The sequence below is a fragment of the Harpia harpyja genome, chromosome 2, assembly GCF_026419915.1.
Source record: "Harpia harpyja isolate bHarHar1 chromosome 2, bHarHar1 primary haplotype, whole genome shotgun sequence".
NCBI lineage: Eukaryota > Metazoa > Chordata > Aves > Accipitriformes > Accipitridae > Harpia > Harpia harpyja.
The window spans coordinates 16997105-17285462 of NC_068941.1; the positions used below are offsets into that span (position 1 = coordinate 16997105).

Consider the following 288358-nt stretch of genomic DNA (forward strand, 5'->3'; position numbering starts at 1 on the left):
ATTGTTAACCTCAGTGAAACAAACCTACTCATTCAGCAGGGACGGGGACAGGGGATTTTAGGTACTAAATTGCTTTCTCACCTATTGAGACTAATTCCTCCAAGTCAGCATTGCAGCAAGTGGGTATGAATGTGGGACTCACTTTGTCCAGCCCACGGATCAGCTAGGATTAAACAGCAAGCTTTCCGTTCAAGGCACACTTGCACCTTTTTCTCTTTCTCCTCCTCTGCTCAATGGGCTTGAGAGCTCACTTGACCAACAGCCATTCTGGAGTTTTATTCTGTAGTTTTAAAAACTAAACCTTAAAAGTTTAGGAAGAGAAGTTTATCTCCTTCGGTTAAACTCCCGGCAATGTGCTTTACCATCATAGCTGCTGGGCTCCTTCATGCTCAGCATCACTCTTCAGTGATACGTCTGTGTTAAAAGAAGACTCACACGTGGAAATATTCATTAAGGTATTTATTTGTTTATCTTCAAAGACAGCACATACATTCTACCTACTTGTAAGCATAAGTGTGGCAAATATAGAGATACTATGAAGTTATGCTGTCAAACAAGACACAGTTTTTAAAAAAAAAAAAAAATCATCCTCATTCTTTTCTTTGTAGGAGCTGTCTTCAGAAATACCTGACTGAATCTCAGGACAAAGTCCTTGATGTACACCACTTCTGAAGGCTGATGAGTTCTCACCTCGTGTAGTAGCTGAATCTCACATAACTACTTAAGGCTTTAACCTTTTTCTTGCATTTTTACATGTGTATTATTGTTTCTTCCAGTTACACCCTACTTTTTCCTAGCAGGAAACTGAAGTGTGGCTTTAGTAATACCTATCATTGATCTTATTTATTCCATCTATTTCTAGGTAATTATATATAGTGTATTTCTTAGTCTATATTCGGATGGCCTATTACGAGATGAATGGATTCCTTCCAGAATGGCAATGACCTTTATGTGACTCAAACATTAATTTTCTAAATGGCTTCACAGGTGAAATACCTTATATATCATCATAATTAACAAGATATACCCTATTAATGGTCAGAAAACATGCTTTTCATAATTATAAACAGAATCCTTTCTGAGGTACAACCTTCCCCTGTGTTATGAATTGTTAGTCAATACCATCTGATACATCCACAGTGAAACCTGCTAAAACACTATTCAAAAAGCGGTCTTACTTGCCAGTCTCGCATACCTTAGGCACCCACAAGATGTAGATTTGAGAGACATCAATATTACACTTCAGAACTATTCAGAGATTCATCTGCTATAATATGTTTGACGAGTCTTTGTTTTGAAACAGACAACTGGCATTGTAGGCTAAAGTGATTTACCTGCTTTCCTAACTTCATTAAAGTCAACTATGCCTATAATTTCTCAGAGCACAGAAAAACTTGCAACTGCAATTCATACTCTCTCATGAGTCCTCCTTTCTGATTGCAAAGTCTTAAGGGTCAGGGGATTAGAGGCTTTCTGGAAAAAACTTGCAGGAAGGATTACAACGGTAATGAACCAGACAGAGGGGAGAATAATTCTGTTCCATATGAGGAGCTCCTTAAAGAAATTAGAGCACATCTCTCACATAAAGAGACAAAGTACAGAAGTTCCATTATACTAATTTGAGCTCTGATCTCAGGAGATCTGATGAGCAGGACCACGTCTGGCAAAAGATCACCAAAGAATAGTGATGTTGGAAGAAATGCTGGTAATTCAGTAAGTGGTGATTTTTCTTCTAAAAAATACGGAGTTGACACTGCAGCCAAGTACCAGTGAGCACTCTGCTTTCAGCTGGATCATGCGAGGCATTTCACCGAGGCCTGCCCGTGACCCATGGAACTCTGACTGCTTTTGACAGCTGAGAGGTTTATTCCAGGATCCTGTTCAAAGTATAATGTATGGAACAACCTTCTGCCCAACCTCCTTGCCCCATTAATTTGAAGGGGAAAGCAGAGCCTTCGTTTTCCTGCTGAAAAAGTCTGCAAGGAGCAGAACAACACCTGCATTCTGCCAGACAGATAGTTACTCGTCAGACCAATCATTACTGGGATGGGAAGCAGGTACATTTAGCTCAATAAACATAATTTTCTGCTGAAGCTTCCTGACCCTGAAGAACACAACTTGCATTTACATTATTATAGGATGACAAAAGTCCCCTTATTTTTATTAAAAGCTTTAGGACTAAAAAGTATTGTTGAAAGTATGGGAGAGTTAATGCTCTAGAGGATTAATTTGTGGCCATTTTTTCACAAGCATACAAAAGTTATCACTTAGTAATGAGTGCAGATTGGCAAAAAATAGTGATGATCACGAATGCTATTTAATGTAACTGCGTAATAACTTTTGGGACACATACACAGAATGTTCAGTTACTGCAGAAATGTACGTGAGGTTCAAAACCCTTAAGTATTTAGAAACTTGCCCTTGAAAAATTGATAATCGTCTTTTCTAGAATGTCTGCTTAGTTTATGTTATTTATATTTTTTTTTACTATGAAGGATAAATTAAAATATGCCATTTCTTTCAACAATATTCTGATAAAAGAAATTCCAAATATCTAAACCAGCGATCTCTTACAAGCAGTCCTGCTATACTTATCAAGATTAGGAGAGTTTGCAGATTACTGTGATCTTCAGATATTATTTGTGAAATTGTGCTGTTTTTATAATGTTTTTTGTATTTCATATCAATAGCATTAAAATACAAGGGTAAACTGGATACTGTTATTATTTATATTTAAATCATGGTCCTGTTTCTCTTCCTGGTTTTCATAAAATGTTTGCCTCTTTTTAACACTCAGTAAAGAGATTTGCATGCTTATGTGCATAATTGCATGTAGGAACATTCCTATACAACTTTTCAGCCTTGTAAAAACATTCTAAATGAACATTGCTGTAATAAGCTTGGTGTTCAGATGATACAGACCTCTAAGTAAAAGAAAATTATTGAGGTATTTGTATTTACATTGCATGTACACAGCATCTTGATCAAAAATGGTCTAATAAGAGCAAGTTAATGATAATAATGATACATTTTTACCATACCTTAACAGGGAGAAATCCTATTGTCACATGTCAACCAGTTACTTAAATTGCAATCCTGAAGAAAACCAGTGAATTGAGTTATTACTATGGCAAAAGTTATTGCTTTTGCAAAGACTGTCATAAAAACTGATTACAGGTCTAATGGACCTTGCTTCAAACTCCGAATCTGGAAACCTCCGTTTAAAGAAAGAAATGGTTGACTATTGGGATTCATAAAGCTTTGTTTGAAAAGCATAGTTTGAAAGAACAGGTTTTCTAATACATGAAATTAGGAAAGTTTGCATGAATTTTCCTAAATAAAATTCAAAGGTTCCAAACCCTGCTTTTACGTATATTTTGCAAAGTGATAACCACCATCTTCTGTCCTCTATCTCTTTGGGCCAACAGCGATGGTAGCTGGAAAATGCCCTCTGAGGACAGTGAAGACCACAGGAGTCAGACTTCTGTGGGTCGGTCATGTGAGGAAACCACTGTCAAGAATTTCATCAGCTCAAAATGGGAGACAATTCTCCACACACACTCCAAAATCAGTGCTTCAGATTATTTACCAAAAAGAATCTAGGCAGAATTTTAGTTTACCTGATTGTGTGAATGAACACAGGCTTTGCTAAAAGGGGAATTTTGGGTTCAATTTTGAAAATGTGACATACAGGTATTCTACAAGATGCACTTTCATTGTTAAATATAGTTGTTTCAGCTGTGCCTATAGACTGATGTTGCACTTGAGACTGTCAATGGCATTTCAAAAGCTTTGATTGTACAGGCTTTCAACAGCTTCATGAGTGTGCTCAACCAGATTTTAAACAAACTTAGTTGTGTTTTGGGTCCAACCTGTGTTATAGATTAGATCAAAATTGCACCATAGTGTGCCACCCAGGCTGGATCTATTTTATTCAAGTTACAGTTGAACCACAACTGTTAAGCACAGATGCTAAAATCACTGATAGCCCTATGAATAAGGCACCAAGCTTGTAGTTTATTTTTTCTGAAAGAGACAATAATCTGCGATTTAAAGAAAACTCTCCAGATGCATTTAGAACCTGATCTTACAAGGTATTGAGCATCTTGGATTCTCATTCAGTAGGTATAAAGGATGTTTAATATCTTAACAGGAAGATCTTGACACTTTGGAAGACAATAAGCATTAGGGGCACAAAGTGCAAACTTTCTATTCTATATTACGCTTTTTCTTTTGTATTTATTTCAATGACACCAGTTATTTTTGATAAAAGCATGTAATACATATTGAAGGCACACTTCAGTCCTAAAAGAACTTAGAGCTCTCAGATATTTGTACCGCAACATTGTGCTCCCATTTAAATGACAAAATTCCTACCAAAATTCCTACTTTGTTGCATGACTCTTCAATGATCTTCCTGTACTCATTATACATCTATCAGCTTCTCTGTAAGTAAGCAGGCATTCTCTATAATGAAAAACAGCAAATAAAAACCCAGTAAATGTTGTAAGTTTATATATACACTTTGATATCTACATGTTTTATATTTGGGTTTGGCATCTGGTTAATAAATTTGTTTCTATCTCAAAGGCTTATTTCTGTAAATTAAAAGCAATTACATGATCAAAGGCAATTAAATTCTGAAACTGGAAAACCAAGTAATAAATCTGAAGGAAGTGTGAATTTTTTCATTTATAAGCAGGAAAAGTATTGTTATTTGGACAAAGTAAAATAGAGGTGGTGCGATTGCCTGTCAAAATCAGGTTGAATTTTGATACCAACGACATTTTGCGAAAATCAGCATATTGGAATAAGGACTATGGACTAAGAGCAAATACTGTACCAGGAAGGATCTAGAACTGGTGTCTTTGGAAGAGGCTCACAGGGGCTTTGAAGCACTTGTTTCTTTATTAAGTTCTGTTGTTGAAAAAAAAACAACCAAAAAGTGCATTAGTGTTTTAGACTTACAACATTCTTAATAGTAAAAAAGCCTAGAAGGTTTATTTGAAAAACACATAATACAGTAAAAAGTTACAAGAGAAAGAAATCTAAGACAACACAGAGGTGAGCCACATAAGATATAATCCTAGAAATACAGAACTGACAGGGATTTCTGTTCTTATTTCTTGCACTCCTGTGCGGCAGTTCTCCAACAGGCCGGTTTTGCAGGGTAGGTCCAGGTGGGACCAGCTGGGGAGCCAACAAGAAAGATGCGTTTGGGAGAAGATGATGGCAGACAGTACCGAAAGATGGCAGGCAGCAAGAAGACTATCCGGGGGAAGAAGTGAGCAGTGCAGAAAGCAGGAGCAGGGTGAGGAGGTTGGATAAGTAAGGCTGCCACCTCTCCGCAGGGTCCTCCTAATGGGACGTGATCAAAAGAGCAGGTGGCTGGGAGGCAATGGCTTCACTCCGCAGCTTTTGGCAGCCCCACGCTTCCTTTGCTCCCACGATCTGTGATGCCTAGCCTTGTTCCTTCCTTGCTCCATTTCTGCACCAAACTCCCACCTCCCAGCTGCCCTTTCTGCTCGGTTCCCAGTGACTCTCCAGCAGCATACCTCCCTCTGCCTAGTTACAACCACACCAGCCCTGGGGGATTGTTTCCTATTTTGGGAACTACTGATCTGGTTCACCTCCTCAAATGAAGAAAGTGCACATATATCTAGTCCATCCTTGACATCTATTTGTCAAATCTATTCTCAAAGGCTTCTGATGAAGGCCGTTTCACAACATCCCTAATCTCTCTGTTCCAGTGCTTCACAATCTTATAGCTCTGTTTCTTCCCTAATACTTAAGATAAATATTTATTGCAAATTAAGCTGATTTTTTTCTTGTTCTACCTTTGGTAGACATGAAGAGCAAAGGAACACTGTCCTTTTTTATAATAACTCCTTATAGCTTGAGAGACTATTTTCCTTCCTCTAATCTTCTCTTTTTGAGGCTAAGCAAAAGCAGTCTTTTCAATATTTGAAAGGAGCTCATGTTTTCTGACCTCTGTATAATCCTTGCCTGGATCCTCCTCAATTTGTCACTATCTTTTTGCACTGTGATGCCTAAAACTGGACTCTCTCTTTCAGTCACAGCAATACCAATGGTGCTTATATGGCATCCTAATTTAATTCATGTCCAAAAGAATTACATTAATCCAGTTCTGGTAGAGGTGAAAAATAACGTTCAAAGCAGTGTCTCTGCTGGTGCAATGATTGGAACAGATGCAAACTACCGGACCACTCAAGACTCAATAAAATTTATGTTTCGTTCTATCATAGGCTTTTATTAAGTATAATTGCTAACTAGGACTTCATCCATAGTTGTATGCAAGTAAGAATAGGATAAGTAAATCTGTGAAGAATATCTGAGGATTAGCGTAAGTTATTATACCAAGACTCATTTTGTATGAGGGCAACATGTACGTTAGTGGCTTAGTCTGTGTTTAACAATGTAGTTATTCCAGGTAACATTTTCTGGAACCAGGCCTAAAGTACATCAATGGAAATTCCTTTACGAGCAGACCATGTCTAAAACAAAAAATCTAATAAAACCTAATTGAATACAAGGGGCTGTGCTCATGGCTGCAGAGTCTGTAACTTCTCAGTTTGCCTTAGAACTCAAACACCGTGAAGCAGCTGAGAGCCTCACGCAGTTCAGAAATGCTAACAAGGGCTCTGAACAACGTTGGCCCACCCCAGCTTTACATCAGTGCAGTGTTATTGCTCTTTCCAGTGGAAGCTCATTGTTGAAAAAGTGGTGCAAGATGGGTGGGTAACCTAAGCCCAAAATGTGACTAGGTATGTACAATAACATATGTATTTGCAAGTGAATAGACATAAAAGTGTGTCTCTGACAGCAATGTATCTTACATACACTGACACATGCAAAAAACGGTGGGGATGTGTACATGACAGATGGGGAATTATAGCATAAATTGCTTTTCTCGGGCACCTTTTGGCCTTTTGCCTTCACACTTGGACGACAAGCTATTATTGTCTGATTAACAGTTCTACCCTCCCAGCAAATATGAAGCATATCAAGGATAACTGATGGAATACTAAGCCATAAATGTTTTCTTGGCATTTGTTTGGCCTGTGCTATTTGGGAACAATAAAAGCATCTCATATTCATAATGATAATACATATGTACCACCACAGATCACACCATCAAGCATTCTCCTTCTATCTTATCGTGTTGTGCAAAATGCAGGGATAAACATTAATATGTATTAATAGTATGTAAATATAATTAATCATAATAGGGTGTTCCTGACATATTATCACTGCTGTTGATAAAATATAATTAAAACTGTCTGGTTGAATTTTCAGTGCAGCTAGAATTGGCATCTCTGTTCTTGCTGTTTACATGTGTTTATCTAAAGATTGTTACACTTCTAAAAATCTCATTATTTCATTATGTTCCTGGGAGAAACCTGAGCAGAGCTGCTAGTCCTTTACACAATACAATTAATGAAAAGTCATACAAAAGAATGAAAGCCACACCTACAAAGACTGAAGCTAAAATGATCACTAACTCCAGACAGGACAGGAATTTTAGGCCCCATTCTCTCAAAAGATTATAAAGAATATGAAACAGGCAACACCTGTGTTCCTGAACTTGCATGCCCATGTGATGGGAAAACATTCAAATCCAAGCTTTGCATTGTTCAGACTGGTGGACTTTATTAAACAAGAACTCCACTGAAAAGCTCCACGAACTGAAGAATCACAAGAGGACTATTGTGTTGGGGAGCTGAAACTGCTTTGAAAAAAAAGAAAGGCAATATTTTGAGGAGATGACAAAAGTAAGAATGAGAGTAGCATTCAGAAGGTGACTCAGAAACCATTTTTCACTGTCTCTTCCAATAAAAGAATGAGGTAGGATATACTGAAAGTAGCAGGTGGTGGGCTTGGAGACAAAAGAAGGGGTTCTTTGTGCATTGTTAGCTCATCCTTGGAACTCCCTGCTGCAGGATGCTGAGGATGCCCTAATTTTCTGCGGGCTCAAGAAGTGGCATGGCAAACAAAGAGGAGAAAAGTCCATACCCTCGCCTACTCTTCCACTATAGCTAACTTGCTTAAGTGGCATAAAATCCTGTAATACACCACCTCAAACAAAAGACAGCAACAGTGGGGGTGTATTTTTACACGTATTTAGGTACATGTACGCAAACAAGACCATATTTGCAACTGCTCTTAATGTGATTGAACTCTTACTACATTGTACATGCTAAAATAGTAACATAAGGCAATGCAGTGTTTTCCTTACATCTATTTTCCTTTAATACAATTAATTCCACGTATTCAGACTCGCCATTAGCCAATACTGCATTTTTGTCACAAAAGGGAGGGAGGGAAAGCAAGACTATCTCACCATATTCTTTATACCCTCCCCATGATCTGGCAGGGTATGCTAGATTATCACGTTGGCGTAATGCAGCTGATGAGATACAACCCATTATTGTAATTTAAAAATTACTTGCCTTTTTAAAGGTCATGCAGCTGTTTTCAGTTATATAATCTCTAGAATGATGTAATGGAGTAGGAATAAAGATACAGCAAAAAATATGACTGCCAACAACATGCATGTCCCACACTTGAAGATCTTCCTACTTTTCTTCCACCTTGATAAATGAAAATTGATGCAATGCTTTTTTAAAAGCAGATTGGGCCTACATGTTTAGCCATGTATCCTGACTAGGTTCACTTGGAACGGAGGCAGTTGTACTTGGAGATTTTATGAATATAAAGATTAATGAATTTGTACAATTTGGGCATGCAAAGCATTTTTATCAGGCATATTCCATTTAGAATAAGCAGTAAACCATATATAAGGGTTGTGTCAAAGTTTACTGAATAGGGCCCTTGGTAGCTAATGTAACATTTCTCCAACAAATCAAAGGTATTGTTCTATGCTCACATGAATATACAGTAGCCATTACCTTAAATTTAAAACTCACTGTGAGCAGCAAACACACTGTGGGGATATGAAGGCCATATTGTATCAGTGGAGTCTGCAGAGATTTTCTTCATATGGCTTTGCCTGGTTGAAATATATGTTGCAGTTGAAAGCTAAAGGGATTACTTTTGAATAGTCATCACAAAGGTTGATTATATTCGTATATCATTTAGCTGGACCCTGCAGGCTATTATTCCATTAGCTGTGCTGGCCCTGCACTGTCAAAAAGTTGATCATATAATGTAAAAAGGTTACATGCTCTGTTAAGGTATGTGAAGTAACTTGAAACAGTAATCTTTTAAGAGCACTACAGCTTTGTACTTGAAGGTAGATTGCATTTAAAATAAATACCCACGAAATGGAATAAATACAATAAACCTACCTCTGTTTCCTATTTTTCCTACTTTGAATAGGCCGTACATAATTTGAGTAAGTTAATTGTACCAGGTAAGATATTGGCTACAGAGTATTTTTTCAGCCTCAAGTCCAAAGAACTATACCTCAAAACAGCTGCATCTTTACGCGAAATGCTTACTGAAATTATGTTTCTGGTGAAAAAGATTTGCTGATTATGTTTCCCTTGCACATACAAATACACACACACATTTTCTTTCAGTGCTTAATAAAATGGATCTTCAGATGGTTCCATTATGTGGATGCCTTAATATTATTTTATGCTAAAACATGGACAGTGCATTAGATTGAAAGCATCTTACTGTTCCACAAGGCAGAGTAATCATGGACTATCCCTAGATAGCAAATGCTCCCATTGGGGAAACAATACCAACAACATGGGCTAATGAATCACAGTAGTTATTAATCACGGGCATTTGTAAGAGCCACATATAATAGAGATGAACTCTCAAGATTAGGAAGGTTAGAAGGTGGGACTGAGAAAAGGACAGGAGATCATCCCACTGCATTTTAGAATAAGTTTATGGACAAGTATTTGCTTCAATACAATTGTGCCCATGCTTGTTTCAGTCTTTCTAAGCAGGCAGAAAAAGAGAAACAATTTAGTCAGCTCGGTTCACTTAGCTTTCAGATCCTTGTAGGACAATTTGGCAAAAATAAATAAATAAACGCACACATACAAGACCCTTAGGGCTTATGGCCTAGTTAGAAATGAGACAGTGCTTCTTTTATTAGACAAAGTTGTTTAATTTAGATTGTAAAAGCGGGAGTTGGTTCTCTTTCAGTATACCGTATATATTATTCAGGGCAATGAATGAGTCTTTATGAGTACAAATGGGAGCCTTTAATGAACTACAGCAAGCATTTGAGCAGGTAGGTTTCTCTGAATAAAGGCTTCACAGATGGGTAAGTTTATGAATGAGAAGCAGAATTTATTTTATATGCTTTTAAAGAGCCTACTCAGACTAAGGCACTGTAAGGGAAGGTGCAAGGTTTTTCTGGTTTAGATGAGAAAACCTAACGGGAATATGAATTTTCCCCTGCCTAATAACTTCCATTGTTTACTTATATTCAACAGTCCCCAGACAAGTTAATCTTCCTCTCTCACATAGTTTGGGCATGTGCCAGACATTTGTACAACAATGGAAATCTCTCTTGATCTTACATTTTTCAGTTCTGTTCATTGTGAAAATTATACACTAGTCTGTGAAAATATAGTATAGCAGCATCTTTTGCGCAAACCATTTGTTGAATATCAACTTTAAATAACAGCTCTGTCAGGTCAGACTGTTGACTGTAGGTAGAAAAAAGGGATTTTCTCAAGCCCAAAATATGACACTGTGTCTTTTGTGTATCTGGAAGTTAGAGATCACAAAAATTCTACACACATTTTGGTGACACAGAAAAATCAGCTTTGAAAAACAGTCATCAAGAAGACCACTTAAAACATGAAGAAATCCAAACAAAATAGCAGCCAGCTTTTAGTTTATAGTTTTACCTTTATTGTCAACAAATTTTACATGAAATCCAAACTATTAGTTTAAAGTTTCAATACAGCATCTCATCTCTGGCTCTACTCCAACCCAAGGTAGGGAGAAATTAAAGAAACAATATTTCCCATTCAGTATTTCAAAACTTTCTCAGTGGAAGACAACGTTTTCCAGCAACACAAAGCAGGCTGAGCGCCTGCCCAGCTGGTTCATCAGGGTTTCCACAGGGCAAAGGAGAATTCCCAGAAGGCCCGGAGAAGGGTTTCTTTTCCTTCACACCCCCATCACCCCGTTCCCCCCCCCCCCCCCCCCCCCCCCCGATGCAGAATAAAGATCACAACTGGAACCTACTTGCTCTTTCCTAAAGACAGGACAAGCGTCGGGGGAACTTGCCAAGAAAGCAAAGTTCTGAGCAAAGTGGGGGCTGCTCGCTCTTGTGGTAGAAGCCAAACTCACCCTTGGCTACCCTGAGGAGCTGGTGAGGAGAGAACATACAGGCACTATAAAACCACTTCCACTAGCTCTACCTCTGCTGACAACGATGAGCCACCACTAAAGACTGAGCCCCAAAGCTACTTAGAAATCCTTATGAATGGAAATCCTTATCTTGCACACAGAACTGGTATTTTATAGTCCTGGAGAACTTTTGCCAGCATTTTTAAAGATATTCCTATAGCCTTTTACAAAAAGGTGTATAACTTAATGATATATGCACAGAAGTTTTTAACACACCTCTTTAGAGTTATGAATGAAATCTAATCTCATTGCAAAGGGTAATGAAGCAGTAGCGGACTGATGTTTCAGACAACATAACGATCATAACAGAAGCAGCACATTTGTTCCCAATTTGTGTGCAGAATTATCATTGTTACATTCATTTTAAAGCAAAGAAAGGTATATCAGGTGCTGACTAAATAATTACAATACAGTTGATGTGAAAACACAGATTTCAGGCATAGCGATGATTCTAAGCCCAATTCATGCCCAAATCAGCACACTGAAAAATTCTTGCTGTCTTCCCCCAAATCACTACAGTCCTTGTCCTGTAGAACTTTTAAATACTCTGCCTGAGAGCCTACTTTATGCACTTACTATGCAACTTTCTTGCATGGCTACACATAAATACCTTACCCTTTACTCATACAGACATACTGGATTAAACTGTTAAGTACTTGTTATAAAGGTCCCACTAAAAACTGCAAGACAGCATAGCAGGACAGTTCATAACCGCATTTTGTAAACACCATCTTCTACCCATTGAGCAAAATATGTCACTGAACAGAGGAGCTCAGTATTTAAATCACTGGTAGGGTACGGTATGCATTTCTGACTATGTAGCTTGATGTGTCTTCAAAGGATCTGGCTGTCAGAGAGTGCTTAGCACCCCTTCGTCTGAAATTCAGATCTCTCAAAGGTGTCCTAAAGAGAAGGAAAGCTGGAAAGCTCAGATTACTTAAACACTTCCTCTTGCTTAATTATATGCCATTAGCATACCGAGGTTCAAATACAGTATCACACTGCTCTGATTAGAGGTATCTCTGATTTTAGTTCTTTTTGCTTTTCTCTCTGTGTTTTGACATGAGTGGTCTATGTAATTTTGTTGAGAGTTTCTCATTCTGCAGATCTCATTCTTTACGTTCTGGTTTGGCTCTGCTGTTTTCTGGCCTCTAAAGGCTTACCTACTCTTCTATAATTATATGTAAGAGTACTTCTTCATGGTTGACACCTCCTTATTTCACCATCTCCAGTGACTGCTCTGCCTGGTGGCTCACAAACTGTTTATCGTCTGAGGCCACTATAAAGCAGGGGTTTTTTTGCCTGGGAAACTGTCTTCCAAGAGCTTAGCCAAAGGTATCTTCTGGGTACAGAAACTGAAGCCAGTGAAGCAGAGAAAATCCAGCAATGCATCTGCCACAAAAAAAAGGATGCCAGGGAGATTTTTTCTCTCCTTATCTGACTTCAGTTTTACTTCTTCTAATGCATCTTAGGCATGAGTGCACCCTCTCTTGCTAAGGAGATGTAGGAGAAGCATCTGGAAGATTATGTTCTCTAAAAAGAAGTTATAGAATCCCTTGTGGAACTATCAGTTTTCTTGTGACTGAGGTTTTCTGGGGAGAATATCATTCTCTGTAGCAGCTAAAGTCCTCCTCTAAGATTGATGCAAAGTGCTCCTACTTCTCTCTTAAAAAAACCCAACCAACCAAACAACAAAAAACCAGCTGCTGAAATTAAGCATCCTTGCATTCACATGTGGTGACACGCTTTTAATGCTACGTGAGACACCTCTCCCACAGACACTTTGGAGAAGCTTCTTTGTCTTAGTTTTCCTTGCTGATTTTACCAACAGAGTGAGATCAGACCTACTTCTCTTCACCAGGCACTGGGAACAATACTGTTCTTGGTCAAAGCAACACTGAGTGTTGGGTTTCTCCCTCGTAGTTTTTGGATTTATGGCCATGTTCTTTCAGACAACATGGGATAACTTGAAAGGCCACTACTTCTTCTGTCTTTAGAGATAAGTAGAGAACTCCAGCTTTCAGGCCAGTCATCTGCTGCTTTTGATGAGAAATAGATTCACATGAAAAAAAGATTACACTGAAAAGTGGAAATGGATTTTCTGTTTTATTAGCAGTCAGCATAAGACTTGTGAGCTATTTAGAAAGTTACAGAACTATAGAGATCTTTAAGAACATGCCAGTAGAAGCTAGAATTTAAAAATAAATGCTCTGGCTAGTCTGGGCCCAATCCTCAAGTGATAGAACCAATGCACCTTCACTGAAGTCAGCATGGTTATGTCAGCTTTGCCAAACTGCTTCAAAACAGGTCTTTTTAGAAAACATTTGACTTCAGTAATTTTAAATTCACCCTGAATTATGCCATACCAATCACATTGTTTTGCTCTAGGAACAGCAGAGCTTAGAAACATCCACCAGGCAAACAAATGCCTTCATAAAGTAAAAGACGTCACCCTACCACTCCAATCCTCGACTACAGTGACAAGGCTGAGATGGGAACCACCACCGGACACTCTCAGTGTGGCAGAGACTTACTGAGGCTGAAGGGAGGCATGGACTTCTAGGCCTGAGGGAAGGAGAGCAGCGATGGGTGATCTGGTTTCTTTTCGACCTTTCCCCAAACCACGATGCAAGGGGAGAAAGGGGACCAGCGCTATTTCTGTGTTGCTGCCATAGGTTAGACTGTTAAGGGAAGGTTTCACTCTCAGTCCTGAACCTCACAAAGGCATCAGTGGAAGTGGGGGCAGGCATGGTTTCAGTTACAGCTGCTGCCCGTTTGAAATGCCTTCCTAAGATGTGGTAAATCATGCAAAGTCACCAGCTGAGAAATAGGAAAGAATTTTTCCCCAGGGCATAAGTCTGAGGGGGATTCTGGCAGACTTTTTTTTTTTTAAACTGTTCTCACAATCCAGGAAACCTGTTTTGAAACTAACATAGGTTTGAAAATATCACAATTTCCCCAAATTCACAAAGTGAATGTGGAACTTAGGATGATTTCAGCTATCTGAATCTGCTACAGACCTGGGGACCCCTTGACTGTGCCATCACCCCTTCATGGGAGGAACTGAGAGTATCTTTGGAAGCTGGATAAATTCCAAGCATTAGGGAGAAGACTCCGGCTAACGGTAATTTGATAATTTAACACCACACTGTACTCAGATGAACATTTGGTGCTTTGACAGGAAAGCAAGCCTTCCCAATAGAAACAATAGATGTGCAGCTTTACCCTTAAAATCTGTGCTGGAATCTGTACGTTCTGATCAAATCATGTTTGAACCTCATCACAAAGCTCACAAGGTATAATAGACAAAATTTCTTGCTATAAATTGTAATACAACACCCCTGCTTGGAGGTTTAAGAGTCTTCAGGCAAAGCCTTGTTCCATCAGAAGGGATATTTCACAGGCACAAATCTTGAAGACTGCCCTTCTTCCCATAGCAGAGCCTTAGTTTGATCCTGGTGTGCAAATTCATTTATTAGGCATAAAACTAGAAACTGTACTTTGGCTTCTTCTGGGTTCTGTTTAGATTGTACCTATTCTATTATGAACCAGCTCAGAAGAATATTTGTAATATGAAAGAATAAAAATGCCAACCTTTTGCAGAGGCTTTATTTGAGCTGAGCGTTGGCTTGTGGTGAGCAACCGTATCCTTCGCACGCATCTTCTGCAATCACATAAACTCGGCGTTCACAAAGAGAGCACGGTGGGTCACGGGCAAGCCTCTCAGGCAGATGGCAGCGGGCTAACAGTCTTGGAAAGGTTCACTTGCCTGACTGCAAATCTCTCTGGTGAAACGCTTGCTGTGGCTCTATTTAATTCTTAATCTTTGCTTCTCTGTTTAATTCCTAGCTGCTTTAGAGACCTGTTGTAACACAGCAGTTAAAAAAATATTCACATGTACTTTCGGGCCTCCCCAAAGAGCACTAACTTGACACGTAGGCCATGACAGCTGAGCTTGGACTACTAAGAAATCTAATCCAGGGTTTCCATCATCTCAGTTGTTGCCTTTCTTTCATTACAGTTTGACTCAGCCCTTAATGGATTCAGCTTTATAAAATCAGAAAAAGAGGAAAAGCAAGCAATTTATTAATGTTTCACTAGAGCTCACAGAAGACATGAAATTTCTCTAAAAATGCAAATTATTTTGTGCCACACAAGTGAAACTGGGCAGCTAAAGCTCTTAGAGGAAGGCTCTTTCCCAGGGCTAATGTTTTTATACCCAGTGATTGAATAAATCGATCCCTTTATTATCACATCTCTTTTACTCTCCTTTTTCTTCAGAAGAATGTAACCAAAGGTACCAAAGCGCCCTTTTTAATTCTAAGAAAATTGATTATGCGTGTTAATTTTGTTTTTAATCCCAGACATATCAAAATAAACACCATAGACGTGTGTAGCAGAAATCAATATCTCTTAAGCATCAGGTTGGTAAAAACAAGGATTTAGTAAGAATCCAAGATGTAGAAGACTAATGTACAAACTAAGCCCTTATTTATGTAATGTGCCTTTATACAAGCTCAATATAAACCTGAAAGAAACTATTTCAGAAGAGCAGAAATGGTTTACTTGCACTGCATCAAAAATGACCCCATAAGACCTCCTTTACTGAGATAGCCCAGATATTTAATGTGAACATATGTTTTTAAAGGATTTCTTGTCTTATGTCCAGTCATTCTTGTTAATTCATGGGACAGCATACTGCAGATGTGCTCTTTTTTATGTTACATAAAGCAAAAATTACATTTAACAAGTGTAAGGTTGGTCATAAAAAATAAATAAAAATAGACTCTTAAAAGCTGGGAAATCACAAAGTGAAGCTATCAGTCATTCTTATTGAGAAGGGTGAGGACAATGTGAAATAAAACTTGCACATCTATGAACAGACATTCCTAAAATGCCAGCACTTGGCTGTTATTTCACATTCTCTATAGGTTGCTTTCATTGGCCCAATATTTCTTCCTTTAGGGTAAGCTGCAATGCACATTTTCACTAGATGCCCTTTCTAGTCACTGACTTCAATTTTAATAATAATTAAGTTAAATATTTTGAACTGATCTGCAAGTTTGTGTAGTTGAAAGAATAGAAAACAAAGTCAGTGTTACTTTTTGTGTGTTCTACTTCTGGGTAAGAACTTTAACTACACATTTGTTTTAACAGTAGTATTCTTCATTAATATAATTAATATGCAAATAAAATAACTTTCACAATGATTAGTTTTCTAATACTAATCCAAATCTAAGTACCAATTTGTGCACCTTATTGATATGTACACTAATCATACCATTATTATTGGTACTTAATTCTGTATGGTTTTACTCGTTCCTGAGTGCAGATGAGCTAAGCAATACCTCTTCAAAAAAGGAATATTCTCTTCTATTCTTTACTGACACTGAGATCTTCATCCTGCATACATCAGTTGTAGCCAAGTACTATTCTCCCCCAAACCTCTTCTTAAATTGGCATAAGATGGCACATTCAAAGACTTACTACAAGGAATTCCTAATTAGAAGCTACTCTTAGAGAATTGGTACAGTATAACTTCAAGCCAAGACATGGAACCAAAATGGCTTGTGAGGCAGTGAGGTCAGATTTCCTTGTAACAACACAGAGAGGACAGACAGGAAAGTTGTTCCTTTAGACCACTCACCACCATTTGGCACTACCAAAAATTGCTGTCTCACCTCAACAAGATGGATGGAGCCCACAATAAGTCAACAGTGAGACTTTAACACGGTTTGAATCTTCCTCAAAAGTGGGCACTTCTGGAGTAACACAATCCCAGCACCAGCCCTCTTACTTGGAAAGTGCCACAAGGATTAAGTCTAAATTGAGTTCTTTGTAACACCTTGGTACAGCTGTGAAGGGGAAAGATCAGATCAGACAGTACCAAATGCCAGCAACATGCAAGTGGCTTGCACGGACCAAGAGAATTTGATTTGAAGCACAACTGAATGTTCCATTTTGATATGTTCTTTATGTTATTGATAATGTTACCTGATTCAGACCAGAATGACTACATCCATGGAGGCACATTTGCACATTAGCTAAATCACTTCTGAATTTTGATCAGTCTTTCTTACTATTCATTATTCTAGATGTCTAAGTGAAATTCAGAAAGAGGAATCATTCTGTGGTCTTCTATGACATTGTTAGTTTAGAAATTGCTAAGTAAATTCACCTATATTGAAAGTATAGACTTCTCAAATACACATCTTTTTGATATATTTACGTTCACATTATAGATTGTAATGGCAAAAAAGCTTCACGATTAATAATTGTATGAAAAGGCAAGTTTAGTATGAAATTGGTTTTCCTATTTTATAGGAAAAACATGTCACAGAAAGCAATATTTACAACTCAGTTCCCTGGGACCTTCTAAGTAATGCTGTAACAAAACAGAGTATTTTATTATAACTTATTCTGAAGTTTAATTACACAGCCACACACACACAAAGGATTTACAAATAAATAAAGACTACACCTACTAGCATTTTAAAAGTAGTTTTAGTAGAGAAGCTCAAATTATAGAATGTGAGAGAATTATTCTGAAGAGTTCTGAACCTGTTTATGGACAACTAAATTTATTAAGACAATGCTAATTATTTTGTATGTAATACATTTGCTAAGGAAATATCTATTCACTGAAAGTCAGGGTGAACAAACAACTGAACGTGAGCTGCATCACTGCCAAATTAGTGGTTCAGGTCTGGACTGAATCCTGACTTTGTAAAACTTCACAAGTCTCTTCATTAACCACTGTGGGGATTGGTACTAAATGGTTGTAATTTTAATAATCTGAATGGCATTCTTCCATTAATGGCAACTGAAACCTGGTGATTCTAATGAAATATTTTTTTGTACAGCTAGATATTTTCTGTAAAATGTTAGGTCAAGGTTTTTACCTCGCACTCAAGTCACCAAGGGAATTCAAAATCTTATAACTATATTTGTATTCCATTTGTATTCTCCCCAACTATACTAAGATTATGGTTGAACCTCACTTCTAAAGATGTTATATAAAAAAAAAAAAGAAAGAGAGAAGGGGAGAGAAATGAAAAGCACACTAACTAGATCATCAATATTCTTAAAACAGACTATAAAGAACTATCTTGAATATAAGGGAGCTATGAAGGGAATCATAAGCTTCTCTCCCCAAACTGAAACACTGAATCAGGCATCAAGGAGTACCTGAGAATCTCAATTTTTCAGTTTTTCAGTTTACAAGCTTGAATCAATACCCTCTGAATTTTTATTCCAATTGCAGCATTCACATAATATAATCTTGTTCATTGAAGTATTAAGTCCTACCTTAACAGAAGTGCCTAATGCTTTATCTTTAGGGTTTCTTCAAAACTTCACTACTTTTAGTTCCTGAGCTAAACCTACCAATGAGCCAGTTCATAAAAAAAAAGTCTGTTCTTGTGTCAACATTATCCTTTAAAAGGTCTTCTAACTTGGTGTTTATTCATCTGTGTATGTGTATGCACTCTGCTATCTATGGTGGGATTTGGAATATGCACTAAGTATTTCATTGTATGCAGAGCTTACACCAGCAAGCTTAAAAGGATATCTGTCTGGATTTTTCTTCTTTTTTTTTTTTAATATTGCATTATGATGCTACTTAGCTAACTTGAAAGCAAAGAGGCCTTACATCTGCAGACAAGACCTTAATACAAAAAGGTTATATAATATCAATCTAAGATGACATTTTTACCTAAATACATTTATGCATTTTTCTTTTAAATGTAGGTCTTGACTATGTAAAGAAAGTAAATAGAAAAACCAGCAAGCTTAGGACACTGTAAAGTAAAAGATTAAAAGTTAAGCTGTCGAAAAAAAGGACATGAATTTTTCGTCATTTTTTGTTCTTTAAATTTTTTCAAACACTTAAATGATGACATCTTAATTCAAGCATACATCATACACTTGTGAGAAAATGTCATTTGGCAAAAATGTAATATGCCAGTTTTAAAGATAACTTTGTAAAGCCCACACAACATACCACAGAGCACACACCACGTCTTCTAAAACTTACAAAACAAGTTAGCAAGCCTAGAACCTTGCAGGACTCTTTTACAAACAGAAGATCAGCCAAAAAAAGAGCCACACAGGATCACAAATCAAATTTTTAATTTCATTTGAATCCCTGCCCCCCTGTCTTGGGAGACCAGGCAAAACTCTTAGAAGATAGAAACCTTTCCTTTAAGTGTTGATGCTTTCTATTGTTTCACTACATTTATGCATTTCAAATTCTTTCTGTCTCCCCCTTTCTCTCAAGTACCCAGAGACTTCTAGGATAGCTTCACTGAACTATTCCCTCCATTTGTTTCCCCAAAGAGGTTCAAATTTTTCCTCCATTGACTAATCAATATCTAATGCAGTGGTATTCACCCAAGTCAGCAGACAACTTAAAGCAATGTCCTTTGAGGAGTCAGCTGCTGCTTCCACTCCCAATTTGGTTAGGATGTTATCTCTAAATTCAAATAATGATGCTTTGCTATCAAGCCAGACTTCATCTCTGATTATTTAACCAGTGCTGTAAGAAAAGAACTAGGAGTGAAGTCCCTGTGAGGAAAGAAATGCAGGGAAAAGATGGAAGAAAATCCTGAAGACAGCAAAAATGTGAAAAGAAGGATGAAGGAAGAAAGAGTGGAAATGGTTATGAACAGTACAGCAATTTTTTTCAAATGACTAATGAATAAGACAATACAGTGAAGAAACAGTAAGTCACTAAAAGTTTAGGTACCACATAAGGTTGTATTCTGACACTGATTACTGTGGAATCTTCCCCTGGACTTTTCAACATGCAAGAAGGAAGGTACGGACGTCTCTAACATATAGCTCTTAATTAAAAGCAGAATCAGGGCCTCTGTAGTTTGACATGCCTGTTGGAAATTCCCTTGGATGGCACAGGAGAACGTGGCTGTTTTGCAATCACTCTGTACCCTGCTCATTTGCCACTGACACAGAAACCTGCTCACTGCTACAACCCAAGAACATCGCCTCCCTCACTGCACCTACAAATAGCTGATGACTACCCATTTTCAAACTGAACTCCAATGTTAATTTTCATGATGCCAAGATACTGGAGACAATTTTCTAAAATAGAAAAGCTGAAAGATTTCAGGGTATAGGCATAAAAATACAACTTAACCCATTGCTTTATTTTATGAGGACCGCACAAAAATAACAGAGCACAAATATCAGGCACCACATCTCCACAGATTGCATTGTCTTCCTATTTCTACTTGTGTCCTTACAATAAAATAGTAGGAAAAAGCATAACTGCATGCTTCTTTTTAATTTTTTTCTAGAAAAATACACACACGCACACAAAAGAGTTAAAAGAGATCTCAAGGAATAAAAGTTAACAGCAGAAAGGCAAAATGTATTTTTGGGATGGTGGTCACTAAGGAAGACCTCCAGCAGAGATCTACATCAGCATCTTTATTTTCTAGGTGAAAGTGAAAGGAAGAGTCCCAAATTGAAACACCATTGGAGAAGGATTAGAACAAACTGAGAAATGAACAGTGCAAGAAAGTGGTATTTGCTCAAGAGGTTTAAAGGACACGTACATAGGTATTACTTAAATCAGCCTCAATATCAGACTAATATGAAGTGCTAAACAAGACATTAATTAAAAATAAGAATGTTCCATGGGATGAGGGACCAGTAAAAATCTGACTTTCATACTAGGAAAATTAGCTACAACTCTAATAAAGTATATAATGATAGATAAGTGAAATAAAATCTTATAATGAGGAAAAGAAATCAAGATAGCTTTTGTAGAGGTCTCATGAGATTATTGTTCTTTTGAGGAATGCATGAGGATCTGGATGAATATTACCTGGTTGATTAGATTCCCAGAATGCTTCAGAGATCTTCTTCGGATTAATAACTAGTTAAAGGTAGGAAATAAAGGTACGAATAGACAGATTGATTTTCAGTATGAAGACAGATCAGTAGTGAATTCAACAGGGATCTAAGGCAGAATTTGTACAGTTAAACATTAAAAAAAAAAGAACACAAAATGTTAGTGAACAGCAAAGTGACAGAACCTACTGCTGATACAAAAGTACACAGGGTAATCAAAATCAAAACTTTAAAGAACTTCAAAAAGATTTTGTGACTGGGCAATAAAGCATCAGATAAAATTCAGTGTTAATAAATGCAAATTAATGCACATGTGAAGAACAGTCTTTTATGCACGGGGAGATTGCAAGCTTCAGCTTGATAGAAAGATGACTGACAGTGGGATATAGAGAGATGTATGCATTTTCATGAGCGCCATGAAGAAAAGGAGTAAGAAATGCTAACTCACTATTTCTCATGGAGCAAAAGTTGAGGGGCAACAACTGAAACTGGAAAACAACAGGCTAAGGACGGATTCAGGGAAGCTGTATTTTCGCTGTGAAATTCAATGAGGTGTCTTGGCTGCCAAAGTTATGCAACAGTTAGAAATACACTGGACAAATTCACGGACAAGTACAGGAAAGCCTATTAAATATAGTGGGATCTACATTCAACTTCTTCAAAAAGTCCCTAACTTGCAGGCTGCTGAAGATGTGGAGAGAACACCAGACAAAAGTATTGCTTCCAAATTTCCTGCTCTTGTATTTTTTCCTATCTATTAGGCACTGCTAGACAGATACCAGACTAGATAGGTCTTTGATCTGGCTCACTACAGTCATTTTTTCAGTATATCATGTTACTATTAGAAAAGCATGATCTCTAATCGTAGAGATTAGAGAAGGGTTAACATAAAAAACCTACACAGGAACTCTTCCAATTGTTCCCTGTATGAAATCAGACTAACTTACCTCTGCTAAACTCTACCCCAAGGTTTTCATCACTCTCTAAATTTTGTATTTTTGGCCACTAAAACTCATTCTACTAAACTTGACATTTTCGGAGCATTAACGCCTATTTGGCTTCCATTCAAACGCTACTAACAAATGATGGTTTGTGAGCGCTGATCTTTCCAAGATATTGAATTACTATTTTTACTTGCAAAAACCCCACTAATTCTACCTGTTGTGCTAACGTAAAGGCGTTCAGACTGTTTTTCTACAGTTTTTATTAACAATAGAGCATAACAGCATTGTCATAGAAAGACTGGACATTAAACTTATCTCAACACTTCACCCAAAAGCTAGATCCCTTGCTCTATATACTGAAATTGGGAGCATGCTACTAGTTACTAAAAATCTCAACCCAAGCACTGATATTTAAAAACAGAAGCATCATTTCCTAGAGCGAGTGGAGTTTACAGGCTAGTCTTCAGCTTGCAGATCATCTGCAGCAGCCCTGTGGGAGGACAGTTTTTTATAAATAAAATATTTGTGAACAGCAGTAGTCACAGCATTATTACAAAGTCCAAAAAAAGATATCAAAGGGGACTGTTGCATGTGTTGAGCAACAAGTCTGCATTTTTTTTTTCCCTGAACAGTTGTATGCTTCTATACTGTGCCCAGAAAAAAGAATTTTTAAGGTAGTTTAAAATACAAGGCAGGACACATTTTTTAAAAACTAGTGATATTACTTTTGTGTATACATGGAATTAATTTTACCTACTGAATGAGTTATGGTTGTTACCATTTTTATGTATTTTGCATTTGACTGAGGATACATGCTGAAATCATTGCTTATGCCCTAACTCTCTTTTTCAGTGGAAGAGTGAAAGGCTAGGGCAAAGGCTGAGAAAACCTTTTAAAAACGAGGCAAAATGACCCTCAAACTTGGAAAACTCCTGTGCTGTCCAGGCCTTCACGCACACACACTGGCTCTTGCTCAGGCTCCCTCATTTCTGGCCAAGTGACCTAAAGTAATTGTGGCAGGACCATGGAGACTGGTGCTGGGTAAAGAAGTCCGCAGGAAAATGAATAAAGCTCTAGTCTGTATCACCTTTTAACTGAGTCTCTGTCAACAGCTGGAAAATTGACATTGTGCACCCTATCTTCATGCTTTCAATCATTATATATCATTGTCCTCTTCTGTGCGTGACTTTAATCCACTAAGGAAGTGGTCTATGAGGCCACGGGAAATAGTCCACCGAACAGTGTTTTTAACTGAAATGTTGTTGTGAAGACTGCACAGTAGTTTGCAACACATCTTGTGGCTTGTTCAAATAACTTGGGAACCGCCTTGACGCCGCATTTATGTGGGATAAGCCCAATTCCAAATGAGTGTTTATTGCAGAAGAGGGGAGGACTTAGGTAGGTACAGGCTTCATATTTTCTCTGTTAAGCAAAACGATAAGGACTTCATGATTTGGGTTATAATATGGCAATGAAAACACCCTCTTGCTACACTATTCTTTCTAGTACTGAACAGACTCAATTTATAGAAACTTGTGTTTGAATGGAAATGCTAAATAATTCCTGGATAACATGTTTTTAACGCATTTATCATTTACATTGAAAAAAAGTGATAGACTAGAAACCTACATAAACGTATGAAAACAAGTTCATCAAAATACATCACCCAGCACAAAGTATATGCCAGCAATGAGTCTGCCAGATGCAGAGACAGTAATACAATGCAATATGCAATCTTAGTTCTTTGTAAACAGAGAATTACACTGAGCTGATTAATGTGAAGATCATGGATGATCCAAGAGCACACACTGGGATTAAATATTACTACCAGACCCGCGCATCATTCAGTAAAATCTGGCAGGATTTTTAATCCTTTAAAGTACTGTTATTGCATCACAGTCCAGACCTTCAGAGATGCTATCACTGGGACAAATACAAATATCTGTATTGATCTTGCTGTTTCCTCCCACACAACATCATTAGCTTCAATCAAAGACTGTAAAAAATAGTTGAGCCTCGATTTTGCATGACCACCAAGCATAAGTTTTAAGGGTGGCAGTAATTTATGACAAAATTTTATGGCAATCTCTGGGATTTTTAGGGTAACACACCATGCAGATAGAAATTATTGCAAGCCAATAGATTTGCATGCAGATTTGGGTCAGATCTTTCAAAGAATCTCTGGATCTCATGGAGTTACCGGCACCAGTATTTAAAAAAATTGTAATTTTCTTCTGCTGTACTACTGTAAAAGTGTCCAGTTTGGTTCCCAACAGCTATTGTCCACAACTGAGCATGACAGCATTGGTCACAGAAGATTGGACATTAATCTCTTAAAATGATGTAATTTGTATTTTATTTACTTATAGGAAGTGCCTAACACAAGCTCACAAAAAAGAATGGCCCCCTGTTTTTGTGATTAATGTGTATGCTGACAAGGCTATCCTTGTGGCTACAATGATGTATTTTTATAAAACATAGTCACTGCTATGTCCATCCTCTAGTAATTACAATATCTTCAGAACAAACCTATTCAAGCAAGCTTCCAATGCAGATTTTGTTTCCTGCATATATTTCAGTGTTGAAATAGGAACTACACAGAACATTCCTGGATTATATTATCTGAGCTGAGGGTCAAAGCTGCCTTGTATTCCTTTGGGTAGGGTGTGGGAGTTGGAGAAGACTTTAGCTGAGCATCATCCCTAAACAGTTTTGGTGGTGTTTTTTTTTTTTTTTTTTTTTTTTTTTTTTTTTTTTTAACAGACTTGTGCCTGTGGTTCCCCTTTCACTTACTCTATCTTTGGTGTAGTATAGTATACATAATTTAAATAACCAGGGAATCTCTCTGGGCTCAAAACCACCTGCTGGCTTATATTAGCTAATTAATGGTGATTTATCCAAGTTACTAATTTGAGTGGAGCTGATTGCCTTTAGGAATTTTGAGAACGTTGTAAGAATTTTGATTATAATTATGCTTATTTGATGGGCAGTCTACTTAAAACACTTAAAAAACCCATTTGCCTGCCAGCTGATTTTTAACTGTGCCAAATGAATGACTTTGTGTTGTTTTCTACTTGAGCTCATGTATTCAGGTAGTTTGTTTACTCTGCTAGTCAATTTCATCTTTGTCTGGCTCCCTATCATTTTCTCTTTCATATTAGGGTTTATTTGCCTAGCTTTGAAACAATGACTGCTTGAAAAATAGTACTGATATTGAACCTGCAGAGCTTAATCATTTTCACAAAAACTAATATAGCAGATTCATTTTAGCCAAACTTCTCTGTCATGCTGACCTGATTCCCAGGGCCTGAAAGTGTGAATTTAATGGTGGTACAATGTCTGAGGTAAGAATATAATAGAAACCTCTCAGCAGTATATCTATTGGATCAGTGTAATTTCTTTTTTCTCTACTGGTCTCAATGTCTCTTAAGGCAATCTAGTCTGCAGACAGCAAAGGAGGCTAGCCTTCTCTTTTACTGTGATCCCAGTGCTACTTATACTAAACAAAGAGTAAACTCCCTAGATAAGGTATACAGTTGACGTCTGTTAAACATATAGTCCTAGAGGAAAAATTACTCTATTAAAAAAATTATTCTTTTCCTGTGAATTTAAGAGGATACTACTACAAGGTCTATCCTGAAGACCAGAAAATAAAGTTATTACAATTTGGCTGAATTACTATTGCTTTTTAACTTCGGGGGTGAGGAAGTTTTTCTCTTAATCATTTTCAGGTACTAAAAATGAGAGTTACATACTACATTCTTTAGAAAGTAACGAGAACCTGGTGGCAGATACGTTGGCTTCCAGTACACATTTGTAGATGAAAATTTAACAGAACTAAAATAATGCACCAAACTGAAGCAACTATTTCCAATGTAACTGATGCATGAGAAATTCTGCTCTTGCTGGATCGACTATCATGCAAATACTCATGTTGTGCAAATTCCTTCTACAGAAACTTGTATGATAAAGGAAACTTAGGATATGACCCAGCATAAGCGTGCTCTCACAGACTCTTCTTTATACAAAGCCTTCTGAAAAACCTTGTCTACTACTGATGAGATGGGGGAAACTGTAGACAAGTTTCCTCGAAGTCTCAGATAATTTTATATGAGAAAGTATATAAAAGCTATAATTTGTAGAAGGTGTCTTTAAAACTGGAGTACCACATTTAGGCATTTAATGCCACATCTTTGACTGAAATCCAAGAAGTGCAAGATAATAAAAAATGGTCCTAGAATAATTTTTATCGGAATCAGAATCAACTGTACCTGAACCATTTTGGACAGACACTTTTCTAACATAGTCTTTCAAAATCACCCCAAATACAGAGATTTCATTCCCTCCCCAGGCTTCTTATAAATAAAGTGCATATTTCTATTGGGAGTTATGGGTAATCAACACCTCAGACTGCTTTAAATATTCAGGTATGGCTTTCACTGCCTAATTATAAACAGCCAATATTAAAGAGATCTGACCTTAGGTTTCAGTAATCTCTTTTCTTGAATAATGAAAGATTAAGAGAAGAATTAATGAATAACTTTGCTTTTCTGTGGTTATTTAAGAAACAAGAAAAAACATAACAGAGAGGAAAGGTGAGTTTTCAACATTTACAAAGCAAATCAGTGGTAAGGAGGGAAACAAATTGCTATCTCATACTGCACAACCCTCAGTGCCTTATCCTCTCTAGATATTACTCTCTATGTGCTTTTCTGATAGTTTGAGTCCTTCCTGTGCCAAATGTTGCTTAGTATAAAAACCAGACTCCGTAATTCTTGTCCAAGTTAGGCTGCTCTTTATTGTTAGGCTTTTCCTCTCTGAATAGTGTCCTGGTTTTGGCTGGGAGAGAGTTAATTTTCTTTCTAGTAGCTGATATAGTGTTATGTTTTGGATTCAGTAGGAGAAGAATGTTGATAACACACTGATGTTTTCAGTTGTTGCTAAGTAGTGTTTAGACTAAGGCAAGGGTTTTTCAGCTTCTCATGCCCAGCCAGCAAGAAGGCTGGAGGGACACAAGAAGTTGGGAGGGGACACAGCCAGGGCAGCTGACCCAAACTGGCCAACGGGGTATTCCATACTGTGTCACGTCATGTCCAGTATATAAGCTGGGGGGAGTTGGCCTGGGGGTGGATTGCTGCTCTGGAACTAACTGGGCATCGGTCAGCAAGTGGTAAGCAATTGCATTGTGCATCACTTGTTTGGTATATTCCAATCCTTTTTTTTTTTTTTTAATTATTATTATTATTATTAATTATTATTATTGTCATTTTATTATTGTTATTATTATCATAATTTTTTTCTTCCTTTCTGTCCTATTAAACTGTTCTTATCTCAACCCATGAGTTTTGCATTTTTTTCTTTCCCGATTCTCTCCCCCATCCCACTGGGTGGGGGGGAAGTGAGTGAGTGGCTGCGTGGTGCTTAGTTGCTGGCTGGGGTTAAACCATGACAATAGCATTCAATGAAATAAACCAGAGAAATTCAGAGTAATTTTTTCACTGTTCATTCACTAAAAATTATCTTACTGTTAAGTAAAAAGGCAGACAAGGGACAGAGGTGTTACAGTTCACTTCTGCAGTTGAATTTGTTCAGCTACATCACAGTAAAAGCTGCAGAGCTTTTATTGTCTTCCACAGCAAAATAACTAATGCTACTGTTAGTTTTTTCACTACAAACCCCACACCTTTTTTGGCAGAGAAGACAAAGCCAACTCTCCCTCCAGTTTCTCTACAATCTTTGATCTCTTAATTCCCCTTTCTCCTTCCCCTTGATGTTCTGGTCTCTCTGATCTCTGTTCATCACTACCATATATGTCCGTATAATCTCCCACTTGGAATAACTTCAGGACAACCAGAACCTTGTCCTTCATTTCTGGCAGGCATGCATTTCTTTGGAAATAAAAAGCTAGGCAATATTGTGGTCTCATTTTAGGCCAGTTCATCAGTGACATTCTGCAGGACTTTTTGATTATGACTGCCCAAATTCAATGAGCAGGTCAGTGAATCATGCCTATGAACACCAGATTTACAAGATTTTATAATAATGAAGAACATGTAAAAGAAAATATAAGGGACTCGTTGTCACGTCATGTCATATTTAAAGTCTTGTCTGATTTAGCTCACTCAACTGCTCGTCATGAACACGTGAGTTTTGCTTAATATATCGACAACATAATGCTCAGTTTTAATTTTTTAGTAACTTTTAGATGTGTTTACTTAGTATGTGTCCAATAAAAAAAGCCTAATCTTTCAGTAACTAATTGATGAAAAGCATAAGTAGCTAAACTTGAAAAACATGAGATATATGAAGTGTTTGACATCACCAAATACTAAAGCAAGAACGGAAAGTACAAGTTATATACAATAGCCTCAAAACCTGCTGCACTCCACATTCTGAAAAGCAATTCATTGAAATATATACGGCATTGTGATATCTAGAAAATGCATACTTATTGATAGTATCTATTATTTTTATACTCTTCTCAATTCCTCCCCCCCAAATGAATATGCTGGCTAATCAAATTAAATATTATTTAGCTGAAGAGCCACCGTTGAATGGAATGAAATGATCTTCATATCTCTAACTCCTTCACAACTTGTAAAAACAAATAGAGCTCAAATTCAAATCTCTGAGCAAGGGATAAGCCAAACTGCCCATCTGTAGAATGTATTTTATTTAGGGTCTATTGATGTTTAAAACATCTAGGACTGTTTGGTATTTTGAACACACTATATTCTTCGGGAATTAACTATGCGGCTTTGGACTTATTAATCATTATTTTTAAAAAGACTTTCTTGGGAGAAAACACACTTTAACACATAGGTACTGTCTTGTGCAATGTACTTATTAAAAACAGCACATCCCTGTAGCCCAGAGGGCTGACAGCTTCCTCCAAAGCTGTACTGCTGCTCCAAGCTAACCTCCAGGGGCTACTCGAGAGCGATGCAGCCTTCATCCCCTCCTACGGAGTCTGAACATATCATACCTACAACAGCCTCAACCTCAGCTATCCTGAGAAATGCTATTCCTAAGGTGGCTACTGAACTTCACTTCTGGTAGAGAGGCAGTTTGGCTGAGCAGAGAAGAAAAAAAAAAGTTACCTATCATTTTCAAAAAATTTCAAACAATTTTATGAAAGAATAAGAGCACAGATTCAGTGCAACTGAGGGCTTTTTTCCTCCTGCTCAGACACAGGTAACATTTGTTTCCATTATATCACTCATCCATGACTTTTTATCTCACATGATGAAAATATAACAAAGAAATAAAACTGCCAAACTCTGAGCCTTATGACTGAGACAGGGAATGCTTGCAGACAGCACTGAAGAACAAAAAAGCACTGAACAAATTCAGTTCAAAAAGACTGATCATATCCTGAGGTACAGCTAGGGCTTTTTTGTTGTTGTCTGTTAAAAGTGGCATAAAATCTTTAGAGATTTTTTTCTCCAAAGATGATATTTCTCTAGTTTACTAGATACACTGTTTTACTTTGCATGAACACCCTCTTTGACATTAAGTTCAGCCTTCGGGCTAGCATCGCTTATTTCTGTTTCCAAAAATCCTCATATTTGATCGTCACATTTATTAAGTCAGACTCTGAACCAACTTCCATCATTCTATAGCCCTTTCCTCTTGCTCTTCTTCCTCTGAAATGTAAGCAATCAAATAGTTTAAACACTTGTAGGAAACTGGTGAAATTACAGATACAGTTTAAACATAAAGTATTGTACTCAGTTCATTTTTCAAATAGTTGTCTGAATTTCAAACCTATAAATATTTGTAATTTCTAGAGGCCAAAAGACATGGACAAATGCTCAAATATTTAATATTTTACAACATACAACCCCTGTCCCGATTTTCTATTTGCTTAGTTTACCTTCAAAAGCCTTAATTTCTTGGGCTATAGATCCGTTAATATTGAGTAGAGGGAGAAAACACTACAGACCCAATAGAATTTCTGTGAAATTCATCTTCCTTGTTGGTTACCTATGCCTAAAGTTGAATTAACACAGAAACATTTTTAAATTGAAAAATAAATTTTAATGAAAATCATACTATGTCAGAAGACTTGGCAGCAAGAGAAACAATATTGTGTATGCATATAAAATGTTGAACAAGAAAATACATCTCTTGGTCGATACCAGCCCGTGGAAACAACCATTTCAGTTACAGCATGTAGTCATCTTCAGATGCTAACTACCAGAGGTTCTAGGACTCAAAAATGCATATACCAGAACATTTTACCTTGAAGTAGCTTTAAAACAGTAATTATACAGTGCATTATTTGGAAAACCTATCAAGGCAAGATTGACTTGCCCTTGGAGAAGCAGGAAAGTTTCATAAAATGAAGTAAGAACAAGAAAGTAGGAATAACCTCCACCCCAAATTCTTACTTACAAGCTACTCCTGATCCTAACACTACCACTTGTAAACTGCTCTCACTGCCTTTTAAACAGGATCTGTGCACCACTCTCCGGAATGTTTTGCCCTGGAGCCCCTCCTTGACATATGTCCCAACTATACAGGGATGCCATATTCAGGTTTTTATAAATAACTCCTGCTCAAGGGTTAGGAGCTTCAGTATTCCTCACAATAGTAGGACTCTCTCATATGGTGGAAGTTTTTCAGCATTTGGGGAAAAAAGCATGTTCATCAGTGTATGCACACATACACGCAAGTACCGATAGTTCCCATTTTGTTTTCAATCAAACCATTCATGTGAAAAAACCCTGAGGAATATACCAAATTGCTGCTAGACACTTTAGCCTCCCACCCTTTCTAGCCAGAGCTGCCAATGTTAGCCCTTAGGTTCTATGCAGAAAGGATGTTGAAGGCACTGCGTGCTGCTGCTGTTGCTCCCTTAAGACAGGCTTGTCAGTTTTGGGGCATGCAGCCCAGGGAATAGCAAAAGAGGAGGTCACAAATTTAGAATATATATATTCTCTTCACTTGAACATTTGCATTTGAAAATGTCTGCACCTGAGGATAAAAACCACACAAACCCAACAAAATCTTGTACTGTGTAGTCAGCACATTCATGAAAGTGCCATTAATAGCAACTTAGTGTGAGGTCATGTACATGGCTTTAAGCCCCAAGAGATGATGCTCTGGAAGGAGATACTGAGACAAAACCTGAAAATGCAAAGGATTGATTTACTAGTTGTAGTCCTGGCAGCCCAGAGCCTGATAATGGGAAGAGACGAAATGGTCCTGGGCTGGAAAGCAGACAAGGACCACATGGTAATGCCTGTTCAAGCAGGATGAAAAGGCTGGTTTGTTATTCTAGTCAGACAGAGCAGAAAAGGGCAGTGGAAGGAGGGAAGAGTATAAACTGCAGCTATGAACTTTGCTCCCAAGAGGCAAAAGTAGATTTCACTCAGTCTTTGTAGCCTTCCCTCACATTAAACCTGAATAGGAAGCTGATTCCAGGTGTTTCAACAATAGGCAGACCTGAATATTGTTGCCCTAAGAATCTATGGGATAACAAAATTCAGTATTTTGGTAGCCTTGCAATGGTTTCTGCAGAGGAGAAGAGCAGGGTTAAGAAGAGAAGAAAGAACTGGAGAGCTTCCAGGGAGGAAAGGATGAGGGGATGAATTGGGGCAGTTGAGGAATATCTGTCTCTTACGATCCTCAAGTCAAGAAGTATTTTGGAAAGCTATTTTATAAAAAATATCAACATCTTAAAGCTGATTTCACAGATGGGCAAACTGAGGCACAACGAAATGAAACGATTCTTAGCCAACCTTTGTTAGCAGATGAGTGTTTATTTTCAAATAAAATGCAAGTTTCTTTATTCCCAGAAAAGAATTTCTTTTTATTTTTTTTTCTGCTAGGCCACAAGATCCTGTTACTGGCATTTCACAGCCTTATCTTGAGAATTACAGCATGTTGAGAATGCTGCTATCTGTATTTTCTGACATGAATAAACAAATATATATAAAAGTCACCCTCATCACAATGGCAACCCCTAAACCATTGAAACACGTGGCTACAATGGACATCACACAGTCCACTCCTCAAACTGTTATAAAGTTTTTCCCAGTGGCCTATCAGAAGCATCCTTCCAGTAATTGCCTTTTCCGGCCCACTACTTTTAGTTCATCCTATCATGGACAAAGAGAAAAGATCATTATTTATTTTCTCCCCCTCTTCAAATTCTACGTATCTCAAATCTGCTATTGTCTCTTCCCTGGGTCTCTTCTGTAGACACAGAAGCTCAAAAATCTACCATTAAATTAATGTTTTCTTTCCTTTTCAACCTTTCTGAACTTTCTCCAGCTTGTCTGCATACTTCATAAAGCATGATATCCAGAACTGCTACAATACTAAGTTGAGACCTTATCAGTGTTGATTAGAGCAGAAGGATTACTTCACGAGTCATCATTTTTTAATACCCTAGTAAGATGTCTGCAGTTTTTACAACAGCTTAACACTGTTGATCCAGGATCAGCTGGTGATTTACTGCGTCTAGATTTTTTTTTCCGCTCTATAGAACTGGTACTTGCTCCCTTTTTATAACTATGCACTTGATTATTCTTCATTATATATACTCACACACACATATACACACTAATGCTGAGAACATTACAACCTGTGTTTCTCAATTTATCAAGATCCTTTTGAATTGCGATATTATGAACCAGAATGCTTATGTTCCTTCCCTAGTTCACGTTATCTGCAAATGTAAGAAGCATACTCTCTATTCCAGCCTCCAGATTAGGAAAGAAAATACAAGATAGTATTGTATCTCAGATCCCTGTAGAAGCACATGCTAAACAGCCTACCATTTCTAACAATAGCCACTGATAGCTTTTAATAGTCAGGTTTTTTTATAATCATTATTCGCCCACTTGATAGTAGGCTCATGTAGTCCCTGCTTCCTCACTTGCTTATAAATGTTGGGTATAATACTATGTCAAAAGCTTCAGACAGTCTATATCATATATATCCTCCTTATTTTAACTTCTTTATCCAGCAGTCCTGTTGCCCTGTTAATGATTTTGGCTCGACACAATTAGTTTTGGCAAATCCATTTTGGCTGTCGCACATTTCCTTGTTTTCTCCTAGGTATCTATTAGGCATCTGATTGTATGTTCTGGTAGTTTTCTAAGACAGGATCTTAAGTTGATCTACCCGAAATTCCTTGGCGGCTCCTCCTCTTTCCCTTTCTAAAAACAGGCATCGGTTTGTCTTTTTCCACTACTCTGGAACCTGACTTGACCTCCATGAGTTTTCAAAAATGGCTAATGACCTCAAGATTGTTCCAGCCAGTTTTTTAAGTGTTGTAGGGTGAAGTTTCTGAGGCCCATCTGATTTGAAGATCTAACTCCTCTAAGTACTCTCTAGCCTACTTTCTCCTATTCTAGCCTTGGATCTTGCTTTTTTGTGGCAGATATAAACCCTGTTTGCCACATGATCCCAGCTGACCTTTTCACTGAAGATTAAAGCAAAAAAAGCATTAAAGCACATTGGCCTCCCCTAGGTCATCTATTAAGAGTTTCTCCCCTCTGTTGTATAGCAGACTAATACTCCCCTTGATCTTCCTCTGGCTAATAACGTACTAATAGTTTGTTATCCTTGATGTCCCTTGCTAACTGTATCGCTCCCACAGTTACTCTTATTTTATACTTTATCAGAACATGAATCTTTTCTCCTCTGCTACATGTTCTACTTTCTCCATCACACTTCATTCTGTGTGATTAAAAAAAATCAAACACAGGTATATTGGTACATAAAAGGAGATGTTCTTTTTGTCTGCACCAACATACGCACTTCTGCCTGAAAAATGTCATGCTGTTATGAATTTTTCAGTATTAGCAGGAATAGAGGTGCTATATAGACAATGCTTTAACCATTTATTGATTGGTGCTTTGACAACATCTGACTGCTAAAATCACAGCTAGATGACTGGAAACTCATTGTTTTATTTAAATTCGATGTTGCACCATTGCCAATATTGGAGACTTGAGTTTAAGGATAAAAAATTAGTGCCGACAAACAAATTCCCTGGAAAGAAAATAATATCAAAATTAAACATATCTCAGCACTGGACTTCTGGCATGTTCCTCAGTACAGCTATTGAGAGGTGGGTATAACAAAACCAGTTCCTCCAAGGGCCTGGCAACAGTGTGGGCACCATCTGGGTTCGGTGGTCTCAGAAAGTGCAACGGGAAGGGGAGGGAAAACTCAGGAAGGGGGATGAGAGGAAAATGTTATGAAGGGAGATGACTGCTGTGGCAAGTGAGAGTAAGAGAGAGGGAGAGGACAAATATTTTGCTACCTTCAGGGCCTGAAAGAGCTCCTGGTATCTCTGTCCTCCAAATGTGAAATTTATTACTTAAATCCCAGAAATTATTTTTTTTGTCTCCAAAATACATCTGAAAGAAAACAATAAGAGGAATGGAGCAGATAGAAAAGCTTAGCCTTTTAAAGCTTGTTTAAATCTTTCAGCTGAACTATTTCTAGAATAAGGGTCCACTCCTGACACTTACTGCAGTGAAACTATTCATATGGGCAGGGATTACTCACATGAGTAAGAGTCACAAATGTATTTCCTAATACACTTATGCAAAAAAAAAAAAAAGGATTAATTTTTCTGCATGTTTCATGGATGCAATATGAAACAATGAAGAAAAGGCTTCAAAAGTGATCTTATTTCTGTTTATCTCAAGTTGGAAAGAAAGCAAATTAATAATTTGCAAACCAACAAGAATTCAACCTTGAAATGCCTCTGGTCATCAATTGTTGCAAAGAAAGAAAAAACAAAACACAAAAGAAAACCGAGGATTACATTTTAAAATCAAGAAAAGAACAGCTTCTATACAGAAGAAATGTTTGCTTTATACTCTGCACAGATGCTGTACAAGCAAAATTCTCAGTATATAAATATAAACTGTCTGAAAAAATTCGACCCGATTTCATAAGACCAGCAAAAACAAAACAAAGGGAAGCATGACGTTTATGGGCTTTTTCCTCTAGCACAACCATGCAAGCTGAGCTGTGAAACTGTGATGGAAATATTAGAGCTGTTGTGCCTGAAAAAACGCAGTGATCATTTCATTCTTCCTGTCTTTTAATGCTCCAGGGTTTTGGAGACGAATAGGAGCAATAAGTTCACTTTGCAGAATTAATGCTGTAATTCTTTATCATAAGAGCGGAGCATTACCTCAATCTGATTTTTCTACAAAATGGTTCAAAGTCTATTTTTAATGATGGCCCTAATTTGTTAACACCTTTTAAATTATTAATCCCCTTTATATTCAAGTAGTTATTGCATGTCATAACAATGTATCTATGCAGGGAAATTTAATAGTATTTTCTGCATGTCAAGAAAAGGCTTGTTCTGCAAAATGCTATTAAAACTGATAATGAGCTAAATATTTGCCATAGCAAACACTGAAATTACTATATCAATCAACTTTGGGATCTCTTATTCAATAAACAAAATTTAACCTATTAACTTTGCCTAATTTTAGGCAGGAAAATGCTTGTTTTCAGGCATATCTTGCCCTTGACTTCATATCTTTATCATCTGATAACTACATTTTCCTGGCCAATTAAGCCGTTGTTTTGAATCAGATGTAGTAATATAAGCCTTTTATTCTGTCTTGAATGCAACTATATTACTAGATCTTGAACGTGATTTTCTCTGTGCAAATTTAGACCACGTTTTAAAGCACACATATATCACAGGAAAATGATAAGCTATGTTCCTGAAGACACCTTTCACATTATAGAAAAAAAAAAAAAGAATTTATAAGGAAGTCAAAGGGTAAAATAAAACCTCATACTGCAAATCTCTTAACTCTTCAGATTTCAGTATCTCCACAGATTTGCCTACGTGGCAGGATGTTTGTGTTAATATTTTAAGAAAATAACTCCAAAAATAGAAGAATTGCATGCGAGCATCACCACTGACAGGCACACGAAGGAAAGCATCCTCTTTCATGAGCATCTAAAGCATAAATCTGAACACTGATTGAATACCTAACACCCAACTCAGTGAAAAAAAGAGGCAGGTTCCATCTCTGAAGAGTACACATAAGCCGAAGTGGTTTATTGCATAAGATGAGAGCCTTGCCTCAACAGCGGGCTGCTGGCATGTGATGCTGCTGTTCAGGCACAAGCAGCTGTACTCGCCCGCTCCCTTGCTTGTGTCACAGCAAATTGCTGTGCGATCCAGCGGGATCAAAGCGTACCCTCTAAAGGCTAACCCCGGCTCCCAGCCCCGCTGCAAGCACCCACTGCCCTCAGCCCCCTGCCCCAGGGTCGTGGTTCGCCCCACATCACCTCCTGCAAACAAAACACCCATAGACGGTCACGAGAGGGGGATTAAAAAGATCAGGTTTGCATCAGTGTCTTGATGTAACACGCTAGAGAGGAGTGTTCTTTTGCAAGTGCGTCCCGTGTAGCATTGCTGTCCAGGATGGTACGGGTGCGCACACAAAATGAAGAATGAGGTTTTCTTCCGCCTGCCTGCAGGAAGGGCCGCATCTTGCTCATGCTGGACTCCCCCATGAAGCTCGTAACAACTTCAAAGAAATGTAGGGGAAGCAAAGCAGAGTTGAAAGGCATGCTCCCCCAGTTCCGAGGAAAAGAGGTGTATATACTATTTCAACAACCTGTGGTTCTTACTCAAAGACAATTTCTTGATCTATTTCCAATGGAAAGATGCAGAGCCACTACTGGATGAATATTAACTGTGCTGTGTAAGCGTCATTTAGGTAAGACAAGACTACTTGTAAAGGCTTATGCTCGTGGACCTTGTTCCTCAGCTTACAATGAAACTATTTCTTCTCTTCTCATGTTTCACATCCTGCTACACCTCACTGCTGCTAAATGAAGCGCTTGAGTGAAAGAATACCAATTTCATTTAATTAGGGGCAAGAACAGTATTAAGCTATTTTTTCTATATAAATTACATGAAGAGTTGACCTAAAAGTACCAAAATTCCCCTCATGTGTTAAGTCTCTTACACTTTGCTCTCCAAGACAGTACTCTGTTCCTTAAGAAACAATTTTCTATCAAAGATCTTACTTTTCATAATGATTAATAAAAATGGTGATTTTCAAAAGGATACCGTGGATTGGTCATAAATACATGTAATGTCTTAAACTGTTTCATAGTTTTCTCTGGTTATCAAGATAGGCCCAAGTACAAGTCTGCAATCATTCATGTATAAAACTGCACTTGATGTAATCAAGGCTGAGTTTGTATCAGGGATTTGTGTGTAAAAACAGTTAAATGATAACAGCAATTATCCCCCCAGTGAGCATAATAAAGCCAGGAAATTCTGAATTACCTTAAGGTTAAATTTAAAACAATCTCAAATTTACAGAAAGATTGCTGTTGAAGGTTCATGAACATTCTCAGTTTCCTTGTAGTGACATGCAATACACAAAAAATTACCATTAGTGGCTGCAGTTTCAGTTAAAACTGATTTAAAACCCACACTTTGTAGTTTCAAGTATTTCTGCTTACAATACCGCTAATATGACAGGAAGATGAGGAAGAAAGAGTGACTTTGCAATAGGGGAATGTTGCTCACTTCTATCTCATGCTGTGCCAATACAGAGAAGTTACACCATCGGAGGTATGCCATACAAGACATGCACCATCAGCCAGTCAAACCCAGCCCTTCGAGGCAGCTACTCAGACTGAGCCACTGTGGCTTAAGCTGAGATTGTTCTAAGGGCCAATTTTTATCGGTGATTATATTTGCTGATAATGATTTGTTAATCTTACTTTCAGCAGATAAAAAGTTGGCTAAATCTCAAACTAGAGAAATGAAATTGTGTGTAGCAAAGCAAACATGAAAGAACCTGATGGGTTTCAGGTAGGTATGAAAACCGGGAAGATTACCACATAGGCAATTGCCAAACATATATATATATATATGTGTATATATATATGTATATATGTATTTATATATTTCTTTTGTGCAGTCTGGAGATGCAGCCTGGAGAACTGCACCAAAATCAGCCAATGGAGACAACTTTGGAGTAAGGAAAGAACTAGGAAGAGTTAGGATTAATCCAAAACCCAAGCTGAATTTATGGGGGCGGGAGGGGAGAGGAAATGAATAATCCATTTTTTAATCAAAACTGTCATTTAAAATATTAAATAAAAAATAAAGTTTCAGCCAACTCTTGCAGCAACCAAACACATTATCAACCGCTAACAACTCAGAATCACAATTAAAACAACACTGATGGAGGGAAGCTTTTTTCATCTGCTTTCAGGAAGCTGTAGAGCACAATCCTTCAGTCTTCTAAGTAATGATTACTTCAGAAGCTCTTAAGCCCTTGTTTTATCCATGGAGACTGAGATTCTCTGGCACATAGGAAACCTCAGTCTAGTCCAAATAAAATGCAACAGCCTACTTAATATCTAGACCACAAAGTTCTCTCTACACTGAAATTACAAGGTCAGGGAAAAAATGTTTTCCCCTTAACTAAATGTGACTATTTATGTTGGACATTAGCAGGTCCCACACATGCATCCTTAGAGACAAATACTTGAAAATGTTTACAGCTGGAGAGGCACTGAAGACTCAAGGATTTGAACGCAAAGCTCAAGTTTATGGAAATCAATAATGGACAACATATCTCATTTTAAGTCTGACAATAGGCAATGTTCATAGACAATTTTCTTCTTTCTTTCCATTAGGAACACCCCTCTCTCAAACACCCCCAAACACAGTGGCATCTCACAATATAAAAACCAAACCAATATGTGTCTCTGCAGTGCTTGGTGTACATGTAAGTAGGGGAAAGAAACATCCTTTTTCTCCAGAGAGGCTCCATCTATCAATCTGGAGCATTCGCAGCGGAGTGAGACGACTGAAATTGGTAGGAGAAAAATCAAACACACCTCTATTTCACATGGTATGGAAGACCAACTAACTGCCTGGCCATAACTGCTTCCACAGGATACTCCTGTTCAACTGTGATGAAGCCATTTTCCTGAAACAGTGTCTCCTTGAGCAGAATGCTTGCTGGATGCAATTTGAGTGCGTTTTATTGATCATTTGATCTATTTGAAGATTGATGCTTTTTCTACTCTCTTCCCTTAGTTATAACTTCTGCAGAAGACAAATATAACCTCAGACTTTTTTTCATGAATGACTCCTATGCAAACAATAGCCTTGCCAGCTTCTAACTTAGGAGATTCTCTGTAGGAAGCTCTTACTAACGGAGGCAGCTATGGTTATATCTTAGTTAGGATAGAAAGAGGAGTGACATACAGAAAAGAATTTGACTTGAGAACATGGAGCTAGGGAACTATTTCAGGTAAGACTATCAGAAAGGGCTCTAAGATCAGAAAAAAAACCCCTTAATTAAGTTGCCATGGGAGGAAAAAAAAGAATTGATGAAAAGGGAATAAAAGCATTTGATAAGGGCTCAAAAGATGAGCCATTTGGCTTGTAAATATTTTGATTTCTCATTACAAAATACTGGCAAAACAGGACTCAGTACAGCTCTATGAGAATCGAGAGTTCTGAAGGCACACAGTGGTACCGTAATTTTATTTATTTGAGGATATGGATTCAATTACTGAACTCTGAACCTGAAGAAAAATCAGAGTCTGGTTTTTGAAGTATCAAAACATACAGTCTAGAATGGATAAAGAGACTGTTCAGATCTCACATCTAGGTTTCTAGAAGAAACATCCTCAATCATAAATATCTAAAGCATTTCATTTGAGTTCAGTTGCATCTCTAGGAAGAGTTGAAGTATGAGTGGATTAACTCAATGAGATGAATTCAGAAATCTAGCTGCTTTCCTGCTTTAGAAACTTATGTAAGGAGAAGAGTCCTGAATTATGTAAAAGACTTTGAATAACAAAGCTTCTCAGCACTTAGAGACCATTTAAGAATAAGCAGCAATGCTTCCCTCTGCATTGGTTTACTTTTTGCTGGTGAAGCCCTTGTTCTTCCTACCCTTTTGGAGCAGACACCAATCTACTGCGCTCAGCTGAGTGATAGGGACTAGTCTTACTTGACAATATAGCTGGAAAATAAATAAAATGGAAACAGGATCTTTGTGTCTTCTTTCCACCTCCTTCCACCAGTTGTGCTCATAAGAAGGAACTACATTCTATCATACCTAATACTTAGACTAAGTAATGCTTATAACCATCCTTTTCAGAAATCACTATAAAATTTCTTCTAAACCCCAGCATTTGTCAGATAATTCCTTTCCCTGAGGTTACTGCAAAGAGAGAAGGAATGAATTTGAAGTCCTCATTGGATAGAATAGATACAGAGTTTGAATTACAGACAACTTCAGACACAAAAGAAAAACTTCCTAGTTTTTTCCTTTTCCTGCATCATTTTACCCTTTAGAACAGATTGTCCATGGATGCTGCGGAAGGTCCATTGCCAGGTATTTTTTAAGAACAGGCAAGACAAACTTCTCTTAGAAATGACATAAATACAGCTGCTCCTACATTGGCGCTGGAGGAGATGACTTCTTAAAGTCCCTTCCATTACTATTTTTCTATGATCCTATGTTTATTGTCCTGGTTCATTAAATTCCACAGTTCTGGAAAAGACTAGAGATGATGCTGCCAAGGTGATTTGGGTATCTTCAAATTAACCCCACAGGCTTTGGCACTGAGAAACAGAAAGACTGCCAACTGCTCTTCACATTTTCCCTAGCCTGCCTCTGATCCTTCAAACTGGCATCTAGTCAAAGTAAGACTGAACTTGTACACCTCTGTGTTTAAATGAATCTAAGTCCCATAGTTTACAGAAACAAATGTTAGAACCAGGTTATTTTAAAAAGCAGATTGTACCTACACAGAATCTGAATGTAGCTTTGATTGTCCTATCCAAGTATCCTCTGTCTCCATGCTTTATCATATCCAACTCCTATGTCTTGGGTACTTGCATCTTCACAAGTGGTGAAGATTCCAGCTTTCTCCATCAGAAGATGATTCTTTCCTCTTTACAGACTGTATTGAGGACAAATCTTTTTCTAAGATTGTCATTAACAGGTATCAAAAGAAACCCAGGAAGCATATACAAAGAGGGTGGCTGAAAAGGTGCTTTACAATATTGCGAGATGAATTCAGTGAAAATTAATGATAATTATACTAATAGGCTTAAAATATAATACAAATGGAAAGAGGCAACAAAGTAGCAGTTTGTTGTTATTTGGCTTGCAATTTCAAAAGATGCAAAACATTTGCTACTGTGTCAGCCTTATTGACTATACTCAGCTTTAACTGTTCTTACTCAGATATAGATAAGCTGTGAAATGGTGAGAGCCTCCAGGAGTAGGCTAACTTATTGCACATACATAATGCCTAACTGAAGGGTTCAAGGCTCAGCTAGGCAAGTTAACAGCGCGTTATACAATTATGTGTGTAAGAAGTACTTTAGCAAACAGCCTCTGAAGAAAAGCCATACTGCAAATGCCACAATATTATTATGACAGTGAAGAGTACACATGATGGTAGTTTCTTTCTCCAAATATCAGATGTCACAGTACGCAATTTATCTACGTTGAAAAGATGGTTTCAAACTTGCACTGTAAGGAATCTAAGTTCCTGAATTGATACCCAATTCACTTTGGAATTGAAAGGGATGGAGAGTTGTCATGTGTTGGATTGGAACCTCCTTCCAGCACTTCCAAAAGATTTACACTGATCTCTTCTTCAGTCTAAGCAAGGAGGGAGAGTAACAGTGTCCTGCTCTTTTGATTCTGTGGTGACAAAACTGGCAGGAAGAAGGAATTATACTGCAGTCTGCACAGTATTACTTTGTGCTGCAGACTGTGCATAGTATTACCACCTCCAGATGGCTCAGGGAACAAGGGATTTAATCTGAAAAAAAATGTTGCGAGAATCTAAATGCAGAACTTAAATGTAAGATCCTAATGATCGAAATGTAAGGTCCTGGACCTGCTGCACAATGTGCTATGATGGACCAAACTGTACGTTTTAAGGCAATCCCTAAAAATCATAGTAGGACTTAAAATGAAATAAAAAAATAGCCCGAGTGTATGTAGCCTACAAAACTAAAAAAAAAAAAAAAAAAAAAAAAGCAAGAAGCTGTAAATGCTTTTAAAAGGTTAGGGCTACCTCAAAACCTTCCAGAAAACAGGGAAGCCTGTGAGATGTATTGATACAGAGATGTATTCTTGCATGTACATAATGATGTGCATATATACCTTCTGTAGGTAAAACCAAGGATCAGAGTGCAAAATGCCCTGGAAAATCTAAACATCTGGGTGCAAAACCCCTAGATCTCTTACTCAAATAGTAAAAAACTACTCTGAAAAGAAACACTTATTGTCTCTTCAATCAAAGGTTAAAATGGATTCATTGCTGACTTCGTCCATTTACCAGTTGTTGACAGCTGTCAATATAGGGATTTGATTTCTTTATCCAAGCATCACAAACACTACATTAATATCTTCAGAGAAAGATCTTGACTGTGAGCTGCAGTTTCACTGCCCCAACTCAATTACTGCATTCTTGAACTGCAATGTATTCATTTGTGGGCAGTGGGGCAGCCAGTGGGAGGGTATTGATTGGAGTATAATGTCATGCGTAGCAGGGATAGTAAGATGAAAAGTGTTTTCTGCTTAATGGGTTGGTATTAAGTAGGTGGGAATGGCTTCTAATTAGCCAACAATTGCTGTGTTTCTCAGTTTCCCTCCTTTCCCTCCTCCTGTCGGTCACCAGCTGCCAATCTCTCTCTCCTTTTCCCTTTTTGTGTGGAGTTCATTGCTCACTGCAGTGAAAGCCTTTGTTTAAAAAAAGAGGGCTCCCAGGGTCTCATCTGCCAGGGTACAGCTTGCTGCCTGCGATGAGTAGCAACTGTCAGTTTATTTTATCTCAACCTTTTCATCATTCTGCTGAAACTGGTCGAGTGAAACCACCTGAGAGACCTGAGGATTCAGTACCTACAAGTCATTAGCCAGGACTGCTCAGTCTCTCCCCACACAGCAAGTCAACTGAACACTGCTTAAAATATAGTCCACTTTAACCCCGTATTTTCCTATGGATGTATTAGAACTCTTCCTCCGTCTTCCAGATTTTAGTTTCATGATCATTCCTTAAACATACTACAACTATGATTAGTGAGTAATATATTTTCCAGTGCTTCTCAACACAAATGCTCAAGCAACACTCTTTAGAAATGCAAAATAAAATATACTAAAATCTATTTATTAGAACACCTTCAGTCAGAACCTCCCTTTTATCTAGGTTATGTTCCCCAGCAGGAATATCATACCTCGCAATTCACCCAATTGTTTGAACCTCTGCTGACCTAGATGTTTTTGATAACGCATCTCTGATAAAAGGGACAAATTCTGCTCATAGTTACACTTGTGCACTCCCCCTCAAGTCAACAAGATTTTATGGGCATAACAAAAAGCAGTATTTGGTCCACAATTTTTAGCGTATTTGCAACATTTTCCTCTTTACCATACAGTTTCTCTCTCTGTCTGTACATATATATGTACACATACTCCACATGCACGGCTACCTTTCAAACAGCTCATATAATTGCAGTACAATCATTAAAAACTTATCAAAGTATGTGAGAGAAAGAAATATTTTATTTTGAACTAAAACCAAATTTAATTTATCTAACTCAAATTTCAAAGTCATTATTCTGAACAATCTTTTTCTGGTAATCACAGCTAACGTGTTGCAGTCATTACTAAGAGTTTTAATACAGCAACAGAAGTATTGCTTTCCCTTATGTAAACAGTGAGCCATTTCAAGATATAGAAGAGATGACAAGAACACAAACCCAGTTATCCTCCAGTATATCAGCTGATTTCCTAATGCTTAAAATAGTCAATGTTTCACCTCAATTCTCTTCTTACTGCAGCATAAGCATACATACTTGTATGAATATCAACAAAATAAAATAGAATTTGTTTTAATATTATTCTCAAAACTGAGCTAAAGGTACCAGTGAGGATAAGCTCACTCTCAGGGAATCACACATCTCAAGACGCTGTTCAGCGATTGAAAGGTTCTGGAGTCAAAGGACTGGGCTCTACAGCACCCTGAAGTGACATTTTCCACCAGGAGAACAAAAGTGTAAGGTAAACAGAGGGCTGCAAGTGCTGCACCCAGGATAAGAAGTCAATGGACAGCCCAGAATTACCAACACCGTGCAGTATACATCCCCCTCCCCTCCTGGTTCCTACCAACTATAACATTCTGATTTTCTTGACACCAGCTACTGATCTGGAGTTCCTATTCCTCAAATTCCTTGGGTGCCCAACATGAGCTGAGCAAGACTACTATATGGCATACTCATCCTCTGTTTTTCAGGTTCAATTTTATATCAGCAACGAGTTGAATGCACCGTACTATCACTTAGTTGCCCAGCTGAGACGTGTAGACACAATTGGACAGCTCAACATCTATGTTCACGTGATCTGTAAATATCAGACAGTATGAAATACACCTTCACAAAAAAGACACGGTTTGAGTACTGGCTTTTGCAGACATTATCATTAGCATATGAATAAGCATAAGGTTTAGATATGAGAGGTGCTGGGCACTTGCAGTTCCCATTTCAAAAACTGCTGCAGAAGATTAATACCCCACAGGAGCTGACACCAGCTACATCGTGCTTGACTAACATCCATAGCAGCTACATCTCAAAAATGAAAAAATATGCCAGAATTTTTAGGAAAAGGAACTGTATTAAAACACTGTAGCAACCATGGAAAAAAATATGAAAAACAACTTTGATTCAGAACAATTTCAAATTGGCCTCCCCATATCAATTACTCTATCTGATACTTATTAATGTCAGTATTACAGGATAGTAGCTACATGTTCAAAATGATGTACTTGTATGACACACTACGGAAAATACTGTATAATTACTTGGCTCTGTGGCAAGACTTGTATGAGCCCTTCAATGGAAATACTCTGTATTACAGATAATATTGAATGCTTGACTGAGTAGAAACAAGTGGATGAGCCTAGGGGCATGGTCATCTACTTAAGCATGCATTTGGATCTTTAAGGTAATTAATCACCTAGTTGTATACTTAAACTTAGTCAATCCATTTGCACAGGTGATTAAGATCTCTTTAAAAGCTATTTTGATACTTCACAATTTTCTATTAACCAACTTACCAAGATACTCAATATGAAGTGTGATTCATTCCAGTGTACTCTCTGATCACAACATAATAAAAAACACAGAGCATGAAGAACAGTGCCAAAACGGTAAGTATGAAAAAACTGAAACACCACTATTAAAAAAAACCCTATTGATTCTATTACAAGCACAAAAGATGTACCTAATAAGGTATAGATTGAAATGCTAGCTACTAGGTACAGAGGTAACTGACTTATGCTCCTTAAACATTGACGGGAAACATACATAAAATTGGGGTTTGGAATGAAGGTGTGGGGCCAAAAAGGGAGAGAGAATGATTTGCAACATAAAAGTGAAGAACAGGAGAGAAAACAAAAGAGAAGTAGGGCACAGAACAGACAGGGAAGGAGGAGAAACAAAAAGAAAATAACTGTTTCAGAAATGGTTCCAAAAAAATCACAAAATACTCCTGATGATTACAGAAAAGAATAAAAAGAGAGGTGGATGTTTGGGCAAAAGAAATACGGTTTCACAAATACATTAACTGTGGAAGCATGACACTTCACTTTTGAAAATAGATTGGCTCGTTCTAAATGTAAATCATTTAAATCTTGACTATCTTCAGACCACAGAGTCTTAATAAAAACAGCAATTTGTTACTTCATCATAAGAGGAACATAAAAGGATATGTCTAGGCAGGGGAAGGCATCTCAGAAAAAAGACCCTCAAAGATGCAGAAAAGAAAGCTGGCTTGGGAGACCGAGGAGAAGGAAGGTGTTTGATACACTGACTGTGACTCCTGAGATGACCTAAGGGTTCTTTTACAGAAAATATGCACTGAATACAGTTTCTTTGTCTTGGCTTTGATTTTCTGTGTCCAAAGATTGTTGGAGAGCTTTTGGTAAGGAAGGGTTTGCAGCAGAGAACTGTTTTCATGTTGGCCTGAGGTCAATCTCTCTCAGTTGGCATGTTTGCAGACAGCACCAATAAAAGGTTCTTTATGAAGTCTAAATGACAACAACCTTCTCAATATTAAACAAAAACATAAAAGTCTGCTCTTTGGTTCTTTCGTGAGGATCAATTTTCCCTTTGAGAACAAGAGCATAAAACCACCAGAGACATCTCTGCTCGTGTATGCAGCAAAGGAAAGGGGCCTATGATGGGCACGTGCAGAGGAGCCCTAGGGCCACTTCAAAGTATGCCAGCTGGTTATTCCTCCTTTGGCCCTGCAACCATCAGGGGACTGCCAGAGAGCACAGCAGCTGCCAGCTGTTCTGCTTTACAACTCTTCTCTTTGTCAATGCATTCTTATGGTCTGGACTGCAGGCAAACCTAAAAGGTCTAGGTGCCTTCAAATCAAGGATTTCTCCAGAAGTGACCTAATGTGGTTGGGCAAGAGCTTCAATTTCTTTTGCACCGGTCAAGTGTCCTACAGAATCAGAGCAGGACTGAGCTTCTTCCCTGAGAATTTTCACTTTTTAAACTGGTAAGAAACTCCACTTTCGGTAGAAGTACTGACACTGCAGTGCACAAAGCTACACTAAAGGGTCTGACAATATACTGTAGTTTGAACACCACTTCCAACATCTTTCTTCCACAAGAAAGAACAATTCACCTTATTTAGGGAACCATTTTCTGCTGATCTAGAAAGCTTGTCTGAGAAAATACAGCTGGATGCCAACAATGTTTAGCACAGGATGTGTCTAAAGCAAATGCACGGCATGATTTAGACATTTCCATAGAAAGTATCAGATGGAAGAACAATCTAGCTGAGATCCAAATTCTCCTCTGGTTAAGAGGTTTTTATATAACTGTAGATGACAAGAACACTCACAATCACATTAGACAGGATGACAGTGAACTTTTTGAAGTTATAACACCACTTAGACATACAAGAACTGCCAACTCTTGGCAGACCATGAAGAAACTTCTCCTAACACATTACTCCATGGTTAAACATTAAAATATTTTGTGAACCCTCCTCTCAAATCTGGTACTGCCAATCCACAGACCTGGCCTAGATCTGATCCTGTCTAGCAATTCCCCATTATTTAAGGCAGTATTTAAAAAGAAATCACAGGAAAAAAACCTGGATAGTGCATTCGTACAAAGCACAAGAACACTGAATATCAGCATTCGCCTGTCATGTTTTTTCATACAAACTTCAGCCATCAGCAGAAAACAGAACAAGCTACTGCACTCATGGCAAAACTGACATAGATGTTTAAATGGCGTTCTCAGACTCTTCATTGAGAATCTGGTGTGTCTGGCCACTGATCACAATGTGCCAAAAAACCTCCATCACCCTCGGTTCTTCTCTTCACACTTGATTCCAAGCAATAATCACTCTCACTTTCTAAAAATATCAGAGTATGTCACTATGCAGACTTAATCAAATACTTAAAAACCAAACCCCAATTAATAATAAATAAGATATATGAACTACATCCACATAAGCCAGTTTTCTGAAACACACCTGTTCCATGTCATCAACACCTATATGTAAGCATTCTGTTTTTCAACATTTACTTAAGGTATTTTGCATTAATATCAAAGGTACAGCAGTACAAAAAAATGATTGAGATTTTTTACGATGAAAAGTGAGATAAGCTAAAATTCAGCACCCGATGAGTGCTAAGTGATGTGAATAAGAACAGGCAGTACAAGTTTAGAAAATTTTAAGGAAAAAAGAAATAATGACAGAACCACCTCTCAACTTTTTTTTTTTGGTAATCACTTTCCTAAATGTATATATTTTGGCATTTCTAACCACAGTGTTTTTCCAGAAATGGACAAATTATTCTATTTGATAAACCCCACAAAAATGTGCAGAAGCCATCCTGTGAATTTCAGAAGGGGACACTGAAGCATTTGAGCAACTTTCGAAACATGCTTATTAAGAAGTGAGCCTTTGTGCCTCTGGCACACAGACAGCCTTGGAGTCTGTCACACACTTCCTTTCCATAATTTAAAATCATAGTTCTTATTTAACAGTGTGAACAAGTGTATAATTCTGTTATTTCATGTTCAGTTGTATTTTCTGAGAAAACACCAAAATCTGTCTCTAAAATCCTTTCTATTTCACATTATTTTTGGTCATATAAACAATATATTCTGAAAAAAATAAACAAACACTCAATTTGTTTAACTCGCTATTGACATAATTCATAAGCATGTAGAGCTTGAAGCAGAGTCCATTACAGATCCTGTCTCCAGACTCTTGCACAGCGAACAGACCACTGAGAGGCAGGAGGGGCCCAGAGGGTCATTGGGAGGCACAGGCATGCTCTCTGCCTCCCAAAATGAGGGTCTGAAGCATTCGCATCCTCTTTACAGCAGCGATTGGGAAGAAAATCAGTTTGGCCTGTTCAAATTCAGTCTAGCTACTTTGTCACTGACAGCGTTTACATTTAATTATCTTTACTCAACAAGTTAGTTACAAAACTCACTAATATATTTTCAAGAAGAAACATGTTAAAAGAAAATATTAAGACTGCATGCTAATTTCAGTCACTATACAAGCCTATATATTTGCCTTCTGTACGTGCTAACTGCAGAATAGAACTTATTAAATAATAAATGAGCCAAACAATATAACAGACACAAACAGTGGCTTTGAGGGAGTGCATGCACGTGCACAACTCAGGTAGTCCCACATCAGCATCATGGATGCCAAAATCTATGACAGAGCTTGAGGTATGAAATATGCAGCGAAAGCAACCTGCTAACACAAGCCTCTACCTTTCCACTGACATCATATAAGAACTATTTTATGGATGTATATCTGTGTAAGGTACAAAGACTTGCTATTTTTGTAGTTTTGATGAGTGTACCATATCTTTTCTTTCTCTTAAATGTTCTCAGATCAAAAAATCTGCTACCGCCGATGAACATTTACTGGGCAAAGTGTAATTTATAATGCATGTTCCTGATGAAGATTGGTTTTGATTTGCTAAAGTACAGTCAAGCATTTTGGGTACAGTGCCATGGCATAACAGTTTTATTTAGCATGCATTTGAGATAACTAAGATAATTTATTAATGGAGGAAAGACAAGATTTGTAATGTTAGAAGTTTTCCTGGAATTAGTGTACTTCAGAAAGGAGAGACAGTAAAAAAGCAGTTTATCACATTATGAAGCAGACTGTTCTACTGTTGGACACTATCACCAAAATGGCCCATAAATTACATGGCTGTGGTAAGTTATAGTAGAGAAATGTTAACAGAATTCATTTAGTGTAATCTTTGATCTCATATCTCACTTCCAACTTACCATTCTTTAGGGATAATCCTTTTATTAATGAATGACAAAGTCACACACAAGCTCAATCTAAAATGTACCTGGTAAGATCTCTATTCTTCAAAACACTCACAATTTTGTGCTAGCTGCATCTTTTACAGAAAAATGATTTGTATTGGCTTTGTATGACAAGGTTTTGGTAGCGGGGGGGGGGGCGTGGGGGGGTGGTGTTTACAGAGGTGGCTTCTGTGAGAAGCTGCTGGAAGCTTCCCCTGTGTCTGACAGAGCCAATGCCAGCCGGCTCCAAGATGGACCTGCTGCTGGCCAAGGCTGAGCCAATCAGCAATAGTGGTAGTGCCTCTGTGGTAACATATTTAAGAAGGGAAAAAAAGTTGCTGGGACAGACAGAAACTGCAGCTGGGAGAGAGGAGTGAGAACTTGTGAGAGAAACAGCCCTGCAGACCCCCAGGTCAGTGAAGAAGGAGGGGGAGGAGGTGCTCCAGGCGCCGGAGCAGAGATTCCCCTGCAGCCCGTGGGGAAGACCATGGTGAGGCAGGCTGTCCCCCTGCAGCCCAGGGAGGTCCACGGTGGAGCAGATATCCACCTGCAGCCCGTGGAGGACCCCACGCCGGAGCAGGTGGGTTCCCGAAGGAGGCTGTGACCCCGTGGGAAGCCCGCGCTGGAGCAGGCTCCTGGCAGGACCTGCGGACCCATGGAGAGAGGAGCCCACGCTGGAGCAGGTTTTCTGGCAGGACTTGTGACCCCCCGGGGGACCCACGCTGGAGCAGTCTGTGCCTGAAGGACTGCACCCCGTGGAAGGGACCCACGCTGGAGCAGTTCATGAAGAACGGCAGCCCATGGGAAAGACCCACGTTGGAGAAGTTCATGGAGGACTGTCTCCCATGGGAGGGACCCCACGCTGGAGCAGGGAAAGAGTGTGATGAGTCCTGCCCCTGAGGAGGATGAAGCGGCAGAAAATAACATGTGATGAACTGACTGTAAACCCCATTGCCCATCCCCCTGCACCAGGGGGGGTAGGTAGAGAATCTGGAACTGAAGTTGTGCCTGGGAAGAAGGGAGGGGTGGAGGGAAGGTGTTCTGAGATTTGGTTATATTTCTCATTACCCTAATCTTGTTGATTGGTAATAAATTGAGTTAATTTTCCCCAAGTTGAGTCTGTTTTGCCTGTGACAGTAGTTGTTGAGTGATCTCTCCTGTCCTTATCTTGACCCACGACCCCTTGTTATATTTTCGCTTCCCTGTCCAGCTGAGGCAGGGGGAGTGACAGAATGGCTTTGGTGGGCACCTGGCGTTCAGCCAGGGTCAACCCACCACATGACTATAAAACATCTCAAAGAGCTTTTAAAACTGCAAATTGCTATGATGACAATTTAACTTTTTACACAAGAAAAAGGACACGTTCACATTGTGGAATGTACACTTCCATACATCTATGAGAGGAAGCTGGAGAAAGAATACTGAGGAACTACATATTTGAGACTAAGAACAAAAGCTCATTGGACTGTATTTTCCAAGCTATAGTTTTAGCTGGTGCATGCATTTTAAATCACGTTGAAGGCTGCTCAGGTGTGGAATGCTAGAAAAAGTTCTGATCATGCTGAAGTTGATGGTACAAGATAATTCCACTGATCACAAGACTTCGCAATTGATGATATGGGTAAGACAATCATTTATGGGGCATTTGTAGCTACTGTAAAAAACCCCCAACAAAACAGACACAGAAAACCTATGGTAAAATGTGTCAATTTTGCAAAGATCTCTGAAGTCAAGAAATGTAAATTTAAATTGTGGTCAAAAGCACAAAACATTTCTCAAGAAAACAACTGAAGACTTTCTAGTATGAGGAAAACAACACATTTTATGTCTACTCTTAGAAGCGTTTAGATGATTTCAAGCATCCAAGGTCTCTTGCTGAGGCACAGGCCTGCCAGATGCAATGACCTGGGCTGAGAATTGCCAGATTCACAGAAAACACAATTCCTGGTCAGCATTTCAAGTAATCAATATCCAAAATCTGATCCAAAATTTTCCTGCCTTCAGCACCTTTAATTATTCTTCTCCCTTCTAGAAGGCAGCAAGTCAGGAGATTATTTATTGAAAGATCTGTGAAATATTTTCAATGACAATGTTAGTCATGCTGTGGGTTCCTTTTTAGGCTTTACCATGGAGTCACAAGCCTTTTTGCCTACTGATTCTGCTGATAATTTATTTTTTTATACATTTGACTAAACATAAAAAGATCAATAAAAACGTATTTGGTCTTGCAGTGGCATCTCACAATGGCATAAATAACTCTCTTGTAAGTGAAGTCAGGTGACTGAGTCAAATGCAGCAGACAGAAAGACATTCTCCTTTGTATTTATAAACACTGTTTTGTGACAATCCCATCCCTTTTGTCCATGACAACTTTGGTCAAAACATCCTTTTTATTAATAAATGTTGAGGTAAATTGAGTAATTAATGGTTCTTCCTGCCTGGTTATTGAAATGATTGATTTAGAAAATAAGCCTCAGTTGAAAGACATAAGGTATATGGCTGTACTTGAATTTAAATGTCATTGTTCCTCCACTAGCCTAAGTATTTCTTTTGCCTAAGAATACAGAAACTACTCTTATTTTTTTGTGACAGAAAAATTATTCAGTCAGAACAGTTAGAAATAAAAGCTCACTACCTTCCTTCTTCCTTTCATTAAATTCCCCTGTGGATTAAGAACTACCATTGTGTCTTGTCTTTAGCAGTTTTATCCTCAAAAAGACTGAGAAAAATCTAGTAGATTATCGATGTTGAGCTGTTTGAAAGAGCTAGAAATACTGTCCTATTATCACAGCAGGAATTTCCAAAGTGATGAGTTCATCATACGATGCACAGGCATTCTCCTGGAAGGTAGGATAAAGGCTGCACCTGAAACTCAAAGCTGGTGAATCCTAATATTGAATTGGTGCCAGGTCATGTTTTGCCAGACAACGATATTAAAAATGTAATGCCAGTACGAGAGATTTGGCACACACCACATGAAGAACGTTACAGATTGTGCTGACAGTGTGACACTATGTTTTCCTGGATGTAATCTGGGTATCATGAGAGCAAGCTTGGAGCACTAATGAGAAGAATGATATTGAACTGGAAGAGCTGCTAAATATGCAGTAGCCACAGGGTTCCTGGAGTTAACTGGAACTAAAATGAAAACTGTAATACCAAAAGTAACAGAGGGTAAACTAGGCAGAAATACAGAAGGATGAGAATCTCAGCAGGCAAAACTTGTTACTGGTACTGTGCTTGCCAGGACATAAAGGGCTATTCTAATCATACTCTTTTTATCCCTGAAGTACTGTTAAAGAGGAGCATGAAGCTTGAGCTTAAAGGGGCACATATAATTTCAGGATATAAATAAGTTTCACAACTGCCTGGAAAAAGTGATGTATAAAAGTTGAACAGAACACCTCTTTAGGTGCAAGATGTAAACTACAAGTTGAAAATACCAAGATCATCCTATCTCTTTGAGGCTCCTGGTTTTTTTGCTGTTGCCATTGTTGATTTTTATTGGCCTCCTATTTACATCAGCTATAGCTAATGATCCTCATACGAAATGCATATAAAATTGCTTGACATTGGATTCTTCTTCGACCGTCCCTGTTGGAATTCTTGGCATCCCCACTACAGGTCTAGAAACCTACTATCCCTTGCAGGAGACAAGCACCCACTTAACTCTGCCAGCCATCAAAATCTGTAGAGTGCTGGATATTCACTTATTGAGGCAAAAATCATAAATATATATAGTCATTGGAAAAGAAACACATTCTCATTGAGGAAGAGCTGCCCTGTTACCATCACTGGAACTTTAAACAGAGTGCTATCTAATTTGTTATCTGTTCAGCATGCCAATGAATGTCCTCATTCCACAATTCTCAGTTGCTTCCAGTGTTGTCTCTGGTATCCTGGCTCCTGTTAAACTGCCAACATCTTCAATTACAAGGCTATTAACCACTTATTTTATATACAAAATTCACAACTGAAGCCATACTTAATTGTTCCAATTCTATGAAAGGAAAAGATACACAAGAAAACAGCAGACAAGCAGTTCTTTGTCTTTGAGAGTAAGATAACTGAGGGAATTTGCACGCAGTAACTCTGAAGTTCCATGTTATGACTTTGCCCCAGCTGTCATTTATTTCCACTGTACTCCAGATTCACAGTCTCCACAGGAATGCAGAGAGGAAAGTTTTAAGGTGGAGTAGACTTACCCCTTTTCCTTCGCCAGTACAATACAGATTAATACTATCAATACTTGGAGATAATGCATGATTCACTTTGTCTTGTATTAACATATAGTACAGGGGAAAAAAAGTAAAGAAAATTTAACCCATGAAGAAAGAGGTCTACTCTGCACAAAGTCGTCCTCTACTCTTTATCTGAGACAAGGAAACACAGTGAAGAAATCATAGAGTTGCTTTCTTTTTTCTTCCCCTCCAACGTCAAGTGTAAGGATGCCAAAAATAAAAGAGCATGTTCTTCTGAATTCAGAACTATGTCCGCTATGTCAAGCAGAAATTACTTCTTACTTTTAGTAACAGGGAACTTATTTTTGGATGCACTTGAAAAACTGACTGCAAATGAAGATTATTATTATTTTTTTTTCTTTAAAGATTAAAATAATGATACTTGGCTAAATTAATACATTACTGTCTGCCCTTAACTGTGATGTATTTGAAAACAGCACTGAAAAAAGTATGTTACCATCCATAGCAACTACTACTATCTCTTTCTCCCTGCTAAGTCGTATTTAAACCTATTTAATTCAGCCTTTAAAATAAGCACGCGAAGGAGTAAATCTAACCTCCATTCAGTACAAGGATTAAACCCAGGAAATAATTTAATAAAACTCTACAAGAAAAACGACTTAGCCGTTGAGGACAATACAGCACTAATGTGTTTCATAACCAATGTCTTACCAACTGTAAGAGGGTCAGTGCACATGTCACTTCTGTTCTCCTTCCATGCCAGCAGGTACTTGAGGCTGACGGGATCCTCTGCTTCTATATGGCTGTTAAATGCCACCATCAGTTTATGAGCCTTTGCAATGCCATAATAAGTCTTTGTTTCATCCACTAAAGGCAAATTATTTAAAGTTTTTGCTGCCTCAGAAGCCTGACTGAAATATTGAAAAGCTTCATTATAGTTGCCCTAGCAAAGAACAGAAAAAAAGAAAAGCATTGTAAAAACTACTTGTAGTCACCTGTATTTTACCTTGACATTAGAGCCTGCTCTTCTGGCACCTCAGAGATGTTGCAGCTGAGAGGCCAGCCCACAGAATGACTCATAGCATGGTATTAAGCAAACCACTCTCCCTTGCTGTTTCCTAACCTCTAAAATCCAGATAACACCGCTCATATCTTTCTCAGGAATGGAATTATTTTTTGGTTGTCTGTGTCGTATTTTGAACATACAAACCTAAGTATATCAATACTAAGTATTAATACTGATTCCAGCCAGGGCATTTAGAAATTATCACTATTGTTTCATTAAGTTTAACATCTCCGTGGGAAGAAAGGTCCTAATTTACTATTGTGATACTAAATTTTAGAAAAGGAATCTTAAAAATGGAAAAAAGAGGATAATGAAATGATAGACCTAAAGCACAGAAAATAAGAGAAATTAAACCCCACAGGTTTATGGGTGAAGAAGTGGTATACCAAAACCCAGGGATATTCCTAAAAACAAAAAGAGAAACAGTAGGAGAAATATAAGCCAAGTGTTGCTAAATAGAAAACCCAAATGATTTATCTCTTTATCCTGCTGAATACAGAAATCCAACATTCATGAGTCCAGTAAAAAGGAGTATAAACTACAGCAGATAACACATTAAGAGGAATTTAAAAAAGTATAACAAGAACTACTTTTTATGTGAGATATAGAAAGAGAACTCCTCAACTTCTTGACCAAAGATGAATAAAGAGAAAACTAGGGGAAATCATGATAGGCTGAAGGATACTGCTGAAAAGCTAAAATATTTCTTAGTATATTTCTTCATCTTTTGCATGTTTCTTCTTTGCCATGAAGCTACTTTGAGTTACCATCAGAGATGGAGTCAAAAGAAGAGTTGCAGAAGCAAACTTCTAATTTAAAAAGTGGCATACCACCAGACCTAAACAGAAAAAAGTAGCATACCACCAGACCTAAAAATAAAAGATTTGAAGAAATCTAAAGACAAAGAGATTGAATTGCTGGGAAATAAATTACATCTGTCATTAAAACTAGGTAGCATAATTCAGGCTTGAAAGGTAGTACATTTTGTGTTGGCATTATATGTGGCAGTGTGCAATAACTTTCTCTCTAGTATCCGTATTGTCTAATGTTTAATTATTATAGAAAAAGAATCAGATTACAATTTTGCCAGGATTGTTGAAAAAGGTAAAAAAGGAAGGTTTTTGCAAGGCTTTGAGGAATTTCAAAGGGGCCTAATAATACTACCTGTGTGGTTATGTGATAGCAAATGAAATTAATTCTTTAGAAAATGAGAGGTAATTCATACTGCCTGAACTATTTGTAACTTTTAGTGGGTTCTCATTAACTCAGGCTCAGGCAGGTGGACTTGAAATAACATGGGCAGCTCTGCAGTGGCTTCTCCTAAATGCAAAACAGCTCTAATACCTAGTAAGATTAAATGAAACATTAGGATGCATCAAGAATGCAGTGGAGAAAGCCAGAGTAGATACAATCTATGTAAATAAAAGGTATATTAATAAACTGGACAAAGTAAATGTATGCCTAACAGCAAATATAAACCAGGAATACACTGAAAATTGCTACCAACTACAATAGAATAGGGATGAATTGAATATAACTGAAGAGCAAGAAATTTAAAAATAATTACAGATGGCTCTCTCTTCTTAACAGATCATTTATGTTGACAATCTTGATCACAACCCTACTAAGAACAAAGTTGGACATCCTTGTGTGGGGAAAAAAAAATCAACAAACAAGGCAAGGCAAAAAAAGGTCTTCCTGGGAGCAAGCCATTATGGAACTGTTCATCCTTTACCTTACTCTGAAGGAATAAGTTCTGGCTGTTGTCAGAGCTAGACAAACTTCTTGTGGCAGTTTCTATATGTCTATCATTGACACTAACTATAGTCTGCCTGCTCCCTGGAAGATGCCTTCCATTTCTCCCATTGGTGCAGTATTCTGCTGCCCTGATGGCACAAAATTCCTGACTGAAAACATTTTCAGAGCTGTCTTATCCTTTCCCTCTCAGCTTGATTTAGTAAGATTGAAATTCCCTTCTGCACAGAGTACAGAGACCAGGAGGAGAGACTCCAGTTGATACCTGTTGCACTTAATACCACTTTTTAGGATCAAAATTTGTATAACTGCTAAAATGTGCCTGTAATTAAAAAAGGAGAAAAGAGTTATAGAAATTCAGGTAGTCTTCAGGCTTCGTTTAATACAGCAGGAGAGCAGAATTAGGCCTATGAGGACACAGCAATGAATAAAGAATGATAAGCAGTAGGATAATAGATAAAAAGCAGAAACATCTACCTACCATACTCATGAGAACTGTAATAGGTTAACTGATGCAATTAGTTAGAGGAATGCAGCAAATCAGACTAAGAAACTTGAGAAAAGTGAAATCAGAAATGACAGTGTGTCATGCTAACTCCATCAGAGTTTGCATATTAAGTAAGCAAACTGCTCAACAAACTGGGAGAAATTAGACCTAACACTCGTGCATAACACAAACCCAGGCACTTTAGGAAACAAGAAACATATGGGTAAAACAATCATGACTAGAAAGCAGGAACTGGGTGTACAGCATTAAAGACAGACAGTGATGGTGATGGAATAGTGAGATGACAGAACTGTAAAGATACAGCAACAGTGTGGACAGAGCAAAGTGAATTTGGTCAAAGTCACTTTGGCAAGAACAGTAAAAATTATATCCCTGGTTTACTAAAGGTCCCCAAGGATAGATCCAGATATAAATAGAGATATCTTTAATTCGATGAGAAGGACAGTACTACTGCAAATTGTATCACTGAGGGAAGTAGAGTTGAATAAAAATACCCTCATAATGGCTTAACTTAGAGAATACTGGCAATGACACCAAGCAGGCAGTGGTCCAAGAGAGGAAATGTTAATTTAGACTCAGTTTTGGTAAACATTGCTGCCCTTGCAGAAAAAATGAATGGTATAGAAAATAGAGAATTAGAAAACTTTAAGAGATTTTTTTTTCCTATGTTTAAATTACATAATTTATGTAAGTTAATAAGATTAAGTCACTACATTTCTTCCCTTCTACACCAGTACCCCAGTTCAAGGCAGCAAATTCTGAACTGAGAAAGACAGTTCAGAGAATAAGCAAAAAGAGGTTAATTTTTAAAATATCAGTTCTCATAGAATTGATTATTAGCAATGGTGGCAGCAGCAGTGAAATATAAAAGTAGTTAAAGAGAATTTAGTGAATTATTTTTCAAATTTGGAGTAGAATAATTAAACACAGTGTCACATTACCCTACTGTCTTCTGAGTTTCAGATCCATTTTAAAGTTACTTCAGCAAGTTCTCAAAGACTTTAAAACTTAGTTTTCAACAGGAAATTCGGCATTTATGCTAAGAACATATGTAAATAGAAAACTCTCAGGCTAATTTAGAGATTACAGAGTAAGAAAATTTTCTACTGCTTATGAAACAAAAACGGGCCAGCAACTTTGGTAGTGGGTGTTCTCTGGAAAAGGAATCCAGAAAAAAAGAAAAGGCATTTGGGGGTAGTGTAAATGAAAAGGGGCAAGCAGCCTGTTCAATATATTACACATAGAAAAGGAAAGCAGGCAACAGAAGTTAGAAAGGGTGATTTTGAAAGAGTATTTCTATTTTTATTTTGTTCATAGTGAAAGTGTTTCCTAATTTCCACATTGTCCTGTCTGCAGAACGAATTCTTTGTATTACTTATTGTATCTAAATAATTTCATGCAGCATTTCAGCTCTAAAATAGGTGTTAAAGGGCTCAACATGAATCTTTCACTTGTGCAGTAATGTTTTTAACCCTTCTGATTTCAAAAACCAAGTGCAAGTGTTGCATGTCTAGATGCAGTAAGGGACAGAGTAAGCATGGAAACCACTACCCAGACAGGCAGCCAACAGAACTGCTGCCTTTGCAGGGTCCACCCCAGAGGAACAATTCAGAGACTGGCACATGGGTCAGAAAGAAGCACTTCAAAAGACCTTAGAAACTACGATAAAGGGAGTTTCTTAGTTACCTCTAGCTTAATATTGTCCGTCACTGCCTATCTATTGATTTAAACAGGCCAAATCAAAGCCATCAGGCTGGATGGAGGCATATAGAAGAGAAAGCCCTTCCACTACCAACACAGACCTTTTGACAAACTCTTTGCTGCTAGCACCTATTTCATAAATTTGGCTGAGAGAATGTAGACAAGAAATCAAGCTAAGATTAAAAACTGCTTGTTAGCATGCAATATAGTATACATTCATTTTAAAAAAGCACGAATTTCAGTGTAAAATTTCATTTGCATTAACTGATGACTCTTTATGGGCATCTATGGCCCCCATGGTGATTTGGATGCAGACTTTTCACAACACTGAAAGTCTGCCATGATCTGAATTTGGAGTTTTTACTCACCCATTCTAGAACAAAGCCCTATGTGTTAAATACAGTGTGAAATTTTCACCTTTCCCAAAAACTTAAGGCACATTTTATTCAGTCACACAGTATCTTCTCCTTTGGTAACTCTTGTAAGATACAACACCTGGATCAAATCCTTCTAGGTCATCTCATATGCAAAACCAGATCTTTACCATGCATTAAACCCAATTGTTTGACATCATTACTATAACCAGTACTTACTCTTTCATTGTAAATATTCCCAAGTAATACACACGCATCCACCAGGCTTTGGCTTAGATGAGCATTCTCGGCAGTCTTCATAAACTCTCCCAAGTACTTAATCGATTCAGCCACTTTTCCCTGACTGAAGCAAAGGACAGGGACAAAATTAAATATTCACTTATATGTCTTCTCCAAATGCTGAAGATCTATCCCCCTGCTCTGAAGTAACTTTACTTTGTGATGACTCATCCACGACTGGATGGTTCCAAAACCTCTTCCAAAATGGTTGTCTAGGCACTACCTGTGCTGAGACCAATGAGACAAGTCCATGCAGAACTGGATCCTTTGACCAAAATAAAACAAAATTCTTCTTCAGAATATTGTGCCATATTTTAAGGCCAAGAATGAAAATGCAGGTGATGATTTTACAGGGGGTTTGGAGTTTCCATTATTTTAATATTTTTTCTACTGAGCAGCTGGTAACAGCTTCAATAGAGCTGGACCTCACATCCTGACAAAACAGGGGAAGGAGGTAAGGCGGCTAGTTTTTCAGTAAGACTTTTTCTGCTCCTGTCATTCAGAGCTACCATTTCTTGCTCTAGAACCCTGGTGGTGCAGCAGCATCTCCGTAACAGTGCTGTCTCTTAGTTCTGGGGATGACAGCCTTTCCCTGAGTGTAATACTGCACTTTGGCTGGGTGGATCAAAGGTTGCTGAAGTCACACAGGCAAAGCTATAAACTGTGGATTGCAGGTGTCAACCCCAAATCCCAGTGAGATCAGAGCAACCTGAGGTCACAGCTGAATCTAAGTTGAAAATTGGCGAATGCACTTTGGCAATAACATTTGCAGATTTCCTTTTTTTAATAAAGCCGGTCATATTAACAATATAAGATCTCTGCAGTATGATTACAAGATATAAGATAGACATCTGGGTTTGCTTGTGAGTAAGGCACTGCGCTTTTTCCCTTTAAGGCTGAAGTGTTACTGCAGCTGACCTCAATATTAGCCATGAACTTGAGTCACTGATGTAGGAGTGTAGCATGCTAAATGTCAAGCCACCAAGCAAGACAGAAAATCCAGTCTTAATTAAGAAATTCACAGAAACAGAAGTTCCTGTAAGTGATAAAGAAATGTGATTTATTTTCTCACCATTTTAAAACACCTTCAAGTTATATTCCTGCAGCAAATGACTGACTGGGGTTTATTTACATTATGGTTTTTATTATAAACCATATTAGGGATATATGCTTTCAAAATCTGGCGTAAGTCTGCGATTCCCTGTCTTATGCTATCAGAGTAATTATAACAGGGTAGAGCCTGCCATGGAACAGGAAACACAGCAAAGCATGGCTCCAAATTTACAATATTGTAGAGATTATCTGTATGTGACTGAGATGAGCTAGATTGCTAGAAAACGATGCCAAAGCACTGCAAACTAACATGCTTGAAATGTTCAAGTATATGCTCCTGTAAAGCTTAGTTGTCAGTAAGCAGAGTTGGATTTACTAAAGTTTCCTAATTTAAGTATTTTAATATCATGAGAATATTAAATATACTGTACTGTAAACATTTGCCAAATGTCAAAAGGCTTCTAAATTTTAGAATTAGAAACACATTTTTTAAACCTATTTTTTTCTAAGAAGAGAAAATCAAATGTTTCCCCACAGAAATACAACATATGATTTATATAAGTTAAAGGACAAGGTTAAAGTGTTAGACAAATATTAATTCCAGTTTTTCTAGTTTTCTATATGCAGTGCACAGGTGCAACTTGAAGACCATATTATATGGTATAATCATTAAATCCATTCAACCAGACCTTTGAGAGTTAAAAACATATATTCTGAGGAAAAGGACTCCTCGGTCCAAGGAATGAGAATGAAACAGTGCAGAATATTTGTGTATCAAGGTGATTCCAGTTTCCAATTGGGAAAACAGGACTGTTAACACCCACATCCCCTGACAACTGTCCAATTATGTATATCACACTTGGCCTACTGTTTGCAGTAGAAGTAATCAATAAAGGATGTGGTTGAGTGAACATAGATTTTGGTTGAACCAATGCATGAAAACTTAATCATTTACTCAGAGTGGAGAAATCAAATAGAGCAGAGATGAAACAGCCACTAAGGGGTTTGTTGATTGTGCCACCAAGTTTGTGGGCTAGAGGCTGAAAGTAATAAAGCAAATGGAATCAGTGACAGGAGAAAATGTAAAAAGGTTTTCTTAATTTCATGAATTAATAGAAATGTTTTGATGTATTTTTGGCCATTTTTTATATTTCACATAAAAACCTATGCTCCATATATAGAAAATATGAAAATTGCTAGGGCATATAACCTTTTTCAAGCAAACAGAAATCAATTTGATACATATCAGAAAGATGTTTCTCACTGTTAGAACTTCACTTATGCCAACTAGCAATCGGTTGGTACAGTTTAACAATTTTTCAAGGGAAGTACTTTTAAAAGCACTACAGCTTGAGATATTTAAAGTATGCTAGAAGGATTACTGAAACACTTTATCCTGCACAAGACCTGATAACATGATAAACAGGTCTTTCCTACTCAAAGGGCTAATATTTTATAGTTCCTTCAAAAATCTACATGTTATTTTATATAGCCATATACTTTCTATCTCCTTAGACATCACCTTCCTAAATGCATAAAGTGTAATTTCCTAAAGATATAGTCATTCATGATCCCACAGAACAGTTATGATGACTTCAGCAGAAGAGATTACATATCAACAGCAACTCATTTTCCAGTTTCATGCTAAAATGCCCTATGAGATTTTTACCCCTATTAGACTTTTATGAAAATATGCACCTTTTATAGGATTGTTCATGTGATTGAATTGGATGTATAAATCATGTGTTCACAAGAAGTCATTACCATGGTGGACACTGACAGAATAAGTTGAGAACATGATGCCATTCTGTCAGATTTTTCCCTGGCAAATGACATACCTAAAAGCACATGATAGAGATTTGCAGTTTCCCATGGTCTGTGGAAACATCTGCAGCAAAGATTTCACAAAAAACTCCAAAGCCATAGACAAGTTCTGAGCGATTAGGGAGAGCTCAGCCGCTTTGACCAACATGTCACAAGGCAATCAGTGCAAATTCTCACAGATGTTATGGTTATAATGCATTATTTTAGAGAAACAGTCATCTTTTCTTTGTAAAGACATAATCCATCAAATTTAAAATTATTTGCACAAGTCTAGCCTAGATCAGGTAAAAATACAAGTGAAGAAAAAGTGACCAAGCTGAGTATGGAGATTCTGTCACCAACAGTAATTATTCATGCATTTATCCAATATTTTCTGAACAGGCTTGCCAGAAATTTGTTTGTTTGCTATACATCAGACAAGTAAATATCCAAAACTTTGGTATGGGAGTAAACAGAAACTTACAATGCTTTTTTTTTAATGTCTCTCTTTACATTGGCTTTTCAAACCATTTTTCTATGCCCTTTCCTCCTCCAAGGAAGAACCAGTAGAACTGGACCAGCGTAATTTTGTTCATGAAAAATGCCGTTCTTGAATTTTGAAAAGTAGGTTTGTCTAAAATATCCATCATACTGGGTTACAGAAAGCATTCTATTAGAAAGCATTACATGGAAAAAGGGAATTTATCTAGAAGGACTGCTTAAGACAAAGACCAGAGAATCACAGTATAGTTAAGGTTGGAAGGCATCTCTCGAGATAATCTTCATCTGCCTTGCTCAGAGCAGGGTCAGCTAGAGGAGGCCTGTGTCCAGCAGAGTTCTGAGTGACTTTTGAAAGATGGAGCCTCCACAACCTATTCCAGCATTCACCCTCCCAGTAATTTTTTTCTTCTTTATGTGTTTAAATGGAATCCCATGTATTTCAGTTTGTACCCATTGCCTCTTGTCCTGTCGCTGAGCACCACTGAGAAGAGCCTGGCTCCCTCTTCTTTACACCCTCCCATCAGAAATTTGTACATGTTGATGAAATCCGTGCTGAGCCTTCTCTTCTGTGGTCTCAACAGTCCCGGCTCCCTCAGCCTCCTCTCCTGGGACAGGTGCTCCCAGTGCCTTAGTCATCTTTGCAGCCCTTTGCTGGACTCACTCCACTGTGTCCCTCCCTCTCTTGTACTGGGGAGCCCAGAATGGGACACAGTGCTCCTGGGGGGACCTCACCAGTGCTGAGTAGAGGCAAAGGATCACTCCCCTCGACCTGCTTGTAATGCTCTGCCTAATGCAGCCCAGGATCCCGCTGGTCGCCTTGGCCATGAGCGTGCATCGCTGTCTCATGGGCAACTTGTTGTCCACCAGGAAACCCAGGTCCTTCTCTGCCAAGCTCCTTGCCATCCCGTCAGCCTGCAGCCTAGGCTGCTGCCTGGGGTTATCCCTTCCCAGGTGCAGGACTTTGCATTTCCCTTTCCTGAACTTCATGAGACTGCCATCGGCCCAATTCTCCAGCCTGCCGAGGTCCCTCTGAATGGCAGCACAACCACCTACCTGGTGGGTCAACCATTCCCCCTCAATTTTGTACTGCCTGCAAACACGCTGAGGGTACGCTTGGTCACACCGTCCAGGTCGTTAATGAAGATGTTGATCAGCGTTGGTGCCAGTATTGATCCCTGAGTACACCAATAGCGATTGGCTTCCCACTGGACTTCATGCTGTTGCTTACTACCCTTTGAGACCAGCAGCTAAGCTAGTTTCCAGTCTACCTCACTGTGTATTGATCTCAGCCATATTTTATCAGCTTGTGTGTGAAGATGTTATGGGAGATGGTGTCAGAAGCCTTGCTAAAACTGTGAGAAACAACATCCACTGCTTTTCCTTCATCCCCCAAGCCAGTCATCTTATCCTAGAAGGCTATCTGGTTGGTGAAGCATGAATTTCCCTGTTTTAAATCCAATCACCCTCTTGTCCTTAACATGTTTGGAAATTGCTTCCAGGATTATTCATTCCATCACCTTCTCAGGGACTGAGGTGAGGCTGACCAGCCTGAAGTTTCCTGGATCCTCTCTCTTGAAGACAGAAGTGACGCCTGCAACCTTCCTGTCCTCAGGAACCTCCCCTAGTCGCCACAACCTTTCAAAGATAATCGAAAGCAGCCTTGCTTTGGCCAGCTGCCTCAACACCCAATTCAAATGTTGCTTATGCTATTTTCTCCTGTCAGAGATACTGTACCGAGCTATTTTTGCTGCTTGTTATGAAGTAAAAGTAATCATGGAATTTATCCATTTCTACTTAAAACAATGAATAAATGGGTTTTATGGAATGGCATCTCCCCATCTGTGAGACCTCCTTATGAAATTTCCCCATGAAGACACTGGATGAAAACTTCCCAAGTCTCTATGATCCTCAGTCATTGAGTTCAAGCATTCAAGAAGATGTAAGGCCCACATAAACAAACAGATTTATGTATCTTACCTGAGACATTTTTAAGGTTTTGGAGCATAAATCCAGAACTGTGATGCTTTGAATTATTGGTCAACTGAATGTCAGAATTCAGTTGTGACTCAACTCTAGGTGCCATTACTGAAACCTGGTGGGACAAATCCCATGACTGGAGTGCAGCTATTAATGGCTACAGGTTGTTCAGAAGGGGCAGGTGAGGAAGGGGAAATGTAGACAGTGTGAAGAGCTGTCTCTGAAGAATAGCCACAAGCAGGTTGAAAGCTTGTGGGTAAGAATTAGAGACCAAGGCAACAAAGGGAAGCAGGCCGCCTGATCAAGGGGAGCCTATTGACAAAGCCTTCTTACTCCAGCTACAGGAGGCATCGCGCTCGCAGGCTCTCGTCCTGCTGGGGCACTTCAAACACCCCGACATCTGCTGGAAAAGTAGCATGGCAAGCTGTAGGCAATTCAGGAGACTCTTGGAATGCACTGAGGATAACTTCTTAAGCCAGGTAATAGACAGCCCTACCAGAGGGGATGCAATAGTGGACCTACTGGTCACCAACACAAGTGAGCTAATTGGTGACGTCACGATTGGAGGCAGCCTGGGCTGCAGTGACCATGCACTCGTGGAGTTCACAATCCTGAGGGATATGGGTCAGGTGAAGAGTAAAGTCAGGACCCTAAATTTTAGGAAAGCAAACTTCCACCTCTTCAAGGAGCCAGTCAATAGGACCCTGCGGGAAACTGCCCTCAGGGACAAGGAAGCAGAACAGAGCTGGCAGATCTCTAAGGACACTTTCCATAGCGTGCAAGAGCTCTCGATCCCCAGGTGTAAGAAACCAGGAAAGGAAGGCAAGAGACCAGCATGGCTGAGTGGAGACCTGCTGGTCAAACTAAAAGGCAAGAAAGAAATGCACAGGCAGTGGAAGCAGGGACAGGTATCCTGGGAAGAGTATAGGGATGCTGCTCAGTTGTGTAGGGATGAGGTCAGGAAGGCCAAGGTGCAGCTGGAGCTGAACTTGGCAAGGCATGCAAAGAATAATAATAATAATAGCTTCTACAGGTATAGCAGCCAGCAAAGGAAGGTCAAAGAAAGCACACACCCCTGATGAACAAGACTGGCAAACTGGTTAACAACAGACAAGGAGAAGGCTGAGGTACTCAACAAATCTTTTGCCTCAGTCTTCACTGGCAACCTCTCTTCCCACACCTCTCAAGTGGATGGACAGCAAGATGGGGACTGGAGGAAGCAAAGCCCCTCCCACTGTAAGAGAAGATCAGGTTCATGACCACCTGAAGAACCTGAACATACATGTCTATGGGACCTGACGAGATGCATCCCAGAGTCCTGAGTGAATTGGCTGATGTAGTTCCCAAGCCACTCTCCATGATATTTGAAAAGTCATGGCAGTCAGGTGAAGTCCCTGGTGACTGGAAAAAGGGAAACATTGCACCCATTTTTAAAAAGGGTAGAAAGGAAGACCCTGAGAACTACCGACCCGTCAGCCTCACCTCTATGCCTGGGAAGATCATGGAACAGATCCTCCTAAAAGCTATGCTAAGGCACACGGAGGACAGGGAGGTGATTTGAGACAGCCAGCATGGCTTCACCAAGGGCAAGTCCTGCCTGACCAACCTAGCAACCTTCTATGATGGAGTGACTATGTCAGTGGACAAGGGAAGAGCTACGGGTGTTGTCCATCTGGACTTCTGTAAGGCCTTTGACACAGTCCCCCACAACATCCTTCTCCCTAAATTGGAGAGATATGGATTTGATGGGTGGACTGTTCGGTGGATGAGGAATTGGTTGGATGGTTGCATCCAGAGGATAGTGGTCAATGGCTCAATGTCCAGATGGAGATCAGTGACAAGTGGTGTCCCTCAGGGGTCCGTACTGGGACCAGTACCGTTTAATATCTTCATCAGTGACATAGACAGTGGGATCGAGTGCACCCTCCCAAATTTGCAGACAACACCAAGCTGAGTGGTGTGGTTGACACACCTGAGGGACAGGATGACATCCACACAGACCTGGACAAGCTTGAGAAGTGGGCCCATGTGAACCTCATGAGGTTCAACAAGGCCAAGTGCAAAGTCCTGCACCTGGACAGGGCAACCCCCAGTATCAATACAGGCTGGGGAATGAAGGGATTGAGAGCAGCCCTGTGGAGATAGACTTGGGGGTACTGGTGGATGAAAAGCTGGACATGAGCCAGCAGTGTGGGCTCACAGCCCAGAAAGCCAACCATATCCTGGGCTGCATCAAAAGAAGTGTGGCCAGCAGGTTGAAGAAGGTGACTCTGTCCCTCTGCTCTGCTCTGGTAAGACCCCACCTGGAGTACTGCGTCCAGCTCTGGACCTCTCAGCACAGCAAAAGACATGGACCTGTTGGAGCGGGTCCAGAGGATGGCCACAAAAATGATCAGAGGGATGGAACACCTCTTCAGCTGGGAGAAGAGAAGGCTCCAGGGAGACCTTATTGCAGCCTTTCAGTACTTAAAGGGGGCTTATAAGAAAAATGGGGACAAACTTTTTAGCAGGGCCTGTTGTGATAGGACAAGGGGTAACGGTTTTAAACTAAAAGAGGGTAGATTTAGACTAGATATAAGGAAGAAATTTTTTACAATGAGGGTGGTGAAACACAGGAACAGGTTGCCCAGATTGGTGGTAGATGTCCCATCCCTGGAAACATTCAAGGTCAGGTTGGATGGGGCTCTGAGCAACCTGATCTAGTTGAAGATGTCCCTGCTCATTGCAGGGGGGCTTGGACTAGATGACCCTTAAAGGTCCCTTCCAACACAAACTATTCTATGATTCATAGGTGCCCAGACTTTTCTACATAAAAGGTTCTGAAATGGCTGAAAGGTGCTGAGAATCATCACGATATTTTACAGGGCTGAGCAGTTTATGCCTACCATGCACCTAAAGCTCTTCAAAGCAGGCCCATATGTAAGGTGTTTAATTTGGCTAACATTCTTAGGGCATAACTACCAGATGAACCCATAAAAAATACCACAGCAACCATTTTCCAGAGGAAGGGTTTACAGTTGTGTCTTCACCTGTGCCATAGATTAGCAGTTAAATCCCTGATCCTAGACATGAGAGTGAGTTCTTCCTTCACTTGAATCAATCAGAATGTTCCTCTCCCAGGAGAATAGCTTAAATAGTAAATTGATCTTAGCTTCCCCTCTCATTTCTCCTCACCTACTGGTTTTCCTCTTTTTCAAACTGCAACAACCGGAAAGCAGTGAGACTGTCCATTCCCAGATAGCTAAAGAATGCTCCCAGAAGGTGTGGAGTACAGATTTGGCGCAGAAGAAAATCACTAGCCACTCCTTTTAAGAGCCCTGCTTTTAAGAAAAGAATTTGCACTGGCGTGGTCTTTCAGATGAAGGGTTTAGCAACCTGACTTCAGATGGATCTCCAAATCTGTAACTTCTGAGTAAATAAATATATGCCCTCTCATTCCAGAATGCCTAAATCACAGAGAGAGGAAATGAATATACATGGTTTTCTAGGAATGTCCTCTTGGCTATCTTAGGTCACCCTCTACGCACACTGCTGCTTTTTGTGAATACAAGGAACCAATGAATGCTACTGAGAACTCAGATACCTTTGCACCCATTGCAAAGTCACTCATTGTAACAGCTGGTGTCCTAGCAGCTGGTGTCCTAGCAACTACATCTTTGTCAGTTAGGCTTAAGACAGTTTTGAAAATGGAACCTGGTATTCTAAGTCTGTTCTGTGGCTTTTTGAACATCTTATCCCATGTGCTTATTTAGGATGCTCAGAATATGAGTAGCCATGAATTATGTATGAGAGCGCTGAAGAGCACTGTGATTGTGGCTGTCCCTATATGCTCTGAAAGGCCAAGAGACAAGGGATCTAACTCAAACAGGAGAATTTGCTCCACTCACTGAAATAAACCTGGTGACAAGTCCTCCTCTGTAAACAATTTGCCAACCTATATCATGCATCATATGCACTGAAGTCCCTAAACATAGGATGAATCAAGGATAAGCCGCAACCTTCACTTTAATCTCTTTTTTTCCTACTTCATATGATAATTGCATTAGACTACTTTATGTCAAAATTATTTGTGTAAGAAGTTGAAGTAGTTTCAAACTAATTCACCTGGAACAAGATTTTAATGCCAGATGCTGAAACAAAAACATCGAAGACAAGCATCTTATTTGCAACAAATTTATATCTAGTTACACATGCACAAACCAGAAATGCCTCCACAGAAGAAGTGAGTGCAATAAATGGAAACTTACAGTTCAGAAAAGATTACACTGAGACACCTACTGAAGCTTGTTACATTCTTCAAGGTTTTCTGTCTTTTTCAACCTGGAAAATATGCCTGGATTTCTATTTTCCAGTAAGGTCCCTCCCAAATTTGTGGGGGGAAAAAAAAAAAAAAAATTAAAAATGCTCCCAAAATGTGGGGAAAAAAGGACTTCTTATAGTTTACAAGTAAAGAAAAGCTTGGATCATACACTTTAAAAAATGTGTACCAGTTTAAAATAACTTTCAATGAAAGGGTCACTTCCTGCAAGAAGGGCACTGCTTAAAATTTAAGCAGTCAGTAATGGGAAGCGACAGACCTCTAACAATTTAAGTCTTTCACAGTTGAATGAACCTGCACTGACAGTCAGACAAGGATGTGCTAACCTACCTTACCAGGATCTTGGCTATAGCTGCATATGCTCTGCCTAGGCCAGCAGAATCACAAAGTGCTGTGAAGATTTTTACAGAGGTCTTCAAATTCTGTGAAACAGGAAAATAAAACCCAATAAAGACAATGCTAAGAATTTCCACTTTTTTTTTTTTTCAGTCTCTGTGTTCATATGAAACACAAAATTAAAGTTTTCCCACTTGTACATTTCTTCATTAATTAGCTGTAATGGGACTAGGTTTTTGATCATTACTTATAGTTGTTTGAAACTATTCAATAATTACAAATTAAAATGATATAACTTGCATTTAAATCCCTGTATTTTGACACTTTGCAAACACCAAAAAAGTATTACCTGATTTGCAATATAAATTTCCTTATCCATAATTTAAAAGATTTTAAGGAACTGTGCTTTTATGAATTTCTGATAACCAATACCTTAAGACAGTATCCTTTGCATTCATAGTGTTTTAGAATGATACGGTAAAATACAACTTAATATTATTTTTCTGTCTTTAAACTGTGACTATGACAACTTTTCTTAGTACAATTCAGGCACCCCAAAAGTGAATAAATTATAGGTTATACATTTAAACTATATTGGCTTAAAATACTGTAGATAATGTTGTTATTTTTATGACTAATTATTCATGCACACAAGCAATTTGTTAACATTCGTTTGGAATGTAATTTATTATCACGACACCTCCCATAACTGAAGGCGTATAGCTGCTGCATAAAAACATATGATCTTAATTTAATTTAACACTGACATCACCTGTTATGCATAATTTCTCTTTTCATCCATTTTTTTTCCAATGGTGATGACGGGAGACTGCATATAAAATTAAATCCTATTCTTTCCTCCCTCCTCTTTGTTGCTTGACCCAACCTATTACACACATGAGAAAACAGGAAATCTCCAAAGACTATCTATGGAAATCCTTTTTGCACATTTCCAAGAAAGGAGTAGTGAATGTCATTTACCAGCTCTGAAGGGGGATGGGAGATGCCCAGGGACATACGACAGTATCCTGCATGCCCCAAGATGCCTATTTATACTGAGGCAAAAGATAGGGCATTTTCTATTAAGGCTGCATTCCCTGTCATTGGCAAAGCACATGGTTCAGAAAAAGACAACCTGTGTATGTTAATGCTATGGATGTCACCATTTCTATCACTGTTTCCACTACTCAGATTTCCTAGTTCTTGGAAGAGTTTTACTACATGCAGGAGTATCCCTGGACAAGGCTCTTATTTTTCAGTTATATAAGCTCCATGTGCACAAGAAGTAGCATTTATTAACGTGCACTGCACTATTTATCATCCCTCAAGTACTTTCTTATCAGTTATGTTCTCAGGTACATCAGCATTGCATCCTATACTTGAAGGTCATTGTCAATTGAATTATCAGTGCATAAGATGTGACAAAAAGAGTATACAGGCATCTCAGTTAGGAAGTTGTCACATCAGTTCAGAACTCGCCCTAAACTGAACACATACGTGAAGTTGTCAAGACCTGCAGTGTGTCCTGCTAATAATCCAGGGTGTTAACAGAAATGCACACAAGTGTCCAAGAAGCAGTTCTTGGTTTTGCATTTAACTCAGAGGACCTACAATATTTGTTGTAATAATCGTGCCCATATCAGAAAACCTGCCACAGGAGTGTCAGGAGGTTTCCAAAATTTTATGTACTGGACTGAAATCACTTCTACTTTAAACTGGCTTCTGCAATGTTAAACTAGGACACAGGGCCTCTAGTGGTTACTGTCTAGCACAGAAAGGTTACTTAGGCACCTAAGGCGTAGGCTACTGTACTTTTTTCTATCAAAGATATCACAAAGCCTAAAAAGTACAGATAAAACCAAGGAAAAACCACAGACAGAGTAGCTAAAGTAAAAAGTTGGTTCACTGCATCTCTGCAACAGCTGCCAGAAAGAAGTAAGTAAATAAATAAACCCACTCATTCATAGTGACGAAAAGCGCTCATTTTGGTCCCAGGTTACTATTACTCTACACAAATCAGCTGTTTCGTTCTAAATAATGATGAAATAACAACAATTAAATCATCTACGTGAAAGGGAGGAAATCTTGATAAATTACAACAGAAAATATACTCTTTATGTCTGTATTTCAAATAACTCCTCCAGCTTCATATACTATGTAGGGCCACAGGAAGGGACACATCCCTGATGGAAGGGAGCTGTGTAGTGCCCCTGTATGCTACAATTGCCCAGTATCCATTTATGTGGAGGAAGTGAAGAGGGGCCTCCTCACCTATGGTGCATGCCTTACCTTCAACTTTCAGGGCAGAAAAAGGAGACGGGGCAGGATAAAATGCTAGAATAACATGTAAGCATTAGAGGATTTCACCCAAAGTCTCTTGCAATTACAGCGCACTTCTAATTTTCATTTAAAATGAAAAATTATAAAGCTTGCATGCTGGCAAATCAAGTGGAAATGACACAGTGATGTCTGCCAGAATCTGCAAGCAGCCAGAAAACAACAAATGGCCATGAAAACTTTCCTGTTTATCTTTATGGGATATGAACAACCAGTCCATTTAATTGGGTTCCTATGAATACCACGCAAGAGAAGACATGCACGTGGCAAGACAGTATTGAGCGGGCATGTCTGGGCCAGTCATCCAGTAGCTCTCTGACAAGTGGATAAATATTGGGAACACATATAATTTCGATCTAATGGAATTTATAGGCTCCCATGGAAGTTTTTCTACCTTTAGACAGAAGTATAGCCAGAAATGGCTCTTTTATATATATTTTGGCCAATCTGTGAAGAGGACAGTGACATCCAAGGAAGAGGTGGAACATGTCAATAATTAATGCTGAAAACTCCTACACAAATGTGCAGTTTTGCTGCTTTGTAGTCTTAGAGAATACAGCTATTGTTACACAAACAAAAAGGATGGAAAAATTGTTTTAGACAACAGAACAAAAGTCTTCTTATTAAAGTAACAAGCTTCTGCTTTAGTATTCTGTGGTAAATATTGTGCAATAAAATGCCATCTTGGTAATTTTCTTCATGTTAAGGAAATGTAAATAGAAATATATAACATTGTGTAAAGAGGTACTCAATACGACTACATAAGAATCCATACTGGTAATGTACGTTAAAAAGAGTGGGTTTGGGTATTATACAAATCTGGCTGTATTTCCTTCTTAAAACTCAGACAAAGTTTTCAGAGATTTAGAGTTACTGAAGGGGCAAAATGTCTTGTTCTGTTGTTGTCTTTTTTTAAAAAAAAATTTGCTATGTACAAAGAGTTCTGAGGAAGGAAGCTGCTGCAATAGATTTATCCTGATCATGCTAGGCTCTATTATAACATTTCCATAGTGTTTCAAAGAGAGTTTGATGCTCCCAACAACTAGTGGAAAAAGATCATTGTATACACAGTTGAACAGAGTAGAATAACGTACAGTTCTTTCTACCTCTAAAAAGAAAATATAAGGTAAGTTTAACAAAACAAAAATTATAAAAATTGCACTGATTCTGGTCACGAATTAGTTTTTGGCTCTATGTGACCAAGCACACGGACTGTTTCAAACTTCCTACTTCTGTGGGTCTGCAGTGGAAATACTGTTAAAAACCCAAATAAAATGAAAGTCAAAGCCTAATGCAGAAATGAAAAGTGGGTTTCAATCACTTGTTCTCATTTGTGCAGGATGTGGGAAGGTGACAGGGTGAAGACTTCAACTTCGTCTTCCACGTTACAAAGAACTGTCTCACATGCCATCCACTATTATTTTGGTGTATGTGGGAAAAAAAAAAAAGTAGTAGTTTTTATGGCTCCAAAATAGAAATAAAAAAAGATCAGGATGCATTGTACAATTTCCCTTGTTTTCTTGCTTAGCACTAAAAGCTGGATGCAGGTGCACCTGGAAGGAGGATAGCTACTATAGGAGCATTTATTTACAAAATCAACTCATCCTGAGTCTTCCTAAGTCTATTGTGGCTACGGTTAGTTACAGTGTAAAAATAAAGTAAAGTAACAAGCTCTGTTACTCAAACTAGAGCCTATTTGTGGTATAGCTCTCGCACTAATTCTCTAGATAGTGGGGAATTTCATGTTTACCTCCTTTGCCAAGAAAAATATTAGTCAGATCTCAGCCCAGATTTGCTTCTCAGTTATCTCAGCATTATGCCAGTGTGACCCTCCTGGGGTTATTCCATTAATATAAAACAGACACACCAGCTCGTCCCCAAAGACCCCCTCTCCCCCAAATCCCACCCTTTATTTTTTATTGCTGTCACACCTGTACTTCTTTTACACGTACATGAAAACATGCGCCCACCTCATTGGCATACACTGAGGACTCAGACAAAAGGACATAGGCTTTGCTAAACATTGATACATCTGGGGATAATGGAAAAAAGAGTAAAAATCGAAGGTATGAATTTATGTTGAATAAAGAACGTCTATCCAACTCAACACAAGATTAATGCTACTAGCAGTATTTCATTATTTTGGTAAAACACATTACTCTGACAAAAAACGTGATGGTATAATATTGATTTATAATACTGTAACTTTAAAAAACACAAAAACATAGTTCTGCTCTCAGCTTTGCACTTGATATTGTTGTCAAACTTTATTGGAAATACATTTATTTTGATTTCTGAAAATCTAGCTGTGTTTAGCCATTTCACAGCTGGTTGAGCAGTAAAGATGCTTCTGCCTCATTTACAGATCTTGAACATGAATCAGACAATCAACTGGAACATTAGTCAAAGAGATCACTAGCTAATGATTTCTGACAGGCACTGCAGTAACAGGCTAAGGCCCAGCCTGGCTAGCAGCATCTGACAATATTTTTCTGGAGCCAACAATAGGTGTTGGTAGACAGACAATGCAATCAAGTGAGACTACTGGCCTCACACCACTTAGTACTTCTTAAATACTTTCAGAAAAAACACATAGCTCTCACAGTCACTAAATACTCACTTCCATACAGTCCAGTGAAAATAGAAGACAATAGAACTGTATGCATAGGCATTTTGCAGTTCAGTGAACTCTCTCCCATAGCTCCCCAAGAAATGTGTATTTAAAAATGCTAAAGAGTGCAGTCTTTATTACCACAGTTTGAGTGGTTACACACCTGTGGCCATCTTGAGTACGGCCAAAGAAGAGTTTCACAATACAAAGTCAGATGTATTCTTATTTTGGCCAAAACTGTGTGAGAGAGGTTGGACAGCAATAAGAAAATTGTATTGTTCATGTAAGGTATTGATTACAATGAGCAGAGCTCATTGATCCCAGGAAAATAATACACCAATATCAACTGAATGGCAGGCCGCACCTTGTTAAATGCTAAGTGTACTCAGGCATAGTGAGCATCGAGGGAAGAAGCAGTACAGCATTCTGTCTGCATGCTCACAACTAAGGGATACAGAAACTGGGTGCCATGCTGAGGAAAGAGGGCATAGTCCCCAGTTTGCCAGAACTGTTAGTTCTCCCTCTTCTCCTACAACTCAAATTCACCAACTCAAATTCTGGACTGCACTGTTTTGATAAATAAATGGAAAAGAATTAAACCAGAAATGTACAAACTTCATCACTGTTCCTACAGAGACAGAAAGAATTTGTCTGGAATTGGCCAATCTGGTCTGCTCCAGAACTGCTATTCCAGGGACTTTAGTGTGGGTATTTGGGTAATGCATAGCATAAGCATGCATCTTGGAGCAAGGGAATCAGGGACAGGGGGATGGGGACGGATGAAGCAGCAGCCACCCAGAAGTCTGGCCAAGTCAAACACCAAAGTGGAGCACCCTTGTTCAAGACCTTCCACAGGCTCTTGCTAGGACATGGCTATCACTAAGGTGTTGCTTGCTTGACACACTCCCTGAGGGGTAAATGCTCCATCCAGTCCACACTCTTCCCTCCCCTGTTACACTTGGCTACCAAGTGCAATATTTACCTTGATGATCTATACACTTGCATGGCAATATATGCTTCAGGTTACTCGTGTCTGCATCTGTTTGAAGGATTAGAGAAGGGAAGACAAACATTTCACTCATTCCTTAACAGTCTATCAAGATAAGACCTAGGGTTCTTTGCCTGTATCAAGTCTTACTTGTATGCTTTGCATAATATTCAGAGTATGTACGTTTTGCTTTGATTCTGAATGGATGATATGTAAATACAAGAAACTAATTGAAAAAGTTCCTTTCCCCAGAGTAATTTCAAACTTTTGTTGGCTTCCACAAGGTCAGGAGTTCACCCTGTAGGCTTCATTTTGCTGCACAGGAAACTTAAAAGAGATGAATGTACAGATGATTGAATAAATGTTAACTTTTGTTCCCATCTTTCTTATTTCTTCTGTATTACTGTTCTTAATTCTGGCCTTCTGTGCCACTAACAATTATATTAATTTGGATTCTCTACACCTACAACTTTGTAGGAATGCAGGCATCATTTTATTATTTACTATACCTCATAAAGGGTTTTATTAAATAAAAAATTTTTTAAAAAATCAGCCAGGTTCTTCAGAGAAAAATCCTATGCAAACATCAAAACCAGGTATTTTAGTTTGTTATTACTGTACAATTTAAAATCTTTACTGCAAGAGGCATTACTCTAGTAAAGGTTGTTGCAATCTTTATTTAGTATGGGAATGTAATGTTTTCCAAACCAGCCATTGTTGACATATTTCTTCAAAATAAAGCATGGCTTAACAGTCTGGAGTGAAGAAGCTTCATCTGTTACCCTTTAACAGCAATATAAGAGGAAAAAACAGTTTATGTATCCTTTCCATCCTGACAGATGTGACAATAGCTGGAAACACTGTGCCTGCCAAGAGCTTTTATCAAGTATGTTATAACAACTAGTAATAAGTGTAAATAATAAATGGCTACGATCTTATGGGAAACAGTGGCAATACTAAACAATTTTTGGTGCTTGCTGATGGGAGTCTGCTAGTCTTGGAATTCCCTGGCTTCCCAGTAGAGTTTTGGCCTGACAATAAACAACAGTTTAATACTTTATCTAATCCCAGCCAGGAGGTAAGTTCAACAGCAAGCTTTTGCAGATGTTCACATCCAATAATCTATCCATAATTGATGAAACAGGGAGGTCAGATGTAATGGTTGCTACTATTCCAGCAACAAATAAATGGTTATTGACAAAACAAGGCAGTGTGGCGCTGAGTGCTGAGCAGTGACAAGCATGAAACAGTGCTGAGACAGAAGTAGTGATGTGAATACAGCCCTTCATCTTGAGAATTCCTCAATGTGATGTGTGGCACGAGGGCCACTCTGACACATAAGCAGATGGAGGTGACTTGTAAAGGAAAAATGAGATTCCGCAAGTACATAAAAGACAAAGGCAGAGGCGGAGAAAGAAACAAGGAGAAGGGGGTAGACGGGACTGGAAATTTGGGTAAGTGCAATAATGTGAATTGTTCAGAAATGTTTTTGTATAGCAGCACTGTGATCCAGATGTCTGGACTGCTTTTATCACACTGTTGTGTCTACATGAATGTACCTGGCTGTCAGATTGCTGTAGCCTCCTAAGACATTAATATCATACTATATGCATGTGCATGCTTAAATGCCCATTACTTCTTAGACAAAGCACCTATAAATATTCTGTGTCATGCTTATTAATATCCTTAGTCCACCCATGAACAGATATTTTTAATTACACAAAGTTTTCCTAGCTAAAAGCAAACCAACCCTTAAATTTGCATAACACAATAGAAAAAACTGCAGAGATAAACTAGTAAGGTATAAAAAAAAATGTTAAGTCAGTTAAAACCCATTATTTTTCTGCATACCTATATGGAAGTTAAGGAAAAGTTCTCATTCAGCTGAAAACCTTATATTCTTTAAGTTTTAACCCATGTAAGAAATGTAGTAAAAGGATTAATAGACTGTTTTTATTGACTGAATAAAACTTGAGTCATTTACATGCAAATAGACACTTGAAATCTTTTGCATCCATTTCAGTGCTAAAAGATAGTATTTTTACAATGTTTACTGTGTAATATTCTAATATGAAAAACAGCAGAATGAAATGGTGGCCATTATTGCTATATGTAGTCATAAAAAGATTTCAGACAGAAATATTTTAAATATTAATATTACTAAAATCACTTAAAGCACCAAGGAATGTTAAATCGATTTATTTAGAAGTACAATTTATTTCACACTTTGCTACCAATTCTTTTGATCAGCTCTGAAATAATACATAAGCTGAAAGCAAAACAGCAAAACAAATTGCTCCTAGCAATGAAGCAGCAAGCTCTAGGTTTTATACTGGCACGCTTCAGTGTTTTAACTTCCCAGGTTATTTATCTATCAAAGGATAAATTTTAAATTCCTTAAGATCTGATGCCTGAATCAAGACCTCCTATTCTCCAATCTAGCCATCGATGGTTCTGATCAAGTTGTTAAGCATTTGTTTACACCTGAATATACGAGTTGTCCCCTTGAAGTCAATGGGAATAACTACTGAAATTTAAACACATATTTAATAAGTAAATTGCTGTAGCTTGAACCATACCAATTTGAGAAACCAATCTAATTTTAAAAGCCTTACTTTAGAGAATTTTTTTTAAAGCCTGTTCATTTGAACTAAACTATACAACGGAAAACAACACCTCCTAGATAATGAATATATTTTCATTTAAGTACTGAAATTCCTGAGTTTGTACAGTGTGGGTACAAATGTTTCATTTCTCAAAACACATTAAAAGTCTGACTTCCATAAGTATATTATCTAACAGGATTAGAAAATTGCTTATATAGTTTTTCAGCCATTTGCTACAGCCCTGGCTATAATACGTGCAGTTTCACTAACAGACATACTACTGACAGTTCTTAAGATCTTTCATGCTATTGTTTCTCAGATAATATAAGCTACAAACTTAGACATGCTGTAACTATCTCTTTCCCTCAACTATATACAGCATTTAGGTTCCAAGGTTTAGCACACCTAAGCTAGAAATCCAATATATTCTAAAGTATATGTATATATATATGTATAAAGTTAAATAACCTCTATAACATACAGCTATACCGCTTTGTCTTTTTTGTTCCTAGCCTGTAGGAATGAAATGAGTGGAAACTTGTATATCAGCAGTTATTTAAAAAAAATAATAAAAAAAGGAAAGTATATTTTATTAGCTACTCTAAAAATAGTTTCAATACAGTAAGTAGAAAATGTCTGCCTAAACCACATCTTTTAACTGGCAGAAGACAGTTATTAGAGCTTTAGAAACCTCAGTCAGGGCAAGTGGACTAATTCTAACCTTATATCCCAGATGGACACTGTATAGCTGCGGTCACAATCTGGCTCCTACCTTGCCTGGGAAAGTATAAGGAAGAGCCATCTCCACTGGCCATACCTAGCAGAGAATACACAGAGAGTAGCAGAGGTTGTTCCATCCCATCAGCTATATCAAAGAAGTAGGACCAGAGTGAAGGCTCCATGATTGCCAACTGCTCTGCCCTCCATGCCTTGGTAAAAAATAGATGCAAAGATATTTTTATTCCCTTGCAGAGCAGTTTAAGGAGTTTATGGCTTTGTCCTCAAAGTTTCAAGATATTAGAGCTAAGCAAACCTCCAGTAAGGGACAATTTGCTTCTTTTGCGTTCATACCTAACAGCTAGCAACAATTTCATGGAAATGATTCAGAGTCATATAAAGAATTCTCTTGATCTTAGGATATCTATTGTTATTATTAATGCAGAAGCATGTAAAAATTCTTATTAATGTTGCACTGCAGCCCCCTCCAGTTCTTTTGCAAACTTATAGAGAGAGTGTGTGTGTATGTGCAAGTGCATGTGTGTATAAGGTAATAATAAAACTTTTCATTTTGTATCAGATATCCTGACTCAAAATCTTACCAAAAAATAGAGTTTGAAGTTTGGGAAAACACATTTGATATGTTAAATGGCATGACTTCTAAATTCAGGATGTTTAATATATATATATTTTAAGTAAGGCTACATAAACCTTATAAATATATATATATACACCCAGCAACTTTCATACTGTTTGGGAATTAAAAACAAACACGCAAACAAAACAATGCCCTCCACACATAGCCCCCAAAATTGGGGTTTTAAACTTTTTGTCACCAACTCGTATTCAGATTCCTGAGAACACCAGTGGTCAGATAGTCCTACAATTCTGAAAAGGTGCTATAGATTTATCTAATGGAACATGCAGTCAAATCTGCAGCTCACTGCAGTTGTCTTGCTCTTTTGGGATGTATGAATGATTAAATTTAAAATCGTAATGGATGAGATGAAAGTCCACTCATTTATGGTGTTTCGGTAGCTAGTCTTATGGAACATCAGACTCCTGAAGGTTAAGGTTGATACCAACAAGTTACTAGTGCATTTATTTTCATTGTTGCTATGGGAAAACATGGAAATCTGATAATCTGATTTGCTTGTTGTCAAGTAATAGATTTTTTACATATTTATTACTTTTGTTTCTCATGCTTTATAATTTTTGTATAATGACTACTGTAATTCTGCAGCAGCACTGCATTTAAGAGTGTTTGCTTACAAAGGGTATTCTTGTGGTATATTTATCTTGACAAAAATCCAGTTTACTGAGGGGATTCTGATTAACCAAGCAAAATGCAAGTTGAACCACAAACTCAAAAGAAAAATGATACCATGTTCCAAGGCAATTGTAGTGGACACCAGATCACCAAGGTGCAAATCTGTGTGGTATACAGAAAACTACTGAAGGAAATAGCGTCATTACATCTCAGGGCTACTCAGAACATTTTCCTTGGTTTTTTTTAGGTTTTCAAGAAACTGGCTAAGATAGAAAAATGATTATCTAAATTAAACCAACAGAAGAAATCCTTCCTTCACTAAGTGACTGTTAACTTTCATATCCAAATAAAAAGTTAGATCTTTCCTTCAAGAATTAAGTGCTAAATTAACAACAAAAAACTAATTGAATGACCAGACATTCACCTCTTTCCTGAAGTTTCAGGTCTTCTTTAAGATTCTCAACACAAATAACGTCCAATTTCTTAATTCCATCAGTATTTGAGTCAGTATATTTTGTCAGGGCAAAGTTCACTACCAGTACTAATTGTTCTCACATAATTTTGTTTGTACTATCTTCACCAATGCCTGGCAGCAGTGGGACCTTTCAGAAACATGAAATTTAATCAGTTTCAGAATTGGCTCACTAATTCTAGACCTTCAAGAAGAAAATCTTTCTCTTTACATAATCCATTGTCAGTGTCAAGACCAATCAGAAGTGTCTACCTTCAAAGATGACTCAGAGTTTTGTCTGGTTTTTTATTCCTTGGATATGAAAAATACAAAATTTCTATACAAGTACAGTTCTAAGAACAATTCAGAAGTCTCTTGAAAAAAATTGAAGCCTCTAGGAATGGTGAGACCTTTTCTTAAACTGGTATGCTAAAATGTTTTTTCAAGCACATGACGCCATTTGCTAAGCTGAAAATGTTACACTTCATTACTAATGGCTAAATATCACTTACAGATGAATAAAGGACAATCTGGCTGGTTTAAAAGAAGGAGGTTTGAAATAATTCCCATTGAGTAGTATCTTTTGATGTGTTTTGCGCATCTCCATTTAAGTGTTTCTTTTGTAGTAACAGTAATGAAAGCTTAAACCTAAACTCAGTGGTCTACCCAGACACCATTGACAGAAACGTGTCTTGAAGTTCTGCCTTCTAGCAAAGCACTAGAATAGTAAGCAAATCTCAAAGGAATGACGCTCATTCTTCTCAACTACCTTTCGCAATGTTTAGGAGAAAAGAGGGTAACATTCAGTCTACTTTTCGGAGTTCTTTTACTTGCTGAGATCCCCCTTGATTCACCAAATTCATACACACATATGGGCATAATCTATATAATTAGATAGAATAGTTATAATTAGATAAAATATACCATGCATACTAACTTCAGAATATCTGCATCCTAGATACATTTACTTATATTCTCTCTAGCTGCATGAGTTGAGACAAAATTTTCACAGACACTGTTTTGACACAGACTTTTTCAGAAATTAACTTTATGGTCATAAATCACCTCTGATTACTTTAATAGGGTCATTTTGAATGTGAAGATGCCTTTGTAAGTTCATAAATTTTCTTGATAATTTTATGCCTGTGGCTTGTATATCGTAATTCTGACAATTCATGCACATAGCATTATGTCATAAATTACCACATTTATTTTGGCATGAGTCTCAGTACTCATGAACACTGCCTCTATTATTTAAATATGTAACATATCTGGAACACAGGATTCAATATCCAGAATAAAGGAATACTTAGAAAAAGCTAAAACTCAGACAAGGGATGAGGACTGGAATTTTCCTGATGATTTGAGATGCAACTCTAATTGAAAGAGAAAAAAATCCATGATGCCCAACTCTTTGAAGCATTCTTGAAAGCCCAGTTTAAAAAAAACATTCCCACATCAAGCATCAGATTACAATACCTTATGCAAGATTTCTAATGACACAGAAGTGTTTCACTTAATACTTAGCTTGTTATACAAGTCTGAAGAAAAACAAGTAAACATTAACTTTTTCTGTAAAATTAGCCTAGATGGAGGCTATAATGTTTAAGATAAAACCTCTATAATGTGAACTATTAATATTTTGTGTCATCTTTTGTGGAAAAGCCATTAGGCTTGATTATAAACCAGATGATATGAAAAATATTATGAACATACCACGCTGCTATTGAACATAATTAGTTCTCAGGCTTTTAAACTTGCACACACGTATGTTTTTACATCTGAGTAGGTCCACTGAAATTAATCATATATATCAAATAAAATTAAACCAATTTATACAGATTATACACCAAATCAAATTATGTTAGATTAAACACAAAGTGCCTAGCAAATAAAAAACCTTCTCCAACAAAACTAGCCCATTCGATACAAAGTGACTGCATATTTTTGATATAATAGGCTGCAGCTTAATCATTTCAACCTTTAATTACTGCATCAGATAATGAATATTTTGAACATATGCTTCTCCACTCTGCTAGAAGACATGAATGAAAGAGAAACAAGTTTATATGCATGCTACTGTGTGTGCATGTTGGGGGAGGGAGTAGCACGCTAAAGAGCAAAAGGAACCAAGTGGCAACAATTGGAGGAAATGGTATCTGTAACAGCTGCTCCTTTCAGATTCCCCTAGAAGGAGACTGCCTGAGGTGGACCACAGCACAAAAGGATAAAGAAGATGAAAACTGATGCAAAGCAGGAAAATAACTGCTGAGACCCCTGAGTCTACACCCGAATAGTCCCAAGCTGTGTGGCAAGACCTCTTTAGCATGCTACAGAAGCTGGTGATGAACTACATATTACCATGAGGCAAACTGGCTCCTAGCAGTATTGTCTGCATGTTATGTGTAATGATAACCAGTAGTCCCCTGGGAACAGGATGCAATGATTTCATCTCTGTAAGCATCTGAGCTCCCCTTGGATACAGAGACCATTAAACAGAACAGAAGGGTAAATTTTAGGCAATGATTTCTAATTGGAGAGTGAAGACAACTTGTGCTCAACAGTACTGTCAGCCACTGATATTTTACTGCTGTCTATATTGATCACTGTCAAGGACAAAAGGAACTAAAATGTTACCCCTTTTTCTTAGTCCCATAACACACACTACATTTTCTGAATGAGAGTACCTCATAGGTTTCTTATGTAATATTATTGGGAATGCCATTATATTAGGAAATGCCACTATATAACATAATATTATATTGTTTACACTGAAAAGTATTGGTATTTTCATTACTGTTGAAATAACATTTTATACTCTTAACATAATGTATCATTTATGTTTTGTACTACAGAGACTTTCTCTTTTAACAAAAATGCACGTTGCTTTCTTTACCTGTCAGGTGTTTTTGTAAGACTAAAACCAATAGGCACAACCTATTATGTATACACTTTAAATTAATAGTAGTACATTACAAAATTCAAGGTTTCAGAATCTTCCTTAAAAATAATAATTCTGTCAGTGACAAAAAGGAACGGAACTTCCAAATGATTGCTGTAACTTTTTGGTGGGAGGCATGGGGGAGCAATGAAGGGAAAGGACTAGCTATAAAATGTAAGCAAAATGGATCCTGAGGAAACAATGCCAGGACATCTAATATTTTTTACACTTTCAAGGGTAGTTTTATCCTTTGTATGCCATGAAAACTGTGCAGTTTTGTTAATTAATTTCTCCTGTGATGGAGAGATCAAATATGCATGCAGGCTTCTTTATTTAGCACATTTGTTTATCTTGCTGCTCTTCATCATTCACACAGCTTATTGTGACTCTCAGAAACTTAACAGAAAAGTTGATCAGGTAAGAATGCCAGCACACTTGTCAGTCAAAAAACAATGCAGATAAACTTTAGTACAAGAAATTCTACTCTAATCTGTCATACTGTATTCTTGGAAGAGATCAAATATCCTCTTCTCATTGCTGTTGCAACTATTAGATATAATTTTATAAAATTATATGTAGCTTTTTAATTTTGAAATATTTTCACATTCAGCTACAGACTTTGACTGCAACTGATGTGAGAACGGGCTCCCACTTCCCAGCATTCAGTTGATTTACACAGAAGATAGGTCTATCAGCATTGAAGACTTATGTATAAAGATGGTCAGTAACTTTTGGAAAAATCATACGTCCTGGTTTTGGCTGGGATAGAGTTGATTTTCTTTCTAGTAGCTGGTATAGTGTTATGTTTTGGATTCAGTATGAGAAGAATCTTGATAACACTGATAACAATGTTTTCAGTTATTGCTAAGTAGTGTGTATACTAAGTCAAGGGTTTTTCAGCTTCTCATGCCCAGCCAGCAAGAAGGCTGGAGGGGCACAAGAAGTTGGGAGGGGACACAGCCAGGGCAGCTGACCCAAACTGGCCGAAGGGGTATTCCATACCATGTGACGTCATGTCTAGTATATAAACTGAGAGGAGTTGGCCTGGGGAGGATCGCTGCTCGGGAACTAACTGGGCATCGATCAGTGAGCAATTACTTGTGCATCACTTGTTTTGTATATTCCAATTCTTTTATTATTATTATCATTGTCAATTTATGATGATGATGTCAATTTATTATGGTTTATTATTGTTATTATTATTATTTCTGTCCTATTAAACTGTTCTTATCTCAACCCACGAGTTTTACTTTCTTTCCTGATTCTCTCCCCCATCCCACTGGGTGGGGGGGAAGTGAGTGAGCAGTTGTGTGGTGCTTAGCTGCTGGCTGGGGTTAAACCATGTCATCATATCACAAAACATTAAAAGCATGTAAGAGGATATTTCACGAGAGAAATCTAGAACCCCTCCTACACTGCAGAAGCCAAGTAAGCAATATTGAAACCCATGTTGAATTCACTCTGTGACTTCTTTTGGTCTATTTCTGAGAAAAATAAACCACCACAACAAATTATCAAAAGAATGACCTCTATAAAACATGTTCATTAATAAAATACCAAGTCATTCTGCAGTTAAAGGAACAAACAGAAATAGAAACAGTAATTATCCAGCTGATTATTTGCAATAATCATGGACAACATATTCAAACAAATTAATTTTCCACAAAACATTTTTAAGAGGATCATGGAGGACTGTGACTTCTCTGATGACTGGCACAGACAAATCGAGTTGCTGCTTATCTTTCTTCTCACACTGATCTATGATGAACTAGAGGAACCCTCCTTCCAGACTAGAATTCCACACGTAGAATTCTCATTGTCTTAGAATTCTTATGTATAAGAGGCTCAAGGGAAACATGAGAAGAGGAGCTTGAACTCAAGTGTCAACAGAAGGGATTACATCAGCATTACAGCTTTTCATACCAAAAGCAGTTAATATTTCTTCTAAATTCCTGATGTTCTGAAAAGTTCAACATGTGAATTGATATATTTTAATTGTTGCTGACAAATATTGATATATTTTAATTTTTGCTCACAAATATGCTGTATCAAAGTAGTTTGCAAAACTGGTGTTTTATACAAAAACCTAAGTAAATAAAACCTGTTTTATATATGTATGAATACAGGAAATGGAAAGCTAGTCACATATAACCTGAATTGTCAATTTATATTATTTCTACAGATCCCAGCATGGAAGCCTAGACTCCATCAGTTCAGGAATTTATTGGAACCATAATTGCTTAAGCCACATGGATCCCTGTCTACAGTTATAAAAGGTCCATGAGCCAAGTCTCTCCAAGTCTTTTCCACACTCCAAAATGCCTAAGATGCCAGGGAGGCAGAGAAAGGCATTGGGAAAGCCAAAGTAACTTTAAAATAAACTTACTGATAACGCTGTCTGTTGTTCTCCAGCAAAATGATATGCTAAACTTAAGCAATATGCAGCTTCTCCTTCCATCTTCGTATCACCTCCTAAAGAAAGGATTAAAGTTACAGTTACCAGCGTAATCTGAACATAATTACATTAATACAGACAGTTCTTGCAGGTTCTTAAATAACATACAGATGTTTAAATACTGTAGTAAGTTTTTCCTCCTCCTTACCCTTGCCATTTATCTCTTTCCAAAATTATATAGTGGTAATTAAAAATACAGGCTATGGATTTAAACGAAGTTCAACAAGAAAGTTGAGCAAAGTCAGAGAAGATACCTTCCAGTAAGTAATGCAGTACAATCAATTTAATGTGCTGTAATGTTCTCTGTCATGAATTGTTTAATAATACTCACAGTGTCTTCACATTAGAAAATCATAGTAGCCTCTCTCTATATATTCATATATAAAAGTAGCTACAAATATATAATACACCCTAATATATAAATACAAAATATATTGACCCATGCACTTTGCTAATGTGAATCTTAGTGAAACACCAAGAGAGAACTTTCAGTAGACCAGGTTCATATTTCTTATTCTCATGGCTATTTTGCAAGCTACTGTAGGCCAGACTAGCTAAAATAAGGGATAACTTATACTTGCAAGCAGTAGTCATAGAAAAATCTGCACAGGCAGTTGCTAACTGAGGCGCATCACACTCTTCCATGCCAGGTTTTATTTCACTCATACTTATCTAACAAACACTGCTTGCTAGTCTTTTTATAGTGTTCCCTAATAGAAAATCATTCATTCAATACTGAATTTTATATAAATTAAATGCTTACTGTATCACACTATATTAAAAAATTTCCCTCCAGAACATGAGTATCCCTAAGAAAGATTGTAGTTGAAATTATATTAAAAATAGCCAAAAATCCAGTCTTTCTGTTGCTCAGTGTCCATCTGCTCAAACATAATAAAGAGTGGAAAATCAACCGGAAGCATAACTGCTATTTTGTAAAGTGCATAAATAAATACAGTTGCAGTGAAAAGGGAGATCTTCTACTTACAATTATCAGGCTAATAAATTCTTTATGTCCAAACACACAGAAGCCTACATCTAGTTCTGGAACTTTCTGAATGTTGTAATTGCTGAGGCCATAGTAATGCTCTATCTACAGCACTTAATATGTCACATAAAATTATGAAAAGCCTGTAACTCAAAACCCTGATGGCCTATTCCAATATTCAACATCCCTTAAAAGGCTTAATAAGGCAAAATAATACAGAAATACAGTTTCACAGAGAAATAATAAGTGAAAAGTTGGTAAGGATACAAAAAACTTCCTTCTGCACTTAAGAACAGTCTGAGAATCTGAAATGGGTAATATCTAATCCTAATTCATAAAATACATAAACATAGATGGTGGTCCAGAAGGACAGAATGGGTATTACCAATAGCAGCCAGTGCCAGTATGGGTTTAACTAAATTGTTAAATATGAGCTTCACAGACAGAGGCTATGATTCTGGAATGGGGACTGGAGAACTCATCTGAAAAGCAGCTTCTAAAGCTTAAATTTAAAGAGAACAAGGGCAAGTATACTGTGCATAGTGATATTTACTACATGTCTCAGGAAGCTATGAAAGTGATGGATTTGAAGTAAGGGCACTGGAACATCTGCCTGGTCAAAGTAAGTTTTGGAAAGGAATCAGATCCATTTTGACAATCTCTTCATTTCCAGCAGTTTTCACTAGCAATGGGAAGAAGTTGATAGGAAACTTCATCAGCAGTCCTTCGGTTATCACAGTAAATATTAGTAGCAGCAGTTTTACCATAGCTGTGACTTAAGCATATATTATAGACAACAGATGTAAAGAAAGCTAAAAGCTTGTATTTGATCAATAGATGCACCTGGAAAAGATGGAGAAGTTTTTGGGTACATGTGTCCTTCTTCAGCTGATTAACTGTATTGGCATTCTCAGTATTTGGGTACATACTCCCAAGAGAAAAGATCTTAACAGGCAACTCATAAAACGGATCTACTAATGTAAATTGCAGATAGAAACAAAATATATTATTTAGTAGTTTAATTAAAAGAAAAAGTTAGCCAAATACAATCATATACCCTCACAAATTAAACATTTGGACTGGAAAGAATTGAATTCTCGGACCCAAAGTCCTGTTTGGGTTATTCTCCAAAAATTACCACTAAAAGCATTTAGATTTCAAATCGTGTTTTAAAATATTATTCTTCATGAGATAAGGTAAGATGAGAAACTTTTGTTCTTTAGAATTAATATAATCAATGACAATATAATAAAAAACCTGAAATAGAAATAATTTGCTGGCACTTTTTAAAATAATAAATAGCAAAGTTCACATGGGCTTAGATGCCTGAAAGCTTGCTCATTTTTTTGAAGAGTATCTGCTGGTCTAATAAAGATATTTCTTTTTAGGAACTTGCCTTGGCTTCAATGACTACATTTTATACTTTTCTATAGATTGCTGTGTTATATTATCTGCCTGTATAGTCATATACTTATTTGTGGCAAAAATAATTTTAAAATTGGAAAATATTTTCTTTTTTTTTGTAATTTTCGCTAGTTTAATTCTATCTATCCCAACTACTACTCAAAGACTGTCTAACAGATTAATGTTGGGCATACATTATTAAATTTAAAAAACTAATATATCTGGTGATAAATATTGAATTAATATTATATATTAATTGTACATGCAATTCATATGCACAATATGCCCCTTAAGGAATACCATGAAAGGCTCTTCAATTGCTGTGCATGGAAAAAGATGATTATTTGAGACCACCTATCTTACTTCTGAGAAGCACTCCAATAATCATCTAGGATAATCATCCAGGAAAACTAAGCCTGAAGAAGCGATCATTTAACAGCAGCTTTTGAGAAACAAGCATTATTAAGATTTCTGGAAAATCATGTGCATTTTCATAAAGTCAACTTGTAAGATTTGCCTTTTCTTTTCTGTTCACACTCGTGTGTAAGAAATGCTCCAGAGCATGGTATTTCTAGCAGATGAACATCTCACATTATACATAACACTGAAATGCTATTCTAATTTTCCCCAATTTTAAACCTATCCACACATGGATGAAGCTTCATACAGCCATTATGTAGAACAAGGTGGCAATCAGGAGTAGTCAGCATGGATTTAAGACAGGGAAATTCATGCTTCACCAACCAGATAGCCTTCTAGGATAAGATGACTGGCTTGGGGGATGAAGGAAAAGCAGTGGATGTTGTTTCTCACAGTTTTAGCAAGGCTTCTGACACCGTCTCCCATAACATCTTCACACACAAGCTGATAAAATATGGCTGAGATCAATACACAGTGAGGTAGACTGGAAACTAGCTTAGCTGCTGGTCTCAAAGGGTAGTAAGCAACAGCATGAAGTCCAGTGGGAAGCCAATCGCTATTGGTGTACTCAGGGATCAATACTGGCACCAACGCTGATCAACATCTTCATTAACGACCTGGACGGTGTGACCAAGCGTACCCTCAGCGTGTTTGCAGGCAGTACAAAATTGAGGGGGAATGGTTGACCCACCAGGTAGGTGGTTGTGCTGCCATTCAGAGGGACCTCGGCAGGCTGGAGAATTGGGCCGATGGCAGTCTCATGAAGTTCAGGAAAGGGAAATGCAAAGTCCTGCGCCTGGGAAGGGATAACCCCAGGCAGCAGCCTAGGCTGCAGGCTGACGGGACGGCAAGGAGCTTGGCAGAGAAGGACCTGGGTTTCCTGGTGGACAACAAGTTGCCCATGAGACAGCGATGCACGCTCATGGCCAAGGCGACCAGCGGGATCCTGGGCTGCATTAGGCAGAGCATTACGAGCAGGTCGAGGGGAGTGATCCTTTGCCTCTACTCAGCACTGGTGAGGTCCCCCCAGGAGCGCTGTGTCCCATTCTGGGCTCCCCAGTACAAGAGAGGGAGGGACACAGTGGAGTGAGTCCAGCAAAGGGCTGCAAAGATGACTAAGGCACTGGGAGCACCTGTCCCAGGAGAGGAGGCTGAGGGAGCCGGGACTGTTGAGACCACAGAAGAGAAGGCTCAGCACGGATTTCATCAACGTGTACAAATTTCTGATGGGAGGGTGTAAAGAAGAGGGAGCCAGGCTCTTCTCAGTGGTGCTCAGCGACAGGACAAGAGGCAATGGGCACAAACTGAAACTCCATCTGAACTCAATAAAATACTTTTTTATTGTGAGGGTATTTGAACAGTGGAAAATGTTTTCCAGAATGGTTATGGAGTCTCCACCTGTGGAGATACTAAAAACTTGACTGGATATAGTACTGGGCAGTCTGCTTTAGCTGACCCTGATGATCTCCAGAGGTCTCTTTTCCTACCTCAGCTATTCTGCGATTCTGTAATTTTTTACTTTAGGTTTCAAAGTATTTACATGTATTAAGATATACAGAAGAAATCATGTTTGCTCATGATAAAAACCTGTTTTTTGCAAGTACTAAAAAACTACATAGAGTGAAAAGGTAGTGTTCCAGCAGATAATGTCACTCAAAAATTGCCAAATTGACTAGCCAATCAAAATCAGTGAGCTGAGCTTCCATCAGTGACCTCACTTTCTGATTATGGGTTCACTGTTTTATACTATTATACCCACAAGGTTGGTTTTTTTGGAGATAAAGCTTTCAAGGAATCTAAAAGATTCTTTGTTGTCAGCAAGAAGGCATTTCTGCTTTAGTGAGATCTGGAAGGGTATTGATAGCATTTGTCTTTGAATTTCATAGGAAATAATCACCCAGTCAAACACTTGACAATTTCTACTTTACTCTTGGGAAAATCATGGCATGCACATCAAATAAAGGAATGTGAAAGTGTTATTTTCCACCTACCTTCTTTTGCCATTTTTAAAGCTTTTATTAGCGTTTTGATGGCCTGTTGGTGTTCTTTATTTTCTAACATTTTGTCTGCTAGTAATGTATAAATTCTCCAGAGATGCTCACACGCCAGTGAATTGTAAGTATGGCCTGTCTCATCCTTCCATGTCGAACCCTCTGTTAGCTGATAAAATGCTTCATAATGCTCAGCAGCTTTCATGACATGACCTGAAAAATGTCATTTGTAATTACAGGGTAATCAACAAAATTTTTAGAAGTTATTAGTCTATAATAATTTTCTCATTAGAAAGTAAGTTGCAGACATCATTTCACAGATTTTTCAAGTATCTTCAACATATAACTTACAGATCACTGGAAAATACTGCCAAGTCTCACAGTTACCAGTAATGCTGCAGTTTATACTTATCACATGTTAAATTAGCTTTCCTTTGTAGATTCACAGTGTTGGGGGGGTGTGATACCAAGGATGCAAAGTCAGAATTTTCTAGCAAATACATCTGTTACAGACTTATGAATATAGCCTTTGTGGACCTCATATTTCAAAACCATATCTATGCATAAATAATCACAATTCAAACTGTTCCTGAAGTTTCTTTTTGCATAATGAAAACTTGTGCTGAAAGATTTGAAATGTGGAGAATAGATGTTTCAATACCGGGGTGGGGGGTGGTGGGGTGGGGTGGAAGTCTTTATTCAAATAAATTAATTGATGAAAAAAGAAGTATTATGAGAAGGAATTTATTCAACAGTTATTACTAGGCCAAATCTGGTGAGTTTATGTAGTAAATTTACTGGAAGAGCATTAACCACCAATAGATTAATTATTGAGCCTGAAGTAATACACTTTAAGGTCTTCAAATGTAAAGTTACTCAAACGTCTTTAAGGCAATGGAAACTTTGAAGATAAAGTTCAATACATTCTAACACGCGAGTAGTTCCTCCCTCCCCTCTGCCTTCAGCAAGATTTATCTCCGCATATACATGCAATCTAGGTGATTTCCATGCTTTCTGGACAATGGAAATTCAAAGCCCTTTGAAAGAACAGAAAAGCTTTACCTTATACATAATGGGTACAGAAAAACTGCTAGGAAGCAGGTAAGATGAGACCATTTACGTAAAAAACCCAATAAAAGCATTCTGGTCACAGTACCTTGTTTTAAAAAGAATGTTCTATAGCAGGGAGAACTGTGAGTGTGACCCTTCCTTCTTAAGTTTTTGTGTGTGTGTGTGTGCGTGTGCGCGTGCGCGCGTGATGGAGGAATCTTGCCCCATAGATCATCAATATATCAATTGTTATTTCTATTAAAAGCTGAAACAACCCAAAACCTAAGTTCGTTTAGACATGTTTGCAGTTTGCACTTCTTCTGAAACATGATTTATAAGGAATTTATACGGAATGATTACTGTTTTGCAGATTGTTTTTACAGTGCTGCATTCAAATAAAAAAAAAAAACAAAACAAACAAAACACAAACCAGGAAGGAGAAAAGTTGTTTCCCAATTGCAGGAAAGTAAGGGAGAGAAGCTTGGAGAAGGACCTTCTTTAAGCATTCTGAGAGAAAACAGGGCTAGTTCCCCAGGCCTCCAGCCAACCTAGAGGCAGCAGAACAGCTATGACAGATTCCTCTTATAAACTTAATTTAGATTCGTCTTTTGCATATGTTACCCTTTTATAACCATGCTTTCAACTTTGCAATATAAAACAGAACTCTTTACTAGAATTAAATTTATTTTCATATTAAGCTTCTCTGATGATTAAAATGAGTTCAACTAAAATTGACAAGCACAAGAAACTTCTCTTTCAAAGAAGCAACTAATTAAATTAGTTTCACAGACAAATCATTTTAAGGCTTTACAACCTATGGTTCATTTAAGAATCCCAGAGGACACAACAAAAAGTGCTGAAGAGTGAAGTACCAGGTGAAAGGGGAAACAGCAGGCTTTATTCAGTTCCGCTTTAGCTAGGGACAGGTATCAAAAAGATGGCCCAAAACATTGGCAAAAAAAATCTTATTTCCAGTGTAGCTATCAGACCCTGTAAACAGACAGGAAAAGACCTGTACATTCTTTCCAAAACATCACATACTTGACATCAGACTGAACAAACAGAAATGCAAAGTGAAATTATCATGGCCAGTACAAGTTGTTTAAGGATTCACTGACAGTACATGTAACAGGAAACAGAGATGTAGACTTGCTAACCCAGATGAAAACTCTTGTCCATTCTAAGGAGGCTTCCAATTTGGATTTGGGTTTCTGCCTATCCAGTCTGGCTAACTTCTTAGGGCAAGTTCAACCCAGAAGTCAAAAGAAATCCAGTTATCCAAGTTGCTAAATGCAGATTTAAGATATTAATTGAAGAAGCTGGTGTTGGCTTTGTGACAAATGATAGAAAGTTGAGTTGAAATTTAATGTTAATAGCCAGATCTAGCATTTTATTTGCTTGGATACTTATAAGCACATACAGACTCCTCCTTGCAATTCTCTCCAAAGTTTATTTATCAGCTGATTATCCTTTTGAAAGGTTATTGCCATACATTTAAGTGATCTAGTTTCACCACATGTGTAATAGATTCTTTAGAATAATAGAGTTTGATTCAGGTGTAACTCAAAAACTTCTAGTAAGAATGGGAAGCAGCAAACAAATGAATAGAATCACCTGGATACATAATTTGAAGCTGAACACAGTATCTGAATTTCTCCTAAGACTCTGTAATATAATCTCTTAACAGGACACATCACTTCAGTAAATAAATACAGGCAACCTTCAGAACTATTGTTTAGATTGTTAGAACTATCAGGTATGGTAATTCTTACCCATGCTTCCTCACTTGCAGTATCCCCTTGAGAAAGTTTCTGTCAGACTAGAAATTGAACTCATATATTCCATGTACCCCATAGTTCTTAAGAGTTGACCTAACCATAAGAGCTGTGACCTGACATCCTTTTTGCCAGATCCCAGTGAAACCTCTTTAGAAACAATCCATCTACATCAAGCTTCAACATACAAAAGCAATATAATTTTTTGGTAGTATTCAAATGGAACTAAATTACATTTGGCTTCACTGAATTACCAAGAAAGATTATGAAGTAAAAAGTAACACAATCTGCTCACAGAGATACAAAAAAAAGAAGGTGCTGAGCAAGAAAACAAAATACCTGCTAGTTTCCTAAATGAAGCAGAGATGGAATTCCTGACATGAAAGTCCTCACATGGCTGGGAATTTGCTTACTGAAGACTCTTTCAAGTAATACTAGCTATTTGGAGACCTCTCAAATTCATGGAAGGAAAAACATTTTAGACTTTGGAATTCATTCCTCCATCAAAATAATCGGAAATCCCTTGTTCTCATTGGCAAATGACATACCAGCCTATTTCTTTAATCCATAAAGCTTATGTGAACCTCAAATGTTGTGGAAAAATAATGTTTTCAGGGGGGTGGCCAGTTTATTCACTGTCATGAGTCGGTTCAGTTGGAATTGATTTGGCCAGTGCATTCCAATTTTTAAACACTGAACTACTGCAACTGTTAGGCACAGACACAGGTAGATGCTGCCTGAAAATCTTGAAAAGCATTAAAAGAAAGTAATAAGCCAATTACAGAACACTTCTGAGAGTATTTTTATGTCACCTGAGCAGTGACAAGGCAGATTTTTAAATGACTTTTATTATCAACTGAAAGAAGAAAGAGAGAAAAAAAAAAAAAGGCAAAATGAGAGGAAAAACAATTAGTAGGAAAATCACTTGGAATAGTTTGTACTAATGTATCTTTTACATCTCTAGGAATTCAAAGAGAAAATCCAGAAGGTGTTTCTAGGACTTCTATATTTGAAAAATCTATTTGCAAAACGTTACACAAAGCAGTATAGCTATTTTCAGTTGGCAACGTTAACAGCAATTGCGTATTTCTTTTTCCGCTGCCATGCAGAAATTAGCTCAGTGTATATTAAATGGAGTTTGAGAATCTCTGATATCTCTTCCCTGTTTATAAAAGGAATAAAAAACCAGAAACGTAACTCTTACAACATATATATACCACTACTAAAATGTTATAGTTTAATGTAGCTCAGGGCATAACAAAAGAAACCTTATCAGCAATAGTTTAATCTTAAATACAGGAGGTAAACACTGTCACAATATAATTTTGGGAGTAAAGAATCAGTTTTAAACAATTATATGAATACAAGACATTACTCTGCCACTAACAGTATAAAATTTTAGAAATTGCTCTTATTTTCATAGCAGCTACATATGTATGCATAAAGATTTGTGCTACAGTTTTCACTGAGTTGCTTAGAAGTCAAAAAAATAAATCTATTCATTCAAGCAAAAGAACTCAATGTAATTTTGTAAATACTGAAGAGAAACGTTTTTACATTATCTAAAACTTCTTTTATAATTCCCCTTCCTAAAACCCACTCCAAAAGTATACATTTGTTATATCAAAAGATATCAAACCAAAAGGGGTATATATGGAGACTACTATTTTGCTTTTTTTTTTTTTTTAAGTAGAAAGATTGACTAGATATTAACACAAATGGGTTTAAATGTGAAGCTGCCATAAAAGCAGGCACATAAATGTAATTCTCCCAGCCGCTATTTTGATGCACATTTTTGATTCCATGAATATTTTATGAAATGGCCCAAACTAAAGCCATATAACATTCCTGCATTACTGATGCTTGCGCCCGTAAGCTACAAACATTAGAGGCATGATTGAGTGCATTAAAATGAACTCATTCAGCAGTGCATTGATTACTTGAAGGAGGGAAAAAAAAAAAAGTTACTCCCACTTAAGAAAACAGCACACAAATCTGAAGTTTTCAATACTGAAAATAAAGATAGCAAATTTGAATAATGTAGTATTTAATAAATAAAGGCCGTGAAAAACTATCTAGAATTCTCTGTATACAGTCCTGACATTAATTAGGCGAGATGTTAATTAGGTCCACAGATTGCTTCCAGTACTGTACAGGTAATTTAAAATGTCACAATCTGCAAAATGCAGTGACTGACCTGTTCTAGCTCCATGCCTCAGCAATACTGAGAGCACCTAATGATTTCCTTTTCTATCAGCTCGTACATTTACCAATGAAAATAATGCCACAGAAACAATTGCACAAAAAAGTGACAGGTCTGTTAAGTATGTTTCTTCAGCAGCACTAGTATAAGCAGAAAGCACATTTAATTCTAAATTGTAAACAGTTGTTGAGGACTTTAGAAAATATTCCACTTTAGCTTAAAAAAACAACCTAAAGGAAGGATAAAGCTTTATGTATATTATAGTATATTTAAATCTAGAACTAGGACATCTTTTGTAATCAGTTATTTCACTGTACAATGTGGACATAAAATCTGCTTGAAGCAACAGTTAATGGTAGCAAAAAAAGACAAAATGTTATTACTATTTTAAAAGATATGGTCTTAAATTTCAGTTTAACTGCTTGAACTACTTGTATTATTTTTAGTTTCCTGTGTTCAATTACGATAATTATGGTAGTACTATTCATGCTGAAATAGTTAAGAATCTGTCACAGTTTCCAATATGAGCCACTATCTACAAAGGTTGTTATAAGTCTTTAACAGAGATGTGTTGAGAGGTGGAACAAAAAGCTTACAAGAATCATAAAACAAGGCTCTCATTCAGTAAATAGTTGAACCACTCTGGACTCCTGAGGTAAAATGAATTGTACAGAACTGGGACTGATCTCAGATGCAAGAACTTGACTTCATGTGCTATCTGCAAAAGCAAGACAAAAATTGTGAAAGAGATTTAAGATAAAATTTTGCAGTTCCATAACTCTACAGGAGCTGATAACATTTTTCAGAAAGATTCCACAGGGAGTTTTAGCAAAATGACATAGACGGTTCATAAGAATATTGTAATGAACATGCTGGCTCATCATGGGGTATTCTGACAATTTCCCCAATTTGACAATATACCAGTAGTACTGTCCCTGGAGTCTAAGCTGCTCAAGGTCAGCTGAAAGCATGCTTGAGAAGTAGAAGGCTTGAGGACATAACGGAGAAGAAAGGAGATAAAAGGAAAGTTGAGCATCACACAACCTGAGATATGGCATTGGTGGATTAAGACTGCAGTGCAAAAAGATGGTATTTTGTGTTCCCTTCTCTGGGTCAAGAACTAGGCTAATCCTTGGTATTGCAGTTTAGAGAATGATATATTATTTCTGTTGTCATTAGTTAAGCAAGTATCTGTTGTCCAAAAAGAAAACAAACATAACTATAGGAATCCAGTGAGCATTAGATCATACATAGTCTTGTCCTCTGAAGACCTAAATTCCTTGCCTTAAAGCTCAAATGCTCAAAATGTACCTATACAAACCTAGAGGGCAGTGCATATTGTAGCACCCACAGTAGGACTGTTCACAGTACGTTATATCGCATCATCAACACATTATGATACTAAAAATGCTCTAAAAAAGATGTTGCTTAAAGGGTTCTTTAAGAGGCAACTCACAAGCTAGGGATAATACCAGTTTCTCTGGTTGCTTGCCTGTCTGCTCTCTAATCCCTTCCCCTGCTGCTGCCAACACTACTGAACTGCAAAGAAGGAAGGGTTTCCCACAGGCAGCCGAAAAGATAGCTGCTTTGGGGATAGTTTACTGTGGGCCAGTAAGAGGAAAAAAACCCTGTAATTAACTGAAGAGCACATTACCAGAAGAGGAACTGCTGTGAAAAATCTCTTGTTCTTACAAGAAAGCATGGAGAGTAGGTACAGGAGGAACAGGCACTGTTGTAGGGGAGACTGGAACAAATATCCTCCTCTTACCTTCCAGTTTCTGCAGTGTACCCTCAAAATTCTGGGTTAGCTCCAGGCGTTCCAAAATTGCTTCTGGCTCTACATAAAACCTTTCAGATTTTCTCTGAGAGACATACAGCTACTCTAAACCGATTGCAACTACTCAGAGTAACTCTACAAAGAGAATCTGGTGTCAATTATATGATTTCCCCCAAAACTATATGCACACAGACCTCACATATACTTTACAAAGAGTGGTACAAAATATAACATATGGACATACATGAAAGACAACAGTAAATCAAAGAGTGATTTCATACTAAATGTAACCCTTAACTCTGAAAGTTAGAAATGTACTTGTAATTACTGTCTTGCTATCTGAACTACATTATATCACCGATTTTTGCCTTTGCTTTAGACTTAACTGTGGAAAAAAATGTTCGTATTTCAGGCATTTTCACAGAAGTTTAGGTCTGAGGTGGAATCTAGAATCTGAAGGCTTTGCAACACTGTAATTCCACAAACTGGTTTAGCAGCGTTTTGTCCATGTGCAAACTAGAATAAAGAAAGTACTCTTTCAAGATAAGTGTCCAACTTCACAAAAAACCTGAAAACTGAACAGGTCCCATATGGAAATTCCACTAACTTGTCTGTCCTACATTCATATTCAAACAAACCAACACAGAAAATTTTGGTTTACAATTAAAATCCCTTTATCTTTTTAGGTTAACATATTTTATGAAAGCAACATTTGTCAGATGCCTTCTTCTGGTTTTATTATATATAAACAAACACTTTTTGATATATGTCAATTTTAATCTAGAGGAGAACGTTGCAAACAATGTTGAACTCTAGCTGAATGACAACATACCCATTTTAAAGAGAATGGAATTCTTGCTTCACGATAACAAGCAAACCTTCTTCTTTCATGTTTGTAAAGCATCAAAGTGCTTTCTATATGCAAAGGCTACCTAAGATGCAAAATGTATTCAGGAAGCTCACAATGTAAGGCTCCAGGCTCTGAATAAGAGCAGGCCCACACTCTGTGGGATGCTCACACTTCAGGTTTCACAAATATTTCAGTGTTTATAGGCAGATATCCAAATGCAGAGAGGGGAGGGAGGTGAAAATGCAGTGATGAACAGTGAAGAATGGCACACGCTTTGCAGTTCTGTTTTTCAGGGCTTGAGGGTTTTTTTAACTCAATAGAACCAAATGAAAACAAGTTATATTACTATTTAATCTCAAAGAGTAATACGATCATTATCTGTTAAATACAGAAAGTGACACTGAAGCAGATTAGTTTCACTAAATTACTTTTTTTGCTAACTCATGTCAAATGCTTGCCTCAGTTTAAATGATTTTTTGTAGTGATTACATTTTATTCAGATTCTACCCCATTCCCCTTACTTTTCACAGCTTCCAATAATAAATTTAGTATCAGATGCAACGCTCCAGCACTGGAGCTGTTCTGTTGTGCAGATAATCTACTTCAGAAGGACGCTTTGAGTAGCAGGTTGGACTAATGACCTGCTGAGGTCCCTTCCAACTTGAATTATCATATGATCCTCTGAAGAGTAAGATATATTTTTATTAATAGCTTCATAATGTTTGTTTTACCTATGACTTCTAAGGATTATTGATAATGGCTGAGGACATGCAACCCCATCAGCTCTCAGTCCCACTGAGAAGGCACCTCTGGAAACAGTACCTCCTTTATCAATTACTAAAAGGAAACACTGCCTCCAGGAAAGTTTATGATGACAACTGCCGGTTCAGCTGCAGTAGTCCAAAACCTTGCAAAGCTTTGAAGCAAAAAAAAAAAAAAAAAAAAAAAAAAAAAATCTGTTAGTGAGCGGGCAGCTTTGAATGAAGCTTCATCTCAGTACTACTCATTAAGCAGTAAATAATTAAAATACCCTGGAAAAGACAGGTAAAATACAAGCAGCAATGTCAGTAATAGACATGAAAGAGAAGAGAGGGAAAAAGAATTTAAAAAAGCAAAGAAATAATTCATTTGAAGTTTTAATAAAGTTTCATTTGCAGTCTTGTTTAAAGATATATCAGACTTTAGGGATGTAACCTAATTACATTTTTATTCTAAGTTCTATTCAAAGACCTTGGACTTTGAATCTTTAACACAGATCAAACATAGTTATAATTTACTCATGGCTATCAATACTTTAAAAAGATCTCTTCATTAAATGTCATAGTCTTATGAACATGCACATAAAGCAAACAGAGCAACATTTGATACCAAAAACATTAAGAATATGATTCTTACAAAAATAGGTATATAAACAATTCACTTGAGTGCTACATGTTATATTCAAGTGTACATAAAATATTTTTTCTAAAATATTTCTGATATATCTTTCATAGTTCCATGTAAAAACCAGCAATACTTTTTAGTAATTTTATGATGTGTTTGAAAATTAACTTTACAATCACTAAATACCTAAGAACAGAAACTAATTTAAGATTTTTTTTTTTAACTTTTTGCGTATGTCAAAACTTTTAAGGAAAACACAAATTACAAAGTTTAGAATTAGCACTCTTGTACTGCTGTGAATATTTTGAAGAGCTTCTCATTACAAAGAATACAGACCTGTCCCTAGGTGTTATATCAGAACTGAAAGATTCTCCATTTGAAGAATGAGTCTAGGAAAGTAACAGTGATGGTGAAAGGATTAAGGAGGCTTTTGGCAAACCTGCTTACTTTTTCCCAGTGTAAAGAATATTATTATTTCCCTGTGCTTAATAATAAACCTTGATTTAAATCAACTGAAGGAAAAGCATGAAGAAAGTTTTTCATTTTCACAGTGTTTATTTTCAGAAGTGAAAATAAGAACCCTACAGAATTCTCCCCAAGTTCTCTTATTCAAAACATCCTCACTGCCTACCAAAACCTTTTAAAAAATAAGTGTAAAAAAAAATTATATGAAGAATATTTTTTATGAACTCAACAGGCCCTTTTTGCTTTCATGTTGCACGTCCAGAGGCTCCTTTCAGACTTTCTTACGAGTATACTAATTTGAATGGAAAACATACCTAATTTCTATAACATCAATTCAATACAGGACCTGCTAGTTCAATACCAGTAACAACCCTGTAATAATAAGATGTCATTCATCTGGGAACTACATTCTGCAGTTGCATGAGGATGAGCTCAATTATTTAATAAACCTTTTAAATCTGTCCTCCCCAAGAATCTATCTGGATTTATGGCTGCTTCTGTCTGCCACTGAGTGACAGAGAAAAGCATCGTATCTGAAGACTTTATCTCCTAGCAATTTGCTGCTTAAACTTTTAAAATTATGCTCTACAATCAAGTTTTTCTCACCTAACTTATGTATTCAATTCTTAAGCAGCCAGAAAAAACCAGTATCACTGCTTTGTGAAACAGTGTAAGTGCAGAAGAACAAGAAAGAGTTAGCTTCAGTGGATAGGATGAAAATCAATGACTGGGAGTGTTTTAAATGGTCAACCTGGATATGCAGAATTCCATGTCCCATTAAGGAAGGGCTTCTTTCTGTCTCTGAAGTTCCCACATGTGGAGACTTTTAAAGTATATGTCTCTACATGAACTTAAAATTTAGCAACAGGTATATGTAGCCAAAGATACAGGATTTGGAGAAAGGTGAGTAAGTTTTCAGGTCTGAACTATTCCTACACCCCTTTTTCTGAAATAGTTGTTTGGAATAAATAATCACAACTAGGAATAAATTTTAAAACTTAGCAATCTGGGATATGCAACCTGGGGCGAGGTGGGGATATCATGATAAATCAATGGTATTTGGTTACTACTGGATATGGTCTGTTATATAAAGAAAAATTAAAAAAAAATCAAATGAAACATGCTATGTGTTTTCTCCAGACAATGAACAGTACAAAAAGACATTTTTGGTCTCCAAAGGAAACAAGTCTATGTGATCATCCTGTCCTCCAACTAGATTTGAAGCAAACTTCAACCAAATTTGGTAAGAAGTAGTAAGAAGCCCGTAGAAGAATAAGTTCCAACCACTTTTTTGAAAATTAGTAGCTTGAGGATAGAGATTGATCCAAATTCCAAGCAGACAGAAAGACAGGCAGAACTCTCCTGTATGTATTTTAGGGGGCAGCACGCTGCTTGGGCAGCCAGCAACTAAGCACTGGCCAGTCAGCAGCATGTTCACATACAGCTTTCAATTTATCACAGCACACACCGAACCTTACCAAATACAAGTGTTACAGAAGCATACAGGAAATGTTATTGTATAAACACAGAACAAAATGGTGGTTCCTGCCTCAAAGGATGTATAGTCTCTAACTCTCTAGAACCGCAACTCTCCTTTAGACCACTGCCACATTTTAACTAGCACTCAGGCTTCCTATGAAGAAAATTACATAGGCATTTATATCTTTAAATCCCTTTTCTCTTTTTGGTCCACACTATGAAAAACCCCATTATAAAAATAAAGGAAATTATGAGGCTAATCTTTTATCAAAAATCACAAACTTATCTGGGTATCATTTTAAACCAAAAGAAGTTGCTTACAAAAAGGAATCTCTAACACAGACACAAGGATAGATGAAAACAGGAAGGCCTTGGGTAGCTGTTAGTTGGTAATTTGAGTTGCTTTTGTTCCTGAAAAAAGAGATGGGATCCATTTTAGGTTGCCTTCTTCCAGTGTCAGACCTGCACTTGTGAATCCAACAGTATGGAGACCTCTAGATACTGGCTATACACCTCATGGTGGAAACATAACAACATTAAATAGGCAGGATAGATAGTTCAAATGCAGCAATACTGTTACCAGTAACAGTTCTGCACTCCATAGGTAGTAAGGAAGAAATTTATCACTCTTCACAAATGTTGTCCCACTGGTTTGTTTTATTCACCAGCTGCTTCTAATTTTTCAATCAGATTGTAAAGCAGCACTTTTAATTTCTACATTATACAGCACAATGAGGATTTGCTATTTAAGTGTGCTCGGCAGAATTGCAACACAGATAATATAAAGTTCTATTAATGTAGAAGGTACATGTGGGCCATCCATCCCACAGGTGAATTTTATTCTGGCTATCATTAGGAATCTCCTAGCAAAAGACACTACATGTTTATGTAATTAAAACAAAGTTGCAAATTGCACACACACAAAGGCATAAGAAATTTCATAAGCAATTTTAACTTTTGCCTTTTTAAACCTTTTTAGTACTGCATTTTGCAATATTAACATTCTTTTTTTTTTATCTGAATATAAATTATTTCTGCCTTAAGGCAAACCAATTGGGGAAATTCTGCTTAAATGTGCATATTTCCTCTGCATAGATACTCATGAATGTATGCTGAGTTTCTCTCAATTATTTATACATTACAGTTTTTAATTGAAAAACACTTGCCATAAACAATTCAAAATAAAAAAATCAACAATTTCTTAGCAATGGATTAAATAGGACCTGCTAAGAACAAGAAAATAATCAGTTTAGACTTTTTATGTTCCAAACCAAAAAGATGACGTTATGAACTGTCTTTAAGTTGTTGTTTACCAAATATATCTAGTAATTAATACTTAAGCTTCAGAAGCTTGAATCTAATGCCCATTAAACTCAATAGGAATCTTTCCACCAACTTCTATAATGCCTTGATTAAAAACATTGATTTCAACAGTATGATAAAATGATGGGTATAATCTTACTCCTCGGTCTTAATCCAGATTGTCAAAGTCTGTAAGAACCCCGTGGGTTTGGTTTTTTTTTTTTCCCCCACAACAAATTAATTTAATTTATTTATAAGACCCTTGCGTTCAGTAGGCCTTTCAACCAGAAAAGTCTATATCAAAGTCTAACATATGAAATAGACTGTGTTTTATCCATTATTACAGATAGAACAATTATACTTTTCTCATAAATTAGGTCCAATTTATTAATATTTTTGGGGTGGGTGTGGAGGGATCAGAAGTGGTCAACTCTGGCATAACATTGCTCTGACTAAAAAGCGACAGAAGCTTAACATTGCTTATAATCAAGGCAGAACTGGATTAAGACTAAACACTTAAAACCCCTTCATTAATGTGCAGAATATGGCAGATTTTTTGAAATGTCTAAGCTTATTTTAGAAAGAACTAAGGAGACCTTGATCAGGAATACTTGAAGACTTGCAATCTAAAAAACACACAAAGACAGACAAAATTGGGTTTATGGATTAGCTGTATATGATAGGAACTGGCACTGAGATATCTAACATTGCTATTTGCTTTGCATTCTGTCTTTGCATTCTCTTGCTAGTTCTGCCTGCCTTTAGTCTTTCCGGTCTGGAAGCATTTCAGAAAAAGTATTACCTCCACTTTTGTTGATCCTTATGTGCTAGCAGAATAGAAATCTGATGACTAATTCAAAGTCACCACTGCATTAAGATTAACAGCATGATTTTCACACATCTTTCAGCTCTCATACCAGGGGATATACAGTTTCTTGCATGCACTGATTTACGTTTGGAATTTGTTGTGAAAATTTTATTCATTGGACTCTACTGTGATACTTACATGTTTTCTCAAAACTAGTTATTTAAATGTATCCAGAAATGTTTCCAAGCACTCCAACCAACATGTATGGAAAGGTACATCTATCCTAGTAAACTCTCTTACCCTTCAAAACAGTGTAGCTACTTGTAAACTGCCCGTTAGGAAAAGTCCCTGCAACACTCCTAAGTACCAAACTGTGCCCATAAATAATTGCAGGATGGGAAAGTCCAAGTTAGCACAAGCTAAAAGTATGTGCAGGACTTTTAACACCATTTTAGCACTAGCCTGTGCTCCAATGCTCATAGACATCCCTGTGCACTGATTAATTTACTCAGGCAGGAAAGCAACCATGGCCTGTGAACGTCTACCTTCGCTGCTAATATCTGAAAGGTAAGCATTGGGATCCTTGCATCATTTGAGGGTGGGAGGATAGATATTTAGAATAAGATTTTAGTGATGATGTTTTCATTGCTTCCTCTAGAGTTCTCGATGTCACTCTGCCTGCTCCACTGTCCCACAGACAACATACCACTAACCTATCTTTTTTTAAGGGTTTGCCTTAAGGAAAGAACAGTCATGCATCTGTATTAGAAAAACACCATCAGATATGTTAATTAGTCATCTTTAAGCTTCTCTCACAAATGCAGAATTGCTTGACATTAAGATTGAAATATTGCTATCTGAAGTACTGGCTTTAAAGCACTGGCTGTATTTGAATGTGTGTGTACATACAGATGCATACATATGTCCGTATATATACATGTACATACATACATATCTATATACACACATATTTATACAAACACCTGCATTACTTGCAATGGCCTTGATGGCTGCTTTTAGAACAAGTACACTTTCAGATATCTGTTCTTATTATGCTTTTGAATAATATAGAAATATATTATATCTAATTTTGTTATAACCTATTTGAAGCAAATAACTCCTACAAGTACAAATTCCTTGTTTCCCCTGGACTGCTTTTGTTACTAAGTTATCCAAAACTTTGGGATGCACATATTTAAGGTCTACGTAATTTCATGCATGATAGAAATTAACCATTTAATACAAAACAGAAAGCACTCAAATATTGTAGTGATGAGCGCTGGCAGTGTAAGAATCTATACAAACTAGCACTAGCCATTATGTTTATCAGCACACTCAGACTGTGTTTCTTCTGCAAGATACAACAGCATAAACATGAAATTCACAATTAACTTTAGCAGATTTTACACTAATATAGTAGAACTATCGCAGACTATAATAGTCTTATTCTCTGATATGCAGAAAAATGCACACATTTATAATGACTGGTATTGCTTCTAAAAACACATTCAAAGCACAGGAATAAAAATATTTTTTTAAATTAATATTTTTTAAATGAGATTCTGACCCAAAGCCTGTGCTTACTTGGATGACAAGTAATGCTGGATTTAATGTGAGAAAAAAAAAATTAAAATATGACATTGCCTTTTTCAATGTGTGTAAAGTGACTTTGGCATGTTTAATAGCTATATGAGAAAATGACTAGTAACCATATTAATAAAACAATTTCTTACCAGCCCCCTGAGGAAGGACAAACTATGGGGTGAGTACAGCTAACTGAACATGATCATAACATGAACACTCCTACAATAATCAATGAGTAGCATTTCATTTGGGTAACTGGTAAACAGAGACCTTATTTTACAAACAGAGTTTTTTTTAAAGAAGAGGTTAAAAATCTCATTCTGCAAAGAACTGCCACTAAAATCATGTTTGCTCCAAGCAGAATGTTCCATTTGTATCTGTAGCAGGCTACTCAATTATTATTGTTTTCTTTCCCTTATGTACTGACAGCCACTAATCGCCTGCATCCAAATATCATGACTGAAGTCTACTCTGCTGACACCTCAAATATTTAGCTTTGAAGATTAATGAACATCAGATTATATCCAGCCTTTAGGACAGGGACCAGGCTGAAAGTCAAAGAACTTTAAATTTGATTACACAAAAATTACCCAGCAAATTTATTGATTTGCTTCCAAGGCAAACAACAATCTTTACTAGTACATGTTTAACTTTATACTCCCAAGCAATCAGTCCTAAGCATATATAGACAGCTTCCGTTCACAAGTAATAAAAAATACACTATTGGGTGAGAGAACTGAAGAGAACTAGTACAAGATATTTACATCTAAAAGGACGTACACATGAACGTCTGTAAGACTAACTTCTCATTCTTGTAAATTCTCCTATCTTCCTGGCTGCACTATTAATTAATGCAGTTACTATAGATATGATGATTTAAATCAGATGAAAGTATCATGTAAATGTTAGGTATCATTCACATACCTACACACACATCCCTGTATTTATATAGGTACACATACATATTCCTATATGTATATATTAATGCATCCATACATGTGTCTATCTATTCCTGTATATATCCCTATAGGAAGTGGACATCTGACTCATTCAGTCCACAAACAAATTAGATTACAGCATTATAAATAACTGAACAAAAAACTCCATTTAATTTACAAGCTATATCTATCTGTTCTAATATAAAACCCAGAATGTTTAGAATTTTACTTATACCGCCACTTAATAGTCATGCAATTTTGTACAATGCCAACTCAACACCTGCTCTTACACTTTTTCTGCAATCAGAACTTGTGATTTAATTTTTCACCCACTGAAAATAAAAAGTGCATGGAATACATCTGCTGTCTTTTTCTCAGTGGTCCCTCAAAACAAATCCTATGCTTACTCTTGCAGCTTCTTCATTTTTTTACCTCTCTATGGAAAGAAAATATTTGCAAGACGGACCCTACAGATTCAGTGGAGCTTTACCTTGGGCAGTGAAAATGCACCTTGCTTTATCCCTCCTTACCAATCTTAGTAAGAAGCCTCTCTTCTGGACATTTCTAATATTTTACAGCAGGAAAATGACATTTCTCCTCCTCTGAGCATCTCAGGGTGTATTTCGTAACTTTACTTATGTGCTTTTGTAATGGGCTTCAAAATATTTAAGTATTCAACAACTTCTGCTTAACACATCATAAAAGTAGGAAACATTAAGTTTTTTTTTACGCAGTAAAAACAGTAGTGAGTCACACTCAGTATGAGCCTTTGAAGCTACAAATGGATAGGGATGTGTCGTGGTTTAACCCCAGCCAGCAACTAAGCACCACGCAGCTGCTCACTCCCCCCAGTGGGATGGGGGAGAAAATCGGGAAAAGAAGTAAAACTCGTGGGTTGAGATAAGAACGGTTTAATAGAATAGAAAAGAAGAAACTAATAATGATAACACTAATAAAATAACAGCAATAATAAAAGGATTGGAATGTACAAATGATGCGCAGTGCAATCGCTCACCACCTGCCGACCGACACCCCGCTAGTCCCCGAGCAGAGATTCCCCGCCCCCACTTCCCAGTTCCTATACTGGATGGGACGTCACATGGAATACCCTGTTGGCCAGTTTAGGTCAGGTGCCCTGGCTGTGTCCTGTGCCAACTTCTTGTGCCCCTCCAGCTTTCTCACTGGCTGGGCATGAGAAGCTGAAAAATCCTTGACTTTAGACTAAACACTACTTAGCAACAACTGAAAACACCAGGGTTATCAACATTCTTCGCATACTGAACTCAAAACATAGCACTGTATCAGTTACTAGGAAGACAATTAACTCTACCCCAGCTGAAACCAGGACAGGATGTTTCCTTTTATGCACCACCTTAGAATTTTTTTTTCTTTTTTTATGAACTGAAGGACCAAGTGAAAAGGTTGCAAAAAATCCAGCAACTTCAATCATTTTATTCTACTGAGTATCATACAGATAACCTAATTAAGCATTTTTCACTCAAAATGAAAATGACTTGGTTGTGACTGGCTGGGCTTTAAGCAAGTGCTGTCTTACCTACTGGGAAACTGGATTTAGTTTAACTTCAATTCCTAGAATAATACTGGAATAAATAAATAAACAAACAGATTATTCCCAAGCATTTAGAGAAAACATGAAAACATTCCAGCCCATACATCAAGAGGAAATGTCATCAAACTAATCTTCTATGTAAGTTAGTAAATTCTTTCTCACCGTCATATAACTTTCTTGTAAAACATTAGGGAAGGATAGTTCACCTGCAACTATTATTAAGTGAGTGCAAATTGGTTAGGAAATCCTATATAGACATTGGTTATCGGTAGTTCACTGTCAGTATGGAAAAAGTTACTCAGTGAGGTTCCACAGGTGCCTGTCCTAGGTCCAGTTTACTACTTAGTATTTTCATGAAGGATCTGAATTACAGGATAGAAAAATCCATTTTAAATGTTCAAATAATACCAACTAGGAGGAAGAGAAAGCATGTTGAAGAACAACTTCAGAATTCAAAACAATCTTGACAATTTCTAGAAACCACCTACAAAACACAGGATGCTACTCAGTGCAAAAAGCAAGCAACATACTGCATTTAGGTAGAACTAACTGGTGATCCTGGAACAGGGAACAGAACAGCTAGTTAACAGTTCTTCAGAAAAGAATTTAGAGATTACTGAAGGTCATGAACTGAATATCAGTATGCAATTTATGCTGAAACAAAGAATATAGATGTCATACCTGAAAACACAAATAAAAATACAACTTGTAAGAAAAGTAATCTTTCCATTTTATTGGTCATTGGTATGAACTCGAATTTTAAAACTGAATCCAGCCCTGGATGTTGGAGGCAAGAAAGATATGGCAACAGTTCAGAGGAAAACAGTGTGAATGACCAGCAGTCTAGAAAATAAGAGGAAATATTTAAAAAGGTGTGAAGTTTCAGCTTTAAGAGAACATGGGGGAAAAACAGGACAATAACCTTTCAATTAAAAAAAAAAAAAAAAAAAGGCTGCAGGTTTTATATTTTATGTCCAGGTTTTTGCTGGGAAATCAGGCCATCTTTCAAAAAAATACCCATTCTGTCAGACATTTACTGGAATTACACTATTTCCACAAAATATTTAAATTTCTGTGAATCTTCTTTTTTCTGAGAAAAGCCATTCTATCTGAGAAACCAGCCACAAGCTGAGCTCGAAGTTGGAATGGTTTCAACCCACAAAGTCAAACTTAAAAACAAAAATGTAATGACTATACAAATCACATATATTTGAAGCAATGGTTAGGGGCATCCAGTACCCTTGGGAATTAGAACTGGGAGATCGGTATTATTCAGTTACTTGAGGCTCACTCATGGCTTGTCTTCCCACAGCATGAAAGGATTTTATACAAACATAGGAAAACACCTTTTTTATACCCAGACTGCTATACATGCACAAACCCCTCTGCCATGAAAGGTAATACTTGTTTTTAAATATAGAAACAAGGTTCATCTTGATATAAGAAAGTAGTATTTTTTACAGTGAGAACCATCATTTATTGGAAGAGCCTCCCCAGGGATGCAGTAGAGTACCCATCGTGGGACGTTTTCATGATGCAATCGGACAGTGTGCTAAAATAATCTCATCTAGGCTGCCTTTCCCATGAAATGTTGGGCCAGATGATCTTTTGATGTCCCTTCCAGCCTGGGCTGTTCTATGATTCTAGTTACTTCTATTAATATCTTTTCTAGTTTCAGGGACTCACAGTTTGAGGATACAGATACATGAATGGAGAAATGGAGCTTGTGGTAAGGTATAAATCTGAAGCAAACACCAACGTGGTAGTCACGTACAAACAAACAGGGCATCATTTTCAGTCAAGAGAACCAGAAAGTAGTTTTTAAAATTAACACAAAATATAGGCTGCTTTATCCAAGTGTAAATTGGAGGCAGGATTAAACTGAATGATGTGTTCACACCTCTTAAATCAACCCCATTTGTGTAACTACAGATGCCATCCTACTCAAACACCTGTGGCCTGAGGCAGCATTACCAGTCTCTTGTCAAAAACAAGCAAAAGGAAATAAGGTCAAACCCAAAGAACCTTTGTGCTAAACAAATGCTTCCTTTAAACTTGTGTTTTGTTTTTCATCTGACAGACCTCTTTCAACTGTAGATGGAATGTCAGAGGAAACAGGTCTGTGAATAATTACAGACTTCTTTGTCTCCCTGTTCACTGCTTCAAAAATTAAAATTGCAACAGTTTTAAAACTTCTTTTAAATTATGGTTGCAAATCAACTTTACATTGAAATACTGTGCCTTGTGATGAAACACAAATTGCCAAATATGACTGTCTCAATGCTGATACAATGTAGCTTTATGATCTTAGTGACTTACCTTGTTCCTCATTGATGAGGCCCATATTTGCATGTGCTTGTGCCTCTCTTTTCCCACCATCAATTTTTATTAGTTGAGCAGTGTTAAAGCATTGCTTATAAAAGTAATTACTTAACCATTTGTCCTCAGGGTCATTGAAACAGTAGGCCAAGTTAAGCTGGTTATCATACACCTCCTCATAGCGCCCTTTAAAAACAAAAATGACAATCAAAATGTTAGATTATCACTAGCTTTCAGAACTCTTACGTATTACAGCAATAACCGTATAATGAAAATGAAGAGCTATTTATATTTCCACCACTCAATACCACCAAGTTCTCCTACATGTCCACTCAAAGAAATATGATGAGGGGAAAATTATAACCTTATAAATTAGGCAGAGTTGAAAACTTACTTTAGCAAAACCACAATAAATTGCTCTCATTTCTGTATGCAAAACCAAAATTCAGTTCAATAAAACATGCAAAACCTGGATAAGACATTGGCTAGACAAAAGAGAGAAGCTAGAGTGAGCACAAAAAGCAGTCACTCCGAGAGAAGCGTTTGTCTGAGCCACTGAGACCTGAAAAGGCACCGAGAGCTTTCAAAACAGGTCTAAGGTAGCAATTGTGGTGACGGAGATAAAGAACCAAACAGAACACTCTGCAAACACAATCCATTAATTCATAACATTTTAAATGTTCAAAGTAAGACTAACAAGAAAGGCTCTGAGTTTTCATGTATATTCCCATTTTTAGTACCTTATCACTCTTAGAAATTAAGGACAAATTGAAATTTTACACCTTGCCCTGAAAAAGACAGTTCACCAAGGTATTGCTCTCAGACCAAATGTGAAAAGCAGGGGAGACTCAAAGTCACAGACCTCCTTTATGATCTGAAGACAAACCCCCCCCCCCCATTTAGTTCCCATTCTTTATCATCTCAGACAGCTAAATGAACACACACTATCCCTAAAATTTATAGAAACACTGCAAGTCCCCAAACTAAGCAGCATTACAACATTGTCAACAAATACATTATTCACAATTTAAAATTACAGAATGAGACCTCCTACAGAATTGGAGTTATTTCTCTCGGAAAAGCACCTTTAAAAAAAAATCCACAAAAAATCCTCTTTGGATTATTCCAAAGCTGTATTAATTTGGAGTAGAGATCTAAAACTTACCTGACAACTCTTATCACACTGCTTCTCGCTAAGGGGGATTTGAAATATATATTTGCTACATGATGCTGAAGAATCTGAGATAAAGTACAGCACGAACCTATATGTTTCACAGCTAAATTTATCACTGGCTAAACTAAATGAACTTTCTTTCCAAACTCTGCTCACGTCAGATGTGAATGGGAATAATGAGCTAAAATTCCATTGCAGTTTTGGTTGGCTACTTACTGTGTTTGTGGCTGTTACATGAACATAACCCAAACAGGCAGTTCTTAAAAGAATTTTCATGTAGTTGGGTAAAGAAGGAGTTAAGAACCACAAGTCTTGCAGCAGGTAAGAGACTGTTTAGTTAAGCTAGATGTGTGAACAGAACTGCTTTGCTTTTGGGAGTTCTGCAGTTTGTAAGCTTTGCTCGACAAAGAGAGAAAAGGGGGAAGAGAAACAAAAAAACCCCTCTTACTCCTGGGTATGGAGTACCACACAGAAATCAACTGGGGAAAAAACCTGATTTCAATACAGGCAAGATCTCACTTAAATTCCAGATATTTTCTAAGTGTTTTAAAACTATGATACCATATCAAAACACTTTGATCAAAAGATGTAGTTAAATTCTCTTCTTCTGTTTTCCGCAGGAAGAATTGGGGAAAATCCAACTTTCAAAAAGGACTAATTTCTCAACTGTAAATTCTATCATCTGTGTGAGTCAGTTGCATTGTTTGGAACAAACAGCAGCAATTACTCAAAAAAGTACTTTGAATGCATCACTAAACCACACAAGAGAATGTTCCCTCAGCTTCATCTCTAGTACATTCTGTCTCAAAATTAAAAAAGACAAATTATGTATGGTGTACTAGGAAGTAATCTAAATCTCTCACTCTGTCGGTTGTCATGACTAAGTTCTTTGACTTCAGAACATCTTGATAAAGCTCTTCAGTGCATTTCACAACACAGTAAGAACTTCATTCTGTCTTCTGAAAGAATCCTGTTACCACCTAATCATGTCTGCAGTCTTCAAGAGTTTTATCTAGTATTTGTTTCTCCTCCATTTTTATCTGTCTTGGCCATTCTGGAGAACATTAGCTGAATTTTCCCTGCTTAAAAGTTTCTGAAATCAAGCTGAAATGTCTTTTCCCCATTCTTGAACATTCTCTGGTTTTGTCTTTTGATTTACAAATTCATTCCTCTTCTTTAATGGTGAACAATACTTTTTTGTTGCTTTTGCTTTCCTATTTATTTTCTCAGAGTTTTTCCTCCATGAAGTGGTACCTTGTATTTCTACCTTTTTAATAATTCCCTTTAAAATATATAAAATTATTATTTTTGAAACAGTTTGTGTTACATACATTTCCATTTCTAGTACTTTAAGTAAGATAACACCCCTTCCAAAAAACGAGAATGTTTCACAATCTCCTTAGAATCACCAAAATAGAAATACCCTGGAAATTACATCTAGATTATCATCTCATCATTTGTATCTAAGGTTTGATACCAAAACAACAGCTTAAGTTTAGAAGTTTGGCTTTGAGAGGAATAATTATCAATATATAGACTTCATGTATTCCTAATCAGAACATTCTTCATGGCTGTGAGTTTTCATGCCTTTTGTTCCCCCTCAAGGCTGAATATTCTGAATATCTTCAGAATATCCAGGAGTGTACATCATAAAAAACTTATTCATACATTAGAAATTAAGATTATTTTGGTAGAATAGCCTCAAAAATATCTGCAAGTGATACTGGAATGGAAATAACAGAACTGGTTTGGGCTTAATATACATATATCTATCTATCTGTGTGTGTGCACACATATGCATATACATATATATGTAAGCACATGTATACATATGCATAGATAAAAAGTCAAGACATAGTTGGGTTTTATCCAAACTAACCAATTTAGATATAGACACAGGTTACCTAGGATCCCTTTAGTTTCAATGAAGAAAACCAGATACTTCTTGGCTGTGATTTATCTTATCCCAACTTAAACATCTATTGCAGCACAAGGGAGCACTTCTAAAGATTATCTCAGAAGTAAAAGGCAGAGGTTCCCAGGACAATTACAAGTACATAAACAAATAACCACATGAACAGAGAAATATAAAACCTAATTATAACCACTAACATAAAGATAACAATACAAGTTACATATAGATTACAGCCAAGTGAAAATGAACTTAGAAGATACCTGACGATATATACAAATGGTTACAATACTACAGTAAGGGGAAAGATAATTGGATTGTCATTGGGGTAGAACTCTAGATACAGATTTGTTGGCTTTGAAATCTTTGCTACAAAGTATCAAGGCACTAATACTACATAACATTACCCAAATAACTTCAGGTAGTGCCCTACAAATCTCAAGAGATGGAACTGACCTGAGGCGGACTATTGCTACTGCCACAGCTTTGATTGAATGAACTTTAATGTGACCCTCTGATGACTATCCTGCCGGTGAATAACAATGAGAAGTGCACAAAGACAACCATTTCTCTGTAATTGTCTTGGACAGTGGCTGACCAGATATGCTGGTCATAAAATAAATCTCAAAAGATAGACTTTTAAATGCCATATTGTCTTCTGGATTCAAAGACTGATTTACAGATAAAGAAATTCATTGAGATTATTATGACAGTGGTAAAGCTAGCATGTCAGACTTAGTAAAAGTGAACTTTTACCTCGCCAGGAGAAGAAAAATGTTAGAATAGGTAAATACTCTCTTCTATAAAATCTCCCATTAAAGCTTTGACTTCTCTGATTTTGTATAGTAAGTTCTCTGCAACTAATAATAAAATACGTGTAGACAAGTCATCTTTACATATCTGTTGACACAAAAAACCATAATTATCTGCACCACTCAGAGAGGGAATGACTGCACTGGAATGCAATACCAAATGAACAGAAAGAGAAGTCCGAATCACACAAGCAATTGTAAAACAGTTCCCGCAAGACAAATTCCTGTTTTTAAATAAGAAACAATTAAGAAAGCACATAGATAAAGGTTCAAAGGCTGATCCCATTAATCTTTCAAAAATTACATTAATTTCATAAAATATTGGAAGCTAAATTCAGGTCTTCCAGAACATTTAAGTCACAGGATTGTAAGAACACTGTAAATATGAACATCTACCCAAAATGGCAGCTACACAAACCAAACAGAACTTGATGGAGCAGATGGCGAGGCCTGATAGTTCACAGTTTTGGACTTAATTGAAGATCTGAAGCACAGCTAAGAATACATCTTATGGGCAATTATTCAACCGAACATTTTTTTCAATGCCAAATTACCAAATAGAAGGCAGTAATATATCACAAAAATTAACCAGAAAACAAATTAAAAGTCATGCTATGTTGCAGTATTTGTTTTATAATATTTTAATATTTTTATGTTTTGGTCACAGAATATAAATTACAGAAAATGGACTACTTTCATTTTGTTCGACCTGAACTTTTCAAAATATTTTATTTTCATTGTCCTTTACAATGGAAAACAACTTTGAACAACTATGCACAAAAGGAAAGTACCCCTATTAAACCTTGCTGAGATCTTTTTGTTAAACAGAGATTTTTAAAAAAATCCCTTCGACCTGAGCTTAAACATTAAACCCATATAGTATTTCCTGCTCGGCATCAAAATCTCTTCAGGTGCATCTGAACTGTCAGTTAGGATCTCCCCTTGTCATGCTCAAGCCATAGTCCCTGACTGGCCCAGGGAACAATATCTTTCTTTGTTCCTGGGCTCTTCTCAGGAACTGCTCCCTTGGCAAAGGTGTGCATGGAACAGAGGATGATTCAAATCCATGGTCTGCATGTTTGTTGTGTTCAGCGAGACAACTACCAAGTAGTGCAATGCACTGGGATAGTGAGGAGGCATTTGAGTGTGACAGTCCCAGAGCTAATAGGAGAGAAAAGAAACATATAGATGACCTGCAAGTCATAATTTAAGTACAATTGCTGCCACATCTGTATGATCTCCTTCATGACACGATGTAGTAAAAGAAAGAAAAAGAACTACAGAAATGGTCCTTAGAGAACAGAAGAAAACAACATTGTGAAGAGATCCTGGCTTGGTATTTTCCTTGAAGAAGAAAAGAAAGAGGCTGTTGTTCTTGTTAACGGAAAATAGAACTTGTACTCATTTTCAAAGTACAGGTATCAGAAAGAAATTTTTCAACATCCATTTATGGCTCAATATTTTCCACTCAAAAACCCACCAGTCAGTCATTTGTTCCTGTCAGATGAAGGCCATATGGAAACTTTTCAACAGCTGGTAACACTCATCTTCCAGTTCAGTTAGTTGTTTTTAGTGAGTATGACTTGATTATAACTGACCATTCACTCTTGAAGACATATAAAGGAGTGACCTAAGATCAATTAAGTCACTAGGAGTCATTTTTGATGTCAGAATGAGACACCATTAATACTGGAAGTTTCATTTTTGCCAGAGAGATCAATACCAGTGACTTAGTGGCAGGGCAGCTGATGCTGTGAAGAATTCACACGCAGAAAGATCCAGGCTGGAGGCTGTTGGGCCGAAAAGAAGCATGAACGGTAATAGAATATGGTGTTGCAATCAGTTTATTTTCACCTGGATCCATACATGGGAAAGAATCAGTCCCATTTTCTTGTTCAGGACAATCATGCCTCTACACCTACAGGTAGAGGACCACACAATCATTCCTTTTTCCAGAAAGTTTATCCATAAGCTAAACACACACAAATGAAGAAAAGTTGCTGTGGGTTAGCATGCTGACACCATCAAGTTTCAGGTAGAGCCTCTGTTTCCTAGTTATCGTGAGGCAGAGTGTACACAGAGCACACCCCTCCCAACACTGCTAGGTATGCAAGGGGAATATATTCAATGACAGTACAAAGATGCTAAGGAAATGGTCAGGATATAATTTTGCTAAGTAAGGATAAAGCTATCTAATGATAATGATATAAGGCAATTAACTGGTAATTTGGGACACTAAAGGGGGACTCCAAGCCATTGCAATGAAAAAGCAATACTGAAATTTTCTAAGAAATGCTGCTTCTGTCGAAGTCAATGGTAGTTCTACAATTGGCTATATTTTGAGAAGGCTTGGCTTCTTTCCTGAGTGAATCACTTTGCTTTTTAAAGATAATTATAAAAAGAATAAACTCCTCCATTGGTCTCTAGCAACTCTGCATTTTTTCCTGTGATAAAGTATTAAATAGAAAACAACAAACCTGCTTAGAAAAGAAAACAGTATTCCTTTCCCTATCCCCCCCCAAACCATGCCTCCTCCAAGCAAATATTAAAAGAGGTTTTGGTATGTTTATCCTTTTTCTTTTTTAATGCATAACCTCTTTCTATTTTTTTCCCCAAATAGCATGGGCAATATGGTTATTGCAATGTTTCTAGCCCAGCCTAAGGTGTAAGCTTACAGAAAAGCTTACCACTGTAAAATGCTAAACTCTGTTTTCAACCTTAAGTACCTCAGACAAAGAAAGATTTTCCAGTGCAAACACATCAAACACTCATGCTTTCTTCATATGCTTTATGAAAAGCCATCTTTTACAACAACAACAACAACTCATACTGTCAAAATTTTCTCTACACTGAAGTGAGTAAAAAAAAAAAAAGCCAAATTAGCACTTCCTCCTGTGTTTCTGATATTCTCTAGAACAAGGGTCATCAGCCTGTAGTACATGGACAGATTCAGCATTTAGCATACCACAAAGGTTGCATGGGGTCAGGAACCAGGAGCAGATGGAATCTGAGAAAGGCAACAGCTTCCAGGTCTTAACTCCTACTCTCCACCAGCTGCCCCAATGAACTAATAAGCAGCGTCTTGCCTCTTTGAAGGCATGTTCGTACCTGAGTGTAGGTTCCATGCATTGGCTTTGGCACAGCGAACACAGTGATCTGCCACTATAGTGCTGACTGCTCAATACAAGTTGCAGCCACCGAACTGTGGCATTTTCCCCAGTTTTGCTCTCCCGCTCTGGCATCGTAGAGCCAATGGCGGAGACATCTCTTCCTTTAATTGTTCTTGAGCTGTAACTTGCCTTGCGTTCTCTTCAACTTGTACAATACAAGTAAACCAGCTCACGCTAGCAAGCACTGTTCATACCAGCTCTTCAAGGCCTCTGCTAGTCCTAGGTAAGGATTCAGGTAGGGTTCAAGCCTACATTTAATATGTAGTTCAGATACGGTCTGAAAAGCAACACTTTCCAAGCCCTTCTGAAATAATACTGGGACAGGTGACCTCTAATCTGACAAAAAACAAATTAGGCACACTATCATTGAGAGGCTGGCCGCAGTCTAAAACACACAATGCATACTATCAATCATTCTTTCCGTAGGCTCAGTGCTAACTAAATAAAAGTAGCTACACAATATTTTGAGGAGACAATTCACGGAAGTGGCTTAGCGTAATGCACATATAGACCCAAAAAGTGAATTAGCAATGCATTTTAAAACCGTAAGACAGACTGTAGCAGCCAAGTAGTGATTTAAAGAATCAGTTACGTCCATATGGTAAAATCTGTGCAAATACCAGCTTAAAGGTTTTAATTTCGCTTTTAAATACTTTTACCTGAGAAACAGCAACATTATCATTACAATGAACTGTTCTCCCAGGCACACTTTACAACTGGGTGCCGTTACAAAAATTCCAAAATATGAGTAAAAGACTTCTTAGTTGGATTTCCTTTGTTCCTACTTCTTCCCCATGACCCACTCGAACACAGAGAGATATTGAGTCAAATTTTGTCTGGGTCTTAGACAGACAAAAAGAATTCTATTTAGTTGGCACACCTCTGCAGGGTATGGTCATCATTTGTTCACAGGGTGTCAGCAGCTGAAGGATATTTAGTTAGCAACCCTCAATGTCAGACAAGGATGGACTGTGGCTTTAAACTCTCCCTCCTGCTAACTCACAGAACAGTACTAAGCAGGGGCTAGGGAGCTATGGCTCTTCAAAGGGATAGCAACAACAACCTGCCAGCACTATATTATACCTTTCAAAGACAATTATACCTTTAAGTGAAATTACTCTGAGCAGTACAATCAGGCAGGCAAGCAGGCAATCAGGCAGGGCATTCCACAGCCTCAAAATATAACTTTCTTTTTGAAAAAAACCCCAACGTTTTCATACACGTGGCGAGAAATAACTGTATATATCACATGCTGAGCTATGTAGATACATTGCTTTGGCATTTATCCTGCATTCTTCTGTAAAAAAACCTCTACAACTATACATATTGAAACAGCTAAACTATCTCCTTTTTTTTTTTTTAAGCTACTGACACCAGAACCAGTAAAAAGAGAGGTTAGTCCATGATAATGTAGAAAGATCAAGGAATAATTAGAAACAGCTCAATTTTAAAGTCAGAAACATTTACATTATTTGCATCAAAAAAGACCAGATAGGAACACAGTCAAGTACTGCCAATGTTTCTGCCAGTATTTTGGGGATAATGCTGTACCTAGGCCAAAATAACTGTTCAGCTACTTTTCTGAGAAGCTGCAAGGATTAATGCTAGCTTTCTATTTTGAAATACTTGTGAGGTATTCAAATACAATGACAATGAGATTAAGTTGGACAGAAAAAAAAAAGGTATTTTCTTTGCACACACTGTAATATTGGTAATAGCCAATTAAAAAAACCCCAAGAAACCAGATGACTCCTGTGTGATTTGAAGTTCAATCAAAATGTTCCACTAAAAATGAAAACAGAGAGGACATTCACTGGTGTATGTAAAGGTAAGCAGTCTGTACAATGTAATGCTGGTAAACAAAATATCACTATTTTCAAACCCAGCAATAAAGAAAATAACTGCTCTTTGATATCAGCCTCCACATCATTATGCATGGTGCTGATTCTGCTCAAGCAAACAATTTATGTCCAGCATTATAGTGTCCTATAACTACAAACTATCAAAAAAAAGATTAACATATTCCACCAATAAATATGGAAAGTGAATAAATACCTAGCTTTTTCCATGCACTATGGTAACAACCATAAACCTCTAAACCTAGGAGCAGCAGTTTTAAGTTATATTCACAATTAAGACAGCAACACTCTATGATAGAAAAACATCAGGTGAGAAAAACTAAATAACAAATAAGAAAATTATTTACTGACATAGTAAGTGAAGTTTTGTTTTCCACTTACCACTCTAGGTTCAAAAACAATCCCTTCATGAAGCTCAAATTTGTCAAAAACCTTACAAGTCATGAAGTTTTCTTTCTTTTTTTTTTTCATAATTTATACCTGCTATCTGTTCTTCAGCACACCTGTTCACTCAGGACAGCACACCTGAAACAGGTAAACTTTCAGCTAGTCTAATATTAGTGACATCAGCCACACTGTGAAACTCTCACAGTTTGCAGTCTCAAATATTACTTTCAGCCTTTTAAGCTTGAACTGTGGCAGCTGAAGAGCAAATGCAGGTCAGACTGCTACATCATGGTAAGTTCCACCTGAGGTGAACTGCTGAACACTTCTTAAATGGTGTCAACTAGAGTTGTCAGGAGATCATAAGCCAGAGCCCCAAGCAATTTGATTAGAATCAGAGAGTAACTGGATTAGCAGAACTACTGAATTAGTATTTGATGAGCTGTATAATTCGTATTATCTTCACAGCTCTACTAGCTCTAACACCTGCAACATGAATTAGCATCCACCTCTTCATGTGCCACGTGACTCAAGCCTCACTTAATACAAACAAGAGATTTGTGCAAAGGTTTGCATTGAAACTGGTGAAAAAATCAAAACTAAGTATACCTTGATCTAGCAATTCAGTAAAGATGCTTGCCAACTCTATTGGCACGTTCTCGTTATTTTCTTTTCTTTCATTTTAACTAACTGTAACAGGCAAGGTTGGGAGATGGTCTCTCCTAGAGGCAAGATACAATCAGTAAGACAATGGGTGGTATCTTGTCTCTGTGAGAGGTGAAAGACTTACAGAGCCCAGCACACAACAAATACCGAGTTCAGTGAGAGAAAGGGTCCCTGCCTTTCATAGGGGCAGAAACTGCAGTCAGCAGCGTCTTGACTCCCTGGGAGCATGTTTGCCAATTCTGTTGTCACATATCTGTTTGCAATGCTGAAAAATATCACGCACCAAAGGAAGGCAAAATGCTCTCCTCAAGCAGCTGCAGGAAGCAGGCCCACCAGCATAAGCCATATCTACTACTTTTTGAACATCACAGTGTTGGCAGTATGCTTCTGTGAGGGCAGTCTGAGCGCCAAAACTTCCCTCTTGTACTTCTGCAAGCTGTGGGGGTGCCTGTTCAGGTTTTAGTCATACTTCAGACAAGTCTGAAGATTCCATCCAATCTCAGGCTGGCTAGATTTCCCGCCTAGAATTACAGTGAATTAAATAAAGAAACACAACTTTTGGCTTTCATAGTAAACATAAAATAAGCATTTTAAATGAACATTCTTTTAAGCGCTGAAAGGGTTTTTTGCTGTTCCTTTTTTAAATGAAGTTGTCTGTTCCTAAATTTCGGTCAAATAGCTTAGGTTTCAAACTCACAAGCTTTATTGTAGATCAAAATGCAACTTGAAACAAGCCAACTATAGTGAAACCAGCTCAGCCATGAAACAGGATTGCAGTTAGAGCTTTTACCTGCCTCCTTCCCTACAATTATTCCAAAGGAGAAAGACAGAGTAAGTTATGTTACTATTTATAGTAAAAGGAAATGATAAATACGAGCGCTTAGTAAATAGTAGGCAATGGAGAAAATACAGTAATTTGGAGTTATGTCTTCACTAATATCTAGTAATTCACAGGTGGCATGTTACATCTGTGTGCTGTATTTTATTTGACATGTTCACAATCCTTTTTAAGTCAGTCACAAATCCAAACACAGTTAGCAGACAGGGTATTTAATAAAATCAGATTTACAAAACTATTACTGTGTGAAACAGCATTTCACCTATTAAATTTTTCTAATACAAACCCAGCTACTCAAATCAATAGAGAAAGAAAAACAATAAATAATGAAACTATGAGAAAATAATTGAGAACTTATCAAAGCTATAAATACATCAAACATTTCTGATGATATCATAACGCATTCTACATGGTGTCCCCCCTCCTCTTTTTTTTTTTCTTCACAAAACCGCTCCCGATATCTGCGGCTCCTAATCATTTATTCTATAAATACAGCTTAGTTGACTAAGGCTGAAATGTGCTAAGATGCAGTAACGTTTCAAATTCATACATGAAACAATTTGGAAGCTTCCCCCAGGCATTCGCGGCTGGGGCTCCCGCTGCTCTGCTACCCACAATCCCCCCATTTACCTGCTCGCTGGGCTGCCTCAGCCCTGGTCAGGAAGTGGTAAAGCTGATCCAGCTTATCAGGCTGCTCCTCCAGGGACTTCTGCTGCCATATGGCTGACCCAGGCCCTGCAGCCTCCCTCAAGGCATTCCACTTCTGTATCAGAGTGAAGAGCTCGGAGAAGGACTCGTGATAACCCTGTCGCAGCATGTCTATGCAGATGTTCTTCTTGTATGAATTCCTGTTACTGGGAATAAGAAAGATAGATTTTAAGCCTGTATTCTCTTCTCCACCTTACCAAATACGTACAGATAACTAAAACGGCTTTCGAGAAGAGACCTCTGCAGTTCAGCAGCGGGGAAGGGGCATTTTTTTCCCTGCTCAGAAAGCGTTCTCCTAAAATACCATTACGAATGCCATACCCTAGGGAAGTAAATAGGGCAATATAAGGAATACACCAATCTATATATTGAAAACATGTTAAAAATATTCTGGTATTCTTTAGCTGGTATTGGTAAAAAAGGCTGACTGATGGGAACCCCCCCCATGTTTACATTAGTTCATGAAAACACAATGAACTCTTAGTTTGCTTTAAAACAGTACACAGGGAAAAATGAGGCACATTCCACATGTCAAAACAATGTATATGTTAAATAGTTTTGCTGTAGGATATGACGGCTTGGTTAAAAACGTCAAACAAATGCCATGCCAGAAACATAATCATTAGATATTATTTTGCTTCTGTTTAGCATATAACTTCAGCTGGGACTGGTTTACTGATGCAAAAGTTTGATAATTTCTCCCTAATTTTAAAATCAAATGACGCAATGATGAATTTGTATCAAAGTTATCTCATTCATAAACTCTGATAAGATATACATATCAAAAAGTTGTGTAATCAGATATTCTCAAGAGGTAATGTATCTTTTGAGGTATTATTTATGGAAATAATCAAAATATTTCTTTTATGTGGCATGAAACAATCATTGTGTCCTATCCTGGAGAAAACTATGAGTCCAATGGGATTGCCTGCAACACTAAAGCACAGATGTAAAGGTTTGCAGGCATACGTATCTAGTGTGAGAAAACAAACCTTTGTCCCAGTAAAATGGCAAGGACCCAGATGTGTTAATTTTATTTCGTATATTCCGTTAAGTTTCCAAACTGTGTTCAAGACTATCTTTTTAGATTAAAATCCATTTAACTTCAAATTCTCAGCAGCTTTAAAATAAATATGGAATTCTGAAAACTGAGATTTATAGTGTATGTAATAAATTCAGATGACCTCATGCTAAACAATAGCCTAACAATACTAATACTTCTAGCCTAAAAAGAGCTACTGCAGTTCTTTAACAATGCTAATAAGATGGAAGTGATGTAAAAAACTTCTTAGCTAGGTATCAGGGAAATAAACAGTAATGTGAGATGTAAGAAGTAAATATTCTGCATTATTTCATATTTAATATGATTAAAATAAAATCTATTAATTACTACATAGATGCACATTAATCCTTCATATCTGTTTTTTTTACATTTCAGTTGCAGAACTGAACAGAAAAATATCACAAAATCCTGGTACGATTTAGACTAGACAGTACTGAATTTATGTTTAATATATAAATAGGTGTTTTTCTGAGATTGAAAAGCACATATTGTTCACACAGACAAGGGAAAATATATACCTATTCCGTACCAGAAAATATTTGCAACATTTATCTTAGAAAAGTAAAAGAGAAATATCTTTAAACATTTAAATTTTAATTTGCCAGAATATGCTACATTTGCCATATGTCAGATGCACAGTATATAGCTTAAAAATACCGTAAAGGTATTATGTTAATACAGTACAATGTATTCTCTACTCTGTATATAGAATGCTTTCTTTTTTCTGTTTTATAATTCTACCTAAGTAAAAAAAAAATTGAAGAATACAGGTAAAAAATTCCTACCAACTTCCAAAGGCCTAGGACTGAATGCTGCAGTAATATAACTCAGAGCAGTGGAATAACGATCTGTATAGCAGACACACATGCATGCGTGTTTATTTATATAATATGATTTACAGATGTGTATATGTGTGCATGCATTAGATAGATCATTAGATGTACTGGAAGGAAACAAGAAAGTACTGCTAAAAGATCTTAACAGTGACTAAACAAAACGTCATTCAGTTAATTTTTAACGTTCACTGCATACTCACTGAGCACAGTACCAATATTCGTATGAACAGAAGAACTGTGTCCGTGTAACTTGTTATTTCCTGTAGACTGATGCATTTTACTTGAAGGCAAAGCACATTTTCCCCACAAGACAGCATTATTAGCAAACCAATACAGGAAAACAAAACATACAGTAAAATAGGTCAGTTTTAAAAATCAGTGTCAATATTCTTTTAATAAATCCCATCTCAGTTAGTAAAGAAATGGAAAGAATGCAGAAGTAATCATACGGTACAGAGCACATTTTTTTTTCCTTAGGCAAAGGTAACTGATTTTAACTCACAAGCAATGCAGCTATCTACTGTATAAGCATTCAAATTTTAGAGGGATAAAGATAAAAGTCCTCTCAGTTATACTTAAAACCAGGAAATACACAAAGCGCAAAATAATAATACTATTGCTTCCTTAAGCTTCTGCTATATATAAGCCACAAGTGACTGATCACCCACAAACAATACAGTAGGGCTAGAAATGAATGATATTATGGGGATGAATGGTATTGCTGACACCTAAGAGAGCCTGACGCTGCAACGAATTCTGAAATTGTTTCAGTTATCGAAGTGGTTCCCGATGAAAACGCCAGTGTCCTTCCAACAAACAGTGCTTTCGAACGGAGGAGTAGTGTAGGTGACAAAAGTAAACTTTTCATGATATCTTGAGATAAACTCAGTCCCCCAAATCCTTTTCATACTGCTTTTTATGATGTCACGCAGCATGTAAAATGAGCGGTTAATCAGAACATCTCCTGTTTTGTATACCCGAAGATTACTTTATTTCTAATATCAATATCAAACCTGGATACCTAATTAAACGTACATGATTTGTTTTATCGAACCCAACTGTTAGCAGCATGTTTCTACTACATTAATAAACTAGTTCGCACCAAAGCTTTTGAACCTTACTACCTAACAAATTACGATGTGTTATTAAACAAGTGGGTTTGTTTTTCTGCATTGCGTCCGCGCCGGTTTTAGGTTTTCCTTTGAACGATTATGTTAACTTCAAGCCGCCCAATGCAGGCAGGCTGGCCTTTCGCTTGCTTGAAGCGGAGACGTTCAAGAGGTTTAATGGTCTCTGGGGGCATCTACTGGAAATGCGGAAAACTGCAGCCGGGACAGGGTAACGGCGCAGGCAGCCGTCAGCGCAGCAGGGCACGGCTGCAGAACAAAGGCAGGGAGGAGGAGGAGGAGAAGGAGGAGGAGGAGGAGGAGGGAGGACGGGTGAGAGCCAGCAGCGGGCGGGAGAACGGCGGGGCTGCGCTTCCCGCGCTCCCGCCCGCTGGGGCTCGCCCGACTCGGCGCCAGCAAAGCGCCGTGCCGAAACCGCGCGAAGGCGGCCAGCGCGGCTGCCGGCGGGCGCTTGGACGAGACGCCTTAGAACGGGCGGGCGGCTTTGTCGTGTTAGCTGTGTTTAACCTGAAAATTGAACCGTGAGACCGATATAAAGCTGAAGTCCTCTTCCCCCTTTGAAGGCGCATATGTGCATGCTAGGAGAAAAGGATTTCAGACTGATTTTTTAAAAACTTTTTTTTTTTTTTGAATGAAATCTGGAGCGTATCTATCTGTTTGTGGTTAAAACAAAGATACCAATTAGTCTGGTTTTAATTTAAAGCAGATTTGTTTTATTTTCTTAAATCCGTGAAATTCAACAGATGAAAACCATAATGCTTAACACAAACATAGACGATGCTGAGAGCCCACTCTTCCTCTGACTGTACGCTCATCTCATTACTGAAACCCTGTTGGTGTTGCTATGTGTCTATTTACACAGGTTGGGTAAACCAGTGAAATGAGGTCCACGTAGTGGATCTGGTTGGGTCTCGTGCACTTGTCCGACATCAGCAGTTATTCCGATGCCGTGTTTTATGCATGAGGTGCTGAAAAATTCTGTGCGCTTCTGTGTGCGTGTCATGGGGGGTGGGTGTTAGAAGAATTTTTAGCACCAAATAAATAACCACCAAAAGTTAAAGTTGCCATTTTAGTGGTACCATGTTACAGATGATGATTTCATGCAGTATAATATCACATGGGTGGAAGCAGCTATTTATTGAATGTGGATCTGTGAGCTTGAAAAGGCACTGCTGCTGTTAACACGGTGCTTTAAGTGTACCTGGATATTGCTACAGGCATTTTACTTTTCTTAAACTATACAGCTGCTTATATAATTTTCTTGTATGGATTTCTTTTATTATTATCATTACTATTCTAAAACGATCTAGAGTCATGCTGAGGAATCGCAGAAACCTGATTCTAATCTGCCTGTACAAGTGCAAAACCCATAAACAGTAACCCTCAGTGAGGCTAATGAAACTACACTGTTGTTGCAATCTCAAGGACCTGCCTATGTTAAGGTATTGTACTTTTACAAGACTCTTAAGCAATGCTGGGAGATAAAGACAGTACTGTACTACATTCCCTTTAACTTAAAATCCTGCACAGCAAGGCTATTTGCATTCTACCCTTTACACTGAAAGAGAGAAAAGAAAAAAAGAAATTAAGAGGCAGGTACTGGTGTTAGAAATCATCAAAATAGTCAGTATAGCATAACAACTATTTGTCACGAGCTTAATTCTCCATGCCTCCTGTCTGGTATGGTCAATTACAGACATGCAAAATAAGTGCAAAAGTCTACTATTTTCAGATGACAGTTTTATTTTATTTTATTTTTTTTTTTTAATATCAGGGTTCATATCTTTAGATTTTGTAGGATTTAATTAGTACTATAGGTTAATGCCAGCTGCTGGTTACAATACAAGTGTAACGTAGCAATCCAATTTTGTAAAGCTCAAAATGGCATGGATTAAACAACGATAGTATATAAAATATTAAAGTGTACTTCCAGTGTAAAATAATTACTGTACCAATTATTATAATGTTTAAAAACTGTATTCAAATAGGTTTCACCCACTTGGGATTTCCTTCTGCAGTTGGCAAGACAATGACTGATATAAATGCCTTAGATAAGGATCACAAAATTATGAAAAAATAATCAAGATATTTTTGCTTAAGTTTATTTAAACAAATACATTTTACTTCCCCCCCACATTTCCTGTCTATAAATCTACAAGAAAATTAAAATTACATCAAGTATGTGAATACTTAGCTACTTTGTGTTTAACCTATACACAAACAACACAGCATAAACAAGGAGACACCAGAATTTCCTCACTAAAATTTGAAAAATATATGCATTAAGTAAAACCAAACATACTATATAAAACACTAAAAAGCCAAGCATGCTGTAAGAGTTTATAACTTCAGGCTGCTCTGCCTAAGAATCAAAAGAGGAATTGTTATTTAGTTATAGCTGGACAACCAAAAAACGTAACAGTTTTGCAACACCGTTAGTGACCCACATCTAAAATACAGTTAAAACTCCTGCAGGGCACTGTTGAACACAAAAAGCACTTACGCAAATACTTGGTAAATATGGAAGCTGAAGATTTGACTATCGCCTTCAGCCATGCTATGATCCAGGTTACAGTGGTATAAAACCATGTACTCACACTGTTGAAATCTACATTGTCATGTGTCTGGGCTGCAATCCACCAAAGTTAGGTTCATAGCTAACTTGAAAATATATCCGAGTCATCTGAGTATATGAGTTCACTGTGAAAATTATATATATAAGTACTTTGGTGAGTCAAGCCCTCAGTTGGTCAAGGTACTCAGCGCATTTTCACCACATACTGCTACTGATACAAAGCTATTTAACTAAATCAGGGCACAGCCACCTTTAATCCTAGTTTAAAGACTGTCTGTTTAAATACTTTTAATGAAATATTTACTGGATGGTAATATGTTATATTGTAGACTATAGTAATCTCATTAAAGAAAGATATGAAAGTACAGTAAGTGCCATTAAGTAGTAATAGATGGTTAGCTTACACATCAGAATTTTTGATTACTAAGGCTGACAATCAAATTATATTGGAGTGGGGTGCATGTTTTTTAATGCCAAATTATAAAGCTGAAATAGCTAATGGCCTAATACAAAAAGCATAAAAGCCACCAAATGTTATAAAAAGAAATCCCTACTCTAAATAGTAAATAAAAATATTGCATGACAATTTGTACATATCACAAGAGGGAAGAACGTCTACTTGAAACTGACTTTTGTAACAATTCAGATTTTTTAAATAAGAAAAGGTTTATGGAGCTATGTATTCAGAGCTATTAATAGAAAGATGAAAATAAAGTATATCAGAAAATAACTATATAGGTACTTTATACCATATATATAGGTACAATAACTTTTCAGCATAAGTAATGCAGTATTTTTCATCCCCTGCCTCACAGTCTCCGACTGCTGTCAAACCACACTTTAACCTAAATCATGCAATCAAAGGTGGATGCATAACCTGTCAGTAGGATCCCGCAAAGAACACATACATTGAACTTGCTTCTTTTTGTTCAAAGCTGCACTGCCACTTTAATACTACATAAAATGAAAAATTAATCAATTATAAACATCAAAGGATGACACAGAAAAAGTATTTTAAAATGAATGTAAGTACTGTAATAATTAAAAATCCTCATTAACCCAGAAAATGGAAATATAAATTTAGCAATGAACTTTTGGAACATTCTGTCCCTAAACATAAATGCAAAGAAAGCACTAGAAATAAAGATAAAAGTGCTACCCTTACAAAAATGTTCTTCATACAGGAGCATACACACCTGTGATTATTTCAAGCACAATCAGAAAAAAACATTATCTTCATTAATCTTACTGCTTTTGTTTCTAAATTAATTATGTTCATTAACAAAATGTAATTCCAACCATATTTTATGGACTATTATTTATCAAAATGAAGTATTTCTCAACTTTCCTCTTTTATTTCAGAGCTGACCTAATAGTCTGAGAGCCAGAAACATCTGAGATTGGAACCCTTTCCATTTCACTTGCATGATATTGGAGAAGTCATTATATTTTGCTGCAAGTTTCTTTCACAGTGTGCAAAATTATCTTTAGAAAAAGATAATCATAATTATTTACTTTCTGTGTCTTCTCAAGCTGATGCTATGAATTATCATAAAACCTGATATAAGGCTATGCATTTATTATACTATTGCTATGAACAATTCCCATAGTGTATTTGCTTTTGTTTATGATATCTCATGCCAGTCCCTGACAGAACTTACTCTAAGGACAAACAGACCACACAGAGATGAAGAAGAAAAGAAAAGAGAGGCTTTTGCACAATTCAGAAGGATTCACTGCGAGAATTATTAGGAAGTGATGATTGTATGAAGGCAAATTAGACTGTCTTTCTTTATTTCAAACTCTTTTTGCATGTTAGAGATGCTTCACCTTTATGGAGTGTTTTAAAAATAGAAGTCAGTTGTGTATTGCTTGTACATTTTCTTCAGTACTAAATATTGTTGAACTATTGAGAAATGAAAACACTAGAAAACCGTAAGACCAAACTTAGTAAAAACAACAAGTTACATAAAAAAAGAAAAACTTCAGCTCACTGTGTTCTTCTTTATTAAAGTATGTCATGTATTTTATCTTTGCAAGAGTTTGATGAGTTTTTGCAAGTAAAATTCTGTTTCCTCTATACTTGCTAATAGTCATGAGAATCTGTAGTTTGCACCTTCCCATTAAAAATGTATTGTATTTTTTTGAAATTATTCACCCCGCCTTTTATCCAGATCATGTCTTTGAAAGGAGGAAGTAGATAATAAATGGAATAATTCATGATTTCCCATTAAATATGAAACTTTCTTTTGCAGAGTTTAGAAAATGAAGTTCTACATAATGTACAGAAGTTGATTAGAACTTTTTTTAACCTTTTCAAGAAAAGCCTTTCACATTACACAAACGCACAGAGAAGTTTCTTTAGGAAAGGCAAACCATTCACTTCCCACACAGTTCTGTTCTTTAGATCACTGCCTAATTACACTAAATAATATGTTTATCAGGCCTGAAATTTGCAGAGATCATTCATTTGACCAAAAAGAATGTGTGCCTCTAAGAGCTAAAATCTCTTATTGAAAGTTGTTTAATAAACATTGAATCCTGGTCATGGCAAGCAAGATTGTTAGGAATTATTCAGACAGAAAAAAAATACATATTTAAATAATATTGTGAAAGAAATTTAAAATTTATCATCTAGCTCAGCAAGTGACTTGTGCCATCTCCCTTTCCACAATCAGCAGGGAGTTTGGGATAGAGTGCCTTAATTTAAAATTTCTTTTACTATGAAAGGATACATTTCTTTGGTTCTGATTTAGACTTTTCCATAGTTTTTTAGTATTTAAAAGTGAAGAAATATCCTCATAAAATGTAAATGAGTTGACACAACATTCCACCAGTTCTCAACCAGAGTAATGTGAACAACGAGGGTCATAAGGTGCTCACAGGCCATATCCAAAGATTGACATCAGCAAGAACAGCAAAATCTTGCTAGGACCTGAACATGAAAGGGAAAGGACAGTTTACTTCTTTCTCCTTTTGCTGCTATGTCCTTCTTTAGCTGCCTTGAGCTCTCCTCTCTCCCTCTGTCTTCATGGTGTTGTACACAGAAGAAATGGAAACAGCAGTCACCTTACTAATTTATTTGGTAGAGGTGACAGCTACTAAAAAGTCTGGATTAATCAAAACCCCAATCAGCTATTTGTGTTCAGCTTCTTTAAAGAACTGGTCCATCAGTGCAAAAGACTAGAATAAGGACAAATAGAAAAGCAAATAAATCTAAAACTGAATACCAAAACTCTCATGATTTAAATAACTTATAAACAGAGGACAAGATCAGAAGCAGCCCAGTGTAATAAGTAGGGCTTACTAGTCTGTCATGGCTATGATGAAAATAAAGAATAAAACACTTTCAAGCTAGGCTGCCTCCTCTCCATAAGCTCACAAACCCTATTCCTCTCCCTCAGTGGACTCTCCAGATCATCCTGGCTTCTAATCAGGTGAGGAAGTTTCTTCCTCTTTAGTCTTGGAGGACAGATGCAGTTAAATATTCAGAGACCAACTGGTAGAAGAAGTAAGGGTGTAGGAAAGATATCTTCTCTTTCCACAAACTTATCTTGAACACTAATACTTAATCCCTCATTAATTTTCCAACATCTTTTTTCCTTAACTCTACCTAGCTGATGCTGACACTGAATACAGCAGAAACTTGGCAGGGAGGGTAGTAAATAATTTGTCCCTTTTAATTCTCTCACTGAAGAATGGAAAAATAATCTATCAGATCATACTAACAAGGTTTAAAATGGATGCCAGATCATTTTTGTTCTGGACTTGCCAGCTTCTTGTAGAAACACTGTCTCAGGCATTAGTGAATGCAAATCTCTAAGACTTCTACCTGATCCTTTTCACAGCTTTCAAAATTCAGTAGTTCTCCAGTGTGGGATTCAGTGGTAAATGTACACGTCTACATCTGAGCTGGTCACACTAAGCTCTCTATATAAGCAATGGAGAGAAACAGGTGCTTCAAAAGTATAATTCACCTTATTCTAAAGCAGTTGTCTGAATCCTAAAAGATGGGGCTCAACTAATCGAATTACTTATTCCTAATTATATCCATTAATTATATGAGTGTCCTCTGGATCAGTTAAACTTAGGTGAAAACCCCTTTGCTCTTTTTGCAGAGAAGGACAAAGGTTTATGGAAGCAAAGGATTGCTACTATATTCACCAGTCGTCATTCTTAGAGCAAAAATATTATATTCCAGTTTTCAGTATACAATCTGCAAAGTAGTTTAACGACTGATCTTCCCAGTATTAGCTGAGATGGCTGGCAATTGCTCTGGGGGGTCACAGCCCAACTGAGAGTGAAAGCCTTTGCCTTTTTGTGTTCCAGATAAGCTTGAAGTGGACCAGCCTTCTGGTGAATTCTAAACAGAACAACCCACTATAGCTCAAAAACATCTGATTGAATATGTATAAGATAATCTCCTGCCTGAAAAAGTTATATCAGAGCATGTCTTTATGGACACAAATTTATCAAGGCAAGCTTTCCATAACACACTGATCCACCACTCACAAGACAGAAAACACAAATACAAATTTTCTGCATATCTAGGTCAGCTTGTACCATCTCTGTATAATAATTTAGATGCCATCTGACTACCAATGAGTCTTGAGTGAAGACACTAGAACTCCATCATCCGATTCACAGAAACACATCTAATAAAGTTGCTAATGTAATATTTTTTTGTCACTACTAAACAAAGCTGTTCCTCTCATCGAAAAGATTTCAAAGTATCTCTTTCTAGTCTAACTCTTTTTTGATGATATGGTCGTCTTTGGACAATTTTCATTTGTATGAAGAGGAGAGAACTGTTACTTGATCTTTCTGGCCCTGACAAAAAGATCAGGAAACAGGAATGACAACATCAAATTCTGGTCCATTCTAGGCTCCAAACTCATTTGAAGATTCAACCCTGGAATCAATCTCTTGATGGAAAATGCCTTACTTCACAGTTCATCATGAACTTTTTGACTCTTAGATCAGTCATAAGGACAATTTCTAATTTTTACTGCAACTCGATTTTGAGCCATTAATGATTTGGTGAGTCAAGACCAAGAACAGAAAGTATCAGGGAAAGCACACTGAAGGCCAGTGGAGTCAGCAAACCCCTTCATAAGCTTACAAAAGCCTAATTCTGTGGCAGGAAAGCAGTCACATTCTGCATTAATGGAAACCTTTCCTTTTTTTCCATTTCCAGCTTCTTATACCACATTCACTTCTTATTTCAAGTTAAAGTCTTAGAGAAGGAAACAAAACAAAATCAATTAAAAAAACAAAGCAATATCCTGTTTTAATACAATTAAAGCACTATCTTTCTTAAGCACTGTTTTTTCTTCCTCTTCTATCATATCACCCTGGGACAAAAAATTATTACAAAGAAAAAAAAAGAAAAACCTCTCCACATTTTTCCCCAGAAAAATGAGATTATAACATAAGCACACTTAACGGAATTCTTCTCATTTGCTGAAGTTTGGAACAGAGTACAATACTGTATAATAGAAGGATAACTGCAACTTTTTTCCTTCAACTATGAAGAAACTAGCTTTCTTAATTTTAAAGAATTGTGAAGCATACAGTTTTAGGGAACAGCTTTAAACAATGTTGCCTGTTTCTATAAATGTGATACTACCCATACATTCCTTTATTTAGGAGATAATAAATTTGTTATCTGCCTAACAAGCACCAAAAAAATTAAAGGGTGTTTAATATTAAGTAGGAGTGTGGCTACAAGAATTTGTCTTGACAAAATAATGACTGACTTATTAAGTTAACCTCCATATTAAACAAAAGTACAGATATTTAGGTGGCAAAAGAAAGATATCCTATCCTTTCATAAAGAAGTGCAATAATCTACTTCCAGGATAGAAACAATATTTAAAAACCTACACAGCATATTATAAGCCATTTCTCACACTTCTTTTAATAAAAACACCTGTTGTCTGCTGAGACATACAAAGCATAACATTGATTTCAGTAAGATCATTTACAGATATGGCATTGCCTTACTTTATAAATTGGTTTAAAATTACTGTTGATGCATTTAGTTTTTTATAACTAGATTAGCCTAGTACTAATATAACTGTGTAGCTGCTAGTTTGTTACCATTTGTTTGCTCTCAAATGATTGTATCAGGTTTGTGGAACAGAATTAGTAATTACATACTATAGAAATTTTGTAACTGCTGAGCTATTATCAAAAGCTAAAATTCTGAGAATAATTTAATACACAGAACATGAACATAATCTTTAAAAAGATGTACTTAAAAAATCTCCACAGAAGTAAACCAGAATACATATGATATTTCATTTTAATCTTCTGAGAGGCTTTGATAACTTTAAAAAACAGCTTATTACAAACCAGTAAGGAAACACCCCACTTTGTGTAGGTATTGCAGAACAGATGATAAAATTCTCACTTCATTGTGGATTTCCTTGCTGGTTTCCTTTTCCACATCCTCCAGACTCAGGGTTTGAATATAAAAAGAAAAATTGTATAGGGGGGATTTTTTGGTTGGTTTTGTTTGTTTGTGGTGGTTTTTTGTTTGTGTTTTGTTTTTTTTTTAATAGCAGTAAAAGGCTGACCTGACCAAATCAGAGCTGTAAAACGCACTTTGAAGCCCCAAGGCCTTCCTAAAATAGCAGTGACTTCCTGTGTAATCACAGAGAGAACACTTCTGTCCCTTGCATGGTGTGTGTACTGTGGAAATCCACTGGGGCTGAAGACTGAAACAGCTCACTTGGAAGGCAAGTCAGTCTGCAACAACTGTTGTAGTGTAATGACTACAGCAGCACTGCATAGCTGGTACAGAACTAGAGTGCCAATAAGTGAATGTACTTATTTCAGGGAGCAGAAATAAGACCTGCTCCCTGATGTCTGATACTTCTTCCCCCCTCACAGAGCAACTGTGCTACCCTTAATTCAGGGGACAGCATGTCTGTCAACACAGCATTTGCTTGGGAAGGATCTGTTCCTTATGTTGGTCCAGCTCATGCAGAATGTGACCAAGTCGCAGACCAATCTTAGTTTCCTTCTTTTTAAGCAGGGAATATCTAAACCAGCTAAGATACCTAGCATGATTAGCATGACAGCATGATCAAAGGTAACTGTCCCACATCAACCACGTATACTCACAGACCAGTAACATGGCACTTCCCATTGCCTCACCTAACTCACTTTCCTGTCACTGTCAGGCTGCTCCCTCCCACAGACTGCGACCATGACAACAGTCTCTCCTACAGAAACAAAGGGAAAAACTGAACTTTGCAAACCCTAGGATGACATATTGAGAAGGTCCTGCTCAATCCCATCCCTGACCTAATCTTTAGTCTATCACCTTTGAAACTAGTCTTAATTCAAATAAAAGGAGTGGTGTGTGAGTTTGCTTTAAGCAGATTCCTCTCCTAGACCATCAGACCAGATACATTACAATTTTTGTACTGACAGTCAGAACACTTACTAGCCTTATCATATTACCGTTGTAAAAATAAAGGTGAATCTGACATGTATCACAGGAAAGGAAAACGTGTCTTCTGGCTAAGTATTATATGGTATGGTTTTAGGACACTGCTAGAGTTATTACCCCTGAACTCAAATTTGGTAATTTTTCTAGATTTTAATTTGAAAGTTTTTAGGGAAGGTTTGCAGGTACATTCTTAGGCTAGGAAGGAGAAAAGAAGCATGTTTTGCAAGAAACTAGCTGGTCGAATTTCTGTCTGATAGAATGTTTTTATGCTGCAAGGGTGATCTTGCAATATTAATTGTTAAGGTGCCTAGAGCCCTTGTATATGCATCTTTTTATTATTTAAATATTGAAATAAATAAATAATATCACTTAAGCAACCAGCAATTCAGATTTGTTAGAATTCTTTCATTAATTTTGATGGTGCTGAACCCCAGATCTGTTAAAAGACTCCAGAAGAATAAGTTAGTCATAGTCTCTTGTAACTTCTAAATGTAAATACCTCAGCTGTAAGAAATCAAAGGTTATCTAGATTTCTTTCATTCACTGGGTTTTTAAATAACTAATGGTGTATTAAATGCCTCACCGCAGAAGTCAGCACTTGGGCTTGGCTAAATAATAATTCAAAATTACAAGAACATGTATGTCGGTATACTAAGCTTCCACCCCCGAGGAGATATTTCACAGAGGCTCATAAAAAAAAAGAAAAAGAAAAAAAAAAGCAAAAAAAAAGCAGCACAATTTCAAATATAATTACTGACACAATCTTAACAATAATGTTACAAATGTGATACAATACTTTGGTAAATATACAAATTAGTAAAACCAAGGAGTTAAATGCTTTGATATATTTAATATCAGGAGAAATGAACCATCATTATTTAATATTAAATTCAATTTTTAAATGCCAAGTTCCACTAGAAAGGGTAGGGCCTAGGGAACTTTAAATTTAAATGATTATGATGACTAGAAACAAAGGAAACAATAAACTTATGGATGTTAAAATACCTCAAAAAAGCCAACTTACGCAGCAGCTTCTTGTTTTGACAACCCTTTGATATTCTTCGCCAAATAATCATCTATGCCATCTTTGTCTTTGATCAAATGAATCCTAAATTTAAATGAAAAAAATTAAAAGAAACACTGTGAGGTGCTAACATAGACTTCTGCAGCATGTATAATATATTAGCATTGCCAAGTGGAGCTAAATACTGAAATATTGACAAAGTTATGTATCAGACATTCTATAAACACATACAAATATCTTTTTAATTTTTTTGGTCTGTAGCTATTTCAAAACTTTATTTCTGAAAGAAAACAGAGTTGGTATTAGCTATCTGATATTTCTGTCTAAACTGGAAGAAATTGTGTATTAGCTAAATCAATTATAATTAAGCTATCCATATTTAAACTGTTTTCTAAACCAGAACCCTTACATTTTTGCATTATCAATGTGGACCAGAGTGGTCCAATCTATTTTGTATTTAACTTTTTTCAAAACTAAAAAAAAGAAAATCAACAAAAAAATCCCAAACCCAACTCAAAATGTTTTCCTTGGTGCAATGCAGACTTTTAATATTGCTCTCAGCTTTCCAGAGTTTGAGCAGCATATTGCAAAAGGTGGTCCACTAAGGGGGTAATCCAAAGGGCATTAAAGTAAACAGCAAATTTCAGGATGCATGGATCTAATTTTAAAATTTGAACTGTACATCATTTCACCTTTCCCTTGAGCCATCACCTATCTGCATCTCCACTCTGATACACAAGAGATGCCTTGAATTTTAAAGGATAATATGCGCTTCCTGACCGTAAAGTGTATTTAAATAGATTCTGATATCCCGACTGTAGAGGATATTATCTTTATAAAAGTAATGTGAATTTATTTTTATTCTTCTTTAAAAGAGCATAAAGATTGTCTAGTTAATCACTCAAAGATAAAAGAAATTCAACATTAGTGTTCCACATAAATCTATTACTTTCCTCTTTCTCTGTCTGTATTATACTGTTGTCTTTCATTACAGGGATGAGAGTAAATTCTTTTCATAATGTTAGCTAATATAAGCATCATGCTCCTTATTGCTCTGAGAATACCAAAGACACTTCATGAAGTTCATTTAAATGAAAACAAAATAGCTAAGCAATGTAGAGGTATTTTGGCATGTCTGTATTTAAAACAGTGTAATAGTGAAAACTTCCGGCACAAATACGGCATTTAAATTTGTTCCAGAATTTACTACTCCTGAGCTGCACCAACAGAGGCTTATGCTTTCAAGCTGCACATAACACAATCCATACGAGTTGCTGCTGACCATACAAAATGTACACCTGATGGATATTGCCATAAAAATTCAGTTATAATCAATACCAAAATTTAACCAATATCAAAATTTTCACATTAAATTAGTCACAATTTAGGAAGATACAATATGTCATTAGGATAATGACGATAAGGTAATTATTGTGTACTTTAAACTGATGTAAAAAACATTTCAAGATGTAATAGGTTTATATGAGGTAATAGAAAAATTGAAAAATAGTATCTCTGGGTAATTAAATAGGAAGTATTCAGCAGACAACACAAAACCCCCTGGCTGACCTTTGTACTTTAAGACTGCAAAAATGAGCTTTCTGCACATTGGTAGCACATAGAGAACACACCAGATAAGGGGCGGGAGGGGGGAGTGCTAACCCCCAAACTGAAACAGTCAACTACAACAAGCAAATTCCTAGGCATCAGTATCAGCTTGCTGCAATTTAATCTATACTGCAGTTAAAAATAATCTCAAACTGGAACAAAAGAAAGCCTGATGCCTTCTCATTATCTTCTCAAAGGTATTTTAATAAAAAACAACTGGGGAAAAGCCCCTAGAATCATATACAATTTAAAACGTCACCTGCCTTATAGTCAAGGTATAAAGTTCTGAGTTCTGATTGGTAACACAATCTAACTTAAAGACAACTACAGACAAGGGGAAAAAAACAAAAGAAACAACTTGCAAACCAATTACTGTTTACATACGTTCTGCAATACCCTGTATTGGACCGATGCAACCACAAACATGGTCATCCATCATAAAGAATTTACATCACTAAAAATAGTTAATACTTATCTCATCCTGGCTGTTATTATCAATGATATTAAGGTAGCAATAACACAGAAAAGACAAGTAGATGATATGTAAGAAAAAATACACCGTAGAAAATTCCATCAACTGAAATAATAATTATTTAAAATGACTCGTTATAGACAATGAGAATAAAACCAATAAAAGTAATTAATGTGAAGAACCAAGACTGTGACTTGGAATGGACATTGATTCTTAATAGAGAAATGAGGTGAGGATGGCACTGTCTAAGCACTGTCTAAGAGGCATTATTTCTTTACTTCCAGAAGTTGTCAACTGCATTTTCCTAACAGTTTTAGCCTTATTTCTCCAGTGTTTCCATGATGACTCACTATATTTCATGAATAGTTTATAAAAAAGTCTACTTCACCTGTAAATTGGCTCCTAATTTAAAATTAAAATTTTAAATCACTCACTTATTAAAGACAAATATATTTTAATCCAATGGACACCTATCTCAGAGTTAACACTTTACACCATGCATTCCTATAACTATTCCTGTTACCAGTCTACACAGCAAAGAAATAGCTACTGACTTTTTCTTAGAAGTAAACTTCATGATGAACACACCTGGCTTTTTAATCAAAGAACAGAACAAAGTTGCATAAAGGACCAACCTGATTCTCACATAATTTCTGTCCCCACTGCCTATTCTGTTAAATCAGACTCCAGTTTTCTCAAAATTTCCTATCAATAAAATGGCAGAGCTTGTGTTGCTCTAATCACTAGGCATCTACAGCATGGTCTAGACCATTACAGAATCACACATGTCTTTTCTGCAAATAGGCACAACTTCTATAGGACTGCTGCAGAATGATCTTGAATGTGAAACTCCCCAAGTAAAGGGAAGAAACAAGCCTCCTGCCTCTGGGGTGAGTTCTCCAGCAATGTAGTTACTGAAAAAAGTGATGGCTGCAGAACACGGCTCCAGCCATAAAAGATTTAAAAAACAAAATTAAAATTTTAAGACATCACTGTATGTCCTTATTCTATCCATGTGTGAGAGGACACCTATCAATATGAGCCCCTCAGAAAGACTGGGCCCACGGATACCACGTTTCTAGATCCTTACTGCTTTTAGACATGAACATGCAGCTGTGTGACAGATGCACTAGACCCCCCCCTTAACCATACCAGCACCAGTTTGGTACAGGCTCCAAAGGAGGTAAACGCCTGAGCCGTAGCCAGGCCAACTCCTCTAGGAAACCCACAAAGGAGCAGAGCGACACAGTGAAAGTTGTGGGTACAAGGAGTCTCGTGCATACCTCTCCCATTGTATGCAATTTGACTATGGGCCAACCACTTTATCCCATAAATAGGACAGCCTAAGTGAGCCTTCTCTGAGCTCTCCCTGCTAGGCAGCATGGCGGTAATCTCCAGCAACGAGATATTTTACCAACAACAGATCATTGGATGAGCCCAATTTGAACTCTCCCTGGACGGCAACTGGACTGCATGCCAGGCAACTCTCCCTTTGAGCAGGGATACTCTCAGTATTAAGAGATATTAGTCATTTAGCTTAAATAAATAAGTTTTAAATAGAATGAATCACTTAGAGTTATAATGTTGTGTGATTTAATGTGCTGTTTGCTTAGTTTTACTTACTTAGCATGAGTAGTTAAATTTGCTGAAGCCTTAGGCCGCAAGCTGTAAACTTCCACTTAGATTTACTGAACATGTGCCTACTTAGTCAAAACAGGGGCCTCCAGAGCCAGTGTAAATCAGGAGATAAAGAGGCTTCAAGGCCACAATTCTCAACAGCACCTGCAACTCAAAAAGATAATGAACGAACAGCCTGTTTGGAGACAGTGAAGGAATCCAATAAGGAGTCAGAAGGTGTCAGACCAGAATCCCTATTGGACCAAAGGGCATGTGGAAGACACGGGAAGAATGTGTGAGGAGTGGGTAAATAGTCTGTAAGAGTATAATTGCCCAGGGATTTCTTTGTTTGGGTCCTTTTTTCTGTCCTTCCTTCCTCTTCTCTTCTTTTTCCTCTTCCTTCCGTCGGTCCCTCCCTGGAGGCAACCCACTGGAGCTGGCCCTGCTGCTGTACCACTCTATTAAATTATTTATTTTTATAAGACTCAATGCCTGAAAGTCTGTTTCAGGAAGCTGAGGGCTCAAACTTTGGAGTGAACTAACACCGGACACCTGGACGGATCGGTAAGTGATTAATAGCATACTAAACTTTGAAATCCTAACTAAGTGATATAAAGGACTGATTGATTGTGCACATAAAATCTTTTAGACATAAACCGTTGACTAAGTCTGGATCCAGCTGCACCTAGACTCCTCTCTGAAAAGGAGTTTAGAAAGCAAGGGGGTCCATTCTGAACCTCATGACTCAATGGGAGGTTTTCCTTACCCTTTGAATCTCTTAGATACAAACTGTTGACCAGGTCTGAGACTAAGTTTGGATCTAGCTGCACGTAAGCTCCATTAGTAGTTGAGAAAGCAAGGGGGTTCATTCTGAATCTCGCGACTTAACGGGAGGGTCTCCCTTACCTTTTTGCATCTCTGATCTCCGTGCAAATCATTCTAAATCAATTCTAACTTGATTTTCCTTTATATATTTCTCCCATGTAATGAGCAATAGAGCGAATCTTGCCATCGAACTCTGTTAAGTCACACTTTTACAGATTCTTTAAGGATCCTAAATCACTCATCCACGACAAGCTGCTGAACTCTGAGATACCCCAGACCTTTCAGCCAAAGGCTAAAGGGACTGCTAGGACTGGGGGGGGGGTAGGAGGAGGGGGAAGAAAAAAAAGAAAAGAATAGGAGGAAGAAGAAAATAACCACTATTATTTCTGAAATGGAGGCAATTCCAGGAAAAAGAGCATAGTGGGGCAGAGTAGTAACTGAGACACCAGTACTCACTGAGGAAGACAAAAATGTGTGGATACAAGTAACTAAGAGGAGAAATGAGTGCAACGGAACAGAAAGCCATGTAGGCATGTGCAAGAAGAAGATGCCTTGAAAGTATTATGGCACTGCTGTTAACTCTGTTATTAAGTACAGGATAATGTTTTTCAAGTCAGTTTTATTCATTGTATTTTGAGAGATGTGAAACCATTTCGTGCCTGAATGAAAAAATAAAAAAAAAAAATCTTGTTTTTTCACCCAAATAAGTACATTTTCAATGACCTACATTCATATCAACACTAAATGGAAATAACTTCCTATGGCTCTTTAAGGGGTTTTGAAAAATTAGGATGAAATATCTACCTTAAACAGAACACATTTCCTATTTTGTTTTTTTTTTTCCTTTTAATTATAAAACTTTCCTAAGAGAGAATTTCCTTGCCTCTGATTTTTGCAGTTTTAAGTACTGCAAAAAAGCAAACATCATTTGTCACCTCGGCATAGCTGATTGAAGATATTCACAGTAAAAATGACACTCTGAAAGAAAAGAGGTACATACCTTGCAAAGTCTAATGAGGGGCAAACAGGCTGCTCTATGAACCTGGGATGCTCCCCTGGGCTTTGCAGGATCGCTTGAGGCAACACATTCATTTTCACTAAAACAAACAAACAAAAACAACTTACTTGAAACAATGTCTTCACAGTGATGCAGTTTCTCCTCTGTCTTGTGCTGCTTCCCAGCCAACTCTCTTTTATTTTCATTACATGTAAAACTGGACTCCAGTTCCACGCAAATCTTCCTAGGCCTCAGCGTTACTTCAGTAGGACATAATGCATAGGAGTGGTCACGATCATAGTTTCAATGGTTTTCTCTTTCACTGCAGTGCTTTTGATTTCTACAGGGACAACTGATTTGGGAATCTTACTTGCATGCGATTCCCTGTGCTTTCTCAAACTATCTAGGTCCAAGTATTAATAATATTTTAAATTAATATGTAAGGTGGAGAAATGATTGGACATGCAGTGTGCAATGCAACAACAGGCACTGTATTAATGTTCAAAATAATACATAATCATAATAGTAACAATCCTTTGAATAAAAAAATGTAAGTAATGCTATACTTAGAACACAGGGTTTTACTTAAAAGCCGAAAGCCCCACAGTTATGTAGAATCGTCTAGCTCGTAATTCTCAAGTACATAAATGCTAATAGGACTTTTTTCTCATATAGAACTACTGTGTTTTTTCCCCAAGTATTCAGTCTACACTTCCTACCATTAAAGTTTCAGCTGCCAGTTCCTTCATTTTGTATGTCTGTGATCTGAGGACGTTAGCAGCAGGAGCACCCTTACTTTTAAATTTGGTTTAATGTAGGTATTGCATGCCCTGCTGGTAGGCCTCAAGGCACAAACTTTTAATAAGGATGGGAAAACAGAATATAATAGGAGGGGGGAAAGAATTTAACTATTTGCTACATTTAGTGAAAGGAAATTTATTTTACGGGAAATAAGCGTTAGATACGAATCAACCTGATACTGAATGATCAGCATCAGACTAGCAGATATTTTATATATTAGCCTTTCTGAGAACTAGCAGATATTTTATATATTAGCCTTTCTGAGATCAAAAGCCATTTCATTAATGCAATATTTTGCTACGGTTGTAGTGAAGTAATTTTTTTAATTGTGTTACCTAGAATGGAATAACAAAGACAATTATAGGTTGAAAAGATGACAGGGTACGATATTTCCCCTAAGTGATTCTTTTAGGGCTTAGTACTAATGATAACATTTGTTACAGAAAGAAAAAAATATTATTTATAAATAAACTAATCTATAGTCAAGAGGCAGCAACAATTTACACAAGTGTGTCATGGAAAAAAAAAAATCAATAGAATGAAAACATATGGGTAATTCATCACTATAAAAGATCATATTTCTTATAGAGAATGAGAGGTTTCTATCCAGAAGCAAAATAGAAAGGAAAATCTCTTTTTAGGAAGATGCTATTCAGTGATAAATAGTAATTAAACTTTGGAACAACAATATTGAAGCCCAGAGAAGATGTGAGCTTTCTACAAGCCTCTTAGTTTTGTACTAGGTGAGAAAAAGAAAACAGACCATGTCTTAATGGCAGCTGTTGAATTTGGCAAGGCAGGAGAGCTGACCATCTGCAGCTATGGGGCAGAAAAGGCAGGGTAAGCAGCTGAAAAGAGACCTTGAAAGCCCTGGTAGGGCACTGCAACCATGAAAAGCTATCGATGGGTAGGTGTACTTTGTGGCATGCCACAGGTCTCGGGCTCCAGGTTGCACCCATATGGGACCTGGCTGGAGCATACAATAGCTCCTCGGTGGTCCACACACTCCAGGTTTCCACCCCACAGAAATCAAGTCTATGAAGAGACAGGCTGGCATGCACACAGGTCTCACACTAACATGAGGCACATATGCAGACGTTTTTCTGAGGCCATTACAGCCTCACAAGGATTAAAACTATTGCCCTGACTCCTACGTCAAACTCAAAGCTTGGGAATGAAAAAAAAAAACCTGCTTCATAATAATATCAATTTAATTTTTATTTTAGAGGTGGGATGTTGCTTTCCCAGTGAAATGGATGGTGTTTTTCCCCTCATTTCCAAGGTAACTAATCTTTACAGGTAAATTACAACCACAGAGACACATGACAGAAGGTATCAGCAACGCATCCTTCTGAAACACGTGCTATTACATTCACACGAATTTCGCTGCTGATCATGTAAAGACTGCTAACCCCTTTACATCTTACTCCTTTATTATAAGGCCCAAACCACATCTCATTTGCTTAATCAAACACGCACAGAATTTAGCAAAAGCCAAGGCAATGCAGTTTGTTTCTAAAGAAGTGCTGTATTTGATCCCATGGTCAAGGCAATCTCCCCACAGGCTGGAATCGCTCCAATATGCATGGAAGTTAAAGGTAAAACACCAACGGATTTTGTTTTCTGAGGCATGAACAAACCTAACTGGAGGCTGAGGATTTCCCAGAAAGGGAAGCAGCCTAGGAAGCAGGCATGGCTACATCCAGCTGCCTTTGCAGACATATTTGCTTCTACCTGGCACCTCATAAAATAAAAGGATATCAGAGCGTGACAGGACAGACTTACAGCCACGCCGCTTTATTCCACCAAAAGCGCCGATATGATTGGTTAAAAAACTCAATAAACTTTTAAAATCTATAGCCAGCACGATAGATGTCATTTGTTCCAAGGAACCTGAGGTCACGGCCCCAACCAGCACTGGGCTTTGCAGCGCTCAACCCATATTCTGAACCTCGTGCCCATCCAGCCCCGGCTGAGGGAAGACAGCCGCCCTTCGCTGCTTCCCGGCCTTCACCGACCACTAGCTGGGCACGCCTTTTTCCCCCCCCCCCCCCCCCCCTTCACCTGTTCACCACCCCCATACGCTACATACCGTCAACCCTTGCCTCTGATACTGTCTTAGTCTCATTAAAAAAAAAAAAAAAAAAAAGGGAGTTAGTTGAACTTTCCAGGGGAACAGACCTCTACTCAAGGCGCGGCTGCAGGACGAGGTCTTCGCCGCCGGCGTGCCCATCGTACCCGGCCCTTCCCGGCTCCGTTACTCCCCCGCCGCCGCCCAAGGCGCGGGGTGGGGAGCCGAAGCGGGCCGCCAACGCTCGCGGCGTTCGCCGACCGGTTCGCCGCGCCGGCTCGGCCCCGGTGCCGCCGCCTGCAGCCGGGCCGCTCCGCGGGACGCCCGCGGCCTCGCCATGGCGACGGGGGCGGGCGGCGCTGAGGGCCGGCCGGCCTCCCGCCCAGCCGCCTTCCCCGAGCCCGGCGTCCTCAGGCCCCGCCGCCCTCTTGAGGCCGCCCCGGGGCGAGGCACCTCTGCCCTCGGTCTCTGCGAGGCGGCCGGTCGCTGAGGCGTGAGGAGCAAGCCTAGCGATTCCTCTCTGGCAGGGGCCTGCAGGCCAGGTGAGCCGCAAAGTCCGATTTAGGCCGTGACAAATGTGGAAGCGGCGAGAAGTCAGCTCAGCTGGAGGTGTTCGGCATTAACGGAGAGTGTTCGTGCGCTTTCTTGGAGCTCAGATGAGCTCACCTCAAGCGGGAGCGTCTCTCGAAGCTAAGTAAGCTTCTGAAGTTGGCAAGCAAAGAATCAGTGACAATATCATATCGATACTTAAAGGGAGGTTTGTGGGCAGTCTCTTAGATTATAGATGAACGCTTGCAGCGAGCAGGCTTTTTTCTTTCAGGACCTCTGATCTTCTCCGACATCCTTCAGGACTTTTGAGCAATGGAAAAGAGCAAGTAGAAAAGACTAGACTTAATCTCTAAGTGAGTGACATAACATGGAGGCTTTTGGTTTGTGGAAAATTTTGTCGCTTTCTGTTGATGAGAGCCTGCTGCTTAATTTACTGTAACAAAGGAACTGTTCTTCTAAGGGACTGATCGGCTAGGGAGTCTGGCAGCTTATAAGAAATGGAAATAGTGAGAAGGAACCAGTGAGCTCTTCGTAAGTACAAATGAAAATGATAAGAGAAATCATAATCGGGATGCTAAAGAACACAGAGAGCAGAGATTTTTCAGTAGCCTCTTTTTTACTGTTGGAAACTTGACACCAGCAGAAGAGGTCATTTTTTAGCACAGATTTGACCTAGTTTTTATTGCTAAAACTGGTTGGAAAACTGGAATGTCAAAATCAATTGTTATAATCTATTTTGGAAGGATCAAGTGGACAGAAAGCACTTCAAAAATGGCATTACCTGTTTCTGAGTTGATGGCAATTGGAAGCAAATGATCTTGAATGTTTACGGGTCAATGTTCTAACGGATAAGTCAGAAGTTGACAGGGTACTTAGCTGATATCAAATCACACTAGAGAACAGCATGACCTATGCCTTACCCACCTACAACATATAGGGAAAATACTGCTGTACTGCAGTGAATTTCAATCTGAATGACATGCTGGAGGTCTCGTGCTGCCAGTGTTAAAATGTACTTGGAATTTCAAAATATTTTAAATGTCAATTTCCTAACTCAAAAAGTGTTGCATCCAACACAGGGGAATTCTATATTAGACCTCATCTTGTCAGATGAAAAGGAATTGATCACAGAACTAAAAATTAGCCATAGCTTAGGTATAACTGATAATGATTTGATCACATTTGTTATGTGCAAACAGAATTAAGTCCAAACCAATAATATGTATACTTAATGCTTCGAAAGGGCTAATTTTGTAAAGGTGAATACTATTATATGGTAAATCTGCTGGGAGAAAGAATTTAATCTGAAATGGGAGAATGATAATTGGAAACCGTTTAAGGATGTTAGCCCAGATACCCACAAAGCCATAATCCCACAACTAAGGAATACATTTGCTGAAAAGCTAGGGTGGTTTACAAGGAAAACCTCTATGAAACAGAAGAAAGAATGTGGTATCATACATGTACACTGGAAGCTAGGAATTGTAAAAAATTACTGTGGGAAGTAAAAGGTTATAAGGGAAATATACGTATGGTCAACAGAGTTAAAATGGGGAAAATGAAAGTTTTTTTCAAGTGTAGAATATAGGAAATGATCTGAATAGTGAACGACCCTATTAAAGGTTGAAGATGTCAGCTTTAACCATAATTAGTGACAAACTTGGAATGTTAAAACATATACATATTTCTTCTGTGCATTTGGGAAGATGGCAGCTGATGTAGTTATTTTGTATGGTATTGAAGAGTTGTTTTCTATTCAAATGATAATGTAGGAGGATGGTTCAATTTCAGTCATTAAAAGAAAACTGGCATTAGAGAGTTTGGAATGATTATGTCAAGAAGTTGTATGCACTATCAGTGTTCATATTCAGAAGTTCTTGGAACACCAAGACATTTACATAAAGAGGGTAAAGCTAGTATTGTTCTTATACTTTAAGAGAATAAATGGCATAATAGTAGTTTACCAATGTGACATTGGTCACAGGCAAGATATGGAGTAGCCAATATAAAACTCAGTTAACAAAGAATTTTAAAGACGACAGATAATTCCAATTAACATGGGCTTCTGCTAAAAAAAAATATATATCTTGGCAGAAAAATAGAGCCTGGCAAACAGACTTTGTTTTCTTAATGAGGCTGCAGGTTTCACATATTGATGTAATTTAATTAGACTTCAGTAAAGCATTTGACTTACTATCATATGGCTTTTTGGATGAAGCACTTCAGTGACACAATTATTTGTAACCTATACATAAACGTACAAAGAAAACTTGTAAAAACTGAAAAGATAAAACAGCAGATTTCAAATTACAGGTAATATTCTGGAATGATATCTGAAGTTCTTCACAAGCAGCCATCTTACATCACGGCTACGTCTTCTGTGTTAAGCATATATAATTCATTTGACTTGGAAGCAAAGTAAGAATTTTTTAATGGAGATGTGTTCAAAGGATCCTGTGTGCCAAACAATACGTAACTTAGAGAGGACACGCTTTAGCAAAGAATCAAAGGTAGTCTACACCTATATAGTAAAATGAATAAGCAGTAGCCTTTCTGTGGTTAAGGATGAAACCGACTCCTATTAAAAATGCTGTGTTGTAGCACCAATGTCATTGGCCTAGAAATGTTTGGCTTGCAAGTCCTGAAGGGAAAGGGTGTCTGTCCATGTTAAAAAAAACAAATTTCAATTGCTAACACTTTTTGTCCCTGTCATCGGGGTAGGTCTTCTTCCAATTCTGTAAGCAATGATAATGTCTAAGGAAGGATAATATTTTATAGCAGATCAATTTTGCAAAAACTATTTGTGTGAAAAATTAATTTGAGAAAAACTTGGTGTTCAGATGTTGGCATATTCAAAAATGTAAACTAAAGAGGCAAAAAGTGCAATATATTGATCATTCTGAGTAGCTGGTACCCTTAGGAATGTGTGCAGCTTTAATGGTTGTGTGAAAAAGGAATTGCTAATATACTCTCTGTGCTTAAATGCTGCAATGCTGAAAACTTACCAGAACATATCTGGATACTCTTGAATACTGAATACTTGAATACTGCTCATAAAACTAGTTAAGAACCTGTGCACTATTACATTAACTATGTTAAAAAAAAAAAAAAAAAAGAAAAAAAGTTATTTGACTCCTGCTTAGCTGTCCGTCTTTGGTCCCTGGTGGTTTTGATTTTCCTGTTACCTGTTAACCTGTCCACTGCAGAAAAAAACCATAATTGACGTGTCTTCAGTCCTCCACTCTAGAAGACAGGAAAGAGAGAGAGACTTGGTGAAAACTAAAGTGATCATGGAGAAAAATAGGAAAAAATGAAAAAAGGTGAAAAGGTTGAAGTGTCAAAAATACAAAACCAGGGAACTAGAGGAGGGCAACACTGAGCATGCTACCAGGCAGCAATCAGTGTGCAAAGCTGTACAACGTACACAAAAAGTACAAAAGCTAGTGCTGGCTGCTGTGGGCTGCAGGTGTGGAGGTATGACAGTCTGATTGAATAGAAATAATCCATGAAGTTGCCAGGATTTCGTTAGTCAAACTTCCTTCTCCACCAGGCCCAGGGCCAGAAGTCAAAAGGTGGTGAATGAGAAGATTCTGCAGTCTTTGAGACCTTGGATGGCATACTAAGCCAGGTACTGATTTGGCATGAACTTCAACCAAAAGTTGACTGTGGCACTACTGTTGTTTTTCATACCAAGTGAAATACGCAAAACCTAAGAAAAACAGAGAATTTCTGGAGACAGATCCTGTAAGGTTTTGCAGTCAATACTTCTAACCTCGGGGTTTTTTGTGAACTTTCTTTAAAGCCAAATAACAGGAAACCTGTCTTTTCTCAAAACGGATTATCTTTCTGTAAAATGATTCTTTTCCTATGCATCTTTTCCTTATACATGTGAGAGGTAAACAGTATTTCTACCTTTCTGATGTTCCTACATTAGTGAAATGTGTAACTTGCTGTTCTAAGTAGTTATCATAGGCCAAGTACCACCAGAAATCATTTTCTTTTACACACACATGAGACACTTCCCCAGGTACATTATAATATTTTTCTTTCACAGCACACTCTTCAAAACCGTATTTAGGTACCTTACTCGTAATCACTCTGTACATGATACCCCTCTGGCTTCTTTAGAGATGAGCATGAGGATTTTGTGGACCAATCTGCTAGTATGGAGCCCAGTTCTGCCATGTGTTGATCAGCTGCTTTGTTGGTAGGTACTGGTGATGCTGCAAAACTTGCTGGTCAGGTACCAGCATGAAGCTAGCACTTGAAGAAGCAAGCTGGGAAAATGCAGACCCCTCACAAGTAGGGGTCCTGGTACAGGTGGTAATTAGCCAGGGAAGGCTGTGCCAGGCAAGACCTGGTACTGCTCTTTTTGACAGCAATAAAAGTATTACCGAGTATAAAAGTACTTTTCCTACAAAAGCCATCTCTCTTAATTTCAGAGGCAGTTGGAATACACAACTAAATTGGAGGATTTGCCTCTGATTTTTTGTTTATGGCAAATACATATTTAAATCTGAGTAAGTAGTATCATACCGACTAAAGATTTCCACTGTTTTTCTAATGTGGCACTTGCATCCTGTTTACCCAACCTCAGCAATATTCTCAACATCATGTATCTCCTTTTTTAGCTTTCTATTTGAGTGATGAGATGGAGACAGCAGTGCTGATGAAGATCAAACAAACTTAGTGTTAAAATTACTATAAGGATCTCTGGTCTTGCTATTCATTATTCACATATTATGCATCAATATAGTAGATCGTTGTCAAGTTCCATTGATGGCATAACAGGCGCAGGAAAGAGCCAAATATTTGTCGGAGAATGTAAGTCTCCAAAATCTTTACTTCACGGTTCTTGTTATGTTTCATCTTGCTGTAGCTTGCAGCAGGTATTAGTCGGAAGTGTTCCACAGTAGCATTAGAGCAAAAGGATTAGACACCATAAGCTTTTGTTTTATCAGGATTTCCATTTATCTTTTCTTATGTCAGTTCAAACACTGTAATGGGAAACTAAGCAAAATAGGACTGCGTTAACACTACTCTAACATGCTGGTAAGCATTTATTTATATAAGTTGCTCCATTCACTTCAAATGGAACCACTCATATGACTAAAAACTTGCTAACATAAGTAGCAACCTTTCCCAGTTTAGCTCTAAACAAATAGGTCTAAGGGCTGACATAGTTAAAAGGAGGATAAATATGATTATGGTTTACTAGAACAAGATACGGTTATTTCAGTAACAATGTAGTCTGAGTGTTCATGACAATATGTAATGTGCCTTGGTAGAAATAGGTACTAGGGAAGAGGATATGCCACAAAAAATGAGGAAAGAACTTATTTATTTTTTTCCGAAATTAGCATTTCCTTAGCTGTTGAAATAGGGGCTACAATGGGCAAAAATTTCTCCTCTTCAGGCCTTATTGTTCTGCATGCCTAGGAATTTGAGTTTTGCGTTGTTAAAAAGAGAAACATTCATTTGTAGTCCTGGAAGGTACAGAGATACTGCCCTTCAATTTTGTGGCTATTACAAATGATATCTGGATTCATGGTGACATGACAACACATCTCAGAAGTGTCTAAATCAGTATTTCTTTAACCTGAGAGACATGTATAGGATAAACAAAGGTGGCATTGTACAAAGGTTTTATTAGCATTTGCCTGAGATCACCTAATAAACTTATTCATGAATGATGGAGTTGCGAGTAATACTGCTTTCCAAAACTCATGCTGTTAAGTCTATTATGTCATCCCATTGTAGGCCCTATGTTCTACATGCATTATAGAGAAAACTGCCCCAGCGTGCACTTTATATGTTTACTCCTGCTCCCTTTCCCACTCCCTCTCTTTACAATAAACTGAAATTTATCCCATTAATATCTCGTCATGGTTCTGTGGTAATGTTTACATATTTCGGGTATTAGTACTCATAGATTTATAGGTACACATCAGATAGATTTTCACCTATGAAACATTTGTAACATTATCAACTTATTTGTTTTGCCTTCTTTTGAAAGCTGTCTAGAAAGATTTGTATAAAAAGTTAATCAAACTGCATCACTGACTTGGCTCATCAGTACAACTTTTTCATCACCATAACAATATCTATGTGACATCTAGCTTATCATCATGAATTATGGGGGAAAGGATAAACAACCCATTAAGAAATTAAAGGCCCACAAAGGTGCAGTTTGATAAAGGATAAAAAAACCCCACAGGGTACGTATAATAAGATCTCTCTCCCCTGAAGAGTGATTGTTATCTTTCTTTCATGAGCGTCAAAGACCTGGAGCTTCTCAGTGCCTCAGGCAAGTGAGTTTGAAGGTCTCCTTCATGATTGAATGGAAAATAGTAATCAGAATTAGGTTAAGACTGTTTATCCTATAGAGCATTCTTTAAAAAATGTTTTATGTGTAGAACTGATATTAGTAACTGATAGAAACAGCCACTGTAATCACATTTAGAAAACTTCACTGTGTTTCGTGTATTCAGTGTGTCATTGTTTATTCTGCTGTATGTTGGGACAAGCTTTGTTTCTTGGAGAAATGAGCTAAATAACTCTAATACATTAATTTGTATAGTCTTCATTCTGTAATAAATGGAAGCCTGTGTAAAAGAACAGTGACTTACAGATAAAGATGTCTTTACAACCCCAAGAGAAATAAGTTATTCTTAAATAAGTTTTCATTTCCTGAGACAAAATATACAGCCAATATCCTTACTGTACTGTAATTAATTATGCCTTTCTTTATACTGATAGAAGACAGGAGTATTTACAGTCTTTCAGATTCCTGAGTGAATTTCATGATTCCGTACGTGGTATGACTTGTGGCTGAACGAGAATCTAACTAAATCAAAGGAAGTGCAATCAAAATGAATTACTTAGAATTATCCTGTACAGTTCCCTTCCTTGTCTGATAGATTATGCTTAAATTGGTGAAACAATAATTTGAGATAATCAGAAAGACTGCCAGCAAAAGGTGCTCATATTAAGTTACGCTGAAGGATAATTTTTTTCCCAGTAAGTTGAAACTCTGAAGTTTTCCACTTGGTCCCTGAATATTGCTTATTCTTAATTGCTATTAAACTCTTCTTCCATTATTGTTTTCTAGTTCTGGTGTCATGGTTTAAGCCCAGCTGGCAACTAAGCACCACACAGCCACTCGCTCACTCCCATCCGGTGGGATGGAGGAGAGAATCAGAAGACTAAAAGTGAGAAAACTCATGGGTTGAGATAAAGACAGTTTAATAGGTAAAGCAAAAGCCGCACGCACAAGTAAAGCCAACCAAGGAATTCATTCACCACTTCCCATTGGCAGGCAGGTGTTCAGCCATGTCCAGGAAAGCAGGGCTCCATCACGCTTAACATTTACCTGGAAAGACAAACGCCATCACTCCAAACGTCCCCCCCCTTCCTTCTTCTTCTTCCCCAAGATTTATATGCTGAGCATGATGTCAAATGGTCTGGAATATCCCTTTGCTCAGTTGGGGTCAGCTGTCCCAGCTGTGTCCCCTCCCAACTTCTTGTACAACCCCAGCCTGCTTGCTGGTGGGGTGGTGTGAGGAGCAGAAGAGCCCTCGGCTCTGTGTAAGCACTGCTCAGCAATAACTAAAACATCCCTGCATTATCAACACTGTTTCCAGCACAAATCCAAAACATAGCCCCATACTAGCTCCTATGAAGAAAATTAACTCTATCGCAGCCAAAACCAGCACATCTGGTCACACCCGTTGATTGCCTCTCATCTTAAACACTGATACAGACAAGTAACTGCATACTATTTACAGATAACATTTCATGATGGAGCCTAGCCCTGAGACCTTTGTGCACTACTGCAGTGTAAATAATAAATAACAATATGTTAACTACGTAGGACAGATGTCTTTTGAGGTCAGGAGATCTCAAATTCTCTTTCTAGCTGACTTCTGGAACACTGTCAGTGAGAGCCAGTATTGCCTTTGGCCTGTTCTCTGTTGGCCTGTGATTTATATAATGTATTCAGGTGGGAGGGTACTCCTATTGATGTTTATAACTTAAAGTAGCAGGAGTGAAAAAGACATGGAAAGGCCATGTCTAGGAAAATAACATGGTGGTGTTACGTAGTCCTAAGACAACATTTAGTGTATCATGCCAGAGATAGTTCAAATGCTTTGGGTTCAGTAGGTCTGGTGATTAACAGATGCTTTTGCTCCACTGTGTAAACTCTTTTGTAACTGTAAGGCTAAGAAGTGTTGCTCTTTTTAGGTATAGTAGATGTTTAAATTGAACTTTGGAAACTTTGGGGATGAAAAGCACTTTGTAGGCATACACTTCCACATTAAGTACTTCTAGGTACTTACTTCCAAACTGAACTTAAAATTATGCTTTGTGATAAAAACATTGCATTATATTAATGTAATTTTGTCTTAGTATCCTTGCCAAATTATTTTGTGGAAGTTTCTGATACATTAGATTGTTGTTATCAACCAGCCACAAAAGTGATACTGAAATTCTAATGGAGGCCATTTTAACATTCCCTATCAGTGACATGAATATAGGCTTCATTTATTAATTGTAGCTGATTAGCCACAAGGCAAACATTTAATTAAACCTTGAGAGACAATAACATTGCACATAAATTATCCATTTAAGAGCACATAGGTCTTTATATTTCATTAAAAATTGTTTAACCAATAACCACACATCTTAAGCTCAATCTGTATTTGCACAGATTTGAAGTCAGAAAATCCCCTAGTGCATTGCTGTTTTTTTCAGACATTTATTTCTTGATGCATTTTGATTTGTATTTACTTACCACTTGTTCATGCTGCTTTCCTGATTAGTGAGACTGCCACTCAAATCATGGATTAACAATTGATTAAAAAAGTCCTACCAAATTATTTACTTTTAAAATTATTTCAAAATAGTCTAAAAGGTATGTTAGGTGCTCATAGGATTCAGAAAAGCAAAAATCAAAACAAATACAATGTTATATTGCTATATATCGAAGCCTTCTGCTTTGAATTATTTTTGTCCCTACGCAGCTATTTTCTGTTCTTCTAGTACTCAGATTTCTTTTTCCTACAAGAATACGTGCTTACTGTTTTTTATGTTTTTCTGAACACTGGCATTATATTAAATGCATGTTTGAGTATGAAATTCAGATGTAAGCAGCAAGATGACTGCTTAACATAATACTATATGAGTACCCAATTTTCCCTAAAAGCCCCCATGCTTTCCATGAGCTTGAACAGATCATTATCTGCTCTGTGAAGTAACTTTAAGGAGTGGTAACACCCTTAAAACTGTCGTGGTCAGCCATAAGCTTTGTGGGCAGGTCATTTTTCTTCAGCATGTGTTTTCGACCCCCTACATTTTCTGAATAACATAGACTGAGGCAAAGACATCTGACAAGTAGGCGAGGAAAAAAAATAACCTGATAAAAAGAAAGGTTGTTCTGATAATGTAGTGCACTGATTGTTATTTTGTATGATTTTAAGACTTACAGCCCAAACTCAAAGTTATAAGAATTTGATAGTAAATTCTATTTCAGTATCCTGTCATACTGTATAAGGAGCATAGGGAAGCATGATGTGAGGGATACTTGATTTTCCTTCAGTGTATTTATATTTATGTAAAAAAATTCCACAAGTATCAAACACATTTATGTGTACCGGACATTGCAAATGTTTTCTGACAAGTCAAAGGAGATCCATGTAAATGTCAATGCCAGTCCATACACCTGCCTTCATCTTTACCTGGCTTTTGTCTGTGTAGGCAATACTCTTAGAGCAAGGATCTTGCCTCTCTGTTTTCAAGTGTCTTATTTTTAGGAGTACTGGGAAAACAGCTTCTACTTAATTGTGGGATGAAAGCACTTCTGAAAAATCAGTCTTGTGGGGTACTACCAAAGCTTTGCAAATAATTACTGCTACTACTAAGACATTAAAACCAGATAAGCTACTCTTTCTTGTAACAGACTTTTTTTTAAAGAAATTGCCAAGATTAAGTACATGAACTCCACCAAGGGAGCCGGTATGACTAAACCTCTTAGGTCAGATAGGCCCTCTAATATCCCAAGCTAGCCTCTTTCCCTTCAGGTTTAGGGATAGGCTCTGTGACTTCTTTCCTAATCTTTTTTTTTTTTTTCCCCCTGTTCTATTTTCGATTTGGAAAGCAGAGGAAAAAACAGCTAGAAATCAATTATCAAATAAAAGCAAGCAGACAAAAAAATCCCCCCAAACCCAAAAGCTGAAATACAGTAGATTTGCACAACGGTCTGTGAAGTTAAATGTAGGTTACTCCATTCATGTACAAAGATATTTAGATGGCAAATGGAAACTAGCTGCTGTGAAGCACATCGCATTCATATATAATTGAAGCACCCGAGAGTAAAATACTGAGGCACAATAGGTGACAACTGATAAAAACAAGAGAAGAAGTATAAAACAGGATACAAAACTCTGGGGAGTATAGAGAATATCTAACACAGGCTGAAGAACCTACAATAACTGTATCTAAATTACCAGATAATACAAAAATAATAACTGAACTGATGAAGCCAGAGAATTCAGTGAAGTGCTGCCAAAGCACAGAGCTTCTGTTGGAATGATACATTACTGGAATAAGTAACATTTGCCTGATTTTCTTCACTACCAGGCAAAGAGAAGGAAGATCTTTAACTTGTTGCAAGATGTCCAGAACAGGGAAGCAGGAGTTCCCCAGCATAAGCCATTGTCCCTGTGTCCCTGGAAGAACAGCTTCACTCATTCTTTATGGATCTGCCTCAAAACAAAGTGTTCGGAGATGGAAGTGACACTTATTGTGCCTCAATATGCAGGGACGCCTAAGTGTAACTCAAGGCAATACTGGTCCAGTCTAGCCTTACTCTTTTTCTGCTTGCTTATCTAGTCAAAGTAACATCTTTTGGAGAATGAAATTGAAGACAGTGGCTGGTAATGACAGTTTAGGACCATAAATGCTGAAAAAGACATATTGCTATGGTAATAGCTGAATTTGGATCTATGTGCAGTTGCAGTAGGCTTTGACGTAAATGTCTTTGTCTTGTGGTGGCCACGTGCCCAAAACTGTAGAGTTGCATTCTTTTCTAAATGTGAAACAGAAGTTTGTATCAGACAGTTTCATATGAATTAGGCTTTGGGAGAGCACACTGTTTATTGAAAATAGATGTTCTTGGCATTGATTCTTCTGTGGATAAACTTCACACTATTGTAACTGTTATACATGTATAGGTAGCATTTTTACACCACAGTTTCCTCAGATGCAGAGAATTCAGGCATATTGTCTACCTTACTCTATCGTGACCATCATTTTTCCACAAATATACAGGCTTTCTGAATTTTAAATCTCTCAACCCCAGAAAGAAGAGAGGATGATGCTAAGGGCTCCTTTTCTTGGGACTTGACTGCGAATTCAAAACCTTTATAACAATTCTTTACATTTATGTCATAACATCAGTCTTTAGCTTCGTCTTAAATGTTGCCAGATACATGTTCTTACAGGGTGATTAATGATAATTTGTTTGAACAATGTTACTTAAAAAGTTTCAGCTGAGTACATGGTATCTCTTTCTTAAAACAAGCTGAACTGAAATTGTGGTTTAGTAACATGGCTCAGCTGGGAGATGGATTGCGGCAGTATTCAAGATAATAATTTGAGTTTACTGCAAGAAAGAGTAGAAGCTAACATCTATAATGAAATTCAACATTATCTCCTGCTGGATGATACACTGTAATGTCAGCACCCATATGCCTTTGATCTTGGATTTGTTGAGAGGAATTTCTGGTCTCCAGAACCCAGTATAGAGGATTCAGCCAGGATGTGCCTATGCCTCTGCTCATTGAAGGTCAATAGTAGCTGGTAAAGCCATAGGACAACATCCCCAAAAATGGAGTGTCTCATTGCTGGGGACAGAATGGAAAGAACTGGCTAGAGCTGCTCAGTCTGATGGGGGAAAGATACGTATTTGGAACTGGCAGCAGCATGACTGCATTGCTAAACCAAAGCTAATCAAAGAGGAGGAGAAAAGTGGTAGGATTGGCTTGGGACAGTGGTATTGGGTGACGAGTTTGGAAATCAACAAAATTCCTCTATCTATCTGCTTTGCAGAATCAGCTTTTTCTGCCGTAACACCTTAAAAAGGTCAGGGTTAAGAATCTTGCATAATGTAGATTTATAATCACCTACATTGTAATTTTATAATCACCTAATTTTGTAATTTTGACAGCCGCCTTCTTGTCTACCCTGTAAACTTTGCATCTGAACACTCACTAAAGCCTCATAGTGAATCCTTACCCTTTTCAACCTGAGCAGAGCTTAGGCACTGCCTTTTGGTCTCTGTATACAGACTTAGCATGCAGCTTCCCTGTCTTGCATGCTCCTCTGAGAGCTCGGTCTCTGCTATCCAACCAGGGAGGACTCATTACAAAGACAAGTTCCCCAAGAGCCTTTAGGAATTTAGTATTTCTTTTCTCAGTTGCAAATTAATTGGCATAGGTTCTTAAAGTACCATAGCAGAGAAATGTGATAACTGAATTGTATGAAATACAGGCATTGCAGAGATCCTACACTTGATGGTTTTTAATTTTAACAATATACAAAGCTGGACAAAAATGTGTGACACACAGATAGTTATCTGGCTTGTTTTCAAGCAGATGCTTCAAAGAGCTAGTGATTCTCCTTCCTTGCACCTCGTGTTTTCCTTCAAGTACTGATGTTTTCTTCTCTCATTTACAGCTAATTCTTGATTCTTCCTTGAACTCATAGCAAAACGGGCCTTCTTCCTATAAGAACAGTCCCTTGGTTTTGCCGTCTTCATCTTAGTAAATTTTTTTCAGTATGTTTACATCATCTCTGGAAGAGGGACATAATTCTGTATCCATACAGATAGGGAGTAGGCAAGCAGGACTGCAGAGACGCGCAGAAACACTGGAAACTTAGTACACAGCCAGGCATGCCCAGAAAAGCAGATCATACTGCTTATGGCACAGTTATAGCCATGTGGAAGTTAAATAAGAGTTATGTATTTCGTTCTTCCCAGGAAAGATTTAGTCAAGGTCCATTCATCTCAGATAACTTATTTATGTACATGAAAACACATCAAGACACCAATTACAGTGTCTAGTACAGGTAGTGGCAAAGGTAGGATATCAACATAAAATTGTGGATGGCTTATAAAATAGAATGAAGCAAAATTCATTAAATAATTAATGAAACAAAATGAAAATCATACATATGTTCTTATATAGCCACTGATTGCCTAATGGAACAATTTTGGTTTAAACTTTTTAAGATTTGCAGAGTATCTGCTTGATTTATAAGTGAGGAAGCTCTAATCAAACCTGCCATTCAGTCTTAAAAGATTCCATTTAGTTAGATAGTTTCTTATCCAAAAATCTTGTATTTATTTTAAAAGGTGGAATAATCTCCCATTATTATAAGGCTAGTAAGTGGCAGGGTAGAAAAGCAGTGAACTAAGTCTTCAGAAAAAATTAACCTTCTGTTTATATTTTTGATACCGTCAGCTGTATTTTCACTAATTGATAATAATGTATCATAGAATAAATAGAAGTGTTATACTTTTGTATATTTGCATAGTTGAAGCAGAGCATAAATATAGCTGATAAATGTATGTATGATTTGAAAGTTAAATTGGCTAACTATTGTTAATTTTCATGTGCATACAAAAAGTTTTGGGAATGCAAATTATATTTACCTGTACAAATCAAGCATTTCTCTTCCTTTTAAAAAACATTACTACAGAATTTCTGTAGCAATGATTTAAGACACCGTAAGTAACAATAGCAATACTCCAGTTTGCAGTAATTACTGTAGAATACTGTATTTTATAAAGGTGACACTTCACATCATATTTCACCCAGTAAAACTCAGTTTTTCATGTTTTAAAATTAATGTGCTAAAAAGTGAACATATAAATATTCAAGTGCACAGTTACAATTATGCAGATAGAGAAACAAGTGTGAAAACCTAGATTTTCATGTCTATGTTTATATATAATACATAATCTGCATACAGTTGCAATTCAGCATGATGTTATAAAAGGCTGAGAAACCCCCAATTTTTTCTGGACATGCATCTTATTACTAAGGCAAAGACTGGTAGCTAATACTGAGAAACAGAAATGTATACTAGTAAGAATATGTAGATCTAAACTGCTATATACAAAACATTGAGTTATTACAGGGTGGTTTTATTCTTTGATAGACATCTAAGTTATAATCTGTAATTAGTAATCATCAATCTAATTACTTTTGCCTGGCTCACAAACACACCAGCATGCACATCTTTCTATGCTTCCCCTGTTATTATTATTTGCTATTACAACCATTACTGCAGTCTTAGTTGTGTTGGTAGTGACCAAGTCACTTCATATGGGGATACATTTTTCAAATGCCATTCTGGAAATACAATACTGACCCCACTGGATGTTTTTCCTCCCAAGATTAGCTGGTGTTTGTTCAAATCCAAAATGAAAAATACATATTCTGGTTGTAAGTTGGACTTGGTCATAATCTTTACAGAAGATAAAGCACTTGACTGCTTTAATGTTTCTTGATTGTTTTACCTGATTGTTTGCATCTTCAGAGTGAATCAGGTAGCAAAAACTGCAGCTGTGATTCATTTTTGAGTGCACGTGACACGATTTAAGTTATCATACCATCATCGTTAATGTTATGGACTGTTAGTTGGTCTAAAATAGTGTCCTAGATGTCTTTATATCTAAGAGCTTTGTATTCTGATAAGAGAATTCTTGAACACACATTGCTTGCTTTTCCATACAATTTTTTGTACTTTAAATCATTCTGCATCTTGCCTGCACAGATATCTGTAGTATTTCAGTCCTTACTTTCTTTTCAAGCATTAACATCATAAGCAGAATAAAAAGCCGATGTCAGGTGTCAGTTTGCATATCCTTTTTTGATTCCAGTCTTGTGCTCTGATTCAGGCATTCCCACTGCTTATTCCAGTTACATCTTTTGAACTTCCTGTTGCCATACAGATAATTGGATATCTTGCACACTCTTTTTCTATACAGAGTAAACGTGCCAATTCTGGGTTACAAGTACAATCTATGGTCAGTTCTTATGCAGCATTTATGCATGTCTTTCCAGAAAGACTATTTTGATGTTATTTTAGGCCACTGAAGAGCAGTGAGCCATCAATAGTAAATTAGAACCTGTAGACAAATCAGATCTGTTATTTCATATTTTTCAAAATAATGACAACAACTAAATGATGTGTGACTAACACATCTATCTCCCCTCCCACCCCAAGCCCTCCTCAAATCCTGTCAGTGGCATAGAAGTTTGCAATTTTTATGGTTTCATTTCTATGAACTTTCCCAGGGTTCTACTATTTATGAAGTGGCAGGTACTTCTGGAAAGTAGGGGTTGATGTAATATGTAAGAGCAAGAGAAAAGATCTTGAGACACACAACTTTTTCCACTTTGTTTGCTAGAAATTTGCAGACACAGCTGGTAGAAAATCTGAAACATTATTGATTAAATATATTATTTGGCAAAGACCATTGTGTATAATATTTCAAAATTGCTTCAGCATCATGGACCAAAATATAATTTAAAATCATCCCAGTGGAATAATCGGAAATTGTACATTATACTATTACTGCAGCACTAGTAAAAGGAAGCAAACTGTGGACATGTAATAGAATCTTAAAGTTCCCGGTTTGTTTTCTAAGGACATCATTGATACAATAATGCAAATAACTCTGGTAATGTGGCCATGCAAACCTCTCAATTTGTTTTACTTTTTTTATAGTTATGTATTATTCATGTTGCATTGGTATATGCACTGTTTATTTCCCTAATTGTAACAAGCACTTAATTAATTACACTATAACCTCTTGAATCTATAGGCCAACTGTTGCATCTTTAGTTAATATTTTAAAGTCTCATCTTTTTCCATTTTTCCTTGTGTCTTTGATGTTTTGTTTCTTACCCTTCTTGTTTGGGTTCTCTGTGGAATAGTCTCAGAATAATCCTGCAGTTCTCTTTTATGACTGAAACTTTGCATTTTAACAGTTGTCTGGAGATAGTTTCTTCCTTGTGAAATATCAGTTTTAATAACAAGAAAAGAAAAATGCCATAAATCTGCACTAACCACATAAAGCTGAAGTCTCTGAGAGACTGATTAACATTGAGACTCTACACAGGTTTTTCAGTAATTAGAGGATGTGCTTGCATGGAGCCATGACTGCTCTGGCCTTGATGCCATTTCCCAGGGCAGACAGCAATTATTACAGCCCACAGTATATTTCCTACATTTTCTGCCTCCAGCCACTGAAGATCTTTTTGGAGTAAAGGTCTCTTAATTTTCTACACTCTTGTCATCATCTTGGATTAGCAACATGTTCTCCTTGTTTTCTTAAGTTGGTTTAGAAACAATTGACAGCTGCGTTTCTGCTGTAGTATTTTCTTTGCACCTGAGGTTGAAGAGATTGTGATCATAGCTTTGATTATATTAACATAGTAGATAACAGTCTTGGTATTTTCAGCAGGGCAGTGAGACCCAAACTGTTTCCACTATCTTTGAGCTGGAGTGAGTAACCCCTGCTCAGCACTCCCAAGCTCTGTGGTGTAAATTACGTTTATTTATTGTTCTGAGATTTTTAGCACGTCCATGGTTCACAGATGAATTATTCATTGAGGTAGAGGGCTCTTTCTTCTTGATACACTTGATACAGTGTCTTCACCTTGTATATCTGTTCTGTGGTTATTTTGCCTAGAATTGTATTGTATTGTAAAAACACAAACTATAAAACTGACTCACCTAATTTAACATTAAAAACCATAATATATACTCATGGCTAGTAAATTAAGTGTTAAGTGGTTAAATTTAAAGTAGTTATATTGCTCTTCAATTATACAGGTGAGATCCTGCTAGTTATTAGTAGGGAGAAAATGTCCAGTTTGCTTTTTGTAACGTAACATTGGACTGGGCTGTGTAAGATACGGAGCCATTGCTATATCCTGCGGAGCTCAGGTCTGACCAGAATAACGGGCAGATTCACACAGTATGCCTTTATGGGCAGGCAGTTTCACCCCTCGTCATCTGGCGTACTTCATAATTTGCCTCTACATCTGATGTTGTCAGTTCATGCTAAGCCTCTCTGCAGTGTTACAGTTAAATACAGCAAAGGAACTTTTTAAACAAGAAGGGACTTCAAACACTCACAAGATCCACTGTAACAGACTGCGCTTTTAGTGCAGATTTTTATACATTCATCAGTGTTTTGAGCTGACCTGAAACTCATCATAGGCAGAACAAAACATGTGGAAAGTGAGAGTCCTTAGCATCTCCTAGTTGTTTTTCATTCCCAGCTGAGTCACAGCATGTAAACGTACGTAAACAGCTATGTAAAACAGAGCTCTAGCTCTCCCTGAGCATACCGATGCAACTGCAGAACTAGAGCCCTGGCTCCTGGCTGCTTTATGCCTGCTCGACTTCTTTAGCAAACATTATGATGTTTCATGTGTGGATGCAAGGAGTGTTAGGGTTCTTATTGCTACTTGGATATCATATCAACTACATGCGTAGGTTTGCCCTAAACAACTAACAGCTGCTGCAGCTATCTAGCTGGGTGGCTCAGTGCAAGGTGGGTGTAATGCAGACAGACAGTAAGAACTGAACAATGAAGAATAATCTCCAGAAAGAAGAAAGCAATATAACTTTATGGATTAGCAAACTGATTGGAAATCCTTTGGAAAAGGAAGTATGCGGGAACTGAGAATGACTTTTCAGAAAAAGATGAAGATTGAAATAAAGATTGAAATAAAGACTGACAATGAGAGAAAGATTGAAAGAGGGGGAGAGGAAGGAAAAACTTCTAACATGAAACAGGTAATTCAAAGAAATACAAATTGTTAATGAAGAAAGATCAGGAAGTGTGGAGGAGGATGAAAGATTTAAAGATAGTAGTTAGAATGTGAAGAAAAGAAGTCATAACTAACATTAATGGAAGAAGGTAAGTTATTAAAAACCCATTGAGTAAACTCCTCAAGGGAAAATAGAGGAAAAAGACTGTCAGGCCAGGTATTGGCTGAGAAAAAAGAGTGAAAGTTCAGGTAAATACAACTGGGTATCCAGTGGACTGATATCAGTGTTGCCAAGTACAGCGCCTGGCAGTTTTGAAGAAAAAGTGAGATGTCCAGGGCAAATTTAACATGTAAACAGGCTTTTCATTCTCAGCTAGTTTTGGTAGGATAGGTTTGAGTTATGAGGTGTGAATATCCTGACGAAGGGAGTACCTTCTTATTTTTTTATTTATTCCCCATGTTGACGAGATCTTCAGTCGGGCACCATTTAAACAGAGTAACAATTTTATCTGGCATTTCTCTTAAGGGAGGGGAACATAAAGTATCTTTTTAGCACATCATCTCACCTGCAAAAAACATGAATAGTGGTGGCTTTGATTTATATATTTGGGTACCAGGGAAATTGTGCTGTGTTAGAAGCCACTGATAACATTTACGCTCCATCCTTTTCTAAATAAAAATGGAGGAAAGAAGCAGACTCTGAAATGGAGAAGAGTGTTCTTCCTAAGCCACTTCAGAAAGAAGAGAAACTAGCACTGTTGCATCCAACAGATATGAGAAGAGCTATCCAGTACTAGGTAAAGAGAAGGCCAAAAAGTAGTGTTGCTTGGAGCTGACCTTTTCTATACACCATTGCAAGAGCTGAGATAAAGGAGTGACTGATGCTGGAAGAAGGAATTCTACCTGAGAAGGAAATTCCAGCAGAGGAGGTAGACTTAAAGGAAAAGAGAGGATTTCTGTTTAAGAATCCCCATGTAAGATTTTGGTCTGATACCAGTGTATGTTTCTAATAGGTTAAGTGCTATAGAATATGATCAGTTATGGCTGGTAGAGGAGTTAAACAGAAAATTTAAAATTATGACATTGATAAAGAACATTCCAGCAAACACTCAAACCCAGCAGCCAGATTTGTAACTGCAAAGCAGTGGCTGCTCAGCCCAGTTTTTCAAACCCGTTTTGCCAGGGCTAAAGATAAGTCAAAGCAAGCCCTACAAATCTGATGTCTTAACATGGTATTAGTTGCCAGACCATCAGAGGAAATCTGACAAGCTCGTAAATGCAGAGGTAGCCTGTTTCTTCCTGCCAGAGATGGGATTAGCTGAGCTGAAGGTGACTTAGAAAAGTGCAAATAATGTGACACTGACAAATCCCTTTTAGTCCAAGATCTCAAATGCAATTCCAGTCAGAACCCTGTTCCAAGTGGAAAGAACGTGTGCTCCAGCACCACATGCCCTGGACTTCACGCCTCCAAAGTTGTCACTAAAGGGTGTCATTCCCATGTACTGCAACTTCTTTCTCCAGGCTTTAGATATTTACATAACAATAATTCTGAAAATTGAACCCACTCAGTTTAACTCGATCTTGCAGAAACATTCTCCACATTTAGTCCCTAAATATGTTATTTTGTATTCTGTACTTTTAAATTTCATACCATTGAAATCAGTCCAGGCTTCAGACCGATTTTCCTCTCTGGGTATTTGGATCCTTCTCTGTGTTTAAAACTTCATCTGAGCTTTGACTCATTTATTCCTAATTGCCAAGACCATTTTTGAATGTATTACATGTGATTTATCCCCTCACCACTACTTTAAGAATCCTATATATAGCCTCTTTTCAGCTTGGCTATTTCTCCTTCAACATAGTATGTCACCATCTCCTCTTCAGTGAATTTCCTGCATACTTTCTTGTATAAATTCCACTGTAAAAAGTTACTCCCATGTAGCATTGTATTAGGCTCTGTTCTAAAGTGCAGATAGGGAATCTTTTGCATTTCTTCTGTCTAGAAGGAACATTGATTATCTTAGCAAAGACTAATATTAGGTATTAATCTGACATTCATTTCTGTAATTACAGGCAGTATGCTTCACAGCTTTCTGTTCATATATTCCAAATTCCATTGGCTCATACTCTTTAAATTAAAAATAGGGTTTAAAATAGTAAATGAATAATGTTTAGAAACATGGGGCTAGATTGTCAGCTAGCATAAAGCATTTCTCTGTTAGCTATGCCATTTTTTGCCAGCTGAGAACATGGCCTATGACCTCCTTTCACTTATTTTATCATGTGATGGAAATAGAAACAAATTAAATTAATGAGATTTTCAGATTTAGTCTCTAAATAAAAAAAGTCAGGAAAACAAATGTTTCAGAGTTTATACCTGTTAAAGAATATTTTTAGGAAATACAATATTTTTACCTTCAGAATGGTTCATAATGCATTGCTTTTTAGTTGTTTTGTAGTTATTGAGATCATAATTAATAATACATTTCCTAAATAAGGGGTATTCTAAATGGATTAGCATATATAAATACATATGTGTTTTTATAAGCACATAATAAGGCTAGCGGCTCATCACTGTACTGTGTTAGAGATTTTAATAGAATTTTAAAAGGGAATAAACAATTTTTTTTAAGGAGCAACAAATAGTAAATTAAAAAAAAAATAGCTTAGTATTCAACTACAGAACTCTGGCTTTGAATAGGGGTAGAGACTTCATATAACTGTTTCAGAGCATAAACCTGGAGTAAGTGGAAGGGCAAGAAGGAAACATCCAAATGGGGAAAATTGTGTCATAATTCTGCACTGAGATGTCACATGCTTTTTTTATAGGTCAGAGACATGTTATCACAAACAGAAGACATCTGTTTCTGCCTGATTTGGCAGGTGTTATGCTCTTATCCTCATGTGAGGATAAATAAGTGATATTACATAAACAGTGCAGAAAATGTTTTAGTAAAAAATTATGATACTGCAATGTGGTATTTTGGGATAAAAAAAATTATTAACAAAGTATTTGACCATACTCACAACTCCTGCTTTTGTTTCAGGATAGCGGGTGGGATCCGCAGTGGCAGAGACAGTGCATGTATTAAATACAATTAGGAAGAAGCAAGTTTTCAGACTAGAATACGGAATAAGGCCCTCATGAAAGAGTAGTTCCTCAATTATATGTGGTCAGATTGAGGGCTGTGCTGGCTTTCCACAACCAAAGTACAGCGTTTCCAAGGATCCTGGGAGAAGGATCCTATGGACTCCTGCCTCACAAAGCTCGTGCTGCACCCTTCTTTGTGGGCTATGGTTTCCAGAGCTAGCTGGGTTTAGCTAACCAGGGATGCTGGCACATGATAATGAAGTTATGTCTTTATTTTACTAGACAGACAGCTGCTCTGAAGTTAGGATGTTATGGGATTCCAGGAAGTTTATTTTTTTTTAAGGCAAAACAGGTAATGATAGAGTTTGATGTTAAAACTGATGAAACAGACTATCTAAATAGACTTGTTCAGATATATGGGCAGGAAAGAAAACAATACACCGGGGTAAAGCAGCGCTAAAGACAGATTGATCAGAGGCAGCAGAAAAAGATACAGTTAGAACTGAAGACTGAATAAATTCTCAAGCTGTTTAGTATTATTCACGAAAAGTATGGCTGGCTGTGACAAAAGTGTTCTGAAGACTTAACAGAAGAAGGGGTAATCAAGGTCACATTCGAGACACTAGAAAAACTTTACATTGAAAGTAGTTGAGTTTTTGTCAACAGGAGAAGCAGATAAAAAGCCAAAAAAAAAGGGGGTGAGGGTGGGGAGAGATCATATCACAGAATTATATTTTTCAAATTTGAGTTAAAGTTTGAATTTACCCCAAAATATACACAGACAATTTAAAAATTATAAACAAAACTTAATAGAAAAGTATGTTGTCTTCTACGCTGACATGCACTCTCTCAAAAACGTAATGTCTAAAAGTATAGTTTCTATAGGTATTTTCTCTTTAACGTCCATACTGTGTTTGCTCAGTTTAATAGCCAAAATAAGTTTTTGATCTTTTCAACATTGTAGATCCTGTCTAACAGATGCAAAGCTATATACTTTTGGATTCAGAAATAATTTTCAACAATAGAAAACAAAACTCGGGTCCAAGAATGCTTTTTTTTTTTTTTAGTGATGCTGCCAAAAGCACAAAGAACACAGTCAGCCTCTTGAAAGCAAAGTAACTCCCCAGGCACTGCTAGTGAACACTCTTCATAGCATTCTCTCCTGTGGATTTTCAGACACATAGGACTGGCTTTCCATTATTGACATTGCTGCCATTGCTCTGGAGCAGAGGAACTACTGGGGGTGTGCATCACACACACTTGGACCTTTGCTAACTCCATGTAAGTAACTTGCAGTGTCTTCTGCTTTGCTTGTTTTTATGTGCAAAGTTACCCCCGCAATTACAACCAGCACTTTTGTTGCTCTTCTCAGCAGAGATCACTCTTTATGTCAGACTCGCATAGGCTTTGTAGAACATAGACTTTTGAAGTGCTTTTCTGAGCTGTCTAAAAAGGTCTGGGCACGTTACTTGTGATTTGGTGCATGAGGGGTTTTCGTTCCTAGTAATGCTGATTTGTACGTTTTGAAAAAAAAATTCATTTTATAAATACGTGTAAGTAATTTCCAGCATTTTTTCAGCATGTTGACAAAATAACAAATTAAGAAGAAACAAATTACAATTTAATACAACTTCTAAAATGCTCTCTCTAAAGTCCTTAATGTTAGGCTAGAATAAAAATACTCTTAGGATGGTGAAGAGCAACAGAATGTAAAGAAATGGGTTGAAAATATCATCCAACTTCTTTAAAAGAAATATATCCTTACTTAGAATGCTTTAGTCAGATCCGACAAGCAAATCTGAGGATACACAAGATAAAGAGGGACCCTTTGGAAGGCAGAGAAAATTGTGTCTTATTACTTGATTGTTCCCTACTGCAGCATCTAAACCCCTTCAAATTATTTAAAATTAAGACTATTGCTCATCATCTGTAGCATGTTAGAGAAAGAGCTTATTTTTTCTTCCTTAGATATGCTCTGTGTTGCTAATTCTGTTGCTAATTCCCGTAATTGTATTGAGTCTCATTTATGTTTACTTATTAAATATACTAAGGATTAAATAAAAATGATCTGAAGTTTAAATTTTATTAATTTTATTAACCTAAAAAATAATTTTATTTTAAAATTCTTAGCTATATGAAAGGTTTTTCTCCAAGACTCCTTTCCTGGAGTTTTATGACTGTGTGAACTTTAAGACTTTACTTAAGGAAGGATCTCCAACGTCATGCTTTCCAAAAAAAATCACCCTGGAAAATTTTGTTGATAGCTCGCTAAAGAAACACAAAGGCAAATAGCAAGAGGCTGTAATGATGTGTATGTGTTAATATGCATATATATATAATTATAGCTTTAACTAAATATTTCTCTACTGCTTAGATTTATGATATTGTGTTTATGATAGAGAGAGGCTTTTTCTAAAGGAATGCTTCAACAGTAAGAAGAGAGAATAATTCTACTGAATCCAGTGAGATTCAGTATTTATTTCTGTTGCTTGGGACATTAATTTTGTACCATATCTGTGTATATGTGGTGGGGACTCAACCCTTTCTTTTGATTAAGAGCCCCATAATTTTAAGGGTAGAAGTTAATGGTGAGATTATTATAATAGAAAAAAGGAGATTTTCCTTAGTAGCTGTAGACATTCACGTGAAGCTGAGTTCCACTTCAGGTTATGCCAGCCCCCACTACTTAGATAAATGCCACTTGGCCGTGTGCAGGCATGTTCTAATTTATTTGAAATGATTTACACTAAATTTCTTAATAATGTTCTGTCAGTTGCTGCTGTGCAATTACTTTCTTTCTGGTTTCCAAACTACAGGGACTCTTACCTCTAACTGGCCATCCAGGTCACACATCTTTTTGTTTCCTGAGTGGATAAGTGTAATCTCTTGAACTGGCTATCTTTGATTCTGTTCTCTGCTCTAAGCTTGAATTAGATTGTTTTTAAGATAGTTAAAAGAATGTTTCTTCTTGCCCTAGACCCTTTTTTGATTTTTGGTATCAGGAACATTCTGAACCTTCCTTGTTAAAATAATATCTGAAGAAAAATCCCTTTAATAGATTACAGTAATTTGTCTTGCTAAAGAAAATTGCACAGAATCTCTGTAATGTGTCATACTGTGCTTTAGTTTCTGGATCAGCATATTTATGAAACTTCACGGTTTTATATTCCTAAGAGCAGGATGAACTGGACAGACATAGTGGGCATTCATCATTTTTCAGGTGACTAGTACTGTGTGTATAGTCCTCCTGTTCTCTTTGACATTCTCCATGGCAGTCCATCCTTGGATCTATGCATCATCATCTAGACAATTGAGGGTAGGGAATAGTTTCTGTAAAAGAAAGGCTTACATAAACTAGAAAGAGTTGACTAAAAGAAAAATAGCTGGAGGCCTGTATAACCATTACTAATATGAAGAAAGTGGTCAAGGAATGATTGCTCATTGTCTCTTTCAGAACAGAAAGTTGGGAAAGAAGAATTTCTTGCAAACATTAGATGTAATCTAATCTGCTAAAAAGATTAAGAAATCACCCTCATTCATTTTAAAAAATCTCATAAATTTGGGGATATTTTTTTAACTTTCCTTTTTGGCCCTACTGCAGTTCCCATAAAGAAATTTATTTCAAAGGGATCCATAAAGATGACCCCTGACAGAGTCCATGGTACTCATCACTGTATGTTGTTCCATAGCACAGTATCACCTTAATTTCTTTTTTTTTTCCCCACATGATTTGAGTGATAAGAATATAAAGTATGCATAAAATCAGCACCCCATCTTTCTTAAGGGAATCATATATACATAAATATTGTGTGCAATTTTCCTCTGCTATTTCTGGAGCACCCCAACTTTATATGAGCTTAATTGCATTATTTTATTATTTGCATTCTATTTTGTTATTTAGTAAGCCCCTAGTTGGCATGAGAAATAATGAGAAGGCTTTCAGAATGCACATTAATGCAGGAGTTTTTGTCTCTGGCTGACATTTCCTATAGACCTACTGTACAAGTGTCATCTGGGAAAATAATATTTGTCACAAATGTATTAGCATGAGGAGTAAAGCAGAAAAAGATTTTAAAGAAAACCAAGTTGTTGTGTGTTTCTCTGTTTTTTATTTTTTGGGTTTTTTTTTTTAACGGAAGAGCTATATTTCTCACATCATTGCTAATATTGCAGAAATCACGGTAGAGATCATTTCATTACTGACCACTTGGGCAGTATGCAGCCAAAGCTTTGACAGAACAGTCAGTGCAAAGGGTCACGTAATACTATGCAATTCTGTTTGAGCCTGGAGATTTGAAAGGAGGATCAGCCATGAAATAGGAGGTCTTTTCCCATGCTCCATCATCTTACTGAGATTTAAATAAAACATTGGGAAGTGAAACAAGTTGAGAGTTCTTTGGAGAATGTAAGGAACAAACCAAGTAAGCAAAGAATCACTGCTTTGGCACCAGCAGGGCACTTGTCTGCCAGTCTTCCTGAGCAAACAACTTCCTGCAAAACAACTGGTAGGCAATACAGTCATCCTTATGGCAAAATACTCTTGAGAATTAACTTTAAAACGTTTATTTTTGTACCTGGCAGTTTGAATATCTCTGTAAATTGCCACAACACTTTTAAACACAAGACCCACCAGCTACAATCTCTTCAAATTCCCACCTCAGTCATCAGCTGTTGCTCTATCATCAGTGGAAGAAAATTGTCTAGAAATCAAGTTGCTATCACCAGTCCAGCTCTTTCTACAGAGGCTATCAGAGGTAGCCTATGTCAGATGTCTTTTGTGGTGAATCTGACAGAAATTGTCAGCTTAGTGTGAAACAAATACTGCTGCATCCAAAGTCATAGCAGAATCAGGATTTTACAATTATTAAGATTTCTACAGCCAAAAGAGAAATACCCCAGCTTCCAGGTGCGTTTCTATTAAAAAAGAACATAAGATGTTTGAACAGAGATGATCCAAATTGCACACAAGTAATTCTGCTTTCAAAATATCCAAATCAGATACCACCGAGCCAGCTCTGTTGCCAAGAAAATACCTTTCTTCTCTCTCATCTCTTTCTCTTGCTTTTAGTCCACTCTCTTTTCCTTCCTCTGCTAAGCTTTTGATCTGAGAAGTCCCTCAGCTCAAAGGAGCTAGCCTTCAATTTGATGTTTTGAAACCTTGCCTGGTCTCAGACAAGGGGGTGGAACAGCTCAGCCCCATATAGGAGTTAGAGATGAAACAACTTCCAGTGGAGCCCAGATTTCCTCCAATCCGCTTCTATCCAAACAGAGCGCTTAACCTATACAGTCACCTGAATGACGAGGCCCTTCATGTTTAGCACCTCTCTGGATAGTTTAATATGAAGTAATTCCATTAATGTTTCATACTCTTGTTTCATTAATTTTTTGAAGGAAGAATTTATTATTAAATGTTCAGTCCCTTCTCTCTTATCAGTTCAATTAAGGTACAGGAGGTACATCCACAAAGATGTCCTCCAGCAAAACTGGAATTAACATCTGATATTTTGAGGATTAAGAAGGCTGGGAAAACCACAAAAACCAAATGGTTTTCAAGGTCCTCTCATATGTAGCACATGAAGGAAAAAAAAAGTATAGTTACTCTTCTCTTAATAAAGAAAAATGTTTCAGCTTGCTGTAATTGTAAATGTGACATAAAATCCGCTCTTTAAAGTAAGCATCTTTCTTGATTAGGGCCTTTCCCAAGGGTATTCAGCCTTTGCTTCCCATGAAAATCTTTGTCTCTCTTCTCAAAGCATAAGCCCTTCACTCCACTTCTTGCTAGTTTTCTTTGTCCCCTTCACATTCCCACCTAACTCTATTAAAATTCCAGTGTTGCTACCTAATTGTTCCATTTCAGTCATTTTTAATGCTGCTTATGACCACTATTTATTTACTTAAGACATCCTATGACTGACTTAACTGCATGAACAGTGTGTTTCCAACAAACACCACGTCTATTTATTTCTAAATTTTTGTGTGTGATACAGTTCATTCTGCTCACCATAATTCAGTTGACTTAGATGACACAGTTAGAATGAACAGCCCATCTCAGCACGAGAAGGCAGTTTTAACACATCGATAGTTCTGTAAAATGATAGTCTACTGCATATGGTAGTTATGGTAGATCCAACATTGCTGGGAATAGGATTCTTCCTATGGTGGGTGTTAGAGAGACTTGAACTGGGACCTGACAGCAAAAAATGCTCCAATGGCACTTCAACAAAAGCAAGGTTCATGAAAAAGCCAGTTGCACTAAGTCTTATGGCATATAATGCAGCTGGGTAGTGGTACCCACTGCTCGAGTGTCTCACACAGGCTGTGCACGAACGGAATAATTCTGTCCCAACAAACCCTCACATCAGTCTCCTGCACAAAAGTAACTTCACTTGGGATTGTGCCACCTACAACCTTTCACCAAAGCTATAAGGCAGTTTGACAGTCTCCCAGAGTTGATTCCTTCTGTTCGTGCTGGGACTCCAGAAACCTCAAATTCTCTCCAGTCGCCCCCAATTCCCTACACATTATGCATGGTTCTTTTCTCTATCATTCCTTCATCCTATATAGTGCAAGCAAAGATGCAGAGTATTTTGTTTTGGGTTTTTTCAATATGCTGTGCCTAATGAGAGCCTATATTCCTGTGTGTATGTTACAGTGTTCTGTGTAATGCCAATCATTCCTTTGACTTTATTGCCATACTCGGGGAAAAAGTTTCTGATTAATGAGTCTTTTTACCCATCTGAACAAAAAACGAAGAGATACCGTTTAAACCCAGTGAGTTGTGGAGGCAGGCAGAGGAATCAGCTTAGTGTTGTTTATGTGTTTGAGTGACTTACAGCTTGTTACACAACTAAAATGGTGAAGGAATATTCTTGCTTTACCTTTTAATAGAGCACTGTACTGTGCAATATTTTCATCTACCGAAAATGTTTTTTATAAAGTATGGATAAAGCAAGTATATTTAAAAAAAATCCCACTTGCGTAAGCTTGTACATCAGTGACATAGAAGCACTTTATGAAACAACGTATTAACTCAGTAAAATACAAATGAAAACTGTATATTAATTGTTTTATATGCCCTCTTGTACTCATGTTTTATTAACTTTTTAATATTACCATGTATCATGCTAGCATGTGATAATCTTCCAAATAAGGTACTATTTTTACTAGGTTTATGAAAATATATGAGCATTTCAGATTAGCATTTTGATTTTGCATGAAAGCATATAATGTTTTTTCTTGTATTCCCTGATTATTTCAAGGGCATTGTATCATACCATAAAGCTGAAGACTCTTTCATCTTTCTTCAGATAAAACTGCTAATTACTTTTAATTTTACATGATATTTAAAGACTTTAAAATTTATTACTATCAGTACCAAATCCTAACATAATTCAGAGTAGTAAGACACTCAATAACTTTTTTTTTTAATGTTTCTGTACATAGTACAGTGATGACATACTCCACCGCCGCTTCATTTCCTTCCCTGACTAGAATTTTATAAGAGTACAAATGTTAGGAAGCTCAATGAATATACAGTTTAATGCAGCCAGTTAAACTGCCTGAGAGGAAACAGTGAATACAGCTTTTTTAAAGCCTTTCCCCTCAGGCCATTAACTAGGAAACTGGTCACTAACTGCTGGTAACAAACCATTTTGGAGGGATTATTGCTATTACCAGTATTCAGTGGTTTATGGCTACATTTTGTTAAAGACGTTAGGAACTGTAACATGGATGGGCCCACAGTATTGGAAAAATCATTCTTTTCCCTTGTGATTAACAACAGTTTTTCTTCCAGTCTAGATGTCTCGAATAGTGGGTTCATTATTTGTCATATCTCTCACTGCTGTAGAAAAGGCCTTTCATTATGGCCAGGATTCAAATGAAAAGAGCGAAACTATAATACTGACTTCTGGGAAAGTATGACTCATGTAGAAACCAGCACATGTAGACTAGATTTCAACTACTTCCAAGAATTTTAGCTGCCACTGAGAACTGGTTGACAGAACAATGTACAGTAGCTTTCCCTTTCTGTGATCAGCTGTTTCCTGGTGAAGGCATCAGCACTGCTGAAGAAATAAACAAGGTTATATATTCATTTTATATAATGATGTAGTGTAAGTTTAGGTTTTGATCAGTATGTTTCTAGCACTCTACAGTTAGTTCCATTTCCTAATTATTACAATTTACATAATCTATGGTATTAGCAAAGTTGGGTTAGCCTTAGTTGTAATGGAAAGTGCAGAATTGTAGGAAGTTCAGCGCTTAATCAGGAAAAGTTCCGTGGAGCTCCAAAAATCTTTCTTTTGCTCTTTTTTTTAAGGAACTCCATCTAAGAAGCTATTTTGACAGCTTAGTTGTATAAATGATATTGTTGAGTTAGAATACAGATTACAAACACATTATTTGCATGGGAAATGTGTTTTTCAAGCTATTCTATCCCTCTCCATCTTTTAATTTTTTAAAAAAAACCACAGATCAGAACATATCATTAGCTATGCTTCTTAGTGAACCTGACTTTTCTCGAGAAATTTACATCTTTCTCTCATTTTCTGTTAAGGTTTCTTACCCTGTTTTCTCACCTAAAGAATTATAATGAGGTAGAGCGAATGAGATCTACGGGGAAAGCAGTGGACCTAGAGACTAAAGGTAAAAGGATGATTGATGGTATGAAATTACCATAAAAGTACAATCAGGATCAGATTTTAAAATGAATTTTTAAGCAGCCTAAGAGATACTCTTTGATTTGTAGTCTGGTGGAATGGATAATGTCTCATTCAGTGGATAAAGTTTCTCACTGTGTGACTTGAGCTTTTTCTGATCTTTCTGACTGGGAGTAAAATGGAACCAAAGCATAAAGTGGTTTTTAATGCTGAAAATATCAAACACAATATTCTTAATGTCAAAACCTAGACGTAGCAGGTGAGAAAAGAAAAATAAATATAAGAAAATTATAGTGTTGGTATTATTGTGTTAGATAAAGACACTATCTTCTTACGCACCCTCTTGATCTATAAAAATATTTTAAACATAAGTAAGGAAAGGGTCAGATCTCTATGTTGAAATGAAAAAAACCCAAGTCTTTAAACACCTTAAGATTTAAGTATTTGTGAAGTTGTTAAAAAAATCAGTAAAGCCTACCAAACTATTCAAATACAAAACAAATACTTTAATTTATGTCTATTTGAGCAATGCATGATGTAAGTCTTGTGATCTCTATATAACTAGCAACAATTTACAGTGCATTCAGTGGGTCAATTAAAACAGAGCTTAGTGGGTATTTAAGAGTGTAAATTATTCTGTGAAATTATTCCTATATAATTGCATCAAGTATTTAAATATATTTAGGAAAGTTTTAAGTTGAAATTAGGACATTTTTATCATTCTAATTTAGTACATTCACATGAAGCAACTAATTGGCTCTGTAGGATTGATGTTAGAAATTATTACATTGTCGACAGGCTTTTTCTTTTAACAAAATTCTTGCAGCTGTAATTTCTTGTTTTTTCTCCCCACACTCTCTAGTTCTATTTATTTAATTTAGAGAATTTAAATATGATAGTACCATTTTAAAATAGGGATTATTTTTTGTAAGCTAATTCACTCTTCTTTCATGTAAAAGGAAATTTACGATTAATTTCCTTTCTACTATGTATGTAATAAAGAAGGATGTGTATACCATTTAGGGTATAACCTCAAAGGATTTCTTTTATTATATGGATCCTTACTATATGGCTGGATATTGTGATATTAAAATTACAGACAATATTTTAAAATAGTTTAGCATTATAAAAAAATCCTAAGATTTCCAACAGTTGCTTCTCATGACAGTTTTCATTTTTTTCCCTCCTACTGACAGTTCCCATAATGACTTTAATCATACAGTCTGGAAATGGAGCAGGTTACTGAACAGCAACAAACTCACTGGTCAATGTCGGTGTCACTTTTCTGGGAGCAGGACTTTTTGAGCATCAAGGAACTAATTTTAACAGCCTGCTGGAAAAGTGTTAAGTGCATTAACTCCCTGTCAATCACATTTTTAGCATGCTGGCCAAATTATTATTATTTGGCTGGAGACATTCTATTGAAATTTATTTGTATGGTATTCTTATCTGTGTACCTTATGTGACTAATGATGATTGTTTATGGAGAGGTGCCTGTCCAATTATTTTTGAAGGAACACAAGAATGCAGAATGACTGGAAGCATCAGGTTTTTGCCAGAGAATGCCTCAGGTAAGAGGAGAATGGCTAGAGGCTATAAGGAATCACAAGAGACAAGTCAGAGTCGTAAATTGGGAAACTGACATATCTCATCTAATATACTTGCTAACTAGGCCTTTAAAAACCTTGACATTTAACTAAGTTTGTGGAAAAGTTATAGATTTTGTCCTTTTCTATTGGCTATAACTCATTAATATGATGAACTGGGGTGTTTATAATCATTACCAGCATTAGCAGACTAGCATATGGGATCATTTAGAGATCCAGTTAAGCACCTAACAACTGCTCAGTTGTTTATGTAGGTTGTGCCTCTTTCAAAGTCAAGTCAGTCAAAAATGATATTGCAAGTTATTTACCCTTTTGGTACTTCAGTGTGTGAAATGGGATGAAAGAATGCTGGTATTCAGCTGAGGCATTTAAATAATGCTTTGGAAGTCCTGGCCTGCTTAGAACAGACTGCAATCTTTACTGTAAAACAGAAATTTCTGATGGTTTCAAGAAAAAAAAGGTAGAATAAAAACAAACTTTGCAGTGAATGCTGCCTATTAACTCAAATCGGTTTAAATACATTAGGGACTTAACTTTTTTTTGTGAAAATAAATTTTGTCTTTACCCATTAACGTTTCAAGGATAAGACATGCTGTGTAATTAAATACATACCCTGCCCTGATTCTGATCCTGTGTATACAGATTTTTATATGGGTGAAAAAATCTAATTTCTGTTTAAAAAATAAACTAACAAAAAATCAAGCTGTAGAATTCTGTGAAATGAACAACAAAAGGAACTCATTGCAGTATGAAAAGTAGAGATGATCACAAAAAAAACAGGAGGAGGCACTATAGCACAATAGCTAGAAAACAGCACATTTTAATTTCTGAATAGCTTTCCTGTCTGAAGAATTAATTTAAAACAATGTACTTTGCAAGCAAGCATTTTTATGCTTAGGAATTGCTATAATTATTCCAAAAAGCAGGGAAAATGTGAAGGGAGCTAGTCAATGGGGGCAGGGGGAAGCTATTAGGGATTGTTTTCCCAGGGCAGGAAACTGAAATTCAGTAGGAAATGGCATTTTGACAAGCACTTTGTTTTTCCAACCAAAATGGAATCTTGCTCATTTAGTGCAATTGGAAAACAGTTAATTGAGGCAAAACGCCCAGCTTAATCTTACACATGAGAAACTGTATTAACTTTTATAGGATTTGAGTTAACTCTTCCAGCACTAAGAATTCATTACTTTTACCTATTGTACTTTGGAACATGAATAAATTATATTGTAACATATTACAGTAGGAGAGAAAATGACTACTACTGTTCAGGTTGTGTGACGTTTTCCATGCTACCCCCATTTTCAGCAGCTCATAACTTTCTGAAAACTTCTGGCTTCCAGGTGAAATTTTCATAGTTTAGGTCTCTGTTGGATGAAAATAATTTTTTGAAAGTTTGAGGGACTCGCCATTATTTCTGGATATGCGTGAATAAAAACATATAGCCCATCAGGCAAACATTCTAGTTTCTGCTGCACTATCCTGTCATCCAAATGGAGAGTGAAAAAGGATCATTTTATGTGAATTTGTGGACTGCAAATGAATAATTTCATTTGTGCATTTGAGTAGCCTAGTTACTTCCAAAAATAATTAAAACCTTAGAGGAATTTCCATTTGTCATGGTTTAACCCCAGCCAGCAACTAAGCACCACGCAGCTGCTCACTCACTTCCCCCTAACCCCCAGTGGGTGGGGGAGAGAATTGGAAAAGAAAAGTAAAACTCGTGGGTTGAGATAAGAACAGTTTAATAGAACAGAAAGGAAGAAACTAATAATGATTATAATAAAATGACAACAACAACAACAACAACAATAATAATAAAAGGATTGAAATATACAAGTGATGCACAATGCAATTGCTTACCACCCGCTGACTGACGCCCAGTTAGTTCCTGAGCGGCGATTCCCCCCAGCCCCACTCCCTCCAGTTTATATAGTAGGCATGACCTCACGTGGTATGGAATACCTCGTTGGCCAGTTTGGGTCAGGTGCCCTGGCTGTGTCCCCTCCCAACTTCTTGTGCCCCTCCAGCCTTCTTGCTGGTTGGGCATGAGAAGCTGAAAAATCCTTGACTTAGTGTAAACACTACTTAGCAACAACTGAAAATACCGATGTGTTATCAACATTCTTCTCATACTGAAGCCAAAACGTAGCACTATACCAGCTACTAGGAAGACAATTAACTCTATCCCACCTGAAACCAGGACACCATTTTTGCCCAGTGTGCTGCTGAATTCACTACGCTCTTTGTCCTCAGCACATTTTTCGTGTGATAATCACACAAATTTGTTAAATATAAGTGTTCTTTAACTGGTCAGTTATCATCAACAATTACTTGGCAGTATTTTGACTGGTCTGAGATTGCTGAAGACTGTATGTTGGGTTATACTCGAGTAAGACTTCAGGTGTAGTGAAATGAAATCACAATGTTCCAGTAGGTGTAGGCTCCTTGAAATGCTACATTCCATCACGAATCTAATCTTTCAGAGGAACTTACACTGGAAGGCATTATCCAGTTAGTTAAAGAAGTACATGTAAGCAACTTTGAAATGACATTTATGCTCGCAAAAAATAAAATCTGACTGTTCCAACATTTTGTCCCACCTTCTTCAGCTGGGGAATTCAGTTCCACAGGTGTTCTGGTAGGAACTTTCACAGAAGTACCAAACTCCTAAATATTAGTATTTACAGCAGAATCTTGGCTACAAATTATTTGCAGCCAGTGAAGAAATAGTAAGCATATGTGTGTGGATTGTCCAGCTCATAGTTCACAAATGAGTTTCACCATGTCTAGTGCACACAGGCGACTCATGGGGGGTTACAAAAGCGACCCAGCCTTGGGTTGCCTTGTGGCCCTGTCTCTCTGCAGAGACGACTTGACTCACGGGGAGCTGTGTAGACAGCTTAGCCCTGGGTTGTGTGATAAACCCTAAACTAAACAGGGCAGTGGCTGCACCATTCAGAGAACCAAAACCTGAACTGAGCCTTGAAATCCCTTAACAAATAGTATGCCCTGAGTCTCAATCCAACCACTATTCAGTTGCCTGAGGAAGCAAGGCAAAAAACCCCCAAACCTGGAGGGTTTCAGCTTCAGTTTCAAATGACAACCTTGAGTATTCAAACAATCACAGACCAACAAAAGAAAGATAAAGGGAAACTCCACTCAGATATACATAATCCATTTAGGCATGTATCATAATCCACTCAGACATAGTCATACACACCATTCCACAAGTCAGGGGATAAAAACTCTAAGATTCAGGTTAGAAATGGGGGAGTCACTTCTCCGACTATACAGTTGGCTTGTGAAGGAAACCCTTCCCCCCCTTGATCGGGACACCAGTCGAGGTAACTTCCCTTACCTCGAGGGGTAAGTGAATATTGTTTATGCTTTAAGTTTGTAAATGCATGTGTGCTTGTGGTTGTCTGTGAATCGCTTGTGGTTGTAATAATGTACTACTCTTGCCTTAAAAAATTGCAATAGTGCATTCCTCCATTGTATCTGTAAAACCTGCAATAGTGGAGTGTTAAGTCTGTAAGTGAAGTTCAAATAAATCATTTGCTTGAACCTTGCAGTTAAGTCTGCGAGTGAAGTTCAAGTTGTTTGCTTGAACCTTGCATTTAAGTCCTTTTCCGTCACAATATGATCTCACTCAATGTCCACAGAAAAGCAGTATAATATTTTAACAAACTGCCTGCAGATTATTTGCAGGACAAGAATGATTGTACAAATGATTTGGCATATAAATGCTTTCGGTAATAAAGGAAATAATTCCTATCTCAAGAGGCTGCAAATTAGGCAAAGTCAAGGCAAAAGATGGACAAAGCACTCATGAACATATGTATAAGTGTTTGTGTGTTGCTACTGTTCCCTTTAAAGTTCCCTTACCTTTTTTTGTGAACAGAACATGAGACGTGTGAAGACAACTGTGAAACCTTCAGGCAGTAGGTTCCCCAATCTACAGATACTGTGTTTAAAGAACAATAATTTTACTATGAAGAGCAACGTATAGCAGTAAATATACAATATATAGGCCTCTTACTTCTGCTGTACTGGTCTCTGTCACTGAGTACTCTGAAAAGACTCACAACTTGTTCCCACTTTCTTCTGTCAGAGAATATTTTTCCTATTACTAGTAACTCAACATGAGGAACTCTTAGTTCTTGTTCAGTATAATTCCTCCATCTTTTCCTAGGTCATGTGGGCAGGCGAAGACAGGAAATGACAGGTATCCCAGACATACTTTGCTGTGCTGTTTCTGTCATTATAATAACATATCTTCATAGACCTCCTCTAATTCTTAATTAGACCTTGTCCAGACATCATTCTCATTCACTAGCCTGAAATTAAACTTATTATTCTGTTTTGGTGTCATTCAGTTGGTGTTTTATTTATCCTTCCTAGTAAGTTCTTCTGGTGTCACTTCCATATAAATCAGCAGGCATTATAAAGTGTTGTTAGCATTGTTTTTCGGCAGATGTTCAGAATCAAAAATCTCTCTGAAAACAAAAGGTCTAAGCATTATCACTCCACCTGCCATGATACTCTGTTTCTCATTGGTAAAATAATTTTCTTTGCCAGTAGAGACATGAGTGTCATAATCAGCCCCTCCCTGAGAAGCTTTAGGTCATGCAGATACCACCAATATTCTTGGAGGAGCTCTGACAGATAACATATGGCAAATCAGACTGTGATGGGCTTCCCCTTCTTGTTCTTTTAGCCTTCTGCTCTTGGTTTAGTACTTCAGCAAATGGGTAGCAGAATAGAACATTTTGGTGGGCATCATCACAGGTCAACATCTTAGCAGAAACATTTTCACATCAGCCTTTTAAGATAATATGCTTGTCTGGGAAACTAGGCAGCTGAGAAATGGTCACAGAACCTAATCTGCTGCACCAGCAAGGTGTGCAACTGAACAGAGGGATGAAATGCTGCAAATTGCACCAGAGCTTGTAAGACAAGTGACGTATGCTTGGGTTTTCAGAGTTGCAAGTGCAGCGAGGCTGCTTTACCCTACAAACTTAAAGACAATTCTGTGATATTCAGCTCTGGAGATGGGGCCTTAGTTTAAATAACATTACTAAATAAAGGTGTGTAAGGGAAATATCAACTACACTCATTAGAAATAAACCGTTCTGAAGAGACAACCTGGAAGGGAGGACATCTTCCCTCCAGAATGAAAAAAAGGATGAAGAGGAGTGAGTTTCCTTCCTCCTTAAAAGAATTAAGCATCTTAACACATGACACTTAATTGATAAATTTGGACAAGAGATTGGGAAAATTGTTTCTTTTAAAATTCTGAATGTAATCTCCCTTTCTGCATTTACAAAGCAAATGTATAAACAGAAAAGAGGAAAAACAGTATTCCGGTTCCTGTCAATTCTTTGCATTTAGATTAATTCTGTAAAATACATCTCCATAAAAGAGAATGGATTGTTACATCTTTCCCTGGGAAGTCATGTGAACCACACTATGCCAAGATTTATGCTGGATCTAAACTTGCAGTTAGCAATTTCTGTAATGCTGTAGACTAAAACTTCAGTCTCTGACTTGACCAAAATTCTAGCTCCAGCCCCAAGCTTCATTGCTTAAATAATATATCTTGTTTCAGTATTATTTTATAGCTCTTATATCCTGCTTTCTATTGGTTAATTGATAGGAGTAAGTGAGTAGAAGTTAATTATTTGGAGTAATAGCAGCAGTAAATTAAAAAAGAGATGTGAAATGTTTTTGCTTAAGTATGAGGTACTGTCTGTTATTGTGAAGGTCAGTGAAGTTAGCAAAGAAAGTTAGTACAAGATGCATACAGTACATTAGCTAAATTTGTAAGAGCATTTTCTGGAAAGGTGTACATATAAGTCTTCCAGTAGAAAGTATTGTTAATAAAACAGCAGCTCAGTACATTCAAACCCTACGAGTGTCTTAGTGCTCTAAATGCATTGGGCTGCCCACGTTGTTTTCAGATTGGTTGTTCTGTTCAGCATGCAGGCTTAGCACTCTGCGTGTAACAGCTGCTGACTTCAGTGGGGCCTTTAATACTACACATGAGTATATCTCTTTCTGCTTTAGAATTCCAAAATTTATTTAATCAGATCTGAGACGTGCATCACTGGACATGAGTGGAATAATTATAGAGAAGGGACTGGAAAAGTACATGGAACATTTGTATTTTTAGCAAAACAACACTTGTGGATAGGCTTTATAACTAGTACTTACACTTATATTTTCTTGTCTTACTATAGGGTGTATGGGATGAGAACAACAGAGTGTAACCTGTTCCGTATAAGTCTTCCTTAATTCTGTCATATATGAATGTTTAAGAGTGAGGAATGGAGACTCAGCAGCCATGGCACCCCTTGTGGCATTGTGACTGCCTCTCCAACCTCCATGCATGGGTTGAGCTGTGGGTTGATATTGTGGCATGGGAGAATGGAGAGACAGTGCTGGAAGCTGGATTAAGCTCTATGCTTCCCATCCCCTTTCCCACCAATGCCTCATTTGTATTGCTGTGCTATGCCTTTCAGTATTTTGGGTAGGGAAGGAGGGAGAGTCCTGTGGAGCCTCAGAACTGTGAATCTAGTGCAGGGAGAAGTGTATGAAAGCACAGATAGGAGGTTCAAGATGGAACTAGAGCTCAGCTGGAGGGTGAGGAGTGAAGGCATTGAGGAAGAGAAGAAAAAGCCTTTGGACCTGCTGACAAAAAGAAGAAGAAATAAAAGGAACCTCTTTTGTAGTAAAGAGCCATAACCAGGCAGGAGAAAATGAATAACCTAATATATCTTTCCCCATAGCAAATTTCAGTGATCTGAGGTTCCAGATAGTTTGTCTTCATACATGATACATATGTTAGTTATTATTATATGGCTTGATCTTGACCCACTTGTGTCAGTGAGCACTTTTGCTCACTTTTGTTCTATATATCTGTCCTGGTTTTGGCTGGGATAGAGTTAATTTTCTTTCTAGTAGCTGGTATAGTGTTATGTTTCAGATTTAATATGAGAACAATGTTGATAACACATTGGTATTTTCAGTTGTTGCTAAGTAGTGTTTATACCAAGTCAAGGGTTTTTCAGCTTCTCATGCCCAACCAGCAAGAAGGCTGGAGGGGCACAAGAAGTTGGGAGGGGACACAGCCAGGACAGCTGACGCAAACTGGCCAACGGGATATTCCATACCATGTGACGTCATGCCCAGTATATAAACTGGGGGGAGCTGGCCTGGGGAAGATCGCCACTCGGGAACTAACTGGGCATCGGTTGACAAGTGGTGAGCAACTGCATTGTGCATCACTTGTTTGGTATATTCCAATCCTTTTATTATTGTTGTCATTTTATTATTGTTAATATTATCATTATTAGTTTCTTCCTTTCTGTTCTATTAAACTGTTCTTATCTCAACCCACGAGTTTTACCTTTTTCCTTCCAATTCTCTCCCCCATCCCACTGGGGGGTGGGGGGAAGTGAATGAGCGGCTGTGTGGTGCTTACTTGCTGGCTGGGGTTAAACCACGACAATATCCAAAACATAAACTAGTATTTCTGTTAAGCAGCTAATCCCATACGTTTAAAAAAATGCGGCATTTGACTTACATATGCAGTCTTTCCCTAAGGGGAATCAACATGACCCAGGGGCAATAGAATCAAGTTTGGTTCCATTCCTGACTCTGGCAGACTGTCACTAGCTTGCAGGACAAGCTTATTCTAATCACATAACCTTCAGTGTCTTAGTTTCCTCATCTGTAGGACTTGGATAATAACTTTCATTTTATTTGTAAATATATAAGAACACTTTAGAGAAACAGATGTTATTATTTTTAATTGAATCAATTATGCCTGAATCCCAAGGTATTTACTAAGTCTAGGCAACACCTTTCACTGGATGAATGAGACCACCAGGCTAGACAGAATACCTAAATCCATGTGAATGGAACCATTAATTTAATCTACTTATTTTTATCTTTTTTCTTCCTTCTCCTATAATGGTACACCCAGTACTGTTGTGCTTGAGAAATCTAGGCTTGGCCATTTAAAGTAACTATGCTGAACATAACTGTTTAGAAATAACACACAAGCATCTTTGCAGTATCCAAGACAAGAAACATCCAACTACCCTTATTCTGCTCCAGTCGGTTCCTAATCTCAGTGCATTCTTGGCACATGTCCAAGTAATCTGTCTGGTTTACGAGAGGGTGCATCATTTGATTTTATTGGTGAAAACAGTTTTAATAGCCTTCCCTTCTGAAAATAACTCTGAAACTCTGACATCTCCATTAGATTCATGTCCATTGTACTGAACTGATGTTCTTCCAACAGCCTGTTATGTTTTCCCTCCTTTTGTTCATTTATTGCTAATAAAGTAGCCCCAAGAGTCACTTTAGCTGCGTCCCAAATTACCTTTGGTTGCATCGACGGTATTATTTAGATCAGAGTAATACTTAATTACTTGTGCAATTTTATTTTTATCAACACTTAAGTGATTCTTTAAAAGGCAATTGTTATATCTTCAAAATTTTCCGTCAGTGTTTCTGTCTGTGGTCTTTGAGATACAATTGCCCGATACTCAGTATACCTGGCTGTAGGAGGTAGCATTTATTCTCACTGTTGATTAAGAGTAAATAATTTATCAGAAAAGAATTGCAGGAGCATACATCACTTTTTTCCCCTAGCAGGGGTTGCTTGCAGCAGTATCAGGAAAAGGGTACCATTTACTATATTCAAAAATTGCTTACTCATTGCAGGTTTAATTACAACAATCTTCTGGTAATTGAAACCTTCTCTTATAGCTAACCTAATCTGTATTCAGATAAGTTAGCATAAACTGCTCAGATGAAAGTTAGTTGATATTAAAAATCACAAATTAATTTTAAGAAAGTAGCTGGCCTCAGTTTTCCTTTAAACGATTATATTTACCATTCATTCTTCAATAACTATTGTTTTCATAAGTCTTATTTGCAGCTCAGAATCTCCCCTGCCCTCCAGTTTACATTTTTCTAAAACTCTCTCAAAAAGACAAAAAAAAAAAAAAAAGACATTCCCACTTCCATACTGTCAAGACACTGTCTGTTGCTTACCCATGTTCCAGGATGATCAACACTAGCAAAGAAGGGAGATGGTTTTTAAAGCACATGCTTTTAGCCTGCGAGTAGCAGGCTTATCAGTAAATTTGCGCCAACATCCATCTGTTGTGAAATGCACTGTTATCCCCATTTATCAATGGCGACCTGAAGTAGAGGAAAACAATTTACTCCATATCATAGATAGAACTAGGGTATTATAGAACTAGGACAGAGCCTGAATTCCCTGACATTGGTAGAAGGCTTTAACAACACATCACTCAAAATTGCTAACTGAAAAGATATAAATTTGACAATTGAATTAATAATGCCTCCATCATTATATAAGGAGAGGAACAATTTGTCTTACTTTTATATTACTCTTTTTGTTTTACATGTTTTTAAAGGTCTCTTAAATTGCATATGTTTTGGGGTGTCTGATTGTATGGGGGTTGATTTTGGAGGGGGAAAGGCAATTTCTGGAATACTTGGGGACTGATGGAAGAGTGATTTTCAACTCATCGGCTTTAAGAGTGGCAAGCACTAGTGTGTCTCTGCTTTACATAGCCTGTTTGCAACTAGCACTAAGGGCTTGTAGATTAATTGGAAGGATGGAGCTGGCGAAGTAGTGTTTGATGGCTGCAAAGAAATTTGTGTTGGATTATTTGTGGGTAAAAAGAGGCTTCTCTTGTCTAGTGCTGCTAGTACCCTTCATTGGATTCTGGAGATTGCGACTAATTAAAATAAGAAACAGGTAGTCATTTTTCAAAACAAATGATAAGTCTATAAATAAAACATAACCTGACTGCAAAGTCATTATTTTAGGGAATTACTGTGTTGCCATATTCATTACAGCATACGATAATATCTGCATGTTTGTAAATTTATCTTCTTAGTTCATTGGCATGGTTGTCCTCCCAGGCAAATTTTAAGACTTTTTAAGTACCGTGTTTTTGTCCTAAATTGTCAAATTATAATCCAGGTTTTAATATTGACCATTAAACTGCTGATGCATTGCCTATGGTAAATATAAAGAAACTTACTGGAAAATGAACACCAGTTTATTTGTTAAGGGTATCTGGCAGATTAATGGGATATCACTATTATTATCTTAGTGGAGGGCAGAACATTTAAGTCAATATTTTGTGAAGACTTTTGAGACTCGTGTGTCACTATTGACAGGTAGATGAGCACTGTAACACACCTACGATGAGAACAAACCTATCATCTTTTGGTGGTCTAGATTTTATGCTGTGTAATTTTTATAACAGACAAGATATTCTGATTGTTAGACAGGGTCGCTTGGAGTAGACCTTTTGTCTGGTTCTTAGAAAGATGCAAACAGATCTCACTGAAAGCATTTTTGGTGTCTAGGCTTAGTTCTTCTGTGTTTTTCTGATTGTTCTTATTGTGAGGCCTGTTTTTGAGGGTAGATGAGAAAAGCCACGGACAACAGCAGTCGTTCATCATGTTGGTCTTTCTATCATCTGACAAGGTTGACAGTCAGCAACTGAATATGCAATGGCTCTAAATCTTGTGAAATGATTAGCCAAAGGCTATCATAATTCATACACTCCTAAAGATTCAGAAGTGTTCTACCTAGCTGGGGTGCCTTTCCAGATTTAATTCAAGTTGCTCTTTGAGTTAGCCTAACTGAAATAGAACAGTCACTTTGCAAATGAAAAAAAAAAAACCTAATATGTGTGTCATTTTTTTGTGTTTGTAGGCCTATACCTACTGAATGCTTAACTTTGAAGATCGCAAAGGATCAGAATATATAAACGTCACGTTTATAATAAATGTTAATAAAAATGCAGAAAAAAGTGAACTGCAACTTCTGTATTCCCTATTGCTTTCTGCTCAATCTAAATATATTTTTTCCTTGTCTTTGTAGAGCCAGGAGATGAGTAAAAAGCTGCACCAAGTTTCTTTTCTTTCCTACTAAAATGGAGCAGTGAGCAACAGTTAGCTACAGTCAAATGACTAGTTTTCCTTAGCATGCACTTTACAGTCAGAAAGAAAGGCAATAAGTAACTTTTAAAAGCCACATGTACTACTGTACAGCTTTGGTACTTCAACTGTTTGCTTTTTCTATCTGACTTAAGAGGTATTGAAAAGATTTCACTGGTGTTCATTGCCACAAGACTAAGCACACTGAAAATTTCTATGCAAAATCAACACTTTATGTTTTAGTGTTACACAGCAACAGAGTCAAGTTAACACTTCTGGCTTCTGCATCCAAAAGCCATAATACCAAACAAGTGTAGAATTAGACTCTTCAGAGCATATTTTTGTCTCCCTTGCATGGGAGTGAAGGAAGCACTTCCATGAATTGTTGTGTGATAATTCTCCTGTGTTTTCTTTATACACATGGGGTAATTTGGGGAAAGCAAGGGAAAGCAGCTGGAACTTCAGTTCAGCTACTCTGCAGCCATACTGTTGAAGTTACTTTAACAACTGATGTGTTCACTGAAATTCTGGCAAACATCTTTCTGATGGCTATTTGGAGTGTGAAGGGTGTCTGACTCCCCCCGCCCCCCACCGCCCCCAATGAAATGTGTGCTAGAAACTTGTGTTGGGACAATATTTAAGAAATTGAGTGAAACTGTTTAATGAAAACACACAAGATGGACTTAAATTGTATGATTTGAAGATCATTTTGCCTAGGCTATTTGTCACTCTGACATCAATTTTCATCTGATGAATCCTTGGGGAAGGCAAAGATATACAAGCCCAGCACAGTGAGAGCTCTGATAGTCCTGTCGTCAGTCATTCAGCACACTGCCCCATGAGGCTGTTGTGACCTGAGATCAGAAGTGTCATTTAAAATCATCAGGCACAGGTATGTGAGTGTCACTAGGCCAGATCCATTTCGGGAATCATTTTACTGCAGTCAATAAACAGACAAGGATGATGAATGTTGATAATTAATTGTAGTTTACACTTCAATGCAATTAACACTTTTTCATGTGAATGAGTAACATTTTTAATGCGAAAAGGTTACTCTGTAATCCCATTTTTATTTCATACTTATTGCCATATGCTATATATTTTGTTCTTTTAAATAGTGTTAATATTCTCTTTGACTGCATTATATGCAACAGCACATCTCCCTTTTGATTTATAAAATATGCTTATGAGACTAAAAGCATGTACAGTATTAAAATACATTAGACTAATAGAGCCACTGTCAATTAAAAGAATCCTCCAAAAATGCAGTTTATGGGCTCAACAAAGTCTCTTCAAAAAGATCAGCCCTTGAAGCTTCTGGGGGAACAATCTGCGGCTTTTTTAGTCAGCAGGGAGCTGAACTCTGAGCTCTCACTGCTCGGCACAATTCATAGCTGCCTAAATAGCTTTATAATTCAAGAATTTCATCTCATCTGAAGTGTCAAAGTAGAATACAAATAGAGAAGTGACCTTTAATCAGTAACTCAAACCATAAAACTCATGTATTTGGAAACAATCTGGAAGCAACTGCAAGCTTCCCTCATGAGCAATCCTACCACAGCAAGCAAGCAAGCACATCCTGTACTACATGAAGAGACATCAGATTTAGCTTGGCTTGAATGCATTACAGGGTGGAGATGAATCTCCAAAAGGAAAATTTGTGTTTTTCTTTGCCAAATAAATGTATGAAGAAAATACTGTTGGCTCCTCATATTATTATTTGTCCATCAAAAATAGCCAAAATCCTAGTTTGCACACATTTCCGGCCAAAATATGTCTTTCCCATCAGGTATATTTTACCAGAAGCCATTTCCTCATAATGAAAAGGAAAAACTCTAGCAACCGTTAGAGTGGTCGTTGTCTCTCTAAAATGCACTTAGCAGCAATAACTTCAACATCGGTTTTATTGATTTTCATTTAAATAAAAGATTTTTTTTTTTTTAAATACAATTTTTGGTGAAGAAGGCAGCAAATTCTTTTAATGAAAAGACTGAAAAAGATCCCATTCAACTAATGCAACACCAACTACTTCAAAATTATTATAATAATAAGGGAAGAGAAAAATTTCCATTCATTTTTCAGACACAGTTCTCACAAACCAGATATACACACAATAATCCTTTGTAGCTGTTGCCTAAAGATACCCCTGGCTCCAAAATTTCTCTGTATACTGGACCAAAGTATGCATGTAGTGTCTGGTAGCTTTATTATACTTAAAAAGAAAGAAAACTACAGAAGGATGTGCAGTGTAGTATGACTAGGAGAAAACAGATTTTTAGATTTTTCTGCGTTTTGTCTGTGAGGCTGTGTTGGTGGTGTTCATATTAATTTAATTTTGTGCCTCTGTTTCTTCAATAAATATTCAGTCCTGCTGTAACAGATGATTTGGGATTGCATTGGCAGAAGAAGCTTTAGCTTTCATTTTTACATTCTGCTGTTGGTCATTTCAGGCAGCACTCAAGGAATGTGCATATTAAAGAAAAGGCACTTCAAGCACATAGCTGCTCTTGCTTCTCGCTACTGTATGAGGAGCGCCTTCATTTACATCCCTGGAATGTAGAACTAGTTTCAGAAGAGTAAGATGAGGCCCATGAGGCCCGAGGCCTCTCAGGCTCACAGCCGCATCTAGTTATTCATCAATGCCAACGGGTTCTGTACGCACAGAGAGGTTCAGAGAGGACACACTTCCACTGTATAGACCCGGGTAAAAGACAGCTAAACAGTACGACTCGTATCGTGCCAGTCAAGGGTACAATAAATAAAAAGAACTCGTCCGTAATACACATCTCCATTTGGACATTTCTAAATGGGTACTACCTTCATCAAGCGTCTTTTGAGTGGCGGATACCTTTGTTAAAGATAGGAAGCCTGTATGCTGCAAGAGTAACTGCTGATTGCCATACTGCTATAGATAAACAAATCCTGTCTACTGGCTATAAGTATCAGAAACGTTTACTGAACACAAGTGCTGTCCACAAGATCCAGAGTCACAAAACTGTACTTGAGAAAGAATACACAGCCTGAGCACTAGGTTAATGTCAGCGTTTGGGTGAATTAGAAGATAGGATGTTTGCCCAAAAGAAAATTCTGGCATTTCTGAATTTTTGTCTTGAACCAGAAGGCGGCGGCAGCATTTCTAAAATTGCTACGAAATTCCCCCAAACCTTGGAGAGAAAAGATTTTGAACAATTCAACATAATATAACAAGGTAGAAGCAAGCTATAAAAATAAAATATAATAATGCAAATAATGAACTTTTTTTTTTTTAAGTATCAACAATTTGTAGGTAATTACTGGAACTGTGAGAATATCGACATCCAGAAGGGCTGTGCAAGAGAGACCTGAGAAAAACAAAGTAGAGAGATATCTGAGTAATACTCAGAATAAAGCCTCATTACCTACAGCTGTTCTCCTTCCACTAGAAGTAGTAACAAAGTAGAACTCATCTTTTCCTTATGACATTTCTTTTAATGTCAGTTAAATTGAGGAGACTGCAAAGTTTCTCAATGGAGTTTCTTCTGCCAAAACACGCACACACAATCCTCATAAAAATCAATATTAAAATGTGAGTAACCAATCATAAAAGACCCCTACAAAAACATGGATGCCCAGTTCCACATTTTATTGCATGGTAAACTGCTGCTAGAGTTTCTCAGGAGGAATCATCAATATAGCCCCAAGAGACCGAATGACATCTTTGTGACTGGCTATTTATCTCTATCTCACTTATGTCAGGAAAATTTGTACTAAAAGCATAACAAATGATTCTTGAATTTGTAATATCTAATTCATGTGATATAACTAACTGCTCAGTGATATATTAATGTCAATCTCAGTTAAACTGGTCCAATTTTGTTTCAGTTCCTACCAGAAATGAATGTCACCCTTACAAACTCTATTCATTTTGAATGCACTGAGTATAATGCAGTACAATGTTACCTTCCAAAACCAATTTACGATGGGTTTAGTATATGTATGTATTAGTATGTTAACCTGTACCAGCCCTTTAGCCGGTGAGGAATTAAACCACTAAGATTAATAAAAGCAGATTTTAAAAGCTTTTCAGCTGTATCAATGTAAGAACAGAGGATGAAGCTGTGAACCGTTTTTGAAGTGGGGGCAGTTGCTAATACAATGCAGTAAAATAGAGAAGAACACTGCAGTTTGAGAAAGAAAGGAGAGGAAAAATGGTCAAAGCAAATTTCCTTAGAGAATAAGAAGCAAGAAAAGGCCTGAAACAGCCATACTCTTGCTGGCCCTTTTATGGCATTCTGGTTCGTACGTGTTTACAGATTTGTGTCATAAAATGAATAAAGAATACATACTTGGAAGAGAAAAGTTACTTTCTGAGGGAAGGGAGAGGGAAATGTATCCTGTTCAGGGGGTACAAGGGAAATGTATGCAGGCAAGGAATGAGGAACACCCGTGGAGAAGAAAGTGGAAGCCATGAAGAAGGACTCAAAGGCTTAAAAAGATACTGTAAGACATGTAGCATGAAAGAGGGGAAAAAAATCTTAGGGGGACAAGACAGGCCAAAGACTGAGAATGAAGAACATGGTTTAGAAGAAGGAGAAGTGAAGCATAGCCAAAGGTTATTTTGGTCATATGAAAAAGACAATGAAAACAGGTGGCAAATAGGATGAATGAAATTTTTAAAAATAGTAACATTCAAAGGATCCCATGATAGTTTTTTTCATCAAGGTTCTCATATAGAGCATGGCTCTGACTGCAAGCGTAAATTATGGGCTGTCTGCAGGATGTCCTATTGCTTGTAATTGTCCCATCACACAGAGGCTCTCTTAAGTGGCCTTTGTGTGTTCTGGTTTAGAATTACAATTTCTAAATAAAAGAATTTCCCAGTTCTGAGGTTGCTAAATTACAGATGTAAATGAAGCAAAACGTTATCTCTTTTATGCGATTTAGAAGCTGCAGGCCAATTTCTATAAGATTTTGGATTTCCTCTGGCTTGCAGATAGATGGAAACTATTAAACAGCAGTGTTAATTTTGAAAACAGGACTTAGACTTTTTAAGCTTTTAAGCAAATTGAAATAACAATACTGAGGTATATGAATTTTTCGTGCGTGTCTTGGGCAGATATTACTTCTGAGCCTTATTTAATGCTTCAAATACATGCACGGCATTTCAGAACTGACCATTTAGCTGAAAGATGAAGTTAAAAACACATATTCAAGACAGCGTGGCATAGTGCCTGGTTTAGGACTGGATAAACCAAGGATTATTAAGTGCTGTCAAGATTTTCTGGAGAGTATAAAGAAAATTTTAGCTCTTCTTTAACCTTAAAATCATCTGCATCCCTTCCACAAAACAAGAGAGATTTCCTAAGTAATTGTGTTACAGTTTTCTAGGGCTCATGGGGATTGCTGATATATAGTAAGCTCACCATAGCTTGTAGAATAAAAGAAACTGGCCACCTCTGAAAAAGGTTGGTCCCTGTTTCACTATATGAAGGAAGATAAATTGGTTGCAGGTAAAACACCGAGATACGAAAATCAAGTTTTAGAATCTTTGTCTTAATATCAATATCCCCCAAACCAACACCCAAACTCTTGTCATGGTGATTTCAGGAATGATGATAACACTTCACAAATGCTTTCTGCATCCTGCAGCCTTAGTTTCCCTGCAGTTACCATCTCTACTGTCTTATGACACAATCTCCAAGGCTTTTTTGCATAACTCATTTGCATGGTTGCTGGTCCAATACGTTACCTGCTACATGTGTGCATTTCCTCAGTATCTTAGTTCATGAATGATTACTTGCTGAACAGAGCTTCACAAGTTGTTGATCACAGTGTGCAAATGTTTACAATCGGTGAGGGGATACAAACATAAAGAATTGACACAATTTATTAAGCAAAATTTAAGTGACTTCTAGAATCAGATCAAGCACATTTTCCTCTATGAATGTGATGCAGCAATAAGCATCTCCTCTGCCCTGCCAACTGCAGAGAAGCTAATTTTGTTTTCAATTTTATATTACATTTCAGGGAGCATGTAGCGACTAAATGTCTTTCATGGTTTGTACTATACGTTTATCTGATGAAGGTTTACAGAGAGTAAGAGTCAAGCAGCTATGTGGCTGCTCCAGCAAAAGTGTTAGGCTAAGCAAAGGAAACCTTCACTGTCCCCCAATCAAACATTTTTGCAGACGTGTCCCCTCAGACCATAGGTTTGCCACTAAACTTTGCACCCCAGTCTTGGATGTTTCCATTCTCAGTTCACATTCATGTAGCAGAATTATTTAGACAGACTCCAATTTCCCCAATTTGGAATGGGAAGGAAAAGTGTATGGTGCTGCCAGGCAGAAGATTATATCTTCGTTTTGGTGGAGGTTTCAGGCTCTTTAGAGAGCCTGTGGTTGTGGCTGTCACTCTCTGCCACACTCAGAGGCTTTTTTTATTGTCCCTGTCAGTTAGCAGCCCAAGGTTACTGCCAGCTCTCTGTCAGTGCTTTGATTTTTGTCAGCTATGGCCAGGTCCTTTTAGTTATCTGCTATCTTTTCAGCTTTGTTCAGCCTGAGCTCTACTTGTCTACTAATTAGCTCTTTGGAGATTTCCCTTTTAAAACTCACTATCACAGAGGACAGGAACCGTTCAAAAGTTTTGTGCTTCATAGAAATTCCATATTCATCCACATCCCATACAGCCATCTTTTTAAAATTAAAAGTGGCAGGTCAGGCCAATTTAAGGTATATAAGCAGCACAGCCTGTAAAAAGATACCTTTAGGTTCTTGATCAGGTATGTAGATGAACGACAGAAAAAGAAAAAAGGTTTCCACTGAAAGGACCAAGGTGTACAAATAAAAAAGAAACTATTATTCTGTGTAACATATTCTCATTTTCTTTATCTTCTGGTGTGCAAATATTGTGCTAGCTGAATATAAAAGTAGCACAACTTTAGGGTACAAAAAAAAAAACCCACACTGTAACAACATCAAGAGTGGTCTTACATCAAGGAGGGCCCTGAGGATGTCTTTGTTGTCAACTTCAGAAGAAAAGAGAGGAACAGAAGAGGAAACTGGCAGAAGGAATAGATGCCAAAGAGAACTCAAAGGATTAGGTCCGGGTGAGGTGATCGGTATTCGAAAACAGTCTGCCTTCTGGCTCTGATCTAAGGGAATAGGCTGGCAGCAAAGCCAGAGGGCATAACAGCACAAACACACCTTCAGCACACTGCTGGAGGCTTGCCTCAGTGCCTTAAAAATTGTGGTAGCAATTAGAAATAAAGGTATATAGGAGCAATAGGCGAAAGTGCTCTATTTATGAATAAAAGTCCTCTTTTTACATAATACTCAGTCTACTTGTATCTTTTTTTCCTTCTTTTTTGCCACTTAGTACGTTTTTCTTGTGGTATCTCATCGATGCTGTAAGTTGCGCCTACATTGCACTTACATAGTGTTAATGCCTGGAAGATGAAAGTAAAAACCTTTGAATATATTAATGCTATAACACAGATGTCTTACTTTTTATACTCTTTTTTTAGAAATATGGTGTGGTTAATAATGATGCAGATTGTGCTGGATGGATGAGCAGATGAAACAGGGGAATACAGATTAAATAAAAATTTCTTCAAAGCTTACGTTTGCTTCATAATTTAACTTCTGTACTTGTCATGATAGTAGTAGCTAGGTGCAACCATGCATAATCACATTGTTCTAAAATATCCTGGTGAAACAGAACAAACCTAATCTAAACAGCACTGCCACACTTGTTCATGTAACTGGAAAAAAAAATAATTAGGAAATGTCAGCTCAGCTCCATGGTTGATGATAATTAGAAATCTATAGTTACAATAAAAAAGTATACAAGCAGTTTTACAGCTGAGAACCAAAAATTTCTTACTGAAGGCAAGGCTGCAAAGACACCATGAAATAATCTGTCCAGACCTCCTTTTTTGACACATCTTATGGAATTTGTGCCTGGTTTCTTATTTTTCTGCTCTCATATTTGTCTTATGCTTTGGACACCAGCAAGAAATACAGTTTTGGCAGCTTTTGCTTTACTAACGGGAAAGCTCCCTTCTCAGGTCGCTGCTAACCTGGGTGATGTTAGGCCAGCATGTAGTAACTGCAACCTCAGAGCACTCGCACTTCTATCTGAAGAGCTGTTCTTGTTCTTCAGAGCTCAGGTTTTCAATGAACCAGGTATTACAAGGAGTTACTGGTGTAGAGGATCTTGTTCTCTGAACTCGCCATGTACATGGGGTCCTTTGCTCCTGATGTCTGGTCAGACTGACAGAATGACAAACATTTTGTTGTTTCTGGTTGTTTACATCTTTGGACATTTTCAGCCTCTCTTAAAACTGCCTCATAGCTAAGTCTGGTTAATACATTTGGAGGCTTCACACATTTTTTCTATTTCTTGCAGGTTGAAAATTTCAGACATATTCTATTACAATATTATCATTTTGCTGTTCTCAAGATTGGACATATACCATAATCCTTTCCTTGTTGGAATAATCTAAATTAGGGCATATCAGTCGTATAAAAATAACACAGGTATTTTAGCTGCATGCATTGAAAGCATTTTGAAGCCACTCCTCCTGGTTTTATGAAAAGTTCTGGCTAGTCATGCTCATTTTCAAATTGATTTGCAATCTTCAAATTGCAAAATTGAACTGGCCAAATTTTTTATTTGAAAAGCCAATTCACAACTTTCATAATTTGCATTCCACTGATAATAGCAGGTTTGATATAAAAGCTACCTGGTGTCCTTTTTGGAGAAGCAATGGCCTAGACACTTTCTTATTGGCATCACATTATTTATTTGTCCCTACTTTCTGAATCTAGCGTTTGTACATTAAACAGCTGGTCACTTGCTCCTAGAGTTACATACTGGATACACCAAGCTGAAGCAGTTATGTCTGCATTGCATCTTTGTTCAACTGACACCTTAAATGCTTGGAAGCGATTTAGTTCAGAAAACTTACAGATATTAACACTCTCTTAGTTTCTCCTTCTTCTCTAGGAAGATGACATACTTCAGGTATGGGCAGCTGTTACACTCCTTTCGCCCTTTCAAGTTCAAGGTATACTGGTAACAGAGAGCACGTAACCCCTGTACAACACCGTTGGCAGTTGTTGCTTCTCTTGTTTTCCCCTTAGTTTAGTTATGCTTCCTTAGCTTGCTCTTAGAAGCAAAAGGATGTTGCAGACATGATCTACCTTGAGTTTCTGCTAACTTCAGGCTACCATACCTGAGCATGCTGATCACCCGGATATTTATCTCAAGGAGTCCTCTTAGGATATTTGGCTGGCAGCATTAATATTCTTTTACAGCAGATTTAATCCATATTGCCTCTCTCAGCCATCCATTTCTACTCTGTAGTGTGGAGATTAGGGTAAGTAATTGCTTGCTTAATACAAAATTGCCTGGTTGCAAGACAGTCTGTGCTTTTGCCAGCCAGCTCAGGTATTATTTCCTCAGTTGCAGGCATCTGTTATTGAGCTCATCTCAGTACCACCCTGTATAAATGAATTGCTCTATGCAAATGTATTTTGTCAGTTTTTTTCACCAGCTGTCATGCTGCTTACCCAACTCAAGGGTTGTGTCTCTTCACTGAATTTTTCCACTTGCTTATACTGAAAGCATTTAATGCATCAGTTGAATCATTTCATTTAGTTCTAGTACTACATGTCTGACAGACATTACAGTCCTTGAAGTACCTCTCAGTAATCTTTTAATAGCTTTGTTCCAAGGTGCGTATTTTGCTTTGACTGATTTTATTTCTTCTTCTGTGTTTATTTTATGGATTGTTTGTCCTATTATAGTAACTGAGGCAACGCATACCCTGCAGTTGAGCAGTGATTCAGCTGGTCAAAAAAAGCATGAGGATTCGTACAATATTACGATTACCAGTGCATTTACAGCATGCTTGGGAATTTTCTGAGAAATGCCTTATTGGCTGGGCACTGGCAGATTGGCTGTACTGGACAGTAACAGAAAGAAGAGGGGGTCCCAAGAGAAATAGTCACTAGAAGCACATTACTGTCACCATCAAAACAATCAGTTCATGCTGAAACTTGCTCCTAGGAAAGGAGAATGCCAACAGTGGGGGAAGTTCTAGAGAGAACGTTATATCTCTGGCCTTAATGATTTAAAAAGGTACCCCCTCTCCTCCAAAAAGTGAAAGTCTCTTACCACTATCTCGAGACTGTCTAAAGATCAAGACTTGTAAAAGAAACAATACAATGGAAATTTAATTGACTGAAACTGGTGTCAGAAATTAGGTTTAACTAGTGGACAAAACCATGATGGGTCCACTATGCTGCTCCTTTCCCATATGCATCCTACCCTCCCCTGAGCAGGGATGTATTTCTGCACAGAGAACAGCAGCTCCTGAGGATACACCGTGCGTTGTAGCTATAGGAAGAACTACAGGCCTGTACCTCCCAGTCAAGGTTCATGAATTCTGTGAGGTCAGCAGAATCACACCTTTTGTTGAAATAAAATGCTTCTAACACTCTTGGACATAAAGAAAAATTCCAGAATATGATCCAAGTTAAATAAAATCACTGATACCTGCCTAAGTTTGCAGCGAACTGTGTTAATATTTGTGTGTGAGAAAAACTGATTTCTTAATCTCATTACTGTTTTAAATGGCAAGCAAACCCCATCCCAGCGGGAGGAGGACAGAACTAGCCCTCAAGAGGAGAGGAGACCCAAACTACTACTCCTGTTACTCCTAAAGAACAAGGCCACTTTTTGAGGGGAGAGATCATCTCTGGTTATTGCTCCAAAAGCTCACCTTCACCCTGAGTGTGTGCACACTGAGGGCCACAGGGTCAGGGCAGGGAAGAGAGCCATGTCGCAGAGCTGGAACCAGGGACCTTCCCATGTCACAAGGCAGGTACGGCTCCATCGTGCCTTACGCCATCCTTGTTACTGCGAAGGCAATGGCACCAGAGTCCAGGTACCAACCCAGTGGAGTTATCTAGCAGAAGGGCAGGTGGAAGCTGTGCCAAGGAGACGATGCTTTCTGTTGCAATCACTTACTTGAGTGAAATGGCAACATTTTTTTATGGGCATGAAGCCCACAGTTGAAAAAAAAGGTTAATTTAAAATACAGAACAAACCACATCCTTATTAATGTGTTTCTTTTCCTCTGCAGGCGAACATCTATTTTGCTGCAAGAAGACAGTAAGAAAAACAGCAAAGCTCCCACAGGCAAAATTTCATGATGTTGTTCTACCTGCCATATTTGAAATGCAATACAGGCCATTTACTGGAGATGGGAATAGCTCTCTAGGGGAAGGACAGGCAGACAGGATCATGTTAACACTAAACTCGCTTTCTTCCCAAGAACTTCATTAAAGAGAACAGGCAGTATTTCTTCAGGGCTTTAACAAATACTGAAATCCCTAAAATCCATTTTTGAGGGATGTAACTATTAACATCCTTACTTTACAGAGAGGCAAAACCAAGACAGGAATTTTGACTAAACATTTGCTAACGGTCTTCATTTTAGGTCCCTTGCATTTTGGATGTCTAGGTCTATATTTCCTCCTGCTCCTCCTTCATCTAAAAGATGCTGGGCTCCCACAACTACAGCTAAGAAGAGTTGTGTCAATGCTCAGCATCGCAGAATCATAGAATCATAGAATCATTTCGGTTGGAAAAGACCTTCAAGATCATCAAGTCCAACCATTAACCATGCCCCCTAAACCATGCCCTGGAGTACCCTATCCACTCGCTTTTTGAATACCTCCAGGGATGGTGACTCAACCACTTCCCTGGGCAGCCCATTCCAATGTTTGACAACCCTCTCAGTAAAAAAATTTTTCCTAATATCCAACCTAAATGTCCCTTGCCTCAACTTGAGGCCATTTCCTCTTGTCCTATCTCCAGCCACCTGACAGAAGAGACCAGCACCCACCTCACTACAACCCCCTTTCAGGTAGTTGCAGAGAGCGATAAGGTCTCCCCTCAGCCTCCTCTTTTCTAGACTGAACAACCCCAGATCCCTCAGCCGCTCCTCATAAGACTTGTGCTCAAGGCCCCTCACCAACTTGGTTGCCCTTCTCTGGACACGCTCCAGCACCTCAATGTCTTTCCTGTAGTGAGGGGCCCAAAACTGAACACAGTACTCGAGGTGCGGCCTCACCAGTGCCGAGTACAGGGGAACAACCACCTCCCTGTTCCTGCTGGCCACACTGTTCCTGATACAGGCCAGGATGCTGTTGGCCTTCTTGGCCACCTGGGCACACTGCTGGCTCATATTCAGCCAGCTGTCAACCAGCACGCCCAGGTCTTTCTCTGCCGGGCAGCTTTCCAGCCACTCTTCCCCAAGCCTGTAGCGCTGCATGGGGTTGTTGTGACCGAAGTGCAGGACCCGGCACTTGGCCGTGTTAAACTTCATACAATTGGCCTCAGCCCATCGATCCAGCCTGTCCAGATCTCTTTGTAGACCCTCCCTACCCTCAAGCAGATCGACCCTGCCTCCCAACTTGGTGTCGTCTGCAAACTTGCTGAGGGTGCACTCAATCCCCTCATCCAAATCATCAATAAAGATATTAAACAGAACAGGGCCCAACACCGAGCCCTGGGGAACACCACTCGTGACCCGCCGCCAACTGGATTTAACCCCATTCACCACGACCCTCTGGGCTCGGCCATCCAGCCAGTTTTTCACCCAGTGAATAGTGCACTTATCCAGGCCACAAGATGCCAGCTTCTCAAGGAGTATGCCATGAGAGACAGTATCAAAGGCCTTGCTGAAGTCTAGGAAAATAACATCGACAGCCTTTCCCTCATCCACTAGGCGGGTCACCCGGTCATAGAAGGAGATCAGGTTGGTCAAGCAGAACCTGCCTTTCGTAAACCCATGCTGACTGGGCCTGATCCCCCTCTTATCCTGGAGCTGCCGTGTGAGTGCTCTCAAGACAAACCGTTCCATAATCTTTCCCGGTACCGAGGTCAGGCTGACAGGCCTGTAGTTCCCCGGATCCTCCCTCTGACCCTTCTTATAAATGGGAGTCACATTGGCAAGCCTCCAGTCCTCTGGGACCTCCCCTGTTGACCAGGAACGCTGATACATGATAGAGAGTGGCTTGGCAAGGACCTCAGCCAGTTCCCTCAGTACTCTTGGATGGATCCCATCAGGTCCCATAGATTTGTGAGTGTCCAGATGGCATAACAGGTCCCTAGCTAATTCCTCCTGGATTAAGGGGGGTATGTTATGCTCTTCATCCTTACCTTCCAGCTCATGAGGTGGAGTACCCTGAGGATGACTGGACTCACTATTAAAGACTGAGGCAAAGAAGGCATTAAGTACCTCGGCCTTTTCCTCATCACTGGTTGCTACGTTCCCTTCTGTATCCATTAAAGGATAGATATTCTCCTTGGGATTCTTTTTACTGTTAACATATTTGTAAAAACATTTTTTGTTGTCCCTTACACTAGTGGCCAGATTTAGTTCCAGCTGAGCTTTTGCCTTTCTAATTTTCTCTCTGTATGATCTAACAAGATCCCTGTACTCCTCCCAAGTTGCCCGCCCTTTCCTCCAGAGATGATAAACTCTCCTTTTTTTCTTAAGTCCTAGCAAAAGCTCCCCATTCAGCCAGGCCAGTCGTTTTCCTCGGCGGTTTGACTTGCGGCACATGGGAATAGCCTGGTCCTGAGCCATTAAGATTTCCTTTTTAAAGAATGTCCATCCCTCCTGGACCCCTTTGCCCTTCAGGACCGTCTCCCAAGGGACTCTCTCAACCAGTGCCTTGAAGAGGCCAAAGTTTGCCCTCCGGAAGTCCATAGTGGTGGTTTTGCTGACCACCTTCTTTGCCTCACCAAGAATTGAAAATTCTACCATTTCATGGTCACTAAGCCCAAGACGGCCTCCAACCATCACACCTCCCACCAGTCCTTCCCTGTTCGTAAACAACAGGTCTAGCAAGGCTCCTCCCCTGGTTGGCTCACCCACCAGCTGTGTCAAGAAGTTATCTTCCACACACTCCAGGAACCTCCTAGATTGTTTACTCACTGCTGTGTTGTATTTCCAGCAGATGTCTGGAAAGTTAAAGTCCCTCACAAGGACAAGGGCACACGATTCTGAGACTACTGCCAGCCGCTTGTAGAATGATTCATCTGTCTCTTCAACCTGGTCAGGCGGTCTATAACAGACTCCCAGCACAATATCTGTCTTATTGGCTTTCCCTCTCATCCTCACCCATAAGCACTCCACCTTGTCATCAGAATCGTGTAGCTCTGAACAGTCAAAACATTCCCTAACATAGAGAGCCACCCCACCACCTCTTCTACCTTGCCTATCCCTTCTGAAGAGCTTGTAGCCATCCATTGCAGCACTCCAGTCATGGGAGTCATCCCACCATGTTTCCGTGATGGCGACTAAGTCATATCTATCCTGCTGCACAATGGCTTCCAGCTCCTCCTGTTTATTGCCCCTGCTGCGTGCGTTGGCGTAGATGCATTTGAGCTGGGTCATCGAATCCACCCCTAACATCGGCATGCTGCTCCCAGGCTCATCTCTGGTACACCTAGTTTTATCCCTTGCCCCCTTCGAACCTAGTTTAAAGCCCTTTCTATGAGCCCTGCCATCTCATGAGCAAGGATTCTCTTACCCCTATGAGACAGCTGGACACCATCTGTCGCTAGCAAGCCCAGTGCTGTGTAAGTCTCCCCATGATCAAAAAACCCAAAATTCCACCGATGGCACCAGCCTCTGAGCCACGTATTGACCAGGTGTGTTTTCCTGTTCCTTTCAGTGTATTTCCCTGCCACTGAAGGGATTGAGGAAAACACTACCTGTGCTCCTGATCTTTCTACTAATCGTCCCAGTGCCCTGAAATCCCTTTTGATTGCCTTTGGATTCCTCTCTGCAATCTCATCACTGCCAACCTGCACAACTAGCAATGGGTAATAATCAGAGGTCCGAACCAGACCAGGGAGTTTCCTGGTAATGCCTTTTACCCGGGCCCCAGGGAGGCAGCAGACTTCCCGGTGGGATGGGTCAGGTCTGCATATCGGGCCCTCTGTCCCCCTTAAGAGGGAGTCGCCTACAACAATTACCCTCCTTTTTCTTTTTTCTGAGGATGTGAGAATGTGTGGGGATGCCCGACTGGGCTTAGGCACCTCCCTAGATAGGGCTTCATCTACACCCTGATCTTCACTGGCCTGGTCCTCAAGTTCCAGAGCCCCATACCTGTTGAGTAGGGGCAACTGGGAAGGTGAGGGAGACCAGGAGAAAATGAAACTCAAATGACTTCAGGTAGAAGCCCAAGTGATAAAAGTTTCAGGTCAAGAAACTGAACTCTCAGCATCTTACCCAGGTCTTTGAGTTTTGATTTACTCTAGCTCAGCACTCCTGCACCAGAAATTCACAGTGCTGCCACCATGTATCTATGTGAGTGCAAAAAATCTTTTATAGAAAAGGTCAAAGGGCAAACAGCCACTGCATAAATACTTTGAAAGTCAGTCTCTGAAGTGATGAATGGTTATGGGGACATCTACAGTCTTTCGAATAGACAAGAGCCTACTTCGCCCATTCTCTGAGCTTATGAGACATGGATCACTCCAAACTGAAATCCTGCAGCCATGGCTAGTGCTTTGATGAACCCAGGGGCAACAGGTCCTGCAGTCAGGATCAGCATTACAGTAATGTTATTATTTGGCTTCAGCTGCCCAGACTGCAGGCAGAGCCACTTCTCATCCTATTGCAAAGACTTCATAGCATATCCTAAACAACAGCTGTTGTATTACTCTCGCAGAAATAAAGAAATATGTTACAGAAGTCTCATTTTCCTCCTCTCACGGTTGGTTTCACACATTTTTGCTCTATACCAAATCATTTTTATGTGCTTTTTTCTCTCTAAAAATTAATATCTTATTTTTTCAAAGACCAAAGCCACTCTGCAAGGTGAAGAGTGCTGTGGAGAGAGGGCACAGCAGGAGTTTAGGAAGCTTGGGAGTTTTTCATGTCACCATTTTTTTTCCTGGCTCTGAATAATTAGTAAAATAGGAAATCTGCGTAACTTCTGACTCTCTATATGCAATGATACATTAAAAATTATGATTCACCTGGTTTGTACTGCTAAGATGAAGTGACTTGCTTTACTTTTTTTGATCAGTTAAAAGAAGTCCCTCAGTAAGTACAGCATGTATACTTGACTGGTTTTTTATTTCCTAAGTCACCCAAACCTCACTCACATGGCACTACATAGCAGGTAATATTTTCATGATTTTGTCTTTGCTGATTTGGTAAATAAGGAAGGGAGTGTCTCTGTATTTTTGAAATAGCAGCAAGAATTTAAAAGCTTAACAGTGGGCTCGAGCAGCCCCTGTGTCTGACTAAATGATGCAACATGACTTGAAGCTGAGGTCCCCACATTTGTTTCCTTCTAGACCTGCTTTAAAAGTCATTTGTGCCGTAATGTTTACAGAAAGGCCCAAAGACAACTGTGAGGTTAGTGGAGACTTGCAGTTACATTTAGCAGTTGTCTACATAGGCACATGGGTGGTCCGCAGATCTTGTGTCCCATGCTTGCCATCTCGGTCTTTTCTCCTTTCTGTGTTTTATGTCTTGTCTCACAGATCACAATAAAGTGGGGGAGTGTCGTGGTTTAACCCCAGCCAGCAACTAAACACCACGCAGCCGCTCACTCACTCCCCCCCACCCAGTGGGATGGGGGAGAAAATCGGGAAAAGAAGCAAAACCCGTGGGTTGAGATAAGAACGGTTTAATAGAACAGAAAAGAATAAACTAATAATGATAATGATAACACTAATAAAATGACAACAGCAATAATGAAAGGATTGGAATGTACAAATGATGTGCAGTGCAATTGCTCACCACCCGCCGACCGACACCCAGCCAGTCCCCGAGCGGCGAATCCCTGCCCCCCCCCCACTTCCCTGTTCCTATACTGGATGGGACGTCACATGGTATGGAATACACCGTTGGCCAGTTTGGGTCAGGTGCCCTGGCTGTGTCCTGTGCCAACTTCTTGTGCCCCTCCAGCTTTCTCACTGGCTGGGCATGAGAAGCTGAAAAATCCTTGACATTAGTCTAAACACTACTGAGCAACAACTGAAAACATCAGTGTTATCAACATTCTTCGCTCTGAACTCAAAACATAGCACTGTACCAGCTACTAGGAAGACAGTTAACTCTATCCCAGCTGAAACCAGGACAGGGAGAAACTCAACTGTTCCAGCAGTGCCCAGTGATTTCACAGGGATTTCACTTGAGCAGAGAAGTCCACCTCTGTGAAAGTGTAAGATATCACATAAACCCCCTGAATATTGCTTTTTCACTTCAGCAATGCAGAAACCATTAAAATAAATGCAGTTATTTGTAATGCAACTCCTGTGCCCGTGGTATTTGCAATGGAACTGAGATTAGAACTTCTAGTTCCAGTTGTAGTTTTCTGTTTCAAATCTTTTAGCAATTCTTGTGTCCTATAGAAGATCTGGCAGATCCCTAAAAAATACTACCCCATTTTATAGCAGCTGAACTATAACTTTTGTCCTGACAGGACAAAAATCCTGGTGATATCTGGCAAAGGCAGGGAGGATAATACAGATGGCTATAGATGGTTATATAGAAGGGTTTGACTTGCAGAGGAAATGAGAAGAGGAAAACAAGCAAGCAGGAGATAATCCGAAGCTAAATGCAAATAATTAATGGAAGTTGCTAGGAGGCAAAAGAAACGAGAAAGTGTGGAAGTGACCAAGTGAAACATAAGAACATCCATCTGATTTAATTTAGGCATGTTATACCCATGTTATACTCTTGCTCTAAAAAAGGAATGAGCTTGTTCTCAGCCCTGTGGGACTGATGCTTTTGCCTGTCAGCTTGCTGTAGGTGAGCAGAAGGGCTGTGGACAGGCAGGCTGTTGGCAGTGCGCGATGGTGTTCCACCTCCAACCTCTGCCTGTGCAGTGTGAAGAAACACCCCAAGCCTGACATGTACCACTTGGGTGACGTTTTACACCCTGACACACAGGTGATCACAAAAAACATTTACACCGTTCTGAAAGTCATTCTTATTCCAGGAATGACAAACTAGGTAATTGTCAGTGGTGTTCTATGTAGCAGTAGACAGCAGAAAGCAATACATTCTTTTAATATTACTAGGTAAAATGTGGCAAGGCCTCATGATACAGAGCACAGTGAAGTGTTACAACAGCCTGCAGATCAGAACAGAACAGGAAGGGATCTCCAGAATGCAGGACTGAAGTGTATTGCTTCACAACCAGAGGTATCACTTGAGATGAGCAAAATAAAATGCCAATCGCTAAAGTCAGCTCTCCGCAACCTCCCATTTGAGTAGGCAATCAATCAGCTACCTTCTGGCAATCACCAAATATTGTAAAGCCAGTAAGACTTGGAGTAACCACAGTTCTTATATAGCCAGGCATTCTCTCCAGCTCACATGCAGAAATCAACCTGACACAACAACTTTTTGTTATTAGAAATATATTGAATGTGGACCATCTCTAGAAGAGTGTCATAGCAAGACATTTTTGGTTCCTGGGCAGGTGGGGCTTCCACACATTTTCCCTCTTACCTCACGCCGAGGCGGTCTGCATTACAGCCCTCTGCCAGCACAGGTGTGTCGGAGCAGTGCGGTGAGGTGCAAGCTTTGACTAAAGCAAGCGATGCTTTGGCAGCAGAGGTCATTTGTATAGCCACAATCTAGCCTAACAAAAATCTGCTTCTAGCAGCCAGGAATACAGTTTTAAAAGAAAGGGGTGATTTTTAGCTGGGTAATTTTTTTGGTTGTTTTCTAGAAATGGTATCCTTACTTAGAATACTTTCAATATAGGCTTGATTTTTTCCTAGCATAGAAGCACCGTGGAAGAGATTATGAGGAAGCAGCTCCTTTTTTTGGTGTGCATTCCTTCTGTACAAAGCACCTCTTGTGCTATTCTGAACTGCCTCGAAGGAGGCAATTCCTACTGCCCAAACCTAACCACCAAGTTGAGGTGCTTTCAGCCTGGAGAGTAGGCAAGCACCCAAGTTAGGCACGTCTCTGATGAATGGACCATTTTACCTCTAGTCATTTAAAGTACTTCTGTATTTCATAATCTGTTTCACCCAGCTGTTGTCACATGCTAGTGAGCATTATATATGCATTAGTGTGTTCCTGGAGAAGAGAAGGAACGCATCTACATTGACAAACACAAGATACCGCAGTCCAACATCATGCGGTGGTTCCCTTCCCAAATCCCAGAACACATACACAGGTGCAGCGTCCAAAGCCACATTTCCAGGATCTCCTTATGATTTATTCCCAGCTTCACAAATGACTGCAGTTTTTAAAATAGCACTAGAAGTACTCAATTTCCTACTGTGTTTGTGATTTAACCTACCTATCTCCTGCTTCTAGACCAACAGATAAATGAGATGTAATACACTCAGCCTAATGTTAATTCAGAATTAAACACCGTCCATCCTATGGCTCTACCACAGAACTTCTACATGCATTTTATAAGAGGAAGACGACACAACCTTTCTGGCAATTAGGAAAGCCTGCAGGGATTTACAGGTATGGGTGCCTCAGATAATGAACCCCTTCAGGAGTAAGAGAGTAAGTGGGGCATAATCAAACTATGCATAGTTTTATCATTGTTCAAGGAATATACAAACCAATAATCAGCATGACGTTTGATTGTTCTTGTACCAATTCTTAGCAGTTCCTTAATCCTCACCCTACTCAGGAAGAAAGGCATTTTTGAAAGAGGAAAGGGTCAAATTGTTATTCAAATTAGAAAAAAAGAGAACCCAAACACTTTCAAATTAATCTAGAAAATGGATCACCTTGCATGGATTCCATCTGCATGTCCTTCTGGTGACACAGGTTTATCTTCCTGGGCATAACAGCAACATGCTCAAGAAGGTAGAGGAGTTCTCATGACTCAAATTCATAAAATAGAGAGATTTCATATCTTCCATATTCAGTTCTGGTGGATTACAACTTTAAAGGCATTTTTGTCTCCCAAACAATGTAGTGGAATATGAGAAGGGTGAAAAGTATAATTAATACCAAGTAGGATATGTAAAAACGCAACTTCCCTGTGCCAGAGAAGCAATGAGTTTCTACCTGGTCCCTTTTGGGCTAAGCTGTTTGATCAGCTTCCCTCAGTCTCTGTGGATGTCCTTATACTAGTCTAATTGAAGGACCCCTGTTCTCTTTTTATTTTTGCTCTATGAAAAATGCATTGGAGATGTCTTATAATGAACTTTGATATGGTGAAATGATAATAATGTCCTAATTATATATAAAAATGTAATTACACTTGCTACTATTATAGAAAAACTCCCTTTATAATGAAGTGTTATGTTAGAAAAAAAGATTTCATTATAGGCAGATTCCTTTACTTGTTAATTTGGCCTGTGATTCATCGCTTTAATATTAAAAAAAAATTCTCTCTAAGTTACTTTTGATGTTTCTCATTTATGGTTCATTTCTCTGCTCTGGCACCTTAAGATGCCAAAAATTACAAACTTATTTAAGATATACTTAAAAATGCACTAGTTCTTTAAAAGGAAGGTGGGAAAAAAAGGAGTAAAAGTCCTTTTTTCGCATAAAAATATTTTATAATGGAACATGGAACCAGGTTAAATACCATGGCTGTGTTCTCACTGACCAATTGCCTTTGCTGTTAATTTTTTTTTTTCCTCAACATATTATTAAAGAAAGGTAGTACTGAATACCTAAAATTGCTAATAAAAGGAAGAATAGTATTAAAAATAGACCATTTTGAAGAACAGTTCAATGAAAGAAGCATCCAGTCACTTCTGAAAGTTGCAATAAAGTGACAGTCCTGAGCAAAATTTGAACAAAAAAAAAAAAAGAGGAGAGAGAATGAACATAACGTGATCTCAGGTCTAATATATCAAAACTGATATGAGTTCAGAATAAGAATATTTTTCCTGTTGTACCATGAAAAGAGTACTTCAGGTGTTTTTATGAGCCAGCAAGTTTTGCTCTGCATTATAAGGTAGTTTGCAACTAATACCCTGTTTAAAAGCCAGAGGGGGAAGGTGATGGTAAGGCAGTGATTCGCTAATAATTGAAAAAAGATAACAGTAATTTTCTGGAACAGAAAACAGCATTTCCCAACCCAAAATATAACATGGTTATGAGGTAATAGAATGTCTAACCAACTCCACTAAACTACATAGTCACTGTAAAGAGACATTTCCAAAGATTTATTAAATTGAAAAAGAGGATTTTTAATAAAGCATGCATCTCAGCTTATATCATCTTTCCAAGTACAGAGCTGCAGTTTCCTTTTGCATGGAAGTCTCCTGCCCCTGTCCATTCACTGTTTCCTCCTCTCTGTTATATCCAAGGTGGCTTCACTAAAAGAGGATCTTCCCCACTAGCCAGCAGCTCTCAGGGCTCCAGCCCTTGCTGGAATGGGTAGTGGATCTACCTTGTTACAGTGCATGGTAGAAGTAAATAAAGTGTGTGGAAGAGGCCCATGCACCTGAAAGCATCTCTGTAATGGAGACCTAAAGGAAGATACTCCTTTTTCTACAAGCCTTGCCTCATTTCTGTCTTTAGACCATCACAGCTGTAACGCCACTGGTAACAAAATTTATTTACCTATGGGTAAAGCTAATGTATTCTATATGATGCTTACACTGCATCACGCTCTCCACTCTTGCTCGCTTGACAGATACTTGTGGGGAAATAGCTTTCCGCTCCCTTTATAGTTCACATCCGTATATACCTGCTAGCCTGCATATAAAGATGGAAAGACACTGAACATCCTTCTCTTTGTGGGTTCAGTAGTGCCTTGCATATTTTCCTCATTTTACACTCTTGCAAAGCTGCACAATGCAAGACCCTCAATCCTGTGAAGGTTCTCACAGAGAACATCTAGGTACCAAGAGTTTTGGTCCACATAACTTTCCTCACTTCATTTTGCTTATTTGAATAAAGATAGATCCAGCAGCACTTACTGTTTAACAAATATGAAAAAAAAGTGGATTTGAACATAAATATTCTAACTTAATTGAGACTGCCTCTGTCCATCTACATGGTTTTATCTGCATTGGTCAGTAATTCTGGATGTTATTTTCCTGGCCTATGATATAGGTAATGTCTATTAAAGTCATATACAATTACTCATATTTTGTGGTGACAGAATTGGGTCTGACATTTTATTCTTATTCTCTGTATAGCCTAGATCTGGCTAGTCCAAATACTTGGGACAAAATTTCAGTATTTGCATCTCTAATATTAAGAAAAAAAAAAAAAAGGGAGGGGGGGAACCAGAAGTTTGGAATACTCACCGAGCTAAAATCTGGGCATTATACTTTGGAAGTTGTTTAGCTGTTTCATCCCGCCAAATTTGAGGAGCTCCCACCAAAAAAAAAAGGAAAGTGGGAAAGGCTTCAGTAAAAAGACATTCTTGCCTTAAGTGAAGTTAGTGTGGAACAGGCATTTGTTAAAAAAATGTTCCTGGGGACGGGGCTGCTCTTGTGCTGTGTGACACCACTATCTCACATTCCAAAGGATGCTGTACCATGCTGTTACACTGTTGTATTACTAGACAATATTATTTCTTCCCTGGTTAGAAAATTGACATTTTAAAAATTATTCCCACATGCAAACCAAAATAAGATATTACATAGAAAAAGAAAAGCATTCTGATAGATACTAAGCATGAGTGGTTGGTGTAGATTCAGATTTATGATATTGCACTTTTGTCTGTAAGGTATAAAAAGGTCCTGACTGTGGTACAAGAGTATTTAGCTCCTCTAGAGCATCCTTTCAAATCATCCTCCTAATGAGTTCTTACAGCAGGCCCATGTAACACACTTAGTGATTCATTTCTTCAGTCAGCAAATCAGATTCTCATCTTAGTATGCATTTAAGCTTATAGAATTCATTCCATGAAAATAACTTAAATGAGACCCTACATCTGGAAATCTGAGAGAGGAAAGAACATGTCCAAGGCCGTAGAACAAGTCAGCTTGTAAGACTAGAAGGAGATGGGCAATATCAACAGGGTGGACTGTTCATCCAGCTGTCGTAATAGCAGCTGGTTCCTTTTCCAGTTAAAAAAACCCAATGTCTAAAAGCCTAAGTTTTGAGGATATTTTTGTTTTTGCAGTTGGAGGGTCCAGATATACAATTAAAGAAAAATGAGATCAGCTGGAGAGGTGGTAATGAATAGATGCATTCCTAACCTATTTCATTCTATAGCACTGTTCTTTCTTCAGAGGGAAAAAAAGAATAAAATCAGCGGGGATGTGAAGAAGGGCAGAATAGAGACTTTTGAAATGGAGCAACAGATGTAGTCTGCAATAGAGCAGCAAGTGTCGCCAAAGGAGATGCAATCTCCTGCACTACCACAATGCAGAATTCCCCCCAATTTTTTTCTCCTTTGTCAAAGAAGCACTCACATGAGTAACTGCAGATGAAGCAAAATTAGTTTTACAGAGGAAAACTAGTTACAATTTTAATCACAGAAGATGTCTGAATTAATAAAAAGGCATAGTTTATTCTGTTCCCTTTCAGCACTGCGACAAGTGTTGGGGTTCCTCTGATGTTTTGAAGGAGATGAGATTTTGGGAGCGTTATTTCTGATCATATTAAGGTTATTGGAAAATGAGGGCCTTATTTTCTGCTTGGTTAAAAACACAGTGAAACATTTTTAAAAATGCCTATTTTGGCCTTAATTATGTCCCTACTACTCCTGGCTGTGCAACTTCTGATGCCGAACAGCTATCCAGCGGTGACAGGAGTCCTCTCTGCTAGCTGTGCTTACTGCCAGACCCTTGCAGCATCCACCTCAACATACTTGCCCCGTAGCTGCACTGATGGGGCCCTGGCAGGCCTACTAGGTCAATGGCTACAGAACTCAATGGGCATTTAAAGCTAGTTTACTGACAGTACTTCTGGCATTCAGAGATGCTAATGTTGATGTACAAGGCAACACCTCACATAGCAGAGCAATCAGTGATTTTTGACAGAAAGCACACCTTTGAAGGCTTTAAGATCCTTGCAGCCTTTAAAAATTTCATTCTAAGCTAGCCAGTTGCAAGATATTTCAAAAGCTTAAGCTTCCCATGATCAAAGGCACTCTTGAATAACACTATTATGTTCTCCTCCTCAAATCCTGTCTACTTGGCAGTGTTGGTGAGGAATTCGGCAATTTATTGCTTTTACTAGCGAAGCATATTGAAACATGCAAACTGCATGCATATAACTCCGCAACGGTGTCACGTATTCTATTGATATCTCAGGATCTGACAACACGTAGCGATATTTTGAGAAAACCAGATTGCTGTTTATTCCACCATTTAATTTAGAAAGCAGAAAAGTGATCAATGTTCAGTAATACCATTGTAGGCAAGACAAACATGTAGTTCCCACTTTGTAGTCATATACTTTGAAAGTAACATCTATTTGAAAATAAAATTAGGGACCAAATTTTCAGTCTCTGACTTAAAAATTTCTTACCCAGTTTTGCTTGCTGTCTTGTCTGCAAAGGCAGGGTATATTCAGACAGCTATTTCTGAGTGCCAGGTGGTTCACCTTATCTTCTCGTTAGCATATACAAACACAAGTTTGGCCTTATAGAAACCAGATGTCCATTCACATTGCTCACATACCCAGTTTTGCCAAAACCGTATGCTGTTAGTGATGAGTTTGTGATAGACCATACAGCTCCTCACCTATAGTTTGTCCGTGTTGTGCTTATCAGCATAAAGTAAAAATATCCAGTGGGACAAGTCAACTGTACAACTTGGGCCAACATACGATCTCCCATCTCAGCAAGGCAAGTTTGGAAAATATATGAAAGGACAACTTCAGATGAGACAAGCGTCCTAGTTCAGCCACTAAGGCCCACTCTTCATTTACCAGGACAGGCTGGTTCTTACACTACTACGAGGACAATCATGTTCATACTAGAACTCCTCACTATGGTTTTGTGCATACAGCAAAACCACTCACTAGAGGGAAAGATTGCATAATCAAGGATCATCTACCTCTTTGCTTTTCCTCACCAAACAATATTAAGCACTGGCCCAAACCTGTTGTAGCCAACAAATTAAAAGCTATGAGGAAATGCTAATGGGCTATCTTCTAGCAATCAGGATAAAGAGATTTTTAAGCTGCAGAAGAAATTATACTCTCTAGCAATAATGTCTGTCCAGGCAACTGATCTGTTGTAAAACAGAGTTTTGTCTAAGCAAAAAAAATACTTCCGTAAAAGCTCATATTGCTTCTACCTTGCATACAAAGAGCAGCAATTCTGTGTAGCAAAAGCAATTGTATTTTGGGGGGAGCAGAAAGGGTAATACTTGCCTCAGTGTTGCAATGACAGCTGCATATATGACGGTAAGGACAACGGAGAAACACTGCTAACACTGATGTCCTCATTCAGGGAGAGATGCTGAGCAAGTCAGGGAAACAGTGCAGGGCAAGCAGTGCTGTAACTGTCAAGGAGCTGGGGATGCATATTTGCCAGCAGTGACTGGATCAGTGGTGCTGAAGACGCCTATCTACTCAGCATCTCAAAAGACGGGTGGGGACAACAAAGCTTTGCCACAATCTCTAGCTGTTTTGGCAAATCTACTTTTGCAGAGTAGACTTCTCTCATCTCCCTATATCATTTATGATGCACGGACATTATCACAGTTATTTCTGCAATAGCTGCAGCTGAGAAGTGGAGAAGGAAATCTAAAAGAATGATACAAACGATGCAAACAGAAATAAACTACTACAGCCACAATACAGAAGTGTCCTAGACAAAGGAAAGAGAAATGAATTAAAGACTACTTTCGTAGATAGCTGTTAGTTTTACTTAAATGAACCCCACATATTCCCATCCTACAAAGAAATGAGAAGATATTTTCTAACCTACCAACCTTCTCAAGAAAAAACAAACAATACCTAGGAAAAGACTACAGTTTGCAGTTTTAAATTCCTGGGGTTTCTTTACAGAGTGATTTCATGCACATCATCACTCCCAGCTGGTCCAGTAAGGACCAGCCACCACTGAATGAACAGTAGAGATTGCTAAGCTGCTCTAACAACACAAATGACAGAAAAAAGCATAAAGTTTGTGGAGATGCGGTGGCAACTTCAATTAGTTCTGTAAGGGAGCCCAGGTAATTTTCTAAGTCCTGACAAATCCAAATGCTATCAGTGTATACAGATGACCAAAAACTTGGAGACCTGTAAGCAGAAGCTCAGCAGTGCAGCAGAGAAAGTTGCACACACTCACAGCTCTTTTAAATAAAGCTTTGGCTCAGTGTTGGAAAGTCGCAAGACACTTTCACTCATTCTGGCATGGAGGAAGCACTCTCTTCATAGCAACACTAATGAATTTCCTGTAATTTTAAGTTCCTCACTATAGATAATCAGTAGCTTTATGAACACTTGACTAAATTCCATTTAGAATTATTAAGACACACACAGAGTGAAGCCTCGTCAGCTTGATTAAGTGCAGCAAAACACCCTGTGAAGTTTGCAAAGAAGTCGGGTAGCTGAGTGATAACTGTTTGACAGCTGGGAAAATCATGCAAACAAGAAACATCTCATAATAGATTACTACTTTCTCATTCCAAAATAAGTGAAAAATCATGTATTTGGGGAAGAAAAATATCTTAAATCAAAAAATGGGGAGTGAATGGGAAGGTTCTGTTAAGGCTGCATCTTGAAAGAGAAGCAACAGCAACAATCACCAGGATATAGACTATTAATACAGGTGCTCCTGCATTTCATCATAAAGCTGCAGTGTTCAAGCAGGGCAAACTGCTGTTGTTGATAGTAAACCAGGAAGTCAATGAAGTCTACATAGAAGCTTTGCTAACTTTTGAAGGGTTATTAATTGTCAATGGGTTATTCAATTTCAATTATTTCAGTTGAAGACTATTCATTTGCAAATGCTGATTTAGCATCCACGATGAAGGTAGGAATTGGGGAGGGTCCCAAACACATAGTAATCAGAAAACCAGGATCCTTTTCAGTAAGTATTAATTGAGAATTCCAGTTGCAAGTAATCTCTTGTAGATTTTCACAGAGCTCTTTTTCTCGTTGCAAATGAAACTATCAATACACCTGTAATAAACTGGAATGTCAATGATTTTTAGCCAGAGAAATGGCATAAAAGACAGGCATTCTGCCCCAGGAGCTGTACAAACTGCAGACTGATTCACTAAACAGCAATGTGTAGCAAAGAGCAATATTCAGCTAAAGCACTGATCCTGCCATTTTTAAAATTATCTTGATTTTGTGTACCAGCAACAACTTCTTACTTAGAATTATGGCAGCTTGAGTCCTAGTCTTTGGGGAATGTCTGCAAGACATTTCAGTGTCTGATTCTTCAAGTAGCTCATTAGGGTGATGAAAAGCCACATGATGAAGGGGCAGTGCCATGCTTGAAGAGCTAGGGGTTCCTGTTGTCTTGAATTATTAACAAGTCAATATTTAGTGGACTGTTCCTGCCTGCCTGCCTACAGCAGGTGGTACCCCACTGCCTTTCACTTGGAAAGCATCTGCTTGCTCTGAGCCTCCCCAGAGCTTGCTACAGTCATTTGTTCGATTTAAGACAGACACTGTCATTATTCCGTGCAGCACTTCACAGAAATATTTCCTACTAAATGCTTGAACCATCTGAGCAGCACTAGGCAGGCTGCAGGCTTCATTAATAATGCATCCCTGCTTATCAATAGATTTAGACAACTGGTATTTAGAAGCTGCTTCTTCAGGAGTGGGGTTTTTTCACACCAGTTAGCTTCATTCTGTCAGTTCCTTGATGTAGACATTACATCCAACTGAGTTCTGAAAGGCAGAGGTGCTAAAATTGTATTTGAGCTGCTCCCTTGCTTTGGAGCACCATTTGACTGATGTAACTCTTAAGATCAACCCCTCTGTTGCATTATTCTTTGCTGGTTTTGGGGGAGGGGTGGAGGCAAGGTTACATTTACATCAAAACAGAAATTTGCCTTTATCTTACTTAAAATACATGGAAGCATGGGCTTTGCATTCTCAACAAATTCAGCTTCCACTAAAACTTCTCTGGACTCAGCTCACAAGTGAGAGAAAAAGATTCAGTATTAATTACCTTGTGATTTGCAGAGGAGTGGTAACCACTTTTGGCAAAGAATTCAGGATGCTAAAAAACAGAGTAAAAAATATCAAACTGCTGCCTGGATCAAACAGCAGTGTGGACAAAGTAGCTATTGCCCAATTTAATATAGAGAAAGGGAAAACAAAGATATAATTCCATTTTGGGGGAGGTGGGGAGGGGAGAAGAAAAAAAAAGCAGCCTTGAATAACTGTGTCATGATTATAGGGAAGATATACTCGGATCTGTTTTGGTTTTGCTAGTAAGCCTTCCTTCTGGATCAGGTTTCCCCTCCACCACCCCCCCTTGGTGAATCCCACAGCCTTCAGATGGATTCCTGCAGTGCAGTTTTCTTGTTTGCTGGGCTGGTTCTATTTGATATCCACAAACTGTTGTGGGTTTTTTTGTTTGTTTGGGGTTTTTTTGCTGTTGTTGGTTGGTTGGGGTTTTTTTATGAAGCACTCAAGCAAAGGGTTAGAAAAACTTAATATGTACAGATCTTACCTACACTGTCATCTTCATTAAAAGTTTACAGAAGTCTCTTTCAGCCCTGTTACCTCCATCCCTGCATGAGGAGAAGCCACTGCTGCAATTTCTGCCTATTCATCTCTACTAGAGAGTATCTAGAGATACTAGTATCTAGAGATGCTCATCTCTAGCTGATGTGAACAATCCACTCAGCAACTTCAAGTTTTTTGGTAGACCTGGAATCCTTCAGAGGTTTCATATCCCCCTCTGTCTCTGGCTTGCACAAGGGAGCCAGTCCACACAGTTTTCTTTCTTTCTTTCATTTGTTATTTGCTTGACATAATTCCTTGATTCTTCATGATAGGAAATCTTCTAAGTTGTTTGGTTTTTTGGTTTTGGTTTTTTTTTTCCCCCTTCAACTACAGGAATGAGAGAGACTTTAGCAGAAAGTATGAAAATATTAATATACAATAGCGATGGGCAAAGTTTGCTGTCAGGCTAATTGCAGATTGCTTTTACTATAGATTGGTTTCAATGTAGAATTGCTGGTTGCTGATGAAATAATTACATGTCACTTTTTTTTCTGGGCCAGTAAGATTCACCATGCATACACAGATTAATCACGCATGCACATTCGTTTTAATACCTCTTGGTCCTATCAAAGGTACTGTGTACATCAAGCAAAACTCCACGTGAGTGGCTATCCAATCTGCTGTCCAAGGCATAATTCATTTAAATGCCCTGGTTGCTGGTAAATTAAGGGCCCAGTCCTGTACCCATCAATTTGAGAAACACTCAACCAGCACCAGAAGAATTGGATGCTGTTTGTATGCTGTACTTTGTGAATAAACAAACACTTACTAAAATGTTGACACTGGCATGTGACTGGGGGCTGCTGTGCACAGTCTGAGTGTTTGCTGGAGTTCATGGGAAGCTAAAGTTTGTCCAAAAAGGGCAGAATTTGGCTGTAACGAATAGGATGACATTCACACTATAAACAAGGGAAGCTGAGCTGTAGCTGCAGCTGCTGCTGTGCTTACAACAGAAGTGCCCCTTTCAAATATCTGTCAAGAATTGAACGTGAAACCCCATACTTTGATGCTCCAAGGACAGAATTCTGATAGAGGGAATAAATCCACAGTTTTAAAAAAAAAAGAAAAAAGTATTTTGTTCTAATAGTTTTATGCAAATATATGAGAAATCAAATTATTTCAATCACAACTTTTCTAACTCCTTTGAATTACACAATGGATGAAGCTTTTCATAATGACACTTATTACAGGGGATTGAACACCCATGCTGAAAGGACCTCTTTGGAAGGAGTTTGCATCCTATCCCTGTCCACAGCAACTAGGTCACACATGATTTCTCCAAAGATGTAAGAACGTATTTCAGAAGGACGACTTCTGGGTCAAAAGGCAGTTCAATATCTTTGCCTCTTAATTCCTCAGCCTAGCTAAGAGGTGCCAGTGGTAACTAATTCACAGCTCTGTCCACCAGTAACTATGCTGTTGTCAAAAACTTGTTTAATTAATTAAGAATGATTACTTAAGCAGAGGTACTGCAAGGTACAGGGTGTCAATGCATTAATTATGTTCTCTTTTTTTTTTTTTTATTATGAAGGAATAAAGTCCATTATGCCATCATTGTATCCCTCTTACAGGGTAAAATTCACCTGTCATACAGGAAGTAAGCACAAGATCTTCAGCCCTATCTATATACAATCTAAATGCATATCTTCACATCCTCAGTGGACAGAGAAAATGCAGTAGACAATAGGTATGTGCAAAAGTAAGAAGGACAAAGAAGCTGCAGAGAAGCAAGAAATTGTGCATGGGCCTCTGTTTCTACAGATTCAGTGCCTCTAAACTGTCAGGAAGAGCAGCAGGTCTTCCTGAAGCTGGAGCAGTAGCCACCTACGAGCACTGAGCTTCATACCTTGGCTTGGAAATGGAGAACACCTTCTAAGTCAACCTGTTCTTCATCAGGACAATACGATTCCATAGAAAATTATTCCACCCTCAGGCTAAGTCTGATTTTTCGACTGCCGTCAAATCAGAATAAAAATTCTAATTTTTTACAGACTCTTATTTTCTTGCTTCATGAACAGTTAAAAAAAAAAAAGAAACCAATAAAATGAAACTGGTTTAATAATTTTTAAAGAGATTTTAAATGATACTCACTTTATCAAGGCTGATGAAAATGACAGTAGTGTCAGAGGGTAAGAGGTTGCTAATAAATACAGTAGTTTAGGGAAGTGCTATTCTTGTCATGGAAAAATATATTCCGAGAAAAATAATACCACTGTAATTCATTTTTGAAAGCTATAGAGACTTCTTGGATGAGGAATGCAGTTATTAAAGGCAAAAGTACACAATATGTTGTAATGAAATGGTTGTGCTACACACTTCATTAAACGTTTTGTGAGCCATCTGGGAAATTCCAGCTCTTCCCCCTCGGAAGGAAATGTTTTACGTGGTTGGATCACTAGAGGGAGCACATAGAGCAAGACTGACAAACGAAAACATACTGCCTTGGCGACTCCAGCCTGCAAGCAAAGCTGAACATGGGGAAAGATTAACCAAAGGGCTATTTACTCTTCCAGTGCAAGAAGTATGGTTACAGAATTCATTGAGAAAGACTTGAACACTTCCAGCTATCAAAAATAAGTTGATATAGCAATGCTGAAGTTCTTTCTGAGCGACAGAGTTGGGAAAAACTGACAGACTGTGCATTGCACATGTCCATTGGAAGAAAACATACTTGTCATATGAGATGCTGAAAAGCTTAAAAATTCAGAGAGCACAGTAGGGAGTCTTCCAGAAGGATTCAAAGAACTGATATGTTTTGGATGTGTTGGCTGTTTGATTTACAATATTTAAAGGTAGAAAATAAAGGGGGAAAAAAATCAGTCAAATTTTATATCAACCTCAGAGGAACAGGAGCTAAGGAAGGGCTGAACTGCAGATGTACTGGAGTACCTACGACATTTTCATGATCATTTCAAAAGTTCATCATTTGTATAAAACAAAACAAAACAAAACAAAACAAAGAAACAAAGAAAACCAACCCCCTAACTCTGTGCTTTACCATTATGAGCAGTATCGCTGAAATAATACTGTTTACAAAGCACGTTTTACAGTTTTAGCTCTCTCTAATCCACTATTCCTTTTAGGCAGACAAAAGAACCAGTGCAGAAGAAATGGCACTTATACCACAGAAGCCAGTGAGCTGTCGAAGTGCGATGTCTTTCTTAAAGGAATTTACAATCAATGCTGTAAACTTGAGGTATACAGCCAGCAGAGTGTATAAGGCAAACACGAAGATATTGTTGTACAATGTTACAGAAATAATATGTAGTACAAATAGTGGAAACTTCTCTTTTTGCCCATTGTTTATGAAAGGTTGCAGCCTATTACCTTTACTGTTTTCCCTCAACCAGAATGACAATATGCTTATTTGAATACCATAGCATAAAGATTGAACTTTTAAATGAATACTTTCATTGGCAAAGTTTTTATTAGTGTCTTAGAGTAATCGCAATAACAATTATCTCTGCCCATATCCATAGACTCACACTCAGAAGGCCCCTGTGGATATGAATACCACCCAGCCCCAGAAGTGTACCATCTGGCACCCCCAGGCTTCACTTAGACAATTTTACATCGAGTCCAGTGAAACTTTAAGTAAAGACTGACTTTAGTTTGAGTGACTCTTGCTCCGCAGTCCTTGGTGGAAGGAATGGTACTGTCACCTGCTGACACAGTGCACTGAGTGGTATGCATGCATGTAAACCAGAGTATTTCAGTCTTAAACTTCTCTCCTTGAAACAGCAATTAGGAATTTTAGCAGTGAAGTGCTATTAACAGTCAACAATCAAGTCTACCTGTCAGCCTCCCTCCTGCACACCCTCGCAAATGTCTATGTGTACTAACAAGCAAGCGTGGGGGTGGACACGCGCTTCCACATGCAGCAATCTCACCTCTGCGTGGAACTCTTGCTGGGTGGTCCTGCAGGATTTTGTGGCAGGAGATAACTGTCCTAAACTGTCAGTAACCTGCTGATCCCAGTAGCATTCATTTCTAGGACATTCATGACTTTTGATGTTCCATGCATAATTTTCTTCCTTTAGGCACAAAGTTAATCTCAGCGTATGAATGGTTTCTTTGATTGCTTACTGTGATTATTTCACTGGTAGAGAGCTCGTTGGTTGAGCCATACCTGTTTGGGTAAGAGGCTATAACACAAGGTAGTTGTAGCCTAATAGTAATAAATTTCTTCTGGTATATACATACATAATACAACTCTATCTCTCTCCATATGTGCAGAGATATATGTATATGATACACTAAAAAAAGCCTGAAGTGTGTAAAGATTGCCAAGTCAATCATTCACAAACTGACAAAAATACTTAAAAACCAAAGGAAACACTGGTATTAACGTTATTCATACAACCTTCAGTTTCTCCGTGAAACACCAGTATAACACAATCTTAAACATCATTATCACTTCTTTTTTTCCTCTCTACAAAATCACTGCCTTACTCAAAAAACATTTACATATTAAATACTGTTCAGTGAATGGATCATTCCAAACCTTATTCTCACACACTCCACATTCCTGCACTGAGAATAAAATTGGCGATTTCCGTGTCACTAGTTTCATCGTGCTTTACATCAAGAATGCATGTATTTTCACATACACAGCCTCCACCAGCAGAAAGATTATTATTATTCCCATTTTATAGATGGAGAACTTAAAAGCCAGAGAGTCTAAAGTCAAAATGTCGAGTGACCACTAATTTTCTTAACATCACTGAGACTGAAATGAATTCTACAGAAGTAAACTTGTCTTTGTTGACTCTGAGACTATTTATTTTTGGTTTTGCCCTGTAACTTCCTCCTGAATTTATTACATACCTTCCAAATGGGACAGTAAAAGAGGTAGGAGTCCTATAGACATGAGTCTCGTCTTGCCTTTTTCTGAGAGACTTTTTCTCTCTGCCATGGCCCTGAGCGTAGTGCCACATACAAGTGCCATTTAGCCTAGCTCTCTGAATGGTAAGCTGGAGGGCTTATGTTAAGCCTGTTGTTTATTGATATTCTACTAACAAATGAAATAAGCCCCCTGAAGAACTTCTTACAAAATATACTATGGCACAGATTTTGGCAGAGGGAGAAAGCCTGAGGAAGTAGTGGGACTGCAGCCCCTCTTTCAGCACTTCTCAGTAACAAGGAACATGCTCTCAGGTGTGTGAGGTGGGTTTTCCTGATCAGTTGTTGAAAGCCATCACACATCCCTCTACTTAGCGTGTGCATGCTCCTTGGAAAAGACATAGGATGAGAATTTTTCCTCCTTGTTCAATTTTGTTTGCAAAGCTGAAGAGCTCTGCAGAGAACTGAAATAAATAGTTAAGTCTGGTTTAACATAGCTTTCGGCCATTCTTGCTTCAGTTCTGTATCTTTTAACCTCTAGGGCATAATTCTTCCGCTTAATCAATCCCCTTCTGCATTCCTTAAGGATTCTCTTCTTACTTTTAACGCACAGTTTAAGATGACTATCATTCCGGGGAGATCTATACTCCTTTCTACTAATATCATCTTGCTTGCTGCTAAAACTTTTTTGATTCAAAGTTATTATATGCCTCCTCCATGTTCAAATATGTAAGCTTCCCAGTACTCGCTAAATATCCTGGGTTTCAGTTTGCCTTTCTAAGGCCCCAGAAGTACAGATTTATCTTCTACTTTTCTCAGAAAGAGAATTGGACAAAATTAAATCTGCTCTAAGTTTAGTTTTTATGTCCAGCCCCTTTAGATTTTGCTGTTCAGTGAAACAAAGCGTAACACATCATTATTTTTTGGCTGGTTTGCTAATTGTTTGGTAAAAAAATCTACCTTCATTCACTTCCAAGAATATCTGAGACCTGACTTTATTGGAAATTTGGGCAAAAAGTTACGGTATTCAAATGTCCAGTTTTTCAATGGACATATTTTTGTGTCTTAGTCTGGGAAAGTTAAAGTCTCCCATGAACACATAAATTCCACTACTCCTTCCTGCTACCCCTGCCCCACCTTACAAAATGGATATCATTATCCAGTTCTGAACCTTGGATATTTGCCAACATTCCTGTTCCCAGTGGTCCCATTTTTTATTTCACTAACAGACAATGCTATCTCACTGCCTGTGTATATATTTCTCACTTTCCTAATCACTTTATACCTTTCAATTCTTTAACCCAGAGTATGTCATGGCTACCATATTTCTATCACTACCACTACAAGACTTGGTTTTGTATCCAGTACTAGGAGTTTTAATTCCTTCATCCTATTGTCCAGGCTTCCAGCAGTAGGAGGAACAGTCGGTTCCAGTGGTGCAGCCGGTGTACTTGATGTACCCTTTCATTTGCCACTGTTAAACATGTTTTTTCTTCATTTCATCCTCATGCAACTATGCCTCTTTCCTTTTTACTGTCTGTAGCAGGCTTAAGTAGTTAAGAAGTTTTAGCAGCGTTCTTCCCCAGCTTCCTAGTTTAGACCTTGTTTTACCAGTCATGTCTGCTGCCAGCCTAGGAAGCTCTTTCCTGTAAATTAACTGGAACCCCTTCTTTGAGGAAAGAAACATAATTCCTACAGGCATCACAGAGGCCAAATGCTGTCATACCTTCATAAAAGCATCACACCCTGATTTGTCAGGATTCAGGTCAAAATGCCTGAATCTATCTTCTCCAAAGGCCAAGTCAGGTTCTCATGAGCTTCAGGTAAACTATGCAGAAATGAGGGTTGATTTTATGGGAACGCCATATAAAAGCAAGCAATGTTTACAAACATTATACTTAATCACATGTGCAGCATAGGGATTACATCTACCATTAGGGGAACCCCCCCAAATAATCCACCCCCAGCCCTTGCAAGTCACCTTCACGCCCCATGACTATGCTTCTCTATGTGCTTATTTTGCCACTACAGTCCCATTGGCCTCTGTCTACTACCATTTCATTTAGGAAACTAAGATTGGAGACGTGTGAAAGAGAGCAGCAAGGGCCCAGGGAGAATCTATTATTCTTCTCAGTCTGTTCAGAAGTTTTAAGTGACCTGACAGCAATTAAATGTGGCTAATATAAACATACTGCCTGGTGGCACAATACCTTAAGAAGGTAAAATCTCCGTCAACATAGCATCGATCTCCTTGTTCCCACATCTATCCCTAACCTTCCGCTCTTCCCAGGAGAGAGATACTTCCCAGGAGTATCTTTTCATAGGATTAGGAAAATAATATGAATTAATTTCATGCTTAAAGAGTTGAGGATTAAATCCAAATGTAAAAGGAAATAAATGTTGCTTCAAACTAAGGAACAGTAACACACCTTTTTTTTTAAACATTAGTAAGAAGGCAAGATCCTACAGGACAAAGCCTTTTGCCATATGAAGTCCACATTTTGAACTGCTCAGATAAGAAAATGTCTGCAGTTCCATGAAACCTTAAAGCTCTCTGTGGTATTTCCATCATCATTGCTCTTGTCCTAAAAGCATTTACCTTGACATCCCTTACTGCTGGTGCCACCACACACTCACAGGCAATAGGGCACAGTCTGGGCCTTCTTACACTGAGATGTGAAAAATCAATTGAATCCCCAGCAGATGGAATCACTGGTGCAGAAAGTGACTAAACACTAACAGTTATTCTGTGATACCAAAGTCTTGAAAGAGGATACTGCAAACACATACACTACAATTAAAAAAAAAGGGTGGTTTAATTTACAATAACTTTCTGCATGGTATTGTTATTTTGGGGCTCTGTCCTACACAGATGCTACTATTCACTGGTAAATTAAGAATTTCTCTCCAAATATTTTCTATTCACTGATAACACACAGATATATGATACAATATGGTATGATACGCACTGATATATGACATTATCACATCACGATAGTGAAACATACAGAGTATTTCTATTTCCTTACCATTATGCATTAAAAATAGACAAGACTGACAGCAGAGTCTTTACATACTGTGACAGGAAACATGATTTTTATTGCTATTCCAAACTTGTGTGATTCTAGGTTCTATATGCTTATTTGACTAAATAACATCTAATTATTAACGTGCTACGCATAGTATCTATAATCTATAATACACAATTTAGTCCTGGGTATGAATAAATCCAGCCTGACTCCTCTTTCTTCTCATTTTTTATTTCCTTCTTTTTTGCTGTCATTCTCTATATTTTCTGCCGATTTTATCAGCATCTTCTCACCTCTCTCTCCAATTCTTTGTTTCTCTCTTTCACTTCACATATTGCCTTATATAACTGTGCTAACATCCAGCTGAGCTGCAGGAAGGATTTTTTTAGTGTACTCTGTTTGTGTCAGTCCTATTATAACATACTCAGGATGATATATTACACTTGAAAGCTACTAGTATAAAGAAGTCATATTATCTATTCCCAAAAGAATGTTAATCATAACCCTTTAATCATAATGATAATCATATACATATTTGGAAAAAAACCCCACCATTGTATGGTTGAGCATAGGAACAGATGTCAGAAGATACATGTTCTCATCTTGGCTTTTGCACAAAGTCTTGTGGTTGCAAGGAAACTATCTGATTTGGTTTTCTAGTTTAGTTTACCTGTCAAAATACATGAATAATACTGGCCTACTTGATTGGGCGATGCTTGATTCAGCTAATGTTTATAAAGGCTTTGAAAACATTGACTATGCCAGGCTAAAGAGGTGCAAATTATTATTAGCTGTCAATTATGTTTTATAGAAAACACCGTGGCTGAACACTTTTCAAACTAGTAAATTGGTAGAAAGAAGAAAAATAGAGAAAAGAGAAGAAAGAGAGAGAAGAGTAAAGACTGGTTTGAAACAGAATATATTGGAACGCAAGTGTGATCGGAGGCAACAAACTTCTGCATGAAATCATCATAATCTGCACAGCTGCTCCTCACCTGAAGTGTGAAACTGCAGTGTACACACACAGACTGGTCAAAATGAAACTTTCCAGTTTTAAATTCTCCAGCTTTCTGTACAAACTCTGTGCTGTAACTATACTGATGCTAATGGTATGAGGTCAATTAACTTTGATCTATAATGACAAGAGCACTAGCTCCCTAATTTAGTGGAAAAAATAAACTTTCAGCAACCTTGAACACTCCCTATGCACCACTATGTGTGCTTCTTATCAGACTTATAATTGAGCACACTCTAGCGGTCTCTAGCATGCTAAGAAAACTGTGCAGACAAAAGTACAGTCAAACAGAACAAATAGGCTCATACATTTAACTGTGCAGTATGACACAGTGGTTCAGCTGTGGTCGGTCTTCCAGCAGTTTGAGAACCTCTGGCCTAAAGACTGATGATGTTCAATATTTGCAATTTCTACTTTCTGTAGCTTGCTTCTCAGTGAAATTATATAATGCTTTATAAAATGGCTAGGGCAATTTATGGAACAAAAATGCACGTCACTAGATTAACCAGTTTGAGATCATAATTTATCTCTAATGGCCTTTCTCTGACAACAAGAAAACAAAAGAAAATTAAAGCTGATAGGGCTGTTCTAGTAATGTCAAAAGTTGGAATTCTTTATCAGTCTTTAACTTAAAAGCAGTCCTTGTCAGAATAATGATAAAGGCATCATAGAAATTTTGCTTTTCATCTGTCTGACATATAAATCAACGATCCCAAACCCAAATCATTATATATGTATTTTTTTAAAAAAGTGAATATAAAACAAGCCAGCTTGTCTACATTTTATATTCATCTTTGACAGAGTCAGTTATACCATTTCTCTGAGCACTCACTCACGGTTGAAACTGCTCCCTCCTCCCAGTTATAACACTGACCCCGTTTAGAGAGCACATCACAAATAGATGCACTGAAATCAGTAGCCTTTTCCAGGGTGTGAGCTGACATAATGGGCGGCTTTGCTTTCTCTTGGGAGCAAGCACTCTCTTTATCACTAGGACAAATGACCTGTAGGAGAGGTATCCAAGGCTAGACAGTCTATTTCCTTCTAAATGCCAGATCAGATCATAACACATTACTGTGACTCACTGTGTTAATGACCAAGCACTTCGATTTGCAGGGAAAGCATGAAGACATATCAGACTGAAGCCCAGCTCTGTGTATGTCAGAGTACAATTTCTAAGCAAGCACACTACTTTTAAAACTTCGCTTTCCCTTTCAGTACACAGCTTTGAAATTCATAGTTACAAACAGACCAAACCACTTATGTTATCAATAAGCGAGGCTTACCTTACAGCAATTGCCATCTGTTAGAAATGGTGTAAATGACGTGTTTTTCACATCAGGGAAGGGTGGAGAGTTTTCAGCTCTCAAGGGGGCTCCTCTAGGATTCTTCACTTTGGATTTTTTCTTTCTTTTTTTTTTTTTTTTTTTTTTTTGAGTGCAGGTCCTTGCTCCTCAGAGTGGGCAAATGCCAGCAACTGTATATCCTTTCTCAGAAGTACAAGGCTCCACCTCATGCCTCTATAACCCTGAGAGCGGAGAAGGATTACTGAGCCTGAAAAATAAAAACGATTCTTTTTCAGGCTTGAATGAATCAGAAAAGGAGAAGTGGAACTATTCCATATTTTGGATAGTTCCCTACTATAGCAACAATTAAAAGTAAATTAAGAAAGAGGAGGAGAAGTAGAGAAGGAAAATAAAGATTAGATGATAGAATATGGGAACAGAGAGAAAAGAAGACAGAATCAAAAGCAAAGGATTAAAAACGAGAAAAAGAGGAGAGGAGTTTAGTAATAAAAAGGAAGTACTAGAAATAAAAATATTTACTTTCCTTTTGATTCATCTGTTAAGATTAACAGAAGTCTGAGAATAAAAGGAAAATGTTAAATATCCACAGTAAATAGAAAAGCTTCCCGAGGAAAAAACAGAAGAAACCTAGGAAATTAGAAAGAGAATACATGCAGAGGGAAGGAAAAATACAAAGGCATAGCATAAGGACATAGGCCTTCACATTAGTCACCAGTTCAACTGCCCTGTAACCATAGGCAGCCATATTATGGAAGCCTAGATCAGAATTGCCCACCAGATATTCAGTTCATGTCAGGCCATGAAACACTTAACAGAGCATTGAAGTAAACAAAACGCCTACTGCTCCAAAATAGCATCTCAGAGGCAGAGAGCAAAGTAGAACATGGTATCTTAGGTTCCCCACAAAAGAGATATTTTAGGTTGAAATTCTCAAAAAAATCTCAGAAGCTGTACCCCCATGCTCTACAGGAAAGCTAGGAAAATGTTTATTACTGCTAGTTTTTCTGATACCCTGGCTTTCCATACAAAGCCAACAAGATACATGACAGCAGAGGATAACAGAGACTTCAATTCAAGCTCCTTTGATAACACAGCGCTTAGGATGCATCATTCTTCTCAATGAAGGTATTCACAAATTTACATGTATTCCTCAACGTAGTGTTCAAACACATCCTTAGATGTAGCAAAATACTCAAATGTATTGCCAAATTAGGAGCATAAGCGTAACTGTTCATTTCCGTTCATATCGGACTATGCTTACTTCCAAGTCTGAGAAATCCTTGAGAAAAAGTCTTGATTCTTTGAACTCTTACTCCTAGGCCATTTTCAGAAACTCTAATTAACTGAACTATTCTAAAAAACAGTATTCGAACTTAAGAACTTATTGCAATGAAGAGCTGCTAGGGCAATAGACGATGCAGATGATCTGTCTCCTTCCTCTGCCAAGGGTATTAGTCTCCTGCTTACTGTGCTTTTATCTGTGTTTACCCTTTAAACTAAATTAATTGAAATCACGTCTTTATCTTCTACTACTCGGCAGTCCTTCTTATTGTTTCCATCTTCAGGCAACTTCTTAGTGGAGCCCACTCTCTTTTCTATGGAAATGGCATAAAAAATAGTGGATGGAGAAACAGCACAGGTTTGGTAAAGCTGGTTGTAGTCAGTACATTTTAGCTGGTTAAGTCTTAGATTTCCCAGCACAGAAATTAGGACTCAAAATGAAACTTTTCCAGACATTACTTTTTTAAATAGCAACTTAAACAAAACCACTTATTTTGCTTCAAAAGTTGATGATAATGTTTTCTTCATACACATTGCATTGTGTCAAAGGTAAAAGCAAGACCAACTTCTAAAAAGAAATTTTTATCTGATGTAAACAGCTTTTTAAATAAAGTCTCACAAAAGCTTTTCAAAATTATATACACCACTACCACATAACAAATTATCAAAGCCTTGTGGTTTGGTCTTGGTTTTGTTGTGAAGATGATAAAGAGTTGTGCTTGCTCTCTTTTCTTCCTGTTGCCTTCATAAAACCGCATGGAAATTCCTCTTAATCGTATTTATATGGAACAAAATGTTGACTTCCATCTTTAGAAAGTTGAATCACTCTTTCTATGAAACTATTGAAAAACCACAGTCAAAGGAATGTTTGGAGACAGCAAACAAGAGAGAGGGAATCAAAGCTTAAGTGAATTTCATGTAAAAGTAGAAAATATTTTGAATTATTATTTCTGCTTTACCATTTATGTTTACTTGCAGATGAATGTTCCTTTCTTTCCTTAACATGTTCTTGTTGTTTAAAAGGGTACATATATTAGAAATCAGTTTGTATCTCTTGGAGAAAGATGGTAGCATTTGTAGGTCTGTATGTCTATGTCAGATGATTTAGAAGTATGAGTTTTATATATAGATGTACCCAGATATATACTTTTTTATATACATACATATATATATATATATATTTATATGGGCTGCTTAGTCCCACAAACAAAACTTGGATATAGGCAAAAATACGTTTCCCTTTTCTACACGATACCAACCACACATCTGGTTTTGAGCAACACAATTACTCTTCCCTAGAGTCAGCAGGAAATAGATTCAGTAACAACATCTGAAGAGTACAGAATATAGATCAGTCCCTGTTAAGTTTATATTTGATATGAGTGTCATGTTAGAGAAAATGCACGAGCATAAACTCTCCAGACAGTAGATTGCCATTACCAGCTTTTTCCCAAGCAACTCTGTGACACCTGTTTTCAGGTGTCCCAATGACTCAGAAGTACCTTCAAATACATTAACGAGTGAGACAGAAGCAGGCAGGTCAGAGGAAGAGAAAGACCTATAGGTTGGATCTTTCATCCCTAAGAAAAAAAACCCCAACCCTAAACTCACTCTTACCCTTGGTAAACTACCAGGTTTTGTTTGTTTTTGCAGGGCTTTGTTTCATTCTATATTGCTGCCTGTATTGTGCTTTCCTTGATACCTCTGTGTAAAGGCTATTACCATTTATCATCTTACAGTGATGTTACACTTGTTTGAGCATAACTTCTGTCATTTACATTGGTAATAATATGTTGCAAGAATTTTTTAGCTTAAATTGTTTATTACATTCTTTTAAAATAAAAGGTTAATGCAAGTGCTTTATTTGAACTTCAGAAACACTCATGGTGATAGCATTTACCAGAAATATAAAAATTAGCTAAACAACAAAATACAGTAGTTAAAACAGTATTTTTTCCAAGCCAAAAAATTATTTGCTAAGCTTGTTATATAGATATTTTTAACATCTGTGTTAATCGTGCTTTTTTTATTTTTTTTTTTCAAATGCCTTGACTTTGTGGAAGGGATATTTATGCAGGGTAGCTGTGATAAATAAATAAGTGCTGGAATTTCTAATCCTATGGATGATTTGCTGATGCAAACTGAGTACAAATGGATTTCAATTGCATTTTTTTCTACTGGTTCTGTATATATTTGGTAGCGTGCAAAACTTAATTCTAGCAATTTGCACATGTAAGGCTGCATATGCATACACACATTGCCCAGAGTGAATCATGTCAGAAAATTAGTTTCCTTTTCAGTAGTAAGAGAGAGTGCCCTGCATTACATAGGCTGGAGACCCATTATACTCAGCTGTATCTAAAAAAGACAGTTTCTCAACTAATGAAACCATATACCTTTTGTTCACTCTACAATACGATATAAAGGTGATCCTTTGAATTACCTATGAATTGAACATACATAAAGCAGCCATGATAGTGGCTAAGCCGAGTTAGGCTCAGTATCCACATGAACCTATGGAAATGCATGTCTCATAGCTGTGGACAAAGATAATGGCATGCAACGAACTGCTATTCCAGAAATGATGTAGCCTTTCATCCTTAATAACAAATAAAAAATGGGAAGTCAGTACTTGGGAGCTACTCCAGCAAGCAGATCTCCAGGAAACAAGGCTCCCCACAGACTCTTCCTTGATCTTAAAGCTTAATGTGAAACATTTATATGCACGTAGCACCTGGCCAGAAGACGTGGGAAGGCACTTTTATCACACTGGCTGTATTTCTTTCTTAAATAATAGATTTCCTCTTTCTTTTTTCCTCTCCTGGAAATGGAATACATGCTCAATAATGTTTCTGTACTTTTTTTCTTTTTTTGAACAGTTTAAGAACAACCAGACCATCTTATAAACCTCAACATTACACAATCTCGAAAACCATTAACACCCCTCAAACTGTCTGGTGCTGAATTGCATCCCAGTTTTTGAAAGCAAAAATATGTAGTTAAAATAAGTTAAGCATTATTTGGATGAAGAAGTATTTAAAAAAAAAAAAAAGCGTTAAGTTTAATTGAATGCTAATCTTCCACCCTCATTTCTTTGACATCCAGGCACATGGATAAACGATGCACAGATTAACTAGGTCCAACTGAAACTACACAAGAAGTCAGTTGAATTATGTACAATATTTTCCCAAGGGCATTCCACAGGAGTGAACCTTAAATCGCTGCTCCAAACTATTGCTGGCTTCACAATGGTTGACTCACTTGTGTCTTCAGCAGGAGTTAATGTATCAAATACATAATATGTATGTAAACCCATCCATACTACAGTTATATCTTTGTATTCTTCAAATTATTCTTGTTTTTATCCACATCCTTAATGTAGCATGCAATCAGTTATATATGCAAACCGCCATGATAACAACATAAAGAAACCTCTATGTATGCTTTCGCTGAAGCAAATAGGAAAACAACTTTGAATCAAATAACAAGTAGCTTAGTGCAATGCTTATTTGCCTTTGTATGAAAAATGAAAGAGGATTTCCACAGGGATTTTAATTTTTTTCAGTATTAATATTTTCTTTACAAATAAGAAATCCCCAAATATGTTATCCATTAAGACCAGCATCTGTTGAATGCACAGGCTCAGAAAATAAAGTTTGGGGGTTTTTTTGGGTGCAAAACAACTCTTCACACCTTTTTCAAACAAAAAGCTTTGATTTTGTTTCAGCTTTGCAAATAAGTCCTGCATTTTGGCTGAGAACAAACCAGGAAAAAAAAAAAAAAAATCCCAAACCAGATTACTCCAATCTGCAAATTGGGGAGTTCCTGACTGTGGCTCCATTGCTACTGTGATAGAAAGAGATTTTTCTGTGGTTTAAATGTGAGAGAACATACATTTTAAGAGAAACTGTGAAAGAAGTTTTTACCCTGGTTACTTCTATGGTCTGGGACATGCAAAGTTTGGACACCAAATTTTACCTTTAAACCACCTCTTGCTAACTGCATTTTGACTTTTGTCCCCTTTTCAGGATTCCCAGAGATGTGATAAATAAACATTAAAAAGATCACAAGTACACAGGAGGAAAAACAGCTGTAGAGACTGCATACAACTCAGGCAGTAACAAATGCCATTAGGTCCGGACAAAGCAAATGAGGAAATATTAGAAAATTTCACTGTCATTTTTGCTTCTCATTACATCAGAAGTCTTTGCTGTAAAGTGTGAATTAGACTTGCATCACATAAGATTAGGATTTGAAATGAGAAAAAGCAGGAGCTGTCTTCCTGTGTAACAGGAACGGAACACGAAATACCTAAAAACACCTGGGGTTAGTATAGCTATTACAACAGCACTCATCTCTCCAGCCCATTTTTCCAGATTTACGTATGTGTAGAAGAATAACAAATATTCTCTTTTCTGCTTTCCCTTGTGTAAGGGTGTATAGTTTCCAGTTAACATTTTGGAACCTGATCCATGGGAAATTCTCTGCACAAGCCAGCGGGAAATCAGCACTCGCCTCTGTGCTCTCTCTGATGCTTTCAAAGTCTTTAAGAGCGCTCACTGGTTTCTCTCCACTGCTCAGGAAAGAAACTTCAGAAAAATCAGCAAAAGCGAGGCCACTAGTTTTCAGTTAGACAGCTTTGAATTTGGGCAGGTTAAGCTACCGATATGAGTTTAGTGATAGTGAGCAAGCCATTGCAACTGCAGGTACTGGGGTACTTGGTCATCCCTGTGAAATGCTGCGGTGTTCCTTATGCTGGTATTTGGAGAAACGCAGATGCTTTGGAATGAGATTAAAAAAAAAAGACCAGCATGATAAGCAGGAAACGCACTGTATTTTGTGGCAAATAAAGGGAAGTGAGCATGGCCCTAACCCAGAGAGCCATAGCTTAGTGGCTAGAGCATTCTTCTGGGGGACAGGTCTAAACCCATTTAGTCAGACCAAACCCCAGCTTTCCTAGTCAAATATTGCAACCACTGAGCAGCTGAACAGAAAGGAGCATTTGCTTCCCTTTCTCATGTATTTTGCGGAGCCTGCTCTAAGAACAACAGAAGGCAGAGCACAGGAGCTGGGACAGGGAGAGAAACCCCAACTTTATGAATAGTGATAATCCTTAGAGATGTGTCTTTCCACTACTGTCTCATTTGAAGCAGCTCAGATCCCAGTCCAAAACAGAGCTTTAGATGTCCAGGGACTTCTAATGTAGATGACTGTGGGCACACGTAGAAACTGAGCAAGTCCAGTGTCCAGCTGGGTAGGGACGTACAAAGATTTAGAATTTGGACACAGGCAGTCCAAAGAGCGGGCACCTAGGTGAACCGTAAGTCCCTGATGTGAACTTACACCTAAACCATCACTGCTAAAGTTAGCTTATTTGGCTTGCTAAATGCACTTACGAATCCATCTTCTTTACAGTGAAAATAGTTGCTTAGCACGAGGTTATTTCCTGCCCTCATTAAGCATGTAGAGAAGGAATTGTAAAGCCCTGCCCCGGCACTTTTACAGTCAGTTCAAAGGCTGGGTCTTGGGACATCCTTTTCAGGTGGAGACAACAAAGGTTGCTTCATAGCAGTATTACTTTCTCAAAAGGAACTAAAGAGGAGCTGGCAATGGTATCCAGCCTCTGCACTGATCAGTCTGTTAACTACTAGAGACTGCAAAAGAAAGGCCAGGCTTGTGGCCAAGGCATTTGTTTGGTGCTCAATCTAATTCTTGGTACTAACTCAACTTTCTCTGTGACCCTGGGCAAGTTGCCTATCAGTTTCTCAGTTATAAAGCGGGAATTCAGAGTACCTCCATGTTTCCTCACCATCTGCCAGGTCTATTTTCATTGTAAACATTGGGCAGCAAATGTCTTCTATTATTCATAGACTAAGGCCAGACGGGACTAGAACACCTTCTCGTCTGACCTCCTGCATACCAGAGGCTATTATGTGGATATACAATACACAGTGGGGAGCTGATCACAAATGGGGTCTCCAGGTGCTCTTTCAGAAGAGGAGAAATAACAATATTAACTCAAACACAGCCATCACCTTCCTCTATACATCCAAAACGCTGGGCCTGTTTAGAATTTTGAAGTAATTTTTGTTATTTTTATAAAGCTAGCAAACTTCTGTGTGTTTCTTCCTTATTTTGAAAGTTGTTTCAGAAGATGATTTTTTAAAATGGAAGTTACTGAAAGAGTTCATAAACATTAGGATATTTCAAAGACAAAATACTTGAACACCCCAGCTCCTGAACTGATAATGGTGTGTGCTAATGCACTTAGCACTAGTGAAATTGTTTCTAAATTAAACATGATACAGCTTTAAAAGAAAGTAAATTCTGGAAATCAGTTAGACTGTCTGGGCATGATGCATAAAACCATATAAATCAGACTTCCTTAGAATAACTTACTGCATTCATCAATGTCTAAATATTATAAGGCTTTTCCAAGTAAAATACCCATATTCTCATTATTGATGTAAGTCGACAAACAACGAGTTAACTCAAGTCTAACCAAATCACAATCCTTAATTTCCATGCATTTTCAGGTAATGTCCTCAATGGCACTATTTGCTTTCTATAGGTTTAAAATGGAGTATTTAAATGGCACTCAACTCCATTTATGAGAGGATCAAATAAAATTCAGCTTAATGAGATTTTAAGTCTACTCCTCATTTCTGCTGGTATAAAAAAGAAAACTGCAACTACTCAAAGTAGTACTAGAATTTTCGTATCTTACATCTTGACGGACTGGAAGAAAATAGTGCAAAAGAAAATACTGCGGCAAGAAATGTGACAGAAGACATCATATACATGCTATAACATCACCTGTTTATTCAGTTTATAATTGTATTACACACTGCCATCATGTCAGCTCTCAGAAAAACATCATATTGACAAAGGCAGTAATTCACGTTGTTTTTCATCCAAGTGTGTGTGTGTGTGTTTTTCCTCAGGCTTTCCAATCCTTGTTTAAGGAACTATGATCATCTCAGTGTCAAAATTCAATTTATCAGATCCAGTATATATTAAGGGAGCGAAATATAAAGGCTTGCAGCGTATAAGACTTCAAGCAGGATGATTTGATCATCCCCTCTGGACTTTAACCCTGTGATTCTGTGACACCTAGCACTGAAGTGAATGAGTTGCAAGATATGCTGTCCATTTTCTGTCTCCTTACAATACAACCAAGCTGATTTAACTATAAAGTTTGAGACAGAATGTAAGACAGTCCTTACTGCACTCCATTCTGATTCAACAGCTATGTAGGTATCTTCTCTGAGAACTTCTTTCAGGAAAGAGTACACTGAAGAAAGGAGGTAAAGTTCATCAGATCTGAAGATAAAACCTACCTAACTTAAATACAGGCAGGACAGTAACTTGGCTTGCAGGGAGGTTACATTCAGGAACATATCCTATGGTCGAGCGCTCCAGGACTTAGAATGGACCCTGTTATGCAGGGTGGGATGAGGGAAACTGATACTGGAAGTGGAGGAAACGAACACTGTGAGCAGAGGGGCAGCGTGGTACCACCTGGGGTAAGAGCTTGACATCAGGAGTAATCAGGAGGTAGCAGGAAACTTGTAGGTTTTGAAGTGGTATCAGCTCATCTAACCTAACCCTGGAGAGTACTGGGCTCAGAAGACAGCAAACCAAGGAGAACTGAACCAAGAGTGAGCCAGGAAATTGGAGAGACCGCTGAGGTAGCTACAAACAATAAAGAGAAACGAGATGAAGGATTCAAGGAAGAATAATATTGGGACAAAAAACAGTGGCAGGGAGGAGGATGAGATGGAAGACTGAAGCAGGGGAATGAGGAGTAGTCAGAAAAGGACAGAAAGGTTCAGTCTTTGAGGAGCTGGTCAATCAGCCAAGACTTCCTTCCCAGGGACTTGGATGGTATGGGAAAATTTCTCGACCCCCAGCAAGAGGTGAGGGAATCCACAGGATGCACACCCTTTCTTCCTTTCTACTGACAGTCAATATAAAAGATAACTCTCTGCTACTGCTGTCAATAACACAGTTAGCTCAAGTAGCAGATGGTTGTCAGATGTATCCAAAGATTGCCATCTTGCTGATGACCCCTGTGGGGGGTGTTATGATTCCACAAAATCTAGTTTGATGTTTTCAGTTTGCTTTACTGAAAACCTAGGGAATTACAGAAAATATTAAAAAGAATATTATGCTTGCGAGCAAATAAATTCATACGATAAGCAGTATCAAAATTACAAATGCCTGTTGCTTCTTAATGTGCTCTCTTCTGTGCATACTGTTTGTGACGTACATTGCTCTGCAGCGGTCACAGCTGCATAGCCAAGACTGCTATTGTCCTTATAATTTGGTCTCATTTCTTTTGCTCTTTTTTTTTGTTGTTGTTGTTTGTTTTTTAAATAATGCAGAAGATGGGTGGCAAATTAAGGAGATCACTGTAGGGAGAAAAAAAGTATATTCTTAGGGTCACGACAGTTGACCGCTACCTGAAGAATGAGATCTTATGTCTGCCTCTCTACGTAACACAAGGCAGGACTCCCAACGGAAACCTTAACTGACGTGATGATCGCTAATTCTCTCGCTTCTTACATGTCCCATGTGAAACGTCTGGCCAAGTTTGCTGAGTACTCACAGTTTCAGCCAAAGTTTTATGTATTATAATGGTTTTCTGAATACCTAATATGGTATAAAAATGCAGAGTGCTTTGAAAAGCACTTTCAAGACATCTCACTGTGACCATCAAAGTTAATAGCAGTTTGGGAATTTTAAACTTCATCTCACAACACTGCCCAGGCTGCCCAGTAACACTGCTTGATTTTATATCGATATTGTAAAAGTATTACAAAAGTGTCCACAAGGAAATTACTAATCCAGTCATCGTCACAGAATATGAATATCATATCTCATCTTTTTCAATGAAGATAAAACAAAGCACTGAATACTGATGAAGTGATGACCATCCCAGCCGAAGATGAAAGAACATGCTGACACGGCAAAAATAAGCGGTGTGTGTTTGTATACGTAAACACTGTATTTCTACTTCTGTAGAAAGGAGAAAACACAGGATGCACGGGCAATGTTAAATTTAACACGTGTTCTTGATTTTGCAGCCTTAATAACACTTTGTTAATCCAGATTTTTGAATGCGATATGCTACAGGTAAACCCATCTATGTAGCTTTCAAGAATTTATAGGGAAGAGACAAACTCTCGAAAAGTAGAATCAACGTGTAACCCGTTCCGTACCAGTTTGGGAACTGTAACGCGACACGTCAATTTAGAGCCGGTGGCGGCACAAAGTTCTGTCCTAAGACTTGAGCCAGACTAACAGCAAATGCAAGATTAACTTAATTAAACAACACTGACTAATTTTCTGGCACTGAAATGATCGTACTTCGTTCCAGTAAGGACGGAATGAAGCAAGGGCGTTATTTCCACTTTGTCTTCGGACATCGCGAACTCAGCGGAGGACACGGGTGTACTTCGAGATCCCCTCCTGCCCCTGGAAATTCCCTACGGGAACGCTGACGCCTGCGCCGGTAATGGAGCGGCTCCTTGCTGGCCCCCGGGAGGAGGCGGGTTGCCCGGGGCCGGCGGCTCCCGGCTCCTCCGCGCCACCTCCTCGGCGGGGGTGACAAAGAGCAACGGTGACACCTAGCGGGGGGCTGCCGCGCGCCGGCGCGCCGGCGGGAAACGGCGAGCGCGCCTTACCGCCCTCCTCACCGCGGCCGGAATGGGGCGGGGGGACGGGACCGGACGGGACGGGGACACGCTCCTTCCCCAGAGAAAGCTCCCCCCCCTCTCCCCTCACCCCGTGTTATCGAGGTTTTGCGTAATTGCTCCCAGGGTGCCGTTGAAAGGCGGTTCAGGTAAACGGGTGGCCCCACGTGCTTCAGGGGAGATGGGGACAGACACGGAGACATCAGATGTCAAAGCATCCTTTCCTTCGGCCATAGGCGCCAGTTTCAGATGACAAACTCTTAACAAGCGCAGTGCTTAGCTGCTGGCTGGTGTCAAACCACGACAAGTCGGCATAAGTGTGTGTATATATATATATATATATTCCCCCCCACCCCAGATCAGAAAAAATAAGGGAAATCCCTGGCACCACAACAACTCCTGTGTCAGAGTAAAAATAAACAAATAATTAAAAAAAAAAAAAAAAAAATCAAGAACTACTTACTGAAGAACCTATGAAGTATTTTTCTGGACACATGGGCAAAATACATTTCCCCCCTTCCCATCTTAGAAAGCGGAAAAATTTTTGTTGTTTCTGGCAAGTTTCATCCAGCCTAATACTGACACTTGCTGGGGAAACATGCCATGGAAATGCCAAGGCCAAAGGGTTAAAACTTGGCACATAATAACCAGTTGAAACCAGAGCCTTACAAGTGGGAGTGCTGAGCAAAACACAGGCATAATGCCGCCACATTGTCCTCTAGCCCTCCAAAACTTACGCAGGCTACACGAGGAGATCAAATTAAATATGCTTTATCTTGCAGGTGGTTTAGTACACCCATACAAGTCAACTCAAAATTTCTAAAAAGAAACAATGTTTCACTAAAATGCAGTCCTACTTGAACTATCCTTGAAAAATAGGAAATAGTACATACATGGCAAGAACCTTCTGAGGATTCGTTCAATGTAATGCATCCATTAGTACATGAGATCAAGTCCTTGAGAAGTGACACATGAAGTTTCTTTAGCCAAAACCAAACTTTTGTAAGCATGTGAGCCCTGTGTTGATTTGCCATCCACACAGCCAGTGAGGCTTCTGCATCTTTTTAGTTTTGTACCAGAACAAAGTTTAGGAGGCTTATACTGTCACAGGCTTTAGTAAAAGGCAAATATGGCTGTGATGGTTTAAGCCCTATCCACACATCCCTACTAGACCTGGTCTGCATCTTTCCAAAACGTATTACTCTGAAATCTGATTTATGAGAGGGGGATACACACTTTTTAAAGCTAAAATGCTGGACTTCACATTACAACAGCTGACACACAAGTGCTTTCCTGACTTGGCTTCAGAGGCAGAAACCTCCAGCAGAGATGCAGCACAGATAGCCGCAGGTTAAGGAGACAGTTTAAATTACCACATCAAGATTCACCAGAAGTTGTCTGTTAAATCCCAGAGTAAAAAAAACTCAGTGAAATTTTTACAGACACCCACCTGGCTTGCTCTGTCCTGTAAGATGGCAGGGAGGGAGAACGAAGACTCTCAGAAAACTGTGTATAACTTATTTGGGGAAAAAAAAAAAAAAAAATCCACTGCAAAACATTGCAAGGCCTATCCACAGCTAACTCTGTTTGGTCAGTCTTAGCATCTACATCACAGCAAGTAGTACTGTTTTCTGACTATACAACTGCTTTTCTTAAAATCAGTACACATGTTCTTAATATGCTGCCAAAACCTCTTGCACTCAAGGAGGCCCAGATGAAATATTTTCAAATACATGCTGAGTCCCTCTGACTGAAAAGATTCTTACTTGACTCAACTAGTAGATTTTGTGTACACAGAATACAGGGAGGCTTCTTATACACACATCACAGAGCTGTGCATATGTGGGGACAGAAGCTGTGAAAAGCACACAGCAACATGAAAACCAGAAATAACCATAAGAGTGAAACCTTTCCTTTTCCTCCTAAAAACTAACAAGACTAAAGCACATGCTGGGTAGCAGCAATTTGTCCACATGCCAGAGGAAAACAAATAAAATAAAACTAAAAGAAATTTAAAAATGTCTAGAGTTACACAAGCCAAGCCCTTTGAGAGAAAAAACAGCGCTCTGAACAACTGAACACTGGGTCCTGGCATTAGTTTTTAGAGTTGTTATTCTTCTCCTATATGACTGCAGTAATCTTGAATGTCTACTTACCCTTCTGAGGTCCACGCAAGCATCTATTTATAATTGTGGGATACCAGTGCTAGTGCATCATGACACATGGCCTCTGTTACTGGAAATGATCCTGGCTGATTTACTAGCAACAGAATGAGTAGCTGACATATCCTATGAGAACAAGAAGTACAATTCTTAGAGAGGAAGTAGTAAAAAGAAAAGAGAAGCCTTGAGATGCATTCAAAGGTACTCAAAACAAAACAAAAAACCCAAGAAGGAGGAAGTCTCCCTTTTGAATGCAATTGTCCTCATTTACAGATATGTAACGGAGTGAAGAGCAAACCAAAGACCAAAGTATCTAACAATTCTGTTACATCAGCTCTTGGATGTTCTAATCAAGATAACAAAGGGTATACTTTTTCAAAAGTGAAAAGCATCCATAACCACAAAAATAAAAGCCAAGGGAACCGGACCTGGCATGCACTTTAAAATCACCTTGCTCACAAGACTGTCCATCCTCAACCACACAGCAACTCCAAGAAACTACTAGAATAAAACTCCTAAAAGCAATTTTGCTGGAAGTTTGAGAGTTATTCTTCCCTGCAACCCATCAGGAGAATATCTTCACAGAACCAGAAAAAAAAGTCCTACTGGGATATCAGCTGACACATTTTTGCACCTTCGACACCTTTCTCTTTTCCATTCCCTTAGTGCTGTATCAGTCAACAATTCACAACGTCCACATTCCCTTATCAACAATCAGACACCAGTGTTCATGGCATCCCCTTGCCAATGGATAGGCTAGTTTGACACATGCCTTATTTATTTGGGAGATTTGATAAACTGTGATTCTTGGCTCTTGGTATTTCTAAGTTTGGGAACAGTTTTATTTATCACCAGCTCTAAATTAAGGCTACAAAACTTCTATGAAAACGTGTAGACCATCCCTTAGCGGAGAGCTGTGCAACACTGCAAATGAAATGGTTAAGGACAATGTCTGCTTAATAATAAAAACAATTAAGCTAGCATGCTAAGGAGTAAGCCACACCAGTACTGATATGACTGGAGTGTTTATCACGCTTTGTGGTGACAGGTGTCTATTTATACACTTTGCTGTACAGACCAGACACTCTGTGCTAAGCACAGGTGACAGTGAGTAAGAATACACAGCTATGAGCAGTCTTACCCTTTTTAAACTGTATTCTCAGGTTACACAGATTAATCACTTTCAGGGTGTTTTTCCCAGAGTTTAAGTGAGTCAAAGGAAATCCACAGCATTCGCACAGTTGCAAATGCTTCTGGGTGTTCAAATGTCACCCCGTGGGAAAGCCACTTTGCACTGTTTGTGTCAGCAGGAAACTCTTACTAGGGTTTCCAAAGGGCATCCCCACGTCACAGTGACTACATGGGCAAGGAAGGGTGTTTCTTCACATATGGCATTCCCTCCTGACTCATCTCAGTACAGTTCGTCTATAGTATTTGGAGCTGTGCATTCAGAGGAAGCTGCTATTTCAGATAGTAGCAATGAGTGAACTGCTTTTGCAGACCTCAGTGTTTCATGATAAAGGAGACTGTTGCTTGGACAGAGCAGGGTATCACTATAAATATTAGCTTCTTACAGTTATTTCTTTTCTTGGTAGTGGTTGATATCTGGAGTGCCAAATTAAAGAAAAAATGTGGTAACTACACCCTATATTGTAAAATCAATAAGGTAACAAGTCTCCTTGGGTCTTTCAGTCTAATGCAAAGTCTGTACTTCCTTGTCTACAGTAGAAGATATTTAACCAGGCAGTTCGTATTGCAGGAGTCAACAATAGTCTGGAAAGTGCTTTGCCTCAGTTTGAAGATGACACGTTCATCAAAGAGCCATTTCTCCAAGGAAAACTAAAATAACTTCTGGTTAAGTCAATGTAGGCAGCCTTAAAGACAGTACTGATGGGTTTTGCAACCAAGATATTTAGGTTATACAGCACCATCCTATAGGAGATTCAGGATTTTTCAGACTAAGAAGGAAAACTTGCAGCCTAAGTAGATCATTATTGAACAATACATTGTATCATCAGGGATTAGCTGCATCTTCTGTTTCACCAGGGTCATTTGGTGTTTGTTTGGGTTCTGCTGTCTTCTTGCACTGTCCTGCAAGCTGTCAAATTTGTGTCAACAATAAGAAACTTCTTGCCTGCAATGTTTACTTCCCCCAGGTGAATTTGATACACATTACTTTGGAATAGGGGCTGCACCTCTGTTCCCACTATGGGTTTTGATTAGATGTGGATTTGGTCTAGAAGGAGCAATTGCAGTAGACGCATGTCCACATTGCCAGAAGTTCAGTCAGAAAACATATAGCTCTTCACTGCATTAATTCTGCCTGTCCCTTCCAAGAACTGTTAGTAAGAAAGTAGTTTCAGACAGGCACGGAAAGACTAACGTCAGGAAAATTTTAGAAAGACAGAAGGACATATTGGTAGGATTCAGAATAGCTGATGCTATCCTGGAGGCTCAGTACTCTACAGCTACCTATAAGTTAGAGGCTGGTGGACTTTAGGTCTGCTAGGGGAGGTGGGCCAGAAGCTAGTGATGATACCGGGGATCCCTCCTTCTCTCCCCAAGCCATCATGCCAGAGCCTTGGCACTCCTGACTATAGGTATACGTGCGTATCTCTATACACATTCTCTTGATAATTAAGTTGTGGTCTGTCTTTTAACCTGTGCTTTCTGTTGTTAACAGTAATTCACAGATAGCTCTTCAGGTATCAGAGCCAGCATCTCCCTGTCAACAAGGCATTATTATTTATTTATTTTTAAGCACTGATGTGATTAATCTTTACAGTCCGATTTTGGGCCAGGTACTGCTTTCTAGACACTTTCGCCCCCTGTGGAGAAGACAGTAATTTGCAGGTCACATACCAGCTAGTTACTGAACATTAAAGAATTACCTCAGGACAGCCCTGCCTAGCATCACGTGCTGTTTCCACACGCAGAGCCCAGTACAGGGAGGCAGTTTCCCCATTTGCGTATTAAGCACTTGCATAATCTACACAGGCACCATAGGGCAGACAGAATCACCTTATCAGCTCTGAACTCAGCTCAGAGATTGAACTACTGATTCAGATTCCCTGACTCCCAACAGCTGTGGCTCCCCAGCACGTTTGTTGGGAGCAGAAAAGCCTTTCTGAAGGCCCCCATCTTTGGCTCTGAGTCTTATGTCCCAGCCTCATGACAACCCTTCAGCGCTCTGCAGCTGCTGTAACTTTAGCCAAATACATTTTTGGCACTCTACAGGGTGCCTTTTGAGGAACTCAAGCCAGTTGTCCTCTGTGCTGCTAAAAAACCTGAAACCTCCACTTACAGACCCTTCCCTGTGCCCCGTGTGTACTGCTGACTATAATGAGAACTGTTTCATCTCTTTTTTCACACAAATATCTTACTGACTTCTTCCTAGTTCTATAATGCTTAAGTTACTCTGCCATCACTTATTTGATGATTTACCACCTTCACATCATTCACAGAAGATTCAGTAGAATCTAGAAACACCGGACACTTATTAAAAGAAAGGTATAGAGTATGATGTTGAACTGCATATAGGGACATTACAACACTTGTTGTCCTAGAAGGCAGCACACTCTGCACTTTCCTAAATCTACGCTGCTCTGGAGGCTGAAAATTCCCAATTTCAGTACATGATTAAAACACAGGGCTCTTTGTGGGATACCCCCGAGGTGCTCTCTGTTCAAGTCATATTTCTCACCCACGCCACTTACTCCCAGTCCAACGCATGCTAGAGCAGAGCCTAAGAAACCAACCTTAAAGGGGATTATTTTGAACGTTGCCCCAGGGCTTCGTCTGTCCAGGTAAAAAACTTTTAAGAACACTTTGGTTTTCTTTGAGCTCATTTAATGAGACACAGCTTCCATGGCATTTTTTTCTTTTTTTAATTTCTGATTGCCCACAGGTTAACCATCATGACTAAATAGACAAATTTTAAATACCACTATTACTGTTAACAGATATGATGCTTTTCTATTTATCCAGAAACAAACCAGATAACTGTCAGTGTCAACAGAATTTCTGAGTGGGTCACAGCAGCATATTTTTTCCCCAAACTGACCTAGAGACCACACTAAACATCTGTCCTCAACAGTTTTAAACTGTCCTCTGGCATTAGTTTGGCTTTCTCTCCATGTTATTCTTTTTTTAACTCAGTACAACTTTTTCCAGTCATCCAGAGGAATCTCTAGTAAAAACAGACAAGTCAAGAGTTGATGTTCTTGATATTTTGGAGGTTAAACAAGCATTTTTACTCTTATTTAGAGTAAATCAACATAGTTCCTACAGACTGCAGTGAAGACTTCTGATTGAACTGAAACTTTGTCTCACATGCTTTATAAGGCTGAGATGTATATACATCTCAGTAAAGAGGAAAAGGAGCGCATAAGACTTATTTTCCTTTAAATTACAGAAATAGTTTTATTTTAGCCAGCTGTGTTTTCCTTTGCAGTCAATAATACTCCTTCCACATCACAGTTTATCCTAGGATTTACACCCTCATGTAAAAAAATCCCACACTTTCACAGATGCACGTAAGTTTGCAAGTTTTAAAACATACACATGGGAACGGACACAGTGCCAGTGAACATGGACATTACCAAGAAAGGGCTCGTGTATGAAGAGGCAGTAATCAACAGTGGCTTAATGGATGACCACATGGCCACTGGAATTAAATTCACAGTAAGAATTCCTTCTCCAGCTGGACTGACTTGCTATTGAAATGAGGCAGGTTTAATGTTGTCTACTGCAAGAATTAATTTTTTACTTCACAGTTTCTTCTAGCATTCTGTTATGGAAACAGTTCCTTCTTCCAGCTGCCTAATCAGTTAGGGCCCCAGATAATATACTTTCAAAAAATAATTTTACCTAAACATTGAACAACTTGAACTGGGATGTTGTTCTGACTTCTGGCACTCTAAAATCAGTTCCAAATACATGAAAGAAGTCCAAAACAAGAATTCCTGGAAATGAAAATATTAGTTTCCCCCACTGAAATGAGCATGAGAATCTAAGAAGAAAGAAAAGGTAGTCTAAAAAATATCACTTCTTTCACTATTCCTCCCACAATTAGGAGGAACTTCTTAGCAGCTGCAACAATTTACCATTTACTGAAAAAAGCCCTTTTTGAAGGCCAATTTATTTTTTAAGTGATGCTTAATCCCTCTCCAATAAATTTTCAGAGAGAATGAATCAATATAGCTCCATGGAAGTCAAATGTGTTTTACAGATTTACTATATTCAAGGATTTTTTTCCCTCTAGCATCAAGCTGCTTGCCAGTCATATTGTTAATGAACACACTGGATTTTACAGTGTGGAATACCCCAAGGTACATTTGGTCCTTTGTTTTAGGAATAGTGTTTTTGAAGGATAGCCTCTGACTAGATCCCTTAAAAAAACCCAACCAAACCACCTTGTTGGATCAAATCCGGTACAACCAGTGAGAAAAAAAATTAACAGGAGAAATACATCACATAAATGTAAAAGCCTTTGATTGCCTAGTCCCGTTCCACAGAAAAATAGGAGCAAATGTGACCACTTACATCCCAATCTCTTTTTTCAAGCTACAAGAATCCTTCAAGTCACATCGGTGTTTTTTCCCTGAGCCATTTCCAGTTTATGGAAATCCTTCTTGAAATTTGGCTTCCAGGGCATAACACGGTGTTCTAATAGTGGCTGAACTAGTACCAAACACAGTAATGTTTAGCACTTTAGTCTTACAAGAATTTTTACTGCTTATTATACACTTTTGTCCTAAGTTCTCCAGAAGCTTAAGCAAAGCTGATTAAGGAAGGCATGGGATTTATGAGGCATGAAGTTACTGCTTCCAAGGAAATCTCACACACTCTAAGATCAGCCAACAGTCTTAGCTCCTAAATGTCTGACTTGTTGTATGAAATATCTTTTGGTTGCTTAGACCAGGGCAGCCCCAATCATTTCCTGATCCATTTCCACCTCTTTCCTTACTTGTAAGCTCCTATTCTTTTACTTTTTTTAGTTGTTTTTAAATATTACATAGCTGAGGAACAAGAATTAGCTCCTACAGGGCCCACTAGAAAGACTCTTAACTGATGAGTGCATCTCATTTACACTGAAGTATAGTCCATATTACACATTGCTTATTCTTAACAATACTTTCCCATCAAGTATCACACATTGTAAAGGCAAAAGGTTGCCGAAAGGCTAGGTACCACCAATTATATGTGGTCATTAGCTTTTATTAATATGGCACTAGGATGCCTTTGTAAGACACAAGGTTGAACAATGTATTGCCTAGGGAAGAAGGTAAAAGACCCAGAACTGTCTCTGACTAGAGACAGTCAGGTGCAGTGAGGTATTTCTGGGCTGTGCTCCCAGTGCTCTGAGCTAAGGCAGGGTCCAGTTACTTGGAGACAGCCCTAGACCTGAGCTCTCTGTGCATTCACACCATGCTGAACTGAAACTTCTCCTTCCTCCTGGAATCCAGTGTGGCTTTGAAGGAATCAGCACAAGCGTAGGCTGGCTTCTAACACCTGTTTGACCTCTAGCAATGACAAATTCAAGCTTTCTTTGTAGAGGGCCTTACAGCTGGTCTCATTACATTCACAGTTCTAGTAATAGAAACATGGTGCAGAATGGCTGAAGCTAGCTTCGGATACATTTAAAGGTCATTCCTTCACCAGCCCTAACATCCTTGTTACTGGCCTACTGTTGTCAACTGAATGTTGACAAGTATTGCATGTTACCTTCTCTCAGTCTGCAGTCTCATGAGGGAAGGATACAGTTTCTTTTATGAGGTTCATTTCCTCCGAACTGATGGCTGTTGACCTTCACTATATTTTTTGCATGATAGTTTATTAATTTGTTCTCATATTTTCCTCTCATGGTTCCCAAACACCAGGATGAACATTGGTACAACGCAATCTCTTCCAGGCTGTTGACACCATCCCACAGCCGAAAAACAATTGCTAGCAGCTGGCTTACTAGCCAATGGCTTTAAAACTCTCAGATGCACGTTTTCCAGATCTGTATTTTTAAAAATATTTGATTTGATGTCTAAACATACACAATGTTTAAAGATAATGGAAACAACAGAAAGTAGTGCTCACAGACCAGGCTGGCAGGAGTTGAGTGATACAATCTGTATTGTTTTCCCCTTATGACTGAACGGAAAACTAGAAGCTGGGTGTACTGATTGTATGCGTGGCAGAGTCAGAAATAGGCAGGAATAGGGAAGACCACAAGGAAGAAGAGTTTGGGAAGACTGCCCACACAGCCCTGGTAACAGACTTCTGGAGCAAAAACTGTTTTTGCATTGAAAGCTGTTTAGAATGAGACTTGAAAGTAGAATCATAGAATCACAGAATCATTTAGGTTGGAAAAGACCTTCAAGATCATCGAGTCCAACCGTCATCCATGTCCACTAAACCATGTTCTCGAGTGCCTTGTCTATGTGCTTTTTGAATACCTCCAGGGATGGTGACTCAACCACTTCCCTGGGCAGCCCATTCCAATGTTTGACAACCCTCTCAGTAAAGAAATTTTTCCTAATATCCAACCTAAACCTCCCTTGCCACAGCTTGAGGCCATTTCCTCTCGTCCTATCTCCAGCCACCTGACAGAAGAGACCAGCACCCACCTCACTACAACCACCCTTCAGGTAGCTGTAGAGAGCGATAAGGTCTCCCCTCAGCCTCCTTTTCTCCAGACCAAACAGCCCCAGATCCCTCAGCCGCTCCTCATAAGACTTGTGCTCAAGGCCCCTCACCAACTTGGTTGCCCTTCTCTGGACACGCTCCAGCACCTCAATGTCTTTCCTGTAGTGAGGGGCCCAAAACTGAACACAGCACTCGAGGTGCGGCCTCACCAGTGATGAGTACAGGGGGACGGCCACTTCCCTGCTCCTGCTGGCCACACTGTTTCTGATACAGGCCAGGATGCTGTTGGCCTTCTTGGCCACCTGGGCACACTGCTGGCTCATATTCAGCCAGCTGTCAACCAGCATCCCCAGGTCTTTCTCTACCAGGCAGCTCTCCAGCAACTCTTCCCCAAGCCTGTAGTGCTGCAAAGTAAGCAGTTTCCCCCAAAATTTATCTTTCTCTATAAAGAAGTTATGGAGTTGTATTTAAAAGAAATTATTGGCTTTTAAAATTATTTTTTCTTCCTAAGAAAAAACCTGCTAGGCCTTTTTTTTTTTTTTTTATTACCATGTCCAGACCATAAATATTTCTACCGACTTCAAATGAACTAGCCACAATGTGGGAGCACAATACATGTGCTTCAGTGTCTTGCCAGATCAATAAAAGAAGGCTTACTTTCCTGAAGAATTTAAGATTATGCACTAAAAATTCATGCAAAGTCAACTGGAGGTAGCCATTTTAGCTACAGCATGCTTGCATGCCCATGCCTTTTCCTGCTAATGGAGCTTTGCTAAAAATTTCATGGCCCAGCATTAGTTTGCATGTTTTGAGTCCCCTTTACTACATAGAAAAAGCATGCTCAGACTAATTTTTCTACTATATAGTTTACTTATTTTCTAAAATAAGTAGCTGTAATTGCTGAAGTCTTACAAGATTTTGCATACAATTCAATTCTACTTAACTGACATAGGTTATCTGGAGCTTATTTTTGCTCTCTTAGGCCTCTTCGGTGATCAGGTGCCATCTAATCCTAGGGTTAGGACCTGGAATTCATTCCCTGGCATACCTGGCTGCCAGCTGGCTAGCTGGCATGCCTAACTGGTTGGATGGCAGGTGTTGTCTTAGATTGCTCTATTCTCTCGTCGAAAGTACTTTTTGATCCGTTTCCGGCATCTAATTGTTTGGAAAAAGGCCATCATCCTTTCTGAAGGACTGAAGATGGAAGTTAAGAGGAGATTGTAAAACTCTGGAAACTGCTGAAAATACTGCCTGGAAAAATCTTTGAATACCAAGTGTGGGTCTTAGCAAGGACAAGATAACAATCTTCAACAACAGACTAGCTTCTGCAACAAAGAAGAAGATTAATTTGTTCACTGTGCCCATGGCAGACAGAAAATAAATAGCGGACTTACTCAGGCATACAAAAAAAGCACCTCCTTTTTAATGGCATGCTTAGTGAAGCTCTGGAACAGATTACCTAAAAAGTTGTAGTTTCTGACATCAGGAGTCTTCGAGAACAGATGAGAGAAGTGTTGTCAGGAATGATGCAGGTACAGCACAGCCTGCCTTGACTGTGATCCCACGAGGTCTACTCCTAGCCTATTTTTCAGTAAATACTCCTTTTATTTTTTGCTATATCTTTAGGTGAATGAAGAGTCTTAAGAAAATAAAATTGGCTGCCTGCCTGACCAAACACAGGGTGAGTTTTGTATCAAAATTCATATAACTTGCAATTCAACAAGCTTTCAGCAAAATGTTTAACCATGTTCCTAGTGTTAGACACACATTCTTGCATAAGAATTTGATGACTAAAGAAGAATTGATTTGGGCGTGTGTTTCCTACAAAGGCAATATTTCATAATTTGTTTTCTGGAAAAAAGCCTAAACCCTAAAACTTTAACATAAAATCCTGACAAACGATGCAGAGTATTTTTTATTTCTTGCAGTCTCTGCCTCCACATTGGGAAAGGAAATGAAAGCTGTAGCAAGTAAAGGAAATTATAGCTTTTTCTTCATTCCTCCTACACATGCATTAAAAAGAGAGGGTGCGTGGGAGGCACATAAACATGTTAACCCATTTACATTCCCTTTGCTCCATTTTCTCCATCCAAAAAATCAGAGTTCAAATGAAACATGAGAAGTTTTAGCCCAAAAGCAGAAAATCTCAAAAAGTGTCAGAGATTGTCATGGGAATGAGGACAGAGTGAGTTTAAAAGACCTTCCAGAGTGCATCAGTTACATTAACATCCACAAATTAGTTACCTTACCTGCCCTGAACTTTAACTATGTACATATGTTAAATCACTAGTGATCAAAACTTACTGATATATCATAGTAAACTGTAAGCGTCTTCTGAGCGCACATCCATACCACTTAAGACAGAAAAGGTTCCACAGTCTAAATTTCGGTTTTGTCACTACTTACATATGAAGCTAAGACACTCCAATATTTGTTTACAGGCAAAATATTTTACTTAATGGCAAACACTATGTAAAAGTGACTGATGCAGCACATCTTTGACAACACATTTAATGTATGACAAGTTTTCATATACTTATTATTTTCCTATAATGCCATTGGGTGCCAGAATTATTCCCTGCAATCACAACAGATACGGAGCTTATCCAGAAAAAACTAACTTGGACTGCAGTCCACAGGAAAGTTAAAATCTAGCAAAGTACTTTGATGTTGACATGACTACCATAATAACTTACTATAAAAACTATGCACTTTGTCAAGTTCATCTTTGGCTATTTGCTATGAAACTGAAGACTACGTTACTGTACAGTACAAATCAACTATTTGTTTATTAGAGTTACCTTTTAAAACATCAAAATAAATGATATTTCCCTTTTTGCATTTATTTTTCCAGGTTCTTTTTAAAATAAAATGTTCATTTTGGACTGTGATAGCTAAAATAGAAATCTCTGACACAAACTCAGCTTTCTAGCCTGTAGGCAAAATAAAAAAATTGTTATTAAATTGGAGTGGACCAGAAAATGGATGGTGAAACTCGTCTGTGAAACTTTTGCTAATAACAAACATTTGTCCCGTGACATGGATTGTAAGTAACAGCACATGACGTGTTATGCATTACAGTGTTACAGCAGCAGGATTCAGCAGCATTTTGCTGAGTGAGTCTGAAGACAAAATACTTCTGGTACCAAGATATGTAGATGTTACACCATCAAATACCTCACTTCATTATACATATTATCAGCATACTTTCTATGTGATGACTAAAACTCAAAGCTTCTTAATGTTCATTTAATTGATCTTTTCTGTATTCACTCGAATGTAACTGATTGAACATCCCCTTTAACTTTCACACCATTTGCCGCAAATATACTGGCTATTTGAACCTAAACTGGTCAAACCGCTTTTTGAAGCGCATGGCAATATAACAAAATACCTTACACTGGTGCTGCAGGAACAAATCTGATAATTTTACTCCCAGCTACAATAAATCTGTCCAGCAATCTAAGCTTACAATAAAATTGAAATGAAGTCAGCATAATAATCGAAACGTTTAAGTAGGCGCTTACATTTCCAAGCAGAATACTCTCATCCCTACTCTCCGTGTTCATTGTTATTTGCCCCACTGTTACGACTTTGTATTCCTTGTGCAAGATATAAAGGAATAGGTCCATAATGTTTTAGCTTCATAAAAGATTGCGTTGAACATAAGCCATCTCGAATATTATCCTGAAATGTGAACTAAACATGAACTTTTTCCAAGTCCAAAAAGTTACAAATCCCCACTCTTCTTGATTTTAATATGACACAAAGTCCTTCTTATTTGGAAAAGGTGGTGTATTTCTAATTAAAGAGACATGGTTAGAGATTTCCAAACTGCAGAGAATCAATCCATTTTTAAAATTAGCATATTGAAAGTAAAGCCAGGATAGGGATGCTGCTAAATATGGGTTATAATCCAAGGCTAGATATTAAGTATGCTGGACTAATTTCAGGTTTCACTAAAAAGTAAGGAGCTGGCAACTCCTGTTCTTGTAAAGAGTCAAATTTCTTTCTCAGTAGGAAAAATAACAGCCAGTTATAAGCTTGCAGTTACTTATGCTACTGCATACATGAGTCTGAGGTGTCACTACAGCTTGTGAAACTTGTTGAACATCCATTTCTTGGTATCTTGAAGTATACTATATAAATTCATTGTACAAATGTCAAAACACTCATCTGATGATCAGATATTGAGCAGTCTTCACTGCCCCTGGTTGCCCTTAAGCACTAAGTATTGCATGAACTTCTTGTTTTGTAGTTTATAAATGAGTCAGCTAAAATACAAGTACCATTACAGCTGTGATGGTCTGAAGATATCACAGTGAGCAGAAGGATAGAATCTTTTCATTAGTGAAACTAATACACAAGGCTTTGGGCACTGAAGCCCTTTGTCCAATAATTGTCATGTCCCGTCCCGTCCCGCCCCCTCTCCCCCCCGGCCCAGTGATATCGGTTGTTATAATTAAAGATATTATTTGTGCACAAAAGCCTTGACTCAGCTTTTCTGGAAATTACCCTGAGAAACTCTGGTGCTCACCATGACCTAGCCACTCAGAGACAGGATAATGGCTCTGTTAGGGGGGAAAAAAAAAAAAATCCCTCAAAACAATCCCCACACAGAAAAAAACAAAACACACACAAAAATGGATAGAAGACCACCAACTGCATTCTCAACTGTTCTCGACTTTGAATTCATCAGTAGTCCCAAATCACTGGACTGTTTTTCAGAAGGAAGTATTTTTCTTTGGGCCATGACATTTTCTAGGCTCCTAAGTAGGAACTTGTGTTAGAATCAGAAATCTTATTATAGGGAGACGTTTTTTCATGACTGTTTATGTAGCTGTGTTTTAAGAAGTATTACTGTGCAGTTAGTGAATTCATCATTTTGTTCCTTTTCCAGCACACAGTTTCAACAGAAATAATAGACATCAGATTCCACCTACCACTGACCACCAACACGATTTCTGGAAGCGTTTGAAGTCAAACAATGTATTTATGATTACTGTTTATCTTTGTCCGAGATGTGGCAGACAGCTCGCATAGAACATTTAAGAGCATCATGACTGATAGCTGTTTCTTGAACTGTTTACTCAACACGGTTGAAAAGTTTTCTTCAGCTTTGGCTCAATGTGATTTCAGTCTTGAGCCAGAAACACTGTGCTCTTTGGGGGCTTACAAAGCATGAGTGGCCTTACAAAATCTAGGCAGTTTGCCAAAGACTTTTTAAAAAAAACAAAAAACCAAAACACCCAAACCAAAACTTCGTTGAACTGTGGTGGAAGGTTAAACAATTCACACAGTTTTGATTCTCCCTACCCCCAATTTGCCTTGTACTTAATGTCTTCTTGTCAAGAAAGTAAGTTCATAATGGGGTGGATGGAACCATTTCAGCTATTACACAGCAATGATGGTATTGCTGGAAATCTGAAACAAATGTTAACCTCAATCCTTCTCAGCTTAAAAGAAATAAGTATATTTAACATGCTGAAAAGTCTTTATATCACATGGTATCAATTTTCTTATGGCTTACATAAAAAAAATTTAAAAAAATCCAAACCAGCTTTATGCCCTCTGAGAACTGGACTGCAGGAAGTGAACTGCTCATGCCAAGGGGCAAGACTTGCAAATTTGACTTGAGTGAAAGAATGTCTTGTTTCCAAAAACGCTAATGCACACATCATACAGTACAAGCGTGTTTCCACACATGCATTTTAATTTATGCATGCTTTGTGGTAGAAAATGTCCATCCCTTAAGAACTGATAGAGAGAAAAAAAAAATGCAACCTGTTGAAAATTAATGTTTGAAAACCCTGGGCCATATTGCACCATTGATTTTTAAGATTAAAAACAGATGTCTCCTTTCTAAAGTGCTCTGAATGATATATTGCTTCAGAGAACTCTCTAACTGGACATAGAGATTTTAAGTCCTATTGTGAGCCACAGAAATTTTAAAAATCAACCCTTAAGTGAGCAGATACATTAGAAAAAACCCAGACTAATATGTAACAAAATGTATTTTTGTTCATTTTGACAAGTGTTATTTTATCCCTGATGGCACTTTGAAATGCTCTCATGAATGCACTCTGGTGTGTTTGGGGGCAGGGAGGAAGAGAGTCTTGAGAGGCCTTTTGCTGGGTGCCTCTACTAAGGAACCTTTGTCAGGAGATGTGAAGAATGGGCACTGTTTGTTCAAAACATAGAATTCTTGAATTAGCCAAATGTTAATCCGTGAGGTCCCTTTATAGACTATAAAGTTCAGCTAGTAAATTGCTAGATAGATTTAGGCTGAAGTTTTCAATATGTAAATTATATCCTCGTTAGTGAAAAAATAAATATACCTATTCTTGCTTAGAAGTCTATACACAGAAAGGGAACCTGACACATCTCTTTTTAAAGCAAAGAACAAACCAAAAGGTAAGGTCAGTTACACTTTTCCCATTTAGAAGGGGTCAGTCCCGTTTGCTCTTTCAAGCCTAATTATAGCCTGTAGCAGAGCTGTAAACAGTTGCATTAGCGGGCATTCACTTTTCTGTTTTTAATGTAAGAATAAATAGTAGCAGTAACATTACACAGATTGCAACCATCATCATTTCCAGTCTAAACCAAGATGGGAATGCAGCCTACTAACTTCTGCTGCTAGAAAAACACTGTATAAAATGGAGGCCCACATTCTTGCCAGGATTTCAGTGGAACAGCAGTGGGTGGGTGCTCACATGAACAGGCCCACTGGCAATTTTAGGGAATGCCTGTGAATCACCCAGCTGAAGAGAGAGTGCCGCTCAACCTGGCCTTAACTGACATCCCCAAATCTCCGTCAGCCATGCTTTGCATGCTAGCGATGCTCTCTCTTCCTCAGTCTTACGCCTTTTCACTTTCCCTGCTAACAATGCACAGCAAAAAGTAACATGTGCTTCTTTTCTGGGCTGAGAGCCCAGCCGCTACATTAATATTTTCACCTCTGTGAGCAACCCCTCTAAGGTCCCTTGTGGTATGTTTTCCAAATAGTTGCCAAATTTCAAGCCACATTGCTAAAAATTCCTCTAGAAATGTTTTTATTTCTTTCTTCATTTCTTTATTTCATTTTTCAATAGTATCTTTCTATAAATATTCAGTAAGTGAGGGCATGCTTTGGCATTTATCTCAAAGGGAGCATTTTCATTTATGTCAGTAGCAGGTTATAGGACTGCACATGGAAAATTTACTGTGAACTATTAGCTCCAAGTGGTGGACATTAGAGGCAAACACATTTCTACCAAGTTATTTAGAGGTCTAACTGGCTCTGGCTTTGATGGAGCTGTGTGACGTTCCCTAGTTCACATTACCCCCTTCTACAGTACTATTTCTAACACCACATTTCTTTCCATCCATTCACACTTTTTCCCAGTTTGCAATGTTTCTGAAAGTGCTTGTCTTTCATTGACTAGGTATAGTACAGTGGAATAATTGTTCTGCATTCCAGTTTCAACACTATTCTTCAATACAAAGGCATGGATCAGCACCGTATCCTCATGTGCAGCCTCTAGGGAATTGATTTTTCAAGCATGTGTCACAAAAAGCTTATGTCTCTCTCAGGCTAGTCTGCAGACAGGATACAAAACTCCATGAAACATATTCAAATACTCTGGGGATGGGCTGTACCTTCAGATTAAATACAGACAGATTAAATAACATTGCCAGTATTTTAAACAGTATTTTGTATTACTGCAATACTTTCCTATTCACTACAAAGATCTTTCAGTTTAGTTTACTTGCTTAGTATTGATAAATATAACTGAAGTACATTGTAAAATCATCGCTTATTTATACTGTAATCCTCACTTTCCTACCTATTGCATAATCTGGTCACATTTTGGTATCTTGCTCCTGATGCAGCAACCCATATGATTGCATATGTATATTGACAGGAATAATATTCATAAATAATTTACAGCTCAGACCCTGAAAACAATGATTTGAAGCAAATGTATTGTTTATACCAACAGAAAGCCTTATGGTAGTTATATAAAATGAAATACAATATGTACAATAAAAATCATGCACTGTTCCCTCACTCAATCCCTAACATTATTTATATAAATAGGTACATTTCACTTTAAGAAAACAGTAGGGCAGCTTTCAACTATACAGGAAAAAAACCCTGATTTTCTCAGTTCCTTGAGGCTCACTTCAGCTTTATCACAGAGAAAATACTTCTAATTGTGGCATTTCAAAAATTAAAGCTATTGATGGAAAGAATCAGAGCAAGCAAGCACACAGAGCAATTGCATTAAAATATTCTCATTTAACAGTATATTGGAGAGGTGGGAAAAGGGAATAAGCCATTTGTGTGAGAGGCTGAGCTACCATGTAAGCTGTCTCAAAGTGGTTTAAGGTTCTCTGACACAAATGCAAAAAGCTGAGCGTTTACACTAATGAAAACCACTTAATCACTTGACAGTTATTAGACATGAAAATCTAACTGCATTATAGTCAGTTAATACCATTGGGTAAGCTAATGAATTCACAACATACACAAGCAATTTACCTGAATAGTTTGCACTATATACTTAGGACCAAACTCAACCTTGGTTTACTCCGGACATCCCCGCTGGGGTGGCAATCATTGCACAGGCATAAACGAGGAGAACGTAAGTTATTTTCGCTGTGAGAATTTGCCAGGAGCAGACAAATTCTGTTCCAAGCTACGTATGTATGAACCCAGTGATATCCAACAGAAAAGTTTAGCGCACACAGCAGATAACTTACATGCAGTACGTAAAGTCTTTCCAAGTATCATTGCTAACCAGGACCATGGTTACAAAAGACGGTGCTGGGACACAGAACTTAGGCAAATGCTGGACACCAAACTCCATTCCCCTGGTCAGGAGTGTTCTGCACTGACTAGGCACTGTCCTCTTTCACCTGAGAGCTCCTAGGATCCCACGCAGGTGCTCTGCGTATGTGTCCAGAAGTGGTCAGATGCAGAGATCAGGCAGAACGGCACTTAAAACCCCAAAGGGCCTGGGCCACTCGTGCACAGAACACATCTAAAATACACATCGACATGATCACATTAATCTCGTGAAGGGCCAGATCATCACTGTTTTGCATTTGTGTGGTGGGGTTTTGGTAGTGGGGGAGGGGCTACGGGGGTGGCTCCTGTGAGAAGCTGCTAGAAGCTTCCCCGGCTCCAAGTCGGACCCACCTCTGGCCAAGGCCGAGCCCATCAGTGACAGTGGTAGCGCCTCTGGGAGAATAGATTTAAGAAGGGGAACCTGCAGTGAGTAGCGGGATTGGAATGTGAGAGGAACCCCTCTGCAGACACTGAGGTCAGTGAAGAAGGAGGGGAGGAGGTGTGCCAGAGGAGGGGATGCCCCTGCAGCCCGTGGTGAGACGGCAGGCTGTCCCCCCGCAGCCCACGGAGGGGAGCGGGGGAGCAGATGCCCACCTGCAGCCCGGGGAGGAGCCCATGCCGGAGCAGGTGGATGCCCCCGAAGATGGCCGTGACTGCGCTGGAGCAGTCTGTTCCTGAAGAACTGCAGCCCATGGAAAGGACCCACACTGGAGCAGTTTGTGAAGGACTGCAGCCTGTGGGAAGGACTCATGTTGGAGAAGTTCATGGAGGACTGTCTCCCGTGGGAGGGACCCCATGCTGGAGCAGGGGAAGAGTGAGGAGTCCTCCCCCTGAGGAGGAAGGAGCAGCAGAGACGTGTGGCGAGCTGACCCCAACCCCCATTCCCCGTTCCCCTGCACTGCTGGGGGGAGGAGGTAGAGAAAGCTGGGAGTGGCGTTGAGCCCAGGAAGGAGGGAGAGGTGGGGGGAAGGTGTTTTAAGATTTGGGTTTTACTTCTCATTATCCTTGTTTTGATTTGATTTGTAGTAAATTTTATTGATTTTGGGTTTTCCCCAAGTAGAGTCTGTATTTTGCCCGTGACCAAAACTGGTGAGTGATCCCTCCCTGTCCTTGTCTCAACCCATGAGCGTTTCTTTATATTTTCTCCTCCTCATCCCACCAGGGCTGGGGGCGTGGGAGGAGTGAGCGAGCAGCTTCAGGGTGCTTTGCTACCAGCTGGGCTTAAACCATGACAATCACATAGAGAACAGACGAGCGGTGAGAAAATTCCCCCCAAAAGCTGGAGATGCAAAGCCAGTGTTACCCCCCTTAATCCAAGGGGGTTCCAACCCACTTTCTAGAAACTGCATCTGAACACAAGTCACAGAGTGTAGGAGACATGCAGGGCACCTGTAGTCTTACACTTTTTCTGGCGTGGATGTCAGGCAGGCATTACACCGCAGTGTCTGTAATGGTGACCTTAACCTGATGAGCAAGGAGAATCCTCAGTTCTATTCTCCCTCTAACCATCCTAAATTCAGTCAAGTTTGTAGATGATCTTACCTCCCATCATGTCTGCTATCAAAGATTATTTACTTTGATGAGTGAAAGACTATTCTTGAAAAGAAACATAACTAGAAATAAGTAAAAGTAGTAAGATATTGCCATGGCTTTTTTTTTTTTTTTTTTTTTTTTTTTTTTAAGAGGATGAGACTAAACTTAAGTCTTGCTTTTGCCACACAGTTAAGGACACATTTCATGCAGGCTGTCCAGTCATACTGGATCTATTAGGCCACCTACCTTAATCAGAAAGCCCACAGGGAAAGACCACTGCATTAAATATATAAATGTCCTATTCCTGTAATTTTCAGTTTGCTATTTTCCCCATAGTACTATTCTAATTTCAACATAATGGCAAAAAGAAAGGCAGCATAAATCAAGTCTTCCTAGATAGAGAGAACAACCATACTAGTAGAGAAATGTTTGTCTGAAGACTTGCAAAAGGAATAAGCAACACACATCAACTGTTCAAACAAAGAAAAAAATCCCAAGCAAACCTATTCTGTACTTCAATTTGCAGTATAACCTGCAGGACATAATGCATAACGTATGCCTATCTCAGCACTTTGATAACTCAGTTCATGTCTCTTGGCCTCACTGAAGAGGAAATGTTGGAGACTAGGGGGTTTTTTTCCTCTTTTCAGCTTGCTTTTAATTTTTGGTACTCCTTTTTAGGGATACAGATATGGAATACTTTTCCTTTGTTCAATATCATCAGTGGATATATTAAAAGGACAAAAGAGGATTGTGCCAGTAGCTTATTTAAACAGAACAAAACCTGAATTTAAAATAAAAAATAGCCTTTGAAAGTAACATTTCTAGATGGTTAGCATAACTACAAGAGGAAAAGTTCTGTTAACTCCAGCATGAACAAAGAACATCCTCCCCCCCCTCCCCGAACACACAAAACCTCCAACTGCCAAGAGATCATTTTTCTTTCGTCTTGCCGTGTAGGTATTCATGATGCTTTTGTATTTTTGTCTTTCACAAGAAGAACAAGAATTGGTTATGACCCTATTGGCCTGTTTTCTCTCTTTCTGTATATCTGTACTGAACTAAGCTGTGAAGATAAACTGTATGCAGGGGACATCTTTTTGAAGTGGGTATAAAGTGTTATTAGTAAAACATTTTTTAAAAGCCAGTTTGACTCATCCTGTGTAAATATCCATTCCTACAGGCAGTAGGCACCATGACAACACAGGGTAAACATCCTTTAAGACCCAGGTGGGAAGTTGTGCTGTGACACCTGACAGAGGCTTTTCACCAGCATTCACAAAATTCTACATTCGTCTAAGCAGCATGCTCATGTCTTCTCTCACAACACTTCTACTGAAGCCAATGCTGCAAATTTGCTTGTTTTCTTTCAACCCCCATCTCATAGCTTCCATTGGGGACACAATTAACTGGAACCATTACAAGGAGAGGGACAAGCTGTGGTGTTTCAGCCTGACACAGTAAGATGCTGTATATCACAGTATTTTTCTTATTCTGACATTACTCTGTATTCTGACACATATGTTTGTTTTGGACATCTGCTATTTCTCATTCCTTCCTAATCCTGAGGGCAGGGACATACTTCCATGTGTCTAATACACATTGTCTCTAGGCCTTATCACAGTATAAACAACCAATGAGTGCAGCAAACACTGCTGAAAGTAAGAAGTGTTCATATAACTCATAGCTCTCTGAGTGTTAATGTATCACTTCCATCTAACTGGGCCTCTGACAATACTTTTTACTAAGAAAAGGAAATGAGTCTTTAGAGTGTGGGGATCTAGTTGGTCTTTTAAACCTTTTAGGGTAAATAACCTATCATCCTTTTACTAGAAATGCAGGTATTTGAGGGATATCATGAATGCTGCTGACCCATTCATGATTTCAAAGGCAACTATAACTTCAATAAACAATCAACTATGTTTTTCTGAGAATGGTCCCCCCCACACTACTACACAAATGTAGCCATTTAAAATATGGCGATTAGAAGTGTCCGAGTTCAAAACGTGTGCTAAAAAATAACCACTAAATCCTGTGATTTGGGGAGTCCAAGTTGTACTTTTGGTTTTCCAGGTTATCTGTGGTACAGTTAGACATCTAAGTGGCCATTAGTAACCTGATAACCTACTCGTTCATTAGGTACATATGCAAATTTGGGATAACATTACATACACTGTTGTGCGAACTCAAACTTTTGGAACACTGTTACTTAACCTGCCTTATTATAGCAAGTAGAATGATAAAATGATAATACTGCATTTGTGCAGTAGAGCGCTACTAGTAATTCTCATCGGTTACCTTACGAGTTAAGGCCATAAACTTACTAGAAATTCTGCCTGGGAAAACTGCAGTTCCACGATAACGCTTTTTGCCACTGTTGACATTTTCTTCTCTCAGAGCTGAGGAGTGAATCCCCGTTAGTATTGTTAAGACTTTAAAAACTGTTTTCCTTTCAAGCAGCTGGCTATAAACTTCACAGGGAAATCAATCGACCTTCCCTGGTTGGCAGTCAAAATGAGTTGAGAGCCAGTGAAAATAAATACTTCAAGATTATACTTCAACTAGGAGTCAATTGTATTCTGTTTAATGTCCTTAAAATACAAGGAGGAATAACCACACTCCTCATATTTTGTCCCTTACATGAAGGAGTGCTCTGCTGATCCCCCCTTAGGGGCAGCAGTGCTTAAATCCGTGAATCAGCAACTTGCCCATTTTGGTTCTTGTTTGGAAGAATTTTTAAAGTTATATTTAAGGCGCTTACAGGAATCAAGTTTTAGGCAAATTTCAGATCTACTTGCACTGCTTAGTAGCTCTGCTTTGTGCTATGTATAGCCTATTAATCAAGGCAAAGAGAAAGGGAAGCCTAGGTATGCAACTTCAGGAATTTATCTTCTAAGCACTGAGCCAAAACAGACGGCCTTAATTTTCTTGATGCCAAAGAACCTCACAGAAGTCCATTGCTAGTGTAAGGCAAAGAGTACACCAAGATTTTTCCAGGTATTGGCACATAGGTGGAATGGCAAAAAGAACCCTCTTGTTCCCCAAACACATAATTTTGTACAGCAAGCAACAACACAAGCTGCTTTCTCAGGCCCAGAGAAAGGGGAGAAAAAAAAAAACCAACCACCCTCACCCTGCAATACATACGCGCAACTTTGGTTGACATCAGACAACCACACATGCCTACAAATCAGTCTGTCAGATTAGAAGCTGCCTCCTTAACCTCGTACACATGGTTCCCATTTAGAACAGCTACACTGGCCTCACAGCATTAAGCAACAAGGAAAAAGCTTGTTTATGTTCAGAGTCAAATCCACAGTCCCCACACCGACCATGTAACAATTTACTTATCTTTTGAGTTTGAGCTGTTTTCCCTCTTCACGCCAGAACAGAACAGACCAGTTTTCAGGGTGATGAAAACAACTTTAATCAGTCATGCACAGGACATTCAGGATTTAACTATGGTTTTCTTTAGACTTGCTTTGCCCCCCTTCTCCTGTGTTACTCACACAGCTTAGATTAAGAAACACACTTAGATTTTTCTTTCTGATACGCAGCAGCTAAACTGGGATGTTCAAACATGGATTTATAACTTCTAGACTACAAACTCTGTATAGTTACAGGGCATGAAGACAAACCCTGCCAGAAGCAGAGTGGCGGTGGGACTCATTTGACAGTAAGAACTGCTATACTTGTAATGAAACAGAGCACAGTCAGAATTTTACTTGATGTGACACGTTAATTCCTCTTGGTCTTTCATGGTGAACATCAGCAAGAGCCTGGCTCTGCCTTCTCTATGACTTCCCATCAGGCAGTTGAAGACAGCAGTAAGAGCATCCCTGGGCCCTGCCTTCTAGAACAAATAAAAGTGTTTTTTCTGAAAGTATAAAGAAAAAACCTAAATGTGTTCCAAAATAGAAACATCAATGCAAAACCGATAGAACTAACTTAACTTGTTTTTTTTCAGTTAATGAAAAAAGATGGCGATTTTGACTGGTTATCATATAACAGTAATAACAGCATCTGCCATAGTATATGAGAACTAGTAGGATGTTATGCAGTGCAATGGGTTTGTTAACAGCGATAGATCGTATCAATGTGATGGAGTGACTGCACTGAATAATTTGGTTTATTGCAAGCATTCTCTTAATATAATCTGAGTATTACATTCCTTACCTTGATAGAGCTTTGATGTTCATGTCTAGCCAGGTCAGATAAAAGATGATGTACCTTATCTCTGAAAAAAATCACATTCTACTTTAAAGCATTCTTTAAATGGACAGGGTTTAAAAACAGTTTATTTGGCTCTCATAAGTATTCTGCTAAAGGAAGAAGAATGTTACTGAGTTACATGTACTCATAAATAAGAGACAGCAGCTGGAACATGGTTTACTAGAGACACAACCCAGCAAGAATACTTAAAGCCCAGTGCCTAACTTTAAGCAAGGGAGTGTCCTTGTGAAGCAAAAAGATTTAGCTCACGTTTGAGTTAGGCAAATACTTCAAACGTTTCATTAAGACTTCAAGATTTGCATTCTCTTGTCTTCATCTTCTAAGTTCAAAGTAAGCTTCAGTGCATTTGCAGCAATGGTTTTGGTTTTTTTTAAAGAGACATTCTTCCATGGAAAGGATTCTTTGTCAGCGTAAATTGGATAAATGTAAGACAGCACTTTCTGTGCTGGGATGAGGAGTACTGGAAATGTACTCCTTCACACCTGAACTCACATTAACATTGATAAGTGTGCACAGGGAATAAACCTTTGGGGAAGTGGTGAGCAGGTATACAGTAGGGAGCCACTGCATCTGTGCCACAGCATGCAAGCACAACTTAAAAGAACTAGGTCTGAAACTAAGAGCAAAAAATTTAGGATTATGAGTGGAATATCTTTACTGAGACACAGTGCAAAGAGTTGTGGAATTCTGGTTTCACTGGAACAGTCATTGCATGATGTTAGCAGTAGGAGGGACGTACAGGAAACATCCTCTAACATTAGCAAAGAGATTCTTTCCGAGAACTTTGACACCTTTTCCAGAAAAATATTTACCATTTTGAGAGCTATAAAATCCACTCAATCTTCAACATTTAATATCCTCATCCAAAAAAAAAGCTGCATTTTTCTAAGCAAGGTAGAAGACAACACAGCAATCTCAGTTTGCATCTACTCATAGCCTTTTTGAAACAGAAATACTGGAAGTGCACTGGGGATCAAGATTTCCTGACTGGAAGCAGGAATGAGATATGTCCTACAGAAATCAGGAAATTATTTCTCATCTTTGGATACTTAGTAGATCTATACACTGAAAATGTCCACAACTAAAAGCAAACTGTTTTCAGTTCAATTTGATATTTTAAACTATTATTAGGAATGCCGAAAATCAGAAAACTGCTGCCAAAGTCAACCATATAGAGAATTTTGCCCTAAAACTGTAAAGATTATTATGAGGTTTCTACCACGAACAAGGCCATTGTATCTGAGCAGCTCTCCTGTTCTAGTCATCTTCAGACTTTTAAGATTTTATGCTTTCAGAACAGATTCTCTTTTCTTCATCACTTACATCTTATAAACATCTCCAGAGATGAAACAGGGCTATTCATAGCAAGGCATACTCCATTCTTAGTACTATACAAGACAAAAGCCCACCAACCTTCACATAAGTATTGATCTTCACTATGTGGTTCTGTCAAAATTCTCCTCTGATTTTGTACCAGGTCTCTAGACCAAGTTCCACCTTTCCATTCATACTGCTTCTGAGTATTCTTTGACCATCTCATTCCTTACCTTTAAGTCCCATTTTTCTTGCAGAGTCATGGCTGAGACCCAAGGGTCTGATCTCTAGCGAACTACTGCTTTCAAGCAGTGACTTGCGTAAGTTGTTGCAGACAGTGTAACATCCTCTTCTAGCTGAGCTAAAGATCATCTGTCACCAGTCAAATTTGAACAGCAAAGACTCAAACTGACAGTTGGAAGGTCCAAGATTCAGGCTTTGCTCTTATTCCCTATGAGAGGATACTACAGCTGTAAGTAGCAAGAGTTTTTCTAGGTTTTATGATTATTGGAATTCAAAATTTCTGACTGAAAAGATCACCTGTAATTCATGATATGACATTCAAATATGCACAATTCTCCAGGGGTGAGGGAACTCACAACATTTATTTTGTAATATCTGCATTCAGGTTGCATGGTGATATTTCAAAATCCAAAACCCATAGAAATACACAGAGAAAAAACTTCTATATGCTTTATTGCATCCATTTCACCGCCATTGCGATGGGTAATTTACACACCATTTTGCTTCCTCTTGCAGCTAAAATAGTTCATAGTCCAACTTCATGTCACTTAAATTCAAGTATAAACTCTTTATGGGTATCTCAAATTTTCCTATATGAATGAACAGACACATTCAAACAGTCTTTTCATTGGGAAAGCTGTTCTTTCTAAATAGTGCTCAGATTACCCGTTGAAGTATTACACTAGAGCATAATTTTGGCCTTTCAGTATCACCTGGGGAACATGTGTGGCTGCTTTCTTGTTAACTTGCTATTTGGAGTATTTTGTATTGAAACATACATAACAAAATTTTACGATTTACTGTACAGTCAGGTCTTCTCTAAGACTGCCAGAATGGAAGTGCTGACACGTAACTCAGTTGTCTGTCCATTGTCCCCCCCCCCAAAGAAAGCCGTAATGAGAATACAGAAAAGCAAAAAGTGTTGGTTTTGTTTGTTGGGTTTTTTTAAACAACCACCTCAAACATGAGTCAAAAAATACTATACCAGTTATGGACTAGTAGAAACTGCACAAGAGTGTGAACATCCAGAAAGCTTTTAAAAACATCCTTACAGGACTTTACTCCCCAGAATATTACATATTTTGCCAGGTATCTGTTGACTTATGGTAATACACAAACACACACTCCAAAAAAATGAGCAGTTGATAGGCTCTAGAGAAATACTACTGACTTCACCTAAGCAGATACAGAGCAAAGTGGAAAAGTGGAATACAGATAAATGCTCAGTATCCCACCTGACACATTTGTCAACCATTGATCTAATACAGGGTGGGGGGAAAGACACCTACCCCCACCCCCCACCAAAAAAAAAAAACAACAAAAAACCCAACAACAACAAAAAAACCAACCCCCAAACCAACACACAGAAGATACAATCCAACCTTTTCTAATCTATCCTCAAGCTAATGCTGAATGAATACTAGGGCATGCCCAAAGGAAAGATATTGATAGAGAAACCTCACAGAATTTTTTTGTGTACACTTGTACTCAGTTTATAGTTTTGCATATTTAAAGAATATTGCATGAAAACACTTAGTTTGGCATTGTTGGTTCCATTAATCAGGAAAGTCTGAACAGGCAGCAGAATCCAGATTTAGCTGCTAGCATATAAAATTCATTGAAGTCATGGAAGAATGCCATAGGGATGTATTAAAAATTTACCAGTGTGTTACTTCTAAAGTTCACAACCACATTTCAGAAGAAAAACCTCATGTATTTTGTTCCTGCTCCAATCTCTGGAAACATAGTATTTTGCAGACAGACATGAGCTTGGTACAAGTTTCTGTAATCTCATGCTGCCCCTAGGACCTGTTTGTCAGGGCTTAGTACTGCGCTAACCTTATCGACATCATTTTTGGTTAGCTCAGAGTACAGACAGAGCTGCTGCTTCTGCACCAGTAAGCAGTTTTGTTACCTCCCACCTCAATACTTTGCACTGTAAGAGTTTAAGTTCAGTAGAAGTCTATTTAAGGAACAGCAACTGGAACTCATGTTCTTATGTTATCTTGATCAAAAATATAATGATCAAATTCAGTCTGGACCTGTGCAGGTATAGAAAGTTGGGAATGTCCAAGAAAAACAACTCTAAGCAGGCTGGAAGGCAAAGTGCATTTCAGGTTCTGCATTTCAGCTGTGTATGCATAAAGATGGCTCAGAGCCTTGTTGTGGTTTTGGAGCCCCTGTAGAAACACCTACCATGCTTACTCATTTTCAAAGTCTACTACAGCTTGAGAGATGCGAAGAAAAAAAAAAAAATCCATCTTGTAATTAGAAGGAATCAATAGACTTCTTCACAAGACAGAAACAAACTGAAGCAGGGCAAAAAGTCTGCTGGCTTCTTGAGATCACATAATGAGTCTTAGGGACACTAAACAGCAAATGGCATCCTTTTACAGTCAAGTTAGTAAGCTATACAAAACACTTTCTTCCTAGTTAGAGAGAGTGCCTCCCTTTCCTTCATCCCACAGAGACCATCAGGTCTTTAAGATCACCAGGCAGCTTGCCATACAAGATGTATTCCCACCCATTCACATGGCTGATGTTTGTCCATTTGCTGGGCTGATAGTGGTCTAAGTTTATGGAGGTCATTTTTTTCATAACACAACAGTTGGTTAGCAATAAAACACACTAAGTAAACAACACATCACAGCTGATATTCAGCTAAGTCTGCAGCTGTAGATTTGGAGAATTGTATAAGTTTCAATCCCTCAAAGATTTTAAGCTTTTTTTCTCTCTAAAGGGCAGTTATACCTTTATACCTAGGTTTGATTATATTTCAAGTGTTTAATAATCATTAACATAAGCCAGTGCACAGGAGCAGAGATGCAAATTTCCTCTCACCCTTTTAATTATGATTACTGGTTTAAGAAACACATCCAACTTTTAAAGGCACACTCACATTGCATTTCAAAATACATAGTCTAATCTCATTGATTTTTCACCCTGATGGTTAATTTCATGCAATCATTTCCTGAGGTCTGCTGCAGCGATAAATTGCTACAGAAAGCAAGTTCTGGAGCCATCCTCTCCATGTAACACTTCTGTAGTCAAAATTGCCACTAGCTTTCATCTACACCAGAGAGGAAAGAAACTGTGTTGCTGCTCATCTCATGTCTCAAATGCCTTGTGTTTTATCTCTTACCTTCAGGGCTCTCTCAAAGATCGTCTTTATCATACTTGCACAGCAAGGATTGACTAACCTATTTTGAGAGGTTTCTGTAAGATGGGAAACCTTCATTTCTACTTCTTGTTCTGTAGTTCTTCCTCCTCTATCCCTCCGGGTACATTCACAGTGCGTGCATGACCCTCCAGGCTGGGCAACAGACGTGGTAGGTAGAGTTCAGCTTATCAATTTTTAGCGCTCTCTAGTACATATGCATCCGTGTAAGCTCTGGCACAGGTAAGTTCCTATTTCTCTCCATTGCCTAGAACTCAGTTAATTTCATTTTTACAGAAAAAACATTTTTCAATCAGTTCACATCGGCTTAATGTGGCTATACAAACATCTATTGTTGGTATGATGCCAGGGACAGCCTGGGGACAGGAAGGATACCTGGGAACCAGATGGGGCCAAGTAATTTTTAAGCCACTCTTGCCTCTAAAGAAATGCATTTGAGTTGAGGTTGAGTTTCGTGAGGCGTTCTCTGGCCAGCAATATCAGCTGAAGAGGTTCTTGCCCCATCCATCCCACTTTCTCCTTCTCCCAGCTGTCTCCGGAAACCACCAATCGGCATTGCACAGCTATTTGGGTGGCCATTTTATAAGCAAGTTTGGAGAGCCGACCTGGGTTGATAGCAATATATAGTATTTCCTCCCTCCCACTCCCCCATAAATCTTGCATTAAAATGAGTTCTATTCCTTGACCTGGTTCACACCAAAGCCACACTGGCAGAACTGACAGGATTATAAAAACACCAGAAAAACAATCACCAGTAATCGCCTGTCAGTGTTTCTATTAAGGAAATAAGTCTGACAATAGCTGTTCCCCCTCAATTTCATTGCTTTCATTTCAGAACAGCATACCCAAAACCTTGTTGTTTTCCTCAATTGCTCAGTCCCGCCACATAGTTTAAAAAAAAAAAAAAAAAGAAGTTATTACCTCTGTTTACCAGTCTTTCCTCTCTCAGGAAATGGGGGGAAAAAAACAAACAAAAAACCAGGATAAACCCCTCAAAAGCACCCCACTCAAACCTGAAGTCTCTCTACAGGTTTAATTTCAGTGAAAAGTAGTCCCTGAATGTTAGCTAGAAGTTGTTAATTTTTAATTTTTATGCCATGGGAAGACACTTTACCAACAGTCACCAAAGGCTGACTAAAAAATGTGCAAGTTACCCCCCACATCTATCATTTTTTTCCTAGCCATTCCTGGTTATACACATGCATTTTTATCAGGTACCTATGGATATTGCTAATCATATGTAGTGGTTTGGCTGCAAGCCAGAACGTTTGAGTACAGTCACATATGCTATGGATGGGGCTTGGGACATATGAGCATATCTTGAGATATCTACAATGTAAGAAGTTCATGTCTGAGCCAGTCACCTTGATTCCTTTTGGAGTCAACAGAAGGAGCAGGCACTGCTAACATCCCAAAGTAGATATCCAGCCCATACTAATAAGCTTAATTTGTTCACAAAGCTGATGCTTATAGAACTTGCCCATCCAGAGGGCCTCAGGGGCTGGACATGGGCAGACAAGAACAGGAAGCTAGGCTTTTATTCTTTGAAGCTAGGCTTTTATTCTTCATATTCAAAGTGGCAAAGACAGAACGTGACAGTGGTATCTGGTCAAGTCCCCCAAGCACCCAAATATTCATCTGCTCATCTCGCTCTATTCGCTATTATCTTTCCTTTCTGATTTCTTTCTAATCCACTTTGCTCCCTCAGAGCAACCCATTTTTCCCTCCAGTCTCAGAGCTAGGCACCAAAAGCTATATTAATGGCTTTCCAAGAGCACACAGCATTCTACAATCTTACTACCTGAACAACAATTTCTTGAGATTCATTAAATACTAAACAGACAATTAGGCTCCTCTTTTTTTCAAGACACAACAAACTTTTTGCAACTTAGTTTCAGCTTAGCTTCTCTTGCCGGGGCTAGAACAGCCTAAGGACACTGTATTGTATGAGACACCCAGAAACAATGTTCTATTCCCTCTCTGGCAATGCTGTTCACATTGCAATACAATGGATGGATAATCACCAAAGAACAAGATTTCCATTGCCCTGTGTTCCCTCCCTTTCCCCACCCTCTGCCCCTTCTGATCTTTTCCTGTATGAGGGTGGCTTGTCAATGTCCTGGCTGCCAGGACCATTGATCCTGCCCCAGGACATTTAGCCCATTTCCCCATTTGTCAGATTTCTTTGCTTTTCTAGCCATTTCCTCTCCAGTATACCCATAACAACCCACATTTTTTGCCTTTGGCCTTACATTGCCTCCTCTCTGTTGCATACTTTTTTTCTTCTTCTCTGGCTATGTTTCCTTTTTTCCATTTCAAGCCAGAGGGCAAATGATCAGTGACCTCTGTAGCTGGCACCAGGACCTCTCCTGTGGCTAGAGAGGAGCCAGCCCTTGCGCGAGAGGCAGCCAAGTCCCTTTCCCAGGAGAGGATATTCCCCTCCTCACAGCAGTTCCTCTCTGCTGAGAAGCTGAACCAAGTCAAGTCAAATTTAGATATTGATTAATCCTCTGTTTTTCTCTTCTCTTCTATGTGAATCTAAGGCCTCTTCCTGTGAAGCATGGATTCTCTCAGGAGAATGAGGTGGCTATAATAAAGAGAGCTTTTTTCCCACATTTTTACCCTTAAAGTACAAACTACGTCTAGAAGAAACCCATAAAAATTTCAGTTTATCAGATTTAAGAAAAAAAAAAATTAAAAGCTTATTAAATTTAAGTGTCTGGGTTCCAGCAGAGGTGTATTAGAAGTACCCCAATAGTACAGCTGGTCAATTAATTTCTTGCAAATAGTATTTGCTGTGAGATGTGTTGCTTTCAGCAAACAAGTGTTCAAACACGCATGTTTTGGCTTTTCAGCTACATTGCCCTTGTGCTATTTATGAACCCAGGAAAAGCAGGAAGCACCCTAAAAAGATATACATATATATATATCTCGTGGGATAATTTTCCCTTGTCATTAAGATTCAAGATTAAAACTGAAGGAGGTCAGGTCTGACTTGCATAGGTTTTCTTCAAACCTATTTGTGAAACCACTGTCACAAGCCTGCACTTACTCCACTGCCCTACAAAAAACTATGTAATACTGCCCTACACCAAGTTACACAGCACACTTGGTAAGCGACATTTGCATTTGAACCACTCAGGCTGCGTGTTTACTGGCCCTCGAAGGGCCTCAGTACATGCCCCAGGCAACAATGGCCATTGCCATTTACACTGTCTGCGGCTTTAGAAAATGCAAATTTAGCACTGAATGAATTGAAACGAAGATGTAAAATTGACTCCTTGTGTATCCAAGACTCCTAATGCTAAAATAAATAAATAAATAAATAATCATACATGAATATATTAGTTACACTTTTGGTTTGGCATTCGGAATCTGTATCACCCACAGGGCATTGATTCTGTTATGATCTTAATTGCCTTCAAATCTCTTTTTTATTTAAATGGGAAATGGAGACAATTATCATCTTTCAAGGCTTTTGGCTCTCCCCAGGTTTGTTGTTGTTTTTAACATGCAGCAGGACCTTCTGTTTCAAGGTTAATTTTGGCTTCACCAAGTGAAAACAGGTCACACTGACATGCAGCGCTAGAGCTGTCCAGCTTCACACAAACTAATCCTATGAATCGTCTGCATTATTCTAGCCCTGTTTTACCTCTTTCCCTGCAGAGTGTCATAATAGAACTGATTAGCACACGATAAATTCAGCAGCTATCAGGCCAAACATTTGCAAGGATTTTGCACGGCAGACGCTTTTTCAAAATTTATTTTAGTTGATAATCACGTGAATACCAGTTCAAACCCTGTAAAAAGAGAGTGACAAATGGCACGTCTGAAGTGCCCGGTGTGGCTTCCTGTCACAGGAATGCCACACTCCCCTTTCGCTAGGACTGCGATAAGCCCAACTATGTTTAGTAGCTTTTGCCAGCAGGCTGTATATCAGAACAACCAAAGCTGCCATTTGACACATTGGGCGTCCTGTCGGCACAAAAATGCTTTAACCTTTAGTTGGTCTTGCACATACTGTTAACGTTAGAGCCACGCATAAATCTAGGTAATTTCAGGAAAATGGTGAGGTGGGAGGGAAGTTAAAAATTACTGTGAATTAAGTAATGAATTGGTCTGAGGGAGCTGAGACACATAGATCTCGCTGCAATACTTTGGTAACAAGAAATTGAGTTCAGGCTTTTACTGATGTTGCTATAAAGTCCCGTGGGACTTACAGCTTCCAAGTTGTGGGAAACGGACTTTATCGGAAGAGAGAACCCTGGAAACTAAAATTAAAAGACAAAACAAGACAGAAACACTAGCTTTCTCTACAGCAAATCTGTCTTAGAAAGGTAAATTCTGTATTTCTGTGACTATTAGTGCAAAGTCATTTGAAACAAAAGCATCCTCAGATATCCGATAGAAAGTATTTTCTTTAAAGCTGCAAGCACAGACACAAAAGCATAACCGGGATATGACCTGAAAATCCAGGGTGATTTGCACTCAGAAATGTTCATATCTCTAGACTTGTCAGCTGTTGACATCTTACTACCAAGGTCAATACCTTGAATGAAAAAAAAAAAAAAAAGTATCAACAATAGGAACTAAGCTAAAAAATAGCTGCAGTTCTTTCTTCTGTTGGCTAGAAGCAAGAGCTACCAGAAAATTTCAAATCATATTTGGTCAGTAAGTTCTATTTGACTTAAAGTTTTCAAAAAAGTTAATGAATTTAAATAAAATCCTATTTTTGATGACCTAGATTAATTTTCAGAGTGCCTTGTTCTGATATTCATAGAGCTTAGATTTCTTCATTTTGAAATAAACCCTATTTCACATTTATTAAAGTAAAATAAATTTTGTTAAAAATTGAAAAAGTATGTAGTGACCTGAAACTGTTTTCCTCCAGATTCTGTTTCCAAAACTTTAGAGACCTTTGCCTTTGTCACAATTCAGGATTTAGTATAACAACGCATACAGTAGATTAAAAAAAAAAAAAAAAAAAAAAAAGATTTCTGGAAAACCGTATTTGCAGTAAGTAACTTCTAAATATTAGGAAATAAAAGAGAAGCGAAAGAACTTGGGGGTTTCTTCTAAGGGAGACAACATATGAGTGACAATAAGCAAAGGGACAATAAAAACCTAGTTGACCAATACAACCATTCTTTCTGTGGTTAAAAAAAAACAGAATACTGTGCTAGATTATGCTGATTGCCACTGGCATATGAATTTAAAAAATTAATATTAAAAGCAAAATCCGGAATAAATTAAACAGTGGTATCTAGTCCTGCTCAGAGCAAATCAAAGACTTAAAACTGAATCATGACTGGTAGAAAAGATGCAGATGTAGGATTAAGATAGTCTCAGATACTTTCTATCCTCCATTAACTTTTAAGAGAAAGACACATGCAAAGCTAGCAGAAAGGCTTACATCCAGGTGCCAACCAGAGATGCAGCAGAAAATTCCTAAGTATTGTGGGGAAAACATAACCCTCCCTCCACTGAAATACAGTTGCTGAGGAGCAATCAAAGTATAAGAGACAGACATCAAAGTGCTGGAGAAGAAAAAAGAATACTGCTCAGCCTGAAAATGGAACTGTATATGGGGTTACACACTATAGTCAAGTAACAAGAATCATTATGCTGGAATTTAAAGGCAAGAAAAAAAAGAATAAAGAAAAAGCCTATGTCTAGGAATCAACCACTGACCTGGAAGACAGCACTTTGATGATGATAGTGCTGTTGTTACACTTTCATGGAGCATTAGACACATAATTCATGAAGCTCAGGTGAGTTTCAGGTTAGAATAATGCTGAGACAAGAGCAGAGCACTCTTACAGTAATTAGTACATTGCAGAGGCAATGCAAACAGGTCTGTCCCAAGCATTTCTTCAGCAAGAGGGGGGAAAAGGTCACCAGTAAAAGCAAATCTAAAATTTTATGACAGCAAAGTTACACTACCCAAATCAGCAACCACAGGATTTTGCCCAAGAAGACAGCAGAGCTGCATCAGGTCAAAATCCAATATCCCAGGCCTAGGCAGCACATGCTAGCCAGTATGGCCAAGGGTATCTGAGACACAAGGAGCAGTTATAGTTGAAGGGTGTGGGAGTAAGCAGGAGAAGCACAGAATTAAAATAAACAGCATTTCTAACAGATGAAAGAGCAAAGATCTTCTCACTGCAAACCATAGACTTTATCTCCTTATAATAGAGGACTAATCAGATTTTGAGGAACTTGACCTCACTACAGCAACTAGAATGAACATAGCAATGAAGCACACTTGGTTTTACACGTTGCTTTTTCAGAAAGCTGAGTTTGGCTTCTGCTCAGTGGCCAAGGTATGGGAATTCAAGCATATCACATTTTACTATATTAGAGCAGTTAATTAATGAGGCTGAAAACAGATGTTGGAAGACCTTCAACACAGTACTAAAGAAAGCTGCAAGGATCTACGGGAGCTACTCCTAAACCTACAATTTGCACAGGGAGAATTTTGCATCTTGGAACAGTAACACCACAGCTCCAGCATTACTAGAACTAACAACAGAGAAAGGGATATCCCATAAAGCCAAAGTCTACAGCAGCCATCAAGCAAAGGACATCTTTAAACCACTACTACTTGAATAAAATTATACGCTGGAGAACAGTTTGTGTGAAATGGCAATTTACAGCTTTGCCATTCACTTCACATGACTGTTCTGTGACATTTTTAGGGGTGCAATAACGTACAATGATCTTTTTGAGATGCAATCCATATATATTCAAGCTCATCTGTGGCTTTTAAAGCTCACTTGCAGGGAAGAGAGGCAGTAGTGAGCTGCACAGTTACAAGCACAGAGTAACCATAAGCATTTTCCAAGATGTAGCTGTTTGCAGGTGGGGGGAAGCTTTGGGCTGTGCTCCTATGGAGCTACAAGGAGGACACTTCTGGAGCAAAGCCTCTGGCAGTGGTAGAAACTATCTGGACAGAGAGAGGCACATTTGAAACACACCATGTTTATAGTCCATTTCTTACCAACTTTAATACTATATGACATGTCCCTCAGCTCCATCAGTGTGTTTGCCTCCACAAATATTTCTGCAAAGGTTTTAAAATAAATTCTGACCCCTTGGAATCTGCTGAGAATGCTTTAGCAAAGAAACCAATGATGTTGCTGCATGACAATTAAATTAAAAAAAAAAGGGCTAAGAAGCTCTGCAGAGCTGACTGTTGATCCATTTCTTCTTTGACTGCAGTTTTTGGATTTTTGCCACTGAATCTGAAGACCACCAGAGCTCAGCCATTTGACTTCTGAACAGTCTACCTTAAGTTTACCATCATTCCCTTCTCAATTCTGGTGCAGAGGATAAACATCTCTTTTAAATCAGCACCAGACAGTTCTCTAAAATCGGAAATTAAATTCTTGCAAGTAGTATGCTTTCCCCTGAAAACAATGAATTTACAATTTACTTTGTTTCTTTTTTCTTTCCTCTTATAGTTAACCTTTTTCTTTCATGCTCCCAAACCAACAGGCTGAGTATTCCCCATGGGCTATTGATGGTATTAAAGTGGACTGTTCAGCAGCTGTGCCCTACTGCCTGCCCTATTGATTGGTTTCTCACATGGCACTTAATAGGTTTATTGATATTTTGGATTCATTTTGTCCTGATTTTTGTCAGTCTTCACATTTTCACAGTCAGGTTCCATTTTGCTTGAGGAATGTATGCAATTAGTCCAGCTCTTAAAAGCCAAGTTCTTTTACAATGATTTAGCCAGTGGCTTTATCTGCTCAGCTTCTTTTCCTTTTGCAGTGTTTCTTCGGTGGGTTTTTTTTTCGTTCATGTATTAAGATAGGAACTGCATATTATCTGCTGATTTCTGAATACAGGCAGCTCGGTAGCAAACTATCTCCAAACTAGTTTTTGTTCTGTTTGTGGATCTCAGTCTACCATTCTTGTTTCACAATGTTTTAGAACCATTTTTATATTTGTTAGACATTTTAACATCCATGAATTTTGAAATCCTTTGCTGGCATTAACTGACATAGCATTAATGTTGTTACAAAGTAATGGTGCTTTACTTCAGCCAAAGATTAGTTTCTTTTCCTTTAAGACGACTAGAAAATAAATGTATTTAAGTTTGAACTGTTGCTCATTTAAAATTCTTACTGAAGAGCAGAAAACAGATCCAATGAAAATATTTGTCCCTAAGATTTCAGGGACTATTGAAATTGTGCAGTCTCTGGAACACCATCAAAAGACAAAGTACGAAATGGGTTTACTGATCACTGACAAATATTATGTCATAAAATGTTTCCAAGTGTTGCACATGTTGATTATTAAAATTATCCAAAATCAATGGAAAAGATTATATGCTTATTTTCACTATTCATATGGTGTTCTATCTGGCTTGATTTGGAAGAATTAAGATACTGTTTATCTTAAAGTTTGTTTTCTCAATATAAGAATTGACCTCATTTATAAGCCTTATTTTCTGTTCCTTTTATGATCTTTTTCCAGGATGCTACTTCAAGTACTATATTTCTTTACATTTTTCATATAACCTTGCTGTTCAGTTTTATGAGACTATACCTACTGTTCATTTACAAATTTATGGTAACAAGGTGCTTTGTAATATCAAAGTTTTAAATCAGTATGAAAGTCACTTGTAGATTAAAGCAAAACAAAACCAACTCTACCCTTCTACTATATTAAATGTCTGCAAAAGGATACATTACTTTAAATTCACTCAAGGAACGGGGGAAACCACAACAGCGCCAATGCATAACCAAGACATAAGAATCATTTTCTCATGTTCTTAATAAAATTTGTAATCAAATCTAATTTACAACAGACAAATAATAACCTGCCTCACTGCAGGTTTTGTTAGAAAGTGTCTTGGTACTTCACAGAGAGGTTCATTGCAAAAAGGAAGGCCTTATTTTCTTAAGTAAGATCAGAAACCTCAGTGTAACTTTTGTAATTTTGAATACTGATGGAGCAAAATCCCCCATGAAGTTAATGGAAATTTTACCTCTGACTTGGTCAGATATTAATCCTAGTATCTGCAACATTTCAGGGTCTGAGGAAGAAGAACCAAGAATTTTTTATTTATGAAAGATAATCTTGAAGAAACTAAAGACTTTGTAATTTGCACCATAGAGTCATTAAACATATTTTAAAAAGCCCTACATTTAAGCAAGATTATAAATTAGGGAAAACGTCAGCCTTTATAATAGCACACAAAAGTTTTCACTTGAAAAGAAGAGATTTACAACTGCCTATGTGTTCACTCACTTAGTAGGAATTAATACTTTTATACTAGAGTAGGCCACAACAACAACAACAAAAAAATAGAGGTTTAGTAATGTCAAGATCTTTTTTTTTTTTTTTTTTTTTTTTTTTTAAATCTGACAGCTTTTACAAATATGTCTTTATTCCAAATAAGTGTTTAGGTACATAATCATATTATTTTCACTATCATCCTCCACATTTCTTACACAACTCTTCATCTGCTTTTAAAGTAAACAAATTCTTCAGCATAGGCACTGCTCAATATCTGGCATAATGAAACCCTAATTGTAAAGGAGGCCTCCGGGCTCTCCTGTAAAACAAATTAAAATATATTTCAGAAAGTAACATATCTTCAGGTGTTCCTCAAAAGTAAAGGACAGTAATACAATTTCTTTAAAGAAAGATACATGTTTCTGGAAAATAGGTCCATGTATAAGTTACATTGAGTTGCTTCGATTTTTAGCTGAGTTGGAACCAAGACTGTGTCTGCCTTTTGTTTACACAGCAGTATTAGAACAGGAGGATAAATGAGGGGTTCTTGGCTGGCTGAGGATTATAGAAATAACAGAAAGACCTCATAAAAACAGATAGCATCCTGCTTCATATTTGCAGCTCCAAAAAGCTAAAGTTTGGCAGGCACACACTATGGTTCAAGCTTCCTTATTTGGGAAGAAAAAAGCAGTAATACTAAAAAGGTTGAGAGAGAAGCAGAGTTCTCTGAAAAGACTTAAATTCAGATAAGCTAAACTAGGCATACATTAACTGGGCAAGCATCAGACTGATGGTTTGATAGCCACTACTATTTCCAACAGAAGGTTTTGGACTCTCTGAAATTGTTTCCAGTCAATTTTTATTGGACAGCAATATTTAATATCTGAACAAAGAGTGTTCCATCTTCCTTCCCCTTTGAAGCCTGGAGTGTTATGGCTGCACACAAACAGGGAATTAGAGAACCTCCTGTTCCCTTTGGTCAGCAGCATCTCACTTGCAAGCCAGGAAGGAGGCAGTGCCAGCTGCTGGTCAATAAGCAGCTGCATTTTCCTGGCAAGCTCTACAATCTAAAAATGCACCAAATGTGCAAACAATAAGGGCCAGTGTTCAGTCTGTGTCAGGCTGGAAAACTACCTGCCATTTAATAAAATCAGGTCCTCAGAGAAACCATGAGATTGAAAAGGGCCTCTAAAAAGTCATCTGGACTGTTTCTTTGCCATGAGGTAACATCGGTTATACCCATGCCATTCCTGACCAACAGTTGCTTAATCTGTTCTCGAAGGCCTCCCATGACAGATGACCTCCAGGGCTGTCTACTCCAGTGACTCACCACCCTGTTAGGTTTTCTAAAGTCTAATCCAAGTCTCCTTTGCTGCAGTTTCAGCCCATAGGACTTATTATCCTCCTACCCCATGCAAATGTGGGGAAAAGTCACCTTCTGCCATTGCAGTAGCCCTTTAATAGACAATGACTACATTGGTGATCCCAGTATTCTCTAGACTAAGCAGTTTCAACTCCTTTGACCTTTTTTTCATAGCTCACGATTTCTAGACTTGTGGTCATTTTTGTTGCCCTCATCCGGAACCCCTCAATGGGCACACTTCTACTTGAGGTGCAAAAACCCCAAACCTGACACACTATTCTAGTCAAGACGTTATCATGCTTAGCAGAAGAGGAATACCTCTCCTGTCTTACATGGTCTAGTCTTGCTGTTATGGCCCAGTGTCAAAAGTCCCTTTTTGCAGCAACAGTTGCAACAAAACAGTATTAATACAAACCAGTCCTCTTCAGACAAAAGGAACAGCATATGAACTCAGACACACACAGTTGTATACAAACATGTAGGTGCTACATTCTCACACTACCAGGAGACATCTATAGTAAAAATACTCCATATTCACTTTTCCAACCCAAGTCTTCCCACTGGTCACAAGACACATCTATTAGCCAGCTACAAGGATGCCACCCTGGGATCTGATCCAATCTATTCTAGTGGTAGCTCAAATACTGTAAACACTACATGGCATTACAATGAAGACAAGGCTTCACTGCACGTGGGAGCCGACATTTTCAGGAACAACTTGTCTTTTGCATGATTATATGCTTATGAATATAAATCTTTTGTGGGTCAACTCAACTTTCTACATTTGAGATCTCTAATTGAGTTCCAGGGGGATTTTGTAAAATTCTCACCAAATGATTAAAAAAAATCCCAAATCAAGTACATCTTTTCTGGTAAGAGCATCTTAGACATTAAAACCTAAACTCAAATGGAACTTGAAGATAAAGATATTCCTGAAAATCCTTCCCACTGCAAATATTTCTGTGGCTGTCATGGAAGTCATGGAATTTAGGAAGCTTGGAAAAAAAGATAGTGTATCATATTTAGACTATATTCTGTTGTGCTCAAGAGGATCTACGGTGATGCCAACACCTTGAAGATCTCAGATACATTGCCTAATACTGTATCTTCACAATATAACCATTGGCTTCTTATCACCACATTTCTTTGCTACAGCCCCACTATCTCTCGTTTGGTGTCTTCAGGAGATACAGGGAGGCTGAAAAGGATCAGCAAAGCTCTGGAAAATCTCTGAAGCTGGAAGACTGAGTAAGACAGACCGTGTTCTTGCAGCAGTTTATTTATGTAAGTTTGGCTGCTAGGAGCAGCTTGCACACAAACAACAGGAGTGACTTAAGCCCTGACTACTTTTTATATTCATATGACATTCAAGAAAAGCTAGAACTTGAAGACCAATTTCCCCACTCCCCCTCACCTCCCAGAGCAGAAATTCTCCTGAAAAGACAAATAGGCCATGGAGTGTCCCTTTTGGAGTCCACAGTCCTTCTGGTTAAGCTGGACATGCTGAAGTAGCTGGTAGAAAGAACCAGTTAAATCTGCCCCTAAATTCCAGTTAACTCAACCTGTGGTTTTGGTTCAGCAAAAAAATCTCTAAGTGTTACTGGAGAAAATGGCAGCAACAAAAGAAAAATCTGGAACAGATTTTCTGAAGCGTTTCTAACGCATCTAACCTTTTCTTCCATAAAACTGGTAAGCATATTTCTTACACACAGAGAAACAAGCATATGCATACAAATTTTTATATGTAACTTGAAGGAGAAAAGAAAAATATAGTTCCCTAATTGTTTTCAAAAGCCACAAATGATCCTAAATACCTTTATAAACAGATCTGACTGAATGCCTTCATAAGGTCAAAGTTCAGTTGTGTACCCAAGCAAATTTACTGCGTCATAAAACTTGAGATCAAAAAGTATTTAGAATGATAAACCAGAAGATTAGAAAGAAGAGTAAGGATTACAGCTCATGATAAAGGGTATAGTAATGCATCAAATGGAAGAGTCCAGCACTTATTTATTTCTAAAGAGCCTGGAAGCAATTATTAAATCTGAAGAGTTGTGGTTTTAATGAATGTGGAAAATTACCACATGTCAAAAAGGTCCAAATCCATGATTTAAGGATATTAATTAAACCAATCATTAGAATTGCTTTAAGCAAAAGCCTAAGCAGGAAATATTTGAGAAAAGCAAATGTAGAATCTGTAAAGTAAAAAAAAAAAAAAGAAAGAAAGAAAGAAAGGAAAAAAAAAAGTTGCGCTGTGAAACATGCCTTACTAATAAACAAATAGAACAGTAGAGGTCTGGAGAAGCTCCCGGCAGTAAGTTACATCATTTACTGCCATGTTTGACTAAATTTCAAACGGACTTTCAGTGCAGAATGTTCTTTGTATAACACTAGCAAGCCAATCGTGGGCTCCAAATAAAAGGAAAGGATTCATCATTTACCATCCCTTCTGCAGCTTTCTTTTCATTACAACAAAAGGCTGTTTCAATTAGAGCTGTGCAGATTCTCTGTGCTGAGTTTGGTTCAAAGTGGTTTTATGCAACGCCAGCATCTCCAGGGATTAGCTTCCCTGCAGGCCAAAGCTCTCCCTGTGCTGGGACTGCAATTTGTTTTGGGTCAAGCTGTGCTTGCCATCTCTCCCCTTGGCTCTCTTGAGAGTACTAGATCTCTGTGATGGACCTGATCTGACCTCTTTTCAGCAAGTTAAACTCTGCAGCCTACCACCCTTCAGACTGGATCTTGAGGCTTTTGTACGACACCAGAAACGCACCCCCTTGGCAGCTCTTTTTGCCCCTCTCCTGATGGGGCCCTGCAGTTCCCCTACACGTGTTTGGTTCTGTGGTTAACCACGCTCTCCTGTCTTCCACCTTCTCTGTTTTCCAGCCACATTAACAGAAGACACCCAAATGCAATTGTCACCCTCCTGGTGCTTCTTAATAGAAAAGTTAAAGGGATCCTAACAGGTTCTCTTATACAGACAGACACATTGACTCAAATATATCCAGCCTGTTTAGAAAAGCACATACAATACACCAAAGCTTTGTATACCTCATGATATCTCCTGCAGCACAGACAAATGAGCTGACTCACACATGAAATGGATTGGAAGGGGAATGCAGACTCGAAGCAAATATGTAGAGATTTGAAACCATAACACTGTGCATTGTTAGTGATGTGCGGAAAACTCCCCTTGTCTCAGTTAGCAGTCATCTTCATTCTTGGAATTAATTCAATATACTTGCCTCAGCCTAGGAGCCAAGACACGACACTAATAATATATTGCATTTCCTAATAGCCAGAAAGTATAAAATACTTTCAACAAATTGATTTAATGTCCAAGTCTCACTTACAATTAAGTACAGTATTCTATAGCTGACTGGCAAAAATTAAATAGGATCCAACCTAGACAGCAAATGCCTGTAAACGGCTAAGTACTTAGAGAGCAACAAGGTAGTAATTCTGCCCATTGCTGTTTAAATACAATAAACATAGCTGAAGGAAACGCACAAGATGGCAAGCTTTATCAGGGAGCTCACAACTGTTAAGTAGGCACTAAAAATTCCTGTTCAATACTCTGAATAACACAGGCACCTCTAGAGAGTATTTCCAAAAAAATCAAACTACTTTGCCATAAGTATGTTGGTCTGTAAATATAACAGTATAAAGTACTATGACACACCTATTAGATTATGTCAGGCTCTGACAGCTAGATCTAATAGGCTGCAAGAGCTAACATTGTTTATGTTCTTGTATATAATATCTTTTCCACCAAAACCAAACCTTCTTCACTTTCTATTGTTAATAATGTAAAGTATTTAACAAACTTTATGTCCGGCACCAAAGCTCAAACCAATGCATTCAAAGATACATTGTGTTGTATAAGACTACTGAGACTATTTTTTTTTTCTCACTTATTTTGGGATCTCATAGCACACCCTATATTTAGGCCAAATCTTTCAGTCTTAAAAGCTTCCTCTGAGCTTTGCCTGAGAAGGTCCAACATTATTTTCATTAAGCACTTGAAATTGTTTGCAAAGGATGAGTAGAAGGCACCATTTTTGGAGATGAATGATGTGCCTAAAACAATGATCTCCTCTGCCACATGCATTCCACAGAAAGATGCTGGTAACATCTCAGAATAAAAAGATGGCCCTAACTATGGGAAGGAGCTGGACTCGCACCACTGCGGCATGCTGCAGCTGCGGCCCCAGCACTCAAGACTGCCAAGGAATTCTTTTTTTTCTCTTCTAAAATACCTAGCAGCTCAAAGAGAATTTCTAAAAATAATTTTCACTGTCTAGGAGGTTAAACCAAAAGCTGGGGAATAGTAGATTTACAATTACCTATATGTCCTTATAGAAATATGTTATAATACTGTCTGATTAGAGGACTATGCACAAATTTTCTCAGCAAGATTTTTGTCACATAAGGAGAGTAGGATTGATGCGTAAATTAGCAAATTGAGATAGCAAGAGCAGTTCTGGATTTGGAATTCCTGAACTTTTGAGGGCTCAGCTTGCAAACTAAGTAGTATTTTAAAAAAAAGTCCCACACTGCTGCTAATCTACAGTATCATTTTAGTAACATCAGTGCTATTCCAGTAGTGCAAAATTCAATGCTAAAGCAAACATGACTATTTAAAATATATTGTACATAATTAAAGACCTAGGTTGATATTTATATGACCCCATGCAGCATTAACCTTGTTTAGATGTTATTTTCCCCCAATCATGGTCCTTACTACTTAAGGGATGGTGATGCCCACAGATTGGCAGCATGGGGCACCTTTGTTAACAGTGTTTGCAAAATTGCTTGTGGAAGACATGGGAAATATTCATGAATAAGACTTCTGCAGTTCATTTGTAGGTCTTTAGATACGGAGATAAGCTAGTTTATCCTTCTTGCTTGTTTATCTTTGGTTTTAGTAGGCAAGATGGGAACTATGGTGCTTATTCTGCATGTATCAGCTGGAAGTGGGCTATAGCTTGGACCCAAGGGGAAATTGTCATGGAACTCAGAGAGTTCCTCAGCAAACCTTCCTGTTTGCTTCAGTACTTTATTCCACCCAGAACTAGGAGGTTAGAAACAAAAGGGGCCCGTTGCAGACCACATACAGAGGAAACACATTATTTTTAAAAAAAGAAGTTATAATGAGAAAGTAGCAGTAACAGGCTTGCACATTCTATCTAAAACTCTAAGATGCTTTAAGGTACTTTAAGACATACACTGAAACACAACACACAGAAAGCTATTCCCATTCCAACAAAATGCTGCAGCTGAACTATTAAATACATATACTGAACCTTAAAGAAAAGCAGAGATTAAAGCATCAAGGGAAATTATTTACACCAGCATTTTGCAATGGAAAAATATTCTGAAGAAAACAAAAAAAGAGCTGAACTGAAGAAAAATGAAGAGTTTAAGAATGGCACTTAAATTTGCTTGATCCTGACTCTTCTCAGTTATATTCAGAATTGAGAGAGAATGACAATTCATACTCTTCCATACCACAAACAACTGAAAATATCCCATTCCCCCATCTCTGGAAAATGACCAAGTCTTTCCCTTTAAAGGGCTAAAGACATTTAGGAAGAGACAGTCTTTCTTACAGCAAAGTCCTAATTGAAAGAACATGGCATGACCTGAAGCAAAATGTTAATTAAAACCACTCTGCATTTCTTTTCCAAGCAAAGTCCTTTTGTCTGACTTTTATAGATTAATTTGACACACTCCCTTCCCTTGCCTGGAAAGTTCTGGGGTTTTTTTGTTTATACTGTACAAAGCATGAAATTATTGTCCTTAATGCTTTGTTCTTTCTAATTGCATGAAATTTAGCAACATTTTGAAAAATATTTGTAAGATGATGAAGGCCAGAGTTGACATATGAAAAACATATGGATACATCCATTTGCATAATGGACAAAAGCCATACCCAGTATACACGAAAACTGGCACTGTAGTGGCTCATTCATATTTTGTCCTCAATGCACCTGTACTGTCAGTTAACACAACACACCTGCATGCTTCTGATGGAAAATCAGATGCAGAAGTACTACTTGTATAAACCCCTCCATCATCATCCAACAAAAATATGTTCCACTGCTTGCAACACACAAGAAAGTCAGCTTTATTTTGCAAGGCTTTAAAGAAAACTTACTCTAAATTTAGTGTTCTAATACTACTCCCTTTCTCTCTTAGGCCACGTAGCCTCTTTTCTCTCCTTTTCAACTGCAAATTGGGAGTCTGAAAGGATGTCATACCCTAACAGGCAATGCCACTGAAAATGAGATCCATTCTAACCCTGTTTTCTTCTAACCTCTCAGGTTCAAGCAGAAGATTACCATTGTTTAGAGCACAGAACATTCTCTCCTTACTCTCTGCTATCCAGAAAGCTTCCCTGTGTCTAATTTCAAGGGCACTTTCAAACAAGTCAGCAGTAAAATCATCCAAAATACATAAATTACAAAGAGATATTCTTTTTTTTCCTGGAGGACAACAAGATGGTGAGACTTGAACAGACCATTTTATACTCAGTAAAACTTCTATGCTTTTCCTTTTAATACATTGCCCGCCAAAAGAAACACAGGCTGAAAAGACCAAGTGATTGAGGAATTAACCCCAAATTTCCAGGAAAATAACAAAACCACATCAATAACAAAACTAAAAAATATCTGAGGAGAAAGGAATATGCTCTTGCACAATCTTATTAGATTTACTAGATTATCAAAGATATTTCTAAACATAAATTACACATCATAGAAAAAAATCAAGTGGCTGAAGAAAGAGCATGCACCGTACCACTTCTATCTCTCCAGGAGGGGAAAAAAAAAAGTGCTTCTCCCATGATGCATCCTGAACCCAGGTAGCAGCAATCACCTCCCAGGTAGTGCCTTCAGCTGAGGCAGGGGGAATGCAGTAGCTTAAATAAGAATCTGGTGGTAAATTAAATGTTTCTCTGTGGAGGAAAAAAGAGGGTTGGGGGAAGATCAAGGAATTACCATCTAGGAAAACCTTTGCTTGGAGAGTTTAGAGTTTGGTTAATGGATTATCTTTAAAATACTTTGATATACTTAAATAGCTTTTAAATAAATGAAAGCTGTAAAATGCTTATTGTGCTTACACTGCTTGGCTAGAAATTGCACTAGTTTGCATATTTTGCATAAAAATTACATGAATGGTGACCTCTGAGGAATTGATTTCTCAGGCTTAATCTAAACTAGTTAAAATGGAGAAAATAACTAAACTACTTGTGAACGTTTTGTCACACCTATCACTGTGAATTCTGGTTCATCTGTAGTTTACTGCCATGATATAATAAAAAGAATCCAGAGTAAAACATTTTCTTGGGCTGTCCCCTGTTTTCAATTTTGGCTCAGAAAAATGAATATGAGTTTAATTGAACATGTCCCTTATAATTTCTCCCTTCATAAAAATTCCAAAATTAATCATAACATTTCGAAATCAAATAGCATTCTGAAGCGCGGATATGTAATCAAGTAGTTGAGATGTAAGTTAAGAATGGAAGCAATTTTAATTTTACAAATGACAGAAGGGAATTAATAACTAAGAAAGAGACATGGAAATCTGTAATTATTTTTTTTTTCTCTTCAGACCGAATAATTTCCAAGACCTAAATAGAATTTCTTACCATATTTACTTTCAGCTGTTCCTTTCTTAGGTCTTCTACGTATATCCTAACTAAGAGTTACTATTAGTCTGGCTAAATTATGTTTTATCCTTAGGCAAAATTTTTGGAGGCCTAATTTTTTTGGAGATAATTAGTAGACAGAACACCTATCATAGTCATGAGAGAAAAGTTTCACCAGAGTCTCTAGTAAGTCTAACTGATTTTTGGCTGGAGTGATGGTAACAATTATGAAAGCATTTTTTATGTCAGGGATTTTACTCAGGGTGACCAAAAATACTTAGATTCCCTGCTCAGGACACCTTCTGTCCTTCTTTTACATCCTTGAAAACAAAAGCTTTATTGAAAATGGGACCATTAGCAATCTGCTTGTGAATGAGCTTCATTTGTATTTTGCTGGGTTAACCATTACAACAGCTTCTTCCCCGTACCATCATTCACAATACATAGCACCAGGTCAGTTCTTTACCTCCCTGCCTTTTTTTTTTTTTTTTTTTTTTTTACAAGGAAAGAGGAAGCTGGAGGGACAATCTTCTATTGTTGTCCTACAGTCGATCTCTTTCTTGCTCATTCCACAACTCCAAGAAGTGAAATGTAATGAGAAAGTATAAAGATAAAAATTATTTAAAAGTGAGATACTATTAAAAAAATATGGAGTAAATACAAATTATTTCCTAAGCTATTAGCATTCCCATCTAACATCAAATTACAACAGCCTTTTTACAAAACAAATCTGCAAACTGTGCCATTTTTCCATAATTAATTTGCAACTAATCATTTCTAAACACCACACAGATTTTCTGTTCTAAGCCTGTGAAATGGCTGGAAAAACACTTTAATTTTCAGAAAGAAAACTCACCTTATAAAATTAAAGAGTTAATGTATCTTTTGGGGGCATGAATTAGGCAACATGACATAGAGCAATTTATATGCTATATGGAATGTTATCTAGTGGCATAAACAAGTAATCCAACCAGTTACACTCAGCAAATGTACGTGTGCAACAGAGAGGTGCCAGACTGTACAGGAAGGTAGCCCAAGAGTCAGCAAACTGCTCCCTGGAAGACCTTTAAATCTCTGTTAAATATCTCAGCTGAGCTCTGCCTGCAGCTTGGGAAACTTTAAAATGGTCTTCTCCCCTCCTTCCTAAAGCCCCTAAACCTTAACACTGTGTAAGATAAAAAGGATCCTGGGCTCCAAAAAATGCCACCTGTGACATCTTAGAATATATGAATGGCCATACAATTTCAGATCAAGGGTCCACCTCGCCCAGTATAATCTCTCAGCCTCCAAGCAGCAGCAGTTTAGGGCATTTTCTGACCTTCCTGTGGTTTGCCTTCTCAGTTACCCCAATAGGTATCTCTTCCAAGTACCTGTTCAGTCTCCCTTAAAATCCGTGTTGTGGAAGTAAAAGGCATGCATTTTTTTGACAGAGTCCCACAGGACTACTAGCTGCTTGTTTTACCTTCACCTTATATACATCAATGACTTAAAAATCTGTTCCTTCTTTCATGCTCTAATTGTCCCCTTCCAGTTGTGCGCTTCCATCCGCTTGCTCTGTTGTGACACCGTATCTTCAAACTCAACAAAACATTAATCCAGCCCATCCTCTTCACTCTTGTCACAAAGTCACTTAAAAATTCACTTTGGTCTTTAATCTTTGAGGTTGCTTTTTTTCTTTTTCTTTCTTCTTTCCTCCAAATCCCACATTTGGATCATTTCCAAATCCTAATGTTTTTCCCTCCAAAAAGCTCCAGACCTCTACACTGTATCACTGTAAGTAAAACTTGATATCCAAAGTGCCGTGATTATCCAGCTTCATTGATGCAAATTCCTCTTGTCTGGCTTTCTTAACATCAGTGCTACTTGGTCCAGGACAAATAAAATAGAGCCACAAAGATGGTAGGAAGGGAGATCAGATAAACCACAGGAGCCACAGGTAGATTTGGAGGCCAAATATAAGGAAAACTCCTGTTCAGCCCAGATACCCTGGCCTCTAACATATGGCCAGCGCAGATGGATTCTTCAGGGACTGTTGCTGCCAAACTCCCATAGAGACTATATAATAGGAAATTTTCAGACGCTTGTGATACAGCCAAGTTTATGCAGATTCCTGACCCCAGGCTCTCCAGCTTCTCAAAAAGATTGTTATAAGATTTTTTTTTTTTTTAACCATTGGTTAAACAATATGTTTTGCCTTAAATTTCTTCTTTGCCTACTGAAACTTTCCCCCCCAAATTACCCTAAGGCTGATGCTAGCCATAGAAAACTCAGGTCCAATTTTTTCAAGTTATACACTACTATAAAAAAGGTCTCATAAAGGAATGCGTTAGGTACCTTTAATGACAGCCACCTCTGCCAGCTTCACCTGTAACAACTTTTAACATCTTTTGTTTTCTCAGCACAGAACCACCTTGGTTTGTGTTGTGTGACATTCTACAAATGGCTCATGCACACACTTCTAAATTAACTGCAAGCCAAGGTTTCAGTGCAAATCTTTTCTGATCTATTGTTAAACAGTTTCTAAATCAAAATAAAATCAGTAAGTTTGTTGTAAATTCATTTTTAACTGAGCCTCATTGGTTGCACTCAGTTACTGAGGGCCCTTAGAATCATAGAAACATAGAATAGTTTGGGTTGAAAGGGATCTTTAAAGGTCATCTAGCCCAACCCCCCTGCAATGAGCAGAGATATCTTCAACTAGATCAGGTTGCTCAGAGCCCCATCCAACCTGACCTTGAATGTTTCCAGGGATGGGACATCTACCACCAATCTGGGCAACCTGTTCCTGTGTTTCACCACTCTCATTGTAAAAAATTTCTACCTTATATCTGGTCTAATTCTACCCTCTTCTAGTTTAAAGCTGTTACCCCTTGTTCTATCGCAACAAGCCCTGTTAAAACCTTTGTCCCACCTTTCTTATAAGCCCCCTTTAAGCACTGAAAGGCCGCGATAAGGTCTCCCTGGAGCCTTCTCTTCTCCAGGCTGAACAACCCCAACTCTCTCAGCCTGTCTTCATAGGAGAGGTGCTCCATCCCTCTGATCATTTTTGTGGCCATCCTCTGGACCCGCTCCAACAGGTCCATGTCTTTCCTGTGCTGAGGGGTCCAGAGCTGGACGCAGTACTCCAGGTGGGGTCTCACCAGAGCAGAACAGAGGGGCAGAATCACCTTCTTCAACCTGCTGGCCACACTTCTTTTGATGCAGCCCAGGATATGGTTGGCTTTCTGGGCTGCGAGCCCACATTCCCAGCTCACGTCCAGCTTTTCATCCACCAGTAGCCCCAACTCCATCTCCACAGGGCTGCTCTCAATCCTTTCATTCCCCAGCCTGTATTGATACGTGGGGTTGCCCCATTCCAGGTGCAGGACCTTGCACTTGTTGAACCTCATGAGGTTCACGTGGGCCCACTTCTCAAGTTTGTCCAGGTCCCTCTGGATGGCATCCTGTCCCTCAGGTGTGTCAACCACACCACTCAGGGTGGTGTCATCTGCAAATTTGCTGAGGGTGCACTTGATCGCACTATGTCACTGATGAAGTATTGGGACAGTACTTCTCCCAGTATGGACACCTGAGGGACACCACTCATCACTGATCTCCATCTGGACATTGAGCTGTTGACCACTACCCACTGGATGCGACCATCCAACCAATTTCTCATCTACCAAACAGTCCATCCATCAATCCTTAGAACAGTATACTACAGCAGTATCTGTTTTCCTCTAATTTCCATAGGGACTCATGAACTCAAGAAATTTTAAACATTAAGAGAAGTATTGAGGGTACTTTGTTTAGGTTTTTTTCCTCCATTTGCAACAGATTCAAGGGGTGTGAAGCATTTCTCTTGGACACTGAATATAATTATAACTAATCATTTCCTTCTTTCTCCTTGGAGCAACATTCATTGACTTCTCTTCATTTAGGGTAGTTGGCTGACACAATTCAAATTTAATTACTCTTTCTGCATGATAAACTCCAGTCCTGTGAGCAAATATGTCTCGTTTTCAAGTTTGGCTAGACAGCAGCAGCGTAATAAAGACCTCTCCACCCCTGGTGCAGCCTGTAGCTTTTGAAATGTTTCCTAGATGACAAAACAGCCTCCACTACCATAGAACTTTCTCATACCATTCTTATTAAATAAACACCCAATGCCTAAAAACCTGTAAACTAATTAACTGGCTGCCAACTATAATGACTTCTCCTGTCAGAATTGCTTGACATGCAACCACAACAGGTAAATGGCAATGTTGATGGTGACTTTCAAATTAAGGTTTACT

The 288358-nt window shown here is 38.1% G+C and overlaps 1 protein-coding gene across 1 annotated transcript; it reads right to left on the reverse strand.

The window, feature by feature from the left end:
* Positions 1-523: 523 nt before the first annotated feature.
* On the reverse strand, positions 524-152068 carry TTC29 (tetratricopeptide repeat domain 29). Its single transcript, XM_052815364.1, has 12 exons — positions 152050-152068; positions 144245-144731; positions 135738-135821; positions 121573-121796; positions 110128-110313; positions 90625-90837; positions 85753-85838; positions 69440-69531; positions 59398-59521; positions 54486-54717; positions 4844-4917; positions 524-4467 (listed from the first exon to the last, which is right to left on the reverse strand). The coding sequence occupies exons 1-11, from the start codon at positions 152066-152068 to the stop codon at positions 4880-4882; spliced, it is 1785 nt and encodes a 594-aa protein (XP_052671324.1). The 3' UTR covers positions 524-4467; positions 4844-4879.
* Between the last annotated feature and the right edge of the window lie 136290 nt (positions 152069-288358).

Excerpts from the sequence above, each read along its gene's own strand:
- TTC29 (XM_052815364.1), bottom strand. Across the intron at positions 69,532-85,752 it reads AACAACAGACAGCGTTATCA|AATTTGAAGACCTCTGTAAA; the intron begins GTAAGTTTATTT and ends CCTGTTTCACAG. Across the intron at positions 59,522-69,439 it reads ATAGCCAAGATCCTGGTAAG|TCAGGGAAAAGTGGCTGAAT; the intron begins GTAGGTTAGCAC and ends CCTTTGCTTCAG.